Here is a 288,358-nt window from a genome sequence, read left to right as displayed (position 1 = left end):
TTAGTACTATTGCTATCAGGCTATACATTTAGAATTTTCTATCTCTTTCTATATTCCATTCTTCAGAATCATATCTCTCTATCTATTGTGGCCTACTTGGCTTATGTATTCTTTGATGTCATGTGTTCCTAGATCGATCACACATTAGTCAAAGAGGGACAAATGTAATCACCTAAAAATGGTCATCTAGACTATTAGTCCCCTTCTTAGCATTTTGTCTAAATTAACTAATCATTTGCCTAAACCAAATTCTAAAAATCAATTAATTTGATTATAACCTATAGTTTGACTATACTATCCTAAGTTCATTATTTGATTAAAATAATATGTCACTTTTTAATTAAATAAATTAAATAAAAGACCCCATTCTTCTAACCCACTCAATGTGCAAACATAAAGTCCTTTTTCTATTTTACAAATTAAAAGAAAAGGCTTTTTGTCTCACATGCAAAGTCAACTCTTTTCTTATTGGTCGACTTCCTCTTACACATGGATCATGCCAAAGTCAACTTGCACCTTTGATCCTTCATCCCTTGATCTTGATCTCCACCATTTGTATGTCTTTAAAAGAAAGAGCTCTCCCCTTCTCAAAGGATTCACACTCTTAGTATTGTTATGATGCAGGTTTATCGATCGATTTCTTGAGAGCTTGTGGATAACTTCTATCCTCTTGTCTAAATTGTCTCATAGTATGGAAACAATCTAGGTCATAGAGCTTAAATATTTTGGATTGGTAACACTCTCATATTGCTTAATATAGTTGCATCTTGCATTACATGTTTTGAGAGTTCTCTTCGACATTGGCATTTGTGCTCTCGTCTCAAAGAACCTCCCATCGCATGGTTTACTAGCAAGGGTTGTGTCTCAAAGACTCAGCTGAGATTTATTTTCATTTCTCTAAACATACCCTTGTACTCCATGGATAGGGAGCTCTAAGCTGACATTCAAGCATTCCAATCTCATAGGATCACTTGGATAGAAGGGCTTAGAGTGTGACACCCTTTGAGTGTACACTCCTAATTTCATTGATTTCCTATCCAATATTTTTGATGATTTAACTTTCAGATGTGTTGTTATCATGGTTTATGTCTGTTAGGAATTTCCCTTTCAAGTTATTTTCTTTAATCTCTCATTACCTTATCTTTTTTATTTTCTTTTCTAACACTTGGTTAAAATAGGAATTTGTATAGTTACATCGATAAATTGCATACATCATAAAATAGAAAATACCAACAACAAAAAATATCTCTTTTGCGATTACTTTTTTAAACAACAAACAAATCAAATAAATTATCTAAAATTTTTCAAAACCAGCAAAGGCCTCCAAGTGAACATACACATTTATCTTCAATTGAGCGGATTTCAATAGGTCGCAAGATCACCTAAAACCTTGGAGTTGATCCTTGATTATCTTTTCAAGAGAGGAATTCAAAAGGATTCATGTCATTCAACATCATGAAAAATGACAACTCAACAAGTATCTAAGAGTTAAAATTGGGTTCTTTCCCCTATCAACAATTCACTAAGTAAATATGCATGTTACATCAATTCATAGATGAATAAAACTATCTTTGTGGAGTTGATGCAAGAGCTCACACTTTAGGAGTAATTCTAAAGTTATAAAAGGGGTTTTAATGAAACTTGTAAGGTACAAGGTATAATGAAAAGGTTTTATAAGTTTCACAATGAAACTTATAGTTTCCTTTCATTTTGTCTTCAAAGGGGGAGAAAATTATTACGGAAGGTTAAGTCAAAGGGGGAGATAAGAATCTATAGAGAGATTGTAGAGAGGATCTATAAAGAATCAATAAGAATGAATAAGAAAAGGGGGAATGAATGAGTAATGGAGAGGATAACCAAGGAGCAAGAAACTAATATAGAAGATTTAAGATACTACTAAGTAGAAAGAGATCATGTCCTAAGGGAAAGAAATGTTAATTACATTGAAGATTGTTATTGCTAAAGATACAAACCAATTACACTTGATGTTGAAATTTGTTGCAAAGAACCAGAATGGAAACCTAGAGCTAAAATGTTGTATTATTTTCAATGCATATATTTTATTATCTTATGTAATGTTTTGTAATGTAAACTTGTATGTTTATGTGTTGTCATCAATGCCAAAGGGGGAGATTGTTATCCCCATTTGATGATTTAACAAAGAATGTTATGAATGTATGTGAAAGACTTGTATCTATTTTTATGTTGTCATTGATGTCAAGGTAGTAGTTGGCTAGACATTATGCTAATTCAATAGAGTGCTATATCATTTGATTGATGAAGAGTATTTGAATAAAGTGTGATGATGTCAGAGTTGATAAGTATGGTATTTGATGGGCACTTGAATGATTTGGACAATGATAATATAATGTTGGTTTGATTTTTTACAATCATGTAATTCTATAATGTAATGATAAAGTTTATGTATTCATCAACCTATACAAGCTACATAGAGTAACAAGGTAAAAGAAGGAGTAAGATATTTCTCGAGATACTATAGTGTTAACCGAGTGATTCATATATTAAACAAGTGATGTATTACCCAAGTGAAATTTAATGATCACTGATTATGAGCTGAAAGAAAAAGTTTTAAAAATGGAATCTAAGGAAGACTTATGGTGAAAATAAACAATGTTTGAGAAGTTCAAAGGCACAAATCAAAGTTTGTTACAAGACCAATGACTGGAAAAATACAGTGAAGATTTGGTGATGGAGATTGAGACATGATAAGGATGTGTTGACTGATGGAGGTATAAATAGGATAAACAATATACTCGAGGGGGGGGGGCCGAATTAGAACATTAAACTCTTTAAACTTTTCACCAATTCATTCACATATATCAGTAAACTTGTGCATGTAAAACTTGTTATGTAAATATATTGTAATAGGATTTAACACTTACAACAAAGTAAGGACTATGTTAGGAGATTTATAAAGATCTATTAAGACCACTATGTTAAGAGATTTACCATTACTCAAGTCAATTAGAACTAATTCAGTACCTGACTCTCAATTTTCTCTTTAAGTTGATTTTGAGCCTTCTCCTTGCTAACTGATCTTCTCCTCTGATTTGATAAACTTGTCTTCCCTTTACACTTCACTACTATGAATAGGCCACTTGCTCTACTAAGTGATAACAAAAACCTTTCACTCACTTCTGATCTGATCTTGATCCTTCTCTTGCATATTACTCCTTGTTTGCATGCATATGCTTCTCCACTCTTTCTCTTGCTTGCTCTCACACATGCATACTAATCTAGGTTAAGATCTTCTCTATTTAAAGAGTTTTGTAAAGAGTTTTCTAGATTCTTCCATAATAGTCTCTCCATTTGATTCGTTGATCACACAACATAGGGATATGTAATCCATGTCATTGAAATATGAAACAACCTTTAAATGTTCTATAACAACCTCTACAAACATTAAATGTTCCTTCCATGTCAGCTTGAAAAATGTTTTATCTCATAATCTATTCCATTTCTGACCTTTATGTAAACCATACATTGCTTGGTCTTTGTTAATTTTTGATACTCGACATTTGTATTGCTCGATCTATATTGTGATCAACACACACTATGTAACTCGACACTTGTATGCTTGAAACTTTCTCAGTTGTTTCTGAGCTCAGCTCATATAGAAAATACTCAGTGACCATAAACTTACTTGTCTCTTATAGAGCTCGGTACATATTTTCTTATGTACAGCCTATATAGAGTAGCTCGCTTATAGTGATGGTTGTCTGACTCTGTCTTATGAATGACTAAGTTGTTGACACTAGTAGGCAAAAATGGCTAGAGATACCAACAGGATGTGTACAAAGTTCAATGAAAGTTTTATTTTCTAAGTGACTAAGTACAGTGAATCTAAATCTATAAATGTGGTTAAGCAATAATATCTAGAAGAATCTGGAAGCACAAAGTTTACTATTTAAATAGATGTTGGAATAATTTTTTGGTTGTTGATGGTATTGTTGATCTTTATTGTTAAAGTGGGAGATTTATTCAAATAAAAGAGGAAGGAAAGAAGTAGGTTGAACTAAGAAGAGTAGAAGGATGATCAAGCAGAGTTTGAGGAAAGTGAAAGTGTGATGGAGTGAATAAGTTGAGAAAAGACTAGAGAAGGAAGAAGATAGAGTAGAGTAGGGATTGAATAAGCAAGAAAGTGTTAATCTTATAGATCATTTGATTGTTATTTTCTTACCATTATAGAAAAAAAAATCTTAACCAAGTGGACCTAATAAGTCTATGAAATCCTATATGGTAACATCAATTAGTGATGTTTGTAATTCCTTTAGAGTAGGTCACTCTTTAGACAAGATTAAGGAGTGATAAGGTCTAGATGATCTTTATGTTAAAACCATCTAACTAGGTCATGCTAAAAATGTACATGTAAACCTTTAACAAGGTTGGTTCCTAGTAGACCTCAATTTAGAAGAGTGATATTATATGGGTTTTCAGTCCTAGGTTGTTTTTCCCTTTACAAGGTTTCTATGTTAAATCATGGTGTCAAATGTGTGAATGTTATTGTGATGCAAGTTGATTTTGATGATATTTACTTTATACTACAACTCAACAACAACTAGGTAATAGTAAAGTTATATTTATGATAGTTGGTAATAATAGAAATAGTGAGTTAACAATTTGGAATAAATTGGTTATAAGATTGAATTGTGAAGTTGGATGAGATCACCAAGTTATTGATTTTGATGTTTATAAAGTTTTAATGCTACAAAAAATTTGAAAGGCCTATAGGATAATTAGATATAACTAATCCCCCCCTCAATTATCTAACAAGAAGAAGAAGAATAGGACAAGGAGAAGAAAAGAAAGATGAAGGATGGGGTATACATAGAAGCTAAAGTTGGATCCATGATCAATGAAATTAAACCTTCATTTATCACACTTGATATTGGTATGCAAGGTGACATTAAATCATATCAAAAAAAATTAAAATTTTATGAAGTTCTAGACGAGACAAACCTCTTCTAGAATGTATAGATTTTCTCCTAGTTAGAATAGATTTGTTTTGAAAAATGTGGTGGGAGATGAAAACTATCGATTTTAGGTGAGTTGAAATTTGAATCATTACAAAAGAGAAAATATAGGTCTAAAGCCTTTTTTTTTTAATTGTTCTAGCTATATATGTTATCTATAACATAATCTTAGATCAAAGGGAAATAAATTTATTTACATAGAGTTTTGTGGTAGCAACTAGACCCTTAATTTTCAATGTTTTTTAGTAGCTAAAAAATTATCTATAAAAATTAGAAAAATATATCAATTCTTATTCCAAATAATTATTAAAAATGATAATCCTAAACTTCATCCATTTCTACATATTTCATTAGTTTACTTCATTTTAAAATTCAAAATAATAATACCAATTTTATGACATTGAATGTGTACAGTTATATTTTTGTTAGCCTTTTCCTTTACAAAAGGGTGACACAACCAGTGCAACTTATGTAAAGTATGTTGAAGATGTCAAAAAATGCATTAAGAATGAATAGAGAAACCTAGAAAATCTTGTAGATGAATTTGCTAACATAGAGAATTTTTTTATTTATATGGACAAAGTTGTAAGTAAAGATTTTGATGTAATTAGTGTTCTTCAAAAGGAAAGGGAAAAAAATTTGAGTAGGTTTTTCTTGCTTTGAAGTTCTTTATCACCTAAATTTAGAATTAATGTAAAATCAATTGGAACTATTAGAGTCTACCAAGAATACTTATGAAGTATTCAAACATAATTGTCTTCATGGAGCACACATTACATTCTATGCAATCCATGGTATAATCCAGGTAGCAGGAAATATGAAGAAGGTATGGAACATTGAATTTTCTACTTTGAAGAGAATTTTTGTGTATGTCTTAAGGTTTGTGTAGATGTCTTTTTAGATAAAATACAATTTTCTTTGTATATAATATTTTACAATCTCACCTTTTCCATTGATGTCAAAGGATGAGTATATATCAGTGAAAAATAGAAGTACAATGGGAGTATGGAAAAATAGGAAAGGGGGTGTACAACATGATCAATTATTTACAATAAGTAACATGATCAATTATATAGATGGTTTTCTAAATGAGTTTTGGTTAAGGTTTTGATAATTATTTTATTTTATTTTTTTGACATTTGACACTTTGTCAATTTTTCACTACGTGTTTCCATTAATGAAAAAGGGGGATATTGTTGGAAAGTAATCAATTATGAAGGCATGAATATTTTCATTTATGGAAATACTATCAGTTGATAAGGTTGCTAGAGCATGTATTCAGTTTTGGATAGGGTTTGATGAGAAAAAATCCTACGTATAGTTCAGGAAATCTATCAATAGACATAATGTTTTGATCAATGATCTTAGCATAGTTATTATGATTGGCCATAATTTTGGATTATGGTAGCATATATTCAATATATGATGTTCGCTAATGTATTTTTTGATTTGATAAATGTGAAGGCGTACCTTTATTGCAGAGTATAGGATATGAGACAAAGATCAAATTTTTTTCCTAATTTATTCTCAATTAAATTACTTGGAAATATTGGGATGGCATCCTAGATATTAACCCTCAATTAGTAAGTTTTGATAATTGATTTTGAAGGAGTGTTACATGTTTCATCACCAAGGTTGTCTAGGCTTTATAATTGAAAGGGTATATAATGGGGATAATTTGATCTTGCAAAGTATGGTATTGAATTGCATAAGACATGTGAGCTTTATGTATGAGAATGTGATGTTTTTTTTATGGTCAGATGCAAACTATAGTTGTATGGGCAAAATTTTATTTGAGATGCACAAAGGACTAATTAGATATTGAGGATATCAGTATGGTGAATTTTGGTATTGTATATATAACTCATTGTATAGATCATATATCATCATATAACATATAGTCCCTATTGTAATACAACTTCTAACAGGGTTGCAATCTTTAACAAGGTCTATTACTTTCACAAGGACTAAAGTATATAATGTATTTAATAAGACTTAATAAGTTCAAATCCCCTAAACAAAGAAATATCATATTAGTGCATTGGTGTGGGTATCATCCCCTCTAGGGTTTTCCCTTGGCCAAGGTCTCCTCGAAAATAAATTTTGGTGTTATGAGTTTCTTATTATTGTGCATGATACTTTTTATTTTATTCATTTGTGGGTGCATATGATTAATTATTAAAATACATAGTTGGAGCAAAAGTGTTGCAATATTGTCACACCAACCCCCTCCCCCACCCTCAATATTGTGTATTTCTAATAGAAACATTCAGTTGTTCCACTTCATACCTATTCTATAATCATATTGAGAACACTTTTAGTAGGAAATATATTCATTATATATGTTTATTATGCTATATCTTCGTCCCAAAAGTCATTTGAAAAATATCACACTTTTATTATATTCCTAGCCCTTTCCATGGGGGTTCTATTTTTCCTTTTAATAGCTACACCATTTTGTTGAGTATACCTTGTAGTGAGTTAATTGTTTATGAATGTCATGGTCTTTGGAAAAAAAAATTATAAAATCGTTTAAAATTTATTTACCACCTCTATTTGTATCACGCTTTTATTATATTCCTAGCCCTTTCCATGGTGGTTCTTATTTTCCTTTTAATAGCTACACCATTTTGTTGAGTGTACCTTGTAGTGAGCTAATTGTTTATGAATGTCATGGTCTTCAAAAAAAAAAAATTATAAACTCGTTTAAAATTTATTTACCACCTCTATTTGTTCCCAATGCTTTGATGTAATGTCATCTTTATTTCTCAACAAGAGCCTTGAATTGGCAAAAATAATCAAACACTTCATCCTTGTTTTTAACAAATTAGACCTATATTTTTATTTTGAAATCATCAATGAATGTCAATAATTAGTGGCTCCCACCAATTGAAAGTGTTTGTATTGGTCCACATATAACAAAATGAACAATATCAAATTATTTATTTGAACAAATTGGTTGTGTTTTTGGAAATGACTCTCTATTTTATTTACCCAAATGTAACCTTCATATATTCTATCTATATTTTATATTAGTAGAAATCCCTTTATTATTATTCTCTTATGCAATAGGTTTAAGATTCCAAAGTTTAAATGTACAAATCATAAGTGTCATAGCCAATTTTAATTTTAATTTATGATTGAAATTTTTTTTTTGGGTCATATAACTTTTTCTTCATGCACTTGTGGTTTCATTGAGGGTTGCTCTTGAGAAAATTCTACAATCAAATATGGTTTTATTATTAATGGAAACATTCTATTTCTTTTCATTTGGACTTTTGAAATAAAATGATCTCTTGGAAAATCGTCTAAAATTGTGCATTTTATGTTCCTAAAATATATACCATAACTCTTTTGAACAAGATTCCCCCAATTTGGTTAAACTATTAACACTTCCTTTTCACATTACCTTTGTTTTCATTCCCCAATGTGGCATCAAATATTATACTTTTTTCTAATCTAGAGGACACTTATAATTTTTGGGTCATGTGATTACTGCAACTCAAGTCTAAAACCCATATATCTTTTTGAATTTCTTATAAAATATTGAAAGCTATAAATAAGTTATCTTGATTTGAGTTTTAATCATATTTCTTCTTTATACATCCATTAAAATAATGCCAAAATTTCTTCCAATAATGACATTAGATTGAGTATTCCTCATACATTTGGTCTTGGCACTTATTTTGAGTTTGTCTTTTATGGCTTTGTAAAAAAACTAAAAAGGAATTAAAATATATTCAATCAAAATAAAAATGCATAAAAAAGGACATGTTTCTCAATAAAGAAAGATAATAATAAAAATCTTTATCACTATGCACTAAACAAGATAACATATGAGATATTTTAGGAGGGAACCACCTCTTATCCACAATATTTGAGTCATGAATTTTCTTAGAAGCCCATTCGACCAAAAAAATCTCCAACAACATTCCACTCCCTAGAAAAAATCAATAGAGTCCAAAGAGCCACACAATCAGAGAATCTCCCTAATAACCAAGGCTAATTGCTAGCTAATACCATCCAATTATTATCTAGTAAGAAGATTTATCACCATCTAAGAGTTAGACTCACAAATTCCAAACTAACAATATAACTATTCTTAATAGAACACACCATGTCTAGAGCCTTGATTAAATTATTAATTTGAATGACTTAAAAATTTGAACAAATAAACTAAATGTCATCATAACTATCACAACTAACCTGTCTAATACAAGCATTACTAAGACTCCAACATGTAACTATTCATATTAATTTTTAAAATTCCATAGTGTAGATGAGTTCACTAAGTCTCCTTACTAATCCTCTACAAGGGATACCATCATCTATTTCTCACATTTTGACTAGAAAATGATAGAGTAGCTCCCTAAAGATTAAAATTAAGATGATTGCATATAGAAAGATCTCTAGGATCTATACCTCTATTAAAACATGAGGCTCGTCCTATCATTATTGTGGTTAATAATATTTTTTGTCAATTTCAACATATCAAATTCATAGACGTGGATTAGATGCGGTTTGGTTGTTTTGTTGCTTTGGTAGATGTGTGCACTGAATGATGTGTTTTAATATTTTATCTCCATATAAATGTTGATGTTGGTCCCATTTATTATGATACATATTTTAGGTCATGTTTTTGGGTTCCATCCTATTTGAGAAGTTTTTTCTTATGCTTTGGTCCAAGAACTTGCATTATAATGTATAGATTCTATCAATCAGTTATGAAGATCTCGATGATGGTTTAGTGTGTTGATATGTGTGAGGTAAGTTCTATTTATTGAGGTGGTCCATATTTCATTTCTTGTCACTATGGGAATGCTTTAGTGTGAGCTATTTTAAATTAGTTTATGAAAACCTTGTTGTTGGCATGAGATGATGTAAGAGAGCAACAATTTTATTTTATTTGTGTATGCAAGTGTGCAAGTGTGCAAGTAATATGAAAAGTGAATAAGAATATAACAAGGTAGGATTTTTGTATTGATGTACATGTAAGTTGGTGCAACTAGTGAAATATTGTTATATCATTTATGTATTTTTGAACTATATATGTGTGGTAATAATTGATTCACCCCTCTCTTATTTATTTGACATGTTTAGCACACCTTAGGACCTATTAAGAATCAAGATACCTTAATACATCTTAGGACCCCTTAATGTTATCATAGTACTCCTTAGAACTAGTTAAGACACCTAGTACTACTCAAGACATCCCAAGATAAATTAATGTAATTATGTATACTAGGACCACTTATAACACCTACAACTTGTTTTAATGTTCTTGGACCCATTAATGTATCATAAGAAAACTTAGGACTACTAGCATAAATAGATAGTCGTCTAAAGAGTTTGTACATCTATAGATTCCTTCAAGGCTAATAGGACTATGATGTGAACCCAAAGTTTAGTAGCTAGGCATGTGCAATTTTGGGGGTTTACTAGCCTTCAAAGCCTAGGTATATCCCACATAGAGCCTCCACCTCTACCTTGGAGCTACCTTATGCCAAAATAGTTTAGTTCTACCAAGGATAAACTCACAATATATTTTCCTCAAAAAAATATAATGGAACCTCGTAGTTATTACAAAGTGGTTCATCGACAACCATATACTACTAGATCCTAAAAAACATTTTTTAGGGGATAAACTCACAATATATTTTCTTCAAAAAAATATAATGGAACCTTATAGTTATTACAAAGTGGTTCATTGAAGACCATATACTACCTAGATCCTCAAAAATATATTTTATCCCCATGTGTTAGACCAATGTATATTAAACCTTTTTGAAGTAAGATGTAATGTCTCATTGGTTTTAGAGTCATTGAAACATAATATATATTGGTTTTACTATAATTTTTCTTTTCTCTCCATCATATGACAGCCTAGTAGCATACAAACATTTATTCCTATATGTACCACATTCTGTAACTTCTCTAGAAACTTCCTTGGCACTATTGGTCATTGATTATTAGATCGATTGTAAGTTGAACATCTTATTTTCCTAATTAAATATTATATTGTTTGTTAAATTTTTTAATAATATCTTAAGGAAATAAACCATGTTGGGTTGAGCCAGATTAGATCCATTTTATCTTTTGATCCTTGAATGGTAACCTCAGTCAATTTTGGACCTTCAACTACCAAAAGTGGAGATGTTGTAATTCAAAGATATTTAAGGGTTAATTAAGGTTTAGATTGGTTTGAATTTGAATTGAGACACCTAGGATCTTTTGAGCACACAATGATGCAAAGTGAAAAGTTTCTGAAAAGTTGCAAAGTTGCAAGTTTTGCAAAACTTATTACAATAATGCAAGTTTTGGCTCAAAATTATGTTATGGTTGGGTGCAAATAATCCAAGTGATAGATAAAAGGTCTTAAAAATTTGTTTCAAGAGTTAATTCATTAATTAATGCAATACAATCAAGTTTGTGTACTTATTATTCTGATTTTTCTTTATTTTCACTATAAACTTGTCATTTTTCCTTTTGTGATTAATTTTCAATTGATTGATTTGACTTAGCAAGTGATTTAGACTTCAATCTTGGCGACTTAGCTTACTAAATAAGGTTATTTGAAGTGTTAGTTTTGATTTAAAAGGAAGAGTCATTGATTTGAAGCTCAGCCATTCTTATCCCCTCACAAACTTAGGGTTTGGAAATTAAATGGGCATATCCTAGCATTCCATGTTAGAAATCCAAATGCTTTCATGGGATTCTAGGATAGAATATATAGAATGTTTTCCTTTTATTTTTTGTATTTTGAAGATCAATTTGGTATTTTTGCAATGATGGCCTAGGTTGATCACTAGGATGTAGTGAGCTAGGAAGTTGTGGAAGAAGTTAGTTTGTAGATAATAGAAGATTGAATGGTGGAATCAAATCATGAATTAGGGCTCCTCAGGCATGTGTAAACCCCCTCCAAATGTTTAGACTCTAAGGATAATGGTCTGGTGAATTTTTGAAAGAGTTGTTTGTAAAAACTAGTATAAAACTATTATTTAGACCTAATCTTGCCCTATTTGGGTTATGGGTTTTAGAAGAAAAACCCAGGTGAAAATCTTGGATATCTTTGAGAAGTCCAAAAGGGTGTGTGAATTAGTAATTTTATTTAAGGGTCATTCAGAAGTTGTAGGAGATAAAGCCCAATTGCCTAATTGGGAGGGCTAATTCTAGTAGGTCTATTTTTAGGCCTTCCCATAACATATTGCTTTATGGGTTTCTTAAGCAGAACCAAGGAAACTAGAGTGTTATGTTGGATATAAGTAACCTATCCAATTCCATGAGAAGTGTGAGATTGAATAGATCCAAGTTGGTGGAGGGATCGTGGTAAGTAGTAATTGGGAAGGGCTAGGGTTCAAGGTCCCTTTGGTTTGAGAATTGATGAATCAACCAAGAATAGTTAGATTTTCCTAGTAGAAACCTTGAGAAGGTAAGGGAAACTCTTAGGTGGGTCCTTGAAATGCCACTTGTGAGTAGACCATATGATGGTAAGTTAGACCTTCATAAACAAAGTTGTGCTTTTTTTAGTTAAGACTATAATCCCCTCTACATCATATTGGCATTGTAGCCAATATTGTTGCGTTTAGTTTGGTTTATATCAAAAACAAAGGAATCAATGTTCCCAAACATTTCAAAGTATAGCACAATGCCTCCCAAAATAATGAATCTAGAAGCTATTAGGAACATGGTGCAAGAAATGATCACTAAAGCTTACGAGCAAGAAACCAAGAAAGAAAAGGAGAAGGGCAAGGTGACATAATGGGGAGACATAATAGATGAGGAGGAAGAAGAAAATTTAGTAGAGGTTATTGTAACACTAGAGTTAGCTAGAGACCAAAATATCTTTCTAGATGCTTTTAAATCCATTGTTAAAGATCAGTTTGAAGGGTTACCTATCTTTACTAGAAAGTTGAATGGAGAAGAGTTTCTAGATTGGATTGATGTCATGAACAAACATTTTGAATATAAAGAGGTATCATAAGAGAAGAAGGTTAGTATCACAAAAGCAAGGTTGAAAGGGTCATCATTGGTGTGGTGGAATATAATTCAAGATGAGATAGTACATGTATGAAAGAAAAAGATTGCTTATTGGTAGAGGATGCAGATTAGATTGAAGGCTAAAAAATTTATAGTTTATTATGAGGTGTAAATGCATAAATTGTTGCAGAACCATAAATAGATAGAGTTAGATGTAAATGCATAAATTGAGAAGTTCTACAAGCTTAGTCTAAGAGCCAATAATCAAGAGATGAAGTGGAAAATTTGGCTAGGTATTTGAATAGCCTCAAGCAAAAACTAAAAGATGAGATAAGCATATAATCCCTTAATAAAACCCATTAGTGTTTCCAATTATCACAAAGGGAAAAACATTAAATAAAAAGGGGAGGAGATGAAAGTCAAAGAAGTAGAGTTAACAGAGGATACAAAGGAAGGGGAACTTTTGGGAGAGGCAATATGACCAATAAAGGTGGAGAAAAAACTTCGTTAGAGAGAAATAAGGAGAGTAGTGGAATGGGAGGGTCCTATAAAGGAAGATATACATGAAGGAGGAATAATATAGGAGGGTTTGGGAGCTAAGGCAGAAGTTCTACTATCTTTACTGGTAAATATTATAATTGTAACCAGGTGGTATATTCCATGAGAAAATGTCCTAAGAGAGCTTTTGGTTCTCATGTTGGGGAGAGGAGAACTCAATTAGTCCAAGATGAAGAAAATTGTAGTGTGACTTCACCAATAGTAAAACAACACCGTTCATAGAGGGAGAAAACCTTATGATCACGAGAACATTGCTAAAATTTCCACAACACAAAGAACCCCCTCAAAGGAATACTATTTTTAGAGCCACTTGTAAGTCATGTGGTAATATTTTTTGGCTAATCATTGATTCTAGTTCTACTAAAAATATTATTGATTTGGAGATGGTAGAAAAGTTCAAGTTAAAAAGGTTTCCTCATACTAGTCCTTGAAAGATTTCATGGATTAATAAGGGTCAGTAAGTGTTGGTAGATGAATATACTTGGGTAGAGTTTGACATAAGGGATTATAGAGAAAAAGTCTTGTGTGATATACTACCTATGGATTCTTGCAATTTACTATTAGGTCACCCTTGGTAGTTTAATGCCAAAGCCATAAATGATGGGGAAAGTGATTATTATGTGATAAGTAAGGAGGGTAGGAAGTATCAAATGAATCCCTTACCTAATCAAGGGGAAGATAAGCATATAGGGTCTAGTGTTATGTTGCTTACTAGTAAGGAATTTTTAAAAGTCCTGAAGATCTAAGGTGATCAATGTGGTGAGACCTAAGGAAACAAACAAAATAGATACTAAAATTGAGATTCCTCTAGAAATTCAAGAGCTATTGGATCGGTATAAGGACATACTGGTGAATGAGATTCCTGATGCATTACCCCCAGTGAGAGATATTAATCATCAAATAGACCCAATACAAGGAGCTACCCTACCTAAAAAATATGTGTGTAAGATGACACCTACTCAGAATGAAGAGATAAGTAAACAAGTGAAAGAGTTGTTGGATAAAGGGCTTATAAAGAAGAGTTTAAGTCCTTATGTATTCGCTACAATGTTGGTTCCAAAGAAAGAGGGGAAGTGGAGTATGTACACTAATTAAAGGGCCATAAACAAAATCACCATTAGATACATATTCTCTATGCCAATGATAGAGGACCTAATGGACTATTTGAGAAAAGAGTGCAACTTTTCTAAGGTGGATTTGAAGTCAAGATATCATCAAATTAGAATTAGACTAGGTGATGAATGGAAGAAAATCTTATAAACCAATGGAGGACTGTATGAATGGTTGGTGATATCATTTGTCCTTACAAATGTGCCTTATGAATGAAGCCCTAGTTGAATTTATAGGAAAATTTGTTATAGTATATCTTGATGACATGTTGATCTTTAGTAGGATAAAGGGGGAGCATATCAAAAATATGGATATGGTACTCAAAAATATACATTAAGGAAAAGTGATGATGAAATTGAAGAAGAGTAAGTTCCTAAAAACTAAACTTGTTTATCTTGGTTTTGTGGTGTCCTAACATTGTTTAAAAATGGACCCATCTAAGGTAGAATCCATACTTAATTAGCCAACTCCTAAGTCAGTAGAGGATGTAAGAAGCTTCCATGAAATAGCATAACTTTATAGGAAATTCATAAGGAGTTTTAAATCACATTTGTGCTCCCATCCTAAATAGCATCAAAGGTGGGATAAAGTATCAATTTTCTTAGCATAATAGAGTTAATCATATTTTTCAATTATTGAAAAGGAAAGTTGCAAAATTTCCTGCTTTGAGGTTGCTTCATTTTAACCAAGTCTTCATAGTGGAATATAATGCTAGTAAGAGGGCTATAGGAGTAGTATTAGGCCAGGAAGACAATCCCATGGAATTATTTTTAGAGACACTTAATGAGGCTAAGATAAGGTATTTTACCTATGATCTAGCATTGTATTTTATGGCTCAAGCCCTAAAGAAATGGAGATAGTATCTATTACCTAAAGATTTTACACTAGTAACTGACCTGCCTCACAATAGGTGTATCATAGTCATGCACTAGGCCTTGCTTAGGAATAATATATTCAAACTAAGGACTATTTCTCCCACTATGAGGTGCATTTAATCTTATCAACCCAGGGATGTATACTCGAAATGGTTGGCATAGTATCTGCACTAGGTCTCTTAATGAGTCACTAAGCTTATGTCGTAGGAAAGTAAAAATGCAAGGAAAAGAACTTACACTATTGCTGCAGGAAACTAACACAATTAAATCTATGAATACTAGAAATACAATAAAAATATAACAAATATTCCAACTTGGCTCATCCACTAAAATTGTTCTCACATATGTTGCAGGAACATTCACAAAGTGTGATACTATAGGAAGGAACTTGCAACTTCTAACTAAGATGCTATGAATGCTTGGAAATTAATCTATTCTATCCTAATCCAATCCACCTTCCAAGTTGGCCCCCTTGGTTGGCTTCTCTAAACTACTAACACAATATGAAAGCCGAAAACTATTTCATTCAATTTAGAAATTCATTACATAACACAGAACTGTAAAAACACAACTGTAAAAGTTAATAGTCTGTTCTCAAAAAATATTTATTCTAACTAGTTCTCAAAAAACTTAAAACTTAACACACTTGGGTCAATTCCTATATATATAGGAAATCACCATTTATTCCATAACATAAAAGTAAATGACCTAGCTTAAAATCTGCAAGAGAGAGAAAATAGGAAGATAACAACTGAAGGCAGGAAGAAGGAATAAGAGCTTAAGGTGGGAATAATAAAGTCTAAACATTTGCTCACCATAGAGTAAATGCAAAGAAGGTAATAAGTCTTCATAGTTCCTCCTTACTCACTGTCGTGTCTTCTAGAACCATTACAACTTGCTCCACTGTGGTTGCTCCTTCGTGTTCTCCTCTCCTTAAATGTTGTTGATGCTTAGCTTTTGAATTCCTCCAATCATCTTTTAGTCTTCATTAACAAGTTAGTTATAACACAAAACATGTTTGCAAATAAAAATTTATCAAATTAAATTCAAATATAAGAATGCGCATTTTGATAACTATATGAAATACTACATACTATATATAATATTAGCAAAAGATGGCATAGTTTCTACCCCATAGGTTTATCATAGGTTTGGTAAACATAGGTCCACAAATTTTTAACAGAGTATCAACAAAGTATCTTAAACATCATAAAATAAAGGCAAATTTTGGTCTCATCATCTGCCCCCTACCAAACTAATGCTTGTCCTCAAGCATTGCACCTCTTTGTTCGTGACCTGAACTCTCTGATTTCTGTTCTTCCCTTTCTATTGCTCTTAAAAGTGTAGTAAAATCCTCTGGCTCTCTCCCACACTTCTCTCCTGTGATCTTCCTGCAATTTGTCAAGTCTATCAACATTAATGTCATACAAGGGCCACAGGAACATTGGAGGCTACATTGTTAAGGGACACCACAACTCTAGTTTGGGTTGTTTCCCTAACTCTAAATATTTTGGAACTCTGTTAAGTGTTGCTTCTAAGTTAATAGGGTTGTGTGGTTTTGACTTCTTAAGAGATTCAAGTAGTCTAGCCCACCTACTCCTAGTACCAATCATGGCTCTCTGAAATGCAAAGTAGGGAAAATTTTCATATTCAGCATAAACCTTAGTTCTGGCAACAAAGATCTTCTCCCTTACTTTTGGATTCCTCTTTCCATAGGTCAATGTGAACCAATCCCTAAGCATTTCATCCGGCTTACTACTTTCCACTCTTAAAGGTAAAAGTTTTATTCTTTCCTCATCCCTGTAGTTATTCAATTGTCTATCATAATTCACTTCATTGGACATCCATGAAATAAGGGCTTTTAGATGTACATATCCTATGTAAAGCAAGGGATTCCATTCAATCTCTAAAGGAATACTAAAATTATGAACATATAATTCACACAATAAGTTTTGCTGCCATGGTGGCAGAGTCTGATACGGTCCATAAAATTCCTGTGCTAATTTGAACTCTGCATTCACATTCTTGAGGGTTAACATTAATTTAAACAAAAGAAATTGCTCTTTCAAGTAGAGAGCGTAAAGTCTAGGTAGTAGCCTACAAACAAGGGCCTGGTCAACTAGCTTAAGAGCATGGCCCATTCGCTATTTTTGGCTTTCTAGTTGTTCCTTTGATTCTGCAATATTTTGAGATACTATAATCTTATTCATCTTTTTCTTTTCTTCTTTCCACAATGCCTTAGCAAACAAATGATGTCCATATAATTGAAAAAGGAGTTTCTAGAGTGTGATAGTGTTGTGGTCTTCTTCATGATCCCTTTTCCTTTTCCTTTCTTCATGCCATAGATGTTCTGCTAAACCAGTGATCCACGTTGATCTATGTGTAACTAAGGCAGTGTTTGGATCAAAACATTCAGGAACTATCTCATGCCTATAGTTGGAGGTGCCTGGTAAGTCTGTTGGGGTATCATATAGATTTTCTTTAATTTCTTCCCTACACTCTTCAGTAGGATTATCAGGAGTGCTTGTAATCTCAGGATGGAGGGGAGAATGATCAGAAACAATTCACACAGGGGATTCCCTGGTGGATGTTTTAGACAGAATAGGATCCTTAGAAACTTGCACTCTCATTCTAGGGCTTCTCCTTATAGGGGTTTCTTCCTGTGTTACAACCTTTAGCCTACTTTTCCCCTTGGGTTATTTTTTTGCAGGAGCAGTTGCTGCAAGACCCTTCTTTGTTCTCTTTTTTTTTACAATTGTAGGGCTTGGTTCTTGCTGAATAGAAATTTCTTCTGGTAGTTTTCATTTCCTCTTAACTTTGTTGGTAGAAGGTTTAGGAATTTCTTGTACAGGTGGAGGCACATTGTCTTGAACAAGGGTAGTTTCTTGTTCATTTCCTTGAGTACTTGCAGTTTCAACCTCTTGAATGTTTTGTTTGGCAGGCTCACTAGTGGGAGCTACATTTTCCTCACTATGCTGTTCACTAGGGCTAGCTTGGGGTTGCAGGGTTTTAAGTTGCAAAAATTCATCCCACATTAAATGGGATACATCCCTAAGTGACCGCTCTATTAACAACTTAATTAAAGCATGATGAGTAATAGAATTCTCTTTTCCTTTCTCAGTCACCTTCGCACTAATGCAAAGCGTATTATCCAAGAAATTTGGAATATTCACAGCAAGATTATGCCTTACACAACTAAGTAGCTTGAAATGATGTGCATGCAGGTATGAAAATATGCCTTTGCATGTAAAATACCTGATTATGTGCATGGCTAATTCATTGTATAGTGGTGGTAATGATATTCTCTTGCATCCTTGTTTTGTGACATTCAATTGAGGATCAGGTAGCCTGGTAAATTGGGCTCCCCCTGACCTAGCATCATGCGTGCTAGGGTAGTGTTATCCCACCACAAGTAACCCAGTTACCTCAACAATACGCTCCTCTATTGCAATTACTATTAAGCCCCAAATAGAAGCCTCTCCCTCGTCGAATGTCCTTGTAAGTTATGCAGCTGCCTCTTCATCATATGCAGTTAAACTCAAGAAATACCCTAGCCATCCAAATGCATTGAACCTTCTTATAGCTTCTATGTCTGAGAGCAACAGTGTGCTCTACTAGCTCTCTCCTTTGCAACTGCCCACCCATTTCCTTAACACTTCCTCTGTTTTCTCTATTTTCTCCCTTTTGGATTCAAGCTTCAAATTGTTGCATTACTCTTCAAACTCCTCACACTTCTTTGTTTTAGGAAGCAATTAATTATCATAACAAATTGTTATGCATAATAATTAAGTTTTGAATGAAGGTAAATCATAAATTTGTGTGAGAATTGTCTAGAAATAGGGTTTGGATGACAAAAAGAAATTAAACATAGGTCACATCATAGCTTGACACATAAAATCATTCAAAAATAGTGAGTACAATAGCTCACTTTGCGTACTTATGGCAATAAATTTTTATTAGTGAAGGGTAATGCGAAGATTTAGAAAATCATCATGGATAAATAGGCATGCCTTTGGATATTATGACCTTCCCTGTCCCTTGCTAAATTTAGACAAGTGTCCTCACTTGTCAAACTTAGTACGGGTAAGGGACTAGCATAACACCACCATTATATAGATTATGCAGTATCAAATATAATTACTGAAATCTATAGACTATCAATGAAATATAATTTGAAAATGTTATACCTATTAATTTTATTGTCACAGATACCAAAAGGTGGCATAAATAATATCAATGGTAGCATCCATTAGCATTTCATAGAATTTTATTAAAAACATGGAAAATTTGATGACGTGGAACGTGGGTGGATGGAAGATAAAGAAATGAGATGAGGTGGATGGGTGGCAGGTAAAGAGATGAGATGGAAAGAAAAAGTGAATAGAAAAATGAACTTTATGAGAACATAAAGTCATTATTATGAGCGTGCACACACAAAAAAAAACTAATGTTGAAGAGCAGTTGTTGGAAGGTTGACACCTTTGGCTACAGGAAGAGTTATTTGAGTTGTATTTGAATCTAGTTGTTTGAACTGCTATAGGAAATCCGCTTTTTTTTTTGTGGCCATTTGTATAATATGAGTCTATGACCATTGACTAACAATTTGAAAGGTATTGGATCAATGGTGGCTAGTTGAACAGTTTCATTATCAAAGACATGACTAATTTCATATGGTCCTAGCCATCTTGTTTGTAGCTTCCCTGGCATATCCTTGAATTGGGAATCATATAATAATGCCCAATCACCAACTTGAAATTATTTACTGATAATATGAGAATCATGCCAGTGTTTGCTTTGTTTTTGTATCAGTTCCATATGTTCCAAAGCAACTTTGTGCATCTCATCCAAAGAGTTAAGATGCAGAAGACGTTCTCTTTGTGCTACAAGAAGTTCAATATCTAATGCTAAGGTTGTCTTTAAAGTTTTATGTTCAAATTCAATTGGAAGCATGGCCACCTTTCCATACAAGAGCTCAAATGGTGTGAATCCCATAGTAGTTTTCTAGGTTGTTCTATAAGCCCAAACAGCTTCTTGTAATCTACTGGTCCAATCCCAATGGTGCAAATGGACTATTTGTGTTAGTATATTTTCCAGCTCCTAGTATGTAACCTCTGCTTGTCCATTAGCTTGTGGATGATAAGGATTGGATTTTTGGTGCCTAATGTTATACTGTTTCATCAATTCTAAGATTAGATTAGAGGTGAACTGTGTGCCTTGATCAGTGACTAGTTCTTTGGGTACACCATAGCGAGTAAAAATCTCTTCATATAGGAATTTAAAAACTTTTTCATCGTAGACATGCTTCATAGCCTTAACTTCAACCCATTTTGTCAGGTAGTTAGTGCACACTAGAATATAGGACTTCCCGTTAGATGGAGGATCAACTGGACCAATGAAGTACATTCCCCATTTATCAAATGGTGCTAATGCCATCTAAAGATTAAGAGGCATTTCATCTATTCTAGTTGGTCAGCCCATCCTTTGACACTGGTCACACTTCCTTATATAGTTGACTGCATCCTTATGAAGTGTAGGCCAATAATAACTAGTTGTTAGGATTTTGAAAGCTGTTATTTTTGCTGCAAAGTGTCCTCTACATGGTTCATTATGACATGCATGTAGGATGTCATATGTCTCATCTTCTCTCACACATCTTCTCATAACTTGATCAGGTCCAATGTAAAACAAGAGATTATCTATCCAGGAGAAATGAAAACTTTTCTCTACAAGAAGCTTCCTTTCCTTATAAGAAAAATGTGTTGGTATTTTATTGGCTGCAATGTAGTTAGCAATGTCTGCATACCATGGAGTTTGAACAGCAATATGAAACAATGCTCATCCAAAAATGTATCATCGACCAAAGTAGTGTTAGTATCATCATGATGGATTCTTGATAAATAATTAGCTACAACATTGGCTTTTCCAGGCTTATCAACAATAGTTATGTCAAATTCTTACAACAATAGTAACCATTTTGCCAACCTACCTGTTATAGCAAGTTTGTTCATAAGATATTTAATTGCTACATGATTAGTATGAACAAATATGGAATAGCTAGTTATGTAATGCTAGAATTCGTTGAGAGCATAAACTACTACAAGCAATTGTTTTTAAGTCATAATGTAGTTCAGCTCTGGACCATGAAAGCTCTTACTGATATAATAGATGGCATTTTCAAGATTTTGGGATTGTTGTGCTAAGACTGCACCTATGGCATAATCAGAGGCATTTGTATATATGTGAAAAGGTAAATTCCAATCAGGGCCTTGTAATATTGGAGCTATGGTTAGAAGTTTCTTAAGCTGCAGGAAGGCTTCATCACATTCAGATGTCTAATTAAATTCAGCTTCTTTTGTGAGTAATTTATGCAAAGGACTAGCTATTTTGCTGAAATCTTTTATGAAATGTCTGTAATATCTAGCATGACCTAGAAAGGATCTTACATTTTTTATTTTGTAGGTATGGGAAATGTTTGAATTACCTATATCTTGGCTGGATCCACTTGTATTCTTGTAGCAGATATGAAATGACCAAGTACTACACCCTCCTGCATGAGCATGAAACACTTTTCACTATTAAGTTTCAAATTATGTTCTTGAAATCTTACCAAAATCTTTTCAAGATTCACCATTGCTTCTTCAAAATTGACTCCAAATGTTGTGAAGTCATCCATGTAGATTTCCATACAATCATGTGATATATCAGCAAAAATACTAATAACTGCTCTTTGAAATGTTGCAGGAGCATAGCATAGACCAAATGGTAAAATAGAGTATGCAAAAGTACCCCATGGACACATAAATGTGGTTTTATCTTGATCCTCAGGAGCAATATTGATTTGGTTATAACCACTATACCCATCTAGAAAAGAGAAATACTTCTTTCCAGCTAATTTGTCCAAAACTTGGTCTATGAATGGTAAAGGAAAGTGATCATTTTTAGTAGCCTTGTTCAATTCTTTGTAATCTACACAGATTCTCCATTTTCCTTTCTTTTTAGGTACTATGACCAGGGGTGACACCCATCTACTATCAGATATAGGATAATAAAACCAGCATCAAGTAGTTTCTGCAATTTAGTTTTAACTATTTCTCTAAGGCTTGGATTTATCCTTCTCTGGGGTTCACAGAGTGGTAGACACCCTTCATTGATGTATATCCAATGAGTGCATAATGTAGGACTCAACCCCTTCATATCACTATAATCCCATGCAAAGGCCTTTTCATGCCTTTGAAGCAATTCTTTTAGCTATTCCATCTGTGCGGGTGTTAACCTAGGATTAACATGGAGATTATGACCTTTAGTCAATTCAACGGTAGTAGTGGAGTCTATCATAGTGGCTTTAGAAATTGGACTTGCCTCTAATTCACAAGGTAAAAGTGGATAAAGAATTTTAGGTTCTTTGAGCAAAGTACAATTCTTATCACATTCCTCATATGTGATCAATTCTAACATAGAACTTTTAGATACATCTTTTTCTACCACATAGGTATTAGTAAGGATACTTTGAAGTATTGAATCTTGCTCTTACAATTTTAGAAAAGACTGTCTATGCAACATCATGAGTTGTACTATAGAATTTAATTCTTCTTCTTCATCTCCTAAATCTGGCCAAATGGATGTACTCAAATCTGGTAATGGTTGGGCTAGAGGATATAAATCAAATTGCTTTCTTGCTTGGCCATTTGATATAGTCATATTCCCTAATCTACAACTTATATTTGCATCAGTTGTGGCTAACCATGGTCTACCTAAAATGATAGGATAACCAGATAGATTAACTTTAGGTGACAAAATCATGAAGTCTACAGGATACTCCAGAGAATCTAAGGTTACAACTATGTTTTCTATCACCTCATCAGGGGTGACAATAGAACTATTTGCAAGCTACAGAACTGTTGGTATTAGTCCTTCTATTTTTATCTTCTTCATGGTATCTTTGGTCATAACATTTATAGCAGCTCTGAGATCTATTAAAGTATTTTTAACAAACTGACCATTTATACTGACATTCACTACTAGACTTCCTGGATCAGAATATTTTGGTGTGATCACTTTCCCTAGCATGATGTTAGCCAATTATCCCACAACATGAACTGTGGTGGGGTCCTTCTTCTTCCTTCCAGGTTTCTTCAAGCAGGCTTCCCTAATAGCTTTTCCATAGACTAGAATGTCCTTAATAGCTTGAAACAGTGGTATCTGGACATGTATATTTTTCAACTAATCAACAATGTCAAAAGGTTGTTCCTTAGTTTGTTCAGGTTTCTTTTGTATTATTTTTTCTGGAAAAGAAGGTTCTACTGTTGGTTGAGCTGGGGTTGACATGGTGACATTAGATGAGTCAATAGGTTCAACAACTGAAGGTTCTAATGCTGCAAGAGAATTTGGTATTTCAGTTATAAGAGGCAGTTTAGGTGCTAATAAAGTTGTACCAGATCTCAGATGTATATCAGCAACATGCAAGGTGTAAGCAGGATACTTCTGAGCATTAGCACTATACATGGGTTGTTGTGGTTGTTGGCTATTCAAATTTGGCTAAGGTTGTGTTGGTAATTGTGTTTGTTTTTGAGGTCCAAGATTTGGAGGTGGTGGCATTAAAGCAAGTTGTTGAACTAGAGGGGGTAATTGTGGAGCACCAGTATGTTGGTTAGGCCATTGTTGAGATCCCTTCCATTGGTTTGTAGACTAAAAATTCCCTTGGGGTGGTTGCCATTGGTTTTGTTGGTTTTGCCAGTAGTTCTATTAGTTCTGTGGCCATTGGTTACTCAGTTGATTAGGCCAAGGCAATTGGGAATTCTGAGGCCATTGGGATTGTTGTGGGTTATTTTGCCCAGCATTGTTCCAATTGGATTGATTTTGAGGAGGACCTTGGAAATTATGGTTTTTTCATTGATTACCATATGAAATTGAACTTTGCAAGGGGTCCTGAGGCATACCTTGATGTTGGGCCCATGGTCGACATTGAGCAACAAAAAATACTTGCTCATCATCTCCATCTATCTTGACACACTTAGTTGGAAGACGCTAGTTCTCCATGTTTGCGACCAGTTTACATTGGCAATCCTTCTTTTGCTTTCGACAATGAGGACAATACTTAGCTAGTTGTAATTTAGCTTATGCTTGTTTCTTCTTTTCAGTCATTGTATCCATATGTGTAGCAACATTGTTGATGACATCTTGTTTGAAATCTGACAATAGGTTAGATATCTCAAGCTTCGAAATGCCTTGAGTGACTGTGGAATGAGGTCCTTGGCCTTTCTTCATGGTTGACTTTGAATAGTTTTGACAAATCTTCTTGAGATCATCCCAGGAAGCTTGATATACATCACTACTAGCCATTAGGTCCAATGCTTCTAGACAGTCGTCATTCACACCTCTCAGAAAGACTAGCTTTTGTGAATCTTCAGACAATGTATGCTTAGGGTTCTTTTGCAGTGTGTATAAGAAATGTGAAACATAGTCTTCCAATGTTTCTTCCTCCTTCTGTGATATCTAGAAGATATCATCCCCTCTTGAACCAGATGCTTTGCAATATTCTTTATATTTACCTAGAAACAAAGCTTGCATTTCATCCCAACTTCCTGGTGCATTGGCTCCTAAGCCCATGAACCATTGTAAAGTTGATTCTTTCAATGATGCTAGAAACAACTTAAGCTTATGGGCATTAGTGTTGTAGTCAAAACTATGACAAAGGATATCAAATTCAAATAAGAAAGTATCAGGGTCTTCAATTGCAAGGCCATAGAACTTTGGAAGAGCAGTGGGAGGTATGTTCTTAAGATTAGTATTGGTTACAAGACTTGGAAAAGGATATGGAAAAGTAGGTTGTGCCATGACTAGAGGTATCAGATTATGAGATTGTTGCTGAAAAGGGACATTGGGTACTAGATGACTAACAACTGGTGGATTCAGAGAAGTGTTATCAAGAAAACTGGCCAATACTTTAGTGAAGGGTTGAAGACTAGATATATCTATTGGTTTAGTTCTTGATACTCTAGGAAAAATAGGGCTTTCATCTTCAAAAGGTAACTCAACTTCTTCTTCTTCAACTTCTTCGTTCAAATTAGCAGATCCTTTTGGAAGAAATCTACCATATTCATCTCGTTGTCTTCCTCTTTGATGCATGCAATTAAATTTTTCACACTGGTGAAAGGAACTTCAAACTTAGAGATTTCTAAAAAAACCTTTATCTAGGAACTATGACTCAAAAGTGCTCCTAGCTTGACACCATCCCTGGCAATGGTGCAAAAAATGACCCACCTCACAATAGGTGTATCATAGTCATGCACTAGGCCTTGCTTAGGAATAATATATTCAAACTAAGGACTATTTCTCCCACTATGAGGTGCATTTAATCTTATCAACCCAGGGATGTATACTTGAAATGGTCGGCACAGTATGTGCACTAGGTCTCTTAATGAGTCACTAAGCTTATGTCACATGAAAGTAATAATGCAAGGAAAAGAACTTACACTATTGCTATAGGAAACTAACACAATTAACTCTATGAATACTAGAAATACAATAAAAAGATAACAAATATTCCAACTTGGCTCATCCACTAAAACTTTTCTCACATATGTTGCAGAAACATTCACAAAGTGTGATGCTACAGAAAGGAACTCGCAACTTCTAACTAAGATGCTATGAATGCTTGGAAATTAATCTATTATATCCTAATCTAATCCACCTTCCAAGTGGGCCCCCTTGGTCAGCTTCTCTAAACTACTAACACAATATGAAAGCCAAAAACTATTTCATTCAATTTAGAAATTCATTACATAACACAGAATTGTAAAAACACAACTATCAAAGTTAACAGTCTGTTCTTAGAAAATATTTCTTCTAACTAGTTCTAAAAATTTAACACACTTGGGTTGATTCCTATATATATAGGAAATCACCATTTATTCCATAACAGAAAAGTAAATGACCTAGCTTAAAATCTGCAAGAGAGAGAAAATAGGAAGATAACAACTGAAGGTAGGAAGAAGGAATAACAACTTAAGGTGAGAATAATAAAGTCTGAACATCTACTCACCATAGAGTAAGTGTGGAGAAGGTAATAAGTCTTCATAGTTCCTCCTTACTCATTGTCGTGTCTTTTGGAACCGTTACAACTTCCTCCACTGTGGTTGCTCCTTGGTGTTCTCTTCTCCTTAAATGTTGTTGATGCTTAGCTTTTGAATTCCTCCAATCATCTTTCAGTCTTCATTAATAGGTTAGTTATAACACAAAACATGTTTGCAAATAAACATTTATCAAATTAAATTCAAATATAAGAATGCAAATTTTGATAACTATATGAAATACTACATACTATATATAATATTAGCAAAAGATGGCATAGTTTCTACTCTATAGGTTTATCATAGGTTCAATAAACATAGGTCAACAAATGTTTTAATAGAGTATCAACAAAATATCTTAAACATCATAAAATAAAGGCAAATTTTGGTCTCATCAGTAACCATGCATTTAATTTCTTGAACAAACATGAGAAGTTAAACCAAAGACACTTAAAGTTGGTTGAGCAGTTACAGGCTTACCCCTTCTTAATCAAAATAAAAAAGGGTGCTACTAATAAGGTGACAGATTCTTTAAGTAGGAGAGTCCTTACCATACATGAGATGCAATTGAAGAGTACATGGATGGATACCTTAAAACAATTGTATAAATCAGACAAAGATTTTGCAAATGCCTATAAAGTTTGTTCTCAATTTACTAATGCTTACCATGTTGATTATTCTAACTATATTTTGTACAATGACTTACTATTCAAAGGAAACCTAGTTTGTATACCTTAGTTATTTATGAGGGAAAACATAACCAAGGAGAAGCATCAAGGTAGTCTTGATGGACACTTTTGTCTTGATAAAACCTTAGAGAAATTAGTAAGATTCTACAATTGGCCTAAGGTTCAAAGTGACATTAGGAATTTTTTAGTACACTATTCAATTTTTCAAAGGAAAAAAACAAATTCATCCAATGAAATGCTCTATCAACCTCTAGTTATACCCACTAGACCTTGGGAATGGTCTAGCATGGAATCTATCCAATGCCTTCATAAAACAACTAGAAGATTTGATAGTGTGTATATGGTAGTTGATAGATTCAAAAAAATGACACATTTCATTCCATGTAGTGCACTAATGATGCCTCATATATTGCAAGATTTTTCTTTAAGGAAATTATCCTAAACCATGGACTTCTTAACATTGTTAGTGATATTGACTTTAAGTTTGTAGGTAATTTTTAGAGAACCTTGTGGAAAAAAGTTGGGAACTAATCTTTCATTTTCCTCAACCTATCATCCATAGTCTGATGGACAAACTATGTTGTCAATAGGTCCTTAGGTGATGTGTTTAGGTGTCTCACCAAACAACATGAACATTCACAAGACTGGAAAATAGGCCAAGTTGAAAATACCTACAATGATTCAGTTAATATAAGTACTAGTGAGAGTCCCTTTGAAATTATTGATGGATTTCATTAGAGGCATACTAGAACTCAAGGATATTAGCAAAATGGATAAGAGAAGTTCACAAAGTGAAAAAAAATCAGAGACAATGAAGGACATACATGAGTAGGTTAAAAATATCTTGCAATATAGTACAAAGAAGTAGAGGACTCAAGCGGACATAACAAGGAGGGGAACTCACTTCAATGTGGGTGATTTAGCAATGATCTATTTGATAACAGAAGGGTTATCCAAGAGGCAACGTACAAAATTTCTCATGAAGAAGATAGAACCACTCAAGGTCATGCGAAAGTTTGACAATAATGCCTATGAGGTGGAATTGCTTCCTAACTTGGGAATCTCACCCATATTCAACATTGGTGATCTCTATTTATTCAAAGGTACTATGAAAGATGTAGGACAAGGTGATACTGCTACATCCAATGAGATAGGTTGCGTTAAAGACCTCCCTTCTAGCGAACCTTTGCACTTGGAATGCATTTTAGACTCCAAAATCATCAAGAACGCTAGGAAATGGATCTATAGGGAGTACTTAGTAAAATGGGTGACTCTACCTAAATCAGAGGCCACATAGATGATAGGAGAAGATATCTTGAATTATGAAACTACTGTTCAAGCTCTCTCAACCCAAGGGACTTGAATTTTTCCCTATCCTAGCTAGCTAGAGTATGTTACACAAGAACCTCCAAAATCTTGTTAGGATGTTTGTTAGATTTTGTAATACAATCTTAAGGAAACAAACCATATTGGGTTGGGATTGATTAGATCTATTTTGGCTTGTGATCCTTGTTTGGTAGCCTTGGTCAATTTTGGACCTTTAGCTATCAAAAGTGGGAATGTTGTAATTAGGGGTTAATTGCAATTTAGGAGTGGTTTGAATTTGAATTGAAACAATACCTAGGAGTGAAATTGAGCACACAATGTCACAAATTGGAAATTTGTTCAAAAGTTGCAACTTTTGCAAAAAATTGTTGCAAGAATGCAAGTTTTAGCCCAAAATTAAGTTATGGTTAAGCATAACTGATCCAAGTTCCATCATTTTCACTATAATCTTGTTATTTTCCCCTTTTCATTTTTTTTTTTTGAATTGATTGATTTTACTTGAAAGTGATTTGGACTTCAAGCCTAGTTGCTTAGCTCACTGAAGAAGGTGATTTGACATGTTGAAGTTGCTCAAGTAGGAAGAGCCATTGATTTGAAGCTTAGATAGTCTTAAACCCTCACAAACTTAGGAGATTAAATGGGAATATCCTAGCATTTCATGGCTAGAAATCCAAATTCTTTCATGGAATGCTAGGATAAACTATATATAATATGTTCCTTTCACTTTTGGTGTTGCCAAGATCAATTTTGTATTTTTGCAATAATGCACTAGGCTGCTTCCTAAGATGTGGTGAAGTAGGAAGTCATGGAAGAAGTTAATTTCTATAGAATAGAAGATTGAATGGTGGAATCCAATCATAAATTAGGGTTCCTCATATTTGTACAGACCCTATTCAAATGCTTAGACTCTAAGGAGAATGGTCTAGTGAAGATTTGTTAGAGTTGTTTGTAAAATTGGTCTTAAATTCTATTTAGGCCTAATCTTTTCCTATCTAGGTTATGGGTCTTACAAGAAAAATCTAGGTGCAAATCTTGGATATTGTTGAGAAGTCCAAAAAGGGCTTTTGAATCAATAATCTTCTTTAGGGGTCATTCAGAAGTTGTGGGAGATAACACCCAAGTACCCGATTAGGAGGGCTAATTCTTGTAGGCTTATTTTTGGGCCTTCCTGCAACATACTTCTTCATGAATTTTTGGAAGTAGAACCAATACAACTAGAGTACCATGTTGGATGTAAGTAACATAACCAATGCCATGAGAAGTGTGAAATTGAAAAGATTCAAGCTAGTAGAGGGATTGTGGTAAGTAGTCCTTAGGAAGGACTAGGGTTAAAGGTCTCTTTGGTTGGAGAATTTGTGACTCGACCAAGAATAGTTGAATTGTCCTAGAAGAAACCTTGAGAAGGTAGGGTAGTTACTAGGTGGAGCCTTGGAATTCCACTTGTGAGCAGAGCATAGGATGATAGTTAGAACTTGACAAACAAAGTTGTATTAGGTTTAGTTAAGACCACAATTTCCTCTATACTAGAATAATATATAGGTTGATAAGTGGATAATACTTAAGTAAGAATGTTAAATAAAAATATTGCCTATTTTTCAATAAGAGGATGACAGAAATAAAATGTTTGTACATTATAGAGTGCATAATGTACAAATAGATATGTACCAAGTATAAGGCAACGTGAAATCATGTAACCTAATATTCTTATTTGAAAAGGAAAATGATAGATTAAACATTGAAAAAATTAACATAAAAAGATTTCAAATATTCTAGAAAACTTTTAAATATCCTTTATAATATCATGATTGTATTGATATATTGCTTATGTAGAACAAATCCTAATTCCAAAGAGTGGAATCTATGCCTTGTTGGCTTGGTGATGGATAAATTGCACTCTTGAAAGGGAGATCACAAGTTCAAATCCTAGAAGGGTGTAGGGAATGTATGCCTCATTTGTAGCACAATTAGGTGCATCTCACAAGGAGTAAGGGGTAGTCTGATACTACTAACATCATAGACAAACTTGTTTAGTATTGTGGACTATAAAAGTACCTTTCCTTTCCCTTCATTTCTTTTCAATATCAAGATCGTTCCTATTTTGGAAAATAATGCAAAAAGCAATCTCCTTTAGAAAATTGCTTGATATTGACCTTATCCCAACATTAGTAGAATGTATAAACAAACTGGTAGGGGAAGAGGCCCAATGCTTAATAGCTCTAATAACTTCTATGTTTTTGCCATAATGACCCCTCAATAATTGCTCACTTAATGTATCAATATATGAACATCTCTTAGCTTTTATGATTCATGATTGCCCAATTGTGATGAAATATCCCAAATGGATATTTTCTTTACTACTACTATAATGTTTAATTATATAAATTATATTTTCCTATAGATTTTTCTTTGATCTTATAGAGCTAGACAAAAGTTACAGAAGAATGTTGTTCCTTTTTGTATTTTTCAAAATATAGGTATTACAATGAATAAATAACAGTAACTGATAAAATAGAAGTGATAGAAATCATATGCAGCAATACATACTAATCTAGAAATGATTCTAAAATCATACTAGCAAAGTCTGATTTATTTCAAAATAGTATCAATTCAGATGTACTTCAAATAAGGTTGATGCCAGCTGAAGATGGGAACCATCTACAACCAAACAAATTCAAATGATAAAACACAAGTTGCTATAATAAAACAACTCTAGTTTTCCAGAAATAAATATTCTAGAATTCCTCATGTGATTTGTTATAAGAAATGCTAGGCTAAACCAAAGTGGTCACCTTCCTTAGAAATCCACTACGTGCAAACTGTGACTACAAGACTAGAAATTGATTCCCTGCCTTGATCAAGTTGTATGCATAAGAACCTTTGAATTTGATCTTGTTGAGGGCTACATCCCAACAAATCTGCTCTCAACACTAAGGTTTGTGTTCAAGGTGAGGAATGCTCTTCCAAAGAAATGGCATCCAAAATAGGTTGACAAAACGATAAAAGATACTCACCTTTAGGTTACCATCTCCTTATATCCCCTCTCTAAGGAAAATCAAACCCTAAAAGAACCTTAAAGTGGATTTCATTTGAACTTTATAATATAACATTATTTACCCAATAAAGGAATCCATATAGAAAGAAATCATTACTTTATTAATTACAAATAGATCCAAGCATCAACTTGTTAGAATATTCAAATGGGAAGAATGCTTCTAAGAAGGGGGGGGTGAATCAGAAGTATCACACTTTATCCATTAAAACTTTTAACTGAAAGTATATTACATGCATGTAAACATATGAAATAAACATAAAGTAAACACATGCATCAACAACACATAACACTAGATTTTGGTAACCCAGAAACCCTCTAGGAATAAGAAGGTAAAACTGGGGTGGGGATGATACCCACAAAATCACTGCAGCAATAATTGTTTTGACCACTTCTGATGGTCTGCCCTGTGAAAGGCCTGCTTTGTTAAAGGCTTTACATTGTATCAATAGTGACCTGGTTAAAGGATTTACAAACACTTTTCATTAAGTGTCACCATGTTAAAGGATTTAATCACCTCTCCAAAGGATCTACAACCTAGCTGTTAAGCTAACCTATCAACATAGGATTTCATTTCTAATACAATTGCTAGAGAATATTAAGTATAATAAACCTGATAGATTACAATCCTTGATTGCTGAATTCATGAACTTGATCTACTCTCTCTAATCTTGATTCTTTGAAATCTAATCTCTGTTTGTATTCCTTGTTTTGTTCTGATCAATTGAATATCTAATTGTTGCTCTTTTCCTCTAAATCTTTTCACTCTTTGCTCTAAATTTCACTATAGCTTTCCATATTTTTCTTTTCTCATTCTCCACAATGAGATTTTGTCTTCCTTATAAAGACTTTTGAAGACTTAGGGTTAGGTATGGATCTATGATCCATATTGAATCTTTATTTCCCGCTCATTCCTTGCACTTTTATTATTGGTTGCATGCCTTCTCCATTTTTCTTATTGGTTGCATGTAGATTGCATAGGAAATACAAAAGATTCGATCTTATCACTTAGATCCTTCGAGATTCATCATATATCAGCCATAAAAATGGTTTACATTTAAGTTTGTGCCTTTTCAAACTCATATACGCACTCTGTGTTTGTAGTGCCTCTCCCATTTGACTTTTGTAAGTCGTCCTGATGGATGCACCCTTGCTAATCTTTTGTTGTGATGGATCATGATTGTGACCCTGAGTGGTCTACACCGTTGAGGTGTTTGAATTTATGTTTCTTTATCAGTTGCTTTATTTATGCTTTTGACTGATCTTTGAGATTATGATGTGATTTTTGGTTCACTAAGGTTTGTGCCAGTGGTTACCAAAATCGATGTGGTATCATGAGGTTGTTCTGTGATTACTTTGAGATGTTTGCAGAGATTGCACTATGTACTTTTTACCATGCTACACTGCACTAGGTTCCCGTAGCAGTGGTTAGTCATGTTTATGACTATGTTTGCTTATGTGTTTTAGTGCCTTATTAAATGCTTAAGTTATTAGAATGGATTGTTCTTGTTGGATTATTTGGTCATGTGTTGCGGGCATTTACCTTGGTATATTTCTGATTAGAGAGATATTTGTTACTCATGTTATGTTTACATTTGAGATGACCTGAGGGTCAAATATTATACCTAGTTTTCAATATCATAGATGTTATACTACTATGCTATTCAGTTAATCATATTGCATGATGATGTCATTTTGAGATGATAGTGTGTTTTTATGATGATATCTAGTTATCTAGTTTTTGGACATACCTCTGATTATGTTATGTGATGGATTTAATGCTATGGTTATTTACTTCATTCCTGCGTTGTTATGCTTTATGCGAACGTGAGTGATGTAAATAGATTATTTTAATATAATTAAATAAATGGTTAAATTAGGTGATTTAATGCATTTATTGCTTCGGCTTGTTATTATATGCAATTGCACTTGATCGTGTGTTTAGTGTGCAGGATTTATATCCCTGGCAGTGGCACATGGAGTTAGTGATTTAGCCTTTCATATTTTACCAATGTCGTCCTTATATGGTCGACGTATCTTTAATTAAATGTTTAATTTAAACCTTTCGATGATTATTAAATCCAAACTCATTTGCATTATGTGATTAGACCAGTAAGCATATCTGTGCATTTAGAGGTTCGCATTGTCGCGAAAGTTATTAAGGAGATTTATGTGTTTTTGGGTTTTCGAGCTTTTTAATTGATTTGTTTTAATTTCTGGCAGCTTTTCCATAGATGAATTCCTATTTATAGGAATAGCCTGTTTTCGTTTGTATCGATTCGGGGTTTAACTAGGTTGGCTGGTTATTTGCCCTAATCGATTATTCACTTGAAAAGTGAATAAATATCCAAAGAGGAATTTAATTCCTCACTTCTCACTTTCAAATTGGAAAGTTGGAGAGTAAAACCCAAAATCCTCTTCATGAGGATTTACTGTTTCGTTCGTTGTGGGAGCTACGGGCGTGGGATCATCGCGAGGTTGGGCTCGTTGGATCCAGCTCGGGGAAACTTTGGATTGCCGCAATTTTCAGCTACTTCTGCGAAATATTTATTTTATGGTTTGGATTCCCGTTTTGCCCTTTTGGCTGTGAGGTAGGGCTTTCCTGTTTTATTGTTTCTGCTCCATTTCTGCTTCTTTTTTTTGTAGCCATTTGTTTAGAGGCTGAGAACTAGTGTTCCCCTCCGTTTCTGTATGCTAGTTCTACCCGGTTGGGCGAGGATGAACATTTCCCTATTTTTTCGGATGAGGGTTTGGAATTTTACGCTGTTATGCTGGCCGTTTTTGCATACGGTGTCTGATTCCATTTATTTTTGAATTTTTTGGGTTTTTGAACCCAAAGGCCAAATGGGTTTTAATTTTGAAGTTTTCCAAATTTTTGAAGTTTTTACCTCGTTTTGCGTGCTACCCTGTTTCTCAGATTTTCTTGGCACAATGTGGGTCGTGGACCTGGATGATCTGTTTGGATATCAATCAGATCACTATTGCACCTTTTGTTGCATTGGGATGCATGTTGCATCCGTACTCTCGACGTTGTGTTCAGTTGACTGATTTTATACTTGTTATGGTTTTTGTTGGACCTTTGCTTTTGTTTCGTGAACGCTAGGATTCGTGTAGAATCCATACTCTCAGATTGAGGCCGGTTGAGTGAGTTCACGATGTTTGGTCTTTTACATCATTGGGATTCGTGTAGAATCCATACTCTCAGGTTGAGGCCGGTTGAGTGATTTCATGATGCATGATTTTATTAGCTTTGGGATTCGTGTAGAATCCGTCCTTCCCGTGTTGCTTTCAGTTGGGTGTTTTCTTTGCATTGTGTTCTCATTCCTATCCTTGTGTTATGATCTTCGTGATGGTGATGCGCCACACACGAGTACGTGTGCGTACATTTGTTGGGTGACTTGCGAGGCCCTATCTTCCGTGGATTTGCCGAAAGTTATGATCATTGGGGTTGGGATGGGAGTATGCATGCCCACAGGCACTTGTTGTAGGATGAGCATGGGTAGGGTAGGGTAGCATCTGGAGGGGGCTTCTATCTCACAGCTCAGCGTTCATGGCGCCGGAGGTTGACGGAGGATAAGAAGTTTTAAGCAAGTGATAACTAAATAAAATGTGTGATTGTTAATAAAACTTAAGATAAGTAAAATGTGTGAGCACCCGATTAAGTTCGAGGACACAATGTGTGAGCACCTGTTTAAGTTTGAGGACACACGATCCGAGCTTGGGCTTTTTGATGCCAAGCGACTCTTCAGGATGTCAGCCCCTACATAGTAGCCTATTGAGTGTTTGACCAGGACCTTTACTCCTTGCATTGTCTTAGGTTCTTGGTTCAACCATCATACTGTCTGGTGTGAGTGTTAGCCATGGATGTTGTGCTTTATGTGTGTTTATGGTTGGATCATTATCTCCATTAGCACAACGGGTGTGGACCTATGGGTGCCACGTGGTTGGGAGGCGTAGCTACCTTCACCACTGCTAGGGACCGGTGTACAGAGATGATCTTTTGTCCTATCACGACCGTTGTTGGATGTCTTCACTTGGTACTTTAGGTTTCGGAGTATGCTTTCTTGTGATTTATGCTTTCCTTGGGATGCTTGTATATCATGTTTAGATGATGTTTTTTTTTTTGACGCATTCCCTTATTATGATGTTTAGCATATGATTAGATGATGTGATTTGATTTAGTAGTATATCTGTTTCTTATTGCTATTTAGCATGTGATAGGTGATGTTATCTACTGTAGGATTATCTTATGCGTTATCACTAGCATGTTAGATTTTCTTATGCTGTTGTTATGCATGTTTTAGTAGTGACATCCCTATTACGACAGTACCGATGATCTAGTCGGTGGCTTGGGATGTTACGCGTGGGGGATGGCTAGGACCCACGATGGTCTTATGATGCTATTGACGGTTGGGAGGAACCGCGTACTTAGTTTGGTTGTTTTGTTCCTGTGATGTATTTATGTACATTGCGATGTTGCTTTTGTTCTTTGCGATGTTTATTTTCAGCATGTTCTTTGTTGTTGTAGTTTAGATGGTTTGATGTTCTTCATTCTGTGTTGTTCTTGCACTCGAGTGTTTATTCCTCGAGCCTATGTGGATCCGATACTCCTCGGTGTGGAGGTTCTTTTGTTGGTTTTTCCCCGTTTTTGAGTTCTGGAAGTGTTTTTACTTTTTATGGGCGACATTTGTTCAGCATTGTGCGACACTGATAAAGTATCACACGCCCATAGAAAGAATGTCGTACGATACTGTAAAGTATCGCACGCATTACTAGAGAAGTGTCGTACGACACTGGAAGAGTGTCGCACGGCTTTATGAGAAATGTTGCGCAATACTTTTCCAGTATCGCACGCCTTCTTGAGAAGTGTCGCACGCAGTAAGGGAGAAGTGTCGCCCTCCCTTAGTAAAAAGTGTCGCACGGTTTTTGTGAAAAACCTGCGCTTTCCATCAACGGGCACTTTTCTTCATGATCTGAACTTTTTGAGAGTTGTCTTGGATACCCTTTTGGGTGTTCTTCGACCCTGTGTTGTTGCATTTTGAATTATGTTGGTTTCTCTTGAAATCCAGTTTTCGTGTTTTTTGTTTTAGTCTCTTGGGGTTTTAAATATATTGTTTAAGTATAAGAATAATTTCTTATACTTAAGATATATTTTAATATATGTGACGAATCTTTTGAGATAGGTTTCAGACCTCTCGGAGATAAGTTATGGATTTTAGGAAATTTTAGGGCTTCAGAAATCCAGACTTAGCCAATTTTCAGGGCTTCAGGATTTTAGGCTTAGTCAAATTTTGGGATTCTGCATTTTACCCCAACTTGGTGTTTTGTTGATGAGTGGTCTTTTCTTGTGCCCTCATCTTGTTGTGGTGGTTGTTGGCTTTTGTTTGGGTGTGTCAGTTGGGTAGTGGCGTTCGGAGATTCGTTGGTTGCTAGGATTGTGTTGAAGTCTTCTGTTGCGATCTTGATGATCCCTGTATGATGTTGTCTTGTGCATTCATACTTGTAAAAAAAAAAAATCTTGGCTTGATTTGGATCCTTGTTTCCAAGGATCTCCGGATGGGGCATTACAATGTTACTCGACACTTACTAATTCCTGATGCTCGACACATATAAGAAACTAGCTCACTCGACTCCTGTAGTGATTCTATCCTACTCGGCATCATCTATGACTCAGCACCTAAATATTACTCGGCACTTGTATCATGCTCAGTACTTGTAGTCACTCAGCACTTGATCTTCACTTGGCAATTAAAGATTGCTTATCACCTGAAGATCATTCAATACCTGTTGGAATTATAACTCGACATACATAGTGTACTCGGCTTCAATGTAGAAAGTGGTTGATTGTGTTGACACTCAAATGTCAAAACCATTCTAAGACTAACAATCTCCCCATTTGACATGAGTGTCAAAAACACTTAACTAAACATTATTGTGAGGCCTCGCCTCGACCCTTCGTAGCCTTAGTTGGTACATTATTATTTCGATACTCACGACTCGAGATGTTGAGACATTAGCAAATACTTGAGCATATTATATTATTTCATGTTGTGTGATGTTACTTTCAGATATTTGAGTTCGTCATTTAATGCTTTATGAACATGTATGTTGATGAAATAAGTAAATGCAGGATTAACACTTTGTTTAAGAGATCTGAATGATTAAGAATATGAGTAGGATGAGAGAAACCCTTATTGATTTGGAAGATGTATGTTATAACTTATGTGACTTCCTGATACGTACATACATATGTGCATGTGATTTTATGGGACTACTGATGTGTGCAATGAGTGTGCAGGATATTTAGCCGAGAAACCCGACGGAGGAACATAACTGATCCCTATGTGCTATTTATGGAAACCTTGTTGTTCATAACTTAATTATTTTGAGAGATGCATGAATTTATCTTTCTGTGATCAGTAAATGTTAATGTTTCATAATTGTGTTCTTATAGTGTCACTTGACACTCATGAACTTTCATATGCATTTCAGCATGCTAGTTAGGGTTAATTGTGTAACCTTTGGACCTAAGACGGATTAAGTTAGTGTCTTTTTGCTAATTTGGTTCTTAATCAAGTTTAGTCACCTTTAATCTAGATTAGTGCTTAATCTGCATTTTTAGAGTTGTTAAATAGTCTTAATTATTTCCTAGCTTTTGTTTGGTTCCAAACCTACTCCTAAGGCTTTAAAACATGAAATATTTATAGCCAAGGGGTATGCGTATGGATTGGGGGTATTTTCTACCCCCTAAGCCCCTTTTATTGACTTTTGAGGTCACTCAAAAAGTCTATTTTTGCCTTTGTGCGAAAATTGAAAGTAGTTACCATGAGTTGCATAACCTCAACTCCACTTAGAGGTTAACCTTAGGTTTGGTTGAGTTAGAAACTTCTAGAGTTTTAGGTGAGTGGGGGAAGTTATTGCCTTTTTGGTGGTTGAGTTTGAGTCTTATTTAGAGGCCCTTCTTGGAGTAGTTTTGGTTGTTACCCAATCTCTACTTTTAGAGAGGAATCTTGGAAGGTTAAAGGAAGGAAGGAAAGAGCTCTTCTCAATTTGATCATTTACCATAACTCTTTGGTGAAGGTAGGGATTCTTCACTCCTTTGAATTGTTCTTCATGTTGTCTATGCTTGAATCATGTATAAGTTGATGTGTTGTTCTTTGTTTGTGCTTGCTTGTGTGTTGGGATGTGTTGGAGGGAATCTTGTTTGTTTCTTGATGCATTCTTATGCTTGTCTTGATGTTTTGTGTTTTGAGAGGATTTCATGGGGATTGTTTTGGCATCACTCACCCTTTGATAGGGAAGAAGTGGCCATGTACGGGGGTAGGGCCTTAGTTGGACCTCAATGGTGTAGAGTCTCCTCTCATGGTGAGAGGAGGGAAAGAGGGTAAGGTGTATTGGCCCCTACTTGTCATCACATGCCTTGTTTAATATTGTGAAGTCTTGAATATGAAAAGGAATGAAAATCCTTGTGGTATTAGCCTTGAAAGGGCCTTGTGGAAGAATGGAAGTTCTTGACGTTTTAGCCTCAAAAGGGCTATGTTATGGCATGGTGATTGACGTCTCCCATTGAGAAAATCCACCTCTCCCCTCGTCAGGTTCTATGTTTGGACCAATTGTGCAAAACCAGGTTAGGGTGCATGCTTGAATTGTTCTTGATGTTGTGATGATTCACCCGGGTCAGCTCTTGTCTTCTCCTTGTTTTCCTTGAAGTTTTGAAAGTATTGGAAGAAAGCACTTGTGAAGGAATTTGAAGAGATGTAATTTGAATTGTAATATTATGTAGGATGTAATTGAATTTTGATGTATTGGCAAAGACATTGGGTTTTCTTACTGGTTCTTTCCTGATGGAGCCTTGAACCAGGATGAATAATAGGGAAAGAAAAAGATTGTGAAAACCTCCTTGTATTGCTCTCATGTGATTTCAAATTTTGCATATGTTGTGAGAAAATAGATTGCTGGATAATGTCTTTGAATTATGAATTTCCAAGTTTTCAATTATGTTAATGGAAGGCAATTTGTTATATTGAAGTCTCAAATTGATGTCTAAAGTTTTAAATGTAATCAAATCCTACATTGTGATAACAAGGTTATCACTTTCATTGTTAAGTTTCATTATGAACAAAATCAATTTGATCAATGAGGTTATGTATTTCCTAGAATTCAAAAAAAAAAAGATCATACACCTTGATGTATAATGATTAATAAAACATAAATTATAGGAGAGAGGGAGAAAATATAACCTTTTTCACATCCTTGTAGTATGCTTGTTCATTGAAAATCAATGTTGTAAATAGGTTAGTATTAATTCCTAGTATAATATATATATATATATATATATATAATATGTAAATTATACCAACACTTAGTCAAATTGGCTTTCAAATAAAATGTGCATCTCTAGGTCTAAAAACCCTCTCTAAAAAATGTATGGAGGAAATTTCAATTGCCCCCAAGTCACAGGGAATATTCTCCTAGATGCTTTTAAATAATCATTGTTTTTTTAAACTAATGCAATAACTAAATTGCAAAAATGAAATAGATTACATTTGACAAATATCCTACCTCAACTATAAAACTTTAAGTAATAACTACCCTAAAAATATCCTATACCACCACCCCACTTACCTCATATCTCTACCATTTTAAAATAAGAGACTTTTGGTGGTGGTTATTCTAAAAAATTTTACCCACCTTTTTGACCAACATACCCTACCCTTATATCTTCCTTGGGTTGCGTGTGGAGGGGGGGCGGAATGAAGGAGGTTTATTGAAAAAGAAAAAAAAAATTAAACTTGCAAACTTTACCCACCCACCCCCCTTCATCCTAAGCGCTCACCTCTAAATTGCCTTTATAAGGCACGCAAGGGGGGCTGAGGGAGTAGGCCTGTCAGTGCTGACAACCTTGGTCAACGCGCAAGCTATTTTTGGGCAACGTGAAGTTTGCATGGGGGACCGTGGGGAGGGGCTAGGTAGGTGTAGGGGGTTTGGGGGGTTAGATTAGTAGTTAGTAGGTTATGTTATTTATGTTTAGTTGTTAGTAGTTGTTAGTGTGTAGTTTTAGGTTAGTTTAAATTTTATTATGTTAAATTATATGTTTTTATTATTATTGTTATTAAATTGTTGAGTTGGTAGTGTAGGTTAGTGTAGGGATACTTTATTAAGTTAGATTGTATTGTTAATTTTAGATTAGATTATCATTAATTTAGTATTTAGATTAGTAGGTACTTGAGTTTTTAGAAAGTGGAATAGTTATTTTTTAGTTAGAATGGGTTTTGATTTTATTTTAAATGTGGTTCCTACTTAGTGTTAGTACTTTAGGAACTTGATTATTAGTTAATTTAATTGTTATAGCATCTTAAATTTTTTTATTTGTTTCATTATTAATTCATATAATTTTATTAATAGTTTTAAATAAGATTAGCTTTAAATGGTTGTTAGATTAGTGACTTAGTTATTAAGTTATTATTTAGTTCTAATTTAAAAGTTTTAAATCAAAATTTTAATATTCTATTAATTAGTTTATACAATTGTGAGCATTGTAAGATTGATTTTAATATGGACTTTATTAATGAGGATTTAAAATGATGATAGTTTCAAATGAAGTTTAGATTAAGTTATAGATTTTGAATTTATTCTAGACATCAATTTCAATTGTAAATAATGAGTTAATAAGTTAGATTAGATTTTGGATTCAAGTTTCAAACGTAGTTAGCTTGCGTGGAATAGTTAGACTTAAATTGATCTTCTAAAGCATCAAATTCTCTTAATGTTAAATGATTAAAATAGAGGTGACGTTCAAGTTATCAATTTAATAAAAAGGGGCAAGTTAGTTAAGTCATCTTCAAGGATGTAGTCTTTGATCATAATTAGATTGGTGTTAAACAAGTTGTGTAACTAGGAGATAGAAAGATAGTTTAGTTGGTAGGTCTTTGAGACATAACGGATTAGTCATTTAATTTAATTAATTGATTTTCTAGAAACTCTCAGTTTACCTTAATAATCTTTTCAACAAATGTTCAAACTATGTTGTAACCTTTTTAAATCAATGATGAACTCGCATCTAGTCTCATAGTACCCTAGGTATCTGAACTTAAAACTTATCGAACAAATTAGTTCCATCATAGTTAAACATTTAAAATCTTTTACAACCATGTTATCTTATTTAATCATTGTTCTTTAAAAAAAATTTATTGTGTGTGTTTTGCCCTTATGTTTTGGACATGACAATTATTTGTTTGACCTTATAGGTACATAATTCATTCTGTTCAGCGTATGCCCAAAATCTCAAAAACTTGTTCAAAAGTTTTGCAAGGAATAGTATACCTTAAAATTATTATAAATCCCCCTGAGCTGATTGTGCCAAAATTCTAATAAATTTGATACTCTTTAGCTATTTTTGTACTATGTACCTTTGTTATACAGTATATCTCCCTCTTTGTTATATCTCCCTTATTATATCTTCCTATTTTTGTTTATCTCCCCCTTTTTGACACAAATGTCAAAGGGTACTAAGGGTTAAGACCATATTTTTCCAAAAATGCACTATTTACCTCCATAATCATCTTGAGAGCTGCATCCCAATTATAGAAAGCAATTTCCAATAACTTGTGCTGGATGGTAGTCTCTGCAGCAAGGTGAACAAGTCCATCTAAAGTAGAAAGATTAGGATCTTTCTTGAGAACAGTTTTAGCATAGGCATGTTCTTTATGGAGTACTTCCAAATGTGGGGTAATGGAAGATTGGAGTTGTATCAGTTTGGCCTTGATGGTGGGCTCTTCTGCTGTCAACACAACTACTTCTCTCCGGGTGTGAAGCATTTCATTGAAGTGCTTCTCACTTTGAGCTAGATCTTTTGGTAGTTGCATGCTTGAAATCTTCAAATTGCTCTCTAGGCTCATTATTCTTTGGCTTGTCTCTTGTGTGAAGTATGAAAAGTCACACAACTTTTTGTACAATGAGAATATATTCTCAAGTACCTTTTTTACTTTGTCAATCATCTTTGCCAATTTAGCCTGGGAAAGTGCAATTTCACTAGATATTTTCTCATTTACTTTCCCTTGGAATTTCCTTTCAGACCATTCCATAAGTTTTACATTAGTTTCTTGGTCTTCATTTGTCACCTAGTCAACAATATCTTATAATTGTTCCATTATATGCTTTGTCTCATCTGGTGACTACAAACTGAAGGCATCCATAAAGATGTCCTTAATCTCATGTAATGTTTTCTTTTGTTTATACTCCTTCCTGAGTATCTCTTGCCTCTTTCTTCTATTCAATGCTTCCTGCACCTCAGCGATTTGATCAATGCTTATTGTTTTTGAGTCATAACTAGGTATGACTATCTCCTTATCTAATTCAGGGTCTCCATAGTGAAGCACCCTTGCAACTTTTGTAGTACTTGATCTTGGTGCTGACATTTGTAGTGGCATTGCATCATTGCTTGGTTTTTTTGAAGGAGTTCCCGAGGTAGGCAAATTTATCAATGTTTGTATTGCCTCCTACTCTTTAGGGGTTTTCTCTGCTTCCTTCTCCTTCTGTCTACTAGCTTGATCAATTATAGAAATGTGAGGAAGTGCACCTTGTGTTTGTGTCGTAGGATCAGATGTAATAGTCTGTCCTATTTGTTCTATTTCTTTGTCTCCTACTGCACTCGGCTTCTACACTATGGTTTCAACTATTCCTGATGAAACAACTTTTTGCATTTGAAGTTGACCACTAGTAGTTGTAGAGATGATGGAAGGTGGTTCTTGTGGATTCACCTTATCTCTAACTGTGTTTGCTACTAACTTTTGTAATTCATCCACACTCACCAATAATGGATCTGTACATAATTTTGCTTGTTGTGTGGATTGGTCAAGGATTCTTTTGATATCCTCTGCAGTTAAAGGATTGATGTTTTGAGCAGAAGTGTCAGGAACATTCTGTACAGTTATAGTGTATGCAGGTGTGATGGGTACATGAGGAGGGCTAGAAGGTGGCAATTGTGTGTCTTGCACACTCTGGTCTTGTTGCTGCTCCTTCTCAGCTGTTGTCATTTCATCTTATTTTTGTGTCTCCTCCTCCTCACCTTTTTCTTTCTCCTCTCCATCTTTCTTTTCTTCTTCCTTCTTCTCTTCTTCTCCTTTTTTTGTATCCTTTACTTCTTCCTCCTCTTTCTCACTAGGCTCTGCCTTATCTTCATGTTCAATGTTTTGTCCCTCAAGGGGATCTTCTTCTCCATCCTTGACAGTAGTCAAACCATATATCAACTTCCATATTTTTGTTGACTTACTGACAACATCTTCAATCTTGTTTTGTAAGATACCAAAGGCCCTATACTTTGGTGTGAAATTGCCACTATATTTCTTATTAGCCTTTGTTATTTGACCTCTTGTTAGGTTAGGAATCACCTGTGCTAAGGTAGATTCTCTTATCTCCTTTTCAATTTTTAGACAATAATGCCATTTGTTTTCAATTATCTCATATAATTCTCTAGGCATGGTATTGTCTAGCTCTAGAGGTGTATACTTGAATTCAGCCATCACGGCATATACTGATTCTTCTATTTTGTTTTGCTCTTCTTTACGTAGCTTGTTAAAATCAATGCTTTTCAAATCAGTAAAATCTACATTCTTAATATTTTCACAAATTTTATCTATGGTTGATTTGGGAGGATGACTTACCACTCTGAATTGGCTAATATCTTCTAACTCTGTTTTCTCCTCCTCATCAGAATCTGGTTGTGCTACATATTTTATTCTTTTTCTTGGCACTTCAATAGTCTTTTCAATAGCCTTCTTCTTCTCTTTGATTTGTTCCTTTGCCTTTTGTGAAGATGCCCTTGTGGTAGCCCTTGTGACTAGTATCTGTGGCTTGGCTTGAGTTGGCTTAGCACCCTTCTTTGTTTTGGGCTAGGCTGGAGGTTGTATTGTTGCCTTTCTTTTCTTTGGTTCAGCTTGGGTTAGTGCTTCCTTAGCTTCTTCTTCCTCAACACCTTCCTCCTTATCTTCACCTAGGCCTTGAGTCAATTCCATTTGGCCTTTCCCTTGTTCATCCTCATCATTATCATCGTCGTCATCATCTTCTTCTTCTGCTTCAGCCTCAATTCCTTCACCAAATTTCTTCTTTATTTTCTTCACCAATTTATCTTTCTTCTTCATTATGGAGGCAGTCTTTAACTCTGTTACAACTTTGGATTTAACAACATCATATGTGCCAAAAGGCTTGGTAGACTTGTCTATTTCTTCTGCAAGCAATGCAGTGATTATTGCTGATGCTTCCTCCACATCTAGTTCATAACCAAATGGCCTTAGCCATCTCACCCTTAGAACTGCTGCTTGGATATAGGTGAAATCAATATCAACTAAGAAGCATATATCATTGATATGTCTTTCCACTAAGGAAACTGGTATTCTTACCCTTTGCTTCATGGATTTCTTGAAATTCTCAAAATAGCTTGTCATATGGGCTTCAAAGTTGTCACCCACCTGATCAATAAACTCATTAATTTGTGTAATTATAGTTTTGTTAGGATTCCAATTTACCTTTCCTATAGAAGGAAACTCTTCCATTATATAGAAGAATATACACATAAGAACTGAATCAAATTTGTATTGAGCACCTTTTGTTCTCCTTATTGCTCGTAGGTTTTCATTTATCTATTGCAGCAAAAGTTCTAATAGATCATGTGTGATCTCTCTTTACCAGTTTGTAGGCCACATCAACAGCTATGCATGGCACGTTGTTCAATCTACTGGGATGATAGAATTTGTGGGATATTATTCTCACAGCAAAATCTAGAAGAGGATCAGTGATAGTATCAATAGTCATACCCCTCTTATTCCATTTTGCACCTGTATTCTTTTCAATGATCTCTTTGGAATCACTACATAGGGTCTTAGTCTGATCTAGGGTTGGAAAACTTTTAACCCTATATACCATCCATTTTGTAATCTTTACTGGACCTTTTTCTAGCCAAAAGCATCCATCGTGAATTCTACTTAAAACAATTCGTATCCATTCAATTTTGAATCTTATAGGGTAAACTAGGGCATTGGTCAAACCCTTTCTCTCAACTATCTGGAATTCATCCTTCACAATCTTGTTCTCGCATAGTTTGTCATAGGCTTGGAATATTTCAAGATCACCTATGGCGCTAATTTTGCATTTATAACACTTCCATACATCCTGCACCATGACTACTTTGGATGGAACAATGGATAATGCGCCAACAAGGTCATTTCTGTAGGCGACTTCTGGAATTGGCCTAAATTTCGGTTGTTTAACCTCATTACTGACCAGTTGAACCTCATGACCTTCTTTTCCCTTGGGGTTCTTAAAACTAGAAGCCATTATTCTAATTTAGGGTTTTAAAGATTACAAACTTTTAACACTGTGTAGCTCAGCACTTGATAAATACCTTTGGTCGAAAAATTCTATGTTGAATCATTGTTGAAATCCGTGCAAATGGCTTCAATGTAGTTCTTTGATCTCTCTTGTGCTCTTCTCGTCTTTGTTCTGCATTTGAATGGCAAGAAATGATCAAAAATTGACCTTATACCCTTCAAAACATAGCATTAAATGCTTAGTGCTTGTACAACTATAAACTCAGCACTTGAAGGTTTCAACATGACTCAGCATCAATTGACATTTCTCAACTCGGCATCAACCATCAACTCGGTCACTATTAGCAACTCGGCGTGCATTGGGGCTTTACTCAGCATTTGACTACGACTCGACAATATTTGCAAGAATTGCAAATTTTGACTTGGCATCTTTGCTTATGCTGATTTCTTCTTTGCAATACTTCTTTGTCTTGGGACTAATGTATGATATAACTTTGTATATCAGTCCCATACACCATTCTCATGCTTAGTTTGATGAAGTGTGATCACTTGACCCATTGGGTGAAGTGGTCCCTTCACTTGATGTGTTGCACTCATTTTTCATCTTCCATGTCTTATTCATCTCTTTTCTTATGTGTTCAACACCTACCTTTACCTTCCCTTTGTTGAACTCAGAACTTGGTGCCTTGGACCTTGTTGGGCAATTCCTACTGATATGACCAGTCTTCTAGCAACTGAAACATGTGGTTTGACTCAACCATCTACTATAGTTTCCTCTAAAATGTGCTCTTATGCAATTTTCAGGAACATGTCCATATTCCTGATAGTAATGAGAACTATACTTGGTGTTTTAATCCCAACAGTAGTGATTTCCATTGCCTTTTGTATTTGCTATTTGATTTAATGTCCACATGGGCTTTGATTTGCATTCAAAGACTCTATCTCCATACTTCTTGCAATTGTAGCAGTGACCTTCAAATTTTGGTGTCTTAATAATCCTAGTTCTGCATTTATGTGCTTGATGTCCTTGCTTCTTGCACTTATGACAATAGCTTGCACTCTTAGGGTTATTGAATTGATGGGTGTTATTGCTCCTACACACATTAGAAGTGTGTCCTTTCTTACCACAGAAATGACAGGTAGGTTTGGTGTTCTTACCTTTGTTGTTCCTTTCTTCTGCAGCCTTGGATGACTCTCCTTCTTTAGTGCTGATATATCCTAATCCTCAAGTGTCATTGCTGGACATTAGGGATTTTAGTAACTGCTCAAAGTGCTTGATGGCTTCATTAGGTTTGTTGAAGCTCTCTGAAATTTCCTTTTCTTTTCTCAAATTATTCTGCAATTGTTCATTTTGCATCTTCAGTGTAGAGATCTCAATGTCCTTCATATTCAGCTCATGATGTGCATTCATCATTTGGCTTAAGGTTTCTAGCTGCATGTTTGAGATTCTTTCAAACTCAACTATCTTCTCCTCCAATCTATTTGTAAGATTTCTCTTGTCATCTTCTATCATGGCTTTTTGTTCAATAGCCCTTTTTTTTTGTTCAATCACTTCACAAAGCATTATGGCTTGTGATTCTTGTTCAATCTTCAAGATTCTGATTTCTTCTACTTGAGATTTATTCATTTCCATCAGTTCCACTATTGCCACATCAAACTCTTTAGTATCACCATTGGCAAATACTTTTGTGGTATCAATCTCCTTGTAGTTTATATCATTTTTAGCTATGGCTATATCCTTCCTTCTTTTCAAAGATTTTTGTAATTCTTCTCTGGCTTCCTCCAATTTGTGTAGAGCGAGTTGAACATCAATCACTTGATTTTCTATTATCTTCCCAAGTTTGAAGACCTCCATCTTCTGACCTTTTTCTCCAAGCTGTTAGGCTTTTCTTTGTGAGAACTTTAGCTCTGATACCAATTGTTAGAATATTCAAATGGGAAGAATGCTTCTAAGAGGGGGGGGGGGGGGGGGGGGGGGTTGTGAACATATGAAATAAACATGCATGTAAACATATGAAATAAACATAAAGTAAACACATGCATCAACAACACATAACACTAGATTTTGGTAACCCAAAAACCCTCTAGGAATAAGAAGGTAAAACTGGGGTGGGGATGATACCCACAAAATCACTGTAGCAATAATTGTTTTGACCACTTCTGATGGTCTGCCCTGTGAAAAGCCTGCTTTGTATCAATAGTGACCTAGTTAAAGGATTTACAAACACTTTTCATTAAGTGTCACCATGTTAAAGGATTTAATCACCTCTTCAAAGGATCTACAACCTAGCTATTGAGCTAACCTATCAACATAGGATATCATTTCTAATACAATTGCTAGAGAATATTAAGTATAATAAACCTGATAGATTACAATCCTTGATTGCTAAATTCAAGAACTTGATCTACTCTCCCTAATCTTGATTCTTTGAAATCTAATATCTGTTTGTATTCCTTGTTTTGTTCTGATCAACTGAATATCTAATTGTTGCTCTTTTCCTCTAAATATTTTCACTCTTTGCTCTAAATTTCACTATAGCTTTCCATATTTTTCTTTTCTCATTCTCCACAATGAGATTTTGTCTTCCTTATAAAGACTTTTGAAGACTTAGGGTTAGGTATGGATCTATGATCCATATTGAATCTTTATTTCCCGCTCATTCCTTGCACTTTTATTATTGGTTGCATGTAGATTGCATAGGAAATACAAAAGATCTGATCTTATCACTTAGATCCTTCAAGATTCATCATATGTTGGCCATAAAAATGGTTTACATCTGAGTTTGTGCCTTTTCAAACTCATATATGCATTTTGTGTTACTCGACACTTACTAATTCCTGATGCTTGGCACATATAAGAAACTAGCTCACTTGGCTCTTGTAGTGATTCTATCCTTCTCGGTATCATCTATGACTCAACACCTAAATATTACTTGGCACTTGTATCATGCTCGACACTTATAGTTACTTGGCACTTGATCTTCACTCGGCACTTTAAGATTACTCGACAGCTGAAGATCATTCGGCACCAGTTGGAATTCTGACTTGACATACATAGTATACTCGGCTTCAATGTAGAAAGTGGTTAAGTGTGTTGGCACTCAAATGTCAAAACCATTCTGAGACTAACACAAATAAGTCCTGACAAGTGATAATCAAATAGTAGAGACTGATCTCTTTTCAATGAGCTATTACACATAGGAAAAATCAATCCAAATGGAGCTAGAAAACTCCTTATTACTCCAAAATGACTAAACACTTAGCCTTATTTAAATTATTAAAATGCTAACTTGGGAGAATGTTTAAATATTTCTCAAGTAGTCAAAGAACAACCCAAATAGCTCCAAAACATGAAATTGGGTTTGTCACCTGCCTATGACTGATGTCGGACAACTTGGGCCAACTAGCAGTCTCACCCTCAAATTTAGGGATGCTCCTAAAAATAGGGAACACACACAAATCTCTTGAAACTAAATTCAGGGGTGATCTCATAGAACCTCAACTCTGGAAAATGTCACAACCTCCTAAAAGGTAGGAATCTCCTCCTAAATCAAGGATTTTCCTCCCAAAATCAAGGAATTGCCTCCTAATTAAAATCAAGGAACTACTCTCAACTAATCTACTATTGCTTGAAATACCAAATCTGAACATTGAAAACCTAGATTGAGTCCCTGATCACCACTACTAACCTACAAGACTCCATAATAAGCTAACTCTCATATCACTACTAGACAGAGCTAAAGAGGGGACATGATAGTCCTCCCCTCTTGGAGATGCTTGCCCACAAGAAACTAAAAAGCTAGATGCTGTAAAATATTCTCACCCTCCCAAGTGTCGTCCTCTATAGGAAGACCTCTCTAGCGAATCAAATACACTCAAATCACCCTGCTTCTCAGTTGGTGTTTCCTCTCTTCCAAGATCTCCTTAGGAACCAATGTCAGCTTACCTTCCTCATCCAATGGAAGTAGATCTGGAAATGGTATGCCTTTTTTAAACAAGACATGTGGAACACATTATGAATCCTACTACTAGATGGTAATTCAATTGGGTGAACCCACAATAGTGGGTTACACTTTTTCGGAGGAAGAAATTCCTCCAAAATCATGAAAGATGATATTTTTTCCCAAAAACTTTCGACAGAAAGTACTCATATAGTTTCTATCGAAACTAATTTGTAAGGTCTCATATGCAACCTCTCCAACACATCTGATAATTGTGTATGGTCCATAAAAATGAGGCTTGATATTCTCAGCTCCACCCCTTTTAAGGGTGCTCTACTGGTAAGGTTGCAATCATAGGTAAACCATATCCCCCACCTCAAATATCCTCTCAATCCTATGTTGATTAACATAGACCTTATGTTGATTATGTGTCTATTGAAGATTCTCTTTGAGAGATCTCATGATGTCCTAGTTCTCCTACACCCAATCCTGTACCAAAGGAACCTACTATCACTAACCGCCAAATCAACAAAAGATAGGGCATCATAACCATAGAGGGCTCTAAATGGAGTCATAGAAATTGACATATGGTAAATAGTATTATAACAATACTTGTCCAAGTGCAACCAACACACCCATGTCCTCAACTACCCTAACACATAACTATGTAAATACCCTTCAACCCATTTATTAACAATCTCAATCTGTCCATCTATCTGTGGGTGGTAGCTGGTACTAGCTGTCAATTCTATACCTATGAGCCTAAAAAGTTTTTGCCAAAAAGAACTCATGAACCTACTATCCCTATCACTCACTATGGTCTTGGGAAGACCATGTAGCCTAAACACCTCTCTAAAAAATAACACTGCTACCTAAGATGCTATGAAGTCAAAAGAAATAGGAAAGAATTGTGCGTATTTAGTCAACTTGTCAACTACCATGTATATACAGTCTTTCCCTTGTACTTGAGGGAGACCTATAATGAAATCCATGGAGGCTCCTATCCACTTTTGTTCCAATATGGGTAAGGGCTGCAATAAACCAACAGGTGAGTATGCTCAGACTTATTTTGCTAGTAGGTCATACACTCTCGAACATGACATAGAACATCATCCTTAAGACCCTTCCAAGAGAATCTCTCTCTAACTGCACAGTAAGTCTTAGCCTGCAGAATCTGCTCCTTCAACTAAGAACTAGGAACAAGGAAGACTCTACCTTTGTAATAGATTACATCATCTACTACACTATATCTATCATCTAAAACTAATCCATCCATGAGCTCACATTGATCTTTGGAGTACTTAACTAAAAGTTGAGCCTTCCAATCTGTTGAAATCTCACTCAATTAACATAGGGTGGTGACTGAGGGTTTCCTAGAAAGCACATTAACAATGGTATTGTTTTTTCCCTTAATGAACTCAATGTCAAAGTCATAAGCTTGGATATTTCTCACCCATTTTTGTTGTCTATAATTGAGTTATTTTTTATCAAGGAAGTATTTTAGATTGTTGTGGTCTATTCTTACCACAAATTTACTGCTAACAATATACAGTCTGAACTTGGCTAATGCATGCATGATAGCCAAAATTTCCTTGTCATATATGGAATATAGACTCTCATTATCCCACAACTTCCTACTCTCATAGGCAATGGGGCATCTATTTTATGTAACTTATGTCTCCAATGTGTTATAAAATAAAGGGGACTCTTTTAATTTAAATATTTCCCACAAACTATAGTCTATGCATTAATAAAGTTAAATATTTAAATTTAACTTTATAAAATAGCTTTATCAATGCATAACAAATCTTATCAATGATAAACAAGTCTTCTTGCCGATTTTAAACAATTACCATCAACATATCGCTACCATTGGATGTCTGAGCATATCCAAGATGACTTACTATAAATAGTAAGTATGCCCAAAGTTGCCTCAAAACACCTCAGAAAGACCTGCAACTAAAACTATCTAGGCCAAATGGCCTCTAAGTCCCTTTAATGTCCTAGTTAGCCTACAGGACCATGGGGAAATAGGCTAATGACAACATCATGCTATGAATGCTAAAAAGGGGACATTACAGTCCGCCCTTCCCAAAATTGCTTGTCCCCAAGCAATGATCGAACAACAACCCAATCAATCCACCTGGATCCCAAATGTAGTCATGAACTATATTGCTATTAGTCAACATAGGCTCCTGAAACAACCTCTGAAAATTAACCAAGAGGAATCCATAATCAAATTGACAATTACAGCTCAACCAAACTCCAAAATCACAACTGCCACAGTCAGAAACCCACGAGACACGAACTCTTAGAACATCAGAACCCAAGTAAAGTGGACAAATCAAGCTACCAACATAGTAAATACCATCAACGCATCCCACTAGCCTATACGGAATGTATAATCCAACTATGCAACAATGGTGAATGCTCCCAAATGAAACTGCACCAAGTATGGAGAATTCACACACTGCACAACTCCTGCAATCAACACAACTCTGTAGATCACCGGCCACTATCTCATAACCATAACTCCCATGCACTGTTGATGGTGAAAAGACATCACAAGATAAACAACAAGAAATGGAACCCAAACCAAATTTGCTTGCCATCAACTCCTCAACACAAGGATCAAATGCTAAATGATGTACATACCCTGCAGTATAATACTGATAAAAAGAACCAACCTCAGTCAACAGCTCACCATGAACAAATGATACGACCCACTGTGACTGATCACCAGTTAAGTTAGGAGATGTCATAGCCAAAGGCGTAGAATCAATAACAACAACCGCTAAAGCATCACTCCCAAACTCCTGCTCTAAGTCATGTATTATCAAGCTGTCAACTCTAGAACCTATCGCCATGTCATACCCATCACAACTCTCATCCTGAGGCGTCAAACTGTCCCATAACTGATGACAAGCACTAGGAACCAAAGTACATCTATGTATCATCATCTCATCAACATGGTCATCAAAGGTAAATTGATGAGCATACCTCACATTGTAATGCCGATAGAATGCACCAATCTTAGTCAGTGGCTCAGACTGCAATCGATCATTAATCATGTTGGAACTGACTACTACCTCCGAAGAAATCACCAAGGGAGTAGTATTACTAGCAGGAACCATGCCAACGACCAGCTCACCAATATCACACATGATCTTTGATACAACATCTCTAGTCTCTGTGCCATCAGTACTAGAGGCCACCACCATGTCAGGCATACCACAACAATCTACTACAACACCCAACTCAACTGATCTTGACTCTAGTGGGAATGAACCCGATATGCCAATGTTAGTGTCAAGGATGGATGCATTCCCATCTCCACTGTCTTTGAAAATCTCGACCATGGACATCCTCGAATCACTAGACACCACAGCTTGTGACTGTACAGAATTTGGTAAAGACTGCAGTCGCTCTAACTCCATGGTCACCTTAGCCAAATGAAATTGTGACTCCTCGAAAGCCAACTGTGTACTCTCAAGAATCTTAGAAGTCACCTCGAGCTGCTGAGTAAGCTCACTCACCTCATCTTCCTTGGCCAATAATACTTCGTATGCTGTACTCCCCCACTCCATAAGATAATCTCTGTCGGCTACCAACTGCATATAATTATGTCTCAGAATCCGAATAGCCTCCCATAAAGAGTGGATCTCTATCAAGGAAAGATAACTGCCTCCCTGCTCATCACTAGTAGGAGAACCCCATCCATAAACTGCTAACAATTGGTGAGCAGCATCAAAATGTTTGCACGCAATAGCAATGTCTCGCTTGCCAACTCTCAGCTGACTAGACACATGATTGTGTCGAATGGTTGAACTCCTATACTCTATCCCTGGTACACTATCCAAATGAGTAACCTCAGAATAGCTATCATCTGTAATACTTAGACTCGGGACTCTCTTGTAAACTCTGTCATCTCTGAGAAATCATCAACATGTGACCTGACTGTAAAAGAAAACTAAGTCCTTGCTATATGCGCTAACTCCCGAACTGAGCTCACCTCAAGACAAAGCTTGTCCACATGTCTCTCAGAATCCTGGAGAGCCAACTGAATACACACCAAGGAATTTCGAGTATCCTTGAGCTCATGAGAAAATTGGTCAACCTCCTCCTCCTTCTTCTTCAATGCATCTAAATAGATCCCTGCAAGATTAAGGAGATGATCGCGATCTGAAAGTAGGTGTATGTAACTTACCTTCATTGCCTCCATGCCTTCCTTGATCTGCTGTAAGTTGTCACAAGAAGAACCTGTTGTGACTCCTTTCTGTCTCCCTTGCAGTTGAATCATCCAAATGTGATTCTCAATCAATCCATGCATCTTGTCATGATGAGATAAAGTCGCGAAAATATCCTTGTCCCCTATCTTCAGTTGGCTTACCAAACCAAGTGAAGAGCTACTAGCCTCTATCTCATGTGAAGAAGCATCCAACTGTGCTTGATACTCATTTTCTACAAAGTCTTGAATGCTCACTTTTTGATCAACTGTACTATCCTCAAACATGACAGTATCCTCAACTGTTGTAACTTCATCCAGCCCAACTGTACTGGAATCACTATCTGTGTCAATCACACAATCCAGTGTGCCTGTGATATCACCTTCTGATGCAACTGGCTCAACCTGCACAACATTTGAAACCCCTTCTGCCTATGAAGATGATGCAAATAAACCATTACCTGAAGATGTGCTAATGTCTCCCTGTATTGAATTAGCATGTCAGTTAAACTTCTCATACAAGTTTCTACCTGTCATAGGGAAGGTACGATCCTTAGACCTATCAAAACATTCAATCAGTCTCTTCGTAAACTCCACATATGAGGTAATGTGTGCATGACCCATAGTGACCATACCATGATGCCACCACTCGTGTGCTAACCCATCCAAGTGAATTCCTGCATACTTAATAGCTTCTTCCTCAGGGATAGGGTTCATTTGAAAGTATGTGTCAAGCTTTTGAACCCAAGCTCTTGTTGTAGACTTCCCCGAGCCATCATAATATGGTAACTAAAGTTTCCCTACTTTCTTTTGTAGCTCATAGCTCTGGTTCCTGTCATGTCCACGTGGCATATGCTTCATCTGCACATCTATATACTCCCTAAAGGTGATTGCAGCAATAAAATCTGGACCTCCGGCTTCCCAATCTCTCCACAGCTGGTCCTGTATATCAGTGATTTTGGGCTCTGGTACGAGTTGCTCTGGAGCTCTAAGAGGAAATATGGGAATCATGGGCTGCAAACTCACTATCCTAGTTTGCTAGGGTGCATGATCGAAATTGTTCCCAACTTGTTCACCTCTATTATGTGCCCCATCCAGATTATTACCATTCTGATTATTTTCTCCACTCACATTAGCATTCAACCCTATTTGACAAGCCATCATCTGCATCATAAGCTCAAATCTCTGACTCTGTTCCTGTGCTCTTTGCTCTGCTGATTGTTGTCCCTATGCTAAGGTGTCTAATAATTGTAAGAATCTTTCCTTTCCCTGATCTAGACCGGCATTCGTTTTGTCAAACATTTTTCTCTCTATCTAGCTATCCAAATTCCCTATAAGACCTCCACAGGATGGTAGGACTTATAGCTCTGATACCACTGTAATAACCCCAATAGGTTATAACTTCTTCAAACACCAAAAATTCTTTATACTTCAGTTGTTTGACATTTCGTCAAACACTTTGCAAGCAAGCTCTGATACCACTGTAATGACCCTTTTCAAATCTGCCCTCAAAAATGCTGATGAAAGTTCAAGGAATTTCATCAAACAATTCACATGCAAAGGATGTGTGACTGATATAGTATTTCAGCTAGCTTCAAATGACTTTTTCTTCAATTTGCATCAATGAGAATCTTGTGCTAGAAGACTACAATGGACTACATAATGACCTAACATGAGTGTGCTACTAATTTTGACAATATTCAATGCATATATATGATCTAAGCATGAGAAATGAACACCTACAGCCAACTGGCATTTTTACAAACAGTTGGTATGCAAACTAACTAGCTGATAAATAATGATATTAAATTGCTTAAATGACACCAGCAACTATTATCTTCTTAATTGCAATGAAAATTACAATGATCATGAAATATGGCCAAGACTTTGGCATTTACATGGATTACAAAATGATAATGCTGGTATAATGCACACTTACAGCTGAAAGCTTATAACACCCTAAAAAACAATACTAACAAAAGAACCTGGTTGTAGATGGCTGAAATAATTTCCTTCTATGTTGCCCCTTCTGCTTTGCTTTTTTCGAACTGCTTTTTTGGCCTGCTTTTTTCGGTTCTGCTTTTTCGGACTGCTTTTTCGTACCCACTTTTTCAGCCTGCTTTTTCAGTTTCGCTTTTTTCGGACTGCTTTTTTGTACCTACTTTTTTCAGCCTGCTTTTTCGGTTCTACTTTTTCGGACTGCTACTATGTTGAATCTCAAGACCATATCTTCCAATGGCATCAAAATTTTCAGCTTGAAGGGATTTCGTCCTCCAAACTATTGAGACATAATCTCCAGAAAATTTCCAATTTATTTGATATTTCCAAGCATGCCTAAAAGAAGCTCTTCCATTTTTTTTATAGTGTTCTCACAAGGGCTCCATCCTTTGTTTTCTTAATGTGGAATAAAACATCACTCCCTTTTATGTAACTTATGTCTCCAATGTGTTATAAAATAAAGGGGACTCTTTTAATTTAAATATTTCCCACAAACTATAGTCTATGCATTAATAAAGTTAAATATTTAAATTTAAATTTATAAAATAGCTTTATCAATGCATAACAAATCTTATCAATGATAAACAAGTCTTCTTTCCGATTTTAAACAATTACCATCAACATACCATTGCCACTGGATGTCTGAACATATCCAAGATGACTTACTATAAATAGTAAGTATGCCCAAAGTTGCCTCAAAACCCCTCAGAAAGACCTGCAACTGAAACTATCTAGGCCAAATGGCCTCTAAGTCCCTTTAATGTCCTAGTTAGCCTACGGGACCATGGGGAAATAGGCTAACGACAACATCATGCTATGAATGCTAAAAAGGGGACATTACACCAAAGTGGTCACCTTCCATAAAAATCCATTGCTTGCAAAGTGTGACTACAATACTAGAAATTGATTCCCTACCTTGATCAAATTGTATGCATAAGAACCTTTGAATCTGATCTTGTTGAGGGTTGCGCCCTAAAAAATCTGCTCTTAGCACTAGAGTTTGTGTCCTAGGTGAGGAAAGCTCTTCTAGAGCAATGACATCCAAAATAGGTTGACAAATTGATAAAAGATACTCACCTTTAGGTTACAATCTCCTTATATCCCCTCTCCAATGAAAATCAAACCCTAAAAGAACCCTAACATGGATTTCATTATAACTTTATAATATAACATGATTTCCCCAATAAAGGTGTCAAAATAGAAATAAATCATTATTTTATTAATGAAAAATAGCTCCAAGAATCAAATAAGTCCTAGCAAGTGATAATCAAATAGTAAAAACTAAGCTCTTTCTAACAAACTATCACACATAGGCAAATCAATCCAAATGGAGCCAGATTGCTCCTTATTACTCCAAAATGGCTAAACACTTAGCCTTATTTAAATTATTAAAATGCTAACTTGGGAGAATATTTAAATATTTCCCAAGTTTCTTGTAGGGTGGATATTTTGCAACCGATAGTTTCGGGTAAAAATTCAATCACAAAATAGGATGACCAGTCATAGCGTGTGAGATAGAGTCTCTCCTACCTTAAAGGGAAGGCTTCCCCTTCTCTTTATTCCTTGGATCAACTCAAGGTAAGAAAGAAGTTGAGAGATTTTTTATAAAATGGGTGTTACCAATATCCTTTCTTCTTATCTTTCAAGAAAGAATCCACTTACTCGTGGAGCGAGTAATGGGCAGGGTGAATCTCTAACTACACTTCTATCAAGAGCTAGAAATAATGATATTGATAAACCTTCACTAACTCAAAGACTAGCTAAAATGTACCGATTTGGCTCAAAGTCTGGTTGTATTTCTATATGAAAAGCTTTACAATTAGGGCACAAAGACTCCTAAAAGTAAGAATACTTAACTATTTCACATATTAAGAAAGAAGTATAAGCTAAAGACAAAGCTTCTAGCCATATATTTCCACAACCGCTCTTAGTCAAAGCTTTGGCTCTGATTGCTTCTTAAATCACTATGCTCTTTTATTGAACACACAATAATAACATGAATCAAAGACAATAGGCACAAATTATAGTCAAAGCTTCTAATTTGCTCTATCACAATTGCTTCTAGACAAAGCTTCGAATCCAATTGCTTCTTTTATTCACTTTTCTCCCAAATTCATACTACACAATCAAAGTTATGCTTGCACAAATGTGGCAAAGCTTTCTCACATACAACAAAAGATGATTTTTACAATGAGGGGGCACTTCTTTACATAGACACAGGAGTTGAAAAAAAGGTGGAGGAAAAAGTGGGAGCAACTCAACCAACTTTGACCTAGTCTAACTAAAAGAGAAATTATAGGGTTACATGCAACTGCATGTGCAACTTGCATTACATCTTTTACATACACATGTAACTCATATTGCATGGTAAAAGTACAAAGTTGTGACACCTTTCAGACTGACTAATTAGAATGAATGAATTTGAGTATTTCTATCTAAAAATCAATTTTGTTCAAAGATATGATATAGATAAATTCATTATAGCTAAGTTATTTATGGTATCACACTTTTCCAATTGGAAGTGTCTATTAAATTAATATTTTATACTGGTTTGTATCCAATTACTAAAGAAATATAATTATTTTTAAAAATTGATGTTTCAATAACTCTTACAATTTTTTATGATATATTTTTAATAACTTATAAACATCATTTTATAGAGCTCAAAGTCAAGACTATTCTCATATAGAGTTTATAGTGTTTTACTTAAATATAGTATATTATAATTAAAAAATTTCACAAGCACGTATTTTAGTACTAAAAAAGATGTCAATTTTGAGAAAGAAAAAAATAGTAAATCATATCATAAAAATGTAAAACTTATGTGACATTCTAGAGGAGAGAGTCCTCTTTTAGAATGTATAATTTTTATTTTGATTAGAATAGATTTGTTTTGAAAAATGTGGTGGGACATAAAAACTATTGATTTTAGGTGAGTTAAATTTTGAATGATTATAACAGTGAAAATATAAGTCTAAAAACAATTTTTATTTTTTGAATGTTCCAGTTATATATGCTATCTATAACATAGTTTGAGATCAAAGGGAAATAAGTTTATTTCCACCTAGTTTTGTGGTGGGAACTAGACCCCTAATTTTTGGCATTTTTCAACAACTAAAAAATTATCTATAAAAATTATGAAAATATATTGATTATTAATCTAAATAATTGTTAAAAATTATAATGCTACCCTTGATCAATTTCTACACATGTCATTAGTTTACTTCATTTTCAAATTCTAAATAATAATACCAGTTTTATATCATTGAAAGTGAATAGTTGTACTTTTGTTAGCCTGTTCCTTCACAAAAGGGTGACACAGGTTTGTGCTTTGACCCTACATGTAATTACACATTTTCGTGTAATACATTCTTCAATTACAAAAATGAAAGAAGAAGAAGATGAAGAAGAAAGACATAAGATAATTGAAACAATCCTAGGGATTGTTTTGAAGGGCCTTGTACTTGGCGATGCAATTTCGAATAATCACAGGAGCAGAAGTTTATGTACTTTGTACCACTACACTCACTTTGATAATCATGGTGTTGCATCTTTTGATAACCTCTGACTGTGATGAACTATCCATTGTCATGTGGAAACTTGATGTGATACATCTTTTCTTGCTCAAGTTGTCGTGAATTCTCCTTTGTAGATCAGTACAAACTGGAGTCTTTGACACTTTGAAAACCTTCTCAATGATGTTTGGATATAAACTCGGAACAACTTTCCATCAAAAAATTTACTTTTTCTTTTGAAGTAAAGTGCTTGGTGCATGGGAATGCGTAGAAGTGAAGATTGTCGATTTCCAAAATGTGACTTGGTCTTTCAAGATGTCATTGCACGAAAAATGGATTGCATGTAATTGCAACATGCAACAAGGGATACAGGATGAGATGGAAAGCGAAGGCAAATGGTGGACAAGCTTTTACATGTAAGTGAAAATGGAAGAGATGCAAAACATGTAATGACATGGGAAGTGTAAAAAAATGTATTTGCTCATGGACGCGTGAATGCATATGGAGAGGCAATAATGAAATAAAGTTTGAGAAAAAATGAACTTTATAGTCATCTTAGGTGAAAAGGTGAAATCAAAGTGCATGGGAAAACATGCATATGACATTTTTTACTTTTCAAAATTGGACCTTTTGGATGTTATTACACGTAAGGTTTTTCATGTAATCATGTTGTGCAAGTGAATGCAAAAAGTGAGATGAGTAAAAATGGAAGCAGAAAATTGGATTACATGCATGTGCGGATGGTGAATGAGATGGAAAATATGTAATCACATTTGTTGGATGAGATGCAATGTGTTGTGACATGGAAAATGGAAGTGAAATGTGATGATGCTTTCGCATGAAGTGAAGCAAAAATAAGTTTTTGGGAAAGAACCTGTAACTTTTCTAAAGTGGAGAAAACTGACAAGCAAGCACAAAGCACAAAACAAACACATGCCTCTGGAAAAAGACTCAAACATGTCAAGATGCAATGCTCTTCAATACTTAAATTTGAATTTGGAATTTGGGGAATTTCCAAAAGTGTGAAAATGAGAGTTTTCACCATTTTTAAAGGCAAAATGCACTTTTCATGACATATATATGGACAAATGTGCAATTTCAAGCTAAAATATGCATGGAAATAGCAAGATAACCATGAATTGATGAGAAAGTTTGAAAATGTCCACTTACTTGGAGGTTAAAGAGCCAAAATAGAAAGTTTTATAGAATTTGATGACCAATTCTTCCTCAAATCTAGATTTTCAAACAACTTTCTGACTTTTTTCCGTACTTGCATTTAACAAAAATTAATGAGCAATGAAGGGTCAAACTTGACATGAAAGTGTCAAATTCATGGTCTCCAAAGACAATATCATGCATTTAAAACTCAAAAATATTCCTCTTGATCAAAGGTATGGGCTGGAAATGCATTTTTTTGAACAAAAATATGACATTTTTATGAAAAAAATCTGCGTCATTTTTGCAAAATTGTGGCAAAAAAATGCATGTTTTTGAGTCATTTTTGACTTGTGAATGCAAAAACAATTTCCCCAAATGCATATACATGCATCAAAATGTAAAAGCGTGACTCCAAAATAAAAAAAATTGGATAAAACCCCAATTTTCTAGACAATTTTAGCAAAAATGTGATTCATAAAAAGCATGAAATGAGTTCGTTTTTGGCTTCTAAGTGCAAAAATGTGAGCGAAGATGTATTGCAAATGATTGAAGATGCCAAAACTCCTCTTTTTCTTGCAAAACTATGATTTAAATCACTCAAAATGGATTTATTTGAAGATTTTTCCAAAAACGTGCCCTTGGAAGGAGTTTGAAAAATTCCTTTTTAGCAAGATAAATCCATTTTCAATGTTGGAAAATTCGTGGCTAAGCAAAAACAACCCTAATGGAAAATATTTCATGCAAAACCATCAAGTAAATCTCTCACAATCTCCAAAATTGGGTTCTTGGAGGGCAAAGACATCTTCTTCTTCAAAAATGGACCTTTTGAGTGTCATTGCATATATTAAAACATGTTTGTTAAATAAAAAGTGGACCTTTTTAGGGAATTTACATATTTTAAAATGTGCATCTCATCAAAATCACACCTTTTGGGTGTCATTACATGTTTTAAAATATGCTCATAGGAAAAAATGGACCTTTTGGGGGAGGAAGCATGTTTTAAAATGCATCTCACTTTTAAGATGTAAAAGCATAAAAACTTCAATTTTGATGTAGTAGCATTAAAAAGGTCCACTTATGATAACCTTTTGATGTAATGACATCAAAAAGGTCCACCAAGTTGAACTTTATATGTAGTGACATGTAAAATGTCCACTTTTAATGGATTTTACATGTTATTGCATATAAAATGTCCACTTTTGAGGCACTAAATTGGGCATAACTCTTGACTAACAACTCCGATTGACCTCTAAGTTAGACCAAATCAAAGGAAAAAATTAAAGACATGACATGAGCAAAACCAAAGAATTAAAAATAAGCAAACACAAACTCAAAAACAAAGAATAGACAATGAAGGCATCAAAAATCAAGCAAAGGCTCGATAGAAAGTAAAACAAAAAATACTTGACGAAGGCCTTCAGTAAAAGGATTCATTATATCAATTGGTATTGATTAGTTGATCAATCCTAACCAATTAAATAATGAACTAAATTCAGATAAATGTGGAACTAATCTTGAAAAAGTTTCATTTTGTTACCTATATTTTGTGGTGACAAAATGTAGGACAACATATCCAAGGAACAACCCAAACACCTCCAAAATATGAAACTGAGTTTGTCACTTACTTGTGATTGATGTCAGACAACTTGGGCCAACTGGCAGTCTCACCCTCAAATCTAGGGATCCTCCTAAAAAATAGGGAACACACCCAAATGTCCTAAAATTGAGATCAAGGGTGACCTCATAGAACCTCAACTCTAGAAAATGTCGCAACCTCCTAAAAGGTAGGAATCTCCTCCTAAAATCAAGGAACTACTCTTAATTGATCTACTACTACCTGAAATGCTAAATTCAGGCACTGAAAACCATGACTGAGTCCTTGATCACCACTACTAGCCTACGAAACTCCATAATAGGCTAACTCTCATGTCACTGCTAGATAGAGCTAAAGAGGGGACATGACATGTGAATCACTGCTCAAGATTTGTGGATCATTACTAGGATATATGTGTACCATTATTGGGACATTTTTCTACAAGTATTGGTGATTTTGAGTGAACCAAGTATTAGCAAACTTGGAGTCCATTTTTGGGCACACTATGAGGCCTCACCCCAACCCATCATAACATAGATGATACATTCACATTTTGACATTTCATGACTTGATGTTTTGACACGCTTTTGATTTAGATAGACATAGACTTTTATGGTTATGTTACTTTAATACTTGCATTATGGTGGTACTCACTTATGTTGTAGGACCTAACTTATGGGTTATAAGGATTGGTGATACATGTTTTCAGTGTTTCATTGTTATGATTGAATCCTAATTGCAGAGATGCTTGAAATGTTAAATTGTAATGTTTAGGTGAGAATTGATGTGGATGAGTAGGTTATGATATTGTCATGTTACAATGTTTTATGTGATATTGTTAGTAGGAAGAGTTAATTAAAAATGTTGGATATGCAAACCTAATGTTGAATGCAATTATGTGATAATGAATTGTTGTGTTTTTACATATTGATTATGTAATTTTCCTTAGACTACTAATGCCCGACTTTAGTATGAAAGGAGTTAACCATGAAATTAAATTGGGGGATCGAGGCTTAAACTCATGTGAACATGGTAATGAGAAGGTGAATCTTTGGAAGATTCAAAACCTCATTGTACTGTATTTTTCATTTCATAAATATGAATTGTATGTGTGTGATAGATTTGATTTCATGAGCAATTAGAGACATGTCATTGTGATTTGTAATGTGTTTTATTGTGTCACTTGACACTTGCATTGTCCATGTGTAGATGATATGTCATTTAGGTTTCTTGGGCATGAGGTCACTTAAACTAAATCTAATCCCCATTAAGTATTCAAGTAAACTCACTTGGGAGAGTGTTAGGAAAGGTCATCATCATTTTGGATTTCAAATTCAAACTTGATAGGGACTTTAGAGGGCCTAAAAGTGGTCCCAAGATGTCATTGCAGTGAAAATAAGCTACCCACATGTTAATATAAAATGTTAGGGGTTCAAGATTCACCATAAGTTGGTCTAGATGACTTTGGAGACCCTCTAAACAAGACACTTTATAAGCATTTCGAAAATAGAGTTGTCACATGACTCTTTCCTCACCCTCTTACTTGGTCAAGGTTACATTTTTGGAAGGGGACAACAATGTAAGAAAAGGGAGGCTTATGTCATAGCCATTTTTAAATAGTGATGGTTTTTGGGTCCTTTTTAGAGGACTTGGGATCAAATTAGTAGGTTGTCTACCCACTCTCTAACTTAGAGACACTTAGGGTTTTGGAGACTTAGAGGCTAAGAAAAAGTAAGCTCTACTTAACTTCCATTGCCATTTTGCATAGGATCAAGGTTGGTGCTTCTTTCCCATAGAATTTTGTTCTTCATTTTGAAGATGAATATTTGTGTTGCATTCATGAGCATGTAGAAATTAAAATGTTTATTGTAAGTAGATTGTATTGTGTTGTGTTGTGATAAGTATGAAGATTGGTTGCATTATTTTCTTTTGCTTCTTGTTTTCTTTGTTTTGCTATGAGTGTTATTTATGGGTGTGAGGACTTCACTCACCCTTTGGGAAGGGAAGAGAAGTCCTAGGTGAAGGGGTTAGTTGGGCTTAACAATGTAGTTGAGAGCCTCTTCTCATGGAGAAGAAAAGAATCTTCATGGAATATGGGCCCCATTGAAGCAATAGCATTGATATTATGTTTTGGGGGTGTTAAGGGGAGTTTTGTGGAGAGCAAAATGTATTGTGAGAGCTTTGCAGAGGCATGTGGATGTGATAAGGGAAGTTTTGTGGAGAGAAGAATGTATTGTGAAAGCCTCGTAGAGGCATGGCAATCTTCATGTTATGTTATTTTTAAGCTATGGCATTTCTCCTCTTAAAGAGACCACCTTCACCCTATGTTCATGGTTCCATTTGTGAACCATTTGTGAAAACCTTGGGTTAGGATTGTTCAATTGTTGCATTGTGGTGTTCATGCATTTGCAAGATTGTATGTTGTATCCCATTTGAGCCTTATTTCCCTTAGCTCATGGGTGGTCTCTTTGGAGGCCTATGGTTGGGAGGAGAGTCTCCATGGTTCTTGTTTTATTTTGGATATATATTTGCAAATTTTGTGCTCAATGGATCAATGGGAAATGCTTAGATGGCTCAATATGTTCGTGTAACATGAGGCAGGATCTTATCATTATGTGATGTATTTGGATGAAGATTTCTCCATCTTATTTACAATGTTGACATGTAAGAGTTGTATGGTAGCAAATAAAGGATTGTGAAAGAATCATATGTGATTGTATCATTGTTTCATTGATATGCACTAGTATGTAATGAAATTGGAAGGTTGAAAATACCACTATAGGTGTAGTTTGATTGTTGCAAGAAATCATTGCAAATAGATAGTATATTACACTCAATATTCTTTGAAATAGATAAGTACATGTTGGGTTTATGCCCATTTGAGTTCATGAAAACATATGAGAAGGTTGCATTCATAATAGGCTTGGATTGTAAATGAATTTCATCATGTATATAGTTCAATGAACAGATGTAATAATGGCTTCATTGCAATGGTGAATAAATGAGCAATGCATTTCATGAGAGTTCATGTTTTAACCTAGGATTAAATTGCCTTCTAATGTGGTAAATGTGTAATAGTTCCAATGGTCATAATAGGGTTTAATTAGTGATTAAATTTGATGTATTATGTAAACAGAACCATGATACACACTTATAGGTTGACCATTAAGAAGAACTAGGACCTAAATATTTCCTATGAAAATACTACTAAATTGATGTATGCAAAAGAATTCAAAGGGGAACCAAATCTATAACCCCAACAATAGGTTGAATGAGTGCATTTCACTCTCTGGATTTTGTATGGAGAAGTGAAAATGCCCTCAACTCCTATTACAATCCATTATAATATTCAGACGAAATATTCCCAAGATCTATCATTAAATCTAACTAAAAAAAAATCATCCCTACTTAGAAGGAAAATATAATAATCCTAAAACTATGACCTAGGTAAGTCAAACATTCAATTGGTATATCCCACTTCCATACCATAGGTTAATTGTCACTATAATATATACATTTACAACTGTTATATATGCATTATTAAATAAGAGAGTATGGTATATTAGTCAAGAGAAGTGTAGTATAGTTGATCTTGTTGGCAGTGGGCCAGTGTCTCTCGCAAGATTCATGACATGGCTAAACCACCTATGTGGTTTTATAAGACTCTTGGTTGTATTGGGCATTGATAGGTGGATCTTTTGGTGCAACGACAACTCTGACCTTTATAACAATTGATATAAGAGCTTGGTCATAGGTTCAAATCTTGTAGGCCATGGCGAGTGACGTTGGGAGGGGAATTGTTGGTAGTGGGCCAATGTCTCTCATAGGAATTCTTGACATGGCTTAACTGTCTCCTATGGTTCTATAAGACTATTGGTTGTATTGGGCATTGACAATTCAATCTTTTGGTGCAACAACAACTCTAGCCTTTCTAACAGATCCAGCTAATCGTAATCGAATCTACCTTATGTGCTTGAAGTTCAAATATTGCAGTGAGACCTTCATCCTTATACCATAGTTAAATTAACAACAAGAATAACCCATAGTCCAAACCATGCCATGATTACTATAAGCATATACATTGATAAACAAGGATATCATATATCATGAGTTGGCCTAGTGGTGGAGAACTTGTACTCTTGAAAGAGAGGTCACAAGTTCAAATCCCACTGGGGGGTAGGGTATGCGCGCCTCGTTTGTAGCACCAAGCACTTGTCGAAAAAGATTATGAGGTAGTCCCATATCACTGTCACCATACGTAAACCCAAAAACTATGGCATAGTGTCGTGGACTATAAAACCCCCTTTCCTTTCCTTTCCTTTATATCATAACCCTACCCTAGATGCATAATTCAATATCATAAGTGTTGAAAAATTCAATTACGTACATTCCCTTAAAATAATGCTATGATAAATCTATGTCCAGAGGGACTGTTGCTTGGTCTATACGACACAACTGACAACCTATAAACCCTAATAAATGCTAGTACTGAGGGCTTATAGAATTAGGTTTTCTCCCACCAACTCATGGATGTCGTATCACCGAATCGTCTCTTTTGATTCATGATGCCAACTAGGATTGCACATTCAACCAACCTGTTTAGGGATCACTTTAGTTAGAATGTTGAAACCTTAAAAACATAACTATTAGGTATTCCAAACTCCTAGCCATTCGATAACCTAGTTGATAATGTACAGTTCCTTATGTGAATTCCTATGTTTTGTAAAAAATAATTGTATTTGTGCATTGCCTTAGGGCCCATTTGGTTGCGAGCATAGGAATGGAGAATAGGCATGTAATATTGGGAATATGAATGGCTATTCCAATAACAGGTATTTTTTGGAATGGGTATAAACCCATTTTAGAGACAAAATGGGAATACGTATTCCTATTCCTTATTCCAAGTGACGAACCAAACAGAAAATGGAAAACATATTCCAACTTTTCTATACCTATTCCAGCAACCAAATGGGCCCTTAGATTTTCAAACATGATACACACTTTGTAATGACCACTTTTTGACCATTCAATATTTGACAATCTCTAGAGAAGGATCCGTGAATAGCAAGACGCTGAAACCTAAAGACAACCCAAAAACAAAATCATTAAAACCCGATATACCATTTACAATCTAGAGAAATGCGAGGTTAGGTTGTGCGAGTCATCCCCTATATAAGTAAAATAAACTATATTTATAGGCATATTCCAATATTTTGGATTTTGAAAATTCTCCATTGCCGTTGCTTTTTAAAACGATCACATACCCATGTCCGGTACCGTTTGCTTTTTGCAACGATGACATAGCCATTCCATTTATTCCCTCTGCCACGACTTCGAGTTCATTTATGGCTCGGAGCTCTCTTTCTGGTTCTCGAAAGCCCACGTACCGCTCAAATATCCTCAGCAAAAATGCTGCCAAGTGCAATTCGGTTTATTGTGGCGCCATCATTCCATTGCTCTGTGTCTTACCACTTTTTGATCCTTTGGAAAAAAATAAAACTATTGTAAGTACATGCTCAACTCCATAGTGCTCAGACCCACAACATCGTACAAGCTTCCTTGGCTTCTTCATACCCGTGGACATTTCTGTTTTGCTAAACAGAGATCAATGGAACGCAATTCTTTGATATGGTTTAGAAAGGGGCTGAGAATCCACGACAATCCTGCTCTGGAATATGCATGCCAGAATGCTAAAAATGTATACCCTGTGTTTGTTTTGGATCCATGGTTTCTGGAACCGGACCCCACTGCTCCCTCTCTTGGGTCTACTCGTGTGGGTATCAATCGAATTCGGTTTTTATTAGAGTGCCTTGATGATTTAGATAGTAGTCTCAAAAGAAGAGGATCTCGTCTGCTCCTGTTTAAGGGAAACCCAACTGATGTCATTCCACAACTTCTGAAACAAGTAGGTTTTCACGGTGATCAGTTTTAAAGTTCAAATCAGCAATGCGGAAATGCGTTTTGTTTTGAGCGAAATTATTATTTATTTTTCAGTTTAAATTACTTTGCACCGATGAATACTGTACTAATCTTCCATATTTTAGATCTTTTTCTATAAATAGTTTCTTGGCACTTTTCTATGCTTCAGAGTTCTTTTTCCTTTATAGCTGTGCAATTTATAGTTGAGGTTATGGACATTCTTCTAAGGTTTTTGCGAAAGTTCAGACCACAATTCTATAATTTGTAAAGTTGTATTACACTCAAATATATCCGAATTGTAAAGCGCATGATGTCCGCTAGAGTTGTAAGCTGTCTTATTTAGGTGAGAGGGATTTGAAATGGTGATGCTGTTATGATGTCCCTGTTACCGGCAATCACAACTTCTTGGACAAATCAGACTTAACTCCTAATGCTTTGTTTGCTTCCGAATTTTTTTACAAAATGAAGAGAATAAAATGCATTTCATAGTTTAAGATACCAGGATCTCAAGAACATGGGTAAAGGTATTGTTCAATTTGAACAAATTATCTCTTGATCGCACGCGTATTGTCTCATTTAAAAATTCCTGCCCAGCAAGTACTATGCGAGGTAATCAAGCAGTGCCCTGGTTTTGCAGGGTAATATGAGCTCGTCTTTTGGGAAAAGAACCGTTTCATCTGGTAACTGGGATAAATTAGAGATATAAATGACATATCGCGCAGATTGCACTGACTCAGCTGAGAACATTGGATTAAAAAAAATAAAGACAAGAATAAAGGTCTTCATCATTTGGGGATTTTGGTCAACGAGTGCTGGTTTTGGCATCTTGACTTCAAATTGCAGTTGCTGTTTAGAGACAGAGATTGCATTATTCTCGAACGTTGTAGACAGTTGACCAGAGGTGATCCTAAGGTTTTATTATTCAGTTTTACTTCAAATGTAAGTCAATAGGTTTAGGCCTTTCTCATTTGGAATCAATGTTGCGGTAATCATTGCTTTCATTTTCCGTTGATCTATGAAATCCAAAGAAAGTATTCAGTAAAGAATTTCCTATGGAGCAGATTCCCCAGTGTGCACGATTCTCTGATTTTGATCAAATTCTGCCTGTGCAAATCCTTTTTGCCTTTTTAATAGTTCCAGATTTTTAAGAATAATTTCATATATATTTAACCAAACCAGAAAATTTTACAGTGTTAGAAGGGGAATTGAAACTTGGGGTAAATCTGACGTAATATACTTTAACGACAATAGTTCAATTGTAGTGCCTCTCCCATTTGACTTTTGTAAGTCGTCTTGATGGATGCAACCTTGCTGATCTTTTGTTGTGATGGATCATGATTGTGACCCTGAGTGGTCTACACCGTTGAGGTGTTTGGATTTATGTTTCTTTATCAGTTGCGTTGTTTATGCTTTGGACTGATCTTTGAGATTATGATGTGATTTTTGGTTCACTGAGATTTGTGTCAGTGGTTACCAGGATCGATGTGGTATCATGAGGTTGTTCCGTGATTACCCTGAGATGTGTGCAAAGATTGCACTGTGTACTATTACCATGCTACACTGGATTAGGTTCCTGTAGCAGTGGTTAGTCATGTTTATGACTGTGTTCGTTTATGTGTTTTAAGTGCCTTATTAAATGCATTAATGATTAGAAATTGATTATTCTGGTTGGATTCTTTGGTTATGTGCTGCGGACATCTACCTTGTTATATTTCTGATTAGAGAGATATTTGTTACTCATGTTATGTTTTACATTTAAGATGACCTGAGCATAAAATGTTACTCTTTGATTCCAGTATCATAGATATTAGACTACTATGCTGTTCAGTTAATCATATTGCATGATGATGCCATTTTGAGATGACAGTGTGTCTTATGATGTTATCTGGTTATCTGGTATTTGGATATACCTCTGATTTTGTTGTGTGATGGATTTAATGCTATGGTTATTTACTTCATTCCTGTGTTGCTATGCCTTTTGCGAACGTGAGTGATGTAAATAAATTATTTTAATATAATTAAATAAATGTTTAAATTAGGTGATTTAATACATTTATTGCTTCGGCTATGTTATTATATGCAATTGCACTTGATCGTGTTGTTTAGTGTGCAGGATTTATATCCCTGGTAGTGGCACATGGAGTTAGTGATTTAGCCGTTCATATTTTACCAATGTCGTCCTTGTATGGTCGACGTATCCTTAATTAAATGTTTAAATTAAACTTTTCGGTGATTATTAAATCCGAACTCATTTGCATTATGTGATTAGACCAGTAAGCGTGTCTGTGCATTTAGAGTTTCGCTTTGTCGCGAAAGTTGTTTAGGAGATTTATGTGTTTTTGGGTTTTCGGGCTTTTTAATTGATTTATTTTAATTTCTGGCAGCTTTGCCATAGATGAATTCCTGTTTATAGGAATAGCCTGTTTTCGTTTAGGTGGATTCGGGGTTTAACTAGGTTGGCTGGTTATTTGCCCTAATCGATTATTCACTCGAAAAGTGAATAAGTATCCAAAGAGGAATTTAATTCCTCACTTCTCACTTTCAAATTGGAAAGTTGGAGAGTAAAACCCAAAATCCTCTTCATGAGGATTTACTGTTTTGTTCGTTGTGGGAGCTACGGGCGTGGGATCGTCGCGAGGTTGGGCTCGTTGGATCCAGCTCGGGGAAACTTTGGATTCCCGCGATTTTCAGCTACTTCTGCGGGATATTTATTTTATGGTTTAGATTCCCGTTTTGCCCTTTTGGCTGTGAGGTAGGGCTTTCCCGTTTTATTGTTTCTGCTCCGTTTTTGCTTCTGTTATTGGTAGCCGTTTGTTTGGAGGCTGAGAACTAGTGTTCCCCTCCGTTTCTGTATGTTAGTTCTACCCGGTTGGGCGGGTATGAACATTTCCTTGTTGTTTGGGATGAGGGTTTGGAGTTTTGCACCGTTATGCTGGCCGTTTTTGCATACGGTGTCCGATTTCAGTTATTTTTGGATTTTTGGGGTTTTTGGACCCAAAGGCCAAATGGGTTTTAATTTTGAAGTTTTTCAAATTTTTGGAGTTTTTACCTCGTTTTGCGTGCCGCCCTGTTTTCTTGGATTTTCTTGGCACAATGTGGGTCGTGGACCTTAATGATCTGTTTGGATATCAGTCAGACCACTTTTGCACTTTTATGTTGCATTGGGATGTGTTGCATCTGTACTCCCGACGTTGTGTTCGGTTGAGTGATTTTATGCTTGTTATGGTTTTTGTTGGACCTTTGCTTTTGTTTCGTGAACGCTAGGATTCATTTAGAATCCATACTCTCGGATTGAGGCCGGTTGAGTGAGTTCACGATGTTTGGTCTTGTTACATCATTGGGATTCGTGTAGAATCCATACTCTCGGATTGAGGCCGATTGAGTGATTTCATGATGTACGGTTTTGTTGGCTTTGGGATTCGTGTAAAATCCGTCCTCTTGAGTTGCTTTCAGTTGGGTGTTTTGTTTTGCATTGTGTTCTCATTCTTGTCCTTGTGTTATGATCTTCGTGATGGTGGTGCGCCACACACGAGTACGTACGCGTACATTTGTTGGGTGACTTGCGAGGCCCGATCTTCCGTGGATTTGCCAGAAGTTATGATCATTGGGGTTGGGATGGGAGTATGCATGCCCACGGGCACTTGTCGTAGGATGAGCATGGGTAGGGTAGGGTAGCATATGGAGGGGGCTTCTATCTCGCAGCTTGGTGACCTTAGTCTCATAGGGTTGGCAGAGGAAGTTTTAAATAAGTGATAATTAAAGAAAATGTGTGACTGTTAATAAAACTTAAGATAATAAAATGTGTGTGTGGGGCCCTCCGTTGAGGAGTTGAAACGCATGATCCAAGCTTGGGCTTTTCGATGCCAAGCGACTCTCCATGATGTCAGCCCCTACTTAGTAGCCTATTGAGTGTCTGACCAGGACCTGTACTCCCTGCATTGTCTTAGGTTCTTGGTTGCAGCCATCATACTGTCTGGCGTGAGTGTTAGCCATGGATGTTCTTTTGTGTGTTTGTGGTTGGATCATTATCTCCATCAGCACGGCGGGTTTGGACCTACGGGTGCCACGTGGTTGGGAGGCGTAGCTACCTTCACCACTGCTAGGGACCGGTGTATAGAGACGATCTTTGTCCTAGTGCGACCGTTGCTGGATGTTTTCACTTGGTACTTTGGGTTCCGGAGTATGCTTTCTTGTGATTTATGCTTTCATTGGGATGCTTGTATATCATGTTTAGATGATGTTATTTTATTTGGCGCATTCCCTTATTATGATGATTAGCATATGATTAGATGATGTGATTTGCTTTAGTAGTATATATGTTGCTTACTGTTGTTTAGCATGTGATAGGTGATGTTATCTACTGTAGGATTATCTTATGCGTTATCACTAGCATGTTAGATTTTCTTATGCTGTTGTTATGCATGTTTTAGTAGTGACGTCCCTATTACGATAGTAATGACGATCTGGTCGGTGGCTTGGGATGTTACGTGCGGGGGGATTTCTAGGACCCACGATGGTCTTATGATGTTATTGACGGTTGGGAGGAACCGCGTACTTAGTTTGGTTGTCTTGTTCTTGAGATGCATTTCTGTACATTGCGATGTTGCTTTTGTTTTCTGCGATGCTTATTTTCAGTGTGTTCTTTGCTGCTGTAGTTTAGATGGTTTGGTGTTCTTCATTCCGTGTTGTTCTTGCACTTGAGTGTTCATTCCTTGAGCCTTTGTGGATCCGGTACTCCCTGGTGTGGAGGTTCTTTTGTTGGTTTTTCCCCGTTTTTGAGTTCTGGAAGTGTTTTTACTTTCTATGGACGACATTTGTTCAACATTGTGCGACACTGATAAAGTATCGCACGCCCATAGAAAGAATGTCCTACGATACTATAAAGTGTCGCACGCATTACTGGAGAAGTGTCGTACGACACTGGAAGAGTGTTGCACGGCTTTATGAGAAATGTCACGTGATACTTTTCCAGTATCGCACACCTTCTTGAGAAGTGTCGCACGCAGTAAGGGAGAAGTGTCGCCCTCCCTTAGTGAAAAGTGTCGCACGGTTTTTGTGAAAAACCTGCGCGTGCCATCAGCGGGCACTTTTCTTCGTGATCCGATCTTTTTGAGTGTGGTTTTGGATACCCTTTTGGGCATTCTTCGACCCTATGCTGTTGCATTTTGAATTCTGTCGGTTTCTCTTGAAATCGAGTTTTCGTGTTTCTGTCTTAGTCTCTTGGGGTTTAAAATATATCGTTTAAGTATAAGTTTCTTATACTTAAGATATATTTTAATATATGCGACAAATCGTTTGAGATAGGTTTCAGACCTTTCGGAGATAAGTTATGGATTCTAGGAAATTTCAGGGCTTCAGAAATCCAGACTTAGCCAATTTTCAGGGCTTCAGGATTTCAGGCTTAGCTAAATTTCAGAATTCTGCATTTTACCCCAGCTTGGTGTTTTGTTGATGAGTGGTCATTTCTTGAGCCCTCATCATGTGCGTTGTCGTTGTTGGCTTTGTTTGTGTGTGTCAGTTTGGTAGTGGCATTTGGAGATTCGTTGGTTGCCGGGATTGTGTTGAAGTCTTCCGTTGCGATCTTTGTGATCCCTGTATGATGTTGTCTTGTGCATTCATACTTGTTAAAAAAAAATATCTTGGCTTGATTTGAATCCTTGTTTCCAAGGATCTCCGGGCGGGGCATTACATCAATTACTGGGAAGTCTGCAATGTATATTGTTTTTGTTAAAGAAGTATTTAATAATAAATAGAGATGATTTAAAATAAGAGTCATAAACATAATTGAACCAGAAGCTTCATGAATGAAGTGACTAGCAAATACAAGAATGGTCTATGAAGAAACTTTGCGAAAGTAAATGAAAGGAAAAAAGCTTTATACAACAACCTACTATTGTTAAAAATGCTACTCTATTGTACACATGCAGTTACGTGGATAGAGAAAAACAGAGGAAGCCATGAATATAAAATTGGTGGCAAGTTCCATACAGTAGTATAAAGAATGGAGTATAGGGCTGCATTTAATCTTTAAATTCACCACTATACTTTTTAGTGAAAGATTTCATTTTCTTGACATTGCTTCTAGCCAATACCCTAAAGAGACTTGGTGCACGCCATCCTGATTTAAATTTTAAATGTGGCGCATGCCCCATTTACATCATGGTTCACCATGTGATAGGAAGTTAGTATAACTTGATAGAATAATTTTTATGAAACAACTACAAGGTAGTACTTTAACTCTGTAACATCAATGTCTAGTAGATAGATGATGCATCATCCAAAAAGGGAAAGTGTAAAGTACTATTTTCTTATTTTTTTTTTGAAAATTACAATAGCTTTTGCGCATGATGAAAATTATAATGTTGCTGAATGGCAATTCATAAAGATGAATCAACATTCAAATTGAGAAGAACAACATACAATGTTACTATTATTAACTTTTACTAGTCCATATTCTTGCACACCCTAAGCAAACCTTTATCGTTGATTCTTTTTTGAAAGAACAATCATGGCAGGGAGGATGATATCTTTATAAAATTTGTTTATGATAATTTTCACAGTAGTTGATCCATCGTTTTATAAACATTGAAGTCTAAACATATTTGACCCAAAGTATTGGGGATTGGGGACACGTTTCAAGGATGGGTATGGGGACAGGAGGGAGCGATTTTTTATGGGACAGCGGGAACGGCTATTGAAGAAGGGGGAAAATTGCATCACAGAACCTTGACACATAATATTGGAGCTGAATTGATATTTTTATTTTCATTTCATGGAAAGTGACAAACAAATGAGGTTTTAACAAAATAATTGTATTTATCAATAGAACACATGACATACTATATAAAATATTAAACGGAACTTTTACAATTTGTCTGTATGTTATATGAAGCAACCTTAACACACACATTGGTTATAGACATATTTACACACATTCTAAAACACTTATTGCGTTTATGGGCACAGATTTTGAATCTTAATCTAATGTGTGTTACCATGGATTTATCCAACCCACCCTATAATGAGTTTAATGAAGTTTGACAAGACATCGAATAGGGCAAAAGTATTTTTATGCTTGAAATTTGAAAAGATGACCCTCTTACATACTTTTGCTTACCCTTATTTACCAGCTCCTTGGTTATCGAAAGGTTTCGCAAAGTGACTGCTAGAATCAATTTTATTCAGAATTTAACAATATTTGCTCAAACCTATTGGAAACTTAAGCCGTTAGATACTATTCATCAGAATATGGTATAGCCTATTTCAAAAACTCTGAAACTAAAAGTTAAAATAGATTAAATCAGCTAAAGTGGAGTAAGAAACAAAATTATTTCTTAGTTTTGACAATCAGATTATTGGTATGAAAAAATTCAGGTATTCACAGGAAATAGGCCAAGCAAGTCTAGTTTGGTAATCTGCCCACACAAATAATGTCCGTGTAAGCTGTTTTCTGGGACTTCCACACAAATAATCTCCCTGTAAGCTGTTTACTGGGACTTTAATACACAATGAAAACTAGATATGCACAAACTATTTTGCTTAAAATACCAGGCAAGATATAATAGATGGTGACTAAAGAACATCAACCACCAATTTTTTTAACAATATTTTAGTCAAAACAAAATAAAATGACGTAGCTGGTACTTTAATGATAATTGTTCTGAAGAAATTGGCTGTACAAATAGTTATTTCAGAAGCTCAAATGATAAATTTAGGTTTCAGAATGATAAAAAATCAAAATCCATTTTCCTAGAGAAGCATCATTTTCAATTGGCAATGACAACGAATCAAGAAGAGATGCTTCTGTAGTTTTTGCATGTGAACTAACAAGAAATATAAAGATCATAAAGAAAATGTGATGGTCTCTTAAGCCAATGCCATAAGGGATGACTAACTGCCCGCAAGGTAATTGGGGAGTGCTCAGGCACCCCTTGCCTTTCCCTAGGATGGCTAGCCATTCCTGGCCTTTCCCACTGAAACACCAATAATTCTTGGTACTTTCTCCGTTTCTTGTTTTTTTGAGAACAATGGGAGATGTTTCCAAACTGTGCTCATCTCCCTGAGAGATTTCTGACCCTACTTCCAGCGAATCATAGTCTGAAATATTCTATATTATCAGATTGATAATAGAGCATTGGATCTGCATTCAAGATAATTTTAACTTCATCAAACAATCTGAATATTTATAGAAAGAAGAAGACCATTCTCAGCCATTCAAACTGAACTCAAAGTCTGATACAAAGTAGAAAGAATTAGCAGAATCTTTATATGGTATCAGAGCCAAGTTATTAAATCCAGGGCTCTGCAAATTCAGTCATCAGACTTTATATATATTCTTAGTAATTTTCTCCTATCTTCAATGGCATATTCAATCAGACCCGAGGATAGGTTTGATGGGAAATAACACTTTGAAGCCTGAAAATTCAGAATCTTAATGATTCTTGAAGAGAACAATGTAAAACAGTTCGTTGATGGAGCATCCAAACAACCCCCAGTTGAACCTAACAAATCCATATGGAGCAATGGAAATAGAAAGGCTATTCAAATCATCCTGGATGGAGTTAAAAATGATATCGTACTTATGCTTACGAAACATCAAACTGCCTATGATATGATGAATGCATTACGAAATGCATATGAAGTAAACAATGCAACTAGGGTTCTTGCACTAAAAAGACAATTGAATCACATTTAGATAAAGAAAGGAGAATTGATAAACTCTTATTTCCTAAGAGTTGCCGGCATTAGAGATGAGTTATCAAGCATAGGAACCATTATTAATGACATCAAACTAACGCTCATGGCTATAGATGGATTACTAGATTCATGGGAAACATTCGCACAAGGAATAATTGCTAGAGATCAGCTTCCGAACTTCAATAGACTCAAGAATGATTGTCTTCAAGAAGAGTCTAGAAAACTAAATAAAGGAGGGAAACCAAAAGTAGAAGATGAAGAACTTCACGTTCTTAATGCAAACTCCTATAAGGGCAAGAAGAAGCATTTCAAGAAGACAAGGAGAATTCAAAAGAATGGAAAGCTCAAGAAGGATCTATCTAAAATAAAGTGTTTCAAATGTGAAAAATTTGGACACTATAGATCTAATTGTCTTGAAAATTCCAAACAACAGGCAAATTGTACTAATGTCATTAGAGAAGAAGATACTTATGATCCTGAGAACCGTGTTTTGTATTCCTCTCTATCAAATGAAATCTCAAATAAGACATGAGTAATTGATAGTGGATCTTCCAGACATATAATAGGATACAAAGAAACTCTAGATTCTTTATTATAGAAAGTTAATGGTGAAGTTGCCATTGGTGATAACTCTGGACACTCAGTTGAAGGCATTGGAAGCTGTACTTTGAAACTAAAAACAGGAAATACTCTTCTTCTTAAAGGTGTACCCTATTTACCAGGGATTAAAAGAAACCTAATCTCAATTACAACACTTGAAGATGATAGACACAATGTTGCATTTCTGGATGGCAAAGTATTAACTTGGGCTAAGAACCTTTCCATCAAGAAAGCAAAGATAATTGGTCTAAGAAAGGGATATTTGTATGAGTTGAATACAGAATCTAGTCGATCCATTCAAGCCCTAGTTCATGAAGCTAAAGATTCAAATGAAATATGGCACAAAAGATTAGAGCATCTAAATTTTAAAACTTTATCAACTATGGAAAAAATGGTTACTGGATTACCCAAATTAAATAAAGATCATCCTAGTATTTGCAAGGGGTGTGCTCTGGGTAAAAGCACTAGATGTCCCTTTCATTATAGTACTAGGAAAACAAATAATGTACTAGAATTAATTCATTCAGATTTATGTGGACCTATGTCCGTTCCTTCTCTTGGAGGATTTTGGTATTATATCTTGTTCATAGATGACTTCTCTAGGAAAACATGGATTTATTTATTAAAATGCAAGGAACCAGAAGAAATCCTACAAAGATTTAAAGAATTCAAAGCATTAATTGAAAATTTTTCAGGACATAAAATTAAAACCCCTAGAAGAGATAACGGAGGAGAATATACCTCAGACTTGTTTAAAAAGTTTTGTAAAGAATCAGGGATCAAGAGGGAGTACACTATTCCTTATAACCCGAAACAAAATGGGGTAGCTGAAAGAAAGAATAGGACAATTATACAAGCTGCTAGGGTTATGATTTTTGACCAAAATCTAGAAAACTATCTTTGGGCAGAAGCCTGTTGTACTGCTGTATATATTCAAAACAGAAGTCCTCACTCCTATGTTAAAGATAAAACCCCTGAAGAAGTATTTACTAAAGTAAAACCCAATATAAGTCATCTCAAAATTTTTGGATGTCCTGTATATATTCATGTTCCAAAAGAAAAGAGAACCAAGTTAGAACCCTCTGGGAGGAAAGGTATCTTTGTAGGGTATAGTGAAACTTCTAAAGCATATAGAATTTTCATACCTGGATAGAAAACTATTGAACTTAGCAGAGATGTAATCTTTGAAGAAGATCTTGCATTAAGAGCCATAAGTTCTGATGAACCTTCTCCTTTATCAAGTTCTGAAAGAACTAGTGAATCTGGATCCCAGAGGGAGAACTTAGAAGAGATCGAAGATGAAATTCAAAATATGAACCTTGAAGAAAATTAAGAGAAAAGACCACTTTAGGCCATAAAAACAGTTGAAGCAGTTCAAGACTTTGCTGCACCTTCAGGAACAGTCAGAGAAAGTAAAAGACCGAAAAGATTCTCTGGTTATACAACAAACATGATTGATTTATCCAAAACAGAGCCAACCAATCCTTCTGATGCTATTAAACATTCAACCTGGAAAGAAGCTATGACAAAAGAATACCAATCAATTATGAAAAATGATGTTTGGGAAATTGTTCCAAGACCTAAAGGAAAATTTGTTGTTTCTTCCAAGTGGATATTTAAAATAAAGCATGCTGCTGACGGTAGTATTGAGAAATATAAAGCCAAATTTGTAGCCAGAGGATTTTCTCAGAAAAAAGGGATTAATTATGAAGAAACCTTTGCTCCTGTTGCCAGATATACCTTCGTACGAGCAGTCTTAGCAATTGTCGCATCAAAGGCATGGAAGGTACATCAGATGGATGTAAAAACAACATTCCTAAATGGAAAGATTTCAGAAGAAGTCTATTTGAAGCAACCAGAAGGATTTGAAACCCATGATCCTAACGCATTTTTTGTAGGCTCAAGAAAGCTCTCTATGGGCTTAAACAGGCTCCTAGGGCTTGGTATGAAAGGATTGATAAATATCTCACTGGCTTAGGATTCTCCAAGAATGAAGCCGATCCAAACTTATATTAGATAAAAATGATATGGTAATTCTAGTATTGTATGTTGATGATTTATTTAATCACAAGTGATGATCATCTTACAGATCAGTGCAAGAAAGATCTAACTAGAGAATTCGAGATGAAAGACTTGGGGCTTCTCCATTACTTCCTAGGATTGGAAGTACAACAGAATCCTGACAGTATCATACTTAATCAAGGAAAGTACACATCAGATATCTTGAAGAGATTTGGAATGTGGAATTGCAAGTCTATGTCTTCTCCAATTGAGACTAATTTACATAAACTTAAAGAAGCAGCTGCAGAATGACCTCCAATAGATTCTACTCTCTATAGACAGATGATTGGGTCCCTTATGTACCTAGTAAATACAAGACCTGATATTTGCTATGTTGTTAATGCCTTAAGTCAATTTATGTGTGAACCTAAGGAGATTCACCTAGTTACTGTTAAACACATTATGAGATACTTACAAGGCACTCTTAATTATGGACTCAAATATGAGAAAGTTGCTCTAGATTTTCATGGATTCACCGATTCAGATTAGGGTGGAAGTCTTAAAGACAAGAAAAGCACTTCAGGATGCTGGTTCAGTCTAGGATCAGCTATGATTTCATGGATATGCAAAAAGCAGTCTTCAGTAGCCCAGAGCTCCACAGAACCTGAATACATTGTAGCAATGATGGCCTCCCGAGAATATTATGGCTGAGGAAGTTACTTGTAGGATTATTTGGGCAAGCCATAAATCCTACAATTATTCATTGTGATAATTAGAGTTCCATCAAGCTCTCAGTGAATCCGGTTTTCCATGATAGGTCCAAGCATATTGAAGTTCCTTACCATTATGTAGGAGATATGGTAGATAGGAATTCTATAAAATTGGAATACATTTGCACTGTAGATCAGACAACAACCATACTCACCAAACCTCTATCTAGAGTAAAGATAGAACATTTCAGGAGGAGACTTGGTATGGTTGAGTTGTAATCCATTTGTACTCTTTTGATTATTAATAAAATAATTTTATTTTGTCAGGCTATTGACTGTTATGGGCTCTAGCATTTGTATTCATTATTTTAAGACGCGATGATCTCTGAAAATAATGAATAGTCGTGTAAAACATTATGAGAGGTGACGATCTCTTAGATAATGTGCTAAACAGTAGAGATCTATTGTAAGATCTAGATGAGTTCAAGATCATATTGTGATGTTGACATTGCTATGTTCATGGGTCACAAATTGGATAAAGGAAGAATCTTGAGATTCTCTGGGTTTATCCTATATTCTAGTAGATCTTAAAACTTAGGATTGTGTTATGATATGGAAATACCAGTTTCTATGAAATCATAACTTGGATAAATGAAGAGATTACTCTTCAGATTTATCCTGTATAATATCACTAGTGTCAGTGATTTGTCATATCACAGGTTTAAGTAATATGACTTTGTATCATGTTTTCGATGATACCACATAAGAGACAGACAGATAAAGAGTATTAATTCTTGCTTACTCATCTGTATTGATGATTGCTAGATATAATATCTCTCTGTAGGATTATCAATTTAAGAGGGAGTGTTAAATTTCTAACCATGTTAATCCTACAGGTCTGACAGTACAGACCGTACCCTCTCTTATGGATAATATATCCTATGATTGGCATTTAATAACTTGTATATGCTTCTCCTATAGGTGCCGGTGATTTCAAGAGATGTCTTTGTTTGTTGGTTTACTAATCTAACACTTGTAATTACTAATCTAAGTCTCCTTAAATTGTCGACTTAGGAAAGGTCATAACTATTGACAATTTAAGGGTTATGCCCCTTGAGGGACATACCCTCTACAAAGGATATATATTTGGTTATGGACTGCAGTTTATGAGACACACAATACACAACAGTCTGATCCTATAAGCATCCTACTTCCAACGAATCATAAGTTTGAAATATTCTATATTATCAGATTGATAATAGAGCATTGGATCTGCATTCAAGATAATTATAACTTCATCAAACAATCTGAATATTTATAGAAAGAAGAAGACCATTCTCAGCCATTCAAACTGAACTCAAAGTCTGATACAAAGTAGAAAGAATTAGCAGAATCTTTACAGGGATGACCCCATTTTGGCCATGCAAATGTCCCTAGTTAATGTAGCTCTAAACTGGTTGTAGATATAACCAAATTCCTCCCAATTCCAATCACTTTTGATTATCCTTGATCTGCGATCATGAAATTGAAAGGATGATCTGAATAGTTCTCCCTAAAGGAGCTATTGACTGAATAATACTGTACTATGAGACAAGTTAGTTTTACATTTCTGTATATTTCTCTTATTTTTTCTATATATGATAGATATATACAAACACACGTACCCGTACATACCCAAACTCCTACTTTCTTTTTTACATATCCTTGTACTGGGCTCTTGTACTCGCACTTGTCCCAAAATCCTAATTGATAACTTAGAGTTTCTTGATAGTGGCTCTTCCTTAAGTAGTAAGTACTCCAGTTGTACTGTTTCACTTATTGAGGTGCATGCGATATTTGAAAAAATCTTCAAATCTGTTCTTGTCTTAGCATGTGTGCTTGAAGGTTTGTTTGCTTCCCAAAAGTTATGTTGTTAGTGTTCAAGGAACATGCTACCCTTTGTGCCTCCTAAAGAATCAAAATTGCTTCCAATTCACGGTTTATTCTTTGATCGTTGCCTTGATCATTGGTAAATAATCATCTTCCCTAATAATGTTTGAGATGCTGTGAAAATGGTCTAGCTCAGGCCTTTAATAAGCGCTAAAGCTTCAACTTCATCATTAGAGCACGAGTCTACATGCAATGCCATGGAATATGAAAATTTATCCTCTTTGATAGTGAGTAGACTTCAAATTTCATCTTTACTGAGTTTCCCACTAATGGCACCATAAAATTTGATTTACAATAACCCTTTAGAAGATTAGAACATTGCGAGTTTCTCTTCCTATCCAAGGTTTTGTGTTTTCCTATAATAGGAGATGATTATATTGAAACATTAATTGTACTACACTTCTAGGACATTTGAAACTTATTACTGGTTGATTTGCATGGAGAATACGGGGAGATTATAATTGTCATCCTTAATATGGATGGAACAATGTGACAAGTGGCTAGATGCAAGAAATAAAATAAAATGTATTCCATGCAACCTGCACTGTGGTATGGCCTTTCTGGTTTAACTGCTGTACTTACAAGTAAATACTATCATGATCTGTCAAAAAATTTAGCTCCAAAAGATCTGTTGTTACAGTTGGGGTTGTGTGTTGTAAGATCTATCTATATTAATGGCTGTATTAACAAGGAAACATTCATTTCAAAATCCATAAATTTCCACACAGTTAAATCATAAGACAGATAATAAATATCCATTCCTCCATGCCCATTCTGGTCCAAGTGCAGCAAACACGATTCTGCATGGCTTCAGATCCTAGGAGCTCTGCAAATTGGTTTCAAAGGGATGAAAAATTATTTGGTATTAACAATGACTCAAATTCCTCTTCCTTTCTGTGTTACATGCAATGCACAGATTTGTAGGTTTTTAACTCTTCGACAGTTAATTATGCAACAAAAAAACTTAAGTTTCTTTTTGCAATTATTAGCCACTTGTTGTCTTTGAATTAGTTAAGTAATTGGGTGATCGCAAATTTAGAATTGGTGTTGAACAGTAAAAAGCACATTGGTAACAGAACTCTGCAGCTCTCTCCATCTCGTCTTAACTTGCCAGACAAACTCTGCTATGCTCCCAATCTTGGCCTGTGTTGAATGTAGTTGCTCAAGATGGCCTTTGGTATCAGAAATATTAGTAAAGAGACTTAGAAGTTGGAACTGATATGCTCAATGTCATTCAGAGTAATACAGCTATCAATCATATGCAGGGTTTGTCTTCCAAGCTAGGCAGGATATACTTCAAAATGTGTCAGTCTGCTGAAATCTGCAGTTAAGCACCCGATATCTGAAAAACAACACAATATTAATACATTAAAATTCATCCGTTTGGATGTTTTATATACCTTAACAGTTATGAACCTGTACAATTGGGCTCACACATCTAGTTAAAACTTTTTCGTTCTGAAACTTTTGCAAACATCTGACTTATCCTAATTCAATTGTATGCTTTCGCAACAACATGGCACTGTCTACGGAATTTTCCAAATGGAATGTAGTATCTCACAAAATTATTTTACATTAGATTGAGAAGTGTCCATATGGAAGATCTCCCTCTCCTTATTTACTGGCAAGTGTTGACTGCTCATTATGCCTAATGCCTCTTCAGCCATTACACGAAAATGAGAGTGTACATGCAGCTACTCCTTGAAAATTATAGGAATTGGGCCTTGTTATATTTGGATTCATGTATACACAAGTACATGATGAGTGCTTTCTGAAAGTAAGAGAAACCAACAGGATCGTCACTTAGTGTCTAAGGCTTACTGAAAGGTTAGTACAGCGTGCAAGCATATCTCTCAATAGTTACAAGTTACAACCTGCATTACATATGTTTAAAATATAACATAAACTGGGATGAGAGTACTTGTTTTATTGCAGTTATAATAGAATTTCCTGAAATCTCGTCCTCGAACTTAAGTTTTGAAGTCACTGCTGCTGTTTCTTAATTCAAAATACAAAAATTTCCACTTTTACAAGAACTTGAATCTTTTTAGGGAATTTTTTTTTCTTTAAGATGCCTCAGACAAAGTAACTTCTGTAATCCTCAAATGAATGTCTATGAATTACTAAGAACTTGCATCTTTGACATATACTTTGAGGAGACAATTGAACTTAGGATCACTAACAAAACAAAGATTGTTTTGTACTTCTTGCAATCAAGTCTCCTAGAACAGGTTATCTTGTGAATTGCTACACTTGAATAATTTCTTCTAAGAATTTATCTTTGATAGTTTGCTTCACTGTGACAGTGAAGGTATGAATAAAAATATCTAACCTGCTGCACAAAGGCTATATCTACACTTTGATGGGGCAGAGTAAGGATAAATGGAAGAGGATACATTTTGGGTAGTTGTTAATAATATGCACTCCCTGCTTTATCAAATGGAACTTGGACAACCAGTAAAATGGGAATGTCCTATATATTATCCTAAAATTGGGGGCATCTTTTATTGTAGTGAGTTAAGATGTCTCCCCATGCGAGCACCTTTCAAACCGCAGCATAAATCTCCAAAGCTTTGCATGAGATTTATCTGACTGAGATAAAGCAGAGCAGCTGGAAACTCCTCTACCCCTCCTTGGGCACACGTATTCTTCTATCAGCTGGGAGACACGTTGGATTCCCTACTCATATGTGCCCAAAAATCCTTAATTTGTTTTACTGTGCCAACTGTGTTTTGATAATTTAAAAATTTGCCCTAAATCTTCCCTAATTTAAGACAAACTTCAATCAGGCGGCTTTTTTAGCTGGTATAAACAAAGCTAAACCAAATGAGGAAGACAAATGAAATGTTATTCTATTTTGGCTAGCCAGTTTTTGGGTTATCCTCCAAAGCAAGTCTACCATTTTTTGAATATTGAAAATATGTTAATCAAGTTATAATTATGTATGTAGCAATTATATGTCTATATTGCTTTGGAAGTAATTAAAATATCCTATAATAACTTATAAAATTGTGTTAAATATATGCGCATTTGTTTTTTAATTTTATGAATGTCATTACCAACCACATCCATATTGGGGCTCTGGAAAAAAGGCTGTGTCCATATCTGATAACGTACTCGTATTTGTATCTGTATCCGTATCCATGCAAATTTGAGATAAAGCTTTCTCATGAGGAGCAGAGGGGAGAGTGAGACACCTAGCTAGCCTTCCAAATCTAGTGAAGCTAAATTGGTAGTTTCCATCTGCTGAAATTCATTTCTTTGACAATTTCGAGTTGAACCAAAATTCATTCATAAATAAAAGGGTAAATTAACTCTTTGCCGTGCATTTTTCGATACAAAAGAAAGAATGTACATAGGAGGGCATCACTTATTAAAAGTGAGAAATAAGTTGTAAAACACATAACCTCAATGAATGTGGCAACCTGTTGAAGGGAAATGAAACTTGTGATGTCGTTTCAACGATTGTGGTGAAAGGCTCATTTAAATGCTACCTAAGATCCTTGCACTGTATGACTATATATTCAGTATAAACCACTGAAGTGTGGGAGGCTGCCGATAAGAACAGATACTTATCCTATTCTTTTTGGAGGGGAGAGATTGAACCATTCACTATAATTATCGGTTAAATGATGTCTTCATTGTGCTCACAAACTAGGCAAACTTGCAACATGTGATTTAAATTCACTTATATAGTAATTGAATCTGGTTTAGACTGACATTGTACAGGCTCATGTTAAATTTTTAGTAGGTTTAGTCAAATATTTACAATTTTAACCAGCTTCTTTTAGTTTTGTTTAAGTTATTTTAAAAGATATTTTCCATTTATTTGTATTTACATGAATATCTCAAAATATAATTTAAAATTAAATTTTGTTAAAAATAACTTAACAAAAGTTAAAGAATTTTGGTTAAAATTGTGAACGTTTGGATATATCTACTAAATATTTAACATAAGCTTGTATAATATCAGTCCAAAACAGATTCAAATATGATATTGGTGAATTTAATTGCTTGGTGCAAGCTACTCCTCCTGCCATCCCCAAAATCTGGGAAAAGTTGCCATACATGAAATCTTTCTTCCTTGAAACTTGAGAAGTACTGTAGTTTTATCAATTATGTAAAGCACATGTTAAGAAATCTCTTGCGGAAAACTCTTAATGTGATTAAACACACTTTAAATAAAACATATTCGAGGGATGGTTCCATCTATTGCCTTTTTCTGTGTGATTTTACAGCAGGATTGTAGAGCTAGTACTTGAATCCATTGCATTTATATGATTCATTTATTTTTTTTCTCCAAAAAGTTACATTCCATTTTTTTTGAAATTGCCATCTAACATCTAATTTACCTTTATTTTTGTTTGCAGTGGAGCATCCAAAAGTTGTGTTTTGAATTTGACATAGAGCCATACGCACAACAAAGGGACAAGTATGTTAAGGTGTGCATACATTTCATTTTTATGTTTTCATATTTGTGTCTTTTTGGAAGCCTCTTAACCTATTATGCTATTTCTGCTAAGCGATGTTTTAATATCACTAAACTGTTAGCCTGGGATACATAATTTTCCTTTTGTCTTCTTGTTTGTCATGTATATTGTACTTACAGGATATCCAGTACTTTGGAGAAATGCTTGACATGGTAAAAGAAAAGTGTTGATAAAGATCATAAAGTTCTAACTAGATTAAGCAGTTGAAATAGAAAACATTAAAATAAAACAAATAAGATGATGATGAAGCAAAGTGTTGATCTCTTCAGAAATTGTTGGGCAATTGGGACAGGAAAGAAGCCCTAGCTTAATTGTCGGAGACAGTCAAATAGCTCTACATTTGGTCAACGGTGTGAAACAAATGCTAAGATTTTGAGGAATAATACCTAGATAGAACAGAGCGTGGACAAAAGAAAAGCTTGTACTCTTGAAATAATCAATTAATGGGAGGAGACATGTGAGAAGGAAAAGATCATATCAAAACTAGCAAAAGAAAAGTGGCCTCTGATTCTTTAGAAGAGAGATCTCCTTGATAATTGGATGAAGTAGAATGGGATCGAAAAGAAGAGTAAAAAGGACAATATGCCTTAGAAATTAATCAAGCTCAACTTTGATGTGGTGACAAAATTCTTGATGTAAGGAGGCATATTTGGAGATCATGAAAGCCAATAATGCTTATGCTTTGGATCTAGGAGAAGAGACAACAGTAATGCAGAGGCTTTCATACATTTGTTTGGCATCAAGATTTCCAAGTAGAAAGGTTGGAAGAACACAAATATGGAAGAGATTCCAAAATAATTATTAGAGCGGTTAAGTAAGTGGTAGCAAAGTTGTGAAATTTAACAAAATTAACAAGGAGTCTAAAATAATTGGTGAAGTTGTAAGAGAAGATTTGAATGTGAGAAGGAAATGCAATGGCTGATTTAGCAACGAATAGAGGTGTTATTTAATATGAATGAGAAAAAATGGCAATGAACTTTCTGCTTTATAATTGCTTCAAATTCTAAGTAACTGGAAATTGTCAAAGATCATGCAGAAAGTTAAGATTAATATTGGAAAGAGAAAAAAAAAACAATGAGAGGATGAGCACCTATAAATGGTAATGAGGACATGATTGACATAATAAGGGATATAAAACAGAGATTACAAAAGTTCACAAAAGAAGAAGTTCTAACATATGATAGGATGACAGAACTTAAAAAACAGAATTTAGGAATGATATTAGATAGTACTGTTCTTTGGTACAGTTAATAATGGAGAAAGAGAAAAGGAAAGGTGACAGGATGAATGGCATGTCTTGACAAAACAAGAGATACAAGAAAAAGTTTATGAAATTTAAATTTACATTTTCAATAACACAAGTGCCAACCAATGCAGTGTTTATCTTGGTTTAGTGAAATGAGAAAAGATCACAGGGTACCACTCTTTATATCTAAGTAAAATGAAAGGAGGACATGAGAGCAGGGAGGAAATAATATTTTCTTTCATAGTCATGAAAAAGATAGAGAGCACTCTTTATAGATACATTCTCAACTTTCATTTTTTCTTGTTAAAAAAAAGGACATGTGAGAGAGAGAGAGAGAGAGAGAGAGAGATTTTGATTTTTGTGAATATTCACATGCCATGACACTCTGGAGTTTGCAGTAATAATTTTTAGTACAGAATATTTTTTGATAAATATTTACTCTCTCAGGCACTCTGAAGTCTACATAACTACTGTAGACTTTGTTTACTATACAGGGTAAACGGATACATATTGCATTAATAGATTAGAATGTAACACAAAACAGATACTTTATTCATATAAGCACATATGCAATTCCAATTACATTGATGATCCATAAATCCATTCGGACGATGTACATATACTTCCCGAAGGGGTGACTCAATGTCACACGACCTTTTAGATACCAACTCAACCTATCGCCTACAATATAGTTTTTATTGACAACATACATCCCCCCAAAAAAGTAAAGTTGTCTCCGGACGACAAAATAGAGACAACTTATACATCAAAACTGAAAATATGACTCAATCTAATAATTACACTAAGACTCATAACAAACTAAGTAGAGGGATGCATCCTTGGTAGTACTGATGTAATAGACGTTTTTTGTACCCTAATCTCGTTCAGTTGTGCTCGTAGCTCACGCACTTGCTTGCTTCGGCCTGCATCTGAATCTCCAAGGCTGATTGCATCATCTTGGCAATCTCTCCATGCTCTGCCTCCTTTTCTGCTGACTCCTGCTGTAGCTGACTCTTCTCCCGCCTAGCCTCATCTAGTTGAGCCATAAATGCTATCCTCTTGGACTTCCAAGCTACTCTTTTTGACTCCCAAGCTGCTCTCTCCGTAGTTAGGTCCACCTTCACTACTATTAACTTGGTAGCTGACTCCTCTCGAGTCCTCTCTACCGTTACCTGGTCTGCCTGGCTCCTCCGAAGAGCATAATAACCATCACGATATATTTGGAATACCTCATGAGTTAGAGTCTCTATGCGGCTCTCTACAATCGGCTTTCTGGTGGTGGCCCAATCCTGGTGCATCTTCGAAGTCTCTACTCTAGGCCATCCGCGTTCCTTAAAGCAAATTGAAAAGGCAGCTGAGCACCCTACTCTCATGAAGGATATGACATGCTCTAGCTCTTGCACTATTGAATCTAAAGCATGTTTCTGCATAGAGATCACCACTTGGTGAGCCCGAGTCACCACGTCAGCCAGAAATGTCTCAACATCCTCTCCCATCGATGTTTCCGACCCCATTGTAGGCTGCTGGGTACCCATAGCCATCTTTGCTGCTTATATCATCCGTTCTGCAATGCTATCTGTTGAGGAGTGTGGTATCTCATCGATTTGCATCCGATGACTCTCCTCCACCTGTGTCTGTGTGCTAGTAGAGTCTCCTTGTGGGGCTACTTCTCTCGCAGGTTAAAGAATGCATGACGACCGTGGTGCCGGTATGCAGTTAAACCTCGTACTCAAGTATGTGCTCAATTTCTGAGATTTGCTTGCCTTGCTCGGCTCCTCAGCTACTGGCGTTGCTAACAACGTTGCATCTACTGTGACCACTGCGTCCGAGCCCACTGCATCTAAGTGAACCCCGGGTGTCCTCAAACCCTCACCTGTTTTTGCCTATACAGGTACCTCCATCACTTCTTGTTTTGCCTGTGTAGGTACTTCCATCACTCCCTTTTGTGTCTACCTCATCATCGGGTATAACTGTGGCTATATGTCTCTTAGCCCCTATCTCTGGTAGAACTACAACTGTAGCTGGCAAAGCCTCTTGATCGATTGAAGGCTTGACAACTCTTGAAGGTGCTACTGCTAGCCGGACTGATGGTCGAGGTGTTGGCCGTGCTGCTGGTCTGGCTGCTACAGTGATCAGAGTCATAACCACAGGCTGCCTAAACTATCCAAATCCAGGAATGTGAATGCCTGTAGGGACCAAGTGCTAGTGAGATGTACTTGCGAGGGACCTCAGAAATAATAGTGGCAATGCTGTAATAACCTCAACGTCCTCATCATTCTCGTCGTCCTCCACTTCCTCCTCTTAGTCGTTAGTGTCTTTGGAGGATGTGTCCTGCCTCCCGCTATTAGTGTTCCCATGCTCAGAGCTCTCTACCTCTTGCCGTAACCTCTTTTGTCCAATGGCCTTTTGTCCTCCTAGAGTATCAAGGTGTTTCCACTGTGTGATTGGAGGCTCCCTTGGTTTTGTCGGACCTGGCTTGATCTCCAGTCTATTGTTGGCTATCATTCGTGCTGTAGCATCAAGAAATAGACCGATGGCATAGTGTGGCATATAAATGTCTTGTGTTGCAGTGTCATAAACTCATTCATGTGCTCAGCCAATAAAGGTGCCTAGTCATATACTTTGTCGTTCATGATGTTGTTCATCATGGTCACCTACAGAAATAAGATGTCTGATGCTGTACTCAATCCGATGAGTCTACTTTTTACTAGGTCCATCAGACAATGCCAATGTCCTTCCTGCACATTAGATTTCTTCAATCCCCTTCCGTCGAAGAATCCATTAAGGCTTTGCTTTCTGCCTCAGGCCGTTTCCCACATATCAATTCTACTAGGTGCACCTTGACTTCCCGATCCAGTTTCTTTGGCTTGTTATTGATTTTCCTTCCTCCTTGCACATGACTTGGTATGCCGAACACCTTGGTGAATTCTGCGGCCCTATCCCCTTCCCTTCGAAGAATCCATTAAGGCTTCGCTTTCTGCCTTAGGCTGTTTCCCACATACTAATTTTACCAAGTGCACCTTGATTTCTGATCCAGTTTCTTTGGCTTGTTATTGATTTTCCTTCCTGTACATGACTTGGTATGCCGAACACTCTAGTGAAGTCTGCGACTCTAAAAGATATTACAAGATTCTGTCCCAGGTATGGAAATGAACTCGTTCACAAAAATTGGTCATAGGCTTCTAATATGGTGCGGGGAAAATCCTTGAAGTTGCGAATGTAGAACACCTACATCTACAACGCTCATTCCACCTTTGCCCTCTGTATGCTTTCCTTCGCAAAGTGGTCATTCAGGGCTTCCTGCCACCACTTCCTACACTCTAACCTGTTCAAACCCTCGAACACCACATTTTGAGGTGTGAGGTGCGTAGTTACAGCCAGTTGTGCCCTTGCCTTCTTTTTGCTTGTACTTACTGCAATACGCACTCTTGATGGTAAAGTCTGTACATTCCTGTTCATTGTGCTACTCGCTGAATCTTCTAATATCTTCTTCCGTGCTCTCTTCCTAGTTGGATGCATAACTGTCACCTCTTTTGTCTTTTTGCTTGTCAAAACGGTTGCAAATGGTGAGATGGTTTCACAATTGCCATCTGCCAATCCTTTGCGTGAGTCCAACAGTACAGTGATGATCCGTGATGTCTTTTACTCGTGCTATGTGTGGTGGTACGACCTAGTGTTCTTTATGACCTTCCATGACATTCGTACGGAATTGCAACCAGAACTCGCTTTTTGTGGCTGTACGATAGTTTGTACTCTCTTCCTTTGCTTGGGCATTATGGTGTTATGCTCTCTTTTGTTTACTTCTATTAGTCGATACTCTCTTCTGTTAGTTTGTACTTTCTCTCCTCTGACTTTGGTTGTATGGCCTTTGTGGATTGACTTGTATTGTGATGTTGGCTGTACGAAATATAAGGCACCCTGATGCTACTAGCTCATGATACTGCTACCGTACAGTACGATAAGGGAGTAGGGTAACATTATTCCCTGTAAGAACGTATGGTGGATATTTTGATCTCTCCTACTTCGATGCCACACGAAAATAATTGTTTATGTAGAGTCTGCAAGGTGTGTTTTCATTAGGCTGTACGGTAGTGAGGTTCAACTGTTTGACTTCCCTCTTTTAGCCGTACGATGTCACATGCTTTCCTCATTTACTGTACACCGTACGGTATTCTTGTACTACATCGGTTCAGTTTGGCCGTATGGTGCTCTTGATGTGTAGTATGTCGTGCTTTGCTTGGCTGTATGGTATATGTATCATATTTATCTCCTTCTAGGGTCATACAGTATGTATCTTTATCTCTTTCTGTGCCAAACTTGTCTCTTCAGTGATTTTCTTCTTCCCGTACATTGTTCTCTCTCTTCTTGCTCTCTTCTTCATCTACTTATTATAATTGTTATTTTTATTTATTATTCTTATATATATTTTACTATTATTTATTATATTTTTATATTGCCTTTGAGTTATTCATTTGGAGAAGTCTCCTTTTCTCCCGAAACCTTTCTTTCATGGTAGATTTTTAATTTTGACCCATTTACTACATCCGTCACCTCCTTTCTGTCGAGCGTCCATAGCTTTATTGTATTGTTATCGCCCACTTCACGAATTTTATGTGGCTCAACCCACTTCACCTTAATTCTGCTTGTTTTGATCTCGTTACGCCCATTGTACTTTAGTACTAGTTGACCCGGTTGAAACTTGTTTAGTTTTAAGTGCTTGTGGTGCCATACCTTGCATCTGTACTGTGAAACTTCAGTAGCGCATTGCACTTGTAATCACCGTACGTCAAACTTATTCATGTTGTGCAATCTTTCCCTCAGGCTTTCCGTGTCTCCCAACTTATTTTCAATTGCTATTCGCAACCTTGGTACCATGGACACTATTGGTACTACGACTTCCTGACCATACATCCACTGGAATGGAGTGGCCTATGGTAACTTTGTACTAGGTATGTTATGCTCACAATGTTGATGGTAGCTTTTCCTCCCAATCCTCACCTTCAACTATGTAGGACTTGTAGATTACTACAACCAAGATTCTGTTTGTGGCTTCCGCTTGTCCGTTTGCTCTAGGATAGTACGGGCTTGATAGAGAATGGTATATTTTGAATTCTGTGGTCAATAGCTGGATGAGGTGATTGACAAAATGTTCCCCATGGTCACTTGTCAACTGTAGCGGGATTTTGTACTTTGTGATGATTTAGTCGTAGATGAATCTCGCTGTACTCATTGCAAAATTTTCTGGTAGGGCCCGCGCCTCTATCCACTTGCTAAGCACTTCGTTGCTACCACAATGTACCTACATCTTGGGGTTTTACTCACCTTGAGGGGTCCGACAAAGTCTAACCCCCAATGTTCAAATAGTTCTTGTGCATGTGAAGAGTTTAGAGGCATGAAATCCCTCTTCAGTAGTTTTCCAACCCTCTGACATGTATTGCATGCAACGACCCACTCCTTGGCGTCGTTGTGCACGATTGGCCACCATAATCCTGCTAGAAGTATCTTCCGTGCAGTTGTATTTGGCTCCATATGTCCTGTTGCAGGTCCTTTGTGCACTTCCTTCAATATCTTCGGGATTTCTTCCTCTAGAATGCATCATCGTAGAATCTAGTTAGGTCCCATCTTATACAACAATCCATTAATCAATTGGAACATCCGACTTCTTAGCACCTATTTCCGCCTTTCACTTGGCGGCATTGTCCTAGGAAGTTGCCCTGTCGAAAGATATTTCTCGATACTCGCGTGCCAAGATGGTAGTATGGCAATTTGGAATAGTTGTGCATGGAAAATCATCGTTGACTCCCTCTGGTGGTTCTCCTGATTTGATCCTTGATAAATGATCTGTGCTTACATGGCTTTCCTAGGCCATACTATGATTTTAAATGTAAACTCCTGCAACAATAGTAACCATCTTCTTATCCTCCCTTGATGATTAGTTTGTTCACGAGATATAATATTGCTTGATTATCTACATAAAATACGAATGGAGTCGCCAATAGATAATGTCTAGACTTTTGCACTACGTACACCATTCAGAGAGCCTTCCTTTGTTGTACTATATTCTTCTTTGCTTTGGACAATAGTCTACTTGCAAAGTACACTGATGGTCCAATCCGTGATCGCCTGTCTGTGCCAACGTTGCTCCAATTGCGTAGTTTGACGCATCAACATGTACATGGAACTCCTTGTCCTAGTTCGGGTAAGTCAAGATAGGTGCTGTGGCTGTGTGTTTTCAATCCCTCAAAGGCTTCATTCTGATCTGTTTCCCATTTGTTGCATGTTAGTTTGTCAAACGGGTAAGATATTTTTGCAAAGTTCTTAATGAACCTTCAGTAGTATCCTGTGTCCTAGAAATGATTTTACCTCCATCACATCTATAGAAGGTGGCATTACCAAGATTACCTGGACTTTGTCAAGATCCATCTTTAATCCTGCTTTCCACACGATGTGTCCCAATAGCTTCCCCTGTGGTACCATAAATTTGCACTTCTTTGAGTTTAGTGCCAGTCTTGCTCTTCTACACCTTTCCATGCATTCTTTGAGTGTGGTCAAATGCTTGTCCTCTGCACTGAAAATTGACTAATCGTCCAAAAATGCTTTGAAGTTTTCGATTGACATCTCATCAAAGATGTGCAAGATAATTCTTTGAAACATTGTCGGAGCGTTGCACAACCCGAGCGACATTTTGTTGTAGGCATATACCCCATCTTCTACTATGAAAGTTGTTTTGAGCCTATCTTCTTCTGTGATGGATATTTGGTTGTATCCAGAAAATCCATCCATGAATGAATAAATCTCATGCCTCGCAACTTCTTCCAAAATACTATCGGTGAATGGTATCAAGAATGGGTCCTTAATCGTTACTACATTCAAGCATTGAAAGTCCACACATATGCTTGTCTGAGTGTTGTCTTTCTTCAAAGATATCACAATCGGTGATACTCGTCTGTACCCTAAAAATAATGCCTGCTTCAAGCATTCAGTTGATCTCATCAGTAACTCGTGCGACATAGTTTTTGTTCATCCGGTATGGTTGCTTCCGAACAGGTATTGCTCCTATCAGTGGCATAAGGTGGATGCATAACTCTGGTTGTACCCCTTTTAGGGCTTTAAACGTCCATGCGAAAACATCCATATATTCCATAAATATTTTAAACCCTGCTGCTTTCAGAATTGGATTTTAGTAATCTCCCACAAATATATTTTTCAGGTTAGCCTCATCCCTTAAGTTCATCGTCTTTACTGTGGGTTCTTCGTATTTAATAGGCTTGTCTTCACTAAATGTATGTGCAGGTGTTTCATCTTTCTATGCCTCTCCTTCCTTCACTTCTCTATATTCCTTCAGAAATTCATTTTCGTCTCCTTTATTTCCATCCTCGACCCTTAGCATGTTACAGCTCAAAAAGAGTTCATAGTCCATTTGCCAATGGAGTAGGTCTTCACCGAATCCAGGTTGTAAAGATTCTGCAACTTCTGAATTTTGATCAGACTTTTATTTTGGTCTTTGAATGCTAAGAATAGTCTTCTAAGTTCTCTGAATATTGAGGATGTTTGATACCTATACTTATAATCAAAACTTCTATACTTCTCCAATACTGATGCAAGAAAGAATAATTACTTTGCTGTGATATTGATTGAAAATATCTTAGATTTAATTTATTGGATATAGATGCGAGAAGCAGCAGACTTAATTTTGTTTGCGTGTCATTCAGAACTGCATCACCATCCTTCTAAATATCTAGACAAAAGACATTAGACTCAAAGGTCATGTCTTTTCCTTATACAACTTTGATTATCCCTCCTCATGAACTGGCGATTTCAAGTTTAATCAAATTAGTCACTAACACATTGTGTTAGGTTAGTGTTAATATCAGATCAATATGGAAAAGGTGCCGTCTCATAATAGGAGAGCAAGGAGAGCATATAAAGTCGTCAGTAGATAACTAGAATAAGAAGAATAAATGCGACTGCATTTCCAAGCCTGTTGATTATCAGGTTATATATAGTTAACACTCCCTCTTAACTTGATAATCATACAGAGAGATATTATATCTAGCAACATCAATATAGATGTATAAGCAAGAACTAATACTTTATATCTGTCTGAATCTTCTCAGTATGTGATATCATAGAACACATAATACAATGTCATATTACTCAACTTGTGATATGACAGATCACTGCTACTAGTGATAAGATATAGGATAAATCTGAAGAGTAATTTAAATTCTTCATTTATCCAAGTTGTGACTCATAGAAACTGGTATTTCTATATCACAACAAGATCCTAAGTTTAAGATCTACCAAAAAACAAGATAACCTCGGAGAATACTAAAATTCCCCCTTTATCCAACTTGTGACTCATAAACATAGCAATGTCTACATCACAATATGATCTTGAACTCATCTAGATCTTACAGTAGAACTTTACTGTTTAGCACATTATCTAAGAGATTGTCACCTCTCATAATGTTTTATACAAGTGTTCATTATTTTTCAGAGATTGTCACCTCTTAAAATAATGAATACAAATGAATACAAATGGTGGAGCCCATAACAGTCAATAGCTTGACAAATAAAATTATTTTATTAATAATCAAGAGAGTACAAATGGATTACAACTCAACCATACCAAATCTCCTCCTGAAGTGTTCTATCTTCACTCTAGATAAAAGTTTGGTGAGTATGTCTGCTGTCTGATCTGCAGTGCAAATGTATTCCAATTTTACAGAATTCCTTTCTACCATATCTCTTACATAATGGTAAGGAATTTCAATATGCTTGGACCTGTCATGGAAAAATGGATTCGCTGAGAGCTTGATGGAACTCTACTTATCACAATGAATAATCATGAGATTCATAGCTTGCTCAAATAATCCCACAAGTAACTTCCTCAACCATACTGCTTCCCAGGAGGCTATCACTGCTGCAATGTATTCGGCTTCTGTGGAACTCTGTGCTACTAAAGACTGCTTTCTACATATCCAAGATATCATTGTTCATCCCAAACTGAAACAACATCCTGAAGTACTTTTCTTGCCTTTAACACTTTCACCCCAATCTGAATCAGTGAATCCATGTAAGTCTAGAGCAACTTTCTCATATTTGAGTCTGAGATTAAGAGTGCCTTGTAAGTATCTCATAATGTGTTTAACTGCGACTAGGTGAATCTCCTTCGGTTCACACATAAATTGACTTAAGGCATTAACTGCATAGCAAATATCTGGTCTTGTAATTACTAAGTACATAAGAGACCCAATCATCTGTCTGTAGAGAGTAGAATCTATGGATGGTGATTTTGCAGCTACTTCTTTAAGTTTATGTAGATTACTCTCCATTGGAGAAGACATAGGTTTGCAATTCCACATTCCAGATCTCTTTAAAATATTTGATGTATACTTCCCTTGATTTAGTATGATACTGTCAGAATTCTGCCGTACTTTCAGTCCTAGCAAGTAATGAAGGAGTCCCAAATCTTTCATCTCAAATTCTCTAGTTAGATCTTTCTTGCACTGATCTATGAGATGATCATCACCAGTTATTAGTAGATCATCAACATACAGTATCAGAATTACCATATCATCTTTATCTCTTTTATAATATAAATTTGGATCAGCTTCATTCTTGGAGAATCTTGAGCTGGTGAGATACTTATCAACTCTTTCATACCAGGCCCTGGGAGCTTGTTTAAGCCCATAGAGAGCTTTTTTGAGCCTGCAAACAAAAGCGTTAGGATCATGAGTTTCAAATCCTTCAAGTTACTCCAGATATACTTCTTCTGAAATCTTTCCATTTAGGAATGCTATTTTCACATCCATTTGATGTACCTTCCATCCCTTTGATGCAACAATTGCTAAGACTGCTCTTACGGAGGTATATCTAGCAACAGGAGCAAAGGTTTCTTTATAATCAATCCCTTCTTTCTGAGAAAATCCTCTGGCTACAAATCTGGCTTTATACTTCTCAATACTACCGTCAACAACATGCTTTATTTTAAATATCCACATGGAAGAAACAACAAATTTTCTTTTAGGTCTTGGAACAATTTCCCAAACATCATTTTTCATGATGGATTGGTATTCTTCTATCATAGCTTCTTTCCAAGCTGTATGTTTAATAGCACGAGAGGGATTGATTGGCTCTGTTTTGGATAAATGACTTATGTTAGCTGTATAACCAGAGAATCTTTTAGGGTTTTTGCTTTCTTTGATTGTTCTGGAAGGTGCAGCAAAATCTTGAGCTGCTTCAACTGTTTTAATGGCCCAAAGTGGTCTTTTCTTTGAATTTTCTTCAAGGTTCATATTTTGAATTTCATCTTCGATTTCTTCTAAGTTCTTCCTTTGCAACCCAGATTCACTATTTCTTTTAGAACTAGATAAAGGAGAAAGTTCATCAGAACTTATGACTCTTTTGAATGCAAGATCTTCTTCAAAGATTACATCTCTGCTAAGTTCAATAGTTTTCTGTCCAGGTATGAAAATCCTATATGCTTTAGAAGTTTCACTATACCCTACAAAAATACCTTTTCTCCGAGAGGGTTCTAACTTGGTTCTCTTTTCTTTTGGAACATGGATATATACAGGACATCCAAAAATTCTAAGATGACTTATATTGGGTTTTACTTAGTAAATACTTCTTCAGGGGTTTTGTATTTAAGATAGTAGCGAGGGCTTCTGTTTTGAATATATAGAGTAGTACAGGAGGCTTCTACCCAAAGATAATATTCTAGGTTTTGGTCAAAAATCATAGCCCTAGTAGCTTCTATAATTGTCCTATTCTTTCTTTCTGCTACCCCATTTTGCTCTGGGATATAAGGAACAGTGTACTCCCTCTTAATCCCTGATTCTTTACAAAACCTTTTAAATAATTCTGAGGTATATTCTCCTTCGTTATCTGTTCTAAGGGTTTTAATTTTATGGCTTGAAAGATTTTTAGTTAATTCTTTGAATTCTTTAAATCTCTGTAGGATTTTTTCTGATTCCTTGCATTTTAAAAAGTAAATCCATGTTTTCCTAGAGAAGTCATCTATGAACAAGATATAATATTAGAATCCTCCAAGAGAAAGAACAGATATAGGTCCACATAAATCTAAATGAATTAATTCTAGCACATTATTTGTTTTCCTAGTACTATCATGAAAGTGACTTCTAGTGCTTTTACCTGGAGCACACCCTTTGCAAATACTAGGGTGGTCTTTATTTAATTTGGGTAATCCAGTAACCATCTTTTCCATAGTTGATAAAGTTTTAAAATTTAGATGCCCTAATCTTTTGTGCCATATTTCGTTTGAATCTTCGGCTTCGTGAACTAGGGCTTGAATGGATCAACTAGATTCTGTATTCAATTCATACAAATATCCCTTTCTTTGACCGATTAACTTTGCTTTCTTCATGGAAGAGTTCTTAGCCCTAGTTAATACTTTGCCATCCACGAATGCAACATTGTGTCCATCATCTTCAAGTGCTGTAATTGAGATTAGGTTTCTTTTAATCCCTGGTACATAGAGTACACCTTTAAGAAGAAGAGTATTTTCTGATTTTAGTTTCAAAGTGCAATTTCCAATTCCTTCAACAGAGTGTGCTGAGTTATCACCAATGGTAACTTCACCGTTAACCTTCTCTGATAAAGAATCTAGAGTTTCTTTGTATCCTGTTATATGTCTAGAAGATCCACTATCAATTACCCATGCTTTATTTGAAATTTCATTTGATAGGGAGGAATACAAAACACGGTTCTTAGGATCATAAGTATCTTCTTCTCTAATGACATTTTTACAATTTGCTGCTTGTTTGGAGTTTTTAGGACAATTAGATCTATAGTGTCCAAATTTTTCACATTTGAAACACTTTATTTTAGATAGATCTTTCTTGAGTTTTCCATTCTTTTGATTTCCCTTTTTCTTGCCTTTATAAGAATTTGTATTAAGAACGTGAAGTTCTTCATCTTCTACTTTTGGTTTCCCTCCTTTCTTTAGTTTTCTGGATTCCTCTTGAAGACAATCATTCTTGAGTCTGTTAAAGTCCAGAAGCTGATCTTTGGCACTTATTCCTTGTGTGAATGTCTCTCATGAATCTAGCAATCCATGTATAGCCATAAGTGTTAATTCTGTGTCACTAATGATGGTTCCTATGCTTGATAGTTCATGTCTAATGCCGATAACTCTTAGGAAATAAGAATTTATTGATTCTCCTTTCTTTCTCTGAATGTAATTCAGTTGCCTTTTTAGTGCAAGAACTCTAGTTGCATTGTTTACTTTATATACATTTCATAATGCATTCATCATATCAAAGGCAGTTTGATGTTTTGTAAGCATAGGTACAATATCATTTTTAACTCCATCCAAAATGATTTGAATAGCTTTTCTATTTCCTTTGCTCCATATAGATTTGTGAGGTTCAACTGGGGGTTGTTTGGATGCTCCATCAACGAATTTTTTAACATTGTTCTCTTCAAGAATCAACAAGATTCTGAATTTCCAGGCTTCAAAGTGTTCTTTCCCATGAAACCCATCCTTGGGTCTGATTGTGTATGCCATTGAAGATAGGAGAAAGCTACTAAATATATATGAAGTCTGATAATTGAATTTTGCAGAGCCCTAGATCTGATAACTTAGCTCTGATACCATGTAAAGATTCTGCAACTTCTGAATTTTGATCAGACTTTTATTTTGGTCTTTGAAAGCTAAGAATAGTCTTCTATGTTCTCTGAATATTGAGGATGTTTGATACCTATATTTATAATCAAAACTTCTATACTTCTCCAATACTGATGCAGGAAAGAATAATTACTTTGCTGTGATATTGACTGAAAATATCTCTGATTTAATTTATTGGATATAGATGCTAGGAGCAGACTTAATTTTGTTTGTGTGTCCTTTAGAACTGCATCACCATCCTTCTAAATATCTAGACAAAAGACGTTAGACTCAAAGGTCATGTCTTTTCCTTATACAACTTTAATTATGCCTCCTCATGAACCGGCGATTTCAAGTTTAGTCAAATTAGTCACTAACGCATTGTGTTAGGTTAGTGTTAAGATCAGATTAATATGGAAACGGTGCCGTCTCATAATAGGAGAGCAAGGAGAGCATATAAAGTTGTCAGTAGATAATTAGAATAAGAAGAATAAATGCGACTGCATTTCTAGGCCTGTGGATGATCAGGTTATATATATTTTATACAGGTCATCATCGTTGGAAGGCAATCCGTAACTAAGGCATTGTAAGAAGGTCATTCAGCTTCATGGGAACCTCGACTTGCATTCCCTGTTGTATGATATTTTGTTCTGCTAGGTTCCTCCTCGAGGCGCTGGCAATGTCGTTCGGTTGCAATTTTTTAGCCTCCATTTCTTTTTCTAATTCTGCTCGCGCTTGTTGCAACCTTTTCTTTTCCTCTTCCGGATCTGGATACGTTTTCGCTTGCACACGAGTGATGGCTAATGTCTCCTCCTCATCACATGTTTCTATACTTAACAAGTTCACCCCTGGCTTAGGGCATTTTGAATTCTCATGGTTTCCAGGGCCAGACCATCTGCACAATAGCTGCGGTGTTTCCTTCATAGTACAGTCTTTGGTGAAGTGTCCCCAAAGGTTGCACGCACGACATTGTATCATTGGCCGTCCACTCAGATCGTATTGTAATCGGCTTCGACTCCCATTATTGTTATCATTATTATTGTTGTTATCGCCTCATCCGCGACGGTTGTAGTTACGGTACCCTCTTGAGGTTGCTGCATCATTGTTTATATTCGTTCCTGCTCCTGAGATGGACACTTCCTGCGTTAGTAATACTTGTTGATGTTCCTACGTTTTCATATTGAGTAGGCATTCTTTGGTGGAATGTCCCGCAATTTGGCAGATATCGCAAAATTGTTTTTTCGGATAAAAGCCCTTTGTGTGGCCCTTCTTACAATACATACACCACAGTTCCCCTCCTCTCGCTTGGCCAGGATTCTTCTCATGTTTTTGAACTCCATCATACGTAACATGTCCTTCTGTAGTGCCCAAACCTTCTTACTTGACTCTTCGTCGCTGCTGCTTTCAGAGGATGAATCTTCTGAGTCTGATGATCTATTTTTCTTCTTTTTACCCGTTTTCTGTTCACTTTCCAAGTTCATAGTGCAGTTATACGCATCCATGTATGATGTTGGAGGTATAATTTTCATCTTTTTCCGCAGTGATGGTCGTAACCCTTCGATGAACCACTTTTTCTTCAACCCGTCTGCCGGTTGGCTTTCATCTTTCCTACGAGTTCCTGTAGCCTCCTAGCATACATGTGGATTGCTTTATTCTTGCACTACTTGGTATTGTAGATTTCTGCTACTATCTCGTTATCATCTCTTAGTAGTTAGAACTCTGCTATGAATTCTTTCTTGATCTCTGGCCGTGTATTTAACTTCTTCGGATTGGTGACGAAAAACCAATTGATCGCTACACCTCATAGGGTAGCCGGAAATTGTCGGACCCAGTCATCCTTATTTGTTACACTGTTTGCAGTCCATATTGTTTCACATGTTTTACAATGTTTGACTGGATTGGCCATCCCATCACCATTACATTTCGACAATTTTTCTTTTGGTCCTGCCATTATTAATTTCTTTTGAATTTGTGGTACTTGCTGTGCCCCTGTGTTGTTTTGAGTACTCGCGTTGTTCTGAGTACCTGCGTTGTTTTGAGTACTCGCGTTGTTTTGCACAATCGTGCTACTTCGGACAACTGCCTTACTATGGACAACTGTGTTATTTGGTGTGAAGAGATCTTCTTCAAGTGAAGTTCGATTCTCTACTTGTATCTGTTTGTTAGGTGTATTTGGAACAAAGAGTTCACTCCATGCTCGTGCTCCTTCGTCACCTCGAGCCGTGCAGGTTCCTTCCCTTTAGTTCAGACTCTCTACTCTTGGTGTATACAAGTTTAGGAACTCCTCCCTTGTCTCTTCTACCAAATTCAATCTCTGGCGTGTTTCTTCAAGCAAGTCCTGGACACTCCTCGGTCTGCTAGGTGAATGCACTCCCTCTGTCTGTGCTCCTTCACCACTTCAGTGCTTGTCGGTGAGCTGCTAAAACTTTTGTCTATGCTCCGCCTATTGTATGAGTATTAATGCTTTCTGTGTTGTACGTATCTTATCCTTGTTTTTTATTTTATTCCTATCCTTATTGAGCAAATTCAGCATTAATCTTCATAACACCTCTTTTATACCAGGTTTGACTGGCAACGATGCCAGATGTTTACTGTACAGGGTAAATGGATACTTATTGCATTAATAGATTAGAATGTAACACAGAACAAATACTTTATTCATATAAGCACATATGCAATTCCAATTACAATGATGATCCATAAGTCCATTCGAACGATGTACATATACTTCCCGAAAGGGTGTCTCAACCGTCACGCAACCTTTCGGATACAAACTCAAGTCAGCTACAATATATATATATATATAGAGAGAGAGAGAGAGAGAGAGAGAGAGAGAGAGAGAGAGAGCATTTTGCATTAAAGAAAAATTACATGAGAGGAGGATGTAAAAGCTATTCTCTTTCCTATGCTTGAGAGAGGGAGAACACTCTTCACAGGCACATTCTCAAATTCTGTTTCTTCTTTCTGAGAGAGAGAGAGAGAGAGAGCATTTTGCATTAAAGAAAAATGACATGAGGGGAGGATGTAAAAGCTATTTTCTTTCCTATGCTTGAGAGAGGGAGAACACTCTTCACAGGCACATTCTCAAATTCTGTTTCTTCTTTCTGTCCAAGAAAAAGGATGGAGAGTAGGGAAGGAAAATATTTTCTTTCGTATGCATTGGGGGACGAGAGAGAGCAAGAGAGAGATTTTCATGAATATTCACATGCTGTGACGCTCTGGAGTTTGCAGTAATAATTTTTAGCAGAGAGAATATTTTTTAATGAATATTTACTCTCTCAGGCACTCTCTCAGTCTACATAACTACTGTAGACCTCCTTTCTTAATTTAGAGAGAGCATTGTCCATGAATATTCAGTGACTCACTGATGCTCTCTGGAGTATGTACAACTCTGCAACTGTATCATGTCAGTGCTAAGAGATTTCCTTAATCCTTAATATAAAGACATATGCTGTATCAGTATTAAAACCGTGTTCAAATATATTTGAACACAATCTAATCCAGAAACAACATATCTCACTATTTTTATTTAGCTGTTTGACCATTCTTTGCTGGTTTCAGTCTGACTGTATGGACTCTGGAGTAAGACTTTTCCTCCTGTTGGTTTAGTTTAATATGTTTTTTGTGACTGGGGAGCCCTTACTTTCCAGTTTTGGGTTGAAAGACAGAAAAGTGGATCAACTGAGAGATGTTGAATTTCAAACTGTCTGATAAGAAATTTTGCTTGGTGCTTTGCATGTGCATGATTCACAAGTGGCTGCTGTCAGCCTCCAGACCTGTTCGACTGAAGTGAAATCTCTGTCCTTTCTTGGAAGATGTCAGTTCACTGGCAAAAGATTAATCTTCTCTTTTGCAGAGCACGTTTGGAAATATCATAAAACACATTGCACACTATTATTGTTTTATGTAATAGCTTCTTTAGCCTCTCTCATGTCTTGTATTTTGTGTCATTTGAATTTCATTCTCAGTATAGCTTTACCAGCCCAGTTTCATTTTGGACTTGGGGTTCCTTATCTTAATTCAGAATAGAATAATTTATTATGTAAGAGATGAGATATGTCTAAAGCTATATTTTGGAACTTGTCGTTTAAATATGTATTGATTTCCTACTACTAAGTTTTTGCATAAATCTGGATTTTTTTTTATATATTGCCCTAAATTAGCAATCATACAGGATGACCAGATTATAATGGGTGCTATTTGAAAGGATGAAGCTCTTAGTTTTCTAAGTAACAGTTTGTCACTGAATCACTTGTTCGGGATTTATCTATAGGCAGGTTTTTCTTCAGCTAAGTTGATGAGGACAAAGATCATGTTGTCTGGTACTGAAGTAGTCTGAGGCAATACTTGAGGTATTGTTGGTTTTTGGATTGACTATAATAATTACGATATAGACTTGTAAGAATTTGAAAGTGATTTTGATTTTTTGAGAATAAGGATGGTCCTGGTGCTTCCTATTGTGAATCTTCGAGGACAGACTTTTGGTTTAACTTCAGAGGATACTCTGTCAGATCATGAGAGGGTGTAGAGATTGCATCCCGTTCATCTTACATATGAATTTGGAAGAAATCAGTCAAAAATAGATCTTATTGGGCTTTATGATATTGTACACCAGCCCTTCATATGCTATGTTTACTTTTTCCATTAAGCTACCAATGTATTTTCATGAGTTAATTCCTACTTTTATAAGTGGCATTAATCCATAATTCATGAGGGTGTAGAGATTGCATCCCGTTCATCTTACATATGAATTTGGAAGAAATCAGTCAAAAATGGATCTTATTGGGCTTTATGATATTGTACACCAGCCCTTCATATGCTATGTGTACTTTTTCCATTAAGCTACAAATATATTCTAATGAGTTAATTCCTACTTTTATAAGTGGCATTGATCTGTAATTAGTGTGAATAGCCTGCTAAATAATTAATTAAAAATTCAATGAAGTTTCTGTACTATGTGCAGGCAGCAGAACTATGGAAAGATTTTCCAATGTAGAAAGTCTAGTCTTGATAAGTGCAATTAACAATGAGAGGAAATATGCATCAAAATAAAACGCCTAAAGGCACATAAGAACAAAGAAGATAACATCATATTAGCTGGAGAAACCAAGTCTGAAAAAACCGCTGCAGGAGTGAGAAATATCTCATGTGCTATTACAATTTTCTGTTTCCTTCTAGAGGTCTTCCTGGATTTCTTTTGCCCAAATTCAGTATTTTCTAAACACTGTCCAAATTCTGCAACCGTCCTGACATTTCTTCAACCACATTGTTACTTTCTTAAATCTCATAGGCTGAAGGAACAATAACTTGAGTCAATCAATTGGTAAGAAAATCTGAATGTAATTAACAAGAGTTGAAAGGGATCATTGGAGGGAAGCCTAAAGGTCTTTTGTAGCCAAAATCAAAGAATTCCAAACATTTCAGCTACTCAAAATCCTACAGTCTTCATTTTTTCTTGTGTTGTTTTGGCTGCAGCTGAACCTGTCTCTCATGAGAGCTTTTGTATGAGCCGAGTTTGACTTGGGTCAAACACATTGGATTTATTTGACTGGGGTCAAACAAATTGGGTTTATATGACTGGGGTAAACTCTGGCAGCCATGATTTATTTTAGCTCAATGTCATGTGAGGTTTTCACACCATCGCCCCAAAATATTTGGGGGCCCCTTTTTTTCGGGCAAGCCTTGGCAATTTTCGCGGATTTTGGGAATTTTTCGGTTGCCTTAGCAAAATTTGGAGTTGTCCAGAGGTTTTTTGAATTGACTATTTTTCCACACCTTGGATGCCTTCGGGCTAGGAAGGGATTTGGTTTATTTTTCACCCGGTGCGAAACTTGATTTTCTGGAACATCTAATGTTATCCTTAGGCCAAATAGAATTCAGCAACATTTTTTCAATGGTTAAAATAATATTTGGTAGGACAAATTTGCAAATTTTGGACTTAGACGGAAATTTGAAAATTTGATATAATTGTATAAGCTTGAGCATTTTCAAGATGAATTTGTGGACTTAGTTGTTTTGGAAATCTTGAAAATTTTTCGGTGAAAGAAAATTTTGATAGTGAAATTGAATTTAGAGTTTGAATTTCGATTGCTAGGAAACAGATTTATTTTGTTAAAAAATTGAAATTGTATTGCAAAATTGAAATTGGATTAAATTGCAAAATCTCATTAATTTGGTTGAAATTTTGCTTCGAGGATTTTAGAAATGTTAAAGGAAGCTGGTAATTTGGAATTGAAAATTGATTTTGGCTTGTTAGATTCTATTTTAATGATATTTTAATTGCCAAAATGTTAAATGAAAATTTTGACATCTCCCAAGCTCACTATGGGGTTTAGTTATTTTCACATTTTATTTAAAACTGGGCCATCTATGGAGGTCTAACTTAAATTTTGTTTCCCTCTAGGCAGGTCGGCCCACTCTGGAGATCAACAGGAGGATATAAGAAGGGGCTTCCCCCCTCTTATTTCCTCATTCATTCTTTCCTCCTCTTGCTTGGTTGAGCGATTTTCTTCCAAAGGGGCCAATTTGTCCTTGGCAGCAATTTTTGGATGTCTGAGTTTTTCTTCTTGGTAGCAATTTTTTCCTCCTTGATTGGGCGATTTCTGCCCTAAGGCGATTTTGGAGGAGAGGATTTGATTTTTGCAAGATTGGTAGTGATTTTGGGGTCTGATTTTTCCTCCAGGGGCAATGATTTCTTCCTCCAGCTATGGCAATTTTATTTGGTGAAGAAGCAAGACGATTTGAGATCTGATTTTTTGTAATTGTGGGTGAATTAAGGAGGTCGGAATTCTGATTTAGGACATACTTTTCTGCCTAGGACAGCGATTTTCCTTCAAGTGGGCAGATTTTGGCAAGCAATTCATTTGCTAGAGATTCATTATTTGAAGGAGGACTGAAATTTCGGAGATTAGATCTGAATTTGAAGAGGCTCGATTGTTGGTAGAAGGCAGATTTAAGGTGAGATTCTCATTCATTTTTAGAGGTGAAGATTGGTTTTAAAGGTGGATTTTATTTCTTGTTCTTGCTTCGTTTGTTTCCCTTATCTTCTTCTTGCACTATTTATCCACCACTTCATCATTTTCATTGATAGGCTGAAATTGGGAGATATAAGTGTAGTCCATTCTAAGGTAACGAAGAGACATAAATAAGTGGTAGTCCCAGCCTAGAATTGAAGTTTGGAGATTGATAAGTGTAGAGATAGGATTTGGAGAGGTAGAATGAGCTAGATTCCATCGATAGAAAGAAGTTTGGAGATTGATAAGTGTAGTCCATATTATTTAGAACGAAGGGGCAAAAATAAGTGTTTAGGATGGTGGATGTAAGTACAAGCAAGAACTCAAAGGGAATGAATACCAAAAAAGACAAGGAAGACATGATGCCTATGACCACCTTCTTGTTGAAAGTGAGGCGACTAAGTGATACCAATATCGGCACGGTGAACATGGTACAATTGAAGGATAGATTGAAGGAAGGACAATCCCCCATGGCAAAGAAGATTTACAAGAGCAAAATTGTACACGCGGCGGCTTTCCCTCCTACCTTGCCTTGTCCAGAATTGGTAATGGAGAGTGCATCCCAGTTTGATATTGTGACCGAGTCCATCATTTTTGATGAAGGGAAGAGAGTGTTGGCTAACATCAACGGACAAGTGGTCGAAGAAGTATTCAGTATTCCCCAGCATAAAAGGCATGACAGTGGTAATGATGGATCAAACAGCTAAGTTCTTTCAAAATAATCAGGAGGCCTACTTTATTCATCTAAAGCAGAATTGGTTATACGAAGGCAAGAAGGGAGTTACCAAGTTGTCAAAGCTCACCAGGTCAGAGTTCAAATCGGAATATAGCGACCTTATTGTGCTTCTCAGTTGAGTTATGGGCGTGGCTCAAGGTATGCAATTCGAGAATTGGATGTACTATTTTATTGATAAAATTGAAAATGGAAAGAGAAAATTTGATTGGGCTAGAATTATAAGTGAAAGTTTAGAGTTTCAACTAAGGACAATACAAATTCAAAAACAATTTTACATGGGATCCCATCTTTTCTATCTGATTGCGAGACTATATGAAAATCCTGGACTTAAGACCTTAGGAGTGATTGGCAATGATCCGGGGCAATATTTGGTGCATGATTGCTATCCACAACTTCATTTGCACAAACACCAAGGATTGTAAGATGTTTTATGATGCCTTTGCCATGATGACAGTAAGAATATTACAAGGGGCACCTGCTAGGAGGCTCTCATCGAAAGCGGAAGCAAAAGTTAAGAAGTATGGGAGTTGGTTCATCCAATTTCCGTAATTCACATATATTAGAGTAGTAGGAATTATAGTTTGTCCCAAGAGACATCCAAGGTACCCACCCGACAAGATAGATTTGATGGAGTTGGCTAGGCAACTTGAGCATTATGACAAAATGATGAAACTTAAAGGTGAGACAGGGATTACCTTCTCATTTGGAATAAACAATGATACTTGCCCCAATCCTGTCGCCTTTGTAGCTGCAGAGGAGGTAGAATGGTATCATCTAGGATGGTATAGAGCAAGACAAGGATTCGATCCTAATGATCTTATCAAGGCATCTCACGAAAACACATTCAAACATATTCCTACTATAGAAGATTTTTGGGCTAATGTACAGGATGACTTTCATGTGAGGAAGCTAGCTTTCTCAAGATTGTCAGTGGGCATTGTTGGTTATCAAAACCGTTGATTAGAATCCTACAAGCTTTGCCTACTCGATGCTGAGATGTCTAATTGATTGTGGCCAACTTGACAGGATCGATCAATTCAATCTAGATCCTCTGCGCTTTTGGTTCTACAAAACCAAGGCTTGTACCTGATCCTGGACAACAAACTTGAATCCAAGACGTTTATAGCAGATAAATTCAACGCAAAGACAATTTCCCAATACAAGATTTTAAGGAAATTGCTAGATTGATAGTTGTGAGTATTAATCTTCGAAATACGATTATTTTTATAGACTTGTGAATGCTGAAATGAGATTTAAAAGTGAATTACTAAAACAAACAGATATTAAACCCTTAAAAGAAAAAGATTCGAATATTGCTAGCAAAAAGATTGAGAAATATAAGCGAGTAAATGATCAGTGTTGAAATTTAAAAGGGCGATAGAGTCGAAACTATATGTTTTCACATACAACTTTATGATATTATGAATATTAAATCTATGAACAATTCAATTATCAGGATGCATCAAATTATTTCGTTTTATGTGTATTCAAACCATTCTATGATGTTTTAACCTTTAAGGGGACAAAATAGATACAAATAAGGAAACAATTAGAATATTCCACAATATTTGTATTTGTCGGGTTCAAATAGTAGCGAATAATTTGATCCACTTTTTTCAATAATAAATTATTAATAGAAAATAAAAAAGATCACAAAGGACGAACTATATAATATTTAACTCTAAAGAAAATAAAAATCTTACTGATTATATTGCGGAAAAATTTGTATTGAAGACACCCAAATGTTGATGCTCCGCTCAACACAATTTTTATATCACACAATATTTGAAATGTATGCCCAATAATTTCGCTATCCAAGAGCTTAGTTCAAATTCAATCCCTTCCAAAAAAGGAGTTTCAATAATATATATGCTTCAGGAATGCAGATAATTTTTAAGAATAAGAGTGAATGGTAAGTTGTTTGATTTTCCCATCATATACTTATAGAGGGCTGGAGGGTGTCGGTTGCCTTCCCAAACATTGCACCCTTTCATAATAAAAACCTAACCAATGTAAAAACACTTAATATGGCCTTGATCAATATTAATTGGGAGTTTAAATTTCAGGCTTCATGCTTTAGGTGGAGAGAAAATATTTAATTGAAAACTTTTTGTTCAGGAATCCAAACATCCATATGTGCACAAATCTTTTATCCTCAATGCGCATAGAGCCTGCTACACATATGAAAACAATATTAGACATAATCGGTGTAATCTTTGTCCATGAGATTCTGAATAAAGTATGAGTTAACAATTGATAACAAATAAAAGCTTGAATGAAAATCATGTGGCTTATCCGGTGTTCATTCGTTGGGAACCCTTAATCGCCTAACTGCTATAGCAGGTTTCTCACTGTTATGGATTCATGCGTCAAAGGCTTTGTTCTACCATATATTCTCCCTAATTCCATGGATGTTGAGTCCTTCAAATCGTTCTCCAGTCTTGATCATTCATGCGTAGAAACTCCAACCGCTGCATACAGTATCAAAGTCATTGCATCTTTGTCACAAGACCCAGATATTCCAATTGGTGACGCTTTTGTGGTCTCTGCATTTCTCCTTTTACACCCGTCATCACTGTGACATGTATAAGGAATTCAAATCTAAATATGCTCCATCGCTTTAAGTGCACAAATGTTCCATGTGGCGCAACCTAGGAATGAAATCTTTGTTAGCGAATACATTCATCCAAAGATGGGGCACTCTCCAGTTCCATTCAAAGCTTTACAAAGCATTTCCTTTGGCACACCGTTAATTCATTTTATTCTATTTCAAATGAACATTTTCTTTGGTATAGATAATGAATCATTCTTCTTTATACTGAAGACTATATCACACTTTTGTTAGAATTTGAACAACAAATCAACTTCCCATTTCCAAACTTATTCAGAGACAAGGTCTTTGAAAGTGCCAATTTTGTGCGGAGAACGAACTCTGGTATTATTTCAAAAGCTTAAGACCAGGCCTAATAATAATATGACTACAATTCTGCTTTTAATTCCTTATTGCTGTTGTGAAATGAATAAGACGAGGAAAATATGTCTTTCAATTTCCCTTCATATTCATGTTTCTTGCTTTCATATTCTTTGGCTCTCATGGTCCATAACATAACCAAGTGTGTTTGCCTTGATTTTCTCTCTCTTCGTACATCCATGCTTTAGTTTGAGATGAATAATATCTGTGTTTGTGATTTTCTTCGGGTCTCCATTGTATTCTTGAATCTAGTGCACATCTTTTCACCAAACCATATTCGAAAATCTCTGCCCACAATACTTTTCCAATCTTCTGATAGCTCTTCTTGCCACAAAAATATAGAGTTAAAAAGATTTACATATGAATATATTTCTTAGAACTATTTTCGTGACAAATAAAAACATATTTAATTCCACAAACTTTCACAGTGACCCCTGATATGTTTCTGAATGAATGGATTAAGTCTTTCTTGTGTTAATGTTTAGCGTCAAAAGAAGCAAAACATGAATCTCTTATGTTACCACTATTTGCTATGCACCACAGAGATATAAGCATCAGAATTATGTTACTACTGTTTGCTATGCATCACAAAGATATAAGCATTAGAATTATGTTACCACTGTCTGCTATGGACCACAGAGATATAAGCATATGTACATATATCCATATTGACATATGCATACATATACGTATACTTACACCTTTGTCATGCATTAGAATTATTGACAGTGAAGAGAGCATATTATTGACCAATTTATAATGGTTGGGCTTCATATTATCAGCGACTTTAATGTCTTGCTTGTATCGGGTTTCAGACCCTTGTGCTTTGCCTCTATCAAGTGTTGATCATTATCAAGCCCTTGATTTATTATCGGGTGGTGGCTTATGAACTTGTTTTGGTAGTTATCTTAACTAACATGCCTCTGAAGAGGCACGTCCCTACATGGCTCTTGGGCCACGTAGAGACATAACTCTTCGGAGTCATTTCTTTCCACTGCCGAAGGGAAAAGCATCAATATAAGGCATCCGAGTACTTGTAGAGAAACATCAGTATTGCGAAATACTACTGTTATCATCTTCATCTATTTTGTTATACAGTGATCCAGTGCATTGACTACTGCTGAAGGAGGAAGACAATCAAATATTTTGTTGTAAGTCACAATTAGAGATAAGTACTTATATTCTGCATAATTCAAATTAGAACTTATCTGCAAGCATTATTTTGTAATTGTTTATCTATTTGAGATCCACTATACTTAACATGGTAATAGAGCTGCACTGATAAGAAAACTTTTACAAAATATCGAGTCTAAACTGATTTCAAAAGTTAAAGGAAGAAAGTTTTAAATCAAAGTATTAAATGGTGAATCACGTAAGAATAGAAGATAGGCTAGATGGAGCATCAAACTTCTCATTTTGGAAAATCAGATTATTAATAGTACTAAGAGAGATGGAATTAGAAAATTATATTGAATCAAATTTACCCATGCCTGAAAATGAATCCAAGAAAGTAACATGGAAAAGACATAATAATAAAGCAATGAAAATCATCATAGACTCAGTAAAAGATCATATACTTCCACCGATAGCTAATCTTAAAATTGCATTTGAAATGTTCTCCTCCATTCCAAATACATTTGAAATTAACAATACAAGTAGATTATTAACTTTAAAACGAGATCTACTTTACATAAAAATGAAAAATGGAGAATCCATAACCTCGTATTTCTTGAGGATTATTGAACTAAAGGATCAACTCGCATCTATGAAAAATCAAGTTGATGACAAGGAGCTAAGCATGATTGCTCTAAGAGGTCTTCCTCTTTTGTGGGAAACTTTTATTCGAGGTTTAAGCTCCGGACCTGAGTTACCCAAGTTTGAGTCTCTTAAAAATGAATGTACTCAAGAAGAATCAAGATTAATTATGAGAGGAATCATTTCAAATCAAGAGGGAGAATTTCAAGCTCTTCAAGTCAGTGCCAATAATAAAAGAAAAAGAAAGGGAATTCATCAAGACAAGAAGGAAATCAATAAATCATAGAAGAAAAGGGATTGGTCCAAAGTACAATACTTCAAATGTGACAAATTCGGTCACATTCATAACTTTTGTCCAGAATGAGAGAAAATACAAGAAGCCCTAGCAGAAGTTGAGTATGAAAAGGATGAAAATCATGCATTTTAAGTTGTTAAACAAAGATAAGATCCCAAAGTGAGGAATCAGAGGGAGAATGATACATTTCCAAATACATAAGTGACATGCAATGTTGATTCAGTTTTCAATCAGAGATATGGTATATCAAGATTGATTTACAAATGAGCAAACAACAAATATTCTTATTGAACCTCTTGTCAATGTTATATTGGAATATTTTAGGTAAACTTGATATGATCAAATTGTAATGTTGAATATTGTATTTAATTTCAATTTATATGTGATTATATAATTATTGCTTCAGATATGTAATGAAAGGTGACGATCTTTCATTGGCATATATAATCAGAATGTAATCATTGTAAGGTGATGATCTTACATATGATAGGCCTATTATCATGGTTCTTTGGGCCGGAATTTGCCAGACACCATGATAACAAACAAATAGAAGGTAATCTTTGTAAGGTGAAGATCTTACAAATGATATGCTTGTTATTATGACTGTGCTATCAGAAGTCATGAATAACGAAGCAAGGTATAAGCATCTCTAAACATTGCTTAAGTGCAAGTAGAGATTATTTGGGCTTCTCTAGACATTGCTTAAGTGCAAGTAGAGATTGTATGAGCTATCTCTAGACATTGCTTAAGTGCAAGTAGAGACTATGTGTGCTATCTCAAGACATTGCTTAACTGCAAGTAGAGATCGTTTACTATTCATATTGTGTTGCTTATATGATGATTCTGATTTAATTAATGTTTTACTTCTCCCTAGCTAAAGAGGGAGTGTTAATGTTTAGCGTTAGAAGAAGAAAAACATGAATCTCTTATGTTACCACTGTTTGCTATGCACCACAAAGATATAAGCATCAAAATTATGTTACTACTGTTTCCTATGTATCACAGAGATATAAGCATTAGAATTATGTTACCACTGTTCGCTATGCACCACAGAGATATAAGCATACGTACATATATCCATATTGACATATGCATACATATACGTATACTTACACCTCTGTCATGCATCAGAATTATTGACAGTGAAGAGAGCATATTATTGACCAATTTATAATGGTCGGGCTTCATATTATCAGAGACTTTAATCTCTTGCTTGTATCGAGTTTCATACCCTTGTGCTTTGCCTCTATCAAGTGTTGATCATTATCGGGCCCTTGATTTATTATCGGGCGGTGGCTTATGAACTTGTTTTGGTAGTTATCTTAACTAACATGCCTCCAAAGAGGCATGTCCCTACGTGGCTCTTGGGCCACGTAGAGACATGACTCTTCGGAGTCATGTCTTTCCACTGCCTATATATACTTACTCACTGCCGCAGGGAAAAGCATCAATATAAGGCATCCGAGTACCTGTAGAGAAACATCAGTATTGTGAAATATTAATGTTATCATCTTCATCTATTTTGTTATACAATGATCCAGTGCATTGACTACTGTTGAAGGAGGAAGACAATCAAATATTTTGCTGCAAGTCACAATTAGAGATAAGTACTTATATTCTGCATAATTCAAATTAGAACTTATTTGCAAGCATTATTTTGTAATTGTTTATCTATCAGAGATCCACTATACTTAACACCCTGGATGCCGCTATTCCAAGTGTAAACTTCTGAAGCCGTGACTCCATAAAAATGGTGGCTTGATTGCTGTTGTTTGTACTCACAGGAATGACATACTCATAGGAATGTTGATTATAACCATGCTATAGAGCAGTTTGTAAGAGATTTTCTTGCTGTTGCATCTCTCAATCATGAAGAGTTTGAGGGAGTGAAATGCCTGTGTGTTGGCATTGCAGAAGATATTTGCTGTTAGTATTGATTCGATAAAGTCATTTATTGTTGATGTTTATAATTTCGTTAGGAAAAACCATAAGGAATATAGGGAATATATGCTATATTTGGTAATGATAAAATTATGAGAGAAATATATAAGATATAAAGATTAGCAAATGCATTTCAAATGGATGCCCAAAATTTTTGGGCTCCATCAGGCATGATGAGGGCAATCAGATGGAGAGGCCTTGATATTCTCGATCAACTGGAAGATGATGAAAATGTGCTAAGGGAAAATTATAATACAGTGGATGGAACGAAATTGGGTCCAGTGGATTGGGATGATCATCAGGATCCTTCCTTAGAGGCAGCTACAAGGATAGTTGATCTACACACTGAATCATTGTACAATGAGAAGTTAAGGCAATTACAAAGTCGGAAGGTATGCCTTACTTATGAGAAAATGAAACCGGAGGAGGAAGGTCCAACAGAGTTAGTCGGACAGAAAGGTGGGGGTAGTAGCCAGCAACAAAAAGTAGTTAAGAGCAAGAAGAGAAATTTGGAGGTTGAGAAAAGTAAAGAGTGTTAGGAGCCTCCAGAAAAGAGACAAAATGCAACACTGTCAAGGGAGAGCATAATTGAGGCTAGGAACCAAGAGGTTAGTACAAGTGGGCAAAGGGTCTCGGTAGCGGTGAGCTCTGATTCAAAATCTAGTGGTTACAGTGATAGTACCGAATACTCTTCTCTCTCGGAGAATCAACGTGGAGATGGTATGACAGTCACTAATGAAGAAGAGGATAGGCCAATTGATATTGAGGAAATAAGCCAGGCGCTTGAGGCCGTTGGTGATGCTTTGCTAGTTGAACCAAATCTAGATTTGGGAGATGCACTGCACCGCTATGGTTAAGGAAAATGCTTATGCCAAGAGGTGAGGTGGTGATTGTCCGAACAGTTGAAGATATTCAAGGGTTAGTGGAAAAGGAAGATAGTGAGAAACAAAAACAAATTGCAAAAACGGTAGCAAAGATAATCAGGAGTGATGATGAGGGTCACTAAAAAGTTCAGATTGCTATACCAAAGGTTAGCAAGGTAGTGGATGAGATTGTAGCCCAGGAGTATGAGATAGTAGAGTATAACTTGGAAACAAATACAAATGACATGGAATGTGAGGAGATCCGGGAAGGCATGGTTTCAATTAGAGAAAGATTGAGGAAAGCAAATGAGAGGATTGTAAAGTTGGAGGCTGAAAACAAGTATTGGAGATTTCCAGCCTATCCAATAGTTGCATTAGACAGCCCTTTTGCAAGACAGTGGGAGCAACATAGAAGAGATATCGGCTCAACTGCGCAAAATCAAAGATTGGATCAATGATATAATTCAAGATGGGCAAAATTTCTTGCCTTCCTTTATCTCAACATTTAGGTCATTAGTGGCTATTAGAGACAAATTCAGAACATTTGAAGGGGAGTGGAAGGATTTCCTTCTAGTCAAGGACTTAGCCATTCCCAAGCGACGAGCATTTATTGGGCTACCAGAGAGATATTTGGAAAGAACCAAGTTGGTGGATGAAAGAAGAATGAGTACGGTGGAGTCTTGGTATGTTGCCTTGACCATTAGATTGAGGATATTTGAAGAGATATGAAATGAGATTGCACAACACAACCCAGGCGTCGACACATCCATTTCAACCATGATGAGTGATGTTGGGGTTGCACTTGATTTTGAAGATATCAAAGAGGAGAACGTCAATGAGTCAAAGTTTGGGTTGAGATTGGATGAGTTGGGGAAGGTTGTCATTAGGAAGAAGCATTTGGGCACCCTTGCCTCCCTCAGCACCTTTATTGAATATGCAAAGGAATATGAGAAGGATCATGAGAAGACACTGCAAGCAGCGAGTGGCATGATGAATTCAGCTGAGCTCCAGATGAAGCACACGCCTTGCCCTCCCATAAAGGAAGTGAACAATAGGCTAACCAAGTTCATTGTCTTGGCTAAGAAGATGAAAGAAAAGGGTAGAAGTATATTAGAGGATCATTTGATGTAAGCTCAAGTGGCAAATTCTCCTTTCTTCTTGGGTAGGATAGGTGTTTGATACTGATTGGCTACCATTTTGGTGCCTTCTCATTGGTTGCCACTTTTTTTTTTTTTTATTGATCCATTGATGAGGTGGCGTCTTCTCATTGACCGATGGGGTGGCAACCCTAATTAGGGTTTCTGAGATTTGATCTAAATTGTTGATTTTGCCTCTTAATCTCTACTGTTGGTTGTAATTTTGGCCCCTATATAAGGCCATTTGCTCTCATTTTTAAAGGGTTGAAGAAAATTGTTACTTAAGATAATACCAAAATTGCTTTTCTTATCATTGTTGTGTCTTGCATGGTGATTAAAAACACTTGATGTTATTGCATGGTTTCTACCTCCAATAGTGTTAAATTCCATTTAAGTTGTTAAAGTAGATTTCATTTCAAGAAAGTTGTTAAGTAAGAGTAAGAATAGATGGATAGTTGCAAGGTGATATTAGTGGATGTTTGTTAGGGATCTATAAACTAAGCCTCTAGCATCCTAGCGGCTTGTTAGGGAGCCTTGCGTGGTAATCTAGTGTTTTTCCCTTGAATCATTGCATCTATGGAGGTAGTGCCGCTGGTAAGCTTTCATCAGATTTGATCCCAGTTCATTTGCTAATCTTTCCATTCATAGGAGTAGAAGTAAAGCAGCAAGTAGTGTAGTAGTTGGAATTCATTCTTGGAACAAGTTAGAAAATCAGAGCGTTATTGGTGGACATTCCCCCCATCATCACCATCAACATCATTTGGCGCTAGTATACATTGCAATGTTAGATTTCATTACCATTGCAGCAAAAGTCCAACATCCTTCAAAGAACAATGTAAGCCCACCTACTTGATTAACCAACGAATCAGATTAATATAACTGAGTTAGTATCCACAGGTGTAAGGAACCTTGAAGTTTTTCTTATGTTCTTCATGATTATTTACTTTTCAAGAGAGGGTTGAGTGTTTGGTATTCTATATCAAGTATTCGATTGCTATATGTTATGTAGTGGTACAAAACTGACATCAACACATCATTACCTTGAATGTTCAAAACACTTTAAGCAATGGTGTATCTGTTCTGCCTTGACAATTTAATCTCTATGACATTTTTCAATCAGGCTTCTTACTAGTATGAATTATAAAGAGGATGAATCGCAAGGAAAATCTTCATGAGAACATTATGTGGCAAGTAGCTGATTTGACTAACTTGACTGATCCATCTCTGGACAAAGTAATGCATGCTTATGTATTGTGTGTTTGCCATTCTATATTTTGACCTGATCACTGTTTCTTTCCGATTGTACTGAATTTCATTTTGACAGATCTAACAAAATTATAGATGATAGTATTTACTAGACCTAAGGCACTTAATGTTTATAATGTTGAAAAGATTTATATGTTTAAGTATGTCTAATAAAGTAACACAGTTTAAGCAACAACTGATGTAATTTCCTCCCTCAATAATAAATAAATGCACCCACATTCTAATATGTGCCTCGTAGAATATTACTGATTATTTTTTCCTTTTTTTTTAAACAACATGTTTTTTTATATAGTCAATTGACATTAGTCAAATGTTAATATAAACTTTATTTATCTCAAAAAAATCTTTTTTACATAATAGTGATGTGGTGAGAAGTTTAGCCTCCTTATAATTATAGGGAGTCTTATAAGTTAAATTATTTGTTGAGAGTTATAAATAGAAGTTCGTCCAATTGAATTTATTCATGTACAAAAGAAAAGAGAATAAAGCTTATGTATCTTTTTAAAACTCACCCATGACCTGGGAAAGGTTAAGACCGAACAGGATCCAGAATAGTTCCTGTAGAAATCAATAAATAGGGAATCTGTGATGCAATTTGTATTGTAGGTAGGCTAAGCTCTTTCCATTGTGGTTTAGTTGGAGCTCTTACTGCATTATATATCCTTGGAAGTCATGCTTCTAGCAACACCTTTCTACTTTTCAAAATTAGTTTACCACTGTGTTAAATTTTGATGCAATGTTTCTTAATTATGTCAATGTGGAAATTCACCTAATATTTTTTAATTGTAATCTATTAAAGCTTTTCGAATGTCAGGATTTATGGTTTACCTGGTTTTTAAAAAATGTAAAGTACCTGAAATCACTCTCTATTGTCTCTTAGTGCTTGCCTATCTTATTTGTTTTACAATCCATTTGAGCTTTTGTTTTGACAGGAATATGCATCAAAGCTTGGAGTGGATGTTTTCTGTCCTGTAAGCCACACAATATTTAGTGCAGAGGAAATTATCAAAAAGGTAGGAAACTATATACATGCAACATACAGGGGGAAAACTCAACTCTCCTTGTGAATGTTTTTAGAGGTTAAAATGGAATGAATGTGTATGATGTTTCCTTTCAAGAAATTAAAATAATATGGAAACTTTCTTTGAGGCACATGATTGTTTATTTAGAGTTTCATGGTTTCTTGTAGAATTGATGTGTAAACAACAAAATAATAGACATGAGCGTATATCCATAATTTTATCTGAATACATTACAAGTAGTGTAAGTAAACTTTGGTTGGTCTGATGAATTTTGAACTTTAAGTATTAAATTATCTTATATTACGAATGTATTATAAGTTACACATGTTGCTTAATCACTTCAGTTTTGAGATACTTTTGCATTCAAAAATAACTTTTGTGCTCTCAAAGACATCTGACTTGTTAAAAGTTAGTGGCAGCCTTACTTTTTTGAGCATTAGCAAAAGGCAGAAGATGAATTGGGAGGAGCTTGGTTGAACTTTCCTCATGAAGAATGACAGGTGAAATGGCAATAAGTGCCAAGTACGAGATTAATTAGTAAAAAATTCTGAGAAACATTCCATGTTTTAGTGGATTAAGAAAATTTAAATCCTCAAATACCAATTTCTTGTGTCCATCTGTCTAAATAGCTTGTGATTGTTGGACGTAAAGACAATGAAGAGCTTTGTGATATGGGAGTTTGTGATGAAAAATTATAATTTAGCTGGAGAGAAAATTTCAAATAAACCAGTGTTACCCCAAGTTTTTGGGATGGGAACAAGGGATGGGGGGACGAGTTTGTGAGATGGCAAATTTGTTTGCCAAGTTTGGGGATGACAAAGAGGACAACTATATAAATACAGAGAAATTTGATCTTATGCTGGAGAATTTGCATATATGCATTACATTCATATGAAAACATGGATAAAGCTTGCTATTTAAACCATAGATTAAAATCTCTCCGAGAAGTGTCAGATATCTCTACTCTCATGAGAACTTTTACAAAATGAGAAAACTTAAGGTTTTCTGGCAATAAATTCAAGCTGAGAAGACCTTAAATTCTCGTGGATAAGTTGGCGACTTCTCTATGATAAATCGCATACTTATCGTGATAACTTAACTACTTCTCTTGGGCTGCACCAGTAAAATTGGGATGCCCAACAACTTGCCCATTCATTGTATATTTTGCAATTTTAAGTGTTAGGAGGAGAGAAAGGATTTGGTGGAGAGAAATAGTCTATGACAGCGTAGTAGATCGATTACAAGTAGATTTGAAGCGGATTCAAAGCGAATTCAAAGAGATTTTGCGAGCGAATCTGGATTCACAAGTAAATTTTCTAATCTTTTTTGGAAGGGGAAAAGGATGATGTAGATTAGTTTCGTATTGTACTTGACATTTGTATTTTCGTATCTTTTTACAAAGGCAATTTGCTATTTCTATTATGCTTTAGAGTTCAGAGTCTTTGAATATGGCTGCCAACCATGGACATTCCACGAGGATGCAATTTTGTTACATATTACATTTATGTATATCTAGATCAACTTGCTGGGTTATTTTTACTCATTTACTGACTCATTAGATGCATATCCTTATTGAATTTTGCAATAATCCGCATTTCTAATTATATTCAAGTCATTTTAAAAATTTCCGATATTTTCCCGAGAAGTTGCTGATTTATCTTTGATATTTGCCAAGAACTTTATTTTTTGCCTTGCTGATAAGTGGTAGAGAACGAGATTTTGAACTATGATTTAAACATCATTGAACCTTAACATAAAACCTTTCAATAGTCAAACTCAATGCTCAACATGCATTCATAATTTGAAATTATTACTAATATACATGTAATATTAAAATAATAACTTATAACATAAAAAGTTGAAATACACCCAAGAACATAATTCTGAATTCATTGTCAATAGCAACAAGAACAAAAAGCCATCTTCCAAATTTGTAAAAACCCTCAACAGGCTATATCCTTAACAAACATCAATTTGCTTTTGCTAATCAATGGTTTGATATTTTGTTTAACATTTGGCAGGCAAATTATTATCACTCAATAAATAATGCTTTAGATTCATAGCTAATTGCTCACAATTTTAATTGATTAAGTTTTTATCAATTTGGACAAATGAACACCACTAAACAATTCATAAGTAATTCTATAATTGATGGCAATGCTACTAATATCCAATTTAAAAATTGACTTCTGGAAATTTACAAGAATGCAATAATGAACTTGGAAATTGACTTCTAATAGACGAAATATGGATTGTAGCTCTCAAGAAATAATCCAATTTATTTGCAGGTTCAGAAATACATGCTCTTCACTTATAATTGCAGGTGCTCTAAAACTTGATTGCTGCCCTCCAATGATTGATTGCAGCCTTCCACAAAGTCTGAAATTGCTGCCAAATACAGGGATGACAACCACAATACATTCCTCTTTAACCACACCAAACAACAAACAATAATGGCGTTCCAAATCACAAATTCTCCAGCCATAATGAAATTCCCAGGTACAGTACATAACAGTCGGGAAATACTATAATTTAATTAAGACTATTCTTAGAATTAATTTACAATACCTCAGTTGTGAATTACCAGGCACTTCTTAATTCCAAACCCATGTACTTTAGCAAGGGTAGAGAAATCGACAAACTCAAAAACTCTTTGCAGGCAACAAAAGAAAATAATCAAATACATGCTTTACTCATCAAATAGGCTCATACTTATAATCTCCTTATGACACAAAGTTTCCCAAATGAACTTCACTTAAGAAGCTTCCCACAAACAACATTAAAACATAATAAAGTGCCATTATAAACTAATTAATTAATTGCTTTTGGCTCCAAAAATGATCCTTTTTACCATAACTTCAAATTTTGACATGTAAGGCCACTGTTTCTTGTTCCCATGATTTAAAACTTTTCCTCTCAGTTCCAACGAGCTATGATACTTAGGTGACCAACCAACAATACCAACAAAAATAACAACCTCAGTGTATTTAGATGAATAATAATAATTCACGTCTTGCGAAAACAATTGAAGAAGCATCCGAATCAAAATCTGACATCACCAAAGTGATCCTGATGATGAAAGATGATGAATGAACCTGACAAGGTGACTTACTATAAATAGACGCTCTCTCCAAGATTATTGGAGCCCAAACTAGAAGCTTGAAATAAAAACTGAGAACATCCTCCAACTCCTCTGACTCAACTAAGCTCATCGGAACTAATAGATTGACTTACTATAAATAGTAAGTCCCTCAAACGAAGCCAAAACACACCATAGGCTGTTGGAAAGCCTATAACCACACAACTAAAACCCTCAAATCCTACTATCAGCTCACAAGGGTTGCGATGGTGAACTGACCTAGCCAACTGCAAGAACCTGCTAAAAATGGGACATTATAGTCCTCCTTCCCTAAGATTGCTTGTCCCCAAGCAATCCTGGAGCAAAATGGGCATCACAATCCACTTGGATCCCAAAGGTAGAACCGCATACTATCTTTGCTGTGTACAAGCAACTCTTATAGCACCAATACCCAAATAATGGACATCAACATCAGAATCATTTGAAAATTGACCCGAGGTGCTGATGAAGGCAATAACTCATCAGAACTCAACCCAACTGAAATACCAACTCTGCCCACACCTGAGTCCCTATCAAATTGATACTCACATCCAATTCCAGTGTGGAGATGGTAACAACCATAGGTACCTGAATCACTACCACCAACTTCAACCTTTGCCAAACTGTCTTGGGTGTGTAGATACTGCAAGGGGTCTGATTTGCAGTTATCAATCCCATCTGCAAAAGATGGTGCTAACCCATCCCATAATGGATGGCATGAAACTAGAGCCAACCCACACCAACGTGAAAACGAATCCTTCACCTATTGGTCAAAATAAAAGTGATGAGCACTCACAGTGTAATGTCGATAAAAAATCCCAATCTTTGTCAAGGGCTCAACAGTATCAGTCTGCGAATCAGAAGATGGCTCTGATCTTTGACTCTGAACTACCAGTCGGCCAGGATCCTAGGTAATCCTCTCAGCAAAACCAACCTCGAAATCCTTGTGGGGAAGCATAGTAGACAGAGTCTCTACAATCTTTCCCACCAACCTTTGAATAGCACAAGAGCCTTGGGTGAGAGTACCCTCAGACACTTTGTATGAATCCTCCTGTACATCTGAACTCTCCAAAAGATACTCCACGAAAGACTCTGTGCAGTAGAAATTATATGTGGAAGCATCAACTTGCTCCCCTGTGACCCACACCTGATCCCTTTGAAAATGTGTCACCGCCAACTATCTAATGTTATCAGTTGTATGAGATGAAGAAATAGATTTACTTTCAGCAGGAGGAAGCAAATCAACATGAGAGCTCGACTCCACTAATACTCTTACTTCATCCGTACCTACTGCACCCATATCTGAAATGGATGTGTCTGCCACATTATCACGTCCATCATCCCCAACCATAGAAGCAAACTCACCACCAACCACAATATGCAAATAAATTGGATTTGGGGCTGGTGTGGTCTGAACATGTTTCAACTCCACGATCACCTCATCGAATCATGATTGTGACTCTTGAAGAGTCAATTGAGTGCACTAAAGAGAGTCCATAGTCACCTCAAGCTCTTGGATGAGCTCGACCACTTCTTTCTCTAACAATGTCTCATAATAGGTGCTACCCCACTCCTGAAGGTAAGCCCTGTCAGCAACTAGCTACAAATAGTTATGCTTCAAGATTCTGATAGCCTCTCGAAGCACATGAACCTTTGCTAGAGAAAGAGTACTATCATCGTGCTCATCAGACATAGGAGCACCCTAACCAGATGTAGCTAGCATCTAATGGATCACATCATAATGCTCAAAAGCTGAAGAGATGTTACTATCACTCACCTTCAGCTGACAAGTCACATGATGCCTCTATAAGCCCTGCCTCCTATGCAAGCTCTGTCTCACTAACTGCACTGTGATAGGAAACCAAATCAGAACTACCCACTAGAAGATCACTCATTGCATGTGTTCTATCGACCTTGCACAACTCTGCATTCGAGATATAACTACTATGTACCTCAGTCAACTCCTCATCTGAAGAAATGGAAGCCCTCACAATATCAATATCCCCACATGTCTCAGCTTCTACCTCAAAGAATAGATCCTGTAAACACTGATCCTAGGATCCATCTCAAAACCTCCTCAGAGTCATTAGCTGATACTTGGCAAGTGATATCGTACTCGGTGCAACTCATAGCATCATCAAATGTGTCTATACTATCTACATCCACATCTACTGACTCTGCTGTAACATACAAATCACCAACATCACAACTGGGTGACTCCATAGATGCATTGGTCCCACTTGAGGAAGCAACTGCCTCCTGTACTGGAGCAACACTATGATAACTCACATATAAATCTCCAATAATAATCCCCTCTTCGAGAGAGCCAGAAGTGTCAGTAGTAACAATTGCCTCAACTGTCTCTACACTAGTTGCAACAACTCTAGGAGCCTCAACCTGCTGAAGCTCAATGCCACTATCCACCAAGGGTACTGACACATCTACTAATCTTTGTGAAATGAGTCCATCATCAACACTGTGGATGGGGCTAGGAGGTGTCGTACTAAATATAGGTACATAAACATCATGGGCACCTGTTGGGGAAAACTCAAGCTTTCTTCCTTGCAACCTCGATGTCGGCCTTCTAAAAGAAGAAACCATATACCTCGCTGCCCTCTAAACTGTTGTGGGATCTGACAAGCTCTCCGCCAACCTCTGTTGATGAAGCTTCAATTTCTCCAAACTCTCCTGCAAGGCATTCATTTTTATGCTAACTTCCTCATTACTCCTTTGACTTCTAGAACCGCCAATCCTATGTCTGTCCATAGCTGGAGAAAATAAAGTGCTGGTCACTCTAGAAACTAGATCTGAAAATCTTCAAAGTCAGCACCGAACAAAATAAAGACTGAGCCCAATTCCTGTAGGCTGGCAGGAAACCGCTCTGATACCACTGTAAAAACCCTCAACAGGCTATATCCTTAACAAACATTAATTTCTTTTGCTAATCAATGGTTTGATATTTTGTCAAACATTTGGCAGACAAATTATTATCACTCAATAAATAATGCTTTGGATTCATAGCCAACTGCTCACAATTTTAATTGATTAAGTCTTTATCAATTTGGACAAATGAACACCACTAAACAATTCAGAAGTAATTCTATAATTGATGGCAATACTACTAATATCTAATTTAAAAATTGACTTTTGGAAATTTACAAGAATGCAATAATGAACCTGGAAATTGACTTCTAATAGATGAAATATGGATTGCAGCTCTCAAGAATAATTTAATTTACTCGCAGGTTTAGAAATACATGCTCCTCGCTTATAATCGCAGGTGCTTCAAAACCTGATTGCTGCCCTCCAATAATTGATTGCAGCCTTCCACAAAGTCTGAAATCGCTGCCAAATACAAGGACGACAACCACAATACTTTCCTCTTTAACCACGCCAAACAACAAACAATAATGGCGTTCCAAATCACAAATTCTCCAGTCACAATGAAATTCCCAGGTATAGTACATAACAGTTAGGAAATACTATAATTTAATTAAGACAATTCTTATTTGATCAAGTGCTTCGCTTCAAGTACCTCTATATATTAGTTTAAATATAAATATTGTATTCACATACTCGTATCAAAATTTCATACATTGTTTGTTAAACTTATTCTGATTATATCAGATCAGATTCTATTCCATACACCTAATTTTCTTATTCAACTCAATGTCTGAATTCTTATTCCTCCTCTATTCTTTGTCCCTTTCCTCATTATCTGTCCAATATATAAACAAGAATATACATTGTAATTGCTGGAAATTCCAGTTCTTGAGGTATTTGATGCTAAGTATCATCAACAAATTTCTCACTTGCTTCATTATTGATTTCTCACTTTCTTTATGCTTCTGTTGCACCAAATACTTCTCAAATCTCAATACTAGATCCACAAACTTGCATCACACAAATCCCTTAGATCACTTACTTGCATGTAACTCACACTTACACTTCGCTTCAATACCACATACATTCATGCTTAATCACAAGGAAAACAATTGTCCTTTATACAAAGCTTTCGAATTAATTTATTGAGTTGGCCTTGAGGCTTTCTCAATTTACAATTACAATAGGACCTCATTAAGATAAAATAATACACATTACATTGCTTCTTTTCATAATTACGTAACTTGTCAGCTCACAATCTTCATATGTGCAACCTCAGACTTTGCAAGGTGTAACAAACGGTTTTTCATATCGAAAAATAAAGACGGTTTAAACAAAGAATTTCCAACATTCTTAAATATACAACTAAAATCCTTTTCAAATGACATTAATTGTTTTTAACAATTAACTGAAATAACCATAAACATATCAATGTCCATCTGAAAATTACTAGTTTAACTATTAATTGAAGATGACTGTATCCATGATCATCTGAAATAACTTGATTAACGATTAACTAAACATAATTGTATTCATGATCAACTGAAATAACTAATTTAACCATCAACTAAAAATAATTGTATTTATGATCAACAAAAATAACTAGATTAATGATCAACTAAAAATAACTGTATTTATCATCAACTGAAAGTAACTAGATTAATGATCATTTGAGAATAACTGAACTATCCTTTCTACATACAAGTAAAATAAATGTTTAGCAAGAAAAGAAGGAAAGAAACATACAAGTATCAACCAGAGGATCTTTAGCTAGTTGTGCAAGCATCGACTTGGTGAGAGGAGAAGCATTGACATAGGCTTAACCTCCCAACCTTGGACCATACTTATCCCACACAATCTATTAAATTAGAAAGACCCTCCCTACCTCGGGATCGGGCTTGGGATGTTCTTAGTCTAGCCACCTGAGCATCCTGGTGTGTAGTGATGGAGCCCAAAAATTCAAAATTTTAGGCATCCATTCAAGCACATTTATGAGTATCAGCATTCATAATAAAAGTGATGCATTTGAAGATGATGATGATTATGTTTACATGCTGATGGAGTCTTGAAAAGATGGAGAAGCTCTTTGGTCTTGCATGCTTAAGAAAGTTGTTTTGATAGATGACTTATTGTGTAGAAAAAAGCGAAGTGCTGTATAAATTAGTCTTTTGGAAATCATGATTTAGAGGCTATGTTTCTATCTAAATTAGTGCTGTATATGGCTGTTGTTAGTGTATGTTGAGTGGGAGATTATAATTTATTGATTACCTAGTTTAGATAGAAACATTCGATGAAAGTTTGCTATTTGTGGAATGCTTAAGTGTCAAAACAACATCTTCGGACACAGAGCAACATGTGTTACCTGAGCAAGAGCACGTGTTTCCTGCTTAGGGCCGACAAGAATTGAAGAGTTATGAGAAGGTTCAATATTCTCTAAAGAACTTAGAAGATAGTCTACAATAGAGAAGAGAATATCTCATCCTACAGTTTTCCTGAAGCACAAGAAGAAATATTTGAAGTATCTATTAAATACTTGTCAAGACAAGTATTAAGAGGAAATAACTTGGTCTGTCAGAATCCAGGCATTAGACTTTGTTTAGATTTTAATGTCATTAAGCAAAGATTTCAATTGTTCCAATGAAATTGCCGTGAATGACCCTGAAACTAAATACTACAAGAAATATGACAAAGGCAGAGTCACAATTATTGCTTTGTTTTAGCAAGCTACCACGGTAACATTCCAACGTGGATTTCTCTTGTTGAGCTATTCCAATTTGCTAGAATTCGTTATATGATGAAGATAATATGAAATATGACGTTGAGGACGATGCAAATTATCAGAGAACCCTTGTCATGCCATATGGGATTTTGATGGCCAATATCTTATGTTGTTTTGCTTTTGTGCAGGTTGAGAGCTCGCGATCAAAGAGAGGGCATGGGCGGCAGACGTGTGAGAAACCAGTAAGAATCCTGGAAGACGCATCACAGAAGGCAGCCAGACTTATAATCGCAGTAAAAGTCTATGCGGATAGGGGCATGTGTCCATTGGAAGGAAGAATACCAGCAGTAGATGCACGTGTGATTTCCGAGAAACAGTGCGAATGTGTTAAAGACGAGGATCCTGAATAAAGTATGAAACTTGGTGGTGTCTTCAGAAGCCTTTGCATTCCCAAATCTTGCATCATCTGGAGGATAGATTGCAGGCAGAAATATTGATTATGTGCTGTGTCGAGGCATTGAAGTTTCAAATGGTTTATTTTCATTAACAAAATACAGAACATTACAACTTATCGGTGATTAATGGATCAGAATTATTTTTCAGTTTTTTGTTAAGTTATGAAAAGGTGCGGTGAAAAGATATATCTATTCCTCACACACCTTTTGGTGTTTTATAAATAGGAGATGTAAGACTTAAAACGGGGTAAGGCGAATACGATATCCATATTCATTCCTATTATTAAAAAAACAAAAATTCTATCCTTTGTCTTATGAAATATTACACTTTCTCATCGGCAAAGGAGTAACTTGTTGAACCAAGCCTATGGATGGCGGATTTTTGAGTCAATCTCATTCGGTCCTGATATATTTGCTGTGGATAGATCATCCTTAGGGAGTGTCTCTACTTATAAATTTTCCGGCATAATCTGTAAGCGCATTTATTTCTATTTGCATTAGAGTTTAACTTGTTATTAAATTGTGTCCTTTATAAATGTCTTTTATTTATATTTTATAAATATTTTAATATTCAGACAAGTGGATTGGATCATTATTGCATTTTAAATTTTGGTAAACATAAATATTGTGAAATAATTTATTGTTTCCATATTCATGTCTAATTTGTCTCTGTAAGAGTTAAAATGCATTTTAGACTTATTTAAAATTGCATTTAAATAATTGATCCATTGTGTCTGATTATTAAAATTGTTTATAATTTGAATATATTAGATTTTATAAAGTTGTACGTTTCAATCGATAATTTTGACTCTATTGCCCATCTAATTAAGCATTGGTCTTTTGCTCTTAATTCATAATCCATATGCTAGCAAATGTCTTACTTCTTTCCTTTGAGGAATAAATATATTCATCTGTCATTTTAATTTATATCTATACTTTATTTAGAACGTTATCTCAATCATTTACTTTTGTTCTTAGTTCACAAATCACAAGTTTAAAGTTTTTCTATATTTCTTGCCACTTGGAAAACGTTTATTGTGTTCACATTCTAATTGATCTGTTTCAAGTGTCGTGGATTTAAGTGTTTCGTCCAAGATTAGGTACACCCGCTTTGGTTTTGCAGAGCCGGAAGTGCAGGGAATTTGAACTGTGTTGTTTAGTTCCGTTAAGTTGGCTTTAATCGGTTGGATATCCCAGCATCGAGCAGGCAAGGCTCGTAGGATTCCAATTTGCGGTTTTGGGAACCAACATGTAGAATGTCCGCTTAGTTATGAAATGGACATGTTTGCATAACCGACGCTACTGACATCAAGTGATCATTAGAGGACAAACATGCCTATAAAACTACCTTGGCCAAGGATTTCCGATGGGCTCAACGACCCGATCACCACCGCTCGACTTGACAACAGGGTTCATTACAGCAATGAGCATGAGCTATTAAGATTTATTTATTTTGTTTTTAATGTGTCATATTCTGATTTTACTCTCTAATCCTTGCAGGATTTTATCTCACCTCTTCACCTACTCCATGGCTTAACAGTCGGTGAGTCCTAGGTGTTCAGAATTTTAGAGCATCTGGCTCTTAATGATTCATGAATTTTGCATTCTTCCAACATTTCACATACTTCTTTTAAATAAAGAGACTTGCATTAATATTTATCAACCGACTTTAGAATTTATTGGAAAATGGTTTATGAATCCATGCTATAACACATCAAAAAGCTTATTGCTAAGCAACTTTCTAAAGTTAAAAGTGATGGTAAATTACAGCTACAGCTATGGATATTACTTGCAACACAAATATTATGGAAATAACATGAACTGAAATGGCTTTTCACATGACCTAATATAGTTTGGGTTCGTCCTGATGTATTTGCAAAAACGACTTGGTAACTGACTCTCCTTTAGTTGCTAAGAATGTATCCAAAGAATGCTGAGATACTCAGTCTTGTGATGATCGACTCACACACAACAAGGTTCTAAGGCGCTGCTTGTGAATTGAAACTACAGATTGAAATAATAGTGAACGCTGCTTAAGAATGGAAGTACTGGTCGAAATAACAGTGAATCTGGCTCTTGAAAAAACTGGAAACCAGGTGTAAGAAGGGCGGAGAAGAGACTAGGACGTAGCAGAAGGTAGTCGAGTGTATGAACTGGAACATAGTAGAAGGTAGTCAGATGTATGAATTATATCATGCCTGACTCCTCTCACGACTTCCGTTTAAAAGAACAAGCTGTGACTTCTTGGCTTCCGTAACATAAAATATTATTTGTCAATTCAAATTGCCAATTGTTAAATCGTTTGAAAAGAAAGGAAAAATAAAAGGTTGGAAAAATTATAATTCATTTTATTTTTATAATATATATTTACATACGTTCATGTAAATATATCAATGGGGTGACATCATTTTATTAAGTTATTATAATATAATGGTGTCATTTCATTTTTATATTTATATGTACATAATAATAATAATAATAATAATAATAATAATAATATGATGAAAGATCAATTGAAATCCCTTAAGGTATGTTTTATATTTTAATTAGATTATTTTATGTTTTCTTAGATTATTTTCTTAATATCTCATGTAGGTCCCACAAATGTATCCCGTGTTCAAGTCGTTGGGTCCTTACCAAAGAAGTTTAAGGTCATCCCTGCCAATCCTGATGACTGAACTAAGCAACATCCCATTCCGATGATCCCGTTTAGCAATGCTTCCCCTCTTCATCTTCTCCTGTAGTCACCCATGAAAATACTTCTGCCATAATAACAATTCCATAATAATTTCATATAAACAAAAAGATTTTAAATTGTTACTCTTAATTTCAAAATTAAGCAACTGCTAACATCAAATAATAGTTGATGGTAAACGACCATATTCATTAACAGTAAATACAACGTATATAAATAACTACTTATTTCACATGATCATGAAAGAATAATCCGTTAACTCCAACGGTTATGAGCAAGTTTAAAATTAGGTCAAAATTTTGGGATGTAACTGCGCTTAATCAGATTCTATCCCTGTTAGGAGATATAATCCAATTACTAGAAACCGCTTCTGAAGAACTCTGTCTGTATACTGTCTTTAGTAAATCTCAGATACCTATCACTAGTCTTCGACTTTTTGCATGCGCTCAGAGCCACATCATTAGAATAATCTGTAGAATATATCCTCAACTGCACTTGATCTCATCTTCAATCTTCGAACCTCATGATTTCAAACTCTATCTGTTGCTCTATTAGCTTCACATAATCTCTAGTATGTTGACATCAATGACAAACACTGCCATGAATGCAACATATAATCATATCACCAATCTCCCAAATGCTCCAACAATGCTAGGATACTCCCCCATAGGAATATCATTGATGTTTATGCTAACAATCTCCCCCTTTGACATTGATGGCAACATAGATGAAAAAAATCTAAGTTCCAAGAATACCAAACAAATAACTCTGCTGCTGTACTCTTTCTTTTCAAATCCTCTTCATCAATGAAATCTCTGGAACAACTCTTCATCAGTACTCTTGCTCCCCTATAGATATACTTCTCCCATTGACATCAATACTTTCTCCATCTTCTCACTTATTTCAACACATCTTCTCCTTCATTTTAATATACCACAAGATGTTTTTCATGTACATCTTCTCCTCCATTGACATCAATGACAAAGGCATCATTATGTCATTTTTAGTGCAAAAATATCTTCAACAAGCTCAAGTGTCTTTCATGACTTAGCTCAACCACAGATACTCCCTTGTAGAGGAAGCATCCGGCATCTAGTCCAGATGAATAATAGTGATCTGTTCCACTGGACTAATGCAATCTTTGCATCATCTACTCAGAACTAGGCAGGGGCATAAGCCCAAGCATACCTCTCAAATAATCAAATGCATCCTTCGGCAAAGGCTTTGTAAATGTGTCTGCTATCTGCTCCTTTGTGCTGATATACTTCAATTTGCTCTCTTTTTCTGCAACTTTCTCTCTCAAGACATGATACTTTATAGATATGTGCTTTGTCGTAGAGTGTAATATAGTATTCTTAGACATACTCATTGTACTTGTGTTATCACAATGTATGATAATAGGTTTTGTAAAATCAACTCAAATATTCTTCAACATCTGCTTCATCTACATGATCTGATTGGAATTTTTCACTGCTGCTACATACCTCCTACTGTGCTCTGTGAAATGCAATCTTGTTTCTTGCTTACCTAAGAAACCAATCTTCCTCCTAAGAAAAATGCTCCACCACTTGTACTTTTTTTGTCATCCATACTGCTTGCCCAATCTGCATCAGTATATGCACATAAGGTAAAGTCATTTGATTTGTCATACCACAACCCAAAATCAAGTGCCTTTCAAATATTTGAAAATCCTCTTTATTGCTGCATAATGTGATTCTTTAGGATCAACTTGAAATCTCGCAACAATGCCAACTACCTTAGCTATATCTGGGCTTGTATGAGTCAAATATTGGAAACCTCCAATCATGGATCTATACTTCCTTTGCTCAATAGTAGGTGTGTCATCTTTGCTAGATAACTTATGATTAGTTACCATAGGTGTACCAACAAGTTTACAACTTTCCAAACCAAATCTTTTCAACAAATCTTTCAGATACCTTCACTGTTCTACACAATTTGTAAACTCAAGAAATACTAAGTGTCACTAATCATGCTCTTCTCAAACTCCTTCATTTCATCAGCAAATTTCTCACTTGCTTCATTATCGCCTCCAAAGATTATATCTTCCACAAATACTTTGATAATCATAAATGATTCTCAATTTCCTTCAACTACAGGTTACTATCTACAGTACCTTTAGCAAATCCCAATTTTGCCGAATATTTGTCCAACCTCACATACCATGCTCTAGGTGCTTGTTTCAATCCATACAAATCTTTCTTCAACTTGCAGACCATAGCTCCTTCTTTTGTCAAAGGAAATCCTTCAGGCTGCTCAATGTAAATTCTTCTTCAAGTTCTCTATTCAAAAATGTTGACTTCACATCCATCTAATACACTTTGAATTTCTTGTTAGTCTTATAAGCCAAAAACATTCTAACTACTTCTATTTTAGCAACAGGTGCAAATATTTCCTCATAATCAACACTTTCTTGTTGTGAATAACCTTTATGCATAGTCTTGCTTTATTTCTCACAACCTCACCTTGTTCATTCATCTTAGTTTTGAAAACCCATTTAGTTCCTATAATATTCTTGTCCTTTGGTCTAGAAATCAATTCCCATGTATCATTCTTCTCGATCTGATCTAATTCTTCTCTGATAGCCTGAATCCAAAAGTCATCTTTACTAGCTTCATCTGCACTTTTAGGTTCTACTTGAGAAACCAAACATAGTTCTTCTCTTTGTACCTTATTCCTTGTCATCACACCTTTGTCCTTACTCCCAATAATCTGATTAGTAGAATGATTCTTTATGGTGCATGTCCAAACCAAAGCTCATAAGGGGTCATATCAATACCTTGTCTGATCTGTACTTTGTTCATTGTATATACTTTTGTATTAACTGTTTCTCTTCAAAATGTCTTTCAAAGATTACTCTCAAACATCATAGCTCTTGTTGCCTTTGTTGCTGATCTATTTCTCCTCTCTGCTATGCCATTTTGCTCAGGTGTCGTAGGGGCTGAAAGTTTTGTTTTAATGTCATTTACTTTACAAAAAATGTTAAACTCATTCGAAGTAAATTCTCCTCCTGTATCTGATCATAAAAACTTAATCTTTAATCCATATTCATTTTCAACTCTGTTCTTAAACACCTTAAACTTCTCTAATGCTTCAAATTTCTCTCTAAGAAATGCTACCCACATCATTTTAGTAAAATCATCAACTAGAATCTTGAAGTACCTTTCACCATAGAATGCTCTTGTTTTTGTATGACCACTCAAGTTTGTGTACTATCTCCAACTTCGTTGATGTAGTAGACTTCTTGCTCAGAAAAGAACTTTTTTTTTGCTTTGCCATAACACATTCCTCACATACCATGTTGGTAGGCTTCACTATTTTAGGCAAATCTCTAACAAGTGTAGTGCTTACTTTCACAATGTCATCAAAATTTATATGACGAAACCTTTTGTCCTATAACCAATTGTTATTAACTTTAACAACCAAGCATGTCACCTTTGTAGGATTCAACTGAAAAACATTACCTCTTGATCTTGTACCAGTACCAATCATCTTACAATTTTTATCATTGATAATACATGCCTTCTCCGTGAACAACAACTGATATCCCTTGTCAACCAACTGTCCAACACGCAGAAGATAATGATTCAGACCATCAACAAAATAAACATCATCGGTGTTAGTTTTACCATCAAGAGTAATAGATCCTATTCCTTTTATGTGACAAGTTGCACTGTTTCCAACTCTGACAATTCCTCCACCACAACCATGGCACTCAACAAATTTATTCATGTTACTAGTCATATGATGCAAACAACCATTGTCTATGATCCAATAAGATTTCATCTTTTCAACGTGTGACACTAATGCCTTTTCTTCTCTAACTTCTTTTTTAAGACTTTCTTTTTTAATTGCAACAAATCCTAGTTCATCACTCTCATTATCACTTTCACTCAAGAATCTTTTCACACTAGCTTCCAAATTTTCATCATTTTCATAATGACATTCTCTAGGCCTCCTAGGCTTGAAATTCCTCTTATACTTTTTTACTCTTTTAGGACACTTAGAAGCATAATAACCAAATTCATTACAAGTCCAACATTTAAAGATTTTCTTACCTTTAGGTTCTCTTTTCACAAGTAGGGCAATTCCTTTTTCAATCTTTTCGTCTTCTTTAGTTCTTTCCTGCTGCTGCTAGCATAATCTCAATTGGTACTCGCGCTCCTTATCAATGTAGGTCATACACTTAGTGTGTTGAATGCTATCTCAATTCTAGGATAATCTCCACTTTGTCTTAAGCTTATCTCCGCTGCTGCCAATCTTCCAAAAAGAGTCTCTGTTTTGAACTTCTCTGTGCACGGTATAATTTGTTCAATCATCTGCGCTATTTGCTTATATGGAAGTGTCAAAGTTACAATTTCATCTTCATCTTTCTTTCCATCACAAGCCTTAATTCGTGCAACAATTTCTGATATTCTTTCAAAATAACTTCTTATAGATTCATCTTCCATCATTTTAGCATCTTGAATCAAACATATCCAAGTCTGTAATCTAACCTTCTTAGCATGATTATCATCTTCATAAGTAGATTCCAAAGCTTTCCAAATTTCATATGCTAATCTTAAAGATTTTGCCTAACTCTACTCATTTTTAGGAAGAGCTGTCAAAAGTGCTTCCCTGGCAATCATATTACACATGAATAATTCTCTGTCTTTCAGTACAGTTTTCAAGCTTATCTTCTTCAATCACTTATTTCTCATTCTTAGTAATGAGCCAATATCCTGGACCCATACATAGCAAATGTGTCTTCATCTTCTCTTTCCAATTGTCATAGTTAGCTCCATCAAACTTTGGAGTATACTTTTTGAAATGTCTTGCTATAGATCTCCTTAAGCTGTTAAGCTTCTCCATCAAGGATTTGATGCTTTGATACCAATTCTTAGAATGTAAAGTCCACCATGATAATTGAGAAGGGGGCGGGATGAATAAATTATCCAATCAAAACAACTTTTATTATCCTTATTAAATCCGAAACATGTAATTAGCAAGTGCAATAACCACAAGAGGATAACTGTACATAATAACACTAGATTTGTTAATTGGAAACCTTGGAATAGAGGGAAAACCTCGATGGGGATGATACCCACAAAATGATGTACTAGTAAATAAATTCCTTGCAAGAGTATGGACCCTGTTACGAGTCAATGAAATACATTTAGTACATATTAGTCCCTGTTAGGAGACTTTGAATCCCTGTTAGGAGACTTTGAATTCCTGTGAGGAGATTCCAACCCTGTTAGGAGTTCTGCCAACAAGAGGATGGACTTTATTAGGAGTCAGTGAAATACATTCAGTACAAATCAGTCCCTTTTAGGAGACTTTGATTCCCTGTGAGGAGATTCCAACCTTGTTAGGAGTTGTGGAAGGCAAAAGGACCCATTGTCAAAACAACTTCAGGGGCAAGACCACCGAACTCACTGTCCAAGTGGCCTTAGTATTATTCCTTCCAGAACAATACCAAATGATCAATTGTCCACCAGCACTCTCTGCCAAATATAATTATTTCTCTCATTCACTGTGCCCCTGCTGCACCAAATACTTCTTAGATCTCAATACCAGATCCACAAACTCACATCACACAAATCCCTTAGATTGCTTACTCGCATGTAGCTCACACTTACAATTTGCTTCAATACCACACGCATTAATGCTTAATCACAAGGATACATTCATGCTTATTCTACTATCAAGATACCTTACTAAAGATCAATTACATCAATATGTAAGATGTCTCCAAGGCATCAAGTTTTCCAAGAAAGATCACAATCTCCAAGGTGAGAAAACATGATACCAAAAATAGTTTAGGACCTAAATCATGAAGAACTCCAGCAAGATCTAAATTAAGTGTGAATCCGTAGGGACGTTGGCCAAGAGTATACGAACATCATGAGATGAGCCAATAAGATTCACAAACCAAGGAAATGATCCACAAGATTGGGAAATACCAACTAGTCGTGAAACGTGATAAAAATATAGGTTGAGACAAGAATCCAAGAGGACTCCACTGAGATGAATCAGATTGAGATGGGAATCCAAAGGAAGATTGAACACGATGCTAGGAATGTGCCAAATAAGACCACATGAGAAAATGAACCAAAAGAGAATGATGCCAAAAGAAATACAAACTGAACTAAATACAAACAGAATAGAAAGTAAATATTTTTGGTTGATGCAAGATTTCCATAATTCAAGGATACTTCTGCATCACTATCTAAAGTATCTCTTTGGATTATAGCTACAGGACTTGGTGGCTTGACTGAGATTCATTTGGTTGATTGTGACTTGGACTATGACTTGACATCAAGACTTGGCAAAGACTTGATATAAGAAAAAATATAAAAAAATCTATTAAGTAGAAGGATTTTTCTTAAAGGATTTAAAGCTTTAATTTGCTCCATATATATCTCCACCATTTCTGAGACTTGAACTATGCAAGAAATATGAATAGGCACTGTGGTTGAAAGAAACATAAACAAAGGCATTCAAGATGTGAACTCATTTTTTCCACTTGTGCTTTTTGCTCTTATTTAGTATTTTTGTCATATGCCTGCATTTGTTACTTTTCCCTGTGAAGGGCGTCTTTTCTAGTCACATGGAAAAGGAACGATAGTTAGTAGTCAAGTTTGTAAGGTTTTCATAATTGTTGATAATCAGTCATCGAGTTATAGAAGGTCGAGTCTTTGTTGAGTGTGAGTCTTTGAGACTTGGCTAAGCCAAATTGCCTTGAGACATTGAGCTTTTCAAGTTCTGCATGAGTCATGTTACTATGTTTGGTTCATTGAGGAGCAAATGGATCGAGTATAGAGCTTTTCTTATTATAGTCTTTAGCTTCTATTTGAAGCCTTTATTAATCTCAACATAAGCAATATCAGAAAACACAATAACAATGCAGTCATATTGATGTGGCCGAGGATACTATTGAAATGCTTGTCATAATTGAGTTTAAACAAATGTATACAAGTCAGTGTATACCATATTATCGAACTTCTAAAAAAAGTATACCATCCAATAGTCAACCCATTAAGCTTTATTCTGGGTCTTTGGGACTTGCCTAGGCATTGTTATCTTAGGACTCTATGGAGTCTGGACTAAGTACAATGTAAATCCATATTTGTGTAATGTCCCCTATTGTGACCTTAATTTATCTTAAATTTCTCAATTGGGGTTTGAATTTTTATGTTCCCTGATAGGATTAGTCATTCATCTTATTCGATTTAAGTTATTTGTTCAAACTATTATTGTTGATGCCTACTTTATTACTACCTCAACTCATTGAAGGATGGATTAAGCATGCAAGCAAGGTGCCTAGTACCAACTTCAATGGGATCCCTCAATTTTTATAGATCCAAGCCCCTTAGCCTATCTTGAGACTATGCCCACAAGGTGCTCAGGGTTGCTGATTCCTACCCTATCTTGGGACAGATAGCCATTGCTTGGATTTATTGAAGCCCCACCTTGGGCACATCTATGTCCTTCTTTCTTAGATTAAAAATAGTAGTAGGACCTGACTAAGGGTGTATAGGATTCCAATTGGTTTGTATATATACATATATTTATGCATCTTACTGTATAAACCCCTGAATATATATATATAACTTCCAATTTACCATAAATATATTTATTATAATTCTTTCTGATACCTTTATTCATTTCCAAGTGTATTATATTGTCAAGGTAATATAACGACACTGCATACTAATTGATGACTTCCTTAAGTAAAATGGAAGTAAATATCTTACTTCAGACATGGTGATCTGTTCGCTACCACTGTACTGTTTCCAGTGCTGAATAGATGCTTCATATGCTGACTCACATAACTTCTTATCATCCTTATCAATGAAATAATAGAGTGTGTTCTTCAATGAAGTATCAAATATTTTTATATTCTCTTATCTTTTATAATCTATTATTAGTTGGTGAATGGAGTGTGCTCTATTCTTCATTTATGTCTTGCAAACAAGATGGTTGTCTTCTAGATGTTAAGAGACATACCACTTCTCAATTGTATCTTCCTTATACAAATTTGTTTGTTACCCACATAGCACCTTTTTATTAAACATTTGTTTTTTTATTGACCTAATGTGTTCTTCTCATGATAAATGCTGTTGTTTTACACTTAAACATTGTTTCTTATTCTTAATGAAGCCGTGTGCAATTCTTTGGCTGGTAAGTATAATTGCAAGCCATGTGACAAGGAATACCCATTGCTTCTTTATTCTCCAGAGCATGGTTTTTGTGTGTCTTGTTTGTCTATTGTGGCAAGGAGTGGCACGTATTGTTGGCTATTTTATTTCTTAATCGCTCCTAATAACCATTGTAAATTTTGGACTCAACCCTTTCACGCTCCATTTGCTTTGCTTTTGGACAATTCCCTTTTCTATATTGGTCATGATATTAATCGCTAATTTTGTTGCCTTATTTGATCAAGGCAACTTGCTGTAGAATTTGTTTAACATATTCTATATTGTTATCGCTGCCAATGAGTGGGTTTATTTTGTTGTCATCATGTCAGCTTTTACTTTGTACAGATCATTGAGGAATGATGCTTATGCATGCCTGCTGATAATTTCATTCATCCTTCTAATCCATAACACTAGCAATAAACATTTATGTTATCCATATTAACCATAGTAACGAGAATCGCGGCAATTCATGTGATTCGGTGATTCGATTCAAGCCAAACAACTTTTTGTGAATTGGTGAATTGAATCAGCGATAAGGGGTTTATGAAATAAGTTACTATATTTCAAGGGTTTTTAAAATTTGCCTATTCGTGGCTGATTCGATTCCGATTCATGGCCGATTAGCAATTTGATTCGGCCTTGCTGATTCCGATCCGATTCCAGTTCTCATTGCTTTGATATTAACTAGTCTCGAGTGACACGATTAATAGACTCCTGCAGTTGATAAGCTGATTGCCTTTACTAAATGAGTTTGGTTTTGTCTCAATTATTAGTTTGCAATATTGTTTATTTGATATTTCTTAATATCTCCACATCGAATTCTAATTAACATTTGTCTATCAATAATAATATAATGTATTATTTTAATTGTTTTTTGCCAAAGCCGAGATTATTTATTATTGATTTATTATTATTTCTTGAGATAAATTTTTATTGTGTTATGCTCGAGCAGACTCGAACCCAAGACCTCCCAGATGAGAGGCTCACAACTTACCACTGTGTTGTAACCTTGTGCCTGTAATGTATTATTATATTAATATTAATAATAAATTGTATTATTATTATATTACCCTATAAAATTTTAATTAATAATTGTTTTCTCATTTATTTGTTTTCTATTTTAGAGGGGCTATTTCAATTTGAAATGAAAGAATGTGGCACAGTAGATCTTTCAAGGATGCATGGCCAAATTATGATAATTAGTGAATTGTTTCCTTTTCAAATATTAAAGCAGACTTAGAAAGACAAAAAAAAATTGTTCAAGCTTGAAGAAATGAGAAACACAAACAAACTATCAACTGAGGACAAAAATGGCATCTCAATAAGAAAGGAAAATTCATTGCAAGTATCTGTCATTTGTCATCTTGAGAGGTAGAGTTTTACTTAATACCCAAGTATTTACATCTGTAGGTTGCAAAAGTGCATAATGTCAAATATAATTTGACAGGGACATTAAGAATATGCGGGGTTCAACTTTAAGGCCATTAGAAAGAGAAGTGATTAGCAGTCTTGAAAACCATTTTTTTTCCAATGAGTTTAGAAATATCAGTTGAATCATCCCTTGGAAAATGAGACAAATGTTTAGACTGTTGAAAAATAGGTGTTTATAACAACCTGATTTGAAAGATGTAGTAGATAGCAATTGAAAAAGTGTTCGATGTTGATTGTTGCTTCTGTGCAGTTGATCATGCTGGGAGTGAAAAAGGTTAAATTCTCAATGTTAGGAAGTAAATGAACTAGTTTTTCTCAAAAACAACAGAAACATTTGGAAGGACTGAAAAATAGGTATTTATAGACAGTTTCTGAATTTAAGAATAGGATACAATTGTTCAATGTGTTCTATGGTTGAGAACTGATTCCATGTGGTTAGGCCTATCGGGAGAACAAAAAGCAATTTATTTTTTAATTCTGAATTTTATAAGTATTCTAATCTTATTATGGAACGTAGGTCCTTTGCCACCCAAATTTGTAGAGCTATATAATACTCGATGGTTGAATAAACTGGGATAGAACTATTTGACTTCTTATTAGAAAATTGTGCTTTAGTTCCTTTATTTTTCATTTCAAACATTTATTGTTCTTTATGGACTCAAAGCGTGCAGGGATAAGGTAGTAGTAGTTTATATACGTTGACTATGCTTACTTGATTCAAGGCTTATTTTTTTTCGACTCGTAAAGGGTTCAATTGTATCAATTATTTCTGTATTCCTCTTATTAGATTGCTAAATTCTCTCAACTAGTGCATTTTATCTTGAATGTTTGACCACTTTTTTTTTCTTCGTAATAACCATTTATTTCATTAAAGAATGGTGGGAAACCACCATTGACATACCAGTCATTTATTAAGCTGATTGGTGGGGCACCACATCCTCTTGGTGATGGGCCATCATCACTTCCTCCTATTGATATTGATGATTCAGAAGCACTGACTCTACCGACACTCACGACCCTTGGTTTCAAAGACATTTCTCAGGTTTTTTTGTTTTTCCCTTAAGTGTAAAATCATGTTTCAATTTGAGGACACATCTTTTCATTAAGTAGTATTCAGTTGTAAGACAATTTCAAATTATGTATCCTGAAATCATAGAATTTAAATTAACCTTGAATGTTTCTTTTTGTTGAGGTAATAGGAAGATTCTAGTCCTTTTCATGGTGGTGAAACAGAGGCATTAAGGAGGTTGAATGAATCCCTACATGATAAGGTAATGACCATTTATTTTGATAGGCCGTGTTCAATTTTGTTTTATATAACATTTAGGCTTTATGAGGCATTGTGATGACTAGATTCAAGTATAGATGTTAGAGTCAAACGTTTATACACTTTCAAGACTGCATGCAATTGTTAAGTAGATCAATAACGTAAAGTTTGGTTTTGAATAAGAATTCGTTGAAAAAAAAACCTCTAATGAATTCTGTCTCTCTTTCATTTCATCTGAGTATTTAGCTATTGGAATAAAAAAGTTGTAGATATTTCTTGTCGAGATTACTTAAAAATTCTTTGTTGTATAATCACCAACTTGATTTTGAGTTCAATCATTTCGTCACATAGATATAGAATTGACACTATTGTTTACTTGACATTCAGCAATGATTATCAGAATTGTTAATGAAATGAAAATGCCACAAATTGAAAAAATATAGAAAATGTTACAACACATTTGCAAAAAGTTCTATACAAGTATTGTGACAAAACTTCACGGAAACTCGAAATCCGCTGGAAAATGTCTAAGTATTGATTCTTGCAAATATACATCCATCATAGAGTACATAGGTTTGTATTGATGATGACAGAAATGATCACTATGATGAAGGCAACTTGTAACATCCTTTAGGTGAAGTTGGTATCTAAACAAACCAATTTTGAAGATGACTTCATTCATTTGAAGTCATCTCCACAAAAATGCGATTTTGTTGCTTTTCTTTGTTAATGCCAAACTTTAAAAGATCTATTACCCTTCACTTTGAATACTAGAGGAAATCTTCCAAAATAACAAAATGACACTAGATTGGGGGGTTGATTCCTTGGCTCAAAATAATCAGGCAGATTAATTTTTATGATGTCAAGTTGTCAAATATACCATTTGTTTAATTTGTTTGAAGGCGTGATTCAGTTTGTCCTTGCTTATAATTTTGCAGGCCATGCCATTTGATGATGATAATGCTCTAACTTATATCACATGCTTTTCATAGGGCATATGAAGTCATTTTTTCAGTTTTAAATCACTTACAGACAAATATACATCTTTTCATTCATAGACAAGTTAAAATATTAACATTGATGTTAAGTAGTTGCTTAGGATGTTTTTTGGTGCACAATTATTAATCCAAGACATTGAAAAGTCTTACAGAAATTGTAATGGACACCCCTGAATGTCCCAAAAACTAAACCAAATTGCTGAAAGGAATTATGTCAAATAGTTTGCATTCAACCTCTTATTTCTCCGTTTAATGTTTTAAACCCCTTATAACTCTAGAAATCAAATGTTTATTTGTTTGTTGTGTTTTCTGCATGAAATTGGTATCATACAACATAAACAAGAAAGAAACTACTATAATATGCAAAGTGGAAATGAACTTCTGCCAATAAAAGGTTATTTTCAGAATTCATAAAACCAAATACATGGTAGATTTATCAACTCACTAATTACTTCAGCATTATTGACATAATACTCCAGCCCATGCTTTCGAACTTGCTGCCACAGTACTTTGTCCTTCAATCAGTCCACTACCTTGGTAATATCATTCCCTCAAAGCGGCATAAGTGTCGGACAGGTAGTGAAGAAGATATGAGCAAAATACCAAATCTGCCTGTAGCTGGAAATGCAACTAAACTGCCTGATAATGAAGCCGATAACAAAGAATTCCAAAGGCCAAACCCCAAGGGAATGACGTTTAGAATGTTACAAGAGAGGATAAACGTCCTCAAATGCCAAGAACGAAGCTGCAACTCACACACCAATTTCTTCTCATATTCAACTTGTCTAATGAAGCCACAAATGCTTCCTTTTATTCTATTTCCAAGGGTCCGCTCAACTCATATGGGCAATGTGGGATAATAGATGTGTAATATATAAAACATATATTAAAATACCCCTTATGTCTCCTTTGGGTACACATCCCCATAAAATAAATATTAAAAAAACACTTTAATATTTTACAATTAAATTAGACGTTACTTTAATAAAATTTCAGGCATTAAAATGTATTAGCAATCGGACTCCGAATAATGTGTGTGATAGCTCATTGAAAAGCTCTCACCAAAGAGTATCAAATTCAATCACCAAAATTGACCTGCACTGTGTCCTGTCGACTTACTAAAAATAGTAAGTATGCCTGAAACTGAGTAAATCAACTTCGTTTTGGCCCAAACTGGAAACGACTAGGCCAAAACACTCCAAGATCCCATTAAACCCTTCGTTAGCCCTCGGGACCATGTAGAACAAGGCTAACGCACACACACTTGGTCAACTACTAAAATGGGGACATTACAGTCCGCCCCCTTTGAAATTGCTTGTCCTCAAGCAATCTCAATCCAGCTTGCTGAATAACCTGCTCACTCTCCCATGTAGAATCTTCGTCCGACAGGTCTTTCCATCTGACCAAATACTCCTTCACTATCCTGTTTCTAAGCTTCCTCTCTCTGGTGTCCTGAATAGTCTCGGGTACTAACACAAGCTTCCCCTCCTCATCCAAAGGGGGTAAATCTGCAGAAGGCACTACACTCTGACCAATGGCTTTCTTAAGCCTAGACACATGAAACACATTGTGCACTCGATTGCCCTCTGGAAGCTCAAGCTCATAGGCAACTTTGCCCACTTTGCGAATCACCCTGTAGGGATCATAAAATCTAGGTTTCAACTTTTCAGCTCCGCTCTTCTTGAGTGATGACTGTCTATGTGGTTGTAGCCTCAAGTAAACCATATCCCCTACCTCGAAGCTACGCTCTATTCGGTGCTGATCAACATACAATTTCTGTTGATTCTGGGCCTGTTGTATATTCTCTTTGAGCACTTTCAAGATGTCCTGACAATCCTGCAATAAATTTTTGGCTTTGGGCACTCTACTGTCGCCCAAAACTAAATCCATGAAGCTAGGTGCTTCATAACCATAGAGTGCCATGAAAGGAGTCATCTTGATGGACATATGATAAGTGGTGTTATAACAATACTCTCCCATATGCAACCATCTGATCCAAGCCTTTTGTTGTGCAGTTACATAGTTCCTCAAATATCCTTCCACCCATTTATTCACAATCTCTGTTTGCCCATCTGTTTGCAGATGATAACTAGTGCTAGGTGTAAGATCTGTACCACACAACCTAAACAACTCTTGCCAAAAAACACTCATAAACTTACTATCCCGGTCGCTGACAATGAATCTGGGCAGCCCATGTAACTTGAATATCTCTCTAAAGAAAAGATTTGCCACTTGTGCTGCTGTGTAAGTGGACGGAATAGCAAAGAAGTGAGCAAACTTCGTCAAGCGGTCCACCACCACATAGACCCAATCCCTTCCCTGCACTCATGGTAAACCAGTGATGAAGTCCATTGACATACTTTCCCATTTCCTATCAGGAATGGGCAAGGGCTGTAATAAACCTGCAGGAAATGTGTGCTCACCCTTATTCTGTTGACAAACCACACACTCCCTGACATACCTCTGAACATCATCCTTGAGCCCTTTCCATGAAAACCGCTCTCGGATCTGCCTGTAGGTCTTGAAGACCCCTGGATGTCCAGCTGTGGGTGCATCATGAAATACTTTCAGTATCGCCTCTCTCAAGTGTGATGACGGAATCAAATAAACCCTGTCCTGAACTCTGATCAATCCATCTATCACCTCATAGCGATCATCCTGTATGGTACCTGAAATCAATCCAAAAGCCCAAGCATCTTCGACATACTCTGCTATAATCCGATCTCTCCAATCTCCTGAAATCTCTGCCAGAGCACATAAGTGAGGTCTCCGAGATAAGGCATCAGCCACCATATTTTTCTTACCTTTGACAAACTCTATGTCAAAGTCATAAGCCTACAATTTAGTCACCCATTTTTGTTGCCGGTCATTAAGATCACGCTGGCTCATGAAGTATTTAATACTGTTGTGATCAGTCTTGATCACAAAATGTCCACCTACCAAATATGATCGAAATTTGGCCAATGCATGCATTATGGCCAACATCTCCCAGTCATAGACAGAATAACTCTTCTCAACTCCCCGGAGCTTCCTACTCTCAAATGCAATGGGATGCTTCTCCTGCATCAATACTGCTCCAATCCCATCACCTGATGCATCACAATGAAGCTCAAAAGGCTTCGTGAAATCCGGTAGAGCTAGAACTGGACATGAAGACATTACCTGCTTGAAATGCTCAAAACACCTTTGCGCTGCCCCAGTCCACATGAAGGCTCCTTTCCTGGTAAGATCTGTCAAGGGTGTAGCAATCTGTGAGAATCCCTTAACAAACCTCCTATAAAAACCACATAAACCAAAGAATCCCTTAAGCTGTGTAAGGTTTGTGGGAGTAGGCCACTCTACAATAGCTCTAATCTTTTCGGGATCAACCCGAACGCCATCTGCACTAATGATATGCCCAAGGTAAAGGAGCTCAGTCCTGCCAAACTCACATTTAGATTCCTTGGCATACAATGACTCTCTCTCCAGAATAGATAACACCTCCTCCAGATGATGTAAGTGCTCCTCCCAGGTCTTACTAAAGACCAAGATGTCATCAAAGAAGATCAAGACAAATCTCCTCAGCTGCTTCCTGAATACCTGGTTCATACAACTTTGAAATGTAGCGGGTGCATTGGTTAGACCAAATGGCATAACCATGAACTCAAAGTGGCCATAGTGACATCGAAAGGCTGTTTTCTCAATGTCCTTTGCTCTCATCCTGATCTGATGGTATCCGGATCGCAAATCAATTTTTGTGAAGAAGCATGCCCCATGCAACTCATAAATCCTAGGAATGGGATACCTGTTTTTAATTGTTTTTTTATTCAGTGCCCTGTAATCAATGCACATGCGCATCGTCCCATCCTTCTTCTTTACCAATACTACTGCTGAAGCAAAAGGGCTCTTACTGGGCCTGATATGCCCCATCTCCAACAAATCCTTAATTGCCTTCTCTATCTCATCTTTGTGTTTCTTAGGATGACGATAGGGAGTAATCATAACTGGTTTGGCTCCCTCCTCGAGCTCAATAACATGTTCCATCCCTTTGTCAGGAGGAACCCCATGAGGAATATCGCTAAATACTTTAGCGTGTCTATCAAGTATCTTCTAGATATCTGGTGGATGACTCTTTTCTTGTGGCTCTGGTGAAGTTGGCATAATGTAGCACTCTGCCGCCCACTCTATGTCATCATGACGAAAAAGTCTCTGCATTCTCCTCAAGGACACTACTCTGCAACCTCCATTTGAAAGTCCTCTAAGTACCACAGTTCTGCCCTCATGCTGGAATCTTATCTCCAATTTCGCTAGGTCGAGTGTGAACTCAACTAGTGAAGCCATCCATGTCATGCCGAGGATGACATCATAATCTCCCATGTCCACAACATAAAACTCATCCTCCAACTCGTAGCCATCTCCAAACTTGATGCGAAGATTAGATATCTTCCGAGTGCATAATAATTTATCACTGTTAGCCACCATGACTCTAAACCCATCATGCTCCTCTGTCTGTAACCCTCTCTTGGCTACCAACTGTGCATCTATGAAGTTATGTGTAGCCCCAGTGTCAATAAGAGATATCACTTTCTACCCCTGGATAGTACCCCTGACCTTAAATGTGATTGCCTTTTGGGCCCTTGTCAAGCGTGCCAACGATCTATCATCTTTAGGAATGCTACTTTCCTCTATAGTGTTACCCTCATTTGAATCGGAGTGCTGATCCTCCCCCTCTGACTCTGACTCTTCTGCTGAAAAATACTCCATTTGATTTGCCTTAGCCTTGAGAGAACATTTATGAGATAAGTCCCAAGGCTCTCTACAATGGAAGCACAGCTTTTTCTTTCGAAGTTCATTCAAGGTTTCATTGTCTAGTCCTTTTGATCCTTCTTTAGGTTTGCTATACTCTTTCTGAAATGGTTTTTTTTTCTTTGTCCTTGCGGTAGGAAGAATCTGTTGAATTGTTTTTTCCTTTGTATACCGAAGGGGCTAAATCTCGTGCCTTTTTAGTTGCTTTAGCTAAGGTGAGTGGATCATGTCCCTTCACCCAACCTCGTAATGGATCAGCAAGACCATCACAAAATAACACCACCAATCTCCTAGGAGAGATATCGGTAACAAGTACAGACAAGCGCTGAAACTCGGCAATGTAAGCATCCATAGAACTTGACTGTTTTAACTGTGCTAGCTCCTTGAAATGTAACTCAGGATCCCTAGTGTCAAATCTCTCAATCAATGTTTCGGTGAATTCCTCATAGGATGTAATCTGATTATGCCCCAAAGTCACCATGCCATGATGCCACCATTCATGTGCAACGCCATCCAAGTGCATAGCTGCATACTTGATAGCCTCCTCCTCAGGCATAGGATTTAGCTGCAAGTATGTATCTACCTTCTGCACCCAAGCTTGTGCAGTCATCTTCCCTGAAGCATCATAATAAGGTAAAGAAAGTTTTCCAACTTTCTTTCTTAGCTCAAAGTTTTGATTCCTCCCTCCTGCTCTAGGCATGTGTCTCATCCTCAAGTCCATATAATCTCTGAGGGAAATATCCGCCTGAAACTCCGGTCCACTAGCCTCCCAGTCCCTCCTGAACTGATCTTGTAACTTGGTAATCTGCGGTTCGTTTACTGGTTGAATCGGATCTCTAGGTGGGAAAGTGGGTAGAAGAGGTCTCGAGCTCGCAGTCCGCGTTGGGCGTGCAACATGTCTAAAGTTATCAGCCTCATTCCCATTGTTGCCGTGGCCATTATTACCATTAATGTTATTCTCAGGACCATTGTTGTTGCCTTGGCCTCCATGGTTATTGTTTCCCCCATTGTTATTGTTTCCCTCATTGTTATTGTTTCTGTTGTTGGCATCACCTGGATTAATATTGACACCCATCTATCTAGCCATGAGCTGCAACATCATGTCCATTCGTCTATTCTGCTCCTGTTGCATACGCTGCCCCTGCTCTAATGTATCTAGTAACTGTCTGAGCATTACCTCCCCCTGATCTGGACCGGCATTCCTGCCTCCGCCTAATCCTGTATTCCTGTCATCTCGATCACCCATATTGTTGTTCTGATCAAAGAATATTTCCTCTGTGTCTGTATGGCTGGATTCAATGTCCACCTGCACGGATGTACTAGACTGTTTGCTTTGCAAGTCTGCAATCCTATTTTGTCTTGCTCTGGTATCATGGAAATTATAAGGCCCCTGTCGCATGCTCAAACATAAATGCTTAGCCTGTGTTTTTATTTATTTATTTCTGATTTTAGTGTTTTGACATTTCGTCAAACACTTTTCCCTCTATCCGGCTGTTCCAAATTCCCTATAAGACCTCCACAGGATGGCAGGACTTATAGCTCTGATACCACTGTAATGGACACCCCTGAATGTTCCAAAAACTAAACCAAATTGCTGAAAGGAATTATGTCAAACAGTTTGCATTCAACCTCTTATTTCTCTGTTTAATGTTTTAAACCCCTTATAACTCCAGAAATCAAATGTTTATTTGTTTGTTGTGTTTTGTGCATGGAATTGGTATCATACAACGTAAACAAGAAAGAAACTACTATAATATGCAAAGTGGAAATGAACTGCTGCCAATAAAATGTTATTTTCAGAATTCATAAAACCAAATACATGGCAGATTTATCAACTCACTACTTACTTCAGCATTATTGACATAATACTCCAGCCCATGCTTTCGAACTTGCTGCTATAGTACTTTGTCCTTCAATCAGTCCACTACCTTGGTAATATCATTCCCTCAAAGCGGCATAAGCGTCGGACAAGTAGTGAAGAAGATATGAGCAAAATACCAAATCTGTTTGTAGCCGGAAATGCAACTAAACTGCCTGATAATGAAGCCGATAACAAAGAATTCCAAAGGCCAAACCCCAAGGGAATGACGTCTAGAATGTTACAAGAGAGGATAAATGTCCTCAAATGCCAAGAAAGGAGCTGCAACTCACACACCAATTTCTTCTCATATTCAACCTGTCTAATAAAGCCACAAATGCTTCCTTTTATTCTATTTTCAAGGGTCCGCTCAACTCATATGGGCAATGTGGATAAAAGATGTGTAATATATAAAACATATATTAAAATACCCCTTATGTCTCCTTTGGGTACACATCCCCATAAAATAAATATTAAAGTAACACTTTAATATTTTACAATTAAATTAGACGTTACTTTAATAAAACTTCAGGCATTAAAATGTATTAGCAATTGGAGTCCGAATAATGCGAGTGATAGCTCATCGGAAAGCTCTCACCGAGGAGTATCAAATCCAATCACCAAAATTAACCTGCACTGTGTCTTGCCGACTTACTAAAAATAGTAAGTATGCCTGAAACTGAGTAAATCAACTTCGTTTTGGCCCAAACTGGACATGACATGGCCAAAACACTCCAGGATCCCATTAAACCCTTCGTTAGCCCTCGGGACCATGTAGAACAAGGCTAACGTACACACACTTGGTCAATTGCTAAAATGGGGACATTACAGAAATAAAAGTTTATCCAGATGATACACCATATAAGCCTCCCCACCCCATTGGCATTACAACAAAAATTTTCTTTTCTCTTCATTTCTAGCAAATAACATTATGTCTAAAATTTTTCTGTTATAAATGGAAGATATATTCATTTTATATTTTCCTAGAATAAAATTATAAAAAAATTAAGGTCCACTTATTAGATATCCTTGTGGTAAATTGTAAATGAAATAGTTATCTCATGTTCTTTTTGTTCCAATGTTGTGAAGAAATGGGTAGCAGAGTTTGAAAAACCTAAAGGAGATCCAACTGCCTTCTTGAAGCCAGCAACGACTGTTTTGTCACCATACTTGAAAGTGAGTTCCAATTACAAGTTTCTACAAACATGTTCCTTTCAAACAAACTGGAAAAAAGGTCAATATTATTTTAATTTAAAGTTCTTTGAAATTTTGACTCGATAACAACAAGATACATGGTTGACTATACTTATATAGAGTGATCAGTAATTGCTATTGGATCACCATATGAATACACTAGAGGATGTTTATAATTAGTATAAAAAATTGCATATTTTCCTGTTTGGTTGTCTTGCATATGAATATGCTACAGAATGTTTATAATTATAATAAAAATGGAATATTTTGCAGTTTGGTTGTCTTTCTTCAAGGCTATTTTATAAACGCCTACAAGAAGTGTATGGAAAAGTGAAGAACCATACAAGACCTCCAGTGTCCCTGGAAGGACAGGTCAGTTTTTCTCCTTTGAGTACATTCTTCAATATATTCTCTGATTTAACTTTGCAATAAAAGAGAATCATTCTTGTAGTTGTTATGGAGAGAGTTCTTTTACATTGTGGCATATGGTACACCCAACTTCGAGCATATGAAAGGAAATCCAATTTGCAAACAGGTGAGTTTACTGGTGCTTCTTGGTATTCTTCGTAGATTCTTGTTTCATATTCTTATAGCATTAACAAACAACTGTATACTTATAATGATTTGTCTAGATTCCCTGGAATGATGATGATCACCTTCTTGCTGCTTGGAGAAATGCTAAAACTGGATATCCTTGGATTGATGCTGTCATGGTTCAGGTAAACCAAGCTGGGAATTCTATTATACATTAAATTGAATCAAGGCTGTTTTTAGTACGAATTGGTTGGAGAAGAAACCATAAAAGTAATTTAATGAATTGAGGCTAAGGAAAAATCTAAACTTTTAGTTCTTCATGCCATCTATTTTGTTAAGTTTTTTATTTAAGAGGTGCAGTTTTATGTTTTCTACAGCTTCAGAAATGGGGATGGATGCATCATCTTGCTCGCCATGCAGTTGCATGCTTTTTAACTCGTGGTGATTTGGTAAATCATTATACCAATAGCCATTAGAAGATCTTTTGGTTTATAGTTAATATTTTCCAAAATTCCCAAAAGGTGTATTACAATTTCTAAAATGTTGTAGGGAAGGCTTTCCACAAATATTTTATGTTTCTCGATGACTGAACTTGTCACATTATTTCTAGTACTATGAAAAGCTATGTTGCACAAAAAAGTGTTCCCTCTCTCAAAAGCACTCCCATCTCCTATTTCCCCTTCTTGGATATATGTGAAAGATAGGAACCATCCTCACTTCATAAGTTCTGTTCTATAATTGTTTTGATACTGAATGCACATGCTTGTAGACTTCAGTCTTAACTAAATGGATTATATTTATTTTGTTCATCTATGCGAGGAAAGATTAAAACTTCTATAGCTATTTTATAACAAAATTTTATTCTATTGAAGTATGAGCATACAAGTAAATATGTGGAATGCTTGAAACATCTACTATAGTAATCTTATAATAAAAACAGTTATATTCTATTGTATTAAGAGCTCACAAGTAATGAACATTTAAAGTTTTGCTCTAATCGGAAACTTGTTATTGGTAATGGGAACCTGTCCTATTATCCCCATCCCCCAAACTCCTTATAAGACAAAGCTTAAATTATGTTTAACATTGTTTGTTGGAAGTTTGAGAAATGGAACATATTTATCATAAAACATGTGTGTTCTTATTAAAGCCCAAGAACATTGCAGTAATAGTGTTAGGTTACCATTGAAGGGCTTCATCTGTGAAACTAGAAGATAATCAAGCCCTCAAATGGCATATTCTTGCCCTTGTGGTTTGAAAGACCCTGTGTTGAGCCAATAGACTATGGGTATTCGGTATTCATAGCCTCTGTAACATGAGACCAAGTTAGACCCCCCACATTCATTATAAAATGAGTGCATTATCATAGTTGATAATTTCAAAGATTTGCACATTTGAAATTTCTTGTGGAATCCCCAAATTCATCTACTGGATACAGTGGAGCACAAAATTGAAGGAAATCACCTGATTATTTGATTTTGAGTTTTGTAATCTCATCAATTTGATAGTCCTTGACATTTCTCGGCTCAAATGATTGGACATACAGTGAGATCCTCTGCCATGTAGATGGAGTCTATTGACTCTGTTCCTTGGATGCAAGACTTGGTCAAATGAATATCAAAATCAGTTTTTCTTAGCTCCAATAGGTATGAACTATGTTACATGCAAAACATTTGATGGAATAACATTTGCAAGTTTGATATATATATATATATATATATATATATATATATATATATGGTTGTTGGTGGCAATTTCGAAATTGTTACTATCTATCAACACACATATGCCATTGCAATGAGAAACTTTGGATGCCTGTGAACCTTGTGATCTAACAAGGGTTCATCTTAGGCGTAAGGAATCGACAAGATGAGTCCACCGATCAATTGGTGTTGGATCAATTCACCTAAACTAATATATATTATCAAAGGATGCTTGAAGTTGCTTCGAAGACTGACATGTTCCTTATGATTTAGTACTGTAACCTTGAGCAATCATTCCTTTTATAGAAAGAGAGAACACTGACAGACCAAAACATTAATAATGCCGTCCGACAAAGCACATGCTTTAGGAAACTCACAGAACAAAGCCATAGTTTCATAGTTACATACAAATTGGTTATGTAAAGGGAATATGCCATCTATTTGACATAATGTTAGTGTGTGAAGAGACAAGTTTTCTAATCTCATTAATCATGGTGACTCATGATATCAATGTGATTCAAATAAGTCATGACGACATCTAAGGTAATGATCCAAGATTCTTTAAATTGGTACTCTCTGATGTTGCCCGATATGTTTGAGCTTGGGAAAAGGATTTTAAACATCAAGTACACCATGCGACTTTGATAAAGGGGGTTGCTCGGCATATCCCAACAAAAAATCTTTAAACAAATAAGTCAAAGGTTTCTCAGGTGTATCGGTGCTCGAAAAAATGCAAATTGATCCCATTATCATGTATAAAGCTCTTTGTGCTTCAAGTAAATTAACCCAACAATTGGAAAATACAAAGCATTTTAATGGTGGATTATATAAAATAGTGTTGATCCTCCAGACCTTTTTCCATTCGAAGTGAAGCTTGTGAAGTCAAGGATAAAAGATCCTGGCCATCAAATGGGAATTAGACCCCGTAATGATAGTAGCTTAAAACACAATGTTTCCCAATCAATTCGATGATTGGGAAGTACAGAAGCATGAACTCTGTCATTGGATAGACATAAAAATAGAATGGGGAGTACAGATGGAATCGCTCAAATCATTTGAAGAAATATGAAAGGAAGATCAAATGCACGGAGAGCCCACCTCAATGTTGCAACAGATAAGATGACTACAAGAAGAGATGTTCCTTACAAGAATAGCCAAACAAGGAAGGGCTTTTGGGGCATGTCATTTCCAAACTTTTTCGACAGTCCAACATCAAATGAAGAGGATCCACATTGTTACAAAGGTGAGTAAATCATCACATTTGGGTCTACGCATTAAAAGGATGTGGCCCAATATCAAAGACTTTTATGATTATCAATTATAATTGATGAATGACCTATTAGTATAACAATAGCAATAAGATCTGAGGCCAGTTCATGAAGTGCTTGGGCTTGGGAACAATGTTTCTACAAATAATTCTACTTTTTGATTAATGAAGTAGACATGGTGACATAAAACAACTCAAATGGCACAAATGCTATGGGGTGTTAGATGCTCATTAATTGCTTTGTGTGATCCGTAAAAGTTAATAAAATTCAAAGACACGATACTAGAAAGGTTCCACCCAACTTGATTAATGGATCATAATCACCTCTACTCGGTTTCCATATACACTTTATGGCAGGATATACAGGTTTCAGATGTGGGCACAAGTGGCAATAGTCCAGAAGAGTTTATTTCATGGTGCATGATGTTGTTTCATTAACATTTGTCTCCAGATCGATATTTATAAGTGTCACAAAACATTGAATGGACACTAAGCATTATAATTTATAATATGGAGAAGGAAAAAGATGCTAAACAGGTGGAGGATGTACGTGGCCCATTTCACAAAATGCCAAGTATAGTTAAAATAATATTAGTAAAAGTGGGACGGCACACTCCATGTTGAAAGCTGCCTAACTGCAGTTTAGACAATCATAATGATAATTATGTTGATGAAAGAGTCCATATATGCAAAGGGGAAGCTAATTCGTTTAACCAAGGAACAATGAAGGTATCTAGGTAAGATAAGATAAGATAATAATATTAATGTCCAACAAAAAACCACAAGGGTTTATGGGACTGGGCATACAAACAAAAGAGCCGGCCAAGACAGGAGCACCAAACGATGTCTGAGAAGAAGAGAAGAAACAAAACAAGACACAAAGCCAAAAAAACCAAGATAAGGACTAAGGATCCTAACTTGTTACAAAGAAATTGGTTACGAAACGGTATAAATGTGGACGATCTAGAGTCTTAGATCATTGTTGAGAACCGCTGGAGGAGTTTTGCTGCCTGGAAAGGCTGGTGCAGTGTCTGAGTGATACTGGATGGCCTTTTCGTGCCTCGTGGAGGAGACAAGGGGGAGAAAAAGGCATGGATGAGCTGGTATGAGATATGGCCTTGAGGTATGAGTGACTGTAGGGTATACTCACGAAGCTAGGTGGCTTCTCATAGGTAAACTGTAAGACACCTCTGGTCAATATGGCTGAAGAACACTGAAAGAGAAAAACAATCTCTGAAAAGGTAGTAAAATCTCCCTCTGATCTCATAGTAGATAGGACAGCGAAATATAAAGTGGGTCCTAGTCTCAACCTTCGCCAAATTACATAGTCAACAAATCCGATCCTCTCTAATCATATGATGATCGGTCCAGACCTGAAGGTGGTGAGAGCCAACTCTGAACGAGTCCAAAGAGAATCGTAGAGCGTGACTCCAATGCCAATAAAGATAAGCAGGGCAAACAATAATACCATTCTGAATCTCAAGAAAATGCTCAGCATAAAAGGCCATCTTAGGACGTAATCCACCAGGAGGATTACTCCAGGTAGTGATAATGTACTCTCTATAGATATCCTGTCTGACATACTCATTCAACTCCTAATGTGAGGGAAGGAGGTGAGCAGGAGCATCTAGCGAGAACTGATAAGGAGGCAGAGGATTAATATCAATCCTGATCGAACCCAACAGAAAGGTGGCCTGGGCGTACCAACAGCGAGATCTAGTGCTAGTGTCAGATCTCATAACCACAATAGAAGAACAATATGCTAGATGAGAGTATATCTTGGTTGACATCTGAATCCGTAAAGCCTTGAAGCCGATGAAGAAACCAAATCAAGTAAAAAATGGCCTCAAGTTTGAAAGGATGAGCTCCAAACTCGGCTAAGACAATGCTGTGGGGGGTGAGTTTGTGACATCTAATAATACACCATAAAAGCAACGTTTGAACATGCTCTAGGAGAGATTTTATAAAACTATAGAGTTCAATGGTTTCCGGAATTGGTTATGCCAAAAACCGAAATATAGAAGATTATTTATTAGAGATATTTTCACGTATAGGGGGTTCTTTTTGGCAGAGGTCTTATGGCTACCGAAGAGGGAAGATACTTTTTGTGAATACTGATTGCTTAAGGAGTAGGGGGAAATTTATATGCTTTCATTTTATTTCTCTGCATAACTTGTTAATGTTGTAGAAGCATTATAATCGTGTGGTTATTATGTTTTATATCTGAAATAATGAGTAATAGATATCTATCTGATCTTGAGGTTGTGTTGAACTGGAACCTTGAACCATAAAGTTCAAAGTTTAGAGCTCAAAATGTAGATTCGTTGGCTCAAGAGTTCAACTTCATGGTTCAAGATCGCAGATTCAATATTCACAAGTTCCATAGTACGGATTCGTTTTCAAATTCAATTTCAAAAGGGTCAAGTTCAAGAGTTTGACAGGTAGGTTCAAGCACCCCCAAATGAAAGGTTAAGATTATTGGTTTGGAACTCAAAGATTTAGAGTTCAAAGGCATGATGCATGATTATCAATGCAGTTCCATGGTTCGCATTTCATCATTTCAAAGATATGGGTTCGGAATCATAGTTGGAATATTCAGATTTGAGAAATCAGTCTCAGTGTAAACAAGTCAAAATCACAAGCTCAAACAATATGTCTAATGTTTGGCTAATGTTATTATAAAGGAGGATGATACATTTTAGAGTTGGGGACTACTTTCAATGGTACTGATCTCGTCAATGTTAATCTCCATGAGATAAGCCTCACCATGTTCATCATAAAATATTGTGTTCTTATTAAAGCCTTGGAGAACATCGCAGTGACAGCGATAGGTTACCATTGAAGGGCGTCGTCTGTGAAACTAGAAGATATTCGAGCCCTCAAATGGCATATTCTAGCCCCTGGTTTGAAGGACCTTGTGTCGAGGCAATAGATTGTGTTTATTCAGTATTAATAGCCTTTGTAACATGAGACTGAGTTAGACAGTGCACATTCATTATACATTGAATGCGTTATCATAGTTGAGAATTTCAAAAATTTTGACATTTGAATTTTTTGATGGAATCCCCAAACTCATCTACACGATATAATGGAGCACAAAATTGAAGGAAATCCCTCGAATAGTTGATATTGACTTTTGTAATGTCATTGATTCAATAGTCCTCAACACTTCTCAGTGCAAGTTTTTGGACATATAGTGAGATCCTCCCCCATGTAGATGGAGTCTATTAACTCTATTCCTTGGATGCAAGAATTAGTCAAATGAATATCAAAGTTAATTTTTCTTGGCTCAAATAGGGTATGAACTACGATACATGCAAAATGTTTGAGGGATTGACATCTAGAAGTTTGATTTATATGGTTGTTGACAGCAATAAGATCTGAGGCCAGTTCATGTTGGCTTGGGAGCAATGTTTATGTTAGATTTTTAGATGACTCTAGAACACCCCCAGGATCAAATGAAAGACTAAGATAACTTCCACAAGAGAATGGCAAGATAATTGCATGAAGATGCAAGAATGCTATTATTGATAATGGACTTGATTGACATCCAATGGATTGATTTAAAATGTACATAATAGGTCTCCTTATATAGGAGAGGCGATAAGAGACAATGATAAGAAGATAAGATATTACCCACACAAGGTGGAATCACATGTCCACCAAAGGTGGATCATCCTCCATTATGCAATGAAGTATGTGCGATGATGAGGATGATAATGTGATAAGTACACTAAAGGTGGAATGAGATAACAACTATGACCACCTAGAGTGGAATTCTCCTACACCATGTGTTTAATTGAGGTGCAAACTCCCAAGTGTCTCAATCACAAACTACTATGCAATGCATTATCCTAAGTAAGCTTAAGTAAGTGTAATTAGTGAATATTAAATTACACCAACACCCCCCCTCAAGTGCAACTTAGGGGAATGCACTTAAACTCACAATGCAAGATAGGTCCCGACTACTAGGCCATTTTAGGTACCCATGTACAATATGCAATGCAATACATGAAATGTAATCTCTCATAAAGTGGAGAAAGAGAGAAAACCTCATGGGAAAAACCCTCCTCCAAAAAGAGAGATGAAAACAAGATGCATGGATGGATGGAGTACTCAAGACCTCCCAAAAATTGCATACATCATGTATATACAAAGAATGATCCCCCCATAGGAAGGAAATAAGGGGACATGATATCCCCCCCATAATGAAGAAGCTCCAATGTAGATGAAGAGTACCTACAAACAAGAGATAATCCAACGCTTGAAAGAAACATGTCTCTCCTTAGGAAGAGATAAATACATCAAAAGATGAAGAAGCCACTCCATGTAAAAAGTGAGAAAGGAGGAAGAAGGTCTCCATATATGCATCTTTGAAGATTGAATAGGTGTCTCCAAGCTCAAAGATTCTGTCACACCATCAAGTTGGCCTATGAGATGTGAAAAAACAAGAGAACATGAAGAGTTGGGAAATCCAATCTCCAAAGAAGGTGAAGAAGTATCTCGAAGAGAAACTTCCTCAGATGTATTAACCAAATCTTCATTATGGGACTTGTCTGAAAGAGCATCCAGGAATTCATCCCACACTACAAGATATGAAGCATAAAGATCATCTTGCTGAATAGTAGAGCTCATGTCTAAAGAAGTAGGAGGTGGAGGAGTAGGAAGTTCAACACTTGTCTCAAGAACAAAATGATTCAAGTGTCCAATGTTCTCCTTGCATGAATAATTCACCCTTGATAAAGGGTTAGGTACATCATGAATATCATCATCAGTATCAACAAAATGTGCAAAAGAACACAAGCATGATGTATGATCAACAACTCCCATAGCTATGACATCTCTAGTCTCCATGTCCCTAATATAGACATAATCCGGAGTGAACTCACCAATTTTACCCTGTGCCCCATGAGTAATTTGGTAAATGGAAAGGAGATTAGTGGTCAAGGATGGTACACAAAGAATATCATTAAATGCACCCTCTCCCATAAGAATAAAACCTTTTCCACAAACCTTCATGTATGTATTATTACCCATCAATATAGGTGGAGAAGTACAAGGTTCAATAGAAGAAAACATATCCATAGAAAATGTCATATGATGTGATGCACCTAAATCAAGAAGCCATTTACCTTGCTCGGGATGTGTGGAAGCAACGAGTGCTTGTCCTTTGCCTCTGGATGATGATGTAGATGTAACAACTGGCTGATATTGAGAAGGAGAAGATACTGATGAGGGCAACTGGATATTGTTCTTTCGAAGAATGTGAGTGAGCTTATCAATCTTCTTATGGAAACATTTATGCTCATCATGTCCTAACTTTTTGCAATAAGCACATTTATCTCTCTTTCTTCTAGATGTTTCCTCTCTTGAAGAGGACTTGGATTCAATATTATGTTGTGAAGGAGAGTCATCACCTTTGTCATGTTGTTTAGGATCCTTGTGTTGTTTGTTTCCCTTTCCTTTGGGAGCCTTTGGAGAGGAGTCATTTGCAACCAACACTTGCAACCAACACTTGATACTTGGAAGGCTTCAATTGACCCATGTGTGCTAACTTTGCTTGTTCCCTTGTGAGTTGAGCTGCAAATTCGTCAAGAGAAGGCATTTTGTATGCACTACCAAGAGCATCCATAGTAGCATAGAATGTGGAAACAAAGATTGAATATTCTGGACCTAGCTCGGAAAGAATAGATAATATCAATTGCTCATCATCTTTAGTAATACCACTATTAGAAAGCTCGAATCTAATGGAATTGAACTTAGAGAAAAAGTCTTGAATATTGTCAAAATCACACAGAGACCTATAAGCTCATTCTCCAATTCAAATTTTCTTATTCTATCAGGTTTACCATAGATTCCTTCCAATGTAGTCCAGGCATCATGAGGATGTGTGCAGGATGCAATATGATATAGCAAATCATTGGAGATGGTAGATCTAAGAGAGCCAATTGTTTTATCCCTTCTACCAAACCATTTCCTTGTTTCTGCAACACTTGTAGCTGGTTCTAGATCTTGTCTAAGAATCATTCTAAGCAATCCAATACTCATCAACTGATTAGAAATTGCTTGTTTCCGTTAATGATAGTTATATGGAGTGAGCAATGGAACTTTTGAAAAATCCATAATGAAATCAAATGATGACCGAAATCAATCGATAACTCCTTCAAATTACTGATTCAATTAAGAAAATTGAAATCCAAGTATTCATCGAGTGCAAATACAGCCAAAAAAGACCTATTTCTGAAAGTGATATGCCCACTGCAAATCACTGAAATCTGATTACAGATTTGGAAAGTAGAGGAAAAATCATGCACTTTCAAAAAAAATTGCACCCGAAAATGTTACTGGATGTGCCCACACAAAGCCTTGAAAGTTGCAAAAAACGAGATTTGCGATTTTCAGTAAAATTTAGAGACAGAGATCCAAAATCGCTTGCACCACTGTGTAGATTGTGATATTCTACCCCAAAACAAAAAACATTGCTTAGAAAAAGGAGTCTGTACGAGGGAGATATTGCTGTTTGAAAATCGCCTCTGAAATTATTATTTTTGAATCGCCGCCGCCGCACCTTCAAAAATCAAATGGCCATAGATTTGGCCTCGGATGTTCGATTTGGATGATATAAAATTTGATTTAGGGGTTTTTGGACCTACTCTATATGATGCCAACCTTTGATTTGCACCAACAAACTCCAATTTTTGCCTGCAATAGGTCACAAAATACGACTCCCGAAATCTCCTCCAAAATGTGATGTCCAAATTGCCAAATGCTGCACCAACAATGAGTCAAGCCAAGATTACACTTCTTGTGAAGAGGCCTTCACACCTTGAGAGCTCTGATACAGATAATTCTATTTGTTGATTAATGAAGCAGACATGGTGACATAAAACAACTCAAATGGCATGAATGCTAGGGGTGTCAGATGCTCATTAATTGCTTTATTTGATCCGTAAAAGTTAATAAGATTCAAAGACTTGATACTAGAAAGGTTCCACCCAACTTGATTAATGGATCATAATCACCTCTGCTCGATTTCCGAATACACTTTATTGCAGGATATACAAGTTTCACATGTGGGCAAAAGTGGCAATAATCCTGAACAATTTATTTCATGGTGCATGATGTTGTTTTAATAACATGTCTCCATATTAATATCTATAAGTGGCACAAAACATCAAATTGACACTAAACATTATAATTCATAATATGAAGAGGGGAAAAGGCGCGAAACAAGTGGAGGATGTACATGGCCCATTTCGCAAAATGTCAAGTATAGTTACAAAACTATTAGTAAAAGTGGAACACTGCACCCCATGTTGAAAGCCGCCTAATTGCAGTTTAGACACTCATAATGATAATTATGTTGATGAAAGAGTCCATATATGCAAAGGGGAAAGCTAATTCTTTTAACCGAAATACAAAAAGATTATTTATTAGAGATATTTTCACTGATAGGGGGTTCTTTTTGACAGAGGTCTTATGGTTATTGAAGGGGGAAAAAACTTTTTCTGAATACTGATTGCTTAGGGAATAGGGGAAAATTTATATGCTTTTATTTTATTTCGCTTGTTAACTTGGTAATGTTGTAGAAGCGTTATAATCGTGTGGTTATTCTGTTTTGTATCTGAAATAATGAGTAATAGATATCTATCTGATCTTGAGGTCTGAATATCTTCTGCTTGAATTGTAATTGATCTTGTGATCATTTCTCTTCTATTTCAAACATTGTATATCTTTGCCAAGTTGATAAATCTATTGGTTTATGTACTAACATACCGTAGATTGAAGCATTCAAGTTCTTTCAATCTCTTTGTTGTAAGGAGGAATTAGTGAATAATCATGTGGTTATTTGTCGGCCTTGCTTTCATTATCAACATCTGCAAATACATTCATTTCGTATTGATGAGATGAATGTCAATATCCTTCGTGTCTTCAGGTCGAAGGCATAATCCAAATTTAATTCATCGAAAATCTTTCAGAAGGGAGCTAAGCCTTCATATCAAAACTCAAGAGAGCGTTTGCACATATCATTGCAAATAGCTCAATCGCTAGTTCGGTTGTCTTCTAGCTTTGGGCATTCAAGGGTCGTTTGTAAAGGTGTTTTTGAGAAGACAAATCTGTTTACTAACAAGGATGACCTTAGAGAAAGTCAAAGAGCTTGAACTACCTATCCACATACCTAATGAATTAACCTATGAAGACTCAGAGTTTGACTTGATGGAACATATCAAAATGTTACCCTGTGCCATGTAGCTGCTGACTTAGTATAGTAGAGATGAAATGGATGTGGAGAAGAGGACTATCCACATGGTAGAAAAACCAAAATATGGATTGGGAAGAAAGGCAAAGAATGGATCAAGTCTTTGGCACCTAAAAGTTTTACAAGTGCTAAGAAAAATGTATCATAGGACCTCAATCTTACGGAAGCTTCTCAATTAGGCAGAGATGGTGATGAACTAGAGAAGTAAGTGTAGTTGAAATCAAAGTGTGAGATGAACATGTCATCCTTCCTGGAGAAAGATACCTTTTCTTCCCCTGCTATTCTAATTTAACTTTTAAAGATGTTGATACTCAAGAAAGTGATATCCTCATCTTCCTCTATATTGGTGGAAATGATATTTCCAATTCCATTTCTAATAGTGCTGAATATGATGTTCTCAATTTAATACTTCCCCACCAAGTAATGCCAGCATGAATGCTTATTATTCCATTGTGACTATCTCCTTTAGTTGGTAAACCATGGTTAATTTTGCTCGAGGTAAAGTCGGTCTGTGTAATTTTGATTCCACTATGACTTATCCTCCCCTTGGGTCAAGTAGACACTGTTACCAAGTTATTGCACGGAACACATAAGCCAAAAAGAGCCAACATAATGTTGAGGATGGTGATAGATCCTATAATTGACCGAAGGTTCTTTGAGATTGTAGATCCCATTGGTGAAAGAATGAGCATCAAGTTACACAGAGCAACTTTACCTTGAGCAAAATTCACCTTGGCTTACCCACTTAAGAGACATTTATTATGCCATCAATTTTTTATATGCCCTAGTCAACATGTAAAGATGACATAACAAAAGAATTTGGAGCTTTTAAGATAGGTAAACTCTTTGGTTTCTTTTATTTGATCTAATCTACATGACGGGGATAGTTTGAGCATAACATGTTAGTCTGTATTGATGGGCTAGATTCTAAAAAAATGAAGCAAATCAAAAGGGCTTAGAATGTTACTTTGGCAATGGATAGATGGGTGGAGAAACTTGTAATTGATTTAATATCTTTCATCCAAGAAGGTATGAAAATGTACTCATTGATAACTGAAAAATTTGAGAAATTGAGAATTGATTTGCTAGCTCTTAAAAGTGAAAATGGTAATTTTCCAATCATTTTATTTGAGCTCCAAGAAAAGGCTATGCATTTTTCTCAAGAGTCTTTCTAGTAGAGCTTCATGGCTATGTGTGTATTAGCTCTTGAGACATCATTTGATTGGTACATTGACTCTAGTGCCTCTCGACATTTAACACATCGTCAACAGTGGTTCATAGAGTTCACACCTTTCTTTGATTAGGTTGTTTTGTGACGAGGCGTGGAATATATTGTTGTAAGAAAAGGCAACATTCAGATTTCACTTGGTGGGAGGTATTTGATCTTTCTTAATGTATACTTTGACCCTGGTATGAAGCTCAATCTACTGTTAGTTAGATAATGCTTGATTCTCTATACCTAGATGTTATCTCTAGTTTCCATAGGTGTAATATTGTTGATAGGGAGTATCACACTATAGTTGCAATTGATCTTGAGGATCATGGTCTGTATAGACACATTGATATAGTTGATTGTTAGGATTAGGCCGAGACAACGAAAAGCAATACCATGAGCAATCTTTGGCATCACCATTATGGGTAACTGAATATCCTCTATCTCTCTGAGTTGGATCGAGATAGTCTAGTTGTTGGATTACCTGAGATTTAAACACAAAACCATGAAATTTATAGAGCATGTCAGGCTAGAAAACAAAATCGTACTCTATTTCACATGGTGAGGCTTCATGGTCGTCGAAGGTCTTCCAGTTGGTTCATGCTGATATTTGTAGACCCACGACCACCCTGCCAGTCATTGACTGTAAGTATTTTAGCTATTTGTTAATGCTTTCAGCTTAAAATTGTGTGTGTTAGAGTTGTAGGCAACATTGCTCTCATTGCTTCTCCTCGTGCTGCTCTTGTAATTCAATCTTTTGGCTGGCCAACGACTTTGGAAGGCTCTCTTGAAGATCATAGACCACAATTTCTACAATGCCTAAATGTACCACTCTCTACCAAACTTCCCTCGGCATGTATTGATTGATCGAAACTTACCACATGTGTACTGTGTCCTTTGTCATTTGATCCTCTTGGGTTTCTTCCATCTTGTGATGAAGGGTACCCCCCTTACATGTTCAACACCCCTTACATATTCAACACTTGCTTTGTTACCACTTGATTAACAACCACATCACCCTTACAAACTCATAAAAAAACACAGACAAAATGGGAATAGAAAATTGCTTCACAAAGCATAGATTGACAATATTTAAGGATGCTTATAAGGCACCCAAATGGTTAAGGATGAGATCCTTACAACTTCTACAAGATAAGATCGTCAAAACCTAAAACTTCAACAAGATGAGATCATTATATAGGTACTTATAGTTGAGGAGATCACAATCACAACCAATGTCGTATGATGTATGGAAAGAGTAGATTTAACTACCCTGCTATAAATATTTAATGCAAGATGCAAAATATTAAATGACACCTAATATGATCATATGAATGTTTATTAAATGATAAGTTACAAAACCTAACTTTTATGATTTTCAGTTTTTTATAATTAAAAAATCAATCTTTTTACCTTTACCCTAATTTTTGGGATTCCTCGCTTTTACAAAATTCCCTATTTTTTTCAGGATGCCCTACTTCTTGAAAATCTCCTATTTTTCAAGGGATGATCTGATTTTATCGGGATTTTCCCCCCCCCTTTTTCCCTTTCTTCTCCTCTTGTTTTTTGGATAATGCAAGATTTCTCTTATACCTTGGATGCTTGGATGCTCCTGCATCAGTTACCTGATATAGGAAGGACAATTTATTTATGCAACATCAGGTTGGGTGTTTTTGTGATGAGTTTTGGTTAGCGGTTTTGCAAATTTTGAGAGGGTCAGTTGAAGAGGCAATGGAAGACTCTACTCTCATGCCAACATGCCAACAAATTGTTCTGAAAAAGGAAAAACCTCTTTTCTTCTAGGATACTCTTGGTCTTTGACAGTTTGTAGATCAGGGAGTCTCAAAAGCCACCAACTGGTTTGAATTTTTTGCATAGTTACGGTACTCGGACTCGCCTTTGACTCGGAAAGTCAAAATCCGACTCGAACTCGGATTCAGCGACCGAACTCGGCCAAGATTTGACAAGGACTCAAAAAATTGAAAAATCCACAAAATTCAAAGATTTTGAAGGATTTAAAGATTTTTTCATGCATAATTTAGTCAATTAATGTCAAATACGCAATAATTGAGATAAATAGAAGCTACTGAACACTCATATACAATTTTGCATAGATCAAACTAGTATAACAGCGAATTTTTGAAGGATAAAAACTGAATAACATAATATAAAGTTAAATATATTGTCACTGTCAAATGTCTACAATATATGAAATCCATGGAATCAAAAGTTGAAAACATATATAAAAAAAAAATCAGCTAGAGTGTAGAAGACTAAGGTTCATAGTAGCCTATGCCCTCTTATGAATACACCTAAGATAAGTCATGGAAGACTCAGAGATTGAGAAATATGTTTGTTACAACTTATGTGCGCATTGTAGACAACAACAGGGCTCTCAAGTATGTCTATCAATTTCCTTCTTGAAACACAACCTTTAATGTTAAATGTCTTTTAATAACAATTATAGTTGGTTTAAAAATTTTTACCAAGAAAATGATCAAGGACATAGCTAGCAACACATATACACGTAAGTCTTAAAAAAAAAAGAAAAACTCATATAGATCATTATAGTATTCTAACACAAATATATGTAAATCTAAAAATATCTGTACAACATTACTGAACTCTACAATGCTGAAAGCAACTTCTTCATTATAAAACCCAGATAGTAACCAAAATTGGCAGTGAGCCTCACAACATCATTTTAAGAACTAATATACACTGAAAAAAAAACCACCTTCCAGAAATCTCTATCTTTTTTAAGTAAAAAAAAATAGAAAAAACATTTAAAGAAAAAAATTAATTTTTTTTTTTTTGAGAGTCTTGGGCTTGAGACTTGGCGAGTACCTAGACTCTGCTAGGACTTGACCGACTCTGAGTCTAGAGTCCATTTGCCTCAGAAAGGTTGCCTTTGCCTCGAACTTGCAGATTCCTGCATGGACTTGTAGAGTCCCAAAACTATGATTTTTTGTGACCACAAGTCATTTATTGTCTTTTGTAGGGTAGTTGATAGAATGATCATTAAGGGGGGGTATTAGATTATTTTTAGTATCTTAGGTTCTTGTCGTCTGTTCAGTTAGGATCTTAGTTAATGGTCATTTATACTTTCTTTTTAGTTTTTCTTAGTTAAGTGTATTTTTTAGACTATGCTATGATCATAGTTACGAGACTCGTACTTGCCTTTAACTCAGAAAATCAAAATCCGACTCGGACTCGGACTTGGCGACCAGACTCGGCTAAGACTTAGCAAGGACTCGGAAAATCAAAAAGTCCACGAAATTCAAAGACTTTTAAGGATTTAAAGATTTTTTCATGCATCATTAGTTTATTAACATCAAATACACAATAATTGAGATAAACAGAGGCTACTTAACACTCATACACAATTTTGCATAGATCACATAAGTATAACAACGCATTTTTTAAGGAAAAAAACTGAATAACATAATCTAAAGTTAAACATAGTGTCAGTGTCAAATTTCTACAATATATGAAATCCGTGGAATCAAAAGTTGAAAACATATAATCAAAATATCAGCTAGAGTGTAGAAGACTAAGGTTCATAGTAGTCTATGCTCTCGTACGAATATGCCTAACATAAGTCATGGAAGACTCAGATATTGAAATATATGTTTGTTACAGCTTATGTGCGCATTGTAGACATCAACAACGCTCTCAAGTATGTCTATCAATTTGCTTGGTGAAACACAACCTTTAACGGTAAAAGTCTTTTAATAACAATTATAGTTGGCTTACAAATTTTTACCAAGAAAATGATCAAGGACATAGCCAACAACACATATACACGTAAGTTTGAAAGTTTATAACTTTATGTACAACACTAGAGAGTTCTAACATTCATGAACACATAAGTTTGAAAAAAAGAAAAACTCATATGCATCATTATATTATTCTAACACAAATATATGTAAATCTGAAAATATCTGTACAACATTATTGAACTTTACAATGCTGAAAGCGACTTCTTCATAATGAAACCTAGATAGTAACCAATATTGGCAGTGAGCCCCACAACATCATTTTCAGAATTAATATACACTGAAAAAAAAACACCTTCCAAAAATCTCTATCTTTAAAAAAAAAATAAAAAAAAATAATTTAAAGAAAAAAATAATATTCTTTTTTGGGAGAGTCCTGGGTTCGCGACTTGGCAAGTCCTTAGACTCTGCTAGGACTTGGCGAGTCCTTGGACTCTGCCAGGGCTCGACCGAGTCCGAGTCGAGAGGCCATTTGCCTTGGAAAGAATGCCTCTATCTCGGACTCGCAGAGTCTTGAAACATTGGCTATGATTAACATTTGTAAACTCTATTTAAAAATTCATATATATTAATTTTGTTTATTCTGTTCAATCCATTTTTAACATTAGTTAATGGTCATTTATACTTTCTTTTTAGTTTTTCTCAGTTAAGTCTATTTATAGACTACGCTATGATTAGCATTTGTAAACTCTATTTAAAAATTCATTGTTAATGCAATATTAATTTTGTTTATTTCATTCATTATTTTTTTAACAATTTAAAGTTATATTGACTTGCCTAGGTGGTGGGATAGTCACATTTCTAAAGGCTTGGTGTAACGCTTCATGATAGACAGTTAATGTTTAATGAAGCTCCCAAAGAGATAGCTTGGCAGGAGTAACACAAAGTTGTTCTGTTCATACCGTTCATTCCATTTTTAACATTAGTTAATGTTCATTTATACTTTTTTTTTAGTTTTTCTCAGTTAAGTCTATTTTTAGACTATGCTATGATTAACATTTATAAACTCTATTTAAAAATTCATTGTTAATGCAATATTAATTTTGTTTATTTTGTTCATTCCATTTTTAACAATTTAAAGTTACATTGACTTGCCTAGGTGGTCGGATAGTCACATTTTTGAAGGCTTGGTGTAATGCTTCATGATATGTACAGGTGTTCTCTCAAAGGAACAAATCCTTCCGTTCAGGATCCAAGAATACCTTTGTATGAATTGGGGCTAGTGAGACAAAAGACAATGATCAACCAAATTCCCCAGCTTTCTCTTTTCCTAAGAATAATTCTCTTCAACCTTAAGAGATCCAAAACTTAGATGAGTAACACGAGAAAATTTGGCAAAAAAGGGTAGACTTTTCATATTGAAGCCTTTGTGTCTAAGAGTCAAACTGAGACTTACAACATTGCCGACATCAAAAGCAAAGTACAAAGAACTACCAAAATACAAGAGTAGGCATAAACAAATTTGGCTCTATTTTTAGTGATTGTGTCTACACCCAAGAATTCCCTAAAGGAACTTGCAATAGCTTTAATCGTTTCATACCAAAACTCCCCAAGTAAGCTAGGGAGATGGACCTAGGTCAGGATAACAACATAAAGATGCACCATTGGGTCAAAACCCCATCCCTACTTGCAAAGCTACAAGGGTTGTTTTCCATAAAACCATCGCCTAACAATGATATTAACATAGTCCTCCTTCAAGGTAAAAGAGAAGAAAAAAACAAACCTTAGGAAGGGCAAAAATCAAAACAAAACCCTTCAAACTGCAAGACATCGCTACTCATTTTCTCGCAAGAACAATGCCAAGATGATGGTCTCCAAATTTACCAAGGAGTTGTGGATTATGGAAACAGATTGGTCAAGTGAAGGGTCAAAGATGTTGGTACAAGTACCAGTATTTGACTTATCAATTGAAACCTCACCTTTCAAAGATGCATCTTCAATAGTCTCCACTCACCTTGGAAGCATCTCCAATAGTCTCCAACTTGTTTGATGCATAGATTACTAAACAAAAAGGTGATGGCTGACCACACGCTTGATATTGTGATCCAGACTTGAGGTGTCCGTGATAGGAGACATCTCAAAGAGATCATCCAACAATGTAGAAAGAGGAAGCAATTTAGAAACAAGAATATAGAGAGAACCAAGTGAGATGCACATTCATTCATGGAAAATCAAATTTACATAGGCTTAGAAATTTGGCCTTCTTACATGCCAGATTCATATATACCTAATTCCTTACAACCTTTGGTTAGAGACCTTAGAATTGATTCTAAATATATCTATTTTGTAGATCATAACTCATGGCCTTAGGGAATACATCATGTTACAATAAATAGGCATCACAATACACAAGTTCCCCTTAAGATCTAAAACATTCCCCAAGAATAGGAAACATATTACAACAAATAGGTCTGGTCCCAAATCACAAGGAACTATTGACATAACACCTTTGGAGACTAGGTGGTGCAGGGCACCTCTTGAAGACAAGAAGGGTCACTTAGGTGACTAATGAGTTTGAGGATGATAGAAGACATATAAGGTCTTTTCAATATTTTAATATGGCTATTAGGCCATTGGATGTAATGACTTGATCCATGATAGATGGAATAACTTGTAATAATGCACTTGGTGCACATAGTTAATGTATTTGCCAAAACATGACATAATAGGCCTAGAAGGTTAAAGATAAGTATATACATGAATTTAGGAATTTTGAAATGCTATTGGGGTCCTAAAAGGACGAAATCCTTAGTTAGGAGTCATAGGGAGTTAAATTTAATAAGTTTTAGTTCATTTTATTGGTTTAAAAGTTTAAATATGCCATTTAGGAGGGAAATGGAGTTTGTATGGTTTAACCACTTAACTAATCCCTCAAACCAGTTGGAAGAGGTTGGGGAAGTTAAGTTTGATTGTTATTTAAATTTGGAACTCCATTGTTTGGGTAAGGAAGCTTGGAGTGTATAGACAACTTTGAGATTGAACGAAATACCTGTTTGGATTAGCAAATCCATCGTTTAGCATTGATTTTCTTGTTTTGGATTAAAGATCTAACATAGAACAGTTGTGGAAGGTTTCAATAGGTTATTTGAAGGCTTTGTTACACGTTTTAGAGGGTTTGAGAGTAATTTTACATGACTGCAGTTTCATGATCAGCAGACTAGTTTGAATTTCTGAGTTTTCCTTTTGTTGTTTTGAAGCTTTCTTGGTAACTAATAGCCATTCCATGGACTCAAATGCCTAGAATCCATGGAATGATGATTTCTAACCTTGTACCATATTAATATAACTTAAAACTTACAGAAGATTGAATGCAAAGTGTGATCACAGGCTGTAGCAGGGCATGTTCCATTGAAAGTTGATGGCACAAGTGTAGTAGTAGGAGTTTGGGCTGAATGACATGGTATTTTTATGATTGGAATAGTTTTATATGGTGGATTTAATGGTGAATCAACCACCAATTGATATTGGAAAGGTTTGGAAGAGTGAGATTGGAGAAACCCTCAAAACAAGGGTTTGAAGCAACCAAATTGGGGCTTTTGGTGTTCTACTTGTTCTACACAGTCCAACTGTTTCTTAGGATATTGTTGCTTCACATTTGAAAAACTGTTGGGTGGATATTTTGCAATTGACAATTTTGTAAAAATCTAGTTGCAGAATAGGATGACCAGCCACAGCGTATGAGATAAAGTTTCTCCTACCTTACAGGGAAGACTCGCCCTTCTCACCATTCCTTGGATCATCTCAAGGTAAGCAAGAAGTTGAGAGATTCGTAAGGGGTGTTACTAATATTCTTTCCTCTTAACTTTCAGGAAAGAATCCACTTACTTGTGGAGCGAGTAATGGGCAAGCTGAAATCTCTAACTACACTTCTATCTAGTAGCTGGAAACGGTGAGATCGATAAACCAACATTAACTCAAAGGATGATTGAAAGCTTACCAGTTTGGATCTAAGTCTTGTTTGTCTAATTTTAAAGAAAAATCACTATTACATAGTGCTATTGGTCTAAAGTGGCCTAGTTGACCATAACCCGATTTCTTGGGAATAAGTGTTAGGAAAGTATGGTTGATTTTTGTTAGCAATGAGCCGACATTTCTAGTTGCTTCTATAGCCTTCCATAGATCCTCTTCGATTATCTCCCAATTTTTTTGCAGAAGAAGGCTCTAAAGCCATTTGGGCTTGGTGATTTATCCGGGGTCATCTTAAATAGGGTTGTTTTTACTTCTTCCATTGTAAAAGGTTTGTTTAACATTTTATTGTTTTCATTTGAGATAATTATGGGGATAAAACCAAGCATTTTCTTTTGTGCTGGGATATTTGAACTCTAAAAATTGTTAAGAATATTTTTATAATAGTCTACCAAAATTTCAACTATTCTTTTTGGGTTTTCTTCGTAGATTCTCTTGACAATTTTGATTTTAGCTATTCTATTGGCATTTCTGTTGTTTAGTGTACCATTATGAAAGTATTTAGTATTTCGATCCCTCTCTGATAACCAAGTCTCTCTTGATTTCTATTTCCAATAGGTTTCTTCTTTTGGTAAAATGTTTTCGTGTTTTCTTGATAGTGCTTTTTCATTAAAGTATTTGTTGTAATCCATGGCATTTCTTATTATGTCTTCATTTGGTTTTTTAAAATTTTTTTAGAGGGGTAAATGCTTTGACTTGGAGCTATGAAGCAGTGAGGCCACAAATGGGGGACTTCATCCCCATTAGATTTGAACCTTGATGGCAAGGATAACAACTCAACAACTTAACCATCACAACATGCCACTATTGGCAGTCTTCATTTAGTTTCTTAAGTTCTTCTAAATTTTCTAATTTTTCTTTTAAAATGTTATTGAAATATATTTTATTCTATTTTAGTATTTTTTCTTTGACCCTTTTTAGTTTTGATTCTATTATTTTTAAATTTTTTTTTCATAAATTTATCATCTAAAAACCCACATTTTTCGCATTTAAAAGGATTTCTAGATGACCTGACTGAATCCAAAAATTCTAGTTTGATCGGATAATGATCCAAGCCTGCATGTGGGAGAATGGAAGCTTGTAGCATTAATTTCATTGTGCTACGTTCTCCTTTAAATAAAAATCTATCTAATCTTTCGGCTATATTGCAGAAGCTTAGTCTTCTATTGTTGCAAGTATAAGTATCATTATTGGTGGGGATATCCATTAAATTATAAGTTTGTATCCACTCTCTAAAGTCAGGAGATGCTTGAGATACAGTCTGAGATCCCCTGGATTTTTCCTCCAAGTTTATAATTGCACTAAAATCGCCTCTGATTAGGAAGTTATCCCCAGGGTTATCTTCCATGAATTTACTAGTTTCCGACCACAATTCTTTTTTGTCTATTTTATGTATAGGTCCATATACATTAATGAGTGTTAATTGGATACTGTGCCTGAAGCTTTTAAGTTCCCCCCCATCCAATTTCTGGCTGTTATTAATTTTCAGTATTTGATTTTTCTAGGATTCCATATGATCCTGATTCCTCCTAAAGCACCATTCGATTCTATTAAGTCTGTTTTCCAGTTTCTTAATTTCTTTTCTAATTTAGTTCCTTCCTCTTTGTTTAGTTTGATTGTTTTCCGAATCATAAGCTTTCTCTGATGGTGTTGTCTTGGAATTATCTTGAACTTTCACTTCTACCACCCCTATTTTATTCATAATGGAGTCGATTTCTACTGGAATGCAGAGACTATCCTCCCTGGTTTCACTTCTTTGTTTCCAATCTTGATTTAGATCTTCAAAGGGATTCTTGCCATTGTCTGGTGTTTGCCAGAATTTTAATGCTCTTTGCTTAGCTCTCTTCCGGATTGTTATATTACCTCAATGCTCAGATGTGGATGGAGGGATTCTTGATACAAGATATTGATCGTCTTCGCTGCAGTCTGTTGTTTGATCTGCTTGCTGCTCGTTCATTGATGAGCTAATATTAACAGCTTCTAGACTCTGACCAATTAACTGTTCTTCATTGATGTTTATAAATCCCTTGCTGGTTTCTTGTCTTGATTCTTCTTCATATATTAGTTGTGTTTTGTTGCAAGTTGGAGTGTTGTCTGAGCATAGATTAGTTATCACCTTGTGTGTTTCTATGCATCCATCAGTCTGATTATAGTTGTATTTTCCATTGTCCTTCCTTAAATCTGCTTGGTTTTCTATAATTTGAGGCTGCTCAGCATGGTTGTCATCTCTGCTTCTAGTATGTCTGACAGCTCTTCATACTCTATATCTTGGTTGTGATTAAGGTGACCCATATGAGCTACGTATCCCATTGCTATTTGATCATATATATCATTCTGGATGTGAAACAAATCATGTGATAAATTATGAAAACTTTTCATACTAAGATTTAGGTCAAAGAGAAGATCCAGATTTTCCCGACATTGATTGCACTGTTTTAAGATACTTATTCTGTTATTTATATCATCCATGACTTTTTTATGGTCACTTTCTTTCCATTTTTTTAATTCCTCCTGATCTGTCATACTGATCTGTATGAAATTTTCTTCAAGAAGTCTATTTTTATCATTAGACATCACAATCTCCTTCTGGATTGATTCTATCCTGTATCCAGGATTCTGTGTTTGTGTCTCCTTTTTTCTCTGATTCTTTTGCTGTCTCATAATCTGACTTTTTACTTAGTTTATATATCTTATTTAGAATTAGTTTGAGCTTAGAAGTTCTTTCTATTTGATAAGTTGCTCTATTCGAATTGAATCCAATGATATTTTTGATTTCTCCATCATCTCTTAAAATCTAGGTTATAAATGGATCTGTTAGTGATAATCTTTTTTGTTTTCTTTTCTTTATGCCCTAGTTCTGAATTAATGAGAAAGCTGACATTGTTGGATTTGCTTAGGTTGTTTTCTGTTCCTATTAGATTACCTAGATCTAGCCCTATTTTACTAAGAATATGTTTGTGGTTTAATTCAGGGGGTATGCTTTTATATTCATACCATAAAGGAGCTTCAATTTTTCCTGCACTATTTTTGCTAAAGTTAGGTTCCCAGACTATAAATTTCACAGAATGTCCTTTATACATAATATATGATGCTACGATTAGTTTATTTTTAATTTCGTCATTTTGACAATGTAAATATAACAAATCATCTTAAAGGATAGATATACTTACATATTCCTTGGAGAAATCCTTAAACCATTTCAACATTTTCTTGAATATGTTTTGAGGGCCATTCCAGAGAGTGAATACACCCAAATCTTGGCAATCCTTCCATCTGCTTTCAGTGTTGTCATTGCTGATGATTAAGATGTCTCTATATGGGTTTCACAGAGATTGGATGGATCATTGACTGAATTGCTGGTAAGATGTAGCTGATTGTTGCTTGATTCCTTGTGGAGGGAGTATAAACCATTTAATTTCCTGTGAGGAGGGATATATGCTTGAGAGCTTTTGGAGATGGAGTTACGATTGATGGGTTTCGGGATAGAATTTGGGTTAGCAGTGATCTTCCTAGAGCTGATAGGTATGCAATTTACTACGTAGATTTTTGCGGGTTTAATCGAGACCGGGTTTTGGTTTTGATATATGGAGGGAGAAATATTAGAGATTGGCTTTGACAAAAAGTTAGAAATTGTCTTTGACAAAATGTTAGGTTTTAATGCATACCTGGTGTGGTGGAAAACCTTTTTTTGTTTACAGATATGCTTGTCTTCAGTATAACCTATGGAAGCTGGTTTATGAAGCAAATCATTAACTTAGCTTTATGTTTACTTGTATTTTGTCACCTGTTTCAATATCTTACCTAAAACCATCCCTCTGCATTTTCTAAATCCATGCTTTGTTTATCTTTTGCTTTATTGGCTCCTCTATTGTTGGAATTGTGTAATCGGACTAACCTTCAAATGTGTACTTGGTTTTATTGATCGCTACTGTAGGATGCTCCTTTTCAGTGCTCTTACGTGGATCTCGCTCTTTTGTATGCTTTGATGGTTAGGTTCATTTTTCTTCGGCTCTGAACAGGCGGTTTTCCTTGTCTTAATGGGCTTAATTGATTCTATTGCTGGAAGATTTCCCGCGGATGCCGAGATAGGGTTTCGATAAAACTCTTCGTATAGTTTTGAGCTCTCCTCTGAATAGTCATTTAGGATATCGAATGTGTTTGTGGTAGTAACGAAGGTAAGGGAAGAATATTTCATTTTTGAAAAGTGTGCTACTTGCTTTTTCATTGGGTCTACTGCTTTTCATGGCAGAGCCATGTTTTTGAATATAATTTTATTAATGAAAGTAAATTAAATTTCATTTTAATTTACAATTGAAAAAATTACACTTCAATATTCTTATTTCTAATAATAGTATCTATTAAATAAATAGTTTAAAATTTTATATTTGCTATAAATATTAAATATTAATTTATTAAGTAATTTTATTTATATATTCTTATATATAATTTTAAAATTTAATTTGATAAGTGAAACAAGTAGATAATATAAATATAAGTAAATTTAAATGGTAAAGAATTGGTTTTTGTGCGAATTTAAGAGTAAACAATATAAAATTTGACTTTCACATTTAATATCAGAAATTTATTTAGTATAATTATTTAAATTTAATTGGAATTATTTGTTCTAAAAGCTTTTCTATATAATTGCAGGGTGCCCCTGTTCTAGCAATTATTTTGACAAGCACTACTCCTTCATTCAGTGGAGATCCAACTTCACCATTATGGAGGCATGTGAGCATTTTAGAACATGTTCCTGGAAAAGGGACACGTATTTGGATGTCTCGGGTGTGATGTGCACTATACAAGTTCCTACAGCCGAGTGAAAGGGCATTTGTGTGCAATTCCTTGAAAGGGAATAAAAGCTTGTCCAGGAAAAGATAATGTACCTATGCCAGTTTCTAAAGTAACAACATATATTAAGGAACAAGAGGAAGTAGATGCAAGGGTTGGAAGTAGGTATGGGCATCCGTTGCTTAATGGTAGAGGAAGGGGCTCACAGATGTCACATGCTTCATCATCTCATAGTCATACACCTAGTGGTGCTCTTGATATTGTGGTAGAAGGCCATTCATTTATGAGGAGAAATGAAGATGAGACTAGTAATCCGAAGAGAGCAAGAGGACCATTGGAGATGGCATTTAATATTGATGCTAGAGATATTGTTGATGAAGCGATTGCTAGGTGCCTCTATGCAAACGGTTTATCATTCAATGTTGTTAGATCACCGTATTGGCAAGACATGGTAAGAAGAATAAATGAAGCTCCAAAGGGGTACATAGGACCAAGTTATGAGAAGGTTTGTACCACTTTATTGATAAAAGAGGTCAAACATATAGAGACTGCATTAGCTCCTATTAAGGCCTCATAGAAAGAAACAGGTCTGTCCATTATTTCTAATGGGTTGAAAGATGCAAAAAAATAGACCCTTAATTAATGAGATTGCAATGTCTACTAAAGGGGCAATGTTTCTAAAAGTTGTTGATTGTGAGGGCCAAGTGAAGGATGCACAATTGATTGCTAACATTCTCATACAATGCATTAATGAGATAGGCCCTCAAAATGTTGTCCAAGTTGTAACGGACAATGCAAAGAACTGTAGTACCGCTGGTATGTTAGTTGAGACACAATTCCCACATATATTTTGGACGCCTTATGCCGTGCATTCACTCAACCTCATGCTACAAAAGTTGGGTACTAAAATAGCTTGGATCAAACAAGTTGATGATGAAGCTCAAGATATCCAAATGTTCATAACAAATCACCACTTCTCGCAAGCTATTTTTAAATCATTCTTGCGGTTGGAGCTATTGAAGGTAATTCAAAATTCAAATGCTACAATTTTATATTTTACTTTAGTTATTTATTTCAGAAAAATTACATATGTACATATTTTTCATTATTAATTACTTGTTTTTTAATTTTCAAATAGGTTGCTGAGACTAGATTCGCATTGAATACAATTGTGTTGAGACGGCTTGTGAATGTTCAAGATGCACTTTCTAGTGTGTGATCAGCCAACAATGAAACATATGGAGGTAGTCCAATAGTGAGATGACAACAAATATTAGGAATTTTTTTTTTGGATGGAACTTGGTGGAATTGTGCAGAATACCTTCTTAGTTTCACAGAGCCCATCCTAAGTATGATACACTTTATTGACATGATTAAGCCATGCTTGGGGGAGGTTTATGATGGATAGACTCTATGATTGAGAATATGAGATCCATCATAAATGCAAAAGAGATAGACTCTAAAGAAATCTTCTTCAAAGAGTTACGATCAATTTGTGTTGAGCGATGGAACAAAATGACCACCTGACTCCATCTTCTTGCCTTCTCATTGAGTCCCAAATAATAAAGTGAAGACATTCTTGCTTTGCCAACAAGGGTGCCACCATATTGTGACGCAGAAGTAGGTGAAGGGTTTAGGAAAGCTATCGCTAAACTCTTCGCTGATTTTGAAATGGGGGATGCACTTACAAGTGAATTTGCTGATTTTGTATCATCCACTGGTCATAGTCTTGCTGCTATTCATGACAAGTGTAGGAAGGATGCTCACTCTTGGTGGTACCTCAATGGCCACAAATCACCAAACCTCCAAACTCTAGCAATCAAAGTTTTATCACAAGTAAGTTTATGAATTTGTATACACTCTAAATCTGGTTGTCATTTTGAAATTAACAAACTCATTTGATTTACTTAAATTTTAGAGGTTCCCTACATTAGGTTGCTAGTTCATCTTCAGCTGAACGAAATTGGAGTACATACTCCTTCATCCATTCAGTAAAGTGCAATTGGTTGGCATCAAGCAAAGCTGAAGATTTAGTCTATGTGCGTCCAAGCTCGCGCCTTCTTATTCACAAAAATGATGACTACAAGGAAGGGGCAGCAAAGTTATGAGATGTAGAACTAGATTCGACCGACTTGGATCTTCCTATTGGAGCACCACCTTTACCAATGGAGGATTTAAGTAGCCAGCATATTTTTAGCGCAAGTTCTAGTGGGATTCAATCATCTAATGTCAATGTTGATGACAATCTTGATATTGATGATGACCCATATGGTTCTGATTAGTGAACTGATCAATGATTTTCTAGTATTAGTTCTATTTCAAACAATGGCTATATATCATGACACTAGCTCGATCATTTTGATATCAAAAACTGAATTTTAAATTAAATTACTTATGTTTCAAAATCTGAAATTTTGTAATGGTTTTGTTTAACTGCCAGCATACGTATTGGTATGCAAATTCTAATTTTAATTGTTTTTGATATTGGTATGTCTTTTAGCAGCACATATACATATATATTTTTTTTATGTATCTATGTGGACGTATTGATACCTGCACCCAACACCCTAAAAATATTTTTGCTATACCAGCGTTTCATACCCATGTATCCGTACCCATTCCTGTACCCAATTTGGCTACTTGGGTTTTTGATTCAAACTCATTGATTCATGTCTAATGAGTAGTGGTTCACATGAACCCATCTCTCATGAGAATGATTGGAACAATTAGCACTCATTGCATCTGGGTGATGCTCACAGAGGTGAAACACCTAGACTTGCTAGGTCACCCATCCCAACACTACTCCTGCTCAAGTGTGCTTGACTGCGAAATCTTGGCTAAAGAATTTGCAAATGGGGTTGCAAACAAAGCGGGCTTAACCTTGGAGAAAACTCCATGGTTAAGTGAACTTGAACTAGAGTAGTGCTAAGATGGGTGACCTTCTGGGAAGTCTCGGTGCTTCACCTCTGTGAGCATCACCTAGATGCAATATATTTTGATTTTGAACTAGAGTAGTGCTAAGACGGGTTCTTGTAAACTGCTCCTCATGAAACATGGGTCAATAATTTGGACTCAAAAACTACATAGTTGAATCCTAATAGCGATATCACAATATATAACATATCAAAACGAACCAACAATTGCGAAGAGGAACGCAATCGTTGACCAGCCAACACTTATAGCTGCTTAATATGAACAATTAATATATTGTTATATAACCATTATTGTCAAACATAACAATAGAAATTGTACACTAACTATAACCTTATTGTCAAACAACAAAATGCTTTGATTTGATATCTACCAATTAGTCATTATGTGTGACTTCTAATTTGGATCTATGCTTTTTGTTTCATATGCTATTGAAGATGCTGTAATGTCCCCTTCTCCGCACTAGACCTTATGGTGCCTAGTTGGTCTATCTTCCATCCGGATAGGCTAATGACATTTGTCTTTAGGATGCCAGCTAGTCAAAAGAGTCTTTTTGGTTTGAGTAGAGGAGATATTTAAGTGGGAAATTCTAAAGTTAAAGTTACATTGTTTTATTAAGTTGATTTATAAACTACTTTATTATTTAAAGTCATTTTATGACAAAAATGACTTAAGTGACAAAAAGACAAAATAAGCTTTTATCCCACATTGCTTAGTTGTGCGCATCTCCCCTCACTTCGAGGTTATAAAAGAAAGAAGTTGCATTGGGATTGACACCTTGAAAATATATCAGCATATTGAACGTGAAATTGGTTTCTTAGATGTGATTGGCATTCTTAAGGACGAAGCCCCTTAAGAATTTGGGAGACTGGACGTAGCCCCAGTATTCCTTGAGAGATTTACAACAGGCTCAGGTACGAAAGTGCAGAATATTGATGCTCCATCAGTTCCGAAATCGATAATAATCAGTTGACAGCATTGGTGCATTGTTTCCATAGTATTCGTTGAACAGTAATAGCGTGCATGATTTATATAACTGGAAGGCAGCCTGGAGTTTTCTGAGAAGTATGGCAGATATCCTTGTTTGATCAACCAAAAAGAATGATTGTTTGGGTTGCATCTGGGTGTATGTTTTTCCATATATTAGATAGAGGTTGGGATGGCAGACAGTAAGTTAAACCATCCTCTACAGCGCGTCCGAGAGTTGTAGGAAGAGTGAATACTGCTGGATTTCACAGGAGGTTAAGGGTTACATACCCATGACTTGCCCAGTTAGCTGTGAACATCGCTGACTCCAGTGTGAGACACCTGCAAATCAGAGCATATACGGACGGGTAAAGTGTAGTCTGGGTAGCACTGGGAACTAAGCCAATACTGGGAGCGGCAGATTTGACAGTGGAAAGTGTGGCAGCAGTCAGCTCATCAAACCTTCAATACAGGAGTAACTGTTGGTGGAAACCAGTGCGTATTTACATAGCATCAGTTCTTTAGAAGCAAGTTGCTGAATGCTGTGATAACATCTTATACAAGTATGGCATTACATCCTTCATGATTCATGTAAGTCAGATTCAATCCCTTCTGTTACTGACTGTAAGTCGAGACTTTATATTTCAATAAAGCTACCAGCTGGAGTTATTATCTTTTCAAGTTCTTGGCTGTGGCTGTCCTGTTCAGCATTCTTTTTGAGAACACGAATGGAAAAACAAATCATTTAGGGATTAGCTGAGATGATAATTAATTTATATCCCACCAGTGGATATGATTCCCTTGTGGTGGGACAAAACATTCTGACTGCAATCATATAAATGGTTAGCCAAGACTGAAAAAACAGTTCCTGAAGTTGGGTGAACTGTGAAGGAGGATGGCCTATGTAGTTGAGTGGCCATCATTAAAATTTTCTGCTCCTGTTGAGGCCTTTGTTGTATATGGAGTCTCTTCTGTCTTTTGTAGATGGTCTTAGCGAAGACATGCTTGTGTGTTTGGATGTTTTTCAAGTCTGGTGTGAGTATATTGAGAGGCTGTACTTGATTCTACAACTTTTTCCACAAAATTGTTCAGACATCTCTGTCTTCCTCTGTGGTTCTCTATCCAGCGTTCCTGTTTTATCAACTTGAACTTGTTTCCCCATTTTACTAATAAGGGGTTCATAGATCTGCACGGATTATTACATATCGTTAGGTCAAATTTATATGCCGAAGACAAAAGTGGCATCAGTCTTGTAGTAGATAGTAATTGCAACATGTGGGTCATGTTGATCCTAAATGGTTAAATTTTATGTTAGTGCATAGTTGTATAGTATCAAATGTCCATTATGTTGTTCTCATGTTACATTACAAACATACTCAATGGGGGGTGAAAACCATCACTGATAATGGATAGAGGGCAAACAGTCAAATATGCCATGGTCAGTAAGGACCGGATGTTCTATTAAAGGAGGCACTTGTCAGTCCTAACATGTTAGTTGAGTTTGAGTTCAATTAAGTGCACTGTTTCTTATCATATTATGAATTGGAAGGAATTATCAGACAGAGCATGAGAGATACGTGGCTATTATATACTTATTGTTTGTTGTTCTGACTCTGATTGTCTCCTTCCAGCTGGGAGTAAATCAGTGTTTGCCAGCATCCCTTGCTTATGAATATCTATGAATGGTTAAAACATTTTGTTGGGACTTGAAAGCTAACTGTGGTAGCATGAAAGGGATTATCTTACATATATACCACCAGAGTAAAAGGTATTTTGCACATTGTTTTGAATCAAGCACTCCTTTTTAAACCTGGGTACTGAATATTTAATTCCTGAACATGTTTTTCAGTATTCTGAACTCTGATATACATTCTGAAGGCTTGAAATATGAACATTCTTCAATGACATTAGAGGGGCAACTTTCTAAGACCAGGGAGGAATTCATGTTCAAGCTTTCATTTCTACACATTTGAGTCAATTTTTTGAAGCTCAAGACATGCACTGCTTTGGTTATTTTTGGTTTCAGTTTGTGCACTGGGAGAAGGGACGAGATGTCTTTGACAGACTACTTATAGACTCAGATTGGGCAATCAATAATAGCAACTGGATGTGGCTGTCCTGTTCAGCATTCTTTTCTCAGGTTTGCTTAACATGCATGTGAAACAAAATTTTCTTAAATTTATTTCCAAATATAAATTTCTATGCATCTCAAAAACACTATTTTTAGCTGTGTATATAATATTCATGAATCTGAAACAAGGTTTTAGCTGTATTATAATATGATGGGAGTCTGTTGTGTGGTGCTTAAAACAATTACACATTATTTTCTATATCCTGATAACATTGACTTGTAATCCTTCAGTACCATCGCATATATTCTCCAATTTCTTTTGCCAAGAAGTACGATCCCAATGGTGATTATATACGACATTTTCTTCCTGTCTTGAAAGGTAAGGCTTTAATGCCCTATTATATTGAAATGGCATATTTTGTTGTCGTATTTATTAGTACATCATATTCTCAAGGCATATACGTTAATGCTAGCTACTGGTTTGAGATGTCAGATTTGAAATTTAGAGTGGTGTGACAGATATGCCGAAAGAGTATATATATGAACCTTGGTCTGCACCACTTGAAGTTCAAAGGAAGGCAAACTGTATTATTGGCAGCGACTATCCTAAACCTGGTAAGTGCTTTTATATGAACTATGTTGTAATGACTCATTGCTAAATTAGTCAGATCCGAAATAATGAAATCAATTGAAACATTTACATATTAGATTATTTTATTTCCCTTGGTGGCATATTGGCTTACTTTTCAAAATTTCAGAGTAAAACTCAAACCTGAGCATTTTTCGATTCACGAGATTCCTTTGTCAGAGAGATTACAGAATATGATAGTAGGGTTAATGATTTAATTCATTTAATTTTAGCAAGCTGGACAATTTATGATTCATGCAAAACTGGTAAATGAATATTTTGGCTCAGGTAGCATGTCTCACAATTTACAGTTTATGCTCAAGTAGAAGAAAAATATGCTTACTCTGGTATAAGAAAAATATGTTGATTCTAGTGGCATAAGAAAAATATGTTATTCAAATGGCAGCCCTTCCAGAGTAATGTATACAGTTTTATCCAAGTGGAAATAATAAGTGCAGATTTTAGTGGTCACACCACCCAAATTTTGATACAATGTCAATGTCCATTATGAATGAGGGATATGACGACACACCTTCCAGAATCCTCTTCTGATATCAATGTAAAACTACTTGGCAGTGTCATGTCCCTCTCTCTACTGTAAAATCACTAAAGACCCATACCTTAGTTTTTCTCAATTTTCTGTATGCTAATCGAATATTTGTAGTTAGAGACTTCTGCATATTAGTTATATTTTAATTATATTGTAGCTGGCAAGATTAATTTCTCTTTGTTGGTTGTATATAGTAACTCTTGGTAATTATGAATTGTTGGATGCTCTTAGCAACCGTTGGCCAGATTTTTATATTTTTACACTAGTTAAAGGGACTCCATGCTATGAGAATTCCTTGATCTATGGTTGCATAAATGCATATGAATAAAGTACACTGCAATATCTTTTGGCTACTATTGGTATGAATGTCTTGTAGTCATTGGGACGCCTATCTTCTTTCCACTTATATTCAAAACATACTGATTTAGACAGAAAACATTTGACATTGTTGCCTGCAAGAAGTTGGCTCACTTATGAAGTCTAGTTGGTGAAAATGGCTGTATAAATGTGTCAGCTAGAAGAGAACCAGTGCCTTTCATCTAGAAGGGTCAAATAGATAGGGCTTTCTGCTGGCCTTTTCTCTATTTGTGATAGCCTCTAATGTTATTTATTACATTATGAGGGACTATAACATTTCTGTGAAACCCAGACGAGTCTTTTCCCAATGGAAAAGACTTGCTAAATGTCTGATTTGTTGATGACACAGAAATGTTTGTTGATCTTGAAGAGTGTAATGTGTATTATCCTATGCGCAAACTCAATCTGTTTGGTGAAGCATCAAACTTAGAAAAGATCTTGTGCATTTGTGGGACAGCCATCAAAACATATGTAAAGAAGAGAGTAGGGAGGAGATAAATTCCATAGGATGCAATTTGGCATATTTTGAAAGCAAATGAAGTAGATAGCATCTTGAAGTGGATAGTAGGAGTCATGTTTTAAGTGGAGATGAGAATTGAAGTGGATGGTAGGACTCATGTTTCAAAAGCCATTGGGGAGAATAATTTGAGAGTTATTACATTTAGACGGATGGAGAGGCTCATTAGACATGACATGGTTAAGTGGGCATTAGACTATAGATTGATGTTTGCGCATGAACAAGAAAAACCAGCTTACCATCGAAATGTACAAGAGCTCAATTAAATGCTATTCTTCGAAGATTCCTTAAATGACATTTTTATTTTACAAGGTTTGTGCATGGAGAAATATAAGAATGTCATCAACAAATGATTTTATGCTTTGAGGAATGGAACTGACAGGGAGAAAAAGAATGTAGCATCAAACACTGATGCATCTCTCTGATCTCATAATTCATGTCCTTACATCCAAACAAGGATGAGAAGAGATCACAAAGCTGTAGTATAACATTAGAGGGTACTTGAGAATTAAAAAATAGATGGAATATACAAGGTGATAGCCCCTATTTTCACAGAACTAAAACTACATATTTTATGGTGAAAATGTTTTAAAAGTTTGTTTTGATGTTAGGGTTCATGTGTTTTTGTTTACATTTTTAGAGGATGGCCCAAGCATGGTATTTTTGCCATAATCTAGTTATTTTTCCCTTGCCCTAGTGCGAAAAATGATGCCCTAGGGTTGTGTCTTCATGTGATCCTACAAGAAATTACATAAAAATCATAGTCTGGCCCTTACCCTAGGTTTTATATCTAAGCGGGAGTTCATTCGTCTTTCAAATCATCTCTTACAATGTTACGACACAAGGGTTGGCAGAGGATTGAAGAGTTGTGTTTTTAGTTCCTTGATCTTAAGATATACATGTGTCATAGTATCGCAGATGAAAAAGATAAAGTTTATGATCCTACGACTCCCTTTGTATTGTATGATCGTATATCATTCTGAACAATTTCTAAGCTCGGTGTGCGATGTTACGACAAATAGGTGATTGAGGGATTGTAAAGATATTTGACAAGGGTTACAACTTGACGACAAGGAGGTGATCGAGACATTGGGAAGGTGTTTGTAAAACTGTAAGATGTTACAAAGCATTAGGTTTCATAAGGTCATAAAAAGGACATTTTGAGTTTATGATGCTATGGGAGATTTATGATCGTAAGATCGTAAGGTGACTAACGACAAGGCAAGCTGGCAGTTCAAGTCAGAAATGTGACGTGTTCCATCCTAATTTGTCATGGCTATGACACCTTCAAGGTGGATGCCACATCAATGTCAGTGGGGCCAAGGGTGTCTTCGCATAACCCTGTGATCTGGTAGATCTCATTCTCTGATGGTATGACTGATAGTGTCCCGTAAGATCTTAAGGGTAGCGAAAGGATGCTACGATGCTACAATAGGCAATGCATCGAGGGATCGTAGAAGTAAAAGTTAATTCTGGAGATGTTACGATGAAGGGAAATAATGATTTCTTGTAGCATCGTATGGGTAAAAAGGATGACTGCCTGTCGTGAGATTGTAAAGATTTCAAAGGAAAGCTTCGTTGCCATTGTAACCGCCTATCAAGAGATCGTAGAGACTAAATCCCAGCTTTGCGATAGTTCGATAAGGGTTTTAATTTCATAAGATCGTAAGATCGTAGAGCCTCTGATCCTCGCCTAAGATATTATGAGGGTTTTGACTTTCAGGGTTGATTGTAAGATCGTAAACCCTAAGTTGACATGAAATGTGCTATCCACTTTTCTGAGCTAGAAACAACAATAAACTTCTCGACCAATGAGATTTGAGTATGGTATAAAAAGTGCATTGCTGGATAATAATAGCGATGCTCCCCTAAGGTGACAGAATAAGTTGATTTTATGGCTCGTGCATGCTGAGAATCAATGCAAAGATAAATGTTGATGATATACATTCAACTATAAAGACATTCTATATATCAGTTACAATATACCATTCACAAAGAGAAAGAAATCCAAGCAATTGCAGTGTTTTTAGTGCGTGCAAATAATTGTTTTCAGTGCCTAAGAACGAAGTTTATATAGTATTTTCCAGCATATTTTTAGGATGTCTGATAAAGAGGTAGAAGAAATTCAAGCGTTAGACATGGAGGTTGTAGAAACTTCAACTTCTAAGGGAGGGAAAACACGACAAAGAAAACCTAATAGGTTTGTCGAAGGATGGATTAAGCTTTTCCCAGGTTCCTCAAATGCTAATGCTGCAGACGATCATGCTTTCATTGACCCATATGCTCTGTGCAGAGATGCTACATGCCCTAGAGTCATGGGTTCTGAGCTATTCAAATATTTTTATCATAATAGGGAGAAGAAGATCTCGGTGTGTAATCCATGGAAGAAGAACTTGGCAAAGTTGATCTTTCCAGAGGTCTTTGTGGATGTGGACTTGGTGAAGGCCCTAATTCGATCATACAATTCGGCCACCAAATCCTTCCATAGGAGAGATGGAACTGTCCTTTGTACACTTGACCATGCTTCATTCGTTGAAGCTTTTGGATTGGATGGAGCCATGGGCCAGCTTGTAGACTTAGAGGATCTGCAGAAGAAATTTGAAAGAAATAGAAAAGCTTATACAGGGAAATCTATGCACAACATATCCCTATGGACTTAAAGAGTGTGTTTGATTACCCTAAGAAGGTGGAAACGATGATGCCTTTGGACAAATTCAAGAATTACTTTGTGAAAACAGTATGTGATGTCCACAAGGTAGTTGGAAAAGATGGAACTGATATGGTGCATGGTGCTGAGTTCATCATAGCCAGAGTTGTGCAAGATTCCTACCACTGGGGGGAGTATGATTATGTTGAATACATTTTGGAGGTGATGAAGGAAAACATTGCTTTGGCTCAGAATGGAGAATTAAAAGATTTCAAGTTCCATCACTATTCACTGATGATGCACCTGATCCTCTACAAGAATGTAGGGTATATGAGCTTTGATTTCATTGATCATACCACTGATGCAAATGGAGAGCTGCTAGTTCACTTGTAGACACGGGTATGGGACAGTAATTACCATTTTTTTGATTCTGTTTCATTGTTTAATAATTTTAGTGCTGTGATAATGAGAATGTTAGACCCAGGTTACCTTAGGGCACCTGAGATTTTGAAAAGTTTGTTGAGACCAGCTTTCCTCCTCGAGGGTAAAAGGTTAGATCATAATTAAGGGGACATTTTCCTTTTTCTAACTTTTCCCTTAATGAGGGTATATGGTTGTCCCCAACCACCCCACATATTAACAAAGTTTATTCCCCCTAGGTTGGGTATAACTGAATTCATGTGGCAGTTATTTATGGTTAATAGGGATTATCTAGGTGGGGGACTTTTCAATTGGGAAAGAGGTCCTAGATAAAATTTACGCTTTCCTCCACCACTGCAACCTATCAACTAGTCCCTACAGGATATATGATCTTGACAATTGGGTGAAGCACACCCTTAAGGAGATAAGGAATTACGTCTTGCCTAACACCAAGGTGCTACCCCATGAGGATGTTATTGCTAATATTGTTGTAGAAGGGGAGGCAATAGATAAATTGGCCAAGCTTGATAATGTGTTAAGGGTTGTAATGTCCCCATTTTTGGGCTAGTCTGTGCAATTGATTGAGTTAGCTCATCATAGTTACCCTCGTGAGTTGACAGGGTATTTTGGCGGTCTTAGTTGATTACTTACTATTTTTCAGTAAGTTTATTATTGGCAGTTGCTATTTTTAGTAGTGTAGTGGATGGCTTGGCAGTTGGTCGTCACCTGCGGTTGATCAGGTTAATAATTACATGAGCTCTTATTTATTTATTCATTGAGTTGCATTATTATAATAATGACTTAAAGAGATATTTCTAAAAAACAAGTTGGAAAGTTTCTAGTGTTGAGTTTTTTTGAGAAATTTCCATGTTTTATGAAGTGGAATTTTATGGAAACTTTTGCCAATGAAAAGCTTATAAATGGGAAATCTTTTCATTGGGAAAAAGTATGCTTGAATATTTACTTGCTTTTGTTGCCTTTGTGATTTTTTCCGAGTTCTGATTTTTGTGCCCTTGCTGAAGTATAAGGATTTGAATTCTAAGTTGTTCCATTGGATCTACAACTGAAGTATTGTAGATTCAAATATGAGATTTTGTTCTAAGTTGGCATTGGCAATTGTGCTGAGGTATACGATTGGCCATTTCTCCTACTCTTTTACTGTAGGTAAGGAGTGTTCTATATTGAAGAATTTCACTGGCATTGGGAAAAATTATTAAATTTGTACCTACATTTTTTGTTCGAAGGGATTGGCTGATTATTGAAGTCTACAGGCAGTGTTTGGTTAGATGAGTTTCAAATTTGCAAAATTGGGAGGCTGCGTTTCATTTGGCCGTGCTAAGATTAGAATTTGAAGAGATTGGCATCCATCCTGGCATTACATTCCAAGTTGCGTTTGATGAGGAAGCTGGTTAGTTATTGTATATTTCATTTCTAGATTTATTGTGTCTACCTATAACACTATTGTCTCATGTCCAATAAATGAAATATGGTAAGGCATTTAATAAGGTGTGGAGTTGCTCATTAATTGTTTGCTAATATTCTGATATCAATTTCCAGTCAATTTGTGAATGTATCAAATTATTGAAAGAGTGGAGGATCTATTCTCATATTGGTATTATATATAGTAATGTGCATCTATCCATCTCCAGTTCATTTGCTTGAGTTTCGAGTTCACTTGCCAAGTGTTTGACGAATTGTCAAACCTCTGAATAATTGATGTATTTTGAAGTTATAACCAGCTAGGGTTATTACAAGGGTAGAGAGGGAAATGAAAAGAGTAGATCCCAGTTTCATGATTCTATATGGATGTCCCCTATCCTCATAGGATTAGGAAGATGGTCACTGACCATGCTGGAATCATGGCTCAGATGCTAGAGGGGCCCATCAGAGAAGAAGGTATGTCCTGATAGCCCTGAGCCTAATGTGACTCTAGATGATGAAGAAGAGGAAGATGAGCATGCTAAGGCATCATGGGTCACAAAAGGGAACAAGAGACAAAAAGTTGTCCATATCCCTGCAGAGGTAAAACAGAGGACTCTGCAAATTTTACCAGGCAATAGTTAGTATTTTGCTGACTTAAGGCAAAGCTATCTCCAAGATAAAATTAATGCAGCTGAAAGCTCACTCACAGATTTGGAACTAGCAGGAGCAAGGCTGGATGATAGGATCATTCAGGCCCAACAATTCATAGAGGATGATGAATTCATCAAATCAGTTGAGTTCAAGAGCTTTTTGTATAAGGTAAAACAGAGTGAGTTGGTGCTGAAGATGAAACCAGGAGAATTAGACGAGAAAAAGTTAGAATTGGTTGAGAAGCTACAGGTGTATGATCCTGAGAGCGAAGTCATGACTCTAGAGGAGGCAAGAGACCTTGTGCAAAGGAGTGGTATGTTGTTGGTACCCAAATGTGATTTGGAGCAAGCATTTATGCTTGATTAGATAAGGAGACAAGAGAATGCTATCTCATATAAGGCATTTGGTGCTAATGGATTGCAGAGAGGAACAAGATTCAACAAAGATACCAAATCTATGGCAGTTTGGAGCATGGCTCCATTGTCAAATAAGCCTAAGTTGATGGATGTGTAGAGCACAGAGCAAGGTAACATTATTGTATGGACTTTGCAAGGCACTTCAGGTACAGAAATCTCAAAGGCCATGAAGCATTTCTCATTTATGAATGAGGCTAAGGTAGAGGAGATAGAGACTAGGCTTGCCAAATCTATACGTGATTACATTGATGTGAGGAAACTCTATGAGGATGAGCTTAGGAAAAGCCACGTATACAAAGAGAAGATTAGAGAGCTTGAGGCTAAGGTCCACACACTAGAGGTTGAGGTTGCATATCTCAGAGAGAAACTTATAAATGTAGAACAAGTGGTTGTTGCAAAACTGAAAAAAGAGCAGAAAGATCAAGAGCAATCAGTTAGGGCACACCTAAGGTCCCAACACAAACAGATGGTTTGGAGGCAAAGGATACAACAAAACCAAAGAGAATGAGCATTGATGCTCCACTTATTCGACAAGGAGATGAGATATGGACAACTGCCCTTAAGAGTTTGATGAGCCACAGGGTTGAAACTTTGAAGAATATATCACAATAGGCTCACAATTTTTATGTTGCTTTACAAAGTGCCGAGCAATTTTGCAATGAGGCACCTTCATGGCTATCACCCACATTAAATCTGTGGGAGGCTTATTATATTGATGGCTAAAAAGCAAGATTTGCTTGATAAGATAATCACAGTGAAGGAGGGCTTAGAGGTAGTCAAAGAACTAATTGGCTTCTTCACTGGTAAATTGCAACTTATAAAAGGGAAGCTGAAAGTTTTATCTCAGTGAATTCAGCCTTGTACACCACCAATTTTGTATGCCACTAGTACAGTGAGGGATTGGCAGGAATGGTCCGATTCCTTTGGTGCCATTTTGACTTAGGAGGCCACTATGGCAATTTTTGAAGACAACTCTGATGCCCCTTATAATAAATTGATTGACTCCCTATTCAGAGCAGAAATAGACTTGAACAAATTTTCTGTCGAGTCTAAAGCCATTACAGATGCCAGGTGGACTAAAGTCACACAAGACCTATGTTACATCCCAAATTTTGCCCTAAGTTCTAATTTGATCATAGCCGTTGGTTTAACGAATTATTTCTTTCTTGAACAAGTTAGTTAATGATAGACGTATCAATTTATTTCATTCCGGATCATGTGAAGTGAGTTAATTATATACGTTGTACCAACTAATAACGAGTTATTTCATTCCTGATCATGTGAGATGAGTTAGTTATTATAGACGTTGATGAAATCTATAACTATCAGTAGATGCTCGACAATTGTTTCATTGGAACTAACAATCAATATATCTTTGAATTAATGTCTTAGCGAGAATGTTTTTCTTGGGTGATTGCAGGAAGAAGACTGGAGGGAGGGGAAGCATTGCCAAATAGGATCATTGGAAGGGGATGGTCAATTAGTCCAGTCATCAGAATCGATAGGTTTGACCTACGACTACCTGGGAAAGGATACAAAGACTTGACAACATATTGCATTAAAGGACCGCATGAGCTAATAGGAAAACAATATAATAACAACTTAAAATAATTAAAACTAAATATAATTCATACCTTTTAAGAATCATTGAATCTCTTTTATTTAATCATTATTATAAACTCATAAATACAAACTTATATAGATAAAAATAAAGTGGCACCAATAAATTATAAATAAATAATCTAATGATGCCACCTTATCAATATACATATGAGAATGCACATAAGAGCTTGTAATAATAATAATAATATAAAAGATTTAATCTTTTCATTTATTTTTTCCCTCATTTAACTTCCCGCTTTTATTTTTCTTTCCAAATTGAAAATTGTTAGGGAAACTAAATAGACTTCTTGGAAACGTATGGAAGCCAAGAAGTCTCGATTTAACTTCCAAGAGCTATGGTCGAGTTTGAATATAAACATGTCTCTCGGACCCCATGATTTTTCAATGCTCTGAATACTCCTTCCATAGCGTCGAACAACATTTTGTTTATACAATTGAATCCCTGCAAATACATCTTTAATCATTCTTTGTGAACCCGATACATCTTCTACTGTAAAAGAGAAGCCGAGATTCAACCACCGATTTGCGGGAGAATAGATTACAACCAAGCTTACACGTCATTCTCTTGTTTTGTAAATCCTTAGTAACTGATTGTGTAATGTTGCAATGGTAAGTTTAATACTTAGAAACAGTGAAACATGGAATCAATCTATCCGAACTTGGCTGAATGTAAATATTGTGCATACATACTTCCATATTATATTTATTGCACTTCTTTTTTGTATCGACGAATTCCGTTAGTCAGTTAGGAATAAGTGTAGAGATAATCCAAAGTGTTTTTTTGTAGATGACTAAGCTGTATATTGTACCAATTTTTCCAAAAGATCTTGAGTTTACATCAAGTATGCAGGCTGTTATAGACTAGGTTAATAATGAATACTGAACGAATCCACTTGATTTGCATGCCGATAAATGTAATACCAGGCTTGAAATCAGATTACATGACACCAAGGAGTTCACCTGGCAATGAAGCCATAGTATGGGTGAAGAGGTGTAAAATCAATTCGGAACCATGAAAACACCAAGGAATTCACCGGGCAAAGAGGCCAATAAATGGTGAAGAGGTGTACACTAACCTGCAAGTAAATAAAACAAGAAATCAGAATGGATTGAATAATATATTAGCTCATGCATGTCCCAATGATGAAAAATGTTGTCAAGTCGAGTGGTGGAGATTGGGTTTACGAACCCAACTTTGAAATCCTTGGCTAGGGTATATATAGGCAGATTTGCTGAACATAAGATCTTTTTTTGTTTGTCTAGATGCTTCAGTTATTTAGCAATAATTGATGGGACACTCAAACCACCAGATTACTTTGATGGCTAGACTTTAGAACATCCTAGCCTGATTCCGAGGTAGGGAAAGCCATTCTATTAAGTTAGATTGTGTGGGGATAAGTATGGTCCGTGGTTGGGAGGTTAAGCTTATGTCAATGCTTCTCCTCTCACCAATGCCGAGGCTTGAACAACAAGACAAAGGGAATTCTCTATCATATCTGTATGTTCTTTTGCACTTTTACCTTTGGATTCATGAAAGCATAATTAGATAGTGTATAATATATGCATGAATATATTAGATGTTTTAAATGATAGTTGCTACTTTATTTTTCAGTTGAACATGTTAGATTGATTTTAATGATATCAAAGTAATCATTTATTTATTTCCTTTTTACGTACGATGAATTTAAAATGCAATTAGATTAGGTTGCAGTTACTTCTTTCTAGTTATAATTAGTTAATGGAAATCATTGTCATGTGAATGGGATTAGTTGATAGTTAAATACTGTTTTAAATTGGTTAGGAAAATTCGTATGTTACAACCTAGAAGAGGTTAAAGCTACAATGTGGCCCACCAAAAGGGAGATCTATGTTTGGGAAGCAGTGGGAGAAATCAAAGCCTTGCTGGCAGGAGGTAGCTGAGATATTTTGCTGAAAATAGTAAAGGAAAAATGGGAATAAAGTCAGAAAAGCATGACATAAATTTTCACCTACTGACTTTTTCAGCTACTTCCTCTTTTTGGATCGAACACTGAGGAATGCCTTGTGTATTTTTTTGTTTATGTCTTGTCAATTTTTGTATCCATCGAAATTTTGACATGTATCCTCCCATTTGTCGCTTGTTGCAATCCTATATAAAGATTTCCAGGATGTGGAGTAGAGGTCGGCTATCTGTAGAATTTTCTTATTCTTATGTTTCTCTTATAGTCCGTCCATTTTTCTGTAGCTATATGAATGTAATTAGTTTTTGTATACTTGAATATATACAGTGAATATTGAATATTCGTTGTCAAGTTTTGAGTTATTTTTTGAGTCTCTGTCAGTATTGTAAACATTTTCAAAGGAAATCAAAACAAGAAGGAAATTCTCTATATATCTGTGTCTTTGGGTTTTGTCTCCTTTCTTATATATCTATAATCTTGAGACTAAAATGACTAAGTTTCATCCAATTTAGTGCAATTCATACAAATTGTATATTTCTTACTAATTGCTGCTGATTCAAAGAATTAGATAATCACTCTCTGTAATTGATAGGGTTTAGGGTTTATAAGAAGGATATGGTAAGAATGAAATTTAGAGCTCATTGTTGATAAATTTAATTACAAGTTGATTAAATAGGTCCATGTTTTCTGGTTTTTGACTCTATATCCCAATGGATAAGACATTGGTCAATTAAGTTCAAGAACAAGTTGATGATTCACATAATTGTAGAATATACAAACAAACAACTCAAATTACCATTTTTACGTAATAATGAACTAAGAGTGTTGGTCATTACTTATTTGCATTTACTTTCCCTTTGGTCATAGTTAGCTATAAGCAAATCATAGAAGAATATGGACCAAAATCTGCTATAGGGGAAAGTCTTGAAGAGAAGAGTATCAAATTAGTAAGACCAATCCCTAAGGTTTGCTCGCCTTGGCCCTGTAGAGCCTAAAGTGAAGTGAGTCTTGATGACACTGTTAATGTTGGCGAAGAACTAAGATTTAGCCCTGTTGATTATAGGATTTAGCAGATCCTTAGGCTTGTCCCTATCTTTTGCTTCCTGGTATTAGGTTTAAACCCACCTGATATGTTCTTTACCAGTAAGAACTCCAACAAAATGGCGACTTTGATGGGGAATTTTGTGTAAGCAATATTGATATAATTGTGCTACAATTTCTAGTGTATTACCTGGTGTAGAGTTAGGGCTTTTTGATTGGCCTTGTGTCAGATCTATTGTTATAAACTTTCCAGTGTTATTTTTCTTTCTCAAACTTCATTTTAATATTCCTTTCATAGGGTGGCGACTCAAGTCTAAGGTTTTGTAGGTAGTGCTATAAAGTTTAAAAAAAATTGTAAACCAATGGCTGAGAAGAAGAAAAATACACGTGCCTTCACAAAGGACCACCCAGAAATTCCATTATTTACTGAATTAGCTCCTATGGGTGGAAAGAACCAAAATTAGAAGAAAGATGATTCTAATCCTACATGGATTCCCGGAAGTAGTATGTCAGCACAATCACTCTACCATCCTATGACAGAGAAGCAATCATCCTCCAAAAGTATTGAATCAGAAGAGGCTACACTATTAGGAGAAGCATTCACCACTCCATTTAGAGAGGAAAGGATATTTCATGATAAAGATATGTCTCCTATTGGGGATATCCCTTATAAACCAAACTTGGTAAATGAAATGAACCACAATTGGGGTTTTAGGGAGCATGTGGGTACAAGTTTCAGTCCTAGATAAGGACCATATGTAGCTAACCCTACAGATCTAGATGACCCAGTGGATTCAGAGGCTACTACTACATACCATGAAGGGTTGTATCTAGAGCTTATCCTTCTTACGAGGAGAATTGCAAAAGAGGAAGCCAAATGCATTCGTTTGGAAAAGGAAAAAGAAACAATCACCTTGAATACAATTATTGAAAGAGACAACTTACTTAGGAGAATGGCTTCCCTACAAGAACAGAACAAGAGACTAGAGGAGAGATCTTCCAAGCTACACTATGATATATTTTGAGATATGGAGGGCTTAAAATCTAATGTTCAAGAAAAGGAGCGCCTTCTTAAAGAGAAGGAACCACCTGTTATTGCACAAGTTCAGCCTTATAAATCTCTTGAGCCTAGAGTTGTATATTTGAATGTGAAAGACTCTGATAGAGGAAAATAATAGATTGTGGGAGTACAAATCAATGAGCCCCATTTTCATAGTAAGCCCACTTGCCTTGTCATGTCAAAGCTTGATCTAAAATTGGACAAGGCTAAAAAGGAAAAGGAAGATCTAGCAAAGGAACTTGAGAAAGTAGATAATGAAACTCAAGCAGCTGAGATTAGGAGAAAGATCCAATTTATTAAATCTAACTCTGCCATAGCTTTTGAGCTAGGCCAATCCTCACAAGTTGCCCTTGTCATCCCTAGTATTGGACCTTTGATAATAGGACAAAGCTCCTCTCAATCAGCCCCTATTTCAACTTTGGCTACTACTAGCCAGATGCCTACTTTTCAACAAGACCAACAGCTCCAAGTCCCTAACCAAAACCAGCCTGCTGGAGCAAGCATCTCAAGTGCTGTAGTTTTCCAAAGGAGACCAATCTATATGGAGAAATACAAACAGATGTCCTTATGCATCCCTAGTTTTCTCCATCCCATCTCAAATGACCTTAGAGACAAGGTCACAATGTTCGCTGGAAATAATGCCATCACTAATGAGGAGCACCTTAGGAAATTCATTGACATGCTCAATGATGATGAGGTGGAACATGAAGATGTAGTGATGAAATTCTTTGTTTATTTACTAACAGAGGATGCCATGTCGTCGGTAAATATTGTGTAGCTGACAGGTTGATGTCATCAATAAATATTGTGTAGCCGATGGGTTGATGTCGTCAGTAATTGTCATGTAGCCAACGGGCCCCTTCGGGAAGGTTCTTCAGAATGATATATGTACAACTTTGGATCATCATTGTAATCAGCATTGGAAGCATTATGTAATCTCTTCGGCATATATGCGAATAATAAAAGGAGTACTGCTGCATTACATGTTCTTGTCTATGGTTTGTATGCATTAATCTATTTACCCCATACGGTAAACATTTGGCGTCGTTGCCCAATGGACCTGGCATGAAGGCAAAGGAATGAAGACTGATGCCTAATCAACTTAATGAGGATAGAAATAAGATAAAGGGAAAAGATGGAATATGCACTGCATAGGAAAATTTAATTCTGGCTCAACAGGCCAAACGCAGACGAAGGTTTCAGTAGATTGCCGATGGACACCGAAGCACCGAGGAATTGTTGGAAGAGACTTGATAGTGGTTGGATTTGGTGGAAGAAGCAATGGAGGAATTTCTGAACCTGTAAATGCCGAGGGAAGAGAATCCAGATGGAAGGGAATTAACTCGCATGGCTCGAAGTGCCGAGGGAGCATGAGCGTGGATTGAACTCTTCGTCTGCGATACACTTCCGGAATGGACAATTTCGCTTAACTAAGACCCTTCTTCACCAAAGAACGTAGCGGGTGGAAATAAGATGATTGTCTGAAAGAGCACCGGTGTGGGAGTGCAAAGCCCCGGTGTGGGAGTGCAGAACAACGTCAGTGTGGGAGTGCAGAGCACCGATGTGGGAGTGCAGAACAGTGCCGGTGTGGGAGTGCAGAGTGCTGGTGTGGGAGTGCAAAATAGCACCGGTGTCGGAGTGCAGAACAGTGCCGGTGTGGGAGTGCAGAATGCTGGTGTGGGAGTGCAAAATAGCACCGGTGTCGGAGTGCAGAACAGTGCCGGTGTTGTAGTGCCGAACAACGCCGGTGTCAAAGTACAGAACAATGCTCGTACACAAAATCAAGTAAGTAATAATGGCAGGACCAAAGGAGAAGTTGTCAAAGTTTGATGGTGATGGAACGACCGATCCAATCAAACACTGTAAGACATGCAAAACAATTTGGATGGCGAATGGCATAACTGACACAGATGAATGGGTCTGACAATCTCGAGCAACCCTAAGGGGTGTAGCAATTGATTGGTTTGTCGATGCGGATCCCTAGAAATTAACGACATGGGCTGGAGTTAAAAAGGAGTTTATCACTGAATTTCAATTGCTACGAGACGACAATGAGATAGTAGTAGAGATCTACGCCACAAAGCAAGGGAAAAATGAAACCGTCTGTGTATATGCCGGAAAGCTAAAAGAATTAATAAATAAAATGGAAAGTAAGCTGGTAGATGGGCTGAAAAAGCGATGGTTGATTGAGGGACTATGCATGGAGTTAAGGAAGAAAATGAAGATTGTGCCGCCATCGTCATACACCGAAGTATACAATTGGGCGATGGACTTAGAGAGTGAATAGAAAACGAAAAAGAAGAAAACTAGCTCATCCGACTCAGATGACGTGTCTTCGGAAGAAGATAGCAGTGATGACGAAAAGGGCAGTAGGAAGGTCCGAGCCCTCCAGAAGGATATGATCATAATGATGAAGGAATTTAAGAATATGCAAAAAGAGACGAAGGGAAATGAGCTATGGTGCACAGAATGCAAGACAGAAGGTCAAAGGAAGGGATCCTGTCCGAAGAACCAGTTTTGTGAGATATGCCAAATTATGGGGCATTCCACAAAGGAATGCCCGTTCAATATGAAGACAAGAGGGCATCAACAAGTGCTCCTGACAAAGACAACTTCCATGTCAGGAGGGAACGGAAACACAAACAATGATGGTGCTACTTCGGGTGGGTACATAAATAATAGGAGAGGGCAAAACAATACCAACAATAATACCAACAATAATAATGGGGGTTGCATCCGAATTCAGTATGATGCGAACGACCGCCTGATGTTTCAATGCCAAGCATGCAATTTGTGGGGCCATTTTGCATGGAACTGTACATCAACAAATGTGCAAAAGTTGTTACGTAGATGGTGCGGTCCTGGAGATCATGGAGATGCTAAGTGCTCGAAATCAGGAGTGAATTTGATCAGCATCGGCGTGGCCGAAGAAGTCTTGGCAATCACCCGTAAACAAACAAAACTGTACCCCGACTTGACAGAAGAAAAGAAGAGATTGGAAGAAGCGTGGGCGGAAATTGAGAAAACAACGCAGGTAGAGAAATCACAATTGAAGGAAACTACTGGTACCTCAACGAGGAACTGCGCTGAGCAAAACATAATAAGGCAGGTGATGCAAATGGAAGTTTCGATCAAATTAAGTGACCTTCTCACAATGCCCCAGTTACGGATGACCATTTTGAATATGACACCGTTTCCGAAAGCGACGGAGGAAATAGGAAGGGACGGTAGTGGAACCACGGCAATAGACACAATGCTTCTGGCACTCACAACGGGAAGACATCCAACAGTAGTCGAGATGGGCATTCTGGGAACTGTTCTGACAAACAATTGTGGACAGAGTGTCAGGCGTGAATGTGTTACTAGAAGATGTATGGAAAAAATTAGATCAACCTACGCTGTGGCCACCAACCTTCCAGTCGCTCACGACAGACCAACACGTGATCAAACTGTTGGGAACCTTGCTAGTGCAATTGGTAACTATTGGAATGCAACCATTTTTACTGGACTTCGTGGTCATCCCATTGAAAAGAAAAGGATATGACGCTATTCTGGGACGGAATTGGTTAGTGCAAGCAAAAGTAAAACATGATTGGAAATGAAATACCTTATCAATGGAGCGTGGAGGCAGAAGATTCATCATTGACCTGCACATACAAATGGTAGGTGAGGAGGCAACGTCGTCAGACTCAGAAGGTGAAAGCGAGAGTGACGATGAAGGAAAGAAGAGAATGGAACTGGATGGAGTATTCAGATTAGGAGGATTGAATGAGGACGACCTAGACTTGGTGAACGGCTTTTTCCATTGGTAGATAGAGGACTATGAACTCTTTCTGAGCTGTAATATGTTAAGGGTCAATGAAGGTGAGAAAGAAGAGAAAAATGAATGTTTGAAGGAATACAGAGAAGCGAAAGAAGGAAAGGCGATTACGGCTGAAGCTGAGGGGAAGAACATACAGAGTACGAACCCAGAAAGAGGAAAAATTCCACCGTCCGGTACACGGTGAATGTACTACATAGAAAGAAAAGGTTACACTGCACCATGAAATTAGTAGAAAGGTGTTGACAGCAATGAAATAAACTAGATGAGCGACGACTGCAGGCACAATGGGCCACGAAAGTTACACAAAACAGGTAGAAGATATGACAAGAGATGTTGAAGTATAGCGGATGGAACGAAATCAAACCGGCGAAGATTAAAGTCAAATGGGTCGAGCCATACCAGATCTGGGAAGTAGGTGATAACGGAGCAATAAAGTTATGGACATTGGACGAGCAGGAAATTCTAGAAATGGTGAATGGTTGCAACTTAAAAATATATCATGCATGACTTGTTCCGTTCTTGACGAGTATCGAGGAGCAGTAAAATTCTGAATTTAAAAATTTAAAATATATATATATATATATATATATATAAAATTGAAAAAAAAAGGAGAAAAAATGAGGGGAGAAAAAAAATGAAAAGAAAGAAAAAAGAGAAAAAAAAGAAAAAAGAGAAGAAAAAAGCCAAAAAAAGAAGTGTAAGTGTGCCCCGCGGACACCTGTCTCGTGGACGGGGGTGTTCTGTGGATGTATGGACGTGGACACAGTGTCCCGCAGATGCGTGGCTGCTGACAACTGTGCCCCGCAGTAAGATTTCCTCAGACTGTGTTCTCAATCTCCGCAGGATGTGTTTTAGATTTCTGCGGACTGTGATTTAAATCTCTGTGGGGCGTGTTTCCGTGGCTTATGTTTATGCTTTAACCTTCAGTGGTTGGTGTTTTGAAGTCCCCCGGGTTGTGGTTCAAAATTTCGCAGTTATATTTTAAACTCCCACGAGCAACCTTGACATTCCATTTTCAAAATATGTAGCAATGCAAGAAAGATGAGGTTACAAGGAAGTTGCCGTTGGTTCATCTCACTCTTGCGGACATCCTTTCCTCCATGAACTTCTATTTGGCTTTCGTGGCTACCTTCTTCGTGGGTGGTTCCTTGTCTCTCGTGGATTGTTTTTTTCCTGTCCTTCATGGCTCTACATTCTGTGTCAAACGAATGCAAGGGGTGTTTGTGCGAAGTTTAGCAGTGATGCAGCGATGACACTAATCTTCAGCTTGGAAGGAAAAAGCATCAGAGCAGTTAGGAGTGATAGAGAAGCAAAATAGATGAAAGGGGGACAACATCGGACAAGTAGAGGAAGGAGCAAAAAAAAAAATGATGACAAATAAAAAATGTTCAAAATGAATAATGTATGACGCCGAAGGGAAGGGAATGACATAAGCAGGTAGAAAACGCAAGTGGTTGGATGAAAGAGTATGGGATTGGAAGAAAATAAAAAAAATGGTGTGTTCCATGGACTTTTGTGTGAGTTTGAGGGTGCTGATTTGGTCTTTTTTGTGATGCCCCCTAGACCCCCAGTTGGTTCAGTTATCAGTCGTGGGAAGTGTGACCGGTTGATGAGACTTGGAGCTGCTGTAGGCATAGTGTGCCAGAGGTGGAGAGATCAACAGAGCAAGCCCTTCGAGAGTGGTGATATGCTTTGAGGCACTTGGAGTAGGTGTTGGACATGAAGTTGTCTTGGTGGATGCATAGAGAGCTCGGGAGGAGCTGATCATCCAGTTGAGGGCAGTAGAGCGACACTTGGCTAAGTGTACTCAGGAATTGGAAGAGAAAGCGACACGGGTGGCTATCAAGGTCAGCTTGACTAAAGAGACAATATTGTGTTAGCAGAGGCTACAGATGCAACGTGGTTTGGAGACTTGTTTGGTGTAGGCACGAGACGAATGTGAAAGTGGTGTGGCAGAAATAGATCTATCTTGTTGTAGTTAGTTAGTTAATGTATTCCATTTCGTTAATTTGTCTCGGATATTTTGTAATTGTCATCCGGAGACGACTTTTTCTTTTGGGTGGAATGATGTCGCTAGTAAATAGTGTAGCTGACGGGTTGATGTCGTCAGTAATTGTCATGTAGCCGATGGACCCCTTCGGGAAGGTTCTTCAGAATGGTATATGTACAACTTTGGATCATCATTGTAATCAGCATTGGAAGCATTATGTAATCTCTTCGACATATATGTGAATAATAAGAGGAGTACTGCTGCATTACATGTTCTTGTCTTTGGTTTGTATGCATTAATCTATTTACCCCATACGGTAAACATGCTAGAGATTGGTTCAGAAGGTTGCCTGATGACAGGATTAATTCATGGAATGATTTGGAGAAATTATTCAAGGAGCTGTATGGCGATAAGACAAATGCTGGTTTCATGTCCAATGACTTCACCAACATTAAGAAAAATCCTAATGAATCAACTTCTGATTTCAATGTCGGATTTCAAAAGGGAATGTACAAGTTATTCCAAGTGATGAGGCTGAATGAGGATGTTTGTTTTACTACTTACTTCAATGCTTTTGATAGTAAGATGGCCTATGATCTCAAGGACAAGGATCCTAAAACATTGAGTGATTCGTACCCATTGGCTGTAAACATTGAAAATAATAGAAGAGCTGTTGGTAAGCTTGGGAAAGGGAATGATCCAAGTTGTTCAATCCTAGAAATAAGAAAGAGGGTGAAAAGCCTATTACAGGAAAGAAGCCCGAGGAGGATACAATGGGGCAAGTTTTAAGTCCGTTGAAGAAACTGAATCCACCAACCTACCAAGCAAATAGGCCAAATACTGCTGAGAAGGTTCCTTTCAAAAATAATTTTAATAGGCAGCTTAGGATGGAAAACTATCCTTATACCATATAGTGGAAGGATGGTAAGCCAATCCCCAATCCCACTCATGGAAACAAAGATAAAGGAACACCAGATCCTTTGCAAAGGAATTCTGTGAAAATGGCAGAAGAGATGCCTTGGTGGCCTTGATGTTTTGTTTGTCAATCCCCTCATTCCCTTGATTATTGTGGAGTAGCTCAATCTTTTGCTGCAAATCAGCACATACAAAATGAAGAGGAAGATGATGAAGAAAGTCAAGAGGATGTGACATGTAATATGATCCACCTTTGTGACAATGATCAGGAGTCTAACATTGAGGAATCTGAACATGATATTGCAAACCAGAGAAATATATATCATATGCATCATCAACAGGTGTTTTCTGATAATGAAGATTAGGATGAAAGTACGATGTGCAACACATTGGCAGGGATGGGTCACATCAATCTGAGAAAGCCTTCAATTGAAGAAATTGATAAAATTACTACAAAGATGGTGGTTCAAGCCCAAAGTACATACAATCTAAGGAATAAGACTATCAATAGTGCTCCACTGAAGCTAGCTGGTATTTTTATTAGTGACACTACTACAAAAGTTACCATTGAAAATAAGGACACTCCTGAAACTTCTAAGATCAAGGACAACAAGAATAAGAAGTGGGAGCTAAAGAAGAAGGTACAATTTCAAGGAATTGAAGCTACCAAGCCAAATATACAAGAAAAAAGATCAGACTTTGATATTGTCAAGCAGAAGGAATCATCTGTTGTTCAAACGCCTGCATCTATAGGTATTTCTATTAAGCCTACCAATTATGACCCAATTGACATGATTTCAGTGTTATCACAAATTACTGTCAAGGTTCCTTTATCAGAAATGTTTAGGATAAAAGAACAGAGGAATAAGGCTCTATCTTGGTTAGGGGGGATAGGAAATAATAATGTTGTCGCACAAGAACCAAGAGTTATATAGTAGACCCCAATCTTAGTAAAAGAAAAGGAAGATAATGGTGTCATGTCCCAAATACCGCAAATGTATTTGGACAATTCATCATTGGCATACTTGAAAGACATTGAGCCTTTTTTCCTTAGCCTTATTATAAAGGGTAGGACTTTAAAGAACTGTATGATAGCCGTTGGTGCATCTAATACCATAATGACTTTCAAGGTTATGGAGGCCCTTGGTTTAGAAGTAGATACCAAACAAGGTAGGTGCAGGGAAATGGATACCAGAGAAGTACCTGCCATAGGTACAATAAATGCATTACCTTTCAAACTTGCTGCATATCCTAATGTAGAACTAACTATGACAATCCTTGTAGTAGATATCCCTCCCCACTATGGGATGTTGCTCTCTAGGAAGTTGAGTGCTGCGATGGGAGGTAGCTTGCAGTGCGATTTATCATATGCAACTTTCCATATAGGTGGCAAGTCTATCAAAGTTGATAGAGAGCTAAGGTAACCTACATTTTTGAAGATGGTATTGACAAGGATGCAACTTGCTTCTTAGACATAGAGGTGAATGCATTTAGAGCTAAATTGATTATCAAAGAGGTTGAGAAGTTACCAACATTGATTGGGCAAAAGGTGACCTACTTTATGGACTCACCAAATCGGCGGAACAGGTATTTTGATGAAATATTCAGAGCTAGCTTCCAACTTAGCATATTGAACACAACTTATTCTCTTTTAAATATCAAACAGTTATACTAGAATTGTTTTTTTTTTTTTGAGAGAATAAAATCAACAATATCTTGTAATCTCTTAAAGATACCATTTATAAGAAGATTTAAATCAATTTAACACTTAATTATCAAATTCTTTGAAAGCATACATGAAATCATGAAATGTAAATATGGCAACTGGGTGATATCTATTGGACCAAATTGTGTTTCACAGTTGCGGCTTGTTGATTAGGTGATTTCTCAAACGCGACTTTGCATAGAATAGCCATTCCTTTAGTGTCCCACGACATGGTGAGCAGAGGTCTGTATTATGACTAGCAAGAAGACCAGTAGGAAGATGTGATTCCTTCCCGATCCGTTGAAAGTTGATGTCGACCTTCAGCAATACCCCTTGGCTCTGTCTGCCATTCCCACTTAGTGCAAGCTGCAATAGCGTCTAGGCTTCTCAAAGTATTAATGCCTAGCCCCTCCAATATGACCAGCCTGTGATTATGACCTTGGCCGCAGGTAATTGTAAACAACACTCTCAATACTGATTTCGAATTCCAATCTAGTATCTCAGGTAAAGACGTGAGTCTCATCACTTCCAGAAAATATCAAATTATAAGATTCTCCAAGCCACAGTTTAATCATAGTAGGAGAATGAGATAATTGTTTACCTCAGCACAATTATCAAATGAAAGAACTCAGAAAAAACTTCTTCAAACCCTCAGGCAATCGATATGAACGAGTTAAAATATTTTCAAGATGATTTCTCCTCAACAAAAAGCTACATTTATAATATGAATTGAGCCCTTTAGCTTCACTCTCACACTTTCCGCTTAAAAGGAACTTTATAATATAACGTTATGACACTTTATAATATAAAGTACTATGCTCATTAAAAGTGAATTAAATAGTCATTAAACTGACATGCTCATAGATAAAAGACTTTAATAAAGAACTCCCGAGAGAGATCAAACATCCAGAACTAGAGGACCATCATGCCTGACTGCTCAATCCAAAAATAGCAGCTGACCAAGAGTAACTTACTAAAAATAGCAATCTCATGACAAAGACCCCCAAAACTAGACATTAGCTCACGAGGGTCGCAATAATGAGCTGACAAATCTAACTCCGAAGACCTAAATCGGGAACATTATAGTCCTCCCTCCCCAAGATTGCTTGTCCTCAAGCAATTGAACTTCGGAATGTTGTAGAATATCTTCGGGCTCCCAGGTAGCATCCTCATCTAGAAGATTTTGCCACTCTTAACCAAAAACTCACAAATGGTGCTCTGCCGCAATTGCCTTTCCCTAGTATCAAGTATTGCCTCCAGAATCAACTCCAATCTACCTTTGTCATCCAACGGAGGCAAAATAGGAGGTCTCACATGATGACCCAAAGCCCCTTTGAGGTGTGAAACATGAAACACATTATGAACTTTGCTATCATCAAGCAATTGCAAGTCATATGCCACCTCACCAACCTGCCATACAATCCGAAAGGGACCATAATTTTGCAACTTAAGTTTCTTAGCTCCACTTTTGTTGATCAAACACTATTGATAGGGCTGCAATATCAAATAGAGACCATGTCCTGTACCTAAAATGTTCGAATTGTTCTCTTTTGATTAGTAGATTGCTTTTGTTGGTTATGTGCTCTTTGTTTATTATCTTTCAAGGTCCTCACCACATCCTGGCTGTCTTGCAACAACTCCCCAACACTTGGTACTCTTCTATCACCACATAACAAGTCTACAAAACAAGGTGGTTAGTATACATATAGAGCTCCGAAAGGCGACATCTATATAATCATGTGATGAATGGAATTGTAACAATATTCACATAGGTGAATCCACTTTACCGAAGCCTTCTGTTGAGAAGAAACATAAATCCGTAGATACCCCTCTATCCACTTATTTACCATTTCCGTCTGGCCATCAGTCTGCAGATGGTAGCTGGTGCTAGGAGTCAACTCAGTCCCACATAATCTAAAAATCTTTTGGCGAAAATGACTCTTAAATCTACTATCATGGTCACTCATAATGGTTTTAGGTAAACCATGTAACCTGAAGATCTCTTTGAAAAATAATTCAGCCAATTGCATGGTTGAATAGGTAGTGGAAATAGGGAAGAAATGAGCATGCTTTGTGAGCCTATCTACTACCACATATATACAATCTCGCCCTTGGATTTTAGGCAAGCCCACAATGAAGTCCATCGAGATCCCTTCCCACTCCCTTTCAGGAATAGGAAGTGGCTGTAATAAACCATCAAGATATGTGTGTTCATGTTTGTTTTGCTGATAAACCAAACACTCTTGGACATAGTGATGAATGTTAGTCTTCAATCCCTTCCATGTAAATCTCTCTCGAACCAATCTATAAGTCTTAAAAAACCCAGGGTGACCAGCCATAGGAGAATCATGAAATGCCCACAGGATAATCTTACACACATCTGACTCTGGAATCATATCCTCCCTTTGTAGATGATCAACTCTCTTGAAAGCGAATATCTATCATCTTGAATACTACCATCCACAATACCTTTTGCTCATTGATCCCTGGCATATTTAGCTATAATCAAATGTCTCCAATCCTATGACATATCATAAACTATACAACAGTGAGGTATCCTTGAAAGAGCATCTGTGACTACATTTTGAGCCCCATTGATATAGGAGATATCAAAATCATAAGATTGATGCTTGCTGACCCATTTTGTTGTCTCTCATTGAAATCCCTCTACCTAGGAAATGTCTCAAGCTATTATGATCAGTCTTAATGCAAAACTTGCTTCCTACGAAATACTGCCGGAATTAGCTAAAGCATGCATGATAGCTAACATCTTATTATAAATACTAAAAGTTCTCTCAGGGCCCCACAATTTCCTGCTCTCAAAAACTATGGGATGTCGATCGTGGGACAAAACAACACCAATGCTTTCTTTGAAAGCATCACAATGCAAATCAAAAGGCCTAAAAAAATAAGGCAAAGCCAATACTGAACATGAAGTCATGATAGTCTTAAACTTCTCAAAACATTCTTGTGCTTGGGTTGACCATTGGAAAGCATCCTTATGGGTCAAATTTGTAAGGGGAGTAGCGTGTCGTGAGAAACCAGCCACAAACCTATAGTAAAAGGCACAGTGTCCAATAAACCCTGTCAACTGTGTCAGGGTCTTAGGTGTAGGCCACTCCACAATAGCATGGATCTTATCTCGATCCATGCGAACTCCATCAATGCGAACTCCATCAACACTAATAATATGCCCCAAGTAAAGCAACTCTGTCATACCAAGAGCACACTTGGACTCCTTGGAATACAAGGAAGCCCTGTCCAATATACCCAAAACTGTATCCAGATGAACAACATGATCATCCCAAGTCTTGCTATAGATCAGAATGTCGTCAAAGAAGACTAGCACAAACATGCGGAGCTGACTATGGAATACCTTGTTCATAGTAGACTGAAAGGTGGCAGGAGCATTAGTAAGACCAAAAGACATAACCAAAAACTCAAAATGCCCATAGTGACAGCTAAAATGCTGTCTTTCTATTTTCTGTTTTCTAACCCGGATTTGATGATAGCCAGAGCTCAAATCAATCTTCGAAAAATAGTTTTCCCCATGCAATTCATCGATGAGCTCATCAATTTGAGGAATGGGATACCAGTTTTCAATAGTTATCTTGTTTAACATCCAGTAATCAATGCACATCCAGAGGGTGCTATCCTTTTTCTTCACCAGAACAACAGAAGAAGCGAATGGGGACTTAGTTGGCCTAATATGCCCCGATCAAGTAGCTCTTGGATGGTCTTCTCAATCTCATTTTAAAGCCTTTTTGGATGGCGATAGGGAGTAAATCATAATAGGCTTAGTGCCCTCATCCAACTCAATAATAAGCTCAATCCCACGATCCAGTGGCCTACCATCATTAAACACTTTATAGTGTTTAATTCTCAACTGTTGGATGTCTGGATGATATTCTGTGTCTTCAATATTCTTTTGAGTAGGCATAATCCTGCATTCCACTACCCAATCAATAATATCCTCATGTCAAAGCAAATATTGCATGGGCCTAAGGGAGATCTGCTTCAACTCATCATTACGGATTGCTTTAAGGACTCGAGGCTGCCCATCTTTAATAAATTTCATCTCCATCTTCTCCGTACTTAGGTAAATATCCTTAAGTGTGTGTAACTAGGCCATACCAAGAAACATATCTGTTCCCCCCATGTCTACCACACATAAAAATCAGCAGAGAAAGTATATGTATTAAGTTTCACAAGAAAATTTGAAATCATCTTGTTACACTTTAAAGTGTAACCATCAGCTACCTGACCCTGTAGGCCCTCAAAATCTCCAATCTGCATAGCTCTCCTGGTAACCAAATGTGCATCAATAAAATTATGAGTAGCTCCAGTATTAAATAAAGCAACAATACCTTGTCCAGCAATGAACCCATGCATCCTGAAAGCTCCCTCCTTCCTCATATTGGATAAGTAAGCTACCTTGAGGTTGGAGTCATCCACCTCATGATCAATATCATCACTCCTATGTTGATTCGGCTCATAATCCCCATACTGCTCCTAAAAGTCAGCACTGACATCATCATCATAGAACCACTCCATCATCCTATTTTTACCCTTAGGTTTCATAGTATAGTCATGGTCAACCTTATAAGGACCCCTACAGTAGAAACACGACTTCCTCCTTAAATAAAAAATGGTTTCCCGGTCCAAGGGTGCTACAGTAGGATGCTTTCCCTCAGTCTTCTCCTCTCTTCGGAGGGGTTCCCTATCATAGGAGGACGTAGCAAGCTCTGGGACAAACTTGCCTCTAGGTGTAGAAGCCTCTAAGTTATGGGCATTTTTCATTGCCTCCTGCAATGAAGGGGGATCTAATGACTTAACCCATCCTCTAAGTGGCTTAGCAAGACCTTCAATGATGAGAATAACCCTGCTTGGCTCAGATATATCATACACCATCATTGACAACCTCTGAAACTCACTCATGAATACCTCCAAACCAGCTGTCTGTCGTAACTGAGCCAACTCCCTAAAATATATCTTAGGATCCTTCTTGTCAAAGCATTCTATCAGCCTGTCAACGAACTCCTAGTATGATATGATCTGATAATGAGGAGAGATACTAAACCATCATACCACCAACCATGTGCAACTCCATCAAGGTGTAGTACAACAAACTTGATGGTGTCCTCTTTAGTCACAGATGACAAAGCAAGTTAGGTGTTGAGCTTGTGGACCCAAGCTCTAGTAGTCACTCTACTGGTCCCATCAAAATGAGCCAATGTCATCTTACCAGTTGCCTATTGGAGCTTAGTATAACTAGGCCGCAATTTGTCAGTAGCAGGCCTACCCTTGGAATGCTCAGGCTTTTGTGTCAGATATCTATCAAAACTCAAGTTATCCTTTAAAGCTTGAGGAAGAGCATCCCACTCATGAAAATGAGTCATGGCATCATTAACAAAAGGAGCAGCATCAGAAGTAGTGCTAACTGCATCTATTTCGGGTCTCAGGAAAGTGGGCTTTGTAGCCTATCCTAAGCACCAAAATAGGCTGTCCTATCCACCCTGTCATCCATCCTGACATGATCCTCGATCCTGTGGCTGTCATCAGCATTGGGCCCCGTATCCATACGTGACCTGTGGGAGCCAATAGAAACATCTCGGTCTCTCTCTACCGCGATCCTGAGGCAAAGCTAATTGCTGCAAGGTGTTAGACAATTGTTGGAGAACCCCTGTCATCTACTGTTGTCCAGTTGCAATATTCCTAAATGCCTACAAGGCATCTCTATCAATTTGAGCATCTGTAGCATGTGGGCGGATGCCACCAAACCACCCGGACTACCCACCGAGCCAAACTGTATCTTCGACTCTCCTTCTCCGGGAGGTAAATTTTGATCCGGTCGCATGTAGTGCATACAAGGCCCAAACCTTCGATCACCATCCATATCTCAAGATGCATAATAACAAAAATATGCCTCTGAAATTCTGAGCCCAATTCTTGTAGGCTGGCAGGAAATTGCTTTGATATCATCGAAATATTCTGAGCTAGCTTCCAACTTAGAATATTGAGCACAACTTATGATCCTTTAAATATCAAATAGTTATACTTGAATTGTTTTTTTTTCTTTTAAGAATAAAATCAACAATATCTTATAATCTCTTAAAGATAACCATTTATAACAAGATTTTAATCCGTTTAACACTTAATTAGCAAATTCTTTGAAAGCATACATGAAGTCATGAAATGTAAATATGGCCCCTGGGCGGCATCTATTGGACCAAACTGTGTTTCACAGCTGGGGCTTGTTGATTAGGTGATTTCTCAAAATCAAATTTGCACAAAATAGCAGTTCCTTTAGTGTCCCACGACAATGGTGAGCAGAGGTCTATATTATGGCTAGCAAGAAGACCAATAGGAAGACGCGATTCCGTCCCAATCCACTGAATGTTGACGTTGAGCTTCAGCAATACCCCATGGCTCTATGTCTATCGTTCCAACTTAGTGCAAGCTGCAATAACATCTAGGCTTCTTAGAGTATTAACGCCTAGCCCCTCCAATATGACCAACCTGCGATTATGACCTTGGCCAAAGGCAATTATAATCAACACTCTCAATACTGATTTCGAATTCTTATCCATTATCTCAGGTAAAGACGTGAGTCTCCTCACTTCCAGAAAATATCAAATTGATAAGTAGGAGAAAATTTCCATAGCAAGTCAAATTGTGATATTGCTATCAGGATTTAACTATGTGATTTTTGAGTCAAACTCATTGACCCATGTTTCATGAGTAGTGATTCAACATGAATCCATCTCTCATGAGAATAAATGGAACACTTAGCACTGATTGGATCTAGGTGATGCTCACAGGGGTGAAGCATCGGGACTTTCTGAGAGGTCACCCATCCCAGTGCTACTCTAGCCTGAGCGCACTTAACTATGGAGTTTCCTCCATGATTAAACCCAAAGCTTGCAACCCCATTTGCAAAATCTTCACCAAGTGTTGTGCCTTATGAACCATTCATTAGAAAGCCTCTTAAGCTCATCAATTGATAAGTAGGAGATAATTTTCACAGCAAGTCAAATTGTGATATTGCTATCAGGATTTAGTTGTGTGATTTTTGAGTCAAACTCATTGACCCATGTTTCATGAGTAGTGATTCAACATGAATCCATCTCTCATGAGAATGAATGGAACACTTAGCACTCATTGGATCTAGGTGATGCTCACAGGGGTGAAGCATCGGGATTTCCCAGGAGGTCACCCATCCCAGTGCTACTCTAGCTTGAGCACGCTTAACTATGGAGTTTCCTCCATGGTTAAACCCAAAGCTTGCAACCCCATTTGCAAAACTTTCACCAAGTGTTGTGCCTTATGAACCATTCATTAGAAAGCCCCTTAAGCTCATTAGTTGATAAGTAGGATATAATTTCCACTACAAGTCAAATTGTGATATTGCTATCAGGATTTAACTGTGTGATTTTTGAGTCAAACTCATTGACCCATGTTTCATGAGTAGTGATTTAACATGAATCCATCTCTCATGAGAATAAATGGAACACTTAGCACTCATTGGATCTAGGTGATGCTCACAAGGGTGAAGCACCAGGACTTCCCAAGAGGTCACCCATCCCAATACTACTCCAGCCTGAGCGCGCTTAGCTATGGAGTTTCATCCATGGTTAAACCCAGAGCTTGCAACCCCATTTGCAAAACCTTCACGAAGTGTTGTGCCTTATGAACCATTCATTAGAAAGCCCCTTAAGCTCATTAATTGATAAGTAGGAGATAATTTCCATAGCAAGTCAATTTGTGATATTGCTATCTAGATTTAATTGTGTGATTTTTGAGTCAAACTCATTGACCCATGTTTCATGAGTAGTGATTCAACATGAATCCATCTCTCATGAGAATAAATGGAACACTTAGCACTCATTGGATCTAGGTGATGCTCATAGGGGTGAAGCATCGAGACTTCCCAAGAGGTCACCCATCCCAGTACTACTCCAGCCTGAGCGCGCTTAACTATGGAGTTTCCTCCATGGTTAAACCCAAAGCTTGTAACCCCATTTGCAAAACCTTCACGAAGTGTTGTGGCTTATGAACCATTCATTAGAAAGCCCCTTAAGCTCATCAATTGATAAGTAGGAGATAATTTCCACAGCAAGTCAAATTGTGATATTGCTATCTGGATTTAACTGTGTGATTTTTGAGTCAAACTCATTGACCCATGTTTCATGAGTAGTGATTCAACATGAATCCATCTCTCATGAGAATAAATGGAACACTTAACACTCATTGGATCTAGGTGATACTCTCAGGGGTGAAGCACCGGGACTTCCCGAGAGGTCACTCATCCAAGTACTACTCCAACCTGAGTGCGCTTAACTATGGAGTTTCCTCCATGGTTAAATCCAAAGCTTGCAACCCCATTTGCAAAACCTTCACCAATAATATAGTTAAATCCTGATAGCAATATCACAATTTGACTACTGTGGAAATTATCTCCTACTTATCAATTGAAGAGCTTAAGGGGCTTTGTAACGAATGGTTCATAAGGCACAACACTTGGTGAAGATTTTGCAAATGGGGTTGCAAGCTTTGGGTTTAATCATGGAGGAAACTCCATAGTTAAGTGCGCTCAGGCTAGAGTAGCACTGGGATGAGTGATCTCTCAGAAAGTCCCGATGCTTCACCCTTGTGAGCATCACCTAGATCCAATCAGTGCTAAGTGTTCCATTTATTCTCATGAGAGATGGATTCATGTTGAATCACTACTCATGAAACATGGGTCAATGAGTTTGACTCAAAAATCACATAGTTAAATCCTAATAGCAATATCACAAATATCAAATTATAAGATTCTCTAGGCCACAGTTTAATTACAGTAGGAGAATGACATAATTGTTTACCTCAACACAATTATCAAATGAATGAACTGAAAAAAACTTTGTCAAACCCTCAGGTAGTGGATATGAGCAAATTAAAATATTTTCAAGATGATCTCTCCTCAACAAAATGCTGCAGTTATAATATGAATTAAGCCCTCCAGCTGCACTCTCACACTTTCTGCTTAAAAGGCAACTTTATAATATAAAGTTATGACACTTTATAATATAAAGTACTATGCTCATTAAAAGTGAATTAAATAGTCATTAAGATGACAAGCTCACTGATAAAAAGACTTTAATAAAGAAATCCCCAAGAGATATCAAACATCCAAAACTAGAGGACCATCCCGCCAAACTGCTCAATCCAAAAATAGCAACTGACCAAGAGTGACTTACTAAAAATAGTAAGTCCAAAAATAGCAATCTCATGACAAAGACCCCCAAAGCCAAACATCATCTCACAAGGGTTGCAATAATGAGCTGACAAACCCACACTCTAGAGACCTGCTAAATCCGGAACATTACATTTGATGGAGCAAGCTCAAAGGAAGGATCAGGAGCTGGGATAGTTTTTATCTCCCCAGAGAAAAATACATTCAGGTACTCTTTTTCCCTTAACTTTGCATCTACCAACAATGTTGCAAAATATGAGGCATTGTTGCTAGGGTTAAAGGTAGCAGTGAGCCATGGAATCAAGAAAATGCATGTCATTAGTGATTCTGAGTTGATTATCTCTCAGGTTAGAGGAGTGCATGTTTAAAAAAATAAAAGATTGAAACAATATAGGAATGTTGTCTGGGATATGATTGAGTCTATGACAAGGAATATCTATCCATCATGCACACCTTGACAAAGTTTTGGTAGTACCTTGTTGAGGCCGAGTTTGTTGTCCATATGGATCACAACAACATCATGTATTCTTTGGAGGAGAAGAAGTTGAACGAAAGACAACAAAAGTGGGCAAGTAAAATCTAGGCATTTGATTTTGATATCAAACATGTTAAGGGGAAAAATTATGTTGTGGCAAACACTTTATCAACGATGCCTTCCATAAGCTCCTTGTCTCAAATTTTGATGGATTGGAAGGCCCATTTGTTGGTTGGATACTCCAAGAACACCTTTGCGTGCCCACTGTTGGACAATGAAGGTACAAGACGTCATGTAGAAAGTGGTTGACAACAACATTTATTACAAAGACATAATTTATTCAGCACTCGAGACCAAGATTAAGGAGAAGATTTTATGTAATGTCCCCTTCTCCAAGACATGATTTAATGATAATAGAGTTAAATATATAATTCTAAAAAAATAAATAAATACAAATATAATAATATTAACATCGATAAAATTAAACTATAGAAATTAATATATATAGCTTCATATATAATGGTTGACATATATATCTTAAATTTAAAAAGGATTTAGTAACGATTGATAATAATATTAAATAGATCTCAAATATAAATAAATAAATGAATAATAATATAATAATAATCACAGTATAGTGATAAAAAAGTGGTAATCACAAATAATAGAATTGAGAATTAATTATTTTGTTCTATATTTATTTGTATCGATATATAATCATCAAACAATTATATATATATATATATATATATATATATATATATATATATTACATTTTGGAAAGCGACTGTATATATCTAATTCTAAACAATGAAATTATTAAATACAATTAGATCTAATGAAGCAACAAATATAGTCACAATTTTTCCTCAGGATATATGGACATCATTAAAGCTCTTTGAATTGGTATATGCTTAGAGGGGAACTGAGCGAAGGAGATACCTAGTCAGTGGCAGGGAGTTTTGATTAACAATAGCAAGGGAGAGTCTCAGTCATCTACCAAAAACTGTTATATGTATCCTGTCAAGATCGGCATTAATAGATCAATATCAGAGGCAACGTACAGGGGATTAGCAACAACTTCAATAAATGGATAGATTGATTTATCATTGAAGACTCATCTATGTAGAAGGCGACTACCAAAAAGGCATGTACTCAATATTCAATAAACAAAGGGATCATTGAAGACTCATCTATGCAGAGGGCGACAACCAAAAGGGCATGAATTCAATATTCCTACATATAAGCTCTAAAAAATGTATGTACAACCTAGAGGGATTTATCCTCACTAGGAAATGACAAACTGAGTGGAACTGGCGATCATGGAAGCGATAGAATAAAGACGGTGGTAGATTGTGCAATCTTTATAAGTTATAATATGTATCGTGTAAGCTATTAAGTGGACGAAAATTCAAATTCCTTGCTAATAATTATACACCCGATCATTGCATCAATGATTCTGATAAGTCAAGAATAAACACAAATTTTTAGCAAAGATAATGATTTGGGACATTACTAAATGAGTAGTGCTTAAATCATGTACAAGGAAAGTGGATGTGTAATGCATAAAAAAATAAGGAGAGAGTACACAAGATACCATATGCAAAAATATTATCTTCCATTGAATGAAAATGTGGGGTGGGGGATATTGAATAATAAGGATAAGCAATACAGACAACAAACAAAACAACAAGTAAGAAGAGAACATATATAATCCAGGACACTAACAATGATTATATGTGACGGTGAATAATATACATTGCAAAAGGAATTACATTATGCATTCTACAATCGCAAAGTTAGCATCAGTAAAGACATAGGAGAGAGTGCAGTTAAGGCTCCGTTGGTCAATAAGAGATCTTTAGAGCACATTTAACATAGTAAGCTCGAAGCGGTTGCAATCAGTGCTACAAAGGAGGGATTAGCAGGAGAAACGTATTATCATTGAAAATTTAGTATATATATACATAATATGTGTTGGATCATTAGTAAATAAGAAAATATAAAAGAATACACACACACACACACACACACACACACACACACACACATATATCTATATGTATGTATGTATGTATGTATATAAAGAGAAAGATAACATTTATAATGATTCGAGATAGCTAAGAATCATTTTATTATGAAGTATCAAGGAAAAAGAATCCTTAGATCACTCTCACGGAGGAACAAGATCATATTTTAATTATATTAGAAGTACCAAGATAATATTGTACATAATCTCCATTATAATGTATTAAAACATTTTGTTTGGTAGTTATAATTGTTAGTCCCAACGAGGGGCTCCTACATTTTAAGGAAGATGCATGACTCCCAATTGGTCGGGCATTCAAGGTGCCTAGAGAGCTATAGACAAATCAGGGAAAGATTTTCGTGGAAGGGACTCAAGAATGATGTCCCACACTATGTTTAGGAATGTGCTGCTTGTCAATAGAAAAAATATGAACATACCCTACCATTCGGGTTGCTTTAACTGTTGCTGATCCTTGAGCAGAAGTAGGATAGTATTTCAATGGATTTCATTACTTGACTCTCCAAGGTACAAGGGAAGGACCATATCTTTGTAGTGGTCAACTGACTGACAAAGTATGCACATTTCTTCGCTATTCCAATTGGGTTTCAAGTTGCACAAGTGGTGGACTTGTTCTTCTGTGAGGTATTTCGTAGTATGGTTTGCTTCGGAACATAAAAAGCGATCGCAACAACTGCTTCCTCAACACTTTTTGGACATAATTATTTCGGCTTGCACAAACTGAGTTATCACCAAAAACTAGCTATCATCCGTAGACTGACGAACATGCAAAGATTGTGAATTAGTGGCTGAAAGTGTACCGCAATAACTACTTTTTGATACAAGAGAGGTCATGTGTTACTTTTTGATTTCATTGTATGTTGAGCACTCCATGAAAAAATGGTGCTCTGTCTCAACAACCCTCATGTCATAGAGTAGGAACATCCTGTTTTCTTATTCCTCTTTTGGCACTTGCCATCTACCCGTTTTACATCTCAGCTGATGAGAGCTAGTTCTAAGCTAGGCTATGAGCATTTTCTTTCCATTTATATTTTCCCCTATATACACTTTTTCTTCATGATTTGTTGTGGGCTTAAATTCGTTGATATAATAAGATTTTTCTACCCATTGTGCCTTTGTCCATATGGTACTTCAATTGTTTTGACGAACAAACTTTTAATTTCTTCATTATTAACCAGGTAACCTTGAATGTTAACATCCCATTTTTTATCCACTTGTCGTTTTGCTTCATCTATGTGCCTTTTCTCCTATCTAGCCTTTCGTAAGGGACTAACTTAGGTCAATACTAGCTTTCTATATCTTGAGTTTTCTTTAGGCAACTTAGCAATCGAACCATTACAACAACTTCTAATAAGATCTCATAAGGCACCATTGTTTTGATTTTGAGATTAGTAATGATAATGTGTTTTTGTATTCTTTCAACATGTCTTCATTTCTATTCTAACATAGTGTTGCCTTGAATTTCTCACTTGTACATGACCATCAGGGTGAGCATTGTTATAATACCATGTATCCACATATCCATTGGTGTGACGCCATTCAATGCATTATACGGTTATGAACCTCCATCCTTTGTGGATATCACACTAGGAGACAGTTGGGCACCAAGGGCCAAGGACTAGCTATAGGAAGGCTTAGAGATTTTGAGATCTCCCAAGGAAAATCTTCGAAGGGAACATAATTAACAAAAGATGTATGCTAATAGGCTCAAAATTTTGAGAAGTTTTGAAGAGGGTGATTTGATATACCTCCGACTTCAGCGTTATTCACAATCATCTTTGAAGGCATGTGGCAAAGAAAAGGTCAGACCTTAGTTCTAGGAGCCTATCTTGTGATTTGACGGATGGGCGAAGTTGGTTACGAATTGGAGCTACCCAAAGGAAATAGGATATCATTCGTAAAGAAGGTTATGGGACAACATGTCATTGTGTCGAACAATCTGCCGCCCACATCAACAAAGAAGGGGAGTTAGTTTTGGAGCCGACTGAAATCATTTTGCGATTGCTTTGAGGAAAAGCAATTTTTAGGATAGGACTGGATTATCCTTGTAATCAAATAAAAATAAAATTGCAATAACGTTTGTAGTTGGGGTCCCATTTGATTTATGTATATCTCAAGGCCATCTTTTATTGTTTTTGTGTTGGCACTTGTACACCTCCGGAGTTTCCCTCCAATGAGGTATCTATGATCGATGTGTAGTGTGTTTTAGGCATGCAACTTGAATTGTTTTATTGTATTGTGGATTTGGGTTAGAGTTCTAGTTGTTTGCCATTTTGCAATTGGAAAATCTTTCCTATTTGGCTTTGGAAGTTTCGGTGGTATTCATCCCTTGCCCTATTCTACTTGTTTCCTTCTTTTGTATTTGGAAATTAAAAAAACATCATCATTTCTTGTGTTAAATGTGATTTCTAGCATCATTGGCCATTGGCAATGTTTGTCTATGCACATTATCAATTGTTGTTGTATTTCATTTGGTTGCGAAAACAATATCATTTAGTTTGGCAAAGAGCACGTACATTTTCACTTAATAATGCTGCATGAAACCCACTCCATCACCGCACTTGCTTAATGAAGGAGCATCTTGGGTTGCATGGCTATCTTGCATGTTTACCGAGTTACTTAGTTTCTGTTGAGTTGTAGTGTCTTGCATTTCCGAGTTTTCTATGTTTTCCGAGTTCATAGTTGTTGCTGAGTTATCCTGTGGTTGCCGAATTCCTTTCGTCTGCCGAGTTCTTTGGTTGTTGAGTGTTGCCGAGTTCTTTGGTTGCCGATTACTGCCGAGCTCTTTGGTTGTCGAGTGATTTCGAGTTTCCTTTGGTTGCCAAGTATTGTTGAGTTCACTGAATTGCAGCATTTTGCTTGGTTCTTTGTTTGCCGAATTGTTTGTGTGCAGTTTCCTGTTGAAACCGACCTTTGCATTTGATTTAGTGATAGGTATTTGTTGAGAGCCGGCTTATGGCTAATTCTAGCATTTAATATGAGAGTTTATTTTGTTGTAATTGCAACAAGATGACTTGTGGCCGTGCATGTATTGAAGAGGTCTTTGGTAGTCTTAGGTAATGGATTAGAGGAGCTAGAAGATAGAGCAAGGAGGTCGAAGTATAGTTGAAATGCGAAGTTTTATCATTGAAGATTAATGTATGTTGGCCGTAACCCAAAAGGCCTTACAACTGGGCATGTATTTGGTTATTTGATGAATATATGAAAGCATTTGTTTCTCTATCTCTTGAGTTTGCTGTTGTTTGGTGTTTGTTTTCCACTGTGTTTACTCTCACTGGCAGTTTGAATAGCTAGGTGTGCCTTTGGCCCTGGTTATCTCATCCCTTCCTGTGTCAGGTGGTATCAGAGAAGAGGTTCCTCCTTGTGGAGATTGGATTGTGTAGAACCTTAAGTGAATTTGGGTTATAGGGTTGTAGATCTGTGGATTTGACCTATAACTTGCAGAGTGTTATGATCTTGTAGGAACCTGATTGTAAAGATGGTTTGAGGTAGAGGAAATGCTGACAATGCCGTGTTGGATACATTGAGACAAATTGCAGCTAGATTAGATGCTGTAGAGACAACCCATAGAAGAGGAGTTCATCTTGATGATGTGAGTGATGATGAAGCAGCTGCACCAAACCCTAATCTAGAACCTGAAGAAGATCAAGATTAGGCGAGGTTGCTAAGAGTATTGTCTAGGGTACATTCAAAATCTATTGTTGGAGTTGTTTCTTATGATGGAAAATTGGATACCAATGCTATGTTGGATTGGATCTCTGAAATGGAGAAGTTCTTTGAGCATGAAACACTCCTGATAATAGGATGGTGAAGATTGCAGTTACAAGGTTGAAAGGACATGCCTCACTATGGTGGAAGCATTTGCAAACTGATAGACAAAGGAGAGGAAAGGAGAAGATCAAGACATGGCCGAAGATGGTGAAAAAGGTAAAGAACAAGTTCTTTCCTGCTGATTACCAAGTTAGTTTGTTGAGAAAGATGCAAAATTTGAGATAAAGAGACATGACTGTGAAGGAGTATACTGAGGAATTCTATAGATTGGACATCAGATTTGGACATGTGGATGATGATGTTGAGAAAATTGCAAGATATTTAAATTGATTGAGATCTGGAATTCAGGATGAGATAAGTTTTGTCAAATTGGAAAGTGTAGAAGAAGCATGTCAATATGCCTTGAAAGCTGAGGAGATCTTGACAAAGAAACATGAACAAAGACAGAGGTAGAGGTGGTAGATTCCAGAGAGGCAGAGGTAGATCTTATGAAGAAGGTGACAGATTTGATAGTTCTGTGCAAGATAAAGGTAAATCTGAATGGAAGAGTGATGATAAACGCAAGATTGAGTGGAAAGGCGGTGATTCTTACCGAGGAGGTAGAGGTTCATATCAAGGAAGAGGTAATTCTTATTCTAGAGGTGGATTTTGTGGTAATTGTTTAAGATGTGGTAAAGAAGGGCATTGATCCTTTGATTGTAGATCTTTTGAAAGTGGGCAAGGTAATAGAAATGCTGTGGTACAAGGAGATGCTAAGGGTTCACCTAGTGGACCTGAGGCTGGAGAAAATCTGATGGTGAGAAGAACCTTATGTAATATGGGAAGTAATGAGCAACTTGTCCTAAGGAGAAGTCTTTTCAAAACCAGATGTAAGATGGCTAGAAAATGTTGCAAGGCGATCATTGATAGTGAAAATTTTACAAATTTGGCATTAAAAGAATTGGTCACAAAGTTGCAGTTGCAGAGGTTGGAGCATCCTAAACCTTCATCTTTCATGGATCAAAGATGAGCATAAGATATTGGTAAGTGAACAATGCATTGTGAAGTTCAAGATTGGACATTACTTTGACGAAGTTCTATGTGATATTATGCCTACGGATTGTTGTCATGTGTTGTTTGGTAGACCTTGTCAATATGATAGATATGTTGTACATGATGGAAGATTGAATCAATGTACTCTTTGGGTGAATGGGAAGAAGCAAATATTGTCGTCTTTGATTGAAAGTCCAGATGAGGTTAAATGTACTATTGTGAGAATTGGCATGGTTAACAGAAAGCAATTTGAAAAGGAAATAAAATAGAATCAAATCTGTTTTGCTATAATTCTTAGGAGACAGAGTTGTGCCAGTAGCAACTGAGTATTAAAAAACAGTGCTAACTGAGTGCCAGTCAATAGTGACTGAGTAGCAGAAGCCAATGGTAACCAAAAGACAACAGAAATTGGTAGTATTAATAGAGTGCTAGTAAAAATTACTAATTTGCTGAATAAGTATAAAGATATTGTTGCAGAGGATATACCTGATGGTTTACCTCCAATAATGAGAATAAGTCATTGTATGGATCTGATTCTTGGAGCTAGTTTGCCAAATAATGCACCATATAGATTGACACCTACTGAGAATGAAGAACTTAACGTAAAAGTGCATGAGCTATTGGAGAAAGGTTTGATCAGAGGAAGTTTGAGTCCATGTTGTACTTGCCGTATTAGCACCTAAGAAGAATGAAGAATGGAGAATGTGTACTGATTCTAGAGCTATTAACAAGATCATAGTGAAATATAGGTTTCCTATGCCAAGGATGGATGACATAATGAATTGTTTGAGCGGAGCAAAGTATTTTACAAAAACTGATTTGAAGAGTGACTATTATCAGATTAGAATCAGAGAAGGTGATGAATGGAAGTCTGCTTTCAAGACAAAAGATGGTTTGTATGAATGGTTGGTAATGCCTTTTGGTTTGACCAATGCACCTAGTACTTTCATGAGGTTGATGAATGAAGTTCTGAAAAGATTCTTGGGTAAGTTTGTGATTGTTTATTTGGATGATATTCTGATATTTTGTAAGACTAAGGAAGAACATCTTGAGCATGTTAGACAAGTATTGCAAACATTGAAAAAGGAAAAGTTGATGATTAATTTGTAGAAGTGTTCTTAAATGCAAGAGGAAATTGTGTATTAGGGATTTGTGATTGCAGTAGATGGTTTGAAGATGGATCTTGAGAAGGTTAAAGAAATTTTGAAGTGGCCTACATCTGAGAATGTGGGTGAGGTAAGATCATTTCATTTCAAGTGGACACATGGAGCTAATAACTGTTTTGAGACTTTGAAACAAAAGGTTGCTGAGTTACGTGTATTAGCATTGCTCAATTTCAATAAGGTATTTCAAGTTGAATGTGATGCAAGTGGTAGTGCAGTAGGAGTTGTATTGAGTCAAGAAGGTAAACTTGTTGCTTTCTTTAGTGAGAAGTTGAATGATGCTAAAAGGAAGTATAAGGTTAAAGCAATTTTGGAGTGACCTACACTTGAGAATGTGGGTGAGGTAAGATCATTTCATTTCAAGTGGACACATTGAGTTGATAATAGTTTTGAGACTTTGAAACAAAAGGTTGCTGAGTTGCCTGTATTAACATTGCCCAATTTCAATAAGGTATTTCAAGTTGAATGTGATGCAAGTGGTAGTGCAATAGGAGCTATATTGAGTCAAGAAGGTAAACTTGTTGCTTTCTTTAGTGAGAAGTTGAATGATGCTAAAAGGAAGTATATAGTGTATGATCAAGAGTTTTATGCTATTGTTCAAGCCTTGAAGAAGTGGAGACATTATTTGATTCGTAAGGAGTTTGTGTTGTATACTGATCATAAAGCTTTATAGTACTTGGGAAGTCAACATAAGTTGAATTAGAGACATGAAGTGGGATGAGTATTTGCAGAGTTTTACATTTGTGATTAAACATAAAAGTAGAGTCACTAACCGAGTTGCTGATGCATTGAGTAGAAGACGTTCTTTGTTGACTGAGACGAAGGTTGAAGTTCTTAGCTTTGATGAGATGGAGGAGTTGTATGATACTGATCTTGATTTTTCTGAAATGTGGAGAGTGTAGAGCACCTAGTTTGACAGAACAACCAAGTAAGTTTGATGAGTATTTTATTCAAGAAGGTATGTTGTTTAAGGGTATTTAGTTGTGTATTCTTGAGAGTTCTATGAGGTGAAATTGTTTTAAGGAAAAGCATAGTGGTGGATTGGCTGGACATTTTGGAGTTGATAATGATGGAGCCCAAAATTTGGGTTTTCATTCTTGATTATGCAAAGAAACACATCCAATTATTGTCGAATTGTCTACTTCACTTAATTTCAATCAACACATACAGGATGTAGTAAGCAATGATCGAAGCATTTTGATTGCTTTATGGGCCTTTAGAATTTGTTATAAAGCAAGGATTGTAAGAATTGAAACAGGGTGAGATTTGCTGCTACACACACACACACACACACACACACACACACACTCTGCTGGAGGATGCTATCATTTTTACTACCATGGATAGTAGAAGTATTGGAGATGGTCTATGGTTGACTCATTGTGCATTGCAAGTAAAATGACACATAAGGCTTTGAAGGTTTAGACTTGTATTGTATTATCAGAAGTTGAGATTGCAATTCATGGGGATCATTGAGGTGAATTTGGACAGGCCTGTAGACATGAATATAGATAAAACTGAGAATTGCCATGAATGTTTCAAAGGGTAAATGTTTTTACTTAGTTGAGCCATGGTGGTAGTGCCCTATTACCCAAATTGGGTTATTGTTATGAATGCACTTAATGTAATCATAAATTTAAGGATTTTCAAAGATAAGGAGACACTCTACAGCTATGGAAGTCCATATTACTAACGAAACCCAAGACGTTAATGAAATATCAAATGGTGTAAGTCTCATAGTAGAATCGACAATGAAGCTCTGTGATTTCTTAATGCTAGAACATAGATGTCAAATGGTGAGACGTGTTTTGAATAGTGGCATCTGTACAACAAATGAAACAAAGCAAAGAGATAGCGACGGTATACTGAAAGCCACGAAGACAAAGGAATCTTAGATTTCAATGATATCGTGCAGCAATGAAATTATATGGAGAAGCATGGGAATATCATTCATGGAGAAGTTAAGTGTCATGAGCAATTAAAAGGAATGAGCCTGTATGGGTATGGAGCACACGATGATGTGTCCTCATACCATGTTGATTGATTGGAAGCCGCAGATGTAAGAAGATATGCTACACTATGCCCATTTTTGTCCCCTAATATAGCAATCATCATATACAGACGCCCTGGATATGGATGCGCGAATGATAATAGCTCCATCTATCATGTGATTAATCATTTGTTTAGAAATTCCGATACATAAGCCTGAGTACGTGATTGTTGAATTAGGATTGTTAGCAAGGAATTCTCAGAAATTATCGTGTTTTACTTGTGCTCGGCGAATGAATCTCAGACAACCTTATGACAGCCATACGCTAGAACGTGAACAAACTTCAACCAATGGAATCGTTGGGTTTCAAGAATAATTCAGCCGGAACTATATTACTTGTATGGCATCGTTGAAATATTAATTTCAACTACAAAATCCATATGCCACCAAAAAAAAATAAAAGGATAAGATACTTGCCAATAATGTGAGGTGATTAAACTTATTAAAGGTCTTTTACTAAGGATATCAAACAATGATTATTTTAAAAGTAAAAACGATTTAAATGAAGAGGTGTGATTGTAATTGAATTGAAAATATTATTTTTAAAGGGGAGGTACCCTTCATAAATAAAAGTCACGTCTTTTTATATGTAAGATATAAATAAGGGACAAGTCATGTGTGACAAGACACATTCGAAAACATTCACAGATTCATAAGAAGAAATATTTATATTATTTTGTGTGGAGGGATAACAGCTATATTATGACTTTGTAATATAAATTCTATTATTTATTTTTTAATAATAAAATAAAATGTCTTTTGTTTATTTTTAAATGGCATGGAGATTTAAACTGCAGATGAATTGTCCATTGTAAGTATTTTTTGGAATTCTGTATACAATTCAAATGTCAAATAAGTGGACACAATTGTTTAGCATTTAAATCCGATCATCACAGATATTGTAAAATATTAAATTGTTTCCATATCTGTGTCTAGTTTGTCTCCCTACCAGAGGAGTTAAAGTTCAATTTGGACTAATTTAAGATTGCATAATATTTGGTCTATTGTATTTTGATTATTAAATTGTTGGCAGTATAAGTGCATAAGGACTTTATGAAGTTGTACATGAATTCACTGAGTTGACTTTATTGCTCGGATGAGCAAAGTCACTGGTCTTTCTATTAGTGAAGTCAGAAAATCCATATATTCCTTCTACAAGCATAAAATTATTCAATTATACAAAACATTGAACCATTATCCAACATTCATTTTCATTTTGATCGAGTTCAAAGACTTTGCTAGTCGGAGACCTCCAGAAGTTTAAATTCACTATAGAAAAGCCTTGAACCAGACAGTTAGCGTTGGAGGTGAAGGTTTACCCTCTTGGGTGTAGCGGAGCTTGAAGTGCAAGGGAATCAAGGTGATTCTCGTTCGTTGGCCAGAACTGATTGTGGAATCCTATCGGAGAAGTGGCAAGCTCTTGGATTTCGAATATGTGGTTTTGGGAACCAACAGATTGGCGACTCTGCTGGGGAGAGTTGCTCACAAATATATTGTGAAGTTACCTAGAGTTTCAGATTTCGTAGATCAGAATTAGTGAGTAGTTATCTTAGTTTGTATGGAAGCGTACTTTGCTAGAAGTGAGAACTCGAAAGATCAATACATTCCTCGAAAGAGGTGGCGACTCTATTCAATAAAGTTTCAGTTGGTAGCTCTGTTGAGGGAGAAAATTGAGAAGGAAATCATTTGATTACCTAAGATGGAAAATATGTGCTATGACCTGGAAGCCGATCTATGTTACACCATGGAGGAAGTAGACAAACACCCCTTAGATGCATTTTTCAATTTGGAAAGATATGAAGGCAAGACATCGGCACATTTGTTTATAAGGATGGTTGATATTTTTCGGAAAGTACCTTCAAACTTCATGCCTTCACACAAGGAATTGATAAGCAAGTTTCGTGAGTTGGGAATCTCGCCAAAAGATCCTGATTTGATACTTCTCTACCAAATGTTAGATGGAAGTTCAAGTTATATATCTCCTTTGGATGCATTTTGGAACTTAGAGAAACAAGAAGATGAATCTGCAACACAATTCTTTATGAGGATGTTTAATGCTTATCAAGAAATACCTTTAGAATACAAACCTCCATCCTCTAATCTTCTCTACAGGATGCGGGAATTAGGCCTCTTATATGATCATCAGTTTCTTAACTTTCTCAAACTTATGGATAATGAATTAGTTGCAGGGGAAAATGAATGCGAGACTAAAGTAACATATGAGTCAAATGAAGTTTCAGATTCAAATGGAGATGAAAATTTTGAATATTTTGAAGGAGAATCAGCCCATGATGATACTTATATGCCTATAGATGACAGTGAGTGTGAAAATGAGGAAGAGGATTCTTTAAGTGTGGAAGAGATTTCCGCCTTGTTAGATTTGGAATATCAGAAACATATTGAAAGAAATGGTCCAAAATTTTTCCCGAATCACCATGGTGAGAAAGTTGATGCATTAGAGCATTCTCTAGAGGTATTGGAAGAAAGAGATGGTAATTCATAGGAATCATATAGTGAGGATGAAGTAGAACTGCATATAATGTATGAACATGGGGAAGTTTTAGAAGATAATGTTGATGAAGACATTAGTCTTGTTGATGACACACTTGATGATCCAAATGAAAGCTCTCATGATAGTATGGTTGAATTCTCTATATTCTTCAACCCATCGTTCGAAGAAGTAATAGAAGATAGGTCTGAATTTTATGTGTTCTTGAATCCTTTATTTGAGGAAGATTTTCCATGCAGCCAAATCCATCAGCAAAATGACAAAGATAACGGGCCAAATTTTAAAGTTGATAAAACTTATGTTGTGCATTCAAAAGTTGAGATATATTTCAGGCCATCCCATGAGTAGCAATTGTTTCAAACATGTGAAGAAGACACAAAATCAGATATGTGTGATAAGGAGAGCATATTGGAGGTAAGTTCTGAAAACTTTCCTAATGTACTATCTAATCAGGTTCTTGATGAGAGAGAGGTAACATTTCTTGAATGCAAGTTATCTTCGAACTCTTTTTGTGAAGATGGGTCAGATTGTGTACATAAAGATCTTCCATTCAGTAGAAACTGCAGTACATTGAATGATCTCTCAAAGCCTAAACATAAGACAGATACCAAAGCTTGCATTGATCAAACAGATCCATTTAGTGTTGTCCATAAAAATGATGCATTAGATTTAGTAAGGGTTCAGATGTTGGGGTTGAATAATTGAGAAATTTATCTACTTTAAATATTGTTGTTGATGAAGAAGGGAAAATTCTGATGCTAAACATATGATGAAAGGAAAGCATATCATGATCAGAAGAAAGGTGTTACATGATCAAAATCTAGTGTCTGATAGAAGGAAGAATCAATGTTCATTTTTTCGGGGGCCTCGGGCCACCCAATTTCACCTTGCATCATGTGAAGTATGGATGTTTGATCTACTCCTCCGGAGATAGCTGGAACCTCATCATGCCCACAAGGAGCATATGTCCCCACCAAGAGCCACTGATGGAGCCCAAAATTTGGGTCTCCATTCTTGATTATGCAAAGAAACACATCCAATGCTTGTGGAATTGTCCACTTAATTTCAACCGACACATACAGGATGTAGTAAGCAATGATGGAAGCATTTTGATTTCTTTATGGGCCTCTAGAATCTTTTATAAACCAAGGATTGTAAGAATTGAAACAGGGTGAGATCTGCTGCTATATATATATATATTTACACACACTGCTGGAGGATGCTATCATTGTTACTACCATGGATAGTAGAAGTATTGGAGATGGTCTATGGTTGACTCATTGTGCATTGCAAGTAAAATGGCACATAAGGTTTTGAAGGTTCAAACTTGTATTGTATTATCAAAAGTTGAGATTGCAATTTATGGGGATCATTGAGGTGAATTTGGACAGGCCTGTAGACATTAATATAGATAAAACTGAGAATTGCCACGAGTGTTTCAAAGGGTAAATGCTTTTACTTAGTTGAGCCATGGTGGTAGTTCCCTATTACTCAAATTGGGTTATTGTTATGAATACACTTAATGTAATCATAGATTTAAGGTTTTTCAGAGATAAGGAGACACTCTACAGCTATGGAAGTCCAGATTACTAATGAAACCCAAGACGTTAATGAAATATCAGATGGTGTAAGTCTTATAGCAGAACTGACAATGAAGCTCTATGATTTCTTAATGCCAGGACACAGATGTCAAATGGTGAGACGTGTTTTAAATAGTGGCATCTATACAACAAATGAAACCAAGCAAAGAGCCAGCGATGGTATATTGAAAGCCACCAAGACAAAGGCATCTTAGATTTCAACGATATCGTGCAGCAATAAAATTATATGGAGAAGCATGGGAATATTATTCACGGAGAAGTTACATGCCGTGAGCAATTAAAAGGAATGAGCCTGTACGGGTATGGAGCACACAATGATGTGTCCTCATACCATGTTGATTGATTAGAAGCCGCAGATGTAAGAAGATATGCTACACTATGCCCAGTCTGGTCCCCTAATTTTGCGATCATCATATACAGATGCCCTGGATATGGATGCGCGAATGATAATAGCTTCACCTATTATGGGATTGATCATTTGTTTAGAAATCCCGATACATAAGCCAGAGTACGTGAATGTTGAATCAGGATTGCTAGCAAGGAATTCTCAAAAATTATCATGTTTTACTTGTGCTTGACGAATGAATCTCAGACCACCTTATGACAGTCATACACCAAAACGTGAACAAACTTCAACCAATGGAATCGTTGCTTTGCAAGAATAATTCAGTTGGAACTTTATTACTTGTATAGTATCGTTGAAATATTAATTTCAACTACAAAGTCCATATCCCACCAACAAAAAATAAAAGGCATAAGATATCCGCCAATGATATGAGGTGATTAAATTTACTAAAGTTCTTTTATTAAGGATATCGAACAACGATTACTTTAAAAGTAAAAAGAATTTAAATGAAGAGGTGTGATTGTAATTGAATTGAAAATATTATTTTTAGAGGGGAGGCACCCTTCATATTTAAAAGTCACGTCTCTTTATATCTAAGATATAAATAAGGGGCAAGTTATTTGTGACAAGACACATTCAAAAACATTCACAAATTCATAAGAAGAAATATTTATATTATTTTGTATGGAGGGATAAGGGCTATTATGACTTTGTAATATAAATTCTATTATTTTATTTTTATAATAAAATAAAATGTCTTTTGTTTATTTTTAAATGGCATAGAGATTTAAACTGTAGATGAATCGTCCTTTGTAATTATTTTTTGGAATTTCGTATACAATTTAAATGTCAGATAAGTGGACACAATCATTTAGCATTTAAATTTGATCATCACAGATATTGTGAAATATTAAATTGTTTCCGTATCTGTGTCCAGTTTGTCTTCCTCCCAGAGGAGTTAAAGTTCAATCTAGACTAATTTAAGATTGCATAATATTTGGTCTGTTGCATCTTGATTATGAAATTGTTGGCAGTATAATTGCATAAGAACTTTATGAAGTTGTACGTGAAAATTCACTAAGTTGACTCTATTGCCCGGATGAGCAAAGGCACCGTCTTTCTATTATTGAAGTCAACAAATCTATATATTCCTTCTACAAGCATCAAATTATTCAATTATAAAAAACATTCAACTATTATCCAACATTCAGTTTCATTTTGATCAAGTTCAAGGACATTGCCAGCCAAAGAACTCTAGAAGTTTAAATTTTGTATAAAAAAGCTGTGAACTAGACAGTCAGCGTTTGAGGTGAAGGTCTACCCGCCTGGGTGTAGCAAAGCTTGAAGTGTAGGGGAATCAAGGTGATTCTCGTTCGTTGGCCAGAACTGATTATGGAATCCTATTGGAGAAGTGGCAAGCTCTTGGATTTCCAATTTGTAGTTTTGGGAACCAACAGATAAGACACTAAGTTTGTGGGAAGAGAAGTATTATTGGCCTTAGATTTATAAGGACGTTCAGAAGTTTGTAAAGAGTTGTGGAGTTTGTCAATTTGCAAAAGGAGTAAGTCAGAATACTAGTTTGTATACAGCTATTATTGTTCCTGAGAAACCTTGGAGTGACATTAGTATGGATTTTGTTGTTGGATTGCCTGAAACAGGGAAGGGATATAATTCTATATTTGTTGTTGTAGATAGATTTTCTAAAATGGCTCATTTCATACCATGTAAGAAGACATCATATATTGAGCATGTTGTTGAGATTTTTTTTAAAGAGATTGTTAGATTGCATGGATTACCACGAAGTATTATTTTTGATAGAGACAATAAGTTTGTTCGTTATTTCTGGAAGACTTTGTGGAAGAAGATGGGTACTAAGTTGAAATATAGTTCTACTTTCCATCTACAAACAGATGGACAAACATAGGTTGTGAATAGGAGCTTGGGTAATTTGTTGAGATGCTTAATTGGGAATGAATCACATAATTGAGAAATGGTATTAGCACAAGCTAAATTTGCATATAATAATTGTGTGAATAGGAGTACAGAGAAGACACCTTTTGAGATTGTTACTGGAATGCAGCCTAATGAAGTATCAGATTTAAGAGATATTGCTAGTGAAGAGAAGAGAAGTGATGTAGGAGAAGAGTTTGCTGATTTTATGGAGTCTTTGCATAAGGAAGTGAAGCTGAAATTGGAACAAAGTAATTAGAAGTATAAGTAGAACGCTGATAAGTGTAGAAAACATCATGTTTTTGTAGTTGGTGATGAGGTGATGGTTCATTTGAAGAAAGGGGGATTTCCTATTGGAACATACAGTATGTTGAAGATGAAGAAATTTGGACCTTGTAAGATCTCGAAGAAGTTTGACAGTGGTAATGTTTATGAAGTTGAGTTTTTTGATGACATTGATATATCTCCTATATTCAATGTTGCTGATTTGTATGAGTATCATGAATCAGATGATGAAGTTGTTGTATCAGATAATCATCCTAAGAAGTAGATTGAAGAGGTTGAACAGATAGTGGATCAGAAGGTTGGTAAGAGTACAAGAGGAAAAGAGTACTATGAGTATTTGGTAAAATGGAAGAACAAACCAATGGAAGATGCTACATGGATTTCCAAATCTGAGTTGGATTTCAGCTCAGGTTGTGACATATCAAATGATTTAGGAGAATCATTTCTTTCAACCTTGGTTGTTTGATGCAGGAGCATCTTAGGTTGCATGGCTATCCTGCATGTTTACTAAGTAACTTAGTTTCTGTCGAGTTGCAATGTCTTGCATTGCTGAGTTTTCTATGTTTGTCGAGTTCATAATTGCTGTCGAGTTATCCTATGGTTGTTGATTTCTTTTCATTTGCGGAGCATTCCCAAGTTCTTTGGTTGCCGAGCATTCCCGAGTTCTTTGGTTGCCGAGTGTTGCCGAGTATTGCTGAGTTTGGCGAGTTGCAGCATTTTGCTTGGTTATTCGTTTGCCAAATTGTCTATGTGCAGTTTTCTGTTGAAGCTGACCTTTGCATTTAATTTAGTGGTAGTTTTATTTGTTGACAGCTGAGTTATGGCTTATTATAGCATTTAATATGATAGTTTATTTTGTTGTAATTGCAACAGGCCAACTTGTGGTCGTGCATGTATTTAAGAAGTCTTTGGTAGTCTTAGGTAAGGGATTAGAGGAGCTAGAAGATAGATCAAGGAGGTCGAAGTAGAGTTGAAATGCAAAGTTTTACCATGGAAGATTAATGTATGTTGGAGGTAACCCAGAAGACCTTACAGCTGGGCACGTATTTCGTTATTTAATGAATTTATGAAAGCATTTTTTCCTCTATCTCCCGAGTTTGTTGTTGTTTGGTGTTTGTTTTTTGCTGTGTTTACTATCGCAGGCGGTTTGAATAGCTGGGTGTGCCTTTGGCCTTGGTTATCTCATCCCTCCCTGCGTCATTACCTAACTTGACACAAAACTGATTGAGGAGACACTATACGATGCCATTCCATCAACCTAAACTGCACATCATACAGTTACCTAGATTCCCATACGAAATCACTTACTATCACCGATATTTCACTACACTATATGACCTATTCACACTGTATGACCCTATCTGGTCCCAGTGTACGACATTTCCATACCCCTCCACCTGTAATAACCCTGCTGGGTTGTAGCATCAAATAACACTAATTTCCCTAATATCTAATGGTAAATTATTTTATTAAACACTTGTTTAGCAACCCCATAACTGGTGTTAATGACATGGCTAGATATTAACTATTATGCCACACTAGTCAAGCCAAATACTGAAATGATATTTGTAATTCAACTTGATAAGTATCAACTTATAATTTATTATTCAAACCCTTGAAGTTACGGATATACACTCAACATAGATAATGAGGAATTATGTAATTACACCACCCAATAGCAACAATACAATTCTGGAATACACTGATTGGCAAACCATGTGCAAGATATAAGAAGAACCTAATTTGATAATGTCAATGATTGGCCTTAATATTGAGATTGCAATCCAGATTGTAGTTAGCTTTATTCTTCTATCAATTTGCAGCTTCTAGATGGAAATGACTTGCAATGTGCATGAAATCATGACCCTGAAAAACTGATCTGCAACCTTAAAATACTAACTGCAGGTTTGAATAACTTATTGGCAGCACAGTTATTGAACGTCTGGTGGAACTGGGCAGTAATAGTCCCAAAAAGTGCATCGCTAAACCCAAATTCAGCTCACTAGTTTTCACGTCAATGCCATAAACTAATCGCAGGTGGTTAAGCATGATCACTACGCCTCTTGGTTACCACGTGGAGCTTAGAAATTGCCATGGTAATTCTGGAAAATGCCAAAGGCTACAATAATGATGAATGGTTTCTTGTAAGAAACCCACGTTAGTCTCATATGAATTGCAGGTATGTTGGAAATTCACACAAAACTCCTTCACAAATCAGTCAAACCCCAATCTTTCCTTGGCCACAGGAATACAGTAGGAGAGTGTTGGCCAATTGTATACTTCAGCATCGTTGCTAAGAACTTCTTAGACGAGATCCTTATACTTAAGAAAGGGTTCACAATTTAGAACTCAGGAAAAAGCCACAAAGACACAAAAAACAAATATATATTCAAGCGTGCTTTTCCCATGAAATGAGCTTGTATTTATAACCTCCAATTTTTTTTTTTGTTGCTAAAATGTAACTTCACTCAAGAAGCTTCATCACACAACATTAATTAGAAACTTCCATTAGATTCTCTCACTTGACTTGGCTTAACTAATTAATAAATGACACTTTTCAATGATAACTCAACTCTCAGCTTAAGTGAAATTACAAAGTTAAATTATAACTTTATAATAAGTCATTTAATAATTAATAATAATTTGGCCAGTAAAAATATAATAACTCCCAAAATACTCATCATTTAAATATACCATTTGAAATAGGAGTCATACCTATTATTTCTCCATGTGACCAAATGCACTTTCCAAAAAATAGAAAGAGCCCATCTCAATTGACACCAACTTACCACTAATAGTAAGTAGACAAAACTAAGCCCAAATGAAGTCCAATCTGAGCCAAACGAAGACCAACCTATAGCTTACTGAGATGTGGAGAAGATAAGACCCTCCCAAGCCAAACCACTACTGTAGAAGGCCCTCTATCCATAATAATTAGCCTACGTGGATCACAATAATATGCTAATCCCTGAAACTCTAATGCTGACAAAATTGGGGACATTACACCACTGTACATTTGTTCCCTTTGCAACTGTATGTCTCCTTACCTTCACAGTGTATAGGCAAATAGAAGTACCATACACCCATTTAGGCTTGGTATCATACAGTCATACCAACATCATACCAAGAGTTGGAAGTATAAAGATATGCATCCCAATTCGTCTACAAATGTGCCATTAGGTGAGGAACATTACATGTGAGTGGTGATGAAGCTGAAGGAGGAGTTGCAAGAAATGAATAACTTTTACTTGAGAAAGGGAATGAAAGATTCTTGAGACTCTTAACTAGGGCTAGTGTAAAATGACATTTCAATTTGGCTGATTATGATGGTAAGCTAAATTTGCACGAATTACTTGAGTGGATTCCTAAGATGGAAAAGTATTTCGGGTATGATATTTACAATTGTAGATAAGAAGGTGATGATATCTAGGACTAAGATGAAAGAACATACATCTTTATGGTGGGAACATTTCCAGATAGACAAAGAAGAGGAAATGACAAGATCAAATCATGGCATATAATGGTAAATACTTTGAAGGGTAAATTCTTACCTTGTGAATATCAAGTAAGCTTGTTGAGGAAAAGGAAAAACCTAAAACCGCAGGATTCTATTGTGAAGGAGTATGTGAAGAATCTAATAGGTTAGATATCAGATCTGGTAATATGGATGATGAGGTTGAAAGAATTGCAAGATACAGGTGAATGGTTTGAGGGCATCTATTCTAGAATAAAGTAGTTTGTCAAGATGGATAGCAATTTGGAAGAATACAAGTTTTCTTTAAAGGCAAAGGATAAGTTAAACAAAATACATGAACATAGAAAAAAAGGTAAAGGTGGCAGATTTCAGAGAGGGAGCCATAGATCATTTGTAGGAGTTAAATCTACTTTGATCCAAGCAAAGACAAAGCAGGATGGAAAGATGAGAGATCATACCAAGGAAGAGGAGGTGGATTTCCTAGAGGTAATGGTTACCAAAGAGAGGACAAAAATTGGTTCAAGGGAACTTGTTTCAAATGTGGAGGTGGTCATAGAGAACTTGAGTTCATTCATGGAAATTCAAGCCAGGAGATAGGTAGTAGTAGCAAAAAATGTATTTGTGAGAGAGGAGTTAGTACTTGAATCAACTTATGAAACAAAAGATGGAGATTCCCTAATGCTTAGAAGAGCCCTATGTAATGAGGAACCTGATCAAGAATTGGTGATGAGGAAGAAATGCATTTTTGAGAGAGGAGTCACTTGAGTTAACTCATAAAACAAAAGATGTACAGTTGCAAGGATGTATTGCAAAGTCATCATTGATTGTGGAAGTTCGAATAATTTAGCATCAGAGGAGTTGGCTACCAAGTTATATTCGCTAGAGATGAATCACCTGAAGCCATATCATATTCATGGATGATCATAAGGTTTTGGTAAGTGAATAATGTTCGGTGAAACTAAAGATTGAGTAATATCAAGATGAAGTCCTTTGTGATATTATATCGATGGATTGTTGTCATATCTTGTTGGGTAGACCATGGCATTACTTATCCTGAGAATTAATTGTTTTAACTATTTTATCAGCTTGGAGATCATTTTGATAACTAGAGCTGTGGAGAATTTAGAGCTTGTTGAAAAGAAATTAGAGATATATTGCGGATCAAGGAAGAGAAGCAAAAATTAGCATCAAAATAATTCTTAATTGAGCTATACTTCCAAACAGCTGATGTCACCTTGTAAGGAAGGGTATTCTTGCATGATTTTGCGGTGTGAAGGTGTAAGTATCAGCTACTGTCCAGATTAACCACACCTAGTGTGAAGGTGTAAGTATCAGATATTGTCCAGATCAATCACACCTAGAGAAGGTTCTGAGCAAGTTTTAGATTCATCTAATTCCCTCTAGGGCTGTACAATACTAGCTGTAGCTGATGTCAGGTAGGGAACCACCCTATAGCAGATTTAAATCATATGGCATTGGTAGTTACTTATTTTCAGAACGTGGGAGGATTCAGAGAATTAGAAAAATCAATAATATTCATTCTTGTATTCAAATCAGCTATCATGATGGATTCCACATGCATTTGATTGAAGGAAATAATTTAATCATTTTAATTCAGTCGTGGTTTGAATTTCCTAGTGCCATTTTAATTTTAGTCATTTGTAGTTTTTATTTTTCTATTTTGCAATTTTCTGGCAAAATATCCAAGAGAATTATATAAAAAACCATAGAACCACAAAATAATTAGAATATAGACAAATCCAAAAAACAATACTTCTTATTGTTGAGAGATTGTATGCACTTACGAAAGGATGGACAAAAGCATATTTTACCCTCACATTGCGGGAGGCAATGAAGGAAGCACATAGCATGCAAATGTCAACTCCTTGCTGTAAGTTTGTTTCCAAACCTTTTACTTCAGCTAGTAATAGTAATTCAGCTCCAAAGAACATTGAGAATTGTGATCCCAAAAAATCATTTGCAGCTCATTGGACTAGGAAACACTCAATAATCTTTGTTGGAAGAAAACTTTAATTCTATTGCAAGGGTCCCTATGATGAAAGGCATGATTGTCCTCAAAGGTGAAAAGGGAGAAACATTCAGATGGAATGGTTTTATGATGAAGAAAACCAGTCTAATATAGAGGAACAACAAGCTTTCCAAGAAGATTTAGAGGCTGAATGTGGAGGAAGAGAAGGTGAGGGTGTAGGTGAAATCAATATCAAGGAAGTATACCTATCTTACATGAAGGAAGGTTTTCTCTAGATGTGTGGCCTCTTGGTAGGACAAGGAGTGATCTCCTTACTTGACTCAGGTGCAATAAATAACTTCATAGATGCATAGTTAGTGGCAAGGCATGGGTTCCAAACTCAAGTCTTTGAGGGCACAGGCATGAAGGTAGGAGATGGCTATATTGTCAAGTGTCATAGAATGATTTTCAACCTTCCTATGCACTTGCACAACTGTGAAGTCAAGGCTGATTTTTTAGTTGTTAGTACCGGAGGCAAAAATGTAGTCCTTGGTATGAGATGACTTTATGACGTTGGAGTAACTCTCAACCTTAATGAGGATGAGATTTGAAGTGGATAGTAAGACTCATGTTTTAAAAGACATCAGGGAGAGTAGTTTGAGAGTTATTACATTTAGCCGGATGGAGAGGCTCATTAGACATGACATTGTTAAGTGGGCAATAGAGTTTAGATTTATGTTTGCGCATAAAGAAGAAAAACCAGCTTACCATCCAAATGCACAAAATCTCAAGATTAAAACACATAAAAATGTTTATTGAGATTCTACCTGGTAGGCCTCTAGATAGAGGTGAAGAGCACACCATTGAGTTGGAGGATGGCTTAAAGCATGTATCATCACACCTTCCAGCTCGTTTGGACAAGTTGGCAGTACTAGTATTGTTTGTGGATTCAGAGCTTTGTTGGAAGCACAGTGTGTTGGTTGGTTACTTGCCTTGTCGGTGAGATCGTCACCTACTTTTCCAATGATAGGTTTTTGGAACCTCTTGCAACTTACTCCATGTATGGAGTCTTGACCTTTATCAACTACAACTTTGTGTCACACTATAGATGATTTTTTGGCTCACACAATGATTGACTCTTTGGCTCATACTTTCGATGGTTTCTAGTAATCATCGTCTCCTCTCACTCTACTCTCTTAGACAAATAAGTCTCCTTTACTCTCCTTCCTCCTCTTAAGTATATTTTTATCAGTCATCTTTTTCAGGGCATTAATTGGTAGATGTTCAATGTTAGCCAACATCCCAGTATTCTTCGTCCTTGTGGGTCCTTTCTTCATAATGTATTTACTGCTAACATTGTTCTCGGTGCCTTTCCTCACGCCAGTCTCCTCTCACTCTACTTAGAAGGATTAATCTCCTTTACTCTCCTTCCTCCTCTTAAGTACATTTCTTATCGATCATTTTTTTAAGGGCATTAATTGCCAGAGGTTTGATGTTGGCCAACATCCTAGTATTATTTATCACTATGGGTCCTTTGCTTCATATTGTTGCAATATTTACTGCTAACATTGCTCCCGGTGCCTTTTCTCATGCCGGTCTTGTGATTTAGTAAGATTATGTGCCAACAATCTTGGAATTCTTCTGAGAAGATCGAAGACCCTAGGTTTCACTACGAGTTTATTGTGTATCAATTTTTGACTCTTGAGCTTCTCTTTGCATGTAGTAATTGACCAGAACTTCCTCACATGTAATGAGTCCTCTATCAATCGATCCTTTAGTATTTCTTTCCCATGGTCACTTTTTGTTATTAGAATTTGTTGAAATAATCAGCACATTACTCTAGCATCTTATTTGTTGTTATTGGTTAAGGTCTCTAGCTTCTAATAGGCAATGATGTCAAAATGTTAACTCCCTACGATATATGCTTGAACTTAAAGTGTTAACATGAATATAACAATGAACATAATACATTAATTTGGGAATACCATCAATATGGTAGAAAGATATAACTCTATAATCAACATGTAATGCATACCACAATAATGTTCCAGTTTCTAATACAAGCCAAAAATATGTAGCATTCAACAATTGGTTAAGAGTGCAGTGAAAACTAACAACTGGCCGAGAATTACAATCCATTACATTGCCATTTTTAAAACAATATGTTCTTTATTCTTATCAGCAGAACTATTGTCAATGATTAATATGATACTTTTTTCGTTTATAATGTGGAGGTTGTTTTAGTATGACATAGTGGGGGTCGGTAGTAATGTCATAGATTTATGGGTTCGTACAAGGATGTACTAATAGTAGATTGAAGAAGTTACAAATATTAGATGTCATTTAGGTTGTATCTAAACTAGTTTGTTCTCTTCTTATGACCAAATTCAGTTATAAAACATGTATTGCATCATGTATGTTTTGATCTCTTTAGTTGATACTAAAACTTGCAAATTTCGGTTGCACCTTAATCTTTTCTAAATAATAAACATAATAAAATTGTAGCTTGTGAATTTAAATATATACTCTTAAGGTCCAGTCAAACTATTCCTAGTCGTCTTCATTTGTGGGTATCTACACCCATACTCAAACTTGATTTTGCAATAACATACATACCTCATCCCTCATGCATGGATATATACATCCACACTGAAGCATGTACTACAAATTACACAATTATTACATGGGTATATGCTAATAGGAGATAAATTAACAATGGCTATGTGCATATCTAATGTTGTCTTATATCAATTTTTCAAAAATATGTTCATTTTTTTTGAAGACAGTTGAATTGGAGGTTTTTGATGTTCATAAGCTATTTCTTCTAATAGAAATTTCTTATGTACAAGCTAGTTTCAGTTTCTTATTTTGTTTGGTCTTGTGCTATTTTCTTCTTGTTAAGATAATTTTGGTTATACTTATGAGAGGTTAAAATCTTGTGGCCTCAAGCTAATTTTTCTATAGAAATATTTTTTGGTTTTGCTAGTTATAGTTCATTCCTTATTTTTGCATACTTCTGAGCTGTATGGAATTAACTCATATTGTATCAATCTTCTTCCTTCCCATAGTGGTTGCCCATGTTGAAGCAAGCAAAACATGTAAAGAGAAGATTGCGATAGCATATGCAAAAGGTAAAAACATTGATGGGAAGGTAAATCATGTTAAATTACAGTATAGTAAAGAAATTTCAGTTGGGGAAAATGATGACACAAAGGAAAGGTCTTCAAAGAAGCAGAGACAAAAGAAGTTGACAGATTATTGATGATTTTATAAATAATTTGCATGGTTTGGCATATTGTAATCCCTAGTGTGCCTTGTACTGGACATTACGAGGAAGGTAGCTTGTTTTCCAATTGTTTATGATTATCTTAAGCACACATTGTCGTTACGTATAATTTATAGTATAATTTACACCTTTCGTTGAAGTGTAACTATTTACATTCAAAATTTGATTTAAAAGTTTTCCAATTGTTTATGATTATCTTAAGTGCACATTGTTGTTATGTATAATTTTTAGTTTAATTTACACCTTTCCTTGAAGTGTAACTTGTTCACATTCAAAATTTGATTTAGAAGTAAATAAATTAGATATATGTAAATTAAATATGGACAAATGTGATTATTAGTTTTTTTAATCTTTACAAACTTGTTGGTCTAAAATGGCTTCTCATTTAAAAACTCTGTAGTCTTGACCTTTCTAGTTGTTGCTTCTTGTGTCTCGATGGTGGATCATAGAGTGCGATCCAAAACATTGATTAAAAAACACAACGTAATCTAAACTAGAAAGTTTGAATAAAACTCTAATGGATTGTGGAAATTGACATTTTTATTACCAAGACATGTTTTCCCGCTTTACTTTGTTCACGAGAGTAACAGTAAATTTGATGTTTAATTTTGATGAGTTTGTAGTAAGACTGTTGGGCGTCTATAATACACTGTTAAATTATCTGTCACTGGCTATAGGAATCAATTGTGGCAATTTTTTTGAATTGAGAACAGTGCAAATAAAAATAATAACGTTACTATTTTTAAAGGAATTTCCTCTAGCTTTGATTATTAGTTGAGAGTAATTTGAATTTCCTTGGTCTGGCTGAACAATGAATTCAACAATTTGAAAATAGATGTCTGTCTTCAATCTTTGTAATTGCTGGAAAAAATAAAATGCCACTTGACTATAATAGGTGTCAATGGCTTATACATGTATATTACAAGGGGTTTTCACTTCAAATACATAAACATATTTGTATTTGATTAGGCTTGAGTATGAAATGTTGGGTAATTTGTACAATAAGAAGTATATGTCATTCTCATTGAGCATATCATCAGATCCACAAATGTGTCTATTTATAATACTAGCTGTGTAAGTTCAATTATGTCTTGCTATTGTCAAAGGAAACTAGGTCTAAATTCAAGTAAGCTAAAATCCTAATAATTTCACTTTATTGGGTATAGAATTCTCATAGATCCATTCTAAAATGTAACCTTTTCAAAATTAAATTTGTAGATGAAGAAATAAGACAATTATTCCATTTTTCATATAGAATATTCTATGACTAATCATATATTGTGCACTTATATCCCTCATCAAACTAATATGGTTTTTCAAAATAAATAATGTATATGAATTGGAGGATATGTAAAAGCATTCAAGAGATTGACCAACCACTATATAAATTTTGAAGATTTTGGTTCTTCCAGTTGATCTTTAGAAGTTTTGAAATATAATGGTACCTACAAAATGTAACATACAACTGAATTATTAAGTATCCAATAAAAAACCAAAATAATACAAACAATTATCATAAGATAAGTAGGAAACTACAAGATAAGAGAAGATAAATTTATTAATGTCCAACAGGAGACCAATGAGGGTTTAAGGGATTGGAATTAGTACAAAGGGAAAACACCAGCAAGGGGGAGTACCAAACGGTGTCCGCAGAAAGAACGTGATGAAAGCAACAAAAGAACCAAGAAAAGGAATAACAACAACTAAGAACTCCTCACAGGTATTAGAGCAATCATATACTTTGGAAGGTTGTTGCTGAGTGTGATTTTTGTGGGGTCTCACAGATCTGGTGTCACCCAAGATAGTACAGGGAGACCACTTCAATCCTCAGGCAGGGATTGTAGGACTGAAGAAATAGGTGATGAGTTGCGTAGGGGTTGATGTTGAGCAAAGCTGGAGCTGTATAGTGTGCTTACGAAACTGCATGGTCTCTTGAATGGAGAGTGCAAGACAACGTTGGTCAATATATCTAAAGAATGAGGGAAGAGATCAACACTTTAAACAATAGTAGAATCTCCCTCAAATCTCATATTAAATGAGATAATGAAAAATAAAGTGAGACTTGGTCTCAACCTCTTTGAGGTGACAAAGTAAACATATCTTGTCCTCCCTGTCGATCTGGTGATCAGTCTGAATACGTAGCCGGTGAGATCCCAAGGAGATGCAAAGAGCGTGAGTCCAATGACGAGTGAGGTACTAGGGTCGTAAGATGATCCTATCTTGGATATCAAGGAAGTGGTTAGCATAGAAGGCCATACATGGGCGGAGCCCACCTGGGGGATTCTTCTAGGTCGTGATAACATATTGTCTGTAGATGTCAAGTCTAACATGCTCATTCAACTCTCGCTAAGGTGGAAGAAGATGGGCTGGAGCATCCAGAGAAAATTGAAAGGGGGGAAGATGATCCAAACTTATACGCATCAAGCCCAAGAGGGTAGAGACCTAGGTGTACTAGCAACGAGACCTGTGCCCAGAGTTCGAACTCGCAACCTCCATTGAGGAATAGTAAGCCAAGTAGGAAGCCAAACTAAATCAATGATGGTCCTCAATTTGAAAGGGTGAGCACCAAACTTTGCAAGAATGATGTTGTGCGGTGTGGATTGGCGACATTTGATAATGTGCCGAAGAAAAAGAGTGTGGACTCTCTCAACAGAGTTCCAGTCAGACTCCAAGGAGGGGCCCAAATAGTAGAGCCATAGAGAACAATTGGTTTGACCTGGGAGTTAAAAAGGGATATCTTAGTTGCAGTGTCTTAGAAGTGGTGTCGAAAACACTGTCGCTCAAGAATATGAAGGGAGCTAAGTCCCTTGTTGACTCTGGGTTGCATGGTTGGTCTTAAGCTGAATTGAGGTCCATAAAACTTAACTCCCAAGTAAGTATATGAAGATGCAATCTCGATCTTGGTACCCTGGAAGTAAAAACGAAGGTGTGATTTCCTCAAACAATTCAAGACCATAGCCCGAGTCTTGCCCAGATTTACAACAAGTTCACGTGAGACACAGAAAGAGGCCAAGGCATCAAGGAGCCATTGAAGACCATTAGGGGAAGATGCTAGGAGAATCACATCATCAAGTAGGAGAATATAGATCAACACTTGATGCAAGTAACAACCATCGCTAGGAAGTGAGCAATCATGGAGAAATGCCTCAAGCTCGTTGATGTAGATGCCAAAGAGAGTGGGGGGGGGGGGGGGGGGAGAGGGCAACCTTGTTTCACCTCGATAGTGCTTTGGATAAGGTCAGAGAAGCCCTGTGAGTCTTGAATCTACCCACAACACAGTCGTATAACCTCATAATAGTTGTAAGGAGAATCTCTGAGATCCTGATGTCCCTAAGATGCTCAAAGAGAGCCGCCCAACGAACAGAGTTGAAGGCTTTGCGAAAGTCAACAAAACAAAAGTAAACTTTTGTCGAGTGGTGGCAAGCCTCCTTAGTGATAGCTCGTAAGGTCAAATTGTGATCAGTGCTCTGAAAATCTGTACGAAACCTAGCTTGACCTCTAGCCTGACAATATCACTGATTGAGCTCTTTGGACATGATACCATTTAACATAGTCACATAGAGTTTGACGAAAGTATGCCCAACCATGGTGGTCCTGTGATTCTCGGGGTCGAAAGCTTGCCCAAATTTATGGATCAGATAGATAATATGTCGTGACCAAGAGTCAGGAAAGATGACACAAACCACTCTGTTAAAGAGAACTAGAAGAAAGGGACCCAGGACAGAGATAACCAACTTGAAGAATTCAACTTGGAGTCCTTCCTCCTCTGGAGTTTTGGTAATATTCATAACTCTAATTGCCTTAGCAATGTGGGAAAAGGAGAAGAGGTGACAACGGGTTGGGGGGGAGGATGAGATGGAGAGGGGGTTGGCTAGGAATATGTAAAGGTGTGGGAGGCAAGGGAGTGAACGTCCAAAGTGGAGGGAGGGGTGGATGGGGGGTGGTGACGAGGAAACAAGGTGCGCCAAAAGAGCTTTGTAGACTGGAAGAATGTGGCACAAAGAGATCTACGCTACAGCAAAGTGAACTGTCATTTCTTATGGCAAAGAAAGCAGCGGTAGTTGAGCCTTAACTAAGATGAAGAGGAGGAAGAAGTGATTAGAGTAGAGCGAAGCATGCGGTGAAAGGATTTGTAGTCCTCATCAAACCACTGGTTCATAGGGCAAGATCTGCGAGTGGGGCAAAAGGAGGTGCAGTGGGAAATCGAGAGAAGGGAAAACTCCCATAAGGCGGACACAAGTGAGTGGAACATGGATGTGACGTTCCTGGAGTTGGAGAAGGGGTCCTGGGGGAGGAGTTGTCTAAGGTGATGGATGAAGAGCTCTGTGTTGCCATCGTCAAAGCGAAAAGAAGTGCAAGCATGGGGGGAAGACTGCTAGAAGATGAGGGGCAAGAAGAAGCAGATAATCAAGGGAGAGGAGGTGTTAGGGGTCCTTGAAGGGTGATGCTAATGAGGGCATGGTCAGCCAGAGTAAGGCGAGAGAGGGTAAAGCAATAAATGAGAGGGATGAAGGAAGCCATAGAGAGAACATAGTCCACAATGCTAGCACCATCACCATGTGGCCAACAAGTGAAGAGTTCGAAGTCAGGAAAGCCCATTCAAAATCACTAAGTCAGATGATTCACAAAGCCGAAGTATATATACATATCACAAAGCCGAAGTATATATACATATTAAGGTGGAATTTAAAAGGCTAAATATATACAACTCTGAAATCCAAGAAATTAATTACACTAAATTTTTTGTATTCCTTCCACCTATCATAAGCTAGTCATAATCCACCACCAACCATGTAGGCTTCACTTAGTAAACCAAAATTGTAATACCCCTCATTTGCTATCACTGTAGATTTAATTGTTAAAGTTCTATATGACTCTTCTATTAATGTGCTAGCCCTTATTTGATATTTGAAATGCAATACATTGATATGTTGAGTAATTGATTATGTCAGGTTGTAACAATTTTTTACTAGTAGTGATGATGATTTGTTTTCTCTTTCTTAGTTAATGAAATTACTTTCATGATGATGCCATATGACGTGTCTTAGAGAGATGTTTAGTGTGTCCTCATGATGATGATATATTCATGTTAGAATATGATGTTATTTATATTTAGGATTTTCTATTATACTTACCCCATCCTTGCATGTGTGTGTGTGTGTGTGTGTGTGTGTGTGTGTGTGTGTGTGTGTGTGTGTGTGTGTGTGTGTTTTACATTTATGTTTGACAGGCCAAATATGGTTGAGGGATGGAGTTATAGTCACCTATTAGGTGGGATCTACATGATTTACCACTCCCTGCCATTGTCTATTTTGCTTAGATATATATGCACATGTACATGCTCGTATTTTATATAGATTTGCATGTACGAGGCATCGACTTCCTTGAATTGCCAAAATGAGAGTGTCTTATCGCAATAATTCAATGGTAAGAATGACGAGATAATTTTCAGGTTCAATCCCAAGCATAATCTAATTACTTGTCCTGAGAAGGAGGACATGTATCTAATTTTCCACCCTTTCTAAATCCATGCATTTATCTTTGTCCGTGTTGTTGAGTTTTGGTCAGTCTTGGTAATGTTGCTTTTATGTGGATTTGACTGTGATATATTTGATAAATGATACAATTATAATATTTGGGTTAATCGTATAATATTGATAATCATTAAATATTATTTGATTTAAAAGAAAATAATAAAATATGAAAATATTCAATTAATTAAAAACTAATTAAATATATCATTTAATTTAAAATACTTAATGTAGAAGTCTAATTTAGAAAATTGGTTTAAAAGAAACTAAAATACGAGGATATTTAATTAATTATAAATTAATTAAATATGTTCTTCTATTTAAAATATTTAATTTAAGAAGTTGGATAAAAATATAATTAAAATATTAAAAGATTAATGTTTAATATTGCTTTATTATAAATATTTAATTAATAATAATTAAATTAGAGTTGTATTTAAATAATGAGCTTTAATTATTATTATTAATTTAAATAATAAATTGAGTTTTAATTAGTATTTGTACTATTTAATAAAGTGGAGGAAAAGAAAAGAAGAGAATATTTTAATTAAAAAGTTCTTTACGTGTGCATGAAATGATTAAATAATAGAAGTTTATGTTAAGGAGAGGCCTTTGCATGTTCAAAAATTAGAAACCCTAGGTAGAGTTAAATTCTTTTATTAAAAGATTCAAGCTCATTTCTACCCACTAGGGGTTTGGGGAACAAAATTTGGAATTGGATAAAAAAGAATTGTTAAAAGTTTCAGAGGGTTTGGATTTGCATGTGTTCACAGATTATCTCTAAATTTAACTCTGGTTTTGAGGTTGGGTTTGAAAACTCATTATAGAATTTTATTCAAAGATCTGTCCACTTCGTGTCTTCCTAGGTGCTTGCACAATGCTTATTAAATTTTTGTATTGATTTTTGGATAAAGAATTATGTTGTAATTTAAAAAAAGTAACAAATTATTAATCAAGAAAACTTGACTAAGGAAAATTGTATAAAAATTTAGAAAATTATTACGATTGTATTATTTTAAAATCCTTTCTAATATTAAAAAAAATTTGATAATAGAAAATTGGAAGAAAATAACAAATTGAACACTTAAGGTTTCAACTTTAAATTTGTCATTAGAACCATATGAGTATTATTGATTTTCTAAATAAGATAAATATTCTTTTTATATCTAAAATAATTTGGTTGCAAAATTTATTGGGAAAACAAAAAAATTAATTAGGAGGAAAGCATATTGTAACTAAACTTATGCATGCATGCGAAAATAAATATATTAAATATATAAAATTAAGTATAGTATGATTGCATGATTTGAGAGATCGAAGGCATACAAAAATACTAAGTGTATGCTATTTTTATTTTATAATTTAAATATAATATAATTTATAATTTTTTTTTTAAATTAATAATTTTATGATTAATTATTAATTTCATATATATATATATATAATTTATTTATTTTGAAAAATAATAAATAAATACTATTTATTTTCTTATAAGTGAGATTTTTATATCAATTACTTTTAAAAATCTTAGTGGGATATAACTTATTATATATTTATTAATGCAAGTGGAGTTACAAATTAATAAGTATATAATAGTGATTTAGTTATATTTTAAGAGAAGCTTTAGTGAAGTTCACTATATAATCATCTAGTTATGAATATTTAATATTATGAGAGAAACTATAGATAATTAAAATTAAAATTTTAAGTTTGAGTTGTCTTTAGTTGCATCATGAATTGAAGGAAAAATAAATATTAATATTGGATTTAAATAGAAGTCAAATTAATATTTTAAAAATGAAATTAATATTATAATCTAATAATATGCATTTATGTTATTAATTAAATCATTCATGATTTAAGATTATTTAAATTAATAACATGATATTTTATATTCACAAAGAGATGAGACATTCAAATACTTGTTGATTTAAATAAGTACATAAGCATAACAATTTATATTAACATGTATGTAGTTATGATAATTTCACATCTGAGTTGTTAGTTTAAGATTTGATATCCTTTTGCTTCTGCTCCTACGTTTGGGTTCTGTTTTCAGCTTCTGCTCCCGCGTCCGGCTTTATGGCGGCCACTCTGGCTTCAATTCTGGCTTTGACTTCTACTGCTTATTGGGCTAGAGCTTCTGCTTCAGTTTCTAATCTAGTTTTTCCTGCTTTTTAGGCTAGGGCTTCTCTTGATCCTAGTGGGGATATTCGTTCCCCAGAAGCAGTGGGCGGTTCGACCATTTCCTATGTTGATGTGATCGCTTATGAGGCTGGTCTTCGTGATTGGTTTGTGCGTCCAGGGCCTCATGCTGCTGTGCCTGTTGCAATATGTAACCCTATTCTGATCAATCTAGAGTCTGATCTTGTTGATGATATTTCTATTTATGTGGAGGACTTCTCCTCTACTATTTCCATTTTTCATTTTAGGGGTTTTGGCCTTCTCTGTCGGATCCGCATGCCTGAATTTCCAAATTTTGAGAACCTATAGTTTCAGATATTGTCTAGACTTTCCCTGTGGCAAGGGGCTTTTTCTTTGTGAAATTTGTTTCTAAGGAGGATTGAAATGCCATCCTCAGGCATGGTTTCTCTTGGGAGGAGAGGTTCCCCTTGATGGCCAAACTATGGTATGTGGATTTTGATCCATCTATTGAATCCTTTAACAAGATACCTTTGTGGGTAAGATTGCCTAATTTTCCCCTTCACATATGGCTAGATTTAGTCCTAGAGGCCGTGGGGGAGGCACTAGGGAATTTTTTGCTGGTTGACTCTATGTCTTCCAATGTGTTTTGGACAACATATGCTCACATTCTTGTAGAGATAAAGGGGCTTCTAGAAATGATTAAATTGGCCTTTCCCAATGGCTCTTGGAGTCACCTTCTTGGTGGAAGGGGGTTTTGGATGATCACTACACTATTCAGAAAGCTCCCTCTATTGGGGGTGGGTTGGTTGATTCATCTTAGGATTCTTTGGAGGTGGATTCTGTAGCTACTACACATGATTTAAATGTCTCCCCTACAGTGGTGGCCAATACTGTTGACCCTCCTTTGACTGCTGCTATCTCTGATTCGATTAATGCTCCTCATCTAGCTCTAGGTCTGGGGGGAGTTGTTGCCCCTCTTTCGTGTGGTGGTGGTACTTCTTCCCTGGCTGTGATGGATTTGGGGGATGCTTATGGTTTGGATGACCTTGCTTGGCAAAAGGTTGCTAAGATGTTGAAGGAGGGATGGACAAAAGTAAAGGGAAAAAATGCCAAGCCCTCTTTTCCATCATTTGATATGTCTCTACGTTCTCAAAAGATGGGATCTAAAAGTAAATCTTGAAGCTCGAATAAATTATTTTCCAACTGCTCGCCTAGTCTTTTTTGAGGCTGTCCCTTTTTGTTTTGGTTAACCTGGTCTCTTTGGCTTGTTGTCTTGTAGTTTGACATGGTTCGGGATTAAATGTCTTCTTTTGTAATTATGGGGTTTCAGGATCCCGTTTAAAACCTATTTAGGTGGTAGTAGTGCACTGTGTTATCTGTGAAGCCACTTTGGTCACCTTGTTTTGTCAGGCGACTTGTCTCATCTAAGGTTTGTTGTTTTTAAGTTTGGGCTTTATTGAAAATTATAAGATTTGTAAAGGGTTTTAGGCACCCTTCAAAACTTGTTTTGCTTAATAAAAAAAAATGTATATTCTTACTTTATTTTTAAACATATCTTTATGAATCAAACTAAACAAGAGAGAATGATGGAAATAAATCATATGACTAAAAAATGTGTTTTCTCAAATATTTATTTATAGTCTTTTGTTATGTTTATTTTTGTGATGATTTTTCTTTGTGGGTTGTTTATTTGGCCAAGTTAGGATGTGCACTAGAGACATTTTTGAGATTTTTTTTATGATTATTTGAATGAATTTCATTATGTACTTTATGATTTAAATTGGGATTCCTTTTATGAAATTTCTTTTGATGAGCATTTATGAGACCTTGGGGTTTGAGAACCAATTATGTTTTTTGGTTGTATGTTAAGGAACCAAATTCGATCAATATTACTTATGTGGTATGAGACACAATTGTGGTTTTTGAGTTTTGAGAAGGTAGTCTAGGTGCATGTCTATGAGATTGAATTGCAATGGGTGTTGGGGCCCAAAGTGACTGCTAGGGTAACTCATTGTAAGTTGTGTAACAAGTAATAACATAGTAATTAAAATACTTTCCTCCTTCATGCCTCGAGATAAATTAAAAAAATAAGTTGGAGATTTTACCCCATCCATGCCTTGAGTGCTTGTATAGGCTAATGATGAGAATGAGATGATATCTTGAGAGAAATGACTAGTTTTCTCATGTTCAGAAGGGGGTGTTTTGGTTTCGTATAGAGTCACTAGGGGACCGAGGTCCTGAGAGATTGATAGGGTAACCTTAGAGTTGGCTCATGTGGTGACACTCCAAAGTATGCAACCTCAGTCTCCTTCATGTTTTCTTTATATTTTCCTTTGGTGGTGTACTTATTGGATATTACTTTTGATGGTGTATTTATTATGAGTTATTATTTATTGATTGGATGTCATTTATCAATGACAGTTAACTTTTATTAATGAATGTCAGTTATTCATTGGTGATGTTTTATTATTGCCGGAGTTAGTGATTGGTGATTTTCTTTTGTTGATGACAATTGTTATCTATTGGTTACTGTGCTTGTGACGCTTGACATTGATTTGGAGGTAGTTGTATCTTTTTGGATTTTATATTTGATTTATACTTGGTATCTGTTGTTGATTTTGGTATGTGACGTTGGTTTGGATAAATGCCTTTTCAACTTTGGTTATTTTTTCTTTATGAGTAGTGTGTGTTACCTTTGAGGTAGATTTGGCTACTAGGATTCCTTACCTAGGATTGTTTTATGATTTGATTATCTGTATGTGGGTTGTACATTATCTCTCTTGCATAGTGAGAGTGAGAGCCTGATTAGGTGACCATGAGGTCAGGAGGTAGTGTCTTCTTACCATTTGGGTCCTCCTTACACTACTACATATGAACCCGAATTGCGACAGCAAACCGTCACAATTGTGATGGTTTCCCGTTGCCCAAGCGAAAATATCAAGAATTGTCTCCCATCAGACAGAGGTTGGACTTTTGGATTTGACATTATGACCAAAAAATTGTTCGTCTTAATTGTGATGCCAAAAGTTGTCACAATTTGGAAGAACACAAGGCCAAAAGCTCATCCTTACAATGTCATAATTGTGAAAGGCAATCATCGCAAGTATGCCATCTTAGATTTTCAGAGGGTTGTCGCACATGCGATGGCATGCGATAGCAATGCCATAGGTGTGGTGACTATTCGTTGGATTTATCTATCGCAGTGGAGATAGGTATGCAATGATAGTGTTGTTTGTGCAATGATGTTCGATCAGATTAAGCCATCACAATTGCGATGACCTGCTTAAATATTAAAAAATTGAGATTGAGAAAGTGGATGGGTGTGGAGGGAGAGTCATGTATTGTACTATACGAGGAATAAATTCTTGCGCCCATGGATTCAAATTGCAAGTCATGGCTTTCATGTCAAGCCCTCAATAAAATGATGCTGAACACAAAATGTATGTTGAATCCATGGCTTCCTGCATGGAGAAATAATCACAACATTGGGCTTCATTTTTACACAAATTTTTGTGCCAAGGATGATTTCTAATTCTTCCTCTAACATTTCTTGTCCCTCTCCAAGTGCTACCTCTATTTCATCGGGGTCTTTGTAGGGTCTTAAGATGGATTGTTCTTGTGACCTTGGAGATGTTGCTTTGAGGAATGTTGGTTTTAGTCTTGGCGATGAATAAAATTATAGTAATGATAAGTCCTCTATACAAAAACATGTTGGTGGGGATCAGTGCAGCTTAGAGAGGTCATTGGAAATTGGGTTGATTGTGGATTCATGGGGTTAGACATGACAAAGGAGCATAGGGCTAAGATCTTCAATTTTTTTTTTTTTAAAGAACAACTTAAATAGGAGTACAATTTTTGTGCTATTGTTGATCAACCAGATCTTGGGTGGGTGAAGGAGTTGGTTGAGGAAGTATGAATTAACCTTTGCATGGAATAAAGAGGTGTGTTATTACTAAATTTTATAAGGATTCCAACTGTTTAAAGATTATATTTTTATGTCTAGGAATTGTGAGAATTTTCTTAAAGGGTCTTGGATGATTTCTTAATGCATCAAATTAGTGAAGTCATGCATGCTTGTTATGATTTGGTGGTAGATACTTTAGGTTTTGAAATTTCATAAAATTTGTTGCGGTTGCAAGAATTTTAATGGTGGCGATTTCAAAGTAATCATACTTTGCACAAGAGCATAGGTTGCATGCAAGCTTCTAGTTACCCTACAGAAGACACCCAAGTTCAAACAATGATATGGTATATATTTATATGTTTCTAATGGTAATCAATCTTTGCCAAAGGAAGGTCATGAAAGACATGATCATGATTTCTAGCATATTATGAGATTTTTGTTCTCAAATTATAGTAATCTGTGAGAACAATATTAACCATTGTTCTCTTTAATATGGTCTATATATTCAATGGATCACAGAGAAACATTGTTTCTATATTTCAATGTCAAACAACCAAGTAAATAGAAAAAAAGCCACATAAGCAAAGCTATATTATATTAGTAAAAAGAAAGAAAATATATTGATTTCTTCTATGATAGATGTTTCTTATTATTATTAGTTGTATTGGAGTTGAACAGATGCCATTGTATTGAGGAACAAATTTTTCATGCTAACATTATAGAATTGTTTTCATGCATATGTTCAGGAACAAGTCAATGCAATTGTTCTAATCATAACGCTCCTTTGATTTTCTCATAAACAATAAACTGTTAGCCAAAATGACATTTTAAAAAAGTTTCCTTGTTACAGATATATTCCATTGCATGATAACAATTGTTTCAAAGAACAAAGAAGTAGAGTAGTGCAAAGTTAGTTATTTCACTTAATTGAACCAAGCAAATAATGTGAATGTTATAACTAGAGAAATGTATGGTGTGATCATATTCAATGGAAACACAGACATCATTAAATTACTAAGAATCTATTTTATGAAACATTAAAATATGATTTTGCACAAAACATTTACAATAGATGTTGAAATCCTTCCACGTCTATATAACTCTAATGTGTTCTAAAGCGTCTCTAGTCTATGAACAAGACAATCACACCATTTTTCCACTATAAGACTAAGTATATCCAAAGTACTAAAAAACCAATGTACTAAGAATCTAATTCAATTGCATTAATAGAAATCCCTAAAATAATGTTAATAAAAATTCCTTTTTTTTATCATTCTTTTTCCTTTTTATGTAAGGTGTACTACATTATTCATCATACACATTTCAATTGAGAAGAGAATGAATCCAATTTTGAGACATGAAATTTTTAAAAACTCTTTTTATAATACATGATTTCAATAGAAAATATTTAATACGTAGCAAATTATATAAATATCCCTTAAAGTCAATGAGCAATGAATGTGATTTTGTGGAGTGTTTTCCAAGAATCACTTGCCTCTAAATAATGTATACTAACTTATTGGGAGTATGATATTAAAATCATGCTTAGTAACTCAAAACATTATGTAGAAGATCGTGTCATTTGAGAACCTATTGTGATGGTTCCAGTTGCTTCTGTTGCAGTTCGAGTTCCTCTTATTGTTGTTGATGGTTTCTCCAGAGCTCCTTTCCTTGGTCCTTGCAATGTCACATCCACTCTACCTGTTGGTGTTTCAATGGGGGATGTGTGTCTTCCTTGCTCGTCTCTTTCTTGGAGGTTCCTCTTTCGCATATTAATTTGCAAAAAATTCAATGATATTGATTTGCATTTGAGGTTGCTGCACCATATTCTTGTGATCAAGATGTTTAATGATCATGGACAATAGAAAATCAGTAGAAAAGCATGAAGTATCATAAAATATTAAAATGAAAAGGTGAATTTGGCAATTGGAAATAATATCTAAAATATAAATGCTACCTACTTTCTCCATCGAGCATTGCCTGCCATATAGAACACATAGCACTGCGAGTCCATCATGAAGGGACTAGTGTTTCCCACTATGAAAAAAATGAAACATAGGTTCAAGTACACAACATATTTTGGTGGCCTCCTTTGCTACATTTGACCATGTTTTGAAGACAAATATTTGACAGACTTTAGGATCCTTTGCTTCCTCCCTGTAATATTATTCAACATGTATCAACACACTCAAAAGAAATAATGAGAATAGTTCATGAATCAATGTATACTTTAGAATGATCTAATATCATTTGTTTCCACTATTCAAATTCTTCTTCATGTCTCCCAATTTACAACAAAAGTTATCAAATGGAATCAAACGTGATTGAAGATAAATAAAAACAATAGAATACCTTAGAGAGGAATAATTTGAGGCAATCCTATAGAAAGTCATTCTTTCGAACACTTCATACACTGCAACTAAATTTCGTAAATAAATGAGTTTGACTATGGCATCCTTCTGCATTGCCTAAAACCAAGAGATACACATAGTAGTCGTGCAACCATAGGTTAATGTTGAGCTTCACTTGGTTTCAAGAATAGTTTAATATTCTCTACTAATTAGGGTTAACCACGTGAAGGTGGAAGCTCATTTGGCAACTCTCCCCCTAACATCTAAAATTCATTCATTTTATTAACAAAATATAACATTCATGAATTATCACATGATAACATTCATTAACACATTAGTTTCATTAGAAAATTCACATTAATATTGAAACATAAGATTCATTGGAACATTCACATTAAAATTCCATAGAACATAAATAAAACATCTATACACAAACATCAGTCATTATCAAATAAGTTACATTAGATCACATGAACTATTATTTTTCTTTTTTTCTTTTTTTGTCCTTCCCTATATTGTTGTAGAGGCATATCCATATCGTCTTCGATATTTCTTCTTGTCTGTAAATGTGCACTCGCTATCTTTTGCAAAGGAAAGTCGTATGTAATAACAATTAAAAGGGTTATATTTTAAAAGAAATGAGACTTTAAATATTTTAAAGTACATTGTAGCGCTCTTTACCTTGTCCAACCACATCATCTTGCCCCATGGCTTGGACCTCAACATGCTCATTAGGTACAACCTCTACATCCCTTGCAATTGCAATACAAGATGTTTTCTTAATCCCAACACATATTATAGTTAAATTTGTATTACTACACCAAATTCAATTTAAAATGTTTACTTGTATTAATAATTCAGAAAAAAAAAGGAATAGAAAATATGTACCTTGAGTACTAGGATCCACATTCGAATTGCCGCCTCCACGGTGCTCAGCTAATGTATAAGGATTGACAGGTTACAATCCAATGTAAATAATTAGTGCATTTATCAAAAATATATACATATAAATACAAGACAAATAACGAGAAATCTTAATCATTCATTTTAATATATATAAATTTATTCACTTTATTGTTTCCTTAATTGAAACAAATATAACGACTTATATTTTTGGAACTTAATATCAAATATAGTAATTGCTAAAGTATTCAATTTGAAATAAAAATCAATTTACTTATTTACCCCATTGATAGATCCAACAAAATAACTTTGTGCACTCATTGCTTAGAGTCGTTCAATCACGACATTATTATATTTTGTGTAGCCTAATTTCTTGTCCTCTTCAAAGATTGTTTTTTAAAACTCCATTGTGTAAATTTTTGTTTGGTATCATATTTTTTTTTTGTTTTTAAAACTTCATTGCCTACATTTTTGTTTGGTATCATGATTTTTTTGTAATCAATTTCAAGACCAAATTTTTTACAATTTATAAATATTTGCATATAATTTTTCATTTACTTATACTTACAACTTGTGTAGTAAGTTTGATGTGTTGGGCAACCTATGTGAAGTTTGAAATATGTTAGATCGCATAAGTATTAAGAGTAATTATTACATAATTTTATTCTTAATATTATGACATACCTTCTTTCCTCAGGTGGTACCGTTTCTCCATCATCTAATGTTTTTTTCTCAGAGGCATCCTTTTTTAGATTCTCCCACTCAATAATGGGAATATAGGGAAAATGCTCATAAAAATGGTTTTTTTTTTCATTTGGGTCCTATAGTTGTACTTAATATACTTCAAAGCTTGACTTGATTTCTCAAGGAGCCTAAGTATTTTAAAGATGTTGGGTTCAAAAATTGTTGTCACGAAATTAGTGAGTTGGTCCTTTAACTCTTTTGTTTACAAATTATACCTTTTAAGAAAAGAAAAAAAACTGTTACATTCATAGATGAACTCAAGCTACCTTTTAATTTACTTGAAGAAATTGATCAAATTAAGAACACATGATCTAGAAAAAAAAAAAAATGATACCGTGTACATATCATCAGCCCAAATATACACAAATATTCATCATTAAGTTTTTCATAAAATATATTTTTCCCTACAAAATAATAATGTGATTAGTAGTTATTACAAGGGACTGCATGAGAGGTTAGTGCATTTGATTATGAGTATAAGATTGTATAGTAAAAGAAAGGATCAATCTTTAAAGTACCTTGAAGTTGGGGTACTTTCAAGGGAAGACCATTTTCATTGCTAACGAGAAATTGATTACAATTCTTTATTTTTCACGTACATCTAACATAGGAACACCAAGGAAGGTCCTCATATCCTCCTACATAAAATGAATCCAATATTACAAAATGTCCCCTAAGAAAAAACAGTTCAAGTGAAATAAACACATGAAAAATGAGAGAGAAAAAGAGGAATCTACTTACCAATAGGTAGTGCCACAACATTTATCATCGAGCTACGTGTTGCCAGATTTGCAGTTCACAACACCTCTTTAGTTCTGTTTGTTATAGTAGGAAGTGAAGTGAACATAGGATCAATAGTAGGAGTTGAAAAATGAGATTGTTAGAGCACAATAAAATAAGATTGTTAGAGCTATTAAAAAACATTGTTTGAGAAAAACACAAGTGTAGGATAGAATGACATGCAATGTACTTAAACCACCTAAAGTATCATCCTCTTTGGGATTGCCTCTCAACATCCTCAACAGCCTTTGAAAAAATAGCACATGCATTTAATTTAATGACATAAATAAAAGAGTATACTTTAAAAATTGTTATTGAACTTTTTTTATAATTAAAAAATACATTAATACTTATTGTATACGTGCGAACTAGGTTCACCAACATATCAATCTGATTTTGTGATGTAGGAGTCTGAGGTTGAGTTAATGCCAATTGTGATAAGTTTTTCCCTATATCATTAATCAAAATATTCAATGAAAAAGTAGGATCATTGGCCTAATAAAAATCAATAATAAATTTAGCTAGGTCATCATGCAGCTCCTCATCCTTGTGGGCTACTTTTTCCTTTCCTTTTTCCTGATCAACACTCATTTGCGAGAGCAATATTATTAGCTCTATATTTAAAATCAATCCCAAATATTTATAGTGAAGAATAAAACATAATAAAATATATGCATTAACATATTTCTTGTATCTAATTTGTACAACAACAATGAATTTTACCTATCGAGAAGAAGAACCATCGCCGCCATACGTTTTTTGTAGCTATTGTTAATACTATAGCCCTTCATTTCAAAAAAAAAATTGAGACATGTTAAAACACGTGTTATTATTTTAAGTTAGCATAAAAAATATAAAAAATTACTGGTGTGTTGGATTCATTCATTGGAATTGATTTTAAATGTGCATAGTATGTACCACCTCGCCCATGATAGTGGCTTGGTTTGTATCTATGTGATTCAAATTGTAATCAATAAGAAGCTCTTTTCCTCCATGTATTGATTTTATTGCATATACAAATACATGATTTCCCTCATGCACCTCAAATATACAATTAGGTCACTTTTTAGTTGCCTCAGGTCGTGTACTATTTATAAAACCCACAATATTCCTTGATGCTTTTGGCCTTTTGTCAATGTATATAGCTATTGTTTTACTTTGTTCTCTACCTTTTTGTTGTATGTAATTCTCTGCAAGTGCATATGTACACACACACACACACACACACACACACACACACACACACACACACACACACACACACACACACACAACAATTTGCATTGAACTACTATAATCATAGCAAGGTTTGACATACTCCATCAATTCAACAACCTTATTATAAGAGACCTTTATGCCATCCATGGAAAATAGGGCCAAATCATGTAATGAGGATGGTGTTATGCGGTATATCCTCTCTCCAACACAAAAATCAGTGTTTATTGGAGAAAGTCCATTGGGGACCCATTGGTTTTTTAGATTTTTGTACATAGAGGGCACATCGGAGTCACCTTCACTCTCATCATCTTAAGAACATGACCCCCCTTGAGAAAGGAAAAATCTCATGCAGTTTTTGAATTTCTTTCTGATATTTTGACCTCGAGTCAATCTCCTTGATTTGGACATACTAAATGTCTCACTTTCTTCTTCCATTCCTACATCTTTCCTCGCTTGAGGAAGATAAATTTGAAAAATACCTATTCTCTAGTACTTGATGATCGATTAGACTATTTGGGATGCTCATGAAAGGGCTTTGATTTTTTGCGATATTAAATCAATTGTCTTATGTTAGCTAAAAAATTCATGATACATATCCTAAAAATTACATCGAATATTAGCATCACATATGAATTATAAATATTAAAAGGTACATGACTAGTTAATCAAACTAACCATTGATCTATCAAGAACTGAATATTGAATAGCATAGGAATTGATCATGTAACTATACATTTCATTCTTCTCATTGATAATCAAACCCCCCTCCAATGTTAGCTAATCAAACCCCTTGTCATTGATATTATTCTTCATCTATCTCATCATCAGGATCGTTGTCATCATCAACATTGTCACCACCACTATCTTGGTCATTTTCATCATCATCATCATCATCATCCTCATCCTCATCATCATCATCATTGTGATCAGTAGAACCATCATCATTGTGAACATTAGTAGCATCATTTGCATTAGGAGCATCATTGACTAACTTCTAATCTTGATCCACTTCTCCCTCTTCCTTGGTATTATCTTCTTCCATCACATTATACTTTATTGACCTTCCCCTTGGATCATGTCTAACAAAAAATAACCAAACCGGTTTATGTAGAACCTCTAAGTAAAATACCTGCTTAAATTGGCTTGGAAGAACATAGGGCACATCCCCAATTGGATCAAACAACCTTGTATTAATCATTGGAAATCCATTCTCATGCTCAATAATAGTTCTATTAGGATCATTTTGATTGAGTCATAGTTTGTATCATTTGATGATGAAGAGACCTAATTTGAAGGAATTAAAGTCATAGTCAAGTATATCAACCAAAATGCTGTAGTATCGATTTTGAGGATTCTCAACGATGTAAGTAATTTCTAGATGAAATATTGGTCACCTAGAAGACTACACTTATCCTAGAATCACAAGTTCTCTTCGTGTCATATAAATATTTGTTGCAAAATTTATAACAATTGAAAAATATAGCTTACTACAATAATGTCAAACATGTATAAATTATTCCATCACGAGTTAGATAACATATAGTTGATTAACAAACATATAAGTAACTGGAGATCTCTTAAATCATATGCTAAATGTATTTTCTTTTGTGTAACATTGGGATCTCCATTACAATGAGCTTCTTTAACCAATAAAGACACAGATTCCCATTTTAATCCATTACTAGAATGTTGATATTGTTCAATCCATACCATCATCTAATCTTTGATTGTTTATAATAAACAAATGTATTGCATCCTACTCTTTAGCAACTGTGCAAAAGTAAATATATGACTTACAAGAGATTTATTTTGAAGATTAAGAATTAATTAACAACAATAGCATTTCATAATTTATTACCTTTCACTTTCCTAAATCTACCGTTCCCCACCAAGTACTCCCCTTCAAATTTTTTAATGGAGTTGAGATCCCAAATACAATCTATATGGGTCTTTGCTGCAAGATTAAGAAGATATTGAGCAACGTGCACCATCATCTTCTATGCCATCTATCCCTCAATCTTAGAACCCTTGGGATGTGCTCTTGGTCGAACCAAACCCTTCAAATATTTCAACTGTCTCTCAACCATCCACATTGACCTACACTTTACAGGTCCACACAATTCAATCTCCTCAACTTAGTGTATGAGGTAGTGTTCTTGTGCATTGAAAAAAGTTGAAGGTAAACACTTTTTAATTTCACACATTAGTAGAGGAATTCTTTTCTTCCAATATTTTATATCTTCTTTATGGATTTCTTTAGATGAAAAGCATCTACAAGGGATTCAAGACACAAAAACATATAAATACGAGACTTTACAATATATTAGTTGTTTGATATATTGAACAAATATCACTGCTTATCTCATGTATTTTTCAAAATCATATATCACTTGTTTGATATTATTGTCAAAGTTTTTTTTTGAGTTATAGGGGTAGCACATACTACAACAATTATCAAATAATCATTTCATTCTTTTCTAATGTAATACAATGAAAATTGAATGCAGTTTCACAAACATATTGTAAATACAAAAGGCCATGGCTTACCTTGATGAAGGTATACCAATCATGCATTTTCATCCCTAGGCCAAATTCACTTTTCTTTGAAATGAGATTTCTTATATTTGCAAAAAATCCTATAGGAAATCACTTTTTTTTGTATGACTTCTTTTATGAGATTACTTTATTGCTCCATTAATAACCAAGGAAGGACACTTGTATTAATCTGGTCTCCATTGCTATTTGATTCAATGATATTTTTCATTGCATGATTGGAATCATGAATACCACTACAAATTTTTTCAAGTTTTTCTTTGTCACACCTTCCATCTAATATTTTCCATAGTGTCTTTGTTACATTCTTTCTAGTATGCATTGTATCAAACAAATACACAATTTGTAGCTACTCATAGTAAGGAAACAAGTACTAAATTCTCTGTAATGACATTTTAGTCCCTTTGGAAGGTGGTCAGTACTGATGCCTTGATGAGCTCAAATTATATTATTATCCAACTACCATAGGTGAGGTGTCTTTCTTTGTGGTTTTCTATAGTCTCTTCTTTCCCATTGAGAAAATGTTTTTCGACACTTCGATACTTATGCTTTTTGTGGAGGAAGTGCCTATTCTCATTAAACACCTGCTTTCTTAAACTTTTGGAATGATGAGATTTCATCTTTGGACCACATATTGGTCATTTAATTTTTCCCTTTGTTTGAAGAGCAACAAGATAATGATACAATTGGATTAAATATGTTCATTTTTTGAATTAGTATTATCGTGTACAACTAGATTTTAGCATAGCATACCATAGAAATGTGTCAACACAAGGGCATCAAGAATTGTCCACACAACCATTGAATGGAATTGAAATTTTTTTTTTCCAATTGGTCTAGAGATATCATATATAATGAAACTATTCTATAACACCAGCAACTCATTGATGAGAGGCGCAATATATACATTCATATCTTTTACTTGGTACTTACCTAGTTGAATGAACAACATCAGATAATTATTATGGTCATTTCACTCCAAGAATTATAATTACATGTAAGTAACAATAAAATAATAAAATACTTGGAACAATAATTTTGAACATAATGTGCTCCCTTTTTATTGACATGCATGGAGGAAGGTTATTGTTGATAAAAAAAATAGGCCACACCGAGTAAACAAATCTCATCTCTCGATATGGATTGACACTATTAGTTGTAAGATAAAGCTCGAGTTTTCAAAATTCTTCTTTAAAGTGTAGTCACTTTTCCTCTATGTCCATAAATGTTGAACTATCCACAAGCATTCGAATAATGTAATCTCAACTTCTATTGCGTGCATGGTAATCCATAAATTGTGCCAAGCTACTGCACTTGAATAATCATTTATGATGTGGAATAATGAGGATGTAACGAAGAATCTTGCAAGGCACCTTTTTGGTCACTTGATCATCTTGATATATGATCGTATGGCATTTAGGGCATTTTGTTTCATTTTCATGTTCTTTATGATAAATTACATGATCTTCAAGACCAACATCTATTGATTGATACTCCATTCCAATATGTTTCATAGTGGCACATAATTCTCACTACGAGTGAGGGAGAACATTTGATGGTGGTAATAGATAGTCACCTATCAATCTATAACAAAAAATATTATTCGTTAGTATAAACAATATTAATGGTACATATTTCACATTTTATAGACTATAATGATGCATATCACAAACCTTAGCATACATGTCATTGTTATGTTGGATAAATAATTCATAACCTTCAAATTCACCAACAACAATACAACATAGAGAAGAGTTGATTGGGATCCTTCGTAAAGGGCCGTGTTTTCCTTCCTAAGTAGAGGTATATCATGGATGACCTCAATGTCATCCTCATCATAATCATCATCATCGTTAGCAAGAATAGTAGCACTAGTACCAAATGTATCATGGATCAATGCATTCATACCATCATCTTCAAATGTGTTTTTTGTTGCATGATTGTCATCTTCTAGGGGATCATGATCTTCTGCTTCAATACTCGTACCTCCATGTTCATCCATATTCACACCTCAATGTTCCTCCAAGATGTGTCGGTCCACATGGAGAGATTGACTTATATAAAAATGATGATAATCAAACCCATATTTTGTGGTTCATATGTATATTAATTGCGAAAACAATATAACACAAAACTTACCAATGGATGATAATCAAACCCCCCTTTAGTGTGACCATTCTCCCTAAAATATCTCTTAGCTATTTTCATTTTGATTCTTCTTGTCTTTAAGCTATTACAACACTTGCAAGGATAATAACATTTGTCATCGCCCAATCTTTGAAAGTTAGATAACAATCTAGCAATTGTCTCCCTATTTTGATCAAATCCCTTGTATTATCTAACATGACCCTTCTTTGCAGGAATAACTTATTCGTGTACCATTATTGAGTTGGTTGTACTTAATGTTTATATTTGTACATATGGGTTTGAAACAAAAATATGGTGTAATTAATGTGTATATCTGCAAAAATATTGGAATAACTTATTCGTGTACCCTTACTGAGTTGGTTGTACTTAATGTTTATGTCACTACATATGGTTTTGAAAGAAAAATTTGGTGTAATTAATGTGTATATTTGCAAAAATATTGGACATATACATAATGTTTATATCTACACATATGGTTTTGAAAGAAACATTTGGTGTTATTAATGTGTATATCTACAAAAATATTGGACATGTTGTACTTAATTTTTATATCTAGACATATGGTTTTGAAAGAAACATTTGGTGTCATTAATATGTGTATCTGCTAAAAAATTGAACATGTTGTGCTTCATGTTTATATCTGCACATATGGTTTTGAAATTTTTTTTTGGTGTAATTAATGTGTATATCTAATACAATATTGGACATGTTGTACTTAATGTTTATATTTGCACATATGGTTTTGAAAGAAACATTTGGTGTTGAAACAGTACAAAAAGTTTTACAAAATTAATATTTTACAAGAAAATGCATTTGAAGCACTATAGCAAGAATTAATGTTCTACAAGAAAATGCACCTAAAGAAAATTATTGTGTCAAGACTTCATCTTTGTTTGACCAAACAATAACAAGAATTACATTCTTTCTTGTTTTATCATGATCACCTTGGAAATAACATCTGCATTTTCTTAAACCAATGTATCTTAATAGCTTAACTGCTAGTTTCTTAGATTTGTTTGTTTGAAACATTTTGCTGGTTTTTTTGTATGTTCTTTATCTAGTTTTTGCTTTAAAATTTTTCCTATATGGGATCTTTAAAGAAAACACACTTCTCACAAGATTCTTACCCTCTAATTTATTGCATTTAATATATTAAGATATTAGGATTTGTCATGATCACCTTGGAAATAACATATGATCACCTTGTAATTTGTCATGTATTGCATCTACATTTGCTTTGCCATTTCTTATAAGAGTGTTTCAAGGTTGGAAACCACTTCAACATCTTTGCATGGCTTCAAGGTAATGTCATTGTGGTAGAGGCTTTTGCAAGGGAATGAGCCTTGTGATTATGACATTTGCAAAAAAGTAGAACTTTCTTCTTCAATTCCTTTCACTCAAATATTCACTAAAGTTATTCTTTCAGCAATGAGAATAGATTCTACAAAATCTTGGGAGCTAAGGGACCCTGAACCTATGCTACATTTTTTGGAGACACAAGAGAAGTTACTACCAGATTTAGTACTTCATAACGTTTTCAATCATATAGTGATACCCAAATTAACAACAACATATTTAGATACTTGTGATCCTCATAGGGAGACTATGCCAATACATGCATGGTTACATCCTTGGCTTCCATTGTTGGGTCAATGTATGGAGCCTTTATACAATCATCCATTATAAGTTGGGGAATGCACTTCATGCTTGGCATGTACATATGCAATTTTATCACCTTGAAAAACTGTATTTGATCCTACTAGCTAGGAACAACTGATTGTTTAAATTATCTTCAATCAAAAAATTATTTCTCCATCTTCAAGTAACCTAAATCCTTGCTTCTCCCATATGTATTGTTTCTCTATTTTTATATATTCTAGAATAGATTTTCAATCTCTTTCTCCATGTTTTTATGATGCATAAAAAAGTCTATATCATCTTAAGATAACACTAAGGAAAGTGGTTGTAAATATATGAATAAAGAACTCAAAAAGAAGTTCAGTTAAATAAGTAATATGTGTGTTTGATGCTATTTAATGAAATATTAAACCATCTAATCATCATATACTTATAAAGATCAAAGTAAGCACAAAGTAAGATCTTGGTACATAAAATTTCAGCAAAAAATGGAGGGAACAAAATTCAAATAGGGAGTCATATAGTATCTAACTATAATTATGAATTAAACATAATATCAAATACAACCCAGTTTACAATGTAATATCATTCTATGTATTTTGTTAGTCTACACCAAAATCAATAACATGAAAATGTGAAAGAGAATATCATACTATTAATTTTAAAGATTACATTAGTTTTATATGTATTTCATTCAATCATAAGACTAACTTGGAAAACCTATGTCCTGCATAAAGTTTTGAAATAGGAAGTGTCTCAATAGGCCATATCCAAATACATAATGATATCCAACAACTCTCAAGATATAGCCATGTATAAGAACTAAAAAAAGAGTTTTGAACAAAGAGATTAGCCATGCTTACAAACCATTACCTTCAAACCACATTTCAAAATGAAACTACCCATAATTAAAATTGGAACTAGATACTTGAGATCCTCATAGGGAGACTCCAATACATACATGGTTACATCCTTAGCTTATATTGTTGGGCCAACGTATGGAGCCTTCATATCCAACCATTGGTATAAGTTTGGGAATGCACTTCATGCCTAGCACGCAAGTGATGCATCTGCAATATGTAATTTTATCACCTTCAAAAACTATATTTGGTCTTGCTAGCTAGGAATAACTGATTGTTCATTTTATTGTACCTAATTTGATGATAGTTCTAAAGGAATTTGTAATGAACCCAACTAATTAGCAACTAGATCAATTTAACTGGGTTATAGCTTGTTTCTTTCTAAAAATATCTACTATGATATATTTTTGAAAAATTTCATGCATACTCTGCCCATTTTTTGTAGTTTGCATTATTTTTGTGTAGGATCTTGAGGTAAGTCACTTAGCACAGGTTGAGTGAGTTTTATTGTTTTATTATTTGGATTCTGAAATATGTATGTAGCTGGATCATTTTTTCTATTGTGAGATAATATGTAATAAGCACTTTCAAAAAGATCTCTCTGAATATATAAAGCAATACATGTTTAGAAGGAAAATAAAAGAGCATTTACATACATACCTCTTCTCACCCTAGAAGAAAATCATAGAGCAAGGGTAGGTAGATCACAAGGGCATGACACAACAATGAAATCACAGAGCAAGGGCACGATGAAAATGAAATCATAGAGAAAGGGCATGCAAACGAAATGCAAAGATCTCAAAGGCACAACAACCAAATACACTGATCACAAGGGCATGACAAATTCATAGCTCTCCACCCTCATTTGAAGCTCTCCACCTCTTTTGCGTGCAACTCTCCATAATCAAAATAAATGGAAAATGATTTATGTCATTTATTTTTGTTTATGCTCGTGAGGGTGTCACAATTATGATGCCAACATCTATATTATAATGATGTCGGGGATAATTGCAAAAAAAAATGAAAATCATCACAATTTATATTTTCATCACAAATTGCTGTTACAATTTGACCTCAACTGTTGTAGTGCCAGATTGATAGATGTTGGATGTTCATTGATTCATTTTTACCATTATCATTCTTATTCTTATCTTAGAGACTTCTATTTGTTAGATGTATATATGTATCATGTATTTTGAGATCCTACGAGATATTGTATTGTATATTAATGTACTTGAATTTATTATTGCATACCCTACGAAATGAGTAGTGGATGATGTTATTTGAATGTACTCTAGTATATCAGTTATTTTATGTATGTGTATATGAGATTATGTATGTGTTTATTCATTTTATGATTATGGACATTGTAATTGAGACTTAAACTTATTAATAAAACTTTCCTAAAAGTGACTCATCTCAGAGGAACCCTTCTAGAATAAAATTTGTATTGTAATTGCATTTGTGTAAACATTGTGTATGTGTATATTACTTCTACATTGTTACTTTGATGTTGTTTAAAATTTAATAAAAATAGTTTCGTAAATGTTGTAACATATTAGATTTATTTCTTTTGGGTTCCTGAGTAGGTCATTGCAAAAATTATAACAAGTGTATTCATGACATATTACATAATCCCCATATTGTTTCAAAATAGCACCCTAAGACCCTTTTTAATTCCTCCCCCCTCCTCCCCGCCCTTTCAATAAAAAGAAAAAACCCCATTCCTTTATTTAGGTGATATATTGTTCCACTTCCCTCATTTTACACCCCTCAATATGAACCCATATGGTATTGTATTGCCTCTCCAACAAAGATACCATATCACCAACTAATTTGGGTCATTTATTTTAACTCTAAATCTCTATTTAAATACACCTTAGAGTATGTGATAATATGAATCACAATTTAGTTAACATGAGTATCTCTTTCTTATAAATTTTTTAATGCAACATGTATTCTCTAATGTTTCAAGAAATGAGGCTTGGAAAATTATTCTTCACCATTTCATATCCTTTGGGATTTCTTTGTACCATCCCACTTGGAAGGGGATTAAATTTCCAATCCTTTTGTCCATGTGAGCACCAATACAGATCTAAGGATAGTGTATTGCTAAAATAATTTGGTGCATAGTTTGAGAAGCAACCAAACAATGGCTTCAGTAGGAGAAGTTGGATTTGAAGTTGGGTTATCTTTCAATAAACATAATCTATAGTGGTCTCATTTAATCCATGCTCAAGGCCTTCCTTTGGTCTATCTCTTAGTAACCCATACTACTTTCTTTCATAAGAGAGGCATTCAAAACCCTTGAGAACAATTGACCAAGTCTACAATGCCTTTATGAACTTATGAGGATTTGTAAGTCCAAGTACAATTCCACTTGACTAGCCAAGATTTTCATACTTTTGACATGATTATTATTTCTAGCACAAGATTATTATTTCTAGCATCAAGCTTTTGTGGAAAGACTAGCAATGGTACCCTCAAATGATATTTTCCAGAACTTGTATTTCTTAAGAAATGAAAGCATTTATAGTCCTTGCATTCATCTTGGATAGTTACTCTATTTGTTATTATTTGGTCTTCTATCACAAAACACAAAATAATACATTTCTCCTAGTCCTTTCTTTTCTAAGGCTTTCCTTCAATTTTCCACCTTTAAAATCTAGGTATGCTAGATCATGCTTGCCCTCTTTATGCTCATACCAACCCCTTTCTCCATTATTTTTGGTTTTGTAGAAGGGTGCGACACTACAATGCATGGATTCATGATTTGTTTATCCCCTTTTGACCAACATTTTTCTCCTAGCACATGGTTCTTTTGGATGATACCCTTGGATACTCATCCTCTTTTCTACAATTTTTTGATACTTTCAAGACAAAAATATTATATACAATATGAAAGGACAAGAATGGGTCTATATTTATACATGCCCATATTGATACTAATATTTATCTTTTTACTTGACCTTGCATATGTAATACTGTGATGTTATAGATCCAAATACATGATGAGAAGGTAGCACTTGAGGTATCCAACTAGAAAGAGTTTTTTTGACATTGATGTAATGCTCCTTGTATGGTTGTCAAGATTATACTAGATGTTTCTTTCACTAGTGACTGTTCACCATCCTATGGTTGTCATCTTGGTCACAACTTCTTTGCTAGGTGTACACACACTACACTTCTAGGTTCCTAGTGCTACTCAAATATCTATCGAGATTCCACCCACAAACAATCTAGTTCACGGACTCATAATGACTTTGCATTTGTGTGGCCTGTTGTTGGCGGTTCTTCTCATGTTCCTTAAGGTTGGCCTAGTTCAAGCAAAATTTTGGTTGGCCAACCTCCTCTAAGTGGTCTGTTAGATTATCCCTAGCTATTTCTCTACACAATGGGGAGAAGGAGACAAAAGAAGAAAATGCATATGAGTGGACTCTTCTAGACCCCATAAAGGGTTGGAGGAAGAAGGATGATTCAAACTCTCTCCTTCAGCCATTACTACTTAAGTAGCTTAGGGCTTTTGTGTTTCTAGAAATGTCTATATGTTAATTGAATTCTTGTTTTCCATGCAAGGCCCATCTAATACTATGGAGGAGTGATTTCAATATCCTCCCAAACTTTATCTTTTGATTAAATATTCACATCTTTTTAATTTAATATATATTTTAATATTTTCCATAGAATAAAAATAAAAATTTGAAGGAAAACTCTTAAATTCTACAATTCTTAATTTGACAAGTTAATTGAACCCTTTAAATAAATAAATATAGAAAATAATGTTTTTGTACCTTCAAGGGAGGTTATTAAGACTTAAAAAAATTCTTTAACTTCCAATTTATTATTATTATACTATATAATTGAATTATTATATTATATAACTGAATAATAACAGTTCTTAATTCTTAGAATTAAGATACATTTTAAAAATATATCAACAAATAATATCAAAAGTTGTAATCTTTAGTAATATAATACTTTTGATATCAAATATTGAAATGAGAGATATGGAGCTCTCATTTATCTAATGAACTGTTTAATTATTTAGATTTTAGATTTTATAAAACGTTAAAATCTCTCTGAAACTGAACTTACTACGTAAACAGTAATAGAAATCAAAGTAGTGATGTGATTCAAGGTAAGTACATACGTCCATCTATATTTTTGCTACAAATTTCCATTCTTATACATTATTGATGTATTATGACTCAATCGATTAAAATGAAAGGGGAAGCAACATAAGCCTGCCCTAATTCCAATTGGCTTATTCTCCATCGTGGATCGTTTAGCATTCCTTCAAAAGGATTTGTATTGACATGTTTTATTGCCAAAATTAACACCATTGATGACTTACAAAGCCTAAATTGAAGACACCACCACTTTTCAAACTAAAGCTGCTGCAGTCTTTCCTAATTTCTCCTTGACTACCCACCTTGAAACCAATACGACCTACATTTGCGATCAATTCTATGAAGCCTTCATGAATTCTCGTGGCATTCCTTGTATAAATTTTGACGTTGTTTCTTGAGCGCCTCTCTGTGAATAACACCTCATCAGAAGCGATAAGGCCCATACCGTTCATCAGATTTTGGTAGTAGACATTGTCAAACAAACGAGGTGTTGTAGGGTCCATGTTGACAGCAATGGTGGCATTCACATTTTGTGGACACATGGACTGTAGCTGGCTCGCATAAGTAGCATTCAGAGTTGGGTCAATTGGGTTGCCTGTAGATTCTGTTTGAAAATTTGTTGCAGTGAGAAACCCCCGCTGTGTGCGCTCCTGAAAAGGAGAAGAACACATGGAATTAGTAAAATCTATCGAAAACAAATTGTATTTATAGAATTTGATATATTAATTATATAGTTAAAATCTAAGATAACAAAAGCCATTTTCAAAAAGAATGAAAGTTCGAGATATTTTGAAATTGTTTCTGTTGTTGATTGGATGGGAAAATGACTAACTTTGATTCAATATCATTCTTAATCATAATATATTAGGAAAAAAAATTAAGTTTAATAAGTCTGCTTTCACTATTTAACACTTATAATCTAAAAAAGTTATGTTTAAAATATATATATATTTTTAAATTATATTTTAAGCAGATAACAACTATAAGAAATAGATAACTTTTAATTATAGAATTTTTTTTATAATGACCACCTAATTTTTTCCTTATGTATTAAAAGTATTTCTAGACAGGACAGTTAAGATTTTTTCATACATTTGTCAAGGGAACAACAATTCAAGAGCTTATTGACACCGATTTTCTCCTTCAGTAACTAGCTGTCATCCTAGATGGTAAGAAGAAATATTGATTATTACTATAATATAAGAAGCTGGTATAATTTGTTATACAAATAATGTAATCAATTTACCAGATAGAGGAATCATTTCTATTAGAGATAAGCCCTTGCTTCTGAAAAGAGAGACCAACTGATCGAGATTGAATGAAGCCTTGAGCAGGTTTCCATTGACCGATATGCCCCCATCTCTTCTCCCCAACTCCACATTATATGTTGGCCTCCAGCCTGCATGTAATACAAGGAAAAAAATGTTTTCTTAGATGATAGCAATTGTAAATAGATAGTGCATTTGTTCATTAAGAAAATAGGTTTTACTGTACCGAGGATTTGTATGATAGAAGCCATTTATTTCAATAAAAGTGAATCCATCCATGACATTAAGCATAATGTCACATAATGACAAACTGTTCATTGTTATGTTTGTGTGTGAATATATAATCGAAGGTTATGGTTCTAGTCTTCAAGCCTTCAACATCATACACTAAGGGAAAAATTAATCTTGAAAAAAGTGTTTGAGTCCATATACCTGGAGTTTTGTATCATTATTTGTGATCCTTGTTTTCCTGTTATTTTCATCCACTGTAGTGTATTGTTCCATTTGGTGTGGTTTCCTATACTTATGTGGCATCTTGCGTAGCTGGGAGCTGACTCCTAACACACATGTGAACCTAGCATTAAATGTCCGAGGTTTAATATTGTAATTTTCTTGGGTTTTGGCTTACTCTTTTAGTCTAGACCTATATTGTAATTAAATGCTTGACTAGGAGACTTGTGGTTTAACTAGCTATAAATTAAGCTTGGTTAGATGTAGGAAGGTAGCATTCTTAGAGGATAGAGACTGAAGATGTAAACTTGTACTCCAATATTGTAATTCTTATTTTGGTATAAGGCCACAACTCTGAAGGCCTCATAGTTGGACATTTTTCTATTTTGTATGTGAAGTTATATAATTACACCTGTGAATATGCTGCATTTAACCTTGTGTTTTCTTTGGTTATCTGATTTGTGTGTAGCTTTAGTGTGTAACTTTGGACAGAGAAGTATTGGTAGGTTTAAGTTAACTTTATTCCTCTCTTACTCCTTGTCAGTCACCCACCCCTTCCATCAGTGTGCCCTATTAAAATAAGGTAATTTTAGTATTTATTTATTACTGCATAAGGCATATGCACTATAATGTGCACACAGTATGTAAGTCATTGCATCTTGATTATGCACTACATGTAACAATGGAAAACTTTTAAATTTGAATTGTGTGTATGTACTCTAGCATGTACATGCTATTGTGCATATGCACTTTTAATTGCATTAGAATCCGCCAAGCCTAAGGCTTGGATTTTTCTTTGAGATCAATTTAAAAGATTGGAGGATTCAAGTAGGTTAGAGATGTGATTTCTTACAATGTTACAAAAAGACATCTTTTTTGTGTGTCCTCCATAAAATTTACACATGGTTCAGTAATGATAAAATCAAACAACATGATATTATTGATCTGTCTTTTAGCTATCCAACCATAAAGTTTATTTTAAATTTTGATTATGTGAATCCTTTAATCTCTAATTTGTTTGTTTTGAATGTATGCATACTTTGTGTTAGAAACCAATAAAATTTACCCATGGTTCAATAATGATAAAATCAAATGACATGATATTATAGATCTTTCTTTTAGCTATCCAACCATATAGTTTATTTTAAATTTTGGTTATGTGAATCCTTTAATCTCTAATTTGTTTTGAATGTATGCATACTTTGTGTTAGAAACCAATGTGCACTATTTTGGGTTTATATTTTCTCTGTTCATCAAATTTTGCAAAAAGATAGTTTTTTAGAAATTAAACTCCATTCTACACACTTTAAAAGAACAATTTAAAAAAAAAAAAAATTCATCGATTTTTATGGGGCACACAAAAATTTCATGTTTTTAGCATTTAGGAAAAAAATCTAGGATAAACTACATGGTGTTAGCTAACTTTTGATGAGAGAGATTTTTTTTTTTTCTTAAAGTTAACATTTTGGTGGGGGGGGGGGGGGGGGGAGAACAAAAGACGCTATGTTATTTTTTAATAAAAAAAATGACCACTTTTTTTTGCTATCTTTTTGAGGGCCTTAAACTCCACCATTTAATAAAATAGTACTTTGGAGACTAGATTAAAAGGAAAATGACTTTTTGTCCCATCTTGACATTTTGAGTTGATCTATTGTGAATTTCTTATCAAAGTTTAAGATTTTCTTATGAAAAAAAACATCTTAAACCCATTTTTGGTCCCCCTCTTTCTACACTTACCCCATGCTAATAAATTTATACCAAGAAGCCATTCCTTTATATGCCATAGTTGAGAAAGAATATTTCATCAACTTCCTTGAGATGAATATAGAGTTACGAGCTATCATATCCAATAATACTACAAATTTAGAAAGATCTATGATCATCATAACTTAGGAATTTTATGTTTGTGGAGATGAATTCATCACCTCCACTCCATCTGTTACTAGGTTACACAATACTCTTGAAGTATCAAGCCCATAAAATGTCATGTCTCCTTCTCAAAATATATGAGGCATGTTATATTACTAAAATATATAAATAGCATACTTATCCTATTCACAATTAATTTTTTTATAGTCCAATTAAGGGTTTTACCACCCTTTAGGATATTAATGATGTTTAATTAAAAAATTTCTATCCAAATGTCCTAAAGGCATTGGAAAAATCCAATTTTAAGATCAATGTTGGTTTCCTATGCCTTGATGTAGTTTGTCTAAGTTCCTAGAAGGAAGGCCACTATAGAGACAAACCTATGATTATGAGCACAAGCCGACCCCCCACAACTAACAGATCTAGTAACATTATTGTTATGCATTTATAACAACAATGTATTTTTATAATTTGTGATGTTGAAACATAACAAGTTGAAGACCATTCCTTTGGTACTTATATTAGTAAAAGATAATGAAAGATACTTTTAACTTCATGAATCAATATTTTACATCAAAAGATTAAAAAATGTATCAAAACAATATTTGTGTGTCTGAAATAGACTAGATTATCCTTGTCAAGTTATTCACAATAAAGTTACAATGTGATATTCTCATTCTGTAGGGCATGAAATTCTCTACATATATAATTTAAAATGTTACCTATTATTAACTGAATTTGTAGTTGAATGAACAAGACAATTATTCTATTCTCAATATGTAACATTCCATAGCTAATCATATCTCTTGTGTACTTATATCCTTGATCAAGTAATATGGATTTACAAAAATACAACATAGAACATTTGAAGGAGAATATGTAAAAGTATTGAATATATTGACCATAAAACAATCATCAACCATCTTAGAGATATAATTTTCTTCTTATAATTGATTTGTAGAGGCATTGAAATATAATAGAACCTACAAAACAAAACATTGAACTAGAATATAAAGTATCTAATAGAAAACCAAAAATTTATAGAAATAATTATTATAAGAAAATTAGGCAACTAAAAGATAAATATATACATGTCAGGGTGAAATCTGAAAGCCTAAAAGTACACAGCTCTTGAATCCTAAGAATCACCTATAGAATAAATATTATGTATTCCTTCCACCTATCATAAGTTTGTTATAATATACCAACCATGGGGGATCACTTAGTGAAACAAAATTATAACAAGTGTATTTGCGACATACTAAAGAATCCCCCTATTTTTAAATTTTTTTTTCCCCAAGATCTTTTTTGTCACCTCCTTCCAATACCCTCCTAATTAACCCTCACCTCCACCTTCCACCCTGATCTCAAAAACCCCCTCATTCCCCCATTTAGTCAATATATTCCCTTATTCTCCCCCATTTTAATCCCTCAATATGAGCCTACATGGTATTGTATTACCTCTCCATTCAAGACCCATTACCACTAAGTTCGGTCCTCCATTTTGACTCTAATATATCTATTCATATACTCCGTGTGGTATGTGATAATTTGCACCACAAGTTAATTAAAAAGAATAAATCTCTTACTTATAATATTTAATGCTTCATGTATTTTCTTATGTTTCACAAAATGAGGTTTGGAAAATTATCCTTAGCCATTTCATTTTCTCTAGATTCTCTTTACACTTCCCAACTTGAAAGTGGATTGGGTTTCAAAATATTTTGTTCATGTGAGAACCAATACAGAGCCAATGATATTTTGCTTCTAAATTTTTTTGTTGCACCTGAGAAGAAACCAAATAGTGGATTCACTTGGACAAGATGGATTTTGAGATGGGCTAAATCTCAATCGACATAATCCATAGTGGTCTCCTTTAATCCAAGTTCAAGGCCTTCCTTTGAGAAGAAACCAAACAATGGATTCACTTGGAAAAGATGGATTTTGAGATGGGATACATTTCAAATGACATAATTCAATCTCCTTTAATCCAAGTTCAAGGCCTTCCTTTGGTCCATCTCGTAGGAATCTATGCTCTAAACTCTTCATAAGAAAGAAATTCAAACCCCACAAGACTTGTTCTCCAGGCATAAAATGCCTATATGTACTTAGGAAAATTGATAAGTCTAATCTCACTCGACTTCAAGATTGGCAAACTTTTGACTTCATTATTTTAGATTTTCTAGTGGTTACTGCACAAGATTAACATTTCTAGCATCAAGCTCTAGTGGAAAGACTTGCGATGGTACCCTCAAATGGCATTTTCTAGAATTCAACTTTGGTAAGGATATCGATGATTTTATCTTCATTTTTTGATGGTCCAGGTTCTCAACCAATGGTAGCACTTATTGTCCTCAAATTCATCTTAGACAGTATTATTTTCTATGATGTGGTCTTTTATCATAGAACATGAAATAATTCATAATACCTTTAACATCTAGGTATACAATATGCCCACTACCCTTTTATGTTCATCTAGAATTCCTTTCCTATATTTTTTTTGGTTGTAGAAGGGTGCAAGTTGCAACACTATTAGGTAAGGATTCACAATTTATTTAGCCCATTTCAACTAGTTTTTTTCTCTTGGCACATGGTTCTTTTGGCTGATATCTATAGATTCACATCCTCTTTTCTATAACTTTGGGATACTTTCAAGATGAAAATCTTATTCTCTATATGAAAGAACATGAATGCAAATAGATTTACACATGCTTGTATTGATATATTATTATTTTTGCTAAAGCTTGCATATGTAATAATGTCATGTCACAAATCCAAGTACATGATGACAAGGTAGCACTTGAGGTATCCCAGTCACAAGAGCTTTTGCAACATTAGGGTAATGTCCCTTGTATGATTGCTAGGATTTCACTAGATCTTTCTATAATTGGTGGCCATTGACCATCCTATGATTGTCATCCTAGTCACAACGCCTCTTCTAGGTGTTCACACACAATGCATTTGTAGGTTCCCCGACATTACTTAAATGACTATTGAGATTCCACCCATAGACCATCTAGTTTAACATGTCATAGTGGCTTCACATTCGTATGGCTTGCTGTTAGTGGTGCTTCTTTTGTTCCTCAAAGTTGACCTAGTTCAAGAAAATATTCCAGTTGGCCATCATCCTCTAAGTGGTTTGGCTATTTCTTGCACAAGGAGGAGAAGGAGACAAAAATAGAAAATGCATATGGGTGGACTCTTCTAGACCTTGAACTAAATCCAACAAAGGGTTGGGGGAAGAAAGGACAATTCAAACCCTTATTCTTTACCCATTACTATTTATGAGCTTAGGGGTTTTGTATCTCTAGGCAATGCCAATATATTTATTGAATTTTTGTTCTCTAGGCAAGCCCCATCTGATACAATGGGCGAGTGATTTTCATATCCTCCCAAACTTTATTTCTTGATTTAAATGTACTTATGTTGAATTTAAAATATGATTAGATATTTTCTAAGAATAAAAAATATGAAAAATTAATTGAACCCATTGTTTTTAACAATACGTATAGAATCTTGTGTCTTAGAGAGGTTACATTGATTTCTTAAAAATGTCAACTTTCAAAAAAACATTATTATACTATGTAACTATATAATTATAGTTTTAATTCAAATATATTAACAAATAATATGAAAAGATTTTATAACAGAATATAATGACATATTCATAACTTTCATTTTCCTAATGAAATATTTAACTGTTTTGATTTTAGAATATATTATTATTATTTTTATTTTTACAAAACGTTAAAATCCCAAACTGAACCTACTACATAAACAGTAATGGAAATCTAAGTAGTAAGATGATTCATGGTAAATACATACATCCATCTTTATTTTTGTCACAAAAATTTCCATGCTTATACATTATTGATATATCATGACTCAACCAATTAAATGAAAGGGGAAGCAACACAAGCGTGCCCCGATTCCAATTGGCTTATTCTACATCATGTCTAGCATTCCTTCCAGAGGAAATGTATTGACATTTTTAATTCCCAAAATCAACACTAATGATGACTTGCAAAGCCTAAATGGAAGAAACCACCACTTCTTTAACTTTTATATGTCTAGAGAAATCCAGTCATCAACATTATTAATTGAAGCTGCTGCAGTCCTTCCTGATTTCTCCTTGACTACCCACCTTTACACCAATCCGACCCAGATTTGTGATTGCTCCTATGAAGGCTTCATTAAATCTGGAGGCATTCCTTGCATACATTTTGAACTTGCTTCTTGAGCGTCTACCTATGAATAAAACCTCATCAGAAGTGAAAAGGCCCATACCATTCATCAGATTTTGGTAGTAGACATTGTCAAACAAATGAGGTGTTGTAGGGCCCATGTTGCTAGCAATGGTGGGATCCACATTTTGTGGACACATGGCCTGTTGCTGGTTCGCATAAGTAGCATTCAGAGTTGGGTTAATTGGGTTAATGTAAATTCTGTTTGAAAAATGCTTGCACTGAGAAACCCCCACCGTGTGCGCCCTAAAAACGAAAAGAAAACATGGAATTAGTTAAACATATCTAAAACAAATAGTATTTATAGAGTTTGATATATTAATTATATAGTTAAAATATAATCTTGTTTCTTAATATGGATGTAAACTATTTTTTCTTTAAGATTTTTTTCTTTGGAAAAAATAAATTTAATATAGTTTGTACAATTTTTATTTATATCATTTGAAGTTTTGTAAAAATCATGGATTCTAGCTATCCTTTTAGAAAATAGAAACATAGTTTTATTAAACAAGAAAAACTTTAAAGAATAAAAAAAAAAAGACAAATTATAACATCGATAAAATTAAGTAGGGAAAAAAGAGCTTTGCTATGAAAAATGGCGAAAAAGACAAATATGCAGAAAAACTTCAAATCTTTCGCTCCATTCTACCACGTGTATCAGAATCAGAAGAAGGAATGTGGTCCAATAACCACCAGTAACAAATTCAAAGCTCTCTCTAATTAGAATGAAAATGGATAGTGCAAAGCCACAATAGGTCACAGATAGTTTCGAAAACCTAATCCATTAGCATGCAAAATGAAATGCGACAATTATTGAGAGCCAAAACAATAGACGCGAGGAAGGATGGTAGATTGCACGGAATATGAAAAAATGAAATCAAAGAAGGTTACAACAGGAAAAAGATGGCATAGCATCACGAATCCAAATCCAAAAAGAGTTTTTCAGGAAAACAAAGTATGCTACCCTGAAAAATCAAAACCCTAGCCCAAGGAAGCAATTCTAGACTAGGTATGCAAATCAGCCTAAAGAAATCTTGAAGACCTCTAGGCCCTACGCTGATAAGATTTCGGAAGCCATCTGAAGCACATAACTTAGAAATAAGTAGCTGCAAAAACATCCCGTGGAAGGAAACATTCACCACAGCAAAGGAGGCTTACATTCCATCACACAGGAAGAAATTTCAAGTAGCAATTAATCAAAGAGAGGCAATAAACCCTAATCTAGGGTTAGCAAATAGGAACAAAAGCAACGACAAAATTATCATCAGCAATTCACATAGTGGGAAGATGGATGGAATGCACAGAGAAGGGCATCTACATGTATTGGAATGGACCATCACAATGTAGAAACAAGCTGGTACATATAATACCCAAGAAGTGGGGCAACAAGGTAAGTAACATAATCTCCTATGCAGACAAACATTGGTTTATTCAGTGTCAGAATTCAAAGATTAAAGCTGAAATCTTAAGTTTCGATTATTATTTCTATAAGGGACATCACATTAATTTTACAGAATGGAAACCTAATTTCAACAAAAATTACATTAAAAATATAAGCTTATATATACCATCGGAACTATTAGAAGAATATATCATTAAGAGAATAGGCGAATCTTTGGGATCTTTCATAGGATTCAAATATAGAAAAATTAAAACCAATAAAATCAGGGTTATGGTAAAATCATATCTAAGCAATATAGTAAGTAGGAAAATTATAACCAGCAGATCAATTTATAATTTATCATTCAAAGAATATTCAGGAGAAATAGATAAGATTAAAGATCCAAACTTAACTAAAATGCATATCAAGAACAACCTTAAAGATAGCATAAAAGAAAGGGAAAGTGCAGGCATGGGAAAAGAAAGGAATAAAAAAGAAGTAGCAATAACAAAGAGGAAGTCAAAGAGCAGCAGAAAAGGTTAAAAGCCCTAATAAAAGAAATCCAGAGAAAAAAGAAGAACACTTACAAGAGAATCAAGAAATAGAAGGAATGGAAGAAAAAGATTGGATGACAAATATAAACTACTAGCACTCACTAGATAAATTTAAAAGATGCAAGGAATGTCAAATAGAAAGAGAGATAATAGAAGAAATGGAATTAAATATTAAAAAAGTAAACAAGCTATTTCATGAGATCCTTCTACTATAGAATGATCTAATTGATCAAAGCATATTGGCAGAAGATGTTTACAAAGAACACAAGGGGAAAAAAATACAAATATAAGAAACGGAGGAAACATCAAAAACTAGAAGTAGCCAGATTGAAGTAAGAGGAAAGAACTATCATAAGTCTTAGTGGGAAAATTAGAAATTGAATAGTTGGAATAGAGAAAAAATAAAGGAGAAGATCCTGCAAAAGGCAGTACTCAAGGAAAAGACAATCAATTAAGGACATTAGAACAAGGAGTAACCATCCCTCTGACAGATTCAGCCCAATAGAGCAACATCACTATTAGAAAGAAAGCAAAAAAGAGGAGTTACAAATTCTGGCAAACACTTAGCAATGGCAAGGACATGTTTGCCCCAATCAGAGAAGTAATATAATTAACATCAGGAATAAGGATAACAACTCCAGAGAAAACCATATGGAATGACTTAGGACATAGCCCTAACAAAGGTACAAGAAGCAATGAGCTAAAATTAACAGGAAAAGACCAAATCTCAGAATCAATAGATTATCAGATTAATAAGATGATTATCAAAGAAATACTAAAGACTTCAAGGAAGAAGAAGACTCAGAGATAGCGGAAAGAGTGCAAAAAGAATAGAATTCAGAAAAGATAGGCATTTCAGTAAATCAGGAAGGAATGAAGACACCAAATTGTGGGAAAACAAAGCAGAAACGAGGAGGGAAATCACTAAAAGAACTTAGGGAAGTAACAAGATGGGTAAATGATCAAATTAAGATTTTGGATATTCTACAAGGTGGAAAGAGGAAGAGCCTTCCCAAGGATCAATGAGAATCACCACCTGGAACGCTAGGGGCCTAAATGCTGCTAGCAAGAAATGCTTATTAAAGCGTAATCTAACCTTATTTGATTCAGATATTACACTAATTCAAGAGACAAGATTAAACAAGGAAGAAGGAACAAAGTTAAGTCAGAAACTAGGAAAGTGGAAATTAGAATTTAAATAGTCACAGGGAGCCTCAGGTGGACTAGGAATCATATGGAATTCTCGGCATGTTAATATAGAAGAAATAACTTCCCACACTAACTCGATGGGAAGTAGAGTTGTTAGCACAAAATCAAACATACAGTTGATTGTAATAAATGTTTATGGGCCTACACAATCATCAGAGAAATTAGCTGTATGGAAGGAAATCAACACATTTATCAATGCAAAACCAAATGAGGCCATTATCATAGGAGGAGACTTCAATGTTGTTTTAAAAAAAGAGGAAAAGTATGGAGGAAACAACATAGTTACTAGAGCCATGGAAGACTTCAAAAACTAGATCCAGAAGGATTCCCTCATTGACATAATCACCAAAAACATCTTATATATATGGAATAATAGAAAGAAAGGCTTTTGTTATATCGCAAAACATTTGGATAGATTTCTTCTAAAAGGTGAGTCTAGCATATTGGATAAAGTAGTCAATGCTGAAATACTACCAATGGCAGGTTTAGATCACTTCCCAGTAAAATTGGAAATCAAAGAGTAGATTAAACCTAGCAGAAATCCCTTCAAATGTGGAAAGATGTGGTTTATGGACAAATCTTTCATGGATCAAATAAAAGGATGGTGGCAGGAAGAATAGTTTCAAGGCTCAAAAATGTTTTGCTTAGTCTCAAAATTAAAAAGCATTAAAGATTTTTTTTTCAAATGTAACAAAATGCAATTAAAAAATATCTTCGAACAAAAACTAGACATAGAAGAAAAAATAAGTAAATTAAACAAAGAAATAATATCTAGGGGGATGAATAATGAATCATATCAACTAGAGAAAGAGTACCTTTTAAAACAAGAAGAAATATTAGCAAAAGAAGAGATATTCTGGAAGCAAAAATCTAGAGAATAGTGGCTGTTATAAGGATATTGTAAGACAAAATTCTTTCACAACAACACAATCCACAATAAAAATCGTAATAACATAGCAAAAATTAAGAATCTGCACGATGAGCAAACTAAAAATCTAGAAGAAATAGCAGAAATCTTTATTGACTAATTTAAAGATACCCTTAATTATTATGACTCTTCTAATAGAGTAGATCAAGAGGAAATGTTAAAATCTATTCCCAAGTTGATCACAGATGAAAATAATATATTTCTCAATAAACCCTTCACTCTTCAAGAAGTCAAAACCATGCTCTTCAATATCAATCCAAATAAATGCCCAGGTCCAGATGGGTTTCAAGTATTCTTCTTACAACAATGTTGGGATATACTAGGAGAAGATCTATGGAAAGCTCTAGAAGCATCTAGGAATGGAGAATCCCTCTTAACATAAATCAATCATACTTTTCTCCCCTTTATTCCCCAAAAAAATGTATGTAAAGAACCAAGGGACTTTAGACCAATCACTCTTTGTGATACCATTTATAAAGTATTCTCAAAAGTTTTAGCCAATCATCTCAAAAACTTCCTCCCTAAACTTAATACAAAAGAACATACTAGTTTTGTCTTTGGTAGATCCATCTTAGATGGGATTTCTATCATACAAGAAACTATCCACTTTGCAATTAAAAAAAATGAAGTATGTATACTATTAAAATTAGACATTCAAAAAGCTTATGATAAAGTAGACTGGAGATTCCTTTGTAAAACTCTTGAAGCTTTTGGCTTCTCTAAAAAGTGGATAAACATCATCTATCAATGTATATCTATGCCAAAAATATCCCTTCTTATTAACGACACTTTGGAAGGATTCTTTAACATCTCCAGGGGGATTTGATAAGGAGACCCGATATCCCCATTTCTGTTTATCATCATGGAAGAATCATTTGGGAGAGAATTTAAATCTGTGCAAGCAAAAAAAAAAATTAAAGGAGTTAAAGTAACAAATGATGTAGAAAATACGACCCATCAACAATTTGCTAACGAAACAATTCTAGTTGGAATCAGTACTCTGAATGAGGCAGAACACATGCAACATATTTTAGAGACATACACTAGAGCCTCCGGCCATAGAATCAATGTTGAGAAATTAGAAATCTTCTTCCTAAATACACTTGAGGAAAGAGAAGACCATATATGCAAAAAATTAGGATTCAAAAAGAGCTCTTTACCTTTTAAATATCTAGGAATGTTCCTAGACAAAAGGTGGCAAATCCAACCTAGGATGGGAGCATAAGGGAAAATAGACAAGCAAACAAAGTCTTGGAAAGGAAGATGGTTGACCAAAGCTGGGAGAATGACAAAAATTAAAGTAGTATTACCATCAATTCCCACCTATTAGCTCTCTTATATACAACTTCCTAGAAACATAAACCTAAAAATTGAAAAGAAACTGTGAGACTTCTTTTGGAATGGATTAGAGGATTAAAAAAAGGTAGCTCTTATCTACTGGGGTAATACTTGCAAACCCAAAGAAGTTAAGGGTCTAGGAATCAAAAATCCTGAATGGAAAAATGAAGCATTAGGAGCTAAACAATTATGGAGACTATGCCAAGAACAAGACAGGAAATGGGCCAGAATCCTCTTTAAAAAATATCTTAACCCGTCAGATAACACTTCTTTATTTAGAATTAGAGAACCCCCTAAAGGTTCTACAAGATGCAACTTCATTATGAATTGTCGACATCTAATATCCAAATACCTCACTTGGGATATAGGGAAAGGCAATGAAGCTCTATTCTGGGAGGACTCATAGAATGGACATCAACCCTTAACTTTATCATATGTTACCCTAGAAGCTATTACCTACCTCAAGACTATATGGAGGTCAAAAGTGAAAGACTATATATAAGAACATTACTTTGAATCATGAAAGATGTGGAAATGAAAAACCCTCTTTAATAGTGGACTCAACCGGGCGGATCAAGAGAGACTCAAAATCATCCTTATAAATTGCCCAATTTCAATAAAAAATAGGAAGGACAAATTAATATGGGCAACCTCTAATGATAGAACATATAAAGTCAAAGAAGGGTATAGATTGATCACAAATTCCCAAAGATGGGAGGCTAGTACTCTCCCAATAAATCTATGTTGGGATCCAGTAGGACTCCCCAAAGAAGGTATATTTCTTTGGGCAACCATGCAAATGAAAATACTAACAACAGATAGAATTAAAAAAATGGGTCTTTAGGGACCATCAAGATGTATCCTATGCAAAGAAAGTGAAGAAATTGTAGAACACCTCCTATATCTTTGTAAATACACTCAGGAGTGCTAGAGGTGGCTCCAATACAAGCTTAATTGGACTACCCCTCTCACAGGTAAATGGCTAGATCATCTAATGGGATGACCTAAAGACTCTTCTAATAAATTATATGGGAAATTTTGGACAATAGCACCAGCAATCCTATCCTAGGAAATCTAGAAAGAAAAAAAATACATATTTTTCAAAATCAAGATCTTAATTTGCAAGCTCTTCTCACAAAAATTGAAATAGCTATTATGAAAGTTATGAATAGTGATCTCAGGAAGAGACCAAGAGAAGAAGGATCATTTACAGATTGGGATGTAGAGATTAAAAAAATTATGGCCTATCGTAATTAATCCTTCTTTCTACTACAAAAAGAAAAACAATCTAGCTAGGAAATGTTGTAAATGGGAACCACCACCGTTAGGATGGAAGAAATTGAATTTTGATGGGGCCTCTAGAGGCAATCTAAGTTAGGCAAGTATAGGATGTATTGTTAGGGATGAATCAGGAAACTGGTTAGCGAAGAGATCTAAACCACTGGAAATAATGACCAATAATGTAGCAGAACTAGAAGCAGTAGAAGAAGGTATAAAAAATTGTAATAGCCTTAGCATTAAAAAGATTATTATTGAAGGGGATTCTCAGATCATATTAAATGCTCTTAGGAAAGGGGGAACATCTAACTAGATATTAAATTCCAGATTAGAAACAACCTTCAAATTATTAGAAAAATTTGAAGAAGTAAGATTCTTGCATACCTACAGAGAAGGTAACATGGAAGCTGATAGCTTAGCTAATAAGGGCACTGATGGAGAAAGTTTATTAATGTTTAACCAAAGTATAATAAGATAATCTTGAATTTAGATTGTTTTATTTCCCTCCCAACTTCTTACATACCTAGTTTTTTAATTATAATTAAATCAAGCTCGTACTAGATTATGATGCATATCTTTCATTCGTGTATGAAAATCTACCTAATTATGAATTTGAGTGACATTTTTGAACCCATTAGGGTGTCCTTACCATCATTTCAAGTTCTAGATTTTTCCACCTAAAATCTATAACTAGAAGATCTGGCTCAGAAGTGTTAATTCTCACTATAGCTAGTTAATTTGTGATTTCATTTCTCCATGGATACAAATATCTTTCTATATCATGCTTTCGAAAATCACACTATGGCCTTCTATGGTCCTATTAAGCAAGAAAGATGGAATAGGATCTTCTAGCTGATAGATGACATGAGTCGAATTGCAGTAAGTAGAGCGTTGGGTGAAGGGGTTTTCAACTATGAGTATTCATGGAGAACGAATAGTGATATTATAGGGCAATGGGTAGGTTGCCTTGCTAGGGTAGGGGTTCAGAAATGGGACATTGTTAGGTTGAGCTACAACCTTTTTGACCCCTATTTGTTGCTAAGGCTTGAGATAGTTGTAGCAAATATTGATGATAGGCTACGTATCCCCCTTCTTGAAGCATATATGGAATATGAATTGGATAGTCCAGAGCTAGCTAGAAGCCCAAGGCACCTGTGTCTGGTAGTCAGTGACAACGTTCAATTCTTCAGAGAGTGGCTGAGGATGGAAGCAAGCATTCACTTCCTACTAAGATGGAGCAGAATTATTCAAGATCTTGGTAGAGACTAGCTCCTAAATTATTTGTGGGCCTTTGATGCATACATCCACCAAGATGTAGACCTCTTTGATTTGGAAAATGTGGAATTTTGCCTCCCAAATTATGATAAGTCAAGCCGAGGCAGGACGACCTACAAGTTTCCTCCAGGTTCAAAGGCCACAAACCTGCACGAGGCATTGGAGATTATTATGTTATTTAAAAAACATAATTGACATCTATAGTTGCAATTCTGGGTCATTTTGGTAATATTATATTGACCCAATTAAATATAGGGCATAGTACCTACATATAGGTTTAGTTTCTATACTTCATGCCGGCTGGCATTTGGTTTTAATTTCTTAATATACAAGTTTGTAGTAAGGCTGCATTTTATAAGCAGTCCTCTTGTTTGCCTGATGCTATCCTATATACAATTTTGATATGTAAATATCATTTTCAAAATAGATAAAGATAGTTATTTAAGTCATCTCTCTCAACTCCATGAGCTAGTTTACGGCCTCTGTGATTTTGGCATGCAGATTTCTTTCAGTCTTTTAGTTTGGTTTTCCTTTCGTGTGCATGCATGTCACCTTTCCAGATTGACTTTTGCCTCGTATTGCAATTGACACTTTCACTTCTTAAATCCGTAATGACTTATGCAGAGTGGTGTGCCTTTATAACCATGGATCATTCGTTTTATCCCCTTTCTTTTGAAAATCTGGTAATAATTTACTCTTTAAATATCAAGAACTTATGATAAGCACTATCACATTATTGTAATTTTATAACCTGATTTAACTAACATTTAATGCCACTTGTTGTTTATTATGTGATGACTTTCACTTCTTAAATCCGTAACGACATATGCAGAGTGGTGTGCCTTTATAACCATGGATCATTTGTTTTATCCCCTTTCTTTCGAAAATCTGGTAATAATTTACTCTTTAAATATCAAGAACTTATGATAAGCACTATCACATTATTGTAATTTTATAACCTGATTTAACTAACATTTAATGCCACTTGTTGTTTATTATGTGATGTCTTATATAAATCAAGACCTTATTTATGTAGCGTCTGGAGCTCAAATGGTTTAAAAGATCAATTTTAAGCATATTATGATGTAATCCTTATGATATAATGTTAGACTCTTATAAACTAGGTATGCCCCTTTTATTGATGTATAATATAGAACTTCGGTCCTGGGCTCGACTGGAGGTTTTCTTACTTCGTTTTTCCAACCAATGCCCATTAGAACAGAGAAACTCTTGTATCCCTTTAATTTTATTAATATAATATAATAGAAGGCTACCGATCAAAAAAATTAAGTAGGGAAGAATTAAGTCAATTTTGACTATTTAACAGGTTTAGTTTAGAAACAGTCCAAGATTTTACTTTTATATGTTTTTGAAGATTACTTAGCAGTTGTATAACATCTCTGGTAGCAATGGCGAGGATATCATCACAAGACACCATGTTAGGACACGCCTTGTCTACAGCCTGCTTTGCTTTGTTTACAGTATCAAATCCATCCCCAGCAAGGAACATGTAGTCTTTCCCCGCAGTATTATTCGCAGTAGATTGAATCAGCACAGAGCCATCACATCCCTGTCACAAAACAAAGTAATAACAAATTGCTTTGCATTACTGAATTCATGAGATTCGTATTCTGGCACAAGAAGATAATACTAGTGGTCACATTAATTCAATATTATTTAATAAAAGCAATAATTCCCAATCCCCTAATTCAAGTAAACTGTGTTACAAGAACTGAAATCTGGACATTGTGGGACACATATTTGGAGAAATGTAAATCATCTCTTGCTTACCTCTACGTTCGTCTACAAAGCAGTCACGAAAGAAAAGTCTCAGCATGGGAGGAACAGTGAAAAATGTCTGGTTAAATTTCTGACTAACAATATTTTGTATGATGGCCGCAACAGTGGGACATGAATTGGCATAAAAAATTGTACTAAGCAGGTTTGATTGAGCGAAACCTTTGAAAATGCACACTCCCAACAATACCAACAAGGTCAGACTCCTCTTTCCACACATGGTTAACAGTAAATTCTAACCGATTACTACAAATAAGCTTTATAGGCCCATTAATTGAGATATCAAACTTCATTCCTCATAATTAATAAATTAAAAATAAATATAAATGACATTAAGTAGCACGAATCGATATCTTTTCTATCTCGATCGAAAGAGGAGTCAACTTTGTAAAAAAATAGATGACCATGCTAAACGGTCAGTTCTAATTTATCTATATGCGTCGTTTACCCAGAAAGAATGTCTATCTACATCGTATATCATGCATGGATGGTCATTGAGAAAATAACCTTTTATTAAGATACTAATACTATGTGTTAAAAAACTATGAAGAATCCTGGCAGTGCCCTTATTTGGTATAAACAAATAAAATTTAAAAAATGAATTTGATAAATTAATAATCATAAAGTATTTGTAAATTCAATCTTTCTTTTCAATTATGTGCTAATAATGAGTCACCCAATGAAGCTTATAGTGTCTACTAACTGTGAACGACAGCAACGATGACATCTCATACTAAAAGTCTATTTCCACTTTTAATTTAATCATTTGTAAGTTGATACCATTTAATATTTGTCCATTTTGTATGAAGTGACTAATCATTTGTTTATTGAGGATAAGGTATGAGGACGGTGCAACAAATACATAAATATATAGAAACGTTTGAATTTAGTTTTGCTTTATATAGTATTTATTCACCATACTTCAAAATCTTTTAGAATCATTAGATTTTTTTATCAGAGAGAAATGGTTATGTGGCACGCATTTGAGAAAAGTCAAACTCTAGTTATGTTGGGAGGTTTGAGTACTCATTGATTATTGGAAGAGAACATTCCTTATTCTTTAGGTTAGGTAAAAAATAAGGTGTAGCTTTATGTTTTATGTAGATTAATTATCAGGATATGTTTCTTTATTTTTTATTTATATATATTTTGATCTTTCAACAGTAAATATAATAGATAGAAGTACTTAATATGTGAGGATGAATATATATTTTTGATGAAGATTTTTTAATTATGAATTTATTTACATTAAAAATGTTAGTTTTCTATTTGTAATATGTTTCTAAACATATATAGATTTTTTTTTTTAAAGATCAAGTATATAGATTTATATCAATTTTACATTCAATTTTATAAAATGTGTACATCTGCTTTATTTTTTCCATATGCCCTTTCTTATCTTTTTCCTTTTTCCTTTTTATGATTTGTAAAATACTTAGATAAACATTTTCTAATAAGTCAAGATCTTTAGAAAGGTTCCAAAATGATGTATGCAAATTGTTACTATTTTAATGCACTAAAAAAAAAAAGTATTTATTACTCATCTAATACTCTACCTCTAGTGAGGACTTATAAAGTACGTGCAAATTAATGTTTTAAATTTTTCACATTATTATCATCACATTTCACAAATATGCACTTAATTAGTGTTAATTTATTTATTTAGTTTGATGAAGAGGAAAACATATAATATTTTGTTTGTTGTAAAGCTTATCTATATGAATTATATCTAACAAAGGTTATATATATATATATATATATAAAATCAAATAATTGTTATATTTTTATTGTATTAACATGTAATACATATTAACTAGTTCCAAATCACATATGCAATATTCACCTTTATAGCTATTATTTTTTATCATAATACATTTATTCATTATTTACATCACACATAGTCTACGTCATTTTTTAGTTTTCTTTTATTATTATTGTATTTCTATTTCCCTACACACACACACACACACACACACACACACACACACACACATGTTGATGCAGGAGCATCCAATGGTGTAAGGGCAATCCTGTATCACCCAAAACTATGGTTAGTGTTAGTTTCTATTTAAAGTGTTTTCATTTTTGGATACTCATTTGGGTCAAATAAAGATTCCAACTCTCATAGTTCCACTATTGGTTTTTTGAGTTAGAGATTTTAAGCACCTTGAATACATGCCAATGCAAAAAATAGGTTATTTTGTAATTGATTCATAATTATAATGAGTTAGCGGGTGTAAGTTGGAGGGATG

General features: G+C 35.5%; 1 protein-coding gene and 1 pseudogene across 3 annotated transcripts; one reads left to right on the top strand and one right to left on the bottom strand.

The window, feature by feature from the left end:
- The first annotated feature begins 67,693 nt into the window (after window positions 1-67,693).
- Window positions 67,694-239,805, top strand: UVR3 (DNA photolyase family protein). 3 transcript variants are annotated; one of them, XR_016353728.1, is made up of 14 exons: window positions 67,694-68,307; window positions 86,629-86,700; window positions 119,537-119,617; window positions 142,003-142,170; window positions 142,328-142,399; window positions 151,126-151,212; window positions 151,504-151,602; window positions 151,682-151,765; window positions 151,863-151,949; window positions 152,142-152,213; window positions 182,667-182,780; window positions 183,003-183,090; window positions 183,205-183,326; window positions 239,393-239,805. XR_016353728.1 is itself a non-coding variant. In XM_089791215.1 (14 exons), the coding sequence occupies exons 1-14, from the start codon at window positions 67,915-67,917 to the stop codon at window positions 239,584-239,586; spliced, it is 1,707 nt and encodes a 568-aa protein (XP_089647341.1). In that variant the 5' UTR covers window positions 67,694-67,914; the 3' UTR covers window positions 239,587-239,805. The 3 variants fall into 3 exon arrangements, 2 of the variants coding, with proteins under 2 accessions (XP_089647341.1, XP_089647342.1); XM_089791215.1 differs by having other exon boundaries at window positions 183,231-183,326; XM_089791216.1 differs by lacking the exon at window positions 142,003-142,170 and having other exon boundaries at window positions 183,231-183,326.
- A 28,913-nt stretch (window positions 239,806-268,718) lies between these two features.
- On the bottom strand, window positions 268,719-286,326 carry LOC149546450 (peroxidase 16-like; annotated as a pseudogene).
- Between the last annotated feature and the right edge of the window lie 2,032 nt (window positions 286,327-288,358).

Source organism: Cupressus sempervirens, chromosome 7 (genome assembly GCF_028749045.1).
Source record: "Cupressus sempervirens isolate cs-2001-9-10 chromosome 7, ASM2874904v1, whole genome shotgun sequence".
Taxonomy (NCBI): Eukaryota; Viridiplantae; Streptophyta; class Pinopsida; order Cupressales; family Cupressaceae; genus Cupressus; species Cupressus sempervirens.
Note: the sequence above shows the minus strand (reverse complement) of the source record. Positions and strands in the feature narration are given on the sequence as shown.

Excerpts from the sequence above, each read along its gene's own strand:
- UVR3 (XM_089791215.1), top strand. The coding sequence starts at position 67,915 with ATGCTCAACTCCATAGTGCTCAGACCCACAACATCGTACAAGCTTCCT. Across the intron at positions 151,213-151,503 it reads TTTTGTCACCATACTTGAAA|TTTGGTTGTCTTTCTTCAAG; the intron begins GTGAGTTCCAAT and ends AATATTTTGCAG. Across the intron at positions 152,214-182,666 it reads TTTTAACTCGTGGTGATTTG|TTTGTGCACTGGGAGAAGGG; the intron begins GTAAATCATTAT and ends TTTTGGTTTCAG.